General features: G+C 41.7%; 25 protein-coding genes across 33 annotated transcripts; 18 read left to right on the top strand and 7 right to left on the bottom strand.

The window, feature by feature from the left end:
- Window positions 1–6,773: 6,773 nt before the first annotated feature.
- Window positions 6,774–9,279, top strand: LOC113154098 (TOG array regulator of axonemal microtubules protein 2-like). Its single transcript, XM_026348105.1, has 7 exons — window positions 6,774–6,848; window positions 7,009–7,561; window positions 7,677–8,109; window positions 8,241–8,346; window positions 8,436–8,674; window positions 8,798–8,956; window positions 9,089–9,279. Exons 1-7 carry the CDS (start codon window positions 6,774–6,776, stop codon window positions 9,213–9,215), a joined length of 1,692 nt encoding a protein of 563 aa, XP_026203890.1. The 3' UTR covers window positions 9,216–9,279.
- A 1,647-nt stretch (window positions 9,280–10,926) lies between these two features.
- LOC113154097 (mucin-7-like) lies at window positions 10,927–12,926 on the top strand. Its single transcript, XM_026348104.1, has 6 exons — window positions 10,927–11,104; window positions 11,265–11,817; window positions 11,930–12,362; window positions 12,494–12,599; window positions 12,689–12,871; window positions 12,921–12,926. Exons 1-6 carry the CDS (start codon window positions 11,030–11,032, stop codon window positions 12,924–12,926), a joined length of 1,356 nt encoding a protein of 451 aa, XP_026203889.1. The 5' UTR covers window positions 10,927–11,029.
- Window positions 12,927–15,179: 2,253 nt separating this feature from the next.
- LOC113154096 lies at window positions 15,180–17,180 on the top strand. Its single transcript, XM_026348103.1, has 6 exons — window positions 15,180–15,357; window positions 15,518–16,070; window positions 16,186–16,618; window positions 16,750–16,855; window positions 16,943–17,125; window positions 17,175–17,180. The coding sequence occupies exons 1-6, from the start codon at window positions 15,283–15,285 to the stop codon at window positions 17,178–17,180; spliced, it is 1,356 nt and encodes a 451-aa protein (XP_026203888.1). The 5' UTR covers window positions 15,180–15,282.
- A 2,257-nt stretch (window positions 17,181–19,437) lies between these two features.
- Window positions 19,438–22,223, top strand: LOC113154207 (TOG array regulator of axonemal microtubules protein 2-like). Its single transcript, XM_026348266.1, has 7 exons — window positions 19,438–19,616; window positions 19,777–20,329; window positions 20,442–20,874; window positions 21,006–21,111; window positions 21,201–21,439; window positions 21,563–21,721; window positions 21,854–22,223. The coding sequence occupies exons 1-7, from the start codon at window positions 19,542–19,544 to the stop codon at window positions 21,978–21,980; spliced, it is 1,692 nt and encodes a 563-aa protein (XP_026204051.1). The 5' UTR covers window positions 19,438–19,541; the 3' UTR covers window positions 21,981–22,223.
- Window positions 22,224–26,249: 4,026 nt separating this feature from the next.
- On the top strand, window positions 26,250–40,634 carry mfsd2ab (major facilitator superfamily domain containing 2ab). The gene is made up of 14 exons (XM_026348267.1): window positions 26,250–26,490; window positions 28,990–29,115; window positions 30,087–30,211; window positions 34,175–34,298; window positions 34,547–34,625; window positions 34,716–34,891; window positions 35,021–35,111; window positions 35,425–35,543; window positions 35,821–35,904; window positions 37,472–37,555; window positions 37,697–37,809; window positions 37,901–38,044; window positions 38,411–38,587; window positions 38,685–40,634. The coding sequence occupies exons 1-14, from the start codon at window positions 26,404–26,406 to the stop codon at window positions 38,737–38,739; spliced, it is 1,584 nt and encodes a 527-aa protein (XP_026204052.1). The 5' UTR covers window positions 26,250–26,403; the 3' UTR covers window positions 38,740–40,634.
- Window positions 40,635–42,149: 1,515 nt separating this feature from the next.
- Window positions 42,150–43,383, top strand: LOC113153288 (SOSS complex subunit C-like). The gene has a single exon (XM_026346846.1). The coding sequence runs from the start codon at window positions 42,383–42,385 to the stop codon at window positions 42,692–42,694; it is 312 nt and encodes a 103-aa protein (XP_026202631.1). The 5' UTR covers window positions 42,150–42,382; the 3' UTR covers window positions 42,695–43,383.
- Window positions 43,384–43,491: 108 nt separating this feature from the next.
- On the top strand, window positions 43,492–48,301 carry yars1 (tyrosyl-tRNA synthetase 1). Its single transcript, XM_026346845.1, has 14 exons — window positions 43,492–43,587; window positions 44,199–44,274; window positions 44,363–44,509; window positions 44,597–44,772; window positions 44,857–44,986; window positions 45,210–45,290; window positions 45,551–45,643; window positions 45,976–46,111; window positions 46,215–46,300; window positions 46,382–46,517; window positions 46,617–46,732; window positions 46,813–47,006; window positions 47,095–47,236; window positions 47,532–48,301. The coding sequence occupies exons 2-14, from the start codon at window positions 44,218–44,220 to the stop codon at window positions 47,640–47,642; spliced, it is 1,605 nt and encodes a 534-aa protein (XP_026202630.1). The 5' UTR covers window positions 43,492–43,587; window positions 44,199–44,217; the 3' UTR covers window positions 47,643–48,301.
- Window positions 48,302–48,387: 86 nt separating this feature from the next.
- kiaa1522 (KIAA1522 ortholog) lies at window positions 48,388–77,876 on the bottom strand. 3 transcript variants are annotated; one of them, XM_026346842.1, is made up of 10 exons: window positions 77,543–77,876; window positions 76,497–76,878; window positions 55,288–55,446; window positions 54,969–55,012; window positions 54,740–54,857; window positions 54,051–54,158; window positions 53,784–53,950; window positions 53,500–53,700; window positions 49,970–53,369; window positions 48,388–49,474 (listed from the first exon to the last, which is right to left on the bottom strand). In XM_026346842.1, exons 2-10 carry the CDS (start codon window positions 76,723–76,725, stop codon window positions 49,434–49,436), a joined length of 4,467 nt encoding a protein of 1,488 aa, XP_026202627.1. In that variant the 5' UTR covers window positions 76,726–76,878; window positions 77,543–77,876; the 3' UTR covers window positions 48,388–49,433. The 3 variants fall into 3 exon arrangements, with proteins under 3 accessions (XP_026202627.1, XP_026202628.1, XP_026202629.1); XM_026346843.1 differs by having other exon boundaries at window positions 53,500–53,697; window positions 77,543–77,874; XM_026346844.1 differs by lacking the exons at window positions 76,497–76,878; window positions 77,543–77,876 and adding an exon at window positions 69,388–69,964.
- Window positions 77,877–111,803: 33,927 nt separating this feature from the next.
- LOC113154896 (vicilin-like seed storage protein At2g18540) lies at window positions 111,804–116,221 on the top strand. Its single transcript, XM_026349323.1, has 6 exons — window positions 111,804–111,921; window positions 112,931–114,447; window positions 114,530–114,744; window positions 114,882–115,089; window positions 115,173–115,297; window positions 115,369–116,221. The coding sequence occupies exons 2-6, from the start codon at window positions 112,939–112,941 to the stop codon at window positions 115,412–115,414; spliced, it is 2,103 nt and encodes a 700-aa protein (XP_026205108.1). The 5' UTR covers window positions 111,804–111,921; window positions 112,931–112,938; the 3' UTR covers window positions 115,415–116,221.
- Window positions 115,939–120,639, bottom strand: LOC113154897 (histone-binding protein RBBP4-like). 2 transcript variants are annotated; one of them, XM_026349325.1, is made up of 12 exons: window positions 120,468–120,639; window positions 119,793–119,943; window positions 119,543–119,688; window positions 119,184–119,357; window positions 118,918–119,033; window positions 118,366–118,526; window positions 118,114–118,240; window positions 117,878–117,955; window positions 117,553–117,629; window positions 117,160–117,217; window positions 116,949–117,059; window positions 115,939–116,768 (listed from the first exon to the last, which is right to left on the bottom strand). In XM_026349325.1, the coding sequence occupies exons 1-12, from the start codon at window positions 120,481–120,483 to the stop codon at window positions 116,706–116,708; spliced, it is 1,278 nt and encodes a 425-aa protein (XP_026205110.1). In that variant the 5' UTR covers window positions 120,484–120,639; the 3' UTR covers window positions 115,939–116,705. The 2 variants fall into 2 exon arrangements, with proteins under 2 accessions (XP_026205110.1, XP_026205109.1); XM_026349324.1 differs by having other exon boundaries at window positions 119,184–119,360; window positions 120,468–120,638.
- Window positions 120,640–121,306: 667 nt separating this feature from the next.
- Window positions 121,307–130,573, top strand: tert (telomerase reverse transcriptase). 2 transcript variants are annotated; one of them, XR_003297961.1, is made up of 16 exons: window positions 121,307–121,554; window positions 121,760–123,074; window positions 123,162–123,351; window positions 123,431–123,584; window positions 123,672–123,839; window positions 123,971–124,132; window positions 124,243–124,344; window positions 124,459–124,544; window positions 124,650–124,766; window positions 124,882–124,953; window positions 126,753–126,941; window positions 127,242–127,368; window positions 128,462–128,523; window positions 128,929–129,018; window positions 129,146–129,283; window positions 129,781–129,898. XR_003297961.1 is itself a non-coding variant. In XM_026346606.1 (16 exons), the coding sequence occupies exons 1-16, from the start codon at window positions 121,339–121,341 to the stop codon at window positions 129,882–129,884; spliced, it is 3,327 nt and encodes a 1,108-aa protein (XP_026202391.1). In that variant the 5' UTR covers window positions 121,307–121,338; the 3' UTR covers window positions 129,885–130,573. The 2 variants fall into 2 exon arrangements, 1 of the variants encoding a protein (XP_026202391.1); XM_026346606.1 differs by having other exon boundaries at window positions 128,929–129,053; window positions 129,781–130,573.
- Window positions 130,574–130,843: 270 nt separating this feature from the next.
- Window positions 130,844–137,721, bottom strand: slc6a18 (solute carrier family 6 member 18). Its single transcript, XM_026348102.1, has 12 exons — window positions 137,580–137,721; window positions 135,607–135,747; window positions 135,220–135,357; window positions 134,417–134,598; window positions 134,194–134,304; window positions 133,979–134,091; window positions 133,767–133,895; window positions 133,519–133,675; window positions 133,126–133,330; window positions 131,470–131,629; window positions 131,216–131,378; window positions 130,844–131,062 (listed from the first exon to the last, which is right to left on the bottom strand). Exons 1-12 carry the CDS (start codon window positions 137,719–137,721, stop codon window positions 130,844–130,846), a joined length of 1,860 nt encoding a protein of 619 aa, XP_026203887.1.
- A 449-nt stretch (window positions 137,722–138,170) lies between these two features.
- On the bottom strand, window positions 138,171–146,923 carry LOC113154516 (sodium-dependent neutral amino acid transporter B(0)AT1-like). Its single transcript, XM_026348766.1, has 12 exons — window positions 146,695–146,923; window positions 144,898–145,038; window positions 144,663–144,800; window positions 144,392–144,573; window positions 144,192–144,302; window positions 143,980–144,092; window positions 143,757–143,885; window positions 143,311–143,470; window positions 143,019–143,223; window positions 142,782–142,941; window positions 141,118–141,280; window positions 138,171–141,011 (listed from the first exon to the last, which is right to left on the bottom strand). Exons 1-12 carry the CDS (start codon window positions 146,891–146,893, stop codon window positions 140,838–140,840), a joined length of 1,875 nt encoding a protein of 624 aa, XP_026204551.1. The 5' UTR covers window positions 146,894–146,923; the 3' UTR covers window positions 138,171–140,837.
- A 5,433-nt stretch (window positions 146,924–152,356) lies between these two features.
- LOC113154515 (sodium-dependent neutral amino acid transporter B(0)AT1-like) lies at window positions 152,357–158,640 on the bottom strand. The gene is made up of 12 exons (XM_026348764.1): window positions 158,243–158,640; window positions 157,415–157,555; window positions 156,897–157,034; window positions 156,593–156,774; window positions 156,358–156,468; window positions 155,351–155,463; window positions 155,133–155,261; window positions 154,842–154,998; window positions 154,536–154,740; window positions 154,278–154,437; window positions 153,480–153,642; window positions 152,357–153,350 (listed from the first exon to the last, which is right to left on the bottom strand). Exons 1-12 carry the CDS (start codon window positions 158,439–158,441, stop codon window positions 153,141–153,143), a joined length of 1,908 nt encoding a protein of 635 aa, XP_026204549.1. The 5' UTR covers window positions 158,442–158,640; the 3' UTR covers window positions 152,357–153,140.
- Window positions 158,641–160,379: 1,739 nt separating this feature from the next.
- LOC113154093 (sodium-dependent neutral amino acid transporter B(0)AT1-like) lies at window positions 160,380–166,117 on the bottom strand. Its single transcript, XM_026348101.1, has 12 exons — window positions 165,919–166,117; window positions 164,297–164,437; window positions 164,064–164,201; window positions 163,798–163,979; window positions 162,299–162,409; window positions 162,102–162,214; window positions 161,804–161,932; window positions 161,547–161,709; window positions 161,234–161,438; window positions 160,985–161,144; window positions 160,682–160,844; window positions 160,380–160,589 (listed from the first exon to the last, which is right to left on the bottom strand). The coding sequence occupies exons 1-12, from the start codon at window positions 166,115–166,117 to the stop codon at window positions 160,380–160,382; spliced, it is 1,914 nt and encodes a 637-aa protein (XP_026203886.1).
- Window positions 166,118–168,566: 2,449 nt separating this feature from the next.
- fhod3a (formin homology 2 domain containing 3a) lies at window positions 168,567–207,079 on the top strand. 3 transcript variants are annotated; one of them, XM_026348562.1, is made up of 28 exons: window positions 168,567–168,821; window positions 173,428–173,537; window positions 175,479–175,546; window positions 189,064–189,131; window positions 189,929–190,034; window positions 190,762–190,856; window positions 190,964–191,075; window positions 191,200–191,294; window positions 191,520–191,663; window positions 191,774–192,009; window positions 193,591–193,992; window positions 194,603–194,662; window positions 195,075–195,209; window positions 195,512–195,562; window positions 197,701–197,918; window positions 199,231–199,551; window positions 199,730–200,445; window positions 200,622–200,762; window positions 202,120–202,278; window positions 202,366–202,548; window positions 203,247–203,366; window positions 203,705–203,866; window positions 203,979–204,169; window positions 204,284–204,488; window positions 204,630–204,653; window positions 204,878–205,085; window positions 205,183–205,350; window positions 205,637–207,079. In XM_026348562.1, the coding sequence occupies exons 1-28, from the start codon at window positions 168,657–168,659 to the stop codon at window positions 205,717–205,719; spliced, it is 4,746 nt and encodes a 1,581-aa protein (XP_026204347.1). In that variant the 5' UTR covers window positions 168,567–168,656; the 3' UTR covers window positions 205,720–207,079. The 3 variants fall into 3 exon arrangements, with proteins under 3 accessions (XP_026204347.1, XP_026204349.1, XP_026204348.1); XM_026348564.1 differs by lacking the exon at window positions 193,591–193,992; XM_026348563.1 differs by lacking the exon at window positions 204,630–204,653.
- A 219-nt stretch (window positions 207,080–207,298) lies between these two features.
- Window positions 207,299–208,555, top strand: LOC113154388 (glutathione S-transferase A-like). Its single transcript, XM_026348566.1, has 6 exons — window positions 207,299–207,466; window positions 207,652–207,717; window positions 207,832–207,937; window positions 208,021–208,139; window positions 208,245–208,330; window positions 208,423–208,555. Exons 1-6 carry the CDS (start codon window positions 207,299–207,301, stop codon window positions 208,553–208,555), a joined length of 678 nt encoding a protein of 225 aa, XP_026204351.1.
- Window positions 208,556–208,707: 152 nt separating this feature from the next.
- On the top strand, window positions 208,708–210,992 carry LOC113154387 (glutathione S-transferase A-like). Its single transcript, XM_026348565.1, has 6 exons — window positions 208,708–209,076; window positions 209,669–209,734; window positions 209,830–209,935; window positions 210,177–210,295; window positions 210,381–210,469; window positions 210,555–210,992. Exons 1-6 carry the CDS (start codon window positions 208,909–208,911, stop codon window positions 210,685–210,687), a joined length of 681 nt encoding a protein of 226 aa, XP_026204350.1. The 5' UTR covers window positions 208,708–208,908; the 3' UTR covers window positions 210,688–210,992.
- A 5,684-nt stretch (window positions 210,993–216,676) lies between these two features.
- Window positions 216,677–219,008, top strand: LOC113154150 (glutathione S-transferase A-like). The gene is made up of 6 exons (XM_026348177.1): window positions 216,677–216,907; window positions 217,635–217,700; window positions 217,894–217,999; window positions 218,145–218,263; window positions 218,489–218,574; window positions 218,681–219,008. The coding sequence occupies exons 1-6, from the start codon at window positions 216,740–216,742 to the stop codon at window positions 218,811–218,813; spliced, it is 678 nt and encodes a 225-aa protein (XP_026203962.1). The 5' UTR covers window positions 216,677–216,739; the 3' UTR covers window positions 218,814–219,008.
- A 4,514-nt stretch (window positions 219,009–223,522) lies between these two features.
- LOC113154149 (glutathione S-transferase A-like) lies at window positions 223,523–226,339 on the top strand. Its single transcript, XM_026348176.1, has 6 exons — window positions 223,523–223,772; window positions 223,878–223,943; window positions 224,137–224,242; window positions 224,930–225,048; window positions 225,144–225,229; window positions 225,387–226,339. The coding sequence occupies exons 1-6, from the start codon at window positions 223,605–223,607 to the stop codon at window positions 225,517–225,519; spliced, it is 678 nt and encodes a 225-aa protein (XP_026203961.1). The 5' UTR covers window positions 223,523–223,604; the 3' UTR covers window positions 225,520–226,339.
- A 1,700-nt stretch (window positions 226,340–228,039) lies between these two features.
- Window positions 228,040–230,771, top strand: LOC113155440 (plasma kallikrein-like). Of its 2 annotated transcripts, none has more exons than XR_003298129.1 (9): window positions 228,040–228,195; window positions 228,361–228,517; window positions 228,764–228,873; window positions 228,964–229,126; window positions 229,501–229,619; window positions 229,703–229,835; window positions 229,960–230,122; window positions 230,282–230,441; window positions 230,589–230,728. XR_003298129.1 is itself a non-coding variant. In XM_026350177.1 (9 exons), exons 1-9 carry the CDS (start codon window positions 228,135–228,137, stop codon window positions 230,689–230,691), a joined length of 1,113 nt encoding a protein of 370 aa, XP_026205962.1. In that variant the 5' UTR covers window positions 228,040–228,134; the 3' UTR covers window positions 230,692–230,771. The 2 variants fall into 2 exon arrangements, 1 of the variants encoding a protein (XP_026205962.1); XM_026350177.1 differs by having other exon boundaries at window positions 229,960–230,066; window positions 230,589–230,771.
- A 3,421-nt stretch (window positions 230,772–234,192) lies between these two features.
- Window positions 234,193–236,777, top strand: LOC113154092 (plasma kallikrein-like). Its single transcript, XM_026348100.1, has 10 exons — window positions 234,193–234,229; window positions 234,357–234,428; window positions 234,555–234,711; window positions 235,008–235,117; window positions 235,238–235,400; window positions 235,489–235,607; window positions 235,709–235,841; window positions 235,960–236,066; window positions 236,308–236,467; window positions 236,582–236,777. Exons 1-10 carry the CDS (start codon window positions 234,193–234,195, stop codon window positions 236,688–236,690), a joined length of 1,167 nt encoding a protein of 388 aa, XP_026203885.1. The 3' UTR covers window positions 236,691–236,777.
- Window positions 236,778–240,017: 3,240 nt separating this feature from the next.
- On the bottom strand, window positions 240,018–244,149 carry heyl (hes related family bHLH transcription factor with YRPW motif like). Its single transcript, XM_026348855.2, has 5 exons — window positions 243,706–244,149; window positions 241,641–241,707; window positions 241,464–241,547; window positions 241,267–241,348; window positions 240,018–241,158 (listed from the first exon to the last, which is right to left on the bottom strand). Exons 1-5 carry the CDS (start codon window positions 243,783–243,785, stop codon window positions 240,476–240,478), a joined length of 996 nt encoding a protein of 331 aa, XP_026204640.1. The 5' UTR covers window positions 243,786–244,149; the 3' UTR covers window positions 240,018–240,475.
- Window positions 244,150–255,212: 11,063 nt separating this feature from the next.
- On the top strand, window positions 255,213–258,916 carry zbtb8b (zinc finger and BTB domain containing 8B). 2 transcript variants are annotated; one of them, XM_026348571.1, is made up of 5 exons: window positions 255,213–255,314; window positions 255,905–256,100; window positions 256,188–257,103; window positions 257,369–257,538; window positions 258,172–258,916. In XM_026348571.1, the coding sequence occupies exons 2-5, from the start codon at window positions 255,927–255,929 to the stop codon at window positions 258,484–258,486; spliced, it is 1,575 nt and encodes a 524-aa protein (XP_026204356.1). In that variant the 5' UTR covers window positions 255,213–255,314; window positions 255,905–255,926; the 3' UTR covers window positions 258,487–258,916. The 2 variants fall into 2 exon arrangements, with proteins under 2 accessions (XP_026204356.1, XP_026204355.1); XM_026348570.1 differs by having other exon boundaries at window positions 255,230–255,336; window positions 255,908–256,100.
- A 2,566-nt stretch (window positions 258,917–261,482) lies between these two features.
- Window positions 261,483–265,980, top strand: LOC113154394 (tissue alpha-L-fucosidase). Its single transcript, XM_026348572.1, has 8 exons — window positions 261,483–261,993; window positions 262,079–262,213; window positions 262,717–262,854; window positions 263,000–263,105; window positions 263,233–263,433; window positions 263,788–263,978; window positions 264,154–264,253; window positions 264,832–265,980. Exons 1-8 carry the CDS (start codon window positions 261,653–261,655, stop codon window positions 264,964–264,966), a joined length of 1,347 nt encoding a protein of 448 aa, XP_026204357.1. The 5' UTR covers window positions 261,483–261,652; the 3' UTR covers window positions 264,967–265,980.
- Window positions 265,981–266,313: the final 333 nt, after the last annotated feature.

Raw genomic sequence — 266,313 nt, 5'->3', positions numbered from 1 at the left:
TCTGTGCACAGTCTTTGTGTTAGGAAGGCGCGTTTCTAGGATTTCATCCGTAGGGGGACCAAGCTCTCACTACTATACAACATCACTACTGATGTTAATCTCTGTTAGCGTGTTAATAGGGAATTCTATTATGTATTAGCATTGTCATTTGACTAGGATGGTAAACGTGTCATACTGTTGTAGATATTTAAATGTGCTGTCAATTTTGATATGGTTGATTTATTTGAGTTTGAGTTTTACAGTGTTTATATTTGGGCGGCAAATAAAGAGCCTGAACTAGAAACTCTTGTCCCTCATTTGGGAAACTGTTCACCCCTATGTGTCAAACTGGACACCCACACAAGAACAGAAGAAGAGAGAAAAAAAAAAAAAACACATAATATATATGTTTTATCAACACGTCCTGCATAACATCACGACGAGTCATTTTCATTTATATTTCAAAAAGTAAAAATTATACTTTCAATACATTTTGATAGCTGATCATTTTAGAAGTGCTGAAATGACAGACAGGGCTCTAGAACCACCTGTGTTGCTAAGCTTGAAGGACTAAACCAATGTGATCTGAGCTGAAACTGATCTTGACTGACTGGAGAGGTCAAGAGGTCACAGGACTTCCCCAAACCTACCTGCAAGACACAGAGAAAAAGTCTGACTGTCTCGTTTGACTGTGATTTTTGGGTTATATAACATTACTACAATGACATTATATTATATCATTTAAAGGTGTGGTTCAAGCCTTTAGATTTAAAAAAACTGATCAAACCTCCAGTGCCATTCTTAGTACTTGTATAATCTGTCAAACCTGTTGTTTTGTACTGATGAACTCTATGTGGAAATACTGTAAAAAAAAAAAAAAAAGGTGGGGTGCAGTAGCCAGGAATTTGTGTAAGTAGAAAAGCAGTTGCATTTAATTACTAAACTGGATCTACGTCTAACTAGAAGGCGTAGCACGCATTGTTTTTGTTGTGTCCATGGATGCTCAGTAATTACTGTACCTGTGTATTTAAGTTGCTTCAGGGCAGAAGTGTTTCGCAATTGTGCTTGTTCTGTCTGTGCGTCAGCCTTGTCTTCTCTTTCTCACAAATCTCCTGTTCCCGTCCTCTCCCCTTTAGAGGTGTCTGGAAATCCCTGGAGGTTCTGTGATATCTGCATCACCTCGCCGAGAAGCTGTCTGAAGACGTGCAGCACTGTTGACATTAAAAACATTGCTTGCGTTATAGATATCACTCAGTGGGTTTTTCTTATTGCTCTATAGTATTTTCTAACATCATGTGATCTTTTGTTCCTTATGTTTCTTGCTGTGCAAAGGCGATGCTTGAAAAGATATGAACTCTCCAATCCCAACCCCCCTGCCAGAGAGCAACGACATATCAACATTTGCAATATCTGGGCATTTTACATTTAAGATGCAGCATTTTCTGTATGGAGGACAGTGAAAAGTGCCACCTCCCTAAGCTCTCATACATTCCCCTTATTCGCTGCTCCCAAGATATTCCAAGAAGCACACGCTCACTTCATCACAATGACATATGACTTTCTGGGAACTGCAGAATAAACCTGTTTGAGCCGACCTGTGTCTCAGACTGCTTTGCGCAAGTCTCTCTGACAGAGGGCCTATTCACAACATGGTGATGTGCAGGCAGACACACAGTCAGTCTAAACACAGTGCTATCACCAGTCTGGTTTACCTGTCTCTGTGCCAACAAGGTCAGGTCCAGCTGATAACAGCGAGGATCAATGTTCTGTCAATCTGAGCCACACTGACAGGAAACATGGACTTTGAAACAATCACCTCAGTACATATGATGTGTGGATTTGCATCACCATGGGTTGTTTTGGGTCATGATAGACACACATGATACTGTAAAGGACATGTGATGTTTTACACACTGTCAACCAATTGGGGATATTGAGTGTAGTTCGAGAGTCATTTATTAACTCATTTTCTCTCCTTATGTCTTGTCCATATTGCTCAGTGTGATTTTCACACCTCATTAGCACCAGGATCTCTACTCAATATGAATGTCCTTCACTAAAAACACTACATTCTGTGGCTGAACAGAGCTGCAGTCTACTTGTTGTTGGTCAACTCAAAGACATCAGCGTACCTGTGTCTGTCCCTCCTAGAAGGGCGATCTGTTGCTCTACTTCAGGTTTCTTTATTAATTTCAAGGGTCTTAGGACAGACGGTGTCACAAATCATGGTTGGTGACTGATTATTTGGATGAATCGTCTGGAAATCCCTGGAGGTTCTGTGATATCATGATATTATCATTTTCCTTTTATGTAGATGTTGTATCTCAATGAGATCTCAAAAAGTTTTGTCATTAAATAAAGTTTAACTACTGCTAACCAATTAAAACAAAGGAAATACAGGAAATGCTAAAAAATCGGGGGAAAGTTTTCAGTGTGTTTTTTTTTTTAACTTTCACTGAAAGTTTTTATGCATTTTAGTAAGTTTGTTATTCACTAAATTGGTAATTGACCCCAAAATTTCCCAAACATACCATGTTTACCTGTTTAACATGTAAAAGCAGGAAAGACACAGTTGTAAGTAATAACACGGAGCAAGTTCCGGGGATTGGTCTTTTTACATGCTGGCTCATTAAACAGGTTGGGACAGATGCACTGTGAATGTTTGTTCCGTCATCTGACCTGCAAATATTTTGGTAAGTTTAAATACCTGCCTGAAAAAATGTCTAGTGAAGAAGAAAAAGAAAAAAACTACTACTCTCCCTTAGCAGTCCGACACAGCAAAGCATCACCACGCCTGGGAATGATGTATGTGCAGCTACTCGCTATTAAGTGTCAGCCACAGAAGGGCTGGCGAACGAGTGGGTTAATAAACTGTAATAAGAGCATTGCTGTTCTCTCAAAACACTGAATGACAAATTTCTATCCCAATGGTGCGAAAAATTCTCCTCTCAAGTGCCCACTCTCCAACACTGGCTACATTTTTAGGATGGCTGTGACTTACAGTACAAGATGAGTGTGAATAAATATGGATTTTCCAGAAATGTAATTGCATATTTGACTACATCTGCATGAAACACTTCCCTTTGAACTACATACTACTGTTGCGTAGTTGGCCTTTTAACACAGTAAGCTTTAAGTGACAGAGAAATGCCTTGTGATGCTTTCTCATACACGTATACACATAAGGGAACCGTCAATAAGTCAATATCTTGACAGTTCCTGTGTCTGTTTAATACAAGTGTTACTCCGGCAGCTCTGTATCAACACAAACACACGTGTGGGTGGAGGCAGGTGAAAGGAAGCTTTTGATGCAAGTCACAACAAGCAACTAAAAAAAAAAAAAATACATGCTCACGTTCATTGGTAAATTCTCTGGAAGATTGCTCATGATCACAGTCACGAAGGTTTGTTAAATTTGATCTGCCATGTCGTCATTTAATCACTCAGTGGTAATTTACTGTACATGCAGTCATTCTCGTTGTCAATTTTGATAGTTTTCCTTCCTCAATGTCCCTTCCACTGTGTACAAATCTCCTATTTAACCACCTCCAGCAGCACCCAGACCATCACACTGCCTCCACCATGCTTGACTGAAGGTGTTGAGCACTGTTCAAACGTGTGATTATTTCTGCATCTCACAAACAGTCACCTTCTTTTAGTCTTCTAGTCTTCCAGTGTCCAGTATCGGTGCTCTTTTGCCCATCTCAGTCTTTTGTTTTTATTGGCCAGTCTGAGATACAGCTTTTTGATGGCAATTCTGTCATGAGGTCCAGCATCCTGAAGTCTCCTCTTCACTGTTGATGCTGACACCTGTGTTTGACGTGTACTATTTAGTGCAGCTGCCAGTTGAGGACATGTGAGGTGCCTTTGTCTTAAACTACACACACTTTCACACATATTATGTTTGGCCACAAATACACACATTCACAAGTGTCTACTCACACACACATTAAACAATAGAAGGACAAGTAGATGTATTTCAGAAAAAGGGGCAAATTAATTATATAAAGTAGACAATGACTTAAAACTGTTGTTTAGTTCTATAGTTTACAAATTTAAATAAAAAATGATCAGCTATGGAAATATGAATATAGAATCCATGCATGTGACAATGTGCTTGGACTTAGTTACTTATGATGACTTCAATAATATATGTTGTTTTGAACCTACTGAGTGCATTATAGTTCTATATATGAACATTAGAGACATAAACTTATAATCTCTGCATGAGTGGGTTTGTGGATTGTCTCTCTTTTGAGAATGAGATCACTCTGAAACTCTGAACACACAATAAAAATAGGCTATCTACTTGTACACAGTACTGCCATTACAAGTCTTAACATGATGTCTGTGTCAAGAGAGTTAACTTGACTTTAACAACACTGGTGGCAATGAAAGATCAAAGTGCACTCACACTCACACACACCCACACCATACCATGCCAAATACCTTTGGCTTATATTTGTCAGTTCCATGCCTGGATCAAGCTTTTCCAGTATAAGTGCTTGCACTCACTCATCAACAACAACTTAAACACATTTAGTATCCTTTCCATGTAAGATACAAAGTCATAGCAGCTCTCTTGGTCGTGCACATTTAACTAATCAGGGTGCATTTTCAGTGGCCAAGCTAAAAGAAAGAGAAAGACAGGTAAGGTGATCCATGGGAAAGTTTCTTTTTGATTATTGTTAGGTCCCTCAGTTCAGTGTTCTGTCTTTGTCCCCTTGTAATAAAATGAAAGAGAGTTTAGTTCCCAAAGGTTCAGGTTTGGGAAGAACAGTGTATTCACTGGCTTCATTAGAACAGTGAGTGTATTTCCTTACAAGTAACAAGATTGTCCCTTATCCCTGTGACCCCAAATTGTAAATGCTAAAAACTGTGTAACAGTGGCACAAATGGAGAACAGTAAAAAAGTCAGTGAACTCACTTAGCAGGCTCATGTTTCATGTTTCACAGCATACATTTCAAGTTAAAAGCCAACTCCTGCTCCTGCACTGTAGGGTGGGTTCAGAAGAAGTGGGACATTTGAGCTCTGCCTTGTTTTCTTGCCACATCACCACTTAACACAGAACAGACACTTTTTTTCTGTGCAACATACTCATTTTGGGTGTGGTTGGTTGGTATTTGGGCAGCAGGTGTACTGGTTTGAATCCAATGGTCATCCACGTTCTTTTAGTTTTTTTTGAGTTTGTGTGTTCTCCCTGTGCCTGCTGGCTTCCTCCCACATTCCAAAGACATGCAGTCAGGTTAGTTGGTGACTCTAAGTGTCCATATGTGTGAATGTCTGTGTCTAGTTCCTAGTCTCTATATTGATGGACTGGAGACCTGCTCAGGATGTACCCTGGCTCTTGCTTAGTGACAGATGGGACCTCCAGTGACCCTTAAGAGGAAAAACCATTGTGTAACATCAAAGTCTTGTGGCCCAAACATTTGAAATTACAGTAACTCATACTGCTGTGTGTGACTTAACTTGTGTTTTCTATCATTTTCTGCGTTAAACATAATTTTAATTAGAAAGATGACACAGATTTTTCCTTGTACATTACTATTAAATGATGTTTCCCAATTTGTGGTTCAGGGAGAGTCCCAGAGTGCGGTAATGAATCTGGCAAAAATCCAGTTAGATTCCCCTGCTTCCAGTTGGCAAAGCTGAGCAAAGCTAATTATTTCTAGATTTCCTTAGCTGTACTGTATGTAAGCACAGATATAAGAGTTTTTATTAATAAGCTAGTTAATGCAGGGTTAACCAGGATAATAGTCATTTTAAATACAGACTAATATATTATTTATTATTTACTAACTAATATATTTATTATTTATTATCTTGTATAACATTTAAAAAGTGGCAGATTTTAATCTGTATATTATTAGTCACTACAACTGAACTACCTGAAACACAAGTGTAGCTCTCTGTGGGATCAAGTTAATAAATAATTAAACAATGACAAATATTTGAACAGAACAGTTTGATTTCATTGTTTTATTTACTTGTTTGAGATCAGTCATACAATGGTTAAAGGTGACGACAGCTGAACACACAGGCCATTTTTAAGCATCTGTGAGCCAGAAAGTCAAAGAAAATAGGTGTTTTATTAATAACAACTAAAATACTTGTGAAAGTATGTCATATCTCATATCACCAAACTGACAGAGATGGATGAGTGACAGTGTGGAAGTGCAGAATAAAATGTGAATTTCTATAATAGAGTTTAGTTTGGGAGGTTGGTTTGATTCTTATCTTAGAGAACACATTTCCACTACTGACTTTTGATTCTAACAGTATGTCAAATAATGTAAATGTAGTACTGCTTTAGAGATCACATCATTATAGTATTCACAGATGGATGTACATGATGTATTAGGAGAGAGAGCGGTATTTAATCTGAGGTAACATACATAGAGGAGTGCTCAATGTGCACAGGTGACTCCATCTGGACTGGTCTGTGAAAAACCAACATTTTATTCACTATGTTGGACAAAAAAAAACAATGTTTATTTGACTCAAACCAGAAGTGTCAAGCTGAGGTCTTTGTGATAATCATCCACCATGCTAAAAAATCTTCAAACTCCTAATAATAACAACAGGTTGTAGTCAAAACAACATCTCATTTGCATATCTTTGTGAGTTATGTTCCGTGGTTCTACTGTGACATCATGAGAACAGAACCTGCTGCAAGTACTAAGTGCAGAATCCTGATCCAGTCAGTCACATACTGAACCTGTTGAGTGAAAGTAACAAGTTTTGTTTCTACCGTTCGTTCTATTGATAATTTCTCTGTATCTATCTGATACTCATGGAGAGTCGCAAGACACCAAACTTCTTCCAGAAGTTTTGGAAAGAAAAGAAAAGCTTCAATGAAGACAATGATGTATGTATTCAACTCTGTCAACCTCCTCTTCATACAAAAAGCTTACCTTTTGAGTCAAATACAGTATAATCTGATATATATTTACCAGGTTTAACTGTGTAATTACTATCCACTGACAACATTAACTCAAGAATGAATATATGTGTGTATTTTTTCACAGCCACTGGAGATCTGTATGGAAAGATGCTCCAGCAATCAGGCCAGAATCCAGGAATTTGAAAGGGCAAAGTCGGCTGCACTGCTTCAACAAGCAGAGAGGCTGTGTGCTTCACAGAAAGCCCACACCAGCGCCGTTCTGAAGAGACTGGGTCTCCAACGGGACACCCCTCTCTCACGTCAGCCCTCAGCTCCTCCTAGAGGACACCCTGAATTCTCTCTGAAACAAGGGAGGATCAGGTCTGATTCCCATGGATGGCCTTTAAACATGGACAACTGCAGCGCCACGTCAAGGAACAACCAGACGTGGGATCAAGACACGATTTTTGATGAGACGCTGCATGATGCTGATGAACTCTACGCCACAGACAGAGGCCCAAGTCCAGATGCCTCGCTGAACTCTGTGGACAGTCTCAGCTTTGTGGATACACACACTCCAGATGAACTGAGGGCTATTTCACTGCTGAGAAGCCCAATTCTGTCACCCATCACCCCTACACCTCCTCAAACTAAAGCAAGGAGAAAATCCTATATCCCAGTGCAAACCAGTGGAGCAGGTAAGTTCATCCTGTTGAATAATAACAGCATTATTTACCTGAGACATGGAAGTAAAATCATAATCACAGTAAGAATCCTGAGAATTGTTTCGTATTGCGCTGTTAATCTGAGCAGGCACGATGGCAGATGGATGCACAGCCAAGTCAGCTAAGACTAAAATTGAGGAATTTATGGAAAGGCTGGGTCAATGCCATCCATCACCTCAACCTCCAGCTGCTCCAAAAAGAACAGCTATGGCTCCACATCCTCCAACAAAGCCTGCCCCACCCTGCAGAAGTCGTCTGAAACCTCTGGCTAATCCCGAAATGACGACTATGGTCTCAAATCCTCCAACATCAGCTGCCTCCACCCACAAAATTCAATCACGTCAACCTCCGGCTGCTCCCATAAAGGTGGCTATGGTCCCAAGACCTCCAAAAAGACCTGCCCCCACCAACAGAAGAGGGCCTAAACGTGAAACACAGCTGAAAAAAGAAGACCTCAAGCCTTTGAGGAACCCTTCAGAGAGCCTGTCTCTCTGTTTCAAACAAATCGACTCAGAGGACTGGTAAGACACAGACACAACAGACTACACTACTAAGAAAGATTTTGAACAGACTCACCAGCAGACGAACTGTGGTCTGTTGTTTCTGACACTATGATTAAAACAGTTCAATCATTTTTGTCATCTAAAAATAGGGAAAAGAAGGTTGATGGACTTAAAACAGTTCGAGCTCTGGCAAGACATCATCCAGAGATTCTGCAGACCAAACTGCATGAACTCTGCATCATCATCTCAGAAGAGGTATTGTAGACGTGTGTATTTATCTGCTTGTACATGTGTGTCTTCTGTGTATGCACACGTTTTCACTAGTGTTGTCATTTGCTATCTAGGTGAAGAACCTGCGCTCTAACGTGGCCTGCGCTGCAATCGACACCATAGCAGAGCTGCATGTTGATCTGGGGAAGACCATGGACCCTGAGGCAGAGAGGACAGGAAGTGCTCTGCTGCTGAAGTTGGCACAGACAACCAGCATCTTCATTCACCAGCAGACCAACCATGCCTTGGATGTGCTGGTGGAGGGCTGCAGTCCTGGTAGAGTTATAAGTGCTCTACTCAACACAGGATTGAGGTATGAGGGGAAGATCTCATCCACATTTAGCAAGAAGTGTGGCAGCAGTGGCTTTAAAAGTACATCAACTATAGCACAGTGGTAAGATTTGTCCAACATTTCCCCATCTCTGTCCTTCCTCAGTCACCCCAGTGCTGCAGTGAGAGGCAGCACAGCAGAGCACCTGCACCAACTTGCAGACATCATGGGAGAGGATCGGATCCTGACAGCAGGGAGGATCTTCACAGAGCGTTTCATCATAGCTGTCAGTAAGATGGCTCTGGACGCTGCCCCGGAAGCCAGGTGGCTTACCAAGTGTTGCATTTTCTTGTGCATAATGCTTAAAGCGAAAATGTATTTCTCTCTGCTCCATCTCAGACCTTCTGTCTGTTGATACACTTCACATTGCTAATTCACACTTGTACCTTTGCACAGGCAACATGGGCAGAAGATGCTTGAGGGACTCGCTCATCAGAAGGATTTCATTGCTCTGTGGGATAAGTTTGTTCCAAAGAAAGATCAACGTCCCCTGGCAAAGATTTTGAAGAAGATGAGGGAGTAGGCGGAAGTGACAACATCAACTTTGGACCGGCATGGGGAGTAGTGCACTGTCGCCTCACAGAAAGATTGTAGCATGAGCTTGGGTCTTTTCGGTGAGGTGTCTGCAATTTCTCCCTGTGCCAGTTCAGCCTTACTCCAGCTGCTGCAGCTTCCTCCCACCATCTCAAATACTTGTATTGTTATTACAAGCACGCTTACTTGTAATACAAATATGACTGTTTGAACTGCCATAAAAAGCAAACGTTTATTGTGCAGATTTTCTTCTGTTTTCATTTGATGTTAAATCCAATATATATGTCACAAATGGTACAGTATCTTATTCTGACTGTTTTCTCAAATGAGCCGCACTTTCAAATCATTTCTACAACTTGGAGGGATTTACTTATGTGTCTGTGAGAAAAACAAGCTAAATAGTGGCTCATCCATTACATCTAAGAACACATAGTGTGACACACTATAATGCACGTTGCACACTTTATCATGCTTTAGAAACATGGAGTATTGTTTCTGTTCTCCTCAGTGAAAACTGCATCCATAATTTTATGCAGGACAAACTGAGTATATCAAAGCAGCATAAAGAAAAAATGCTGAAGTTGTTTTTAACTTCTTAGGACCTTGCGTACACATGCGTGTATATCACACTGATCAAAACTGTTAAACAGCCTTTCTCCAATAGGTGTGCAAAAAAATGGCATTCCTAGTTTTTAATGCAAAATGTTTTGAATGTGTTATAACTTGTTGTTGAAGGCATATGATGTCTTTTCTGATTTTTTTTTGTGATAAGATCATGCTTAGTTTTTCTACTTATCAGGTTCCAATAAGCCAAAATAGCGAAGAGAAATAAAAAATGCATATCAAATTACAGCTCGGGTCATTAGAGGTTAAAACTAGAACCAGTGATCAGTCAATGACTTGACGTAATCAGAAAATCGTCAAGTTGTGAATCCGACTCAGAGCAGCTTCATCCCTAGAAACTCTGATCACTTCTGAGCAGCAACATGTGTGTAGTTTAATCAACTCTTGGTCTGCAATGTTCTCACAGAAAAAAACACAAAAAGTAGTGAAGATAATGGATGGATGGACAAAAAAAGTGAACTGAAGAGTGAAATACAAAGTTGGTGGAACATACATTGTACATTTTATGGGACATAAAATTATCAAATCCACACAGAGAGAGCAGGATGAGTAACAGTGTGGAAGAGTAGAATAAAATATGTATTTCTGTAACAGAGTTTGTGATGTTGGTATGATTGTTGTCTCAGAGAACAAATTTTCACTAATAACTTTTGATTCTAACAGTATGTCAAGTAATGTAAATGTATATCTGGTTTAAATATCACATTACAGAATCTACAGATGGATGTACATGATGCATTTGGAGAGAGAGTGGTATTTAATCTGAGGCAACATATATAGAGGAGTGTTGAGTGTGCACAGGTGACTCCATCAGGACTGGTCTGTGAAACACCAACATTTTATTCACTATGTTGGACAAAAAAAAAAACAATAATGTTTATTTGACTCAAACCAGAAGTGTCAAACTGAGGTCTTTGTGATAATCATCCTCCATGCTACAAAATCTTCAAACTCCTAATAATAACAACAGGTTGTAGTCAAAACAACATCTCATTTGCATATCTTTGTGAGTTATGTTCCGTGGTTCTACTGTGACATCATGAGAACAGAACCTGCTGCAAGTACTAAGTGCAGAATCCTGATCCAGTCAGTCACATACTGAACCTGTTGAGTGAAAGTAACAAGTTTTGTTTCTACCGTTCGTTCTATTGATAATTTCTCTGTATCTATCTGATACTCATGGAGAGTCGCAAGATACCGAACTTCTTCCAGAAGTTTTGGAAAGAAAAGAAGAGCTTCAATGAAGACAATGATGTATGTATTCAACTCTGTCAACCTCCTCTTCATACAAAACGCTTACCTTTTGAGTCAAATACAGTATAATCTGATATATATTTACAAGGTTTAACTGTGTAATTACTGTCCACTGACAACATTAACTCAAGAATGAATATATGTGTGTATTTTTTCACAGCCACTGGAGATCTGTATGGAAAGATGCTCCAGCAATCAGGCCAGAATCCAGGAATTTGAAAGGGCAAAGTCGGCTGCACTGCTTCAACAAGCAGAGAGGCTGTGTGCTTCACAGAAAGCCCACACCAGCGCCGTTCTGAAGAGACTGGGTCTCCAACGGGACACCCCTCTCTCACGTCAGCCCTCAGCTCCTCCTAGAGGACACCCTGAATTCTCTCTGAAACATGGGAGGATCAGGTCTGATTCCCATGGATGGCCTTTAAACATGGACAACTGCAGCGCCACGTCAAGGAACAACCAGACGTGGGATCAAGACACGATTTTTGATGAGACGCTGCATGATGCTGATGAACTCTACGCCACAGACAGAGGCCCAAGTCCAGATGCCTCGCTGAACTCTGTGGACAGTCTCAGCTTTGTGGACACACACACTCCAGATGAACTGAGGGCCATTTCACTGCTGAGAAGCCCAATTCTGTCACCCATCACCCCTACACCTCCTCAAACTAAAGCAAGGAGAAAATCCTATATCCCAGTGCAAACCAGTGGAGCAGGTAAGTTCATCCTGTTGAATAATAACAGCATTATTTACCTGAGACATGGAAGTAAAATCATAATCACAGTAAGAATCCTGAGGATTGTTTCGTATTGCGTTAATCTGAGCAGGCACGATGGCAGATGGATGCACAGCCAAGTCAGCTAAGACTAAAATTGAGGAATTTATGGAAAGGCTGGGTCAATGCCATCCATCACCTCAACCTCCAGCTGCTCCAAAAAGAACAGCTATGGCTCCACATCCTCCAACAAAGCCTGCCCCACCCTGCAGAAGTCGTCTGAAACCTCTGGCTAATCCCGAAATGACGACTATGGTCTCAAATCCTCCAACATCAGCTGCCTCCACCCACAAAATTCAATCACGTCAACCTCCGGCTGCTCCCAGAAAGGTGGCTATGGTCCCAAGACCTCCAAAAAGACCTGCCCCCACCAACAGAAGAGGGCCTAAACGTGAAACACAGCTGAAAAAAGAAGACCTCAAGCCTTTGAGGAACCCTTCAGAGAGCCTGTCTCTCTGTTTCAAACAAATCGACTCAGAGGACTGGTAAGACACAGACACAACAGACTACACTACTAAGAAAGATTTTGAACAGACTCACCAGCAGACGAACTGTGGTCTGTTGTTTCTGACACTAGGATTAAAACAGTTCAATCATTTTTATCATCTAAAAATAGGGAAAAGAAGGTTGATGGACTTAAAACAGTTCGAGCTCTGGCAAGACATCATCCAGAGATTCTGCAGACCAAACTGCATGAACTCTGCATCATCATCTCAGAAGAGGTATTGTAGACGTGTGTATTTATCTGCTTGTACATGTGTGTCTTCTGTGTATGCACACGTTTTCACTGGTATTGTCATTTCCTATCTAGGTGAAGAACCTGCGCTCTAACGTGGCCTGCGCTGCAATCGACACCATAGCAGAGCTGCATGTTGATCTGGGAAAGACCATGGACCCTGAGGCAGAGCGGACAGGAAGTGCTCTGCTGCTGAAGTTGGCACAGACAACCAGCATCTTCATTCACCAGCAGACCAACCATGCCTTGGATGTGCTGGTGGAGGGCTGCAGTCCTGGTAGAGTTATAAGCGCTCTACTCAACACAGGATTGAGGTATGAGGGGAAGATCTCATCCACATTTAGCAAGAAGTGTGGCAGCAGTGGCTTTAAAAGTACATCAACTATAGCACAGTGGTAAGATTTGTCCAACATTTCCCCATCTCTGTCCTTCCTCAGTCACCCCAGTGCTGCAGTGAGAGGCAGCACAGCAGAGCACCTGCACCAACTTGCAGACATCATGGGAGAGGATCGGATCCTGACAGCAGGGAGGATCTTCACAGAGCGTTTCATCATAGCTGTCAGTAAGATGGCTGTGGACGCTGCCCCGGAAGCCAGGTGGCTTACCAAGTGTTGCATTTTCTTGTGCATAATGCTTAAAGCGAAAATGTATTTCTCTCTGCTCCATCTCAGACCTTCTGTCTGTTGATACACTTCACATTGCTAATTCACACTTGTACCTTTGCACAGGCAACATGGGCAGAAGATGCTTGAGGGACTTGCTCATCAGAAGGATTTCATTGCTCTGTGGGATAAGTTTGTTCCAAAGAAAGATCAACGTCCCCTGGCAAAGATTTTGAAGAAGATGAGGGAGTAGGCGGAAGTGACAACATCAACTTTGGACCGGCATGGGGAGTAGTGCACTGTCGCCTCACAGAAAGATTGTAGCATGAGCTTGGGTCTTTTCTGTGAGGTGTCTGCAATTTCTCCCCATGCCAGTTCAGCCTTACTCCAGCTGCTGCAGCTTCCTCCCACCATCTCAAATACTTGTATTGTTATTACAAGCACTGCTTACTTGTAATACAAATATGACTGTTTGAACTGCCATAAAAGCAAACGTTTATTGTGCAGATTTTCTTGTTTTCATTTGATGTTAAATCCAATATATATGTCACAAATGGTACAGTATCTTATTCTGACTGTTTTCTCAAATGAGCCACACTTTCAAATCATTTCTACAACTTGGAGGGATTTACATATTTGTGTCTGTGAGAAAAACAAGCTAAATAGTGGCTCATCCATTACATCTAAGAACACATAGTGTGACACACTATAATGCACGTTGCACACTTTATCATGCTTTAGAAACATGGAGTATTGTTTCTGTTCTCCTCAGTGAAAACTGCATCCATAATTTTATGCAGGACAAACTGAGTATATCAAAGCAGCATACAGAAAAAATGCTGAAGTTGTTTTTAACTTCTTAGGACCTTGCGTACACATGAGTGTATATCACACTGATCACAACTGTTAAACAGCCTTTCTCCAATAGGTGTGCAAAAAATGGCATTCCTAGTTTTTAATGCAAAATGTTTTGAATGTGTTATAACTTGTTGTTGAAGGCATATGATGTCTTTTCTGATTTTTTTTTTTGTGATAAGATGATGCTTAGTTTTTCTACTTATCAGGTTCCAATAAGCCAAAATAGCGAAGAGAAATAAAAAATGCATATCAAATTACAGCTCGGGTCATTAGAGGTTAAAACTAGAACCAGTGATCAGTCAATGACTTGACGTAATCAGAAAATCGTCAAGTTGTGATTCCGACTCAGAGCAGCTTCATCCCTAGAAACTCTGATCACTTCTGAGCAGCAACATGTGTGTAGTTTAATCAACTCTTGGTCTGCAATGTTCTCACAGAAAAAAACACAAAAAGTAGTGAAGATAATGGATGGATGGACAAAAAAAGTGAACTGAAGAGTGAAATACAAAGTTGGTGGAACATACATTGTACATTTTATGGGACATAACATTATCAAATCCACACAGAGAGAGCAGGATGAGTAACAGTGTGGAAGAGCAGAATAAAATATGTATTTCTGTAACAGAGTTTGTGATGTTGGTATGATTGTTGTCTCAGAGAACAAATTTTCACTAATAACTTTTGATTCTAACAGTATGTCAAGTAATGTAAATGTATATCTGGTTTAAATATCACATTACAGAATCTACAGATGGATGTACATGATGCATTTGGAGAGAGAGTGGTATTTAATCTGAGGCAACATATATAGAGGAGTGTTGAGTGTGCACAGGTGACTCCATCAGGACTGGTCTGTGAAACACCAACATTTTATTCACTATGTTGGACAAAAAAAAAACAATAATGTTTATTTGACTCAAACCAGAAGTGTCAAACTGAGGTCTTTGTGATAATCATCCTCCATGCTACAAAATCTTCAAACTCCTAATAATAACAACAGGTTGTAGTCAAAACAACATCTCATTTGCATATCTTTGTGAGTTATGTTCCGTGGTTCTACTGTGACATCATGAGAACAGAACCTGCTGCAAGTACTAAGTGCAGAATCCTGATCCAGTCAGTCACATACTGAACCTGTTGAGTGAAAGTAACAAGTTTTGTTTCTACCGTTCGTTCTATTGATAATTTCTCTGTATCTATCTGATACTCATGGAGAGTCGCAAGATACCGAACTTCTTCCAGAAGTTTTGGAAAGAAAAGAAGAGCTTCAATGAAGACAATGATGTATGTATTCAACTCTGTCAACCTCCTCTTCATACAAAACGCTTACCTTTTGAGTCAAATACAGTATAATCTGATATATATTTACAAGGTTTAACTGTGTAATTACTGTCCACTGACAACATTAACTCAAGAATGAATATATGTGTGTATTTTTTCACAGCCACTGGAGATCTGTATGGAAAGATGCTCCAGCAATCAGGCCAGAATCCAGGAATTTGAAAGGGCAAAGTCGGCTGCACTGCTTCAACAAGCAGAGAGGCTGTGTGCTTCACAGAAAGCCCACACCAGCGCCGTTCTGAAGAGACTGGGTCTCCAACGGGACACCCCTCTCTCACGTCAGCCCTCAGCTCCTCCTAGAGGACACCCTGAATTCTCTCTGAAACATGGGAGGATCAGGTCTGATTCCCATGGATGGCCTTTAAACATGGACAACTGCAGCGCCACGTCAAGGAACAACCAGACGTGGGATCAAGACACGATTTTTGATGAGACGCTGCATGATGCTGATGAACTCTACGCCACAGACAGAGGCCCAAGTCCAGATGCCTCGCTGAACTCTGTGGACAGTCTCAGCTTTGTGGATACACACACTCCAGATGAACTGAGGGCTATTTCACTGCTGAGAAGCCCAATTCTGTCACCCATCACCCCTACACCTCCTCAAACTAAAGCAAGGAGAAAATCCTATATCCCAGTGCAAACCAGTGGAGCAGGTAAGTTCATCCTGTTGAATAATAACAGCATTATTTACCTGAGACATGGAAGTAAAATCATAATCACAGTAAGAATCCTGAGAATTGTTTCGTATTGCGCTGTTAATCTGAGCAGGCACGATGGCAGATGGATGCACAGCCAAGTCAGCTAAGACTAAAATTGAGGAATTTATGGAAAGGCTGGGTCAATGCCATCCATCACCTCAACCTCCAGCTGCTCCAAAAAGAACAGCTATGGCTCCACATCCTCCAACAAAGCCTGCCCCACCCTGCAGAAGTCGTCTGAAACCTCTGGTTAATCCTGAAATGACGACTATGGTCTCAAATCCTCCAACATCAGCTGCCTCCACCCACAAAATTCAATCACGTCAACCTCCGGCTGCTCCCAAAAAGGTGGCTATGGTCCCAAGACCTCCAAAAAGACCTGCCCCCACCAACAGAAGAGGGCCTAAACGTGAAACACAGCTGAAAAAAGAAGACCTCGAGCCTTTGAGGAACCCTTCAGAGAGCCTGTCTCTCTGTTTCAAACAAATCGACTCAGAGGACTGGTAAGACACAGACACAACAGACTACACTACTAAGAAAGATTTTGAACAGACTCACCAGCAGACGAACTGTGGTCTGTTGTTTCTGACACTATGATTAAAACAGTTCAATCATTTTTATCATCTAAAAATAGGGAAAAGAAAGTTGATGGACTTAAAACAGTTCAAGCTCTGGCAAGACATCATCCAGAGATTCTGCAGACCAAACTGCATGAACTCTGCATCATCATCTCAGAAGAGGTATTGTAGACATGTGTATTTATCTGCTTGTACATGTCTCTTCTGTGTATGCACACGTTTTCACTGGTGTTGTCCTTTCCTATCTAGGTGAAGAACCTGCGCTCTAACGTGGCCTGCGCTGCAATCGACACCATAGCAGAGCTGCATGTTGATCTGGGAAAGACCATGGACCCTGAGGCAGAGCGGACAGGAAGTGCTCTGCTGCTGAAGTTGGCACAGACAACCAGCATCTTCATTCACCAGCAGACCAACCATGCCTTGGATGTGCTGGTGGAGGGCTGCAGTCCTGGTAGAGTTATAAGCGCTCTACTCAACACAGGATTGAGGTATGAGGGGAAGATGTCATCCACATTTAGCAAGAAGTGTGGCAGCAGTGGCTTTAAAAGTACATCAACTATAGCACAGTGGTAAGATTTGTCCAACATTTCCCCATCTCTGTCCTTCCTCAGTCACCCCAGTGCTGCAGTGAGAGGTAGCACAGCAGAGCACCTGCACCAACTTGCAGATATCATGGGAGAGGATCGGATCCTGACAGCAGGGAGGATCTTCACAGAGCGTTTCATCATAGCTGTCAGTAAGATGGCTGTGGACGCTGCCCCGGAAGCCAGGTGGCTTACCAAGTGTTGCATTTTCTTGTGCATAATGCTTAAAGTGAAAATGTATTTCTCTTTGCTCCATCTCAGACCTTCTGTCTGTTGATCCACTTCACATTGCTAAATCACACTTGTATCTTTGCACAGGCAACATGGGCAGAAGATGCTTGAGGGACTCGCTCATCAGAAGGATTTCATTGCTCTGTGGGATAAGTTTGTTCCAAAGAAAGATCAACGTCCCCTGGCAAAGATTTTGAAGAAGATGAGGGAGTAGGCGGAAGTGACAACATCAACTTTGGACCGGCATGGGGAGTAGTGCACTGTCGCCTCACAGAAAGATTGTAGCATGAGCTTGGGTCTTTTCGGTGAGGTGTCTGCAATTTCTCCCCTGTGCCAATTCAGCCTTACTCCACTTGCTGCAGCTTCCTCCCACCATCTCAAATACTTGTATTGTTATTACAAGTATGCTTACTTGTAATACAAATATGACTGTTTGAACTGCCATAAAAGCAAACGTTTATTGTGCAGATTTTCTTCTGTTTTCATTTGATGTTCAATCCAATAGATATGTCACAAATGGTACAGTATCTTACTCTGACTGTTTTCTCAAATGAGCCACACTTTCAAATCATTTCTACAACTTGGAGGGATTTACATATTTGTGTCTGTGAGAAAAAAAAGCTAAATAGTGGCTCATCCATTACATCTAAGAACACATAGTGTGACACACTATAATGCACATTGCACACTTTATCATGCTTTAGAAACATGGAGTATTGTTTCTGTTCTCCTCAGTGAAAACTGCATCCATAATTTTATGCAGGACAAACTGAGTATATCAAAGCAGCATACAGAAAAAATGCTGAAGTTGTTTTTAACTTCTTAGGACCTTGCGTACACATGAGTGTATATCACACTGATCACAACTGTTAAACAGCCTTTCTCCAATAGGTGTGCAAAAAAATGGCATTCCTAGTTTTTAATGCAAAATGTTTTGAATGTGTTATAACTTGTTGTTGAAGGCATATGATGTCTTTTCTGATTTTTTTTTTTGTGATAAGATGATGCTTAGTTTTTCTACTTATCAGGTTCCAATAAGCCAAAATAGCGAAGAGAAATAAAAAATGCATATCAAATTACAGCTCGGGTCATTAGAGGTTAAAACTAGAACCAGTGATCAGTCAATGACTTGACGTAATCAGAAAATCGTCAAGTTTTGATTCCGACTCAGAGCAGCTTCATCCCTAGAAACTCTGATCACTTCTGAGCAGCAACATGTGTTTAGTTTAATCAACTCTTGGTCTGCAATGTTCTCACAGAAAAAAACACAAAAAGTAGTGAAGATAATGGATGGATGGACAAAAAAAGTGAACTGAAGAGTGAAATACAAAGTTTGTGGAACATACATTGTACATTTTATGGGACATAACATTATCAAATCCACACAGAGAGAGCAGGATGAGTAACAGTGTGGAAGAGCAGAATAAAACATGAATTTCTGTAACAGAGTTTGTGATGTTGGTATGATTGTTGTCTCAGAGAACAAATTTCCACTAATATCCTTTGCTTCTAACAGTATGTCAAGTAATGTAAATGTAGATCTGGTTTAAAGATCACATCATTACAGAATCCACAGATGGATGTACATGATGCATTTGGAGAGAGAGCGGTATTTAATCTGAGGCAACATATATAGAGGAGTGTTGAGTGTGCACAGGTGACTCCATCAGGACTGGTCTGTGAAAAACCAACATTTTATTCACTATGTTGGACAAAACACATCAATAATGTTTATTTGACTCATACAAGAAGTGTCAAACTGAGGTCTTTGTGATAATCATCCACCATGCTACAAAATCTTCAAACTCCTAATAATAACAACAGGTTGTAGTCAAAACAACATCTCATTTGCATATCTTTGTGAGTTATGTTCCATGGTTCTACTGTGACATCATGAGAACAGAACCTGCTGCAAGTACTAAGTGCAGAATCCTGATCCAGTCAGTCACATACTGAACCTGTTGAGTGAAAGTAACAAGTTTTGTTTCTACCGTTCGTTCTATTGATAATTTCTCTGTATCTATCTGATACTCATGGAGAGTCGCAAGATACCGAACTTCTTCCAGAAGTTTTGGAAAGAAAAGAAGAGCTTCAACGAAGACAATGATGTATGTATTCAACTCTGTCAACCTCCTCTTCATACAAAACGTTTACCTTTTGAGTCAAATAGAGTATAATCTGATATATATTTACTAGGTTTAACTGTGTAATTACTGTCCACTGACAACATTAACTCAAGAATGAATATATGTGTGTATTTTTTCACAGCCACTGGAGATCTGTATGGAAAGATGCTCCAGCCATCAGGCCAGAATCCAGGAATTTGAAAGGGCAAAGTCGGCTGCACTGCTTCAACAAGCAGAGAGGCTGTGTGCTTCACAGAAAGCCCACACCAGCGCCGTTCTGAAGAGACTGGGTCTCCAACGGGACACCCCTCTCTCACGTCAGCCCTCAGCTCCTCCTAGAGGACACCCTGAATTCTCTCTGAAACAAGGGAGGATCAGGTCTGATTCCCATGGATGGCCTTTAAACATGGACAACTGCAGCGCCACGTCAAGGAACAACCAGACGTGGGATCAAGACACGATTTTTGATGAGACGCTGCATGATGCTGATGAACTCTACGCCACAGACAGAGGCCCAAGTCCAGATGCCTCGCTGAACTCTGTGGACAGTCTCAGCTTTGTGGACACACACACTCCAGATGAACTGAGGGCCATTTCACTGCTGAGAAGCCCAATTCTGTCACCCATCACCCCTACACCTCCTCAAACTAAAGCAAGGAGAAAATCCTATATCCCAGTGCAAACCAGTGGAGCAGGTAAGTTCATCCTGTTGAATAATAACAGCATTATTTACCTGAGACATGGAAGTAAAATCATAATCACAGTAAGAATCCTGAGAATTGTTTCGTATTGCGTTAATCTGAGCAGGCACGATGGCAGATGGATGCACAGCCAAGTCAGCTAAGACTAAAATTGAGGAATTTATGGAAAGGCTGGGTCAATGCCATCCATCACCTCAACCTCCAGCTGCTCCAAAAAGAACAGCTATGGCTCCACATCCTCCAACAAAGCCTGCCCCACCCTGCAGAAGTCGTCTGAAACCTCTGGCTAATCCCGAAATGACGACTATGGTCTCAAATCCTCCAACATCAGCTGCCTCCACCCACAAAATTCAATCACGTCAACCTCCGGCTGCTCCCAGAAAGGTGGCTATGGTCCCAAGACCTCCAAAAAGACCTGCCCCCACCAACAGAAGAGGGCCTAAACGTGAAACACAGCTGAAAAAAGAAGACCTCAAGCCTTTGAGGAACCCTTCAGAGAGCCTTTCTCTCTGTTTCAAACAAATCGACTCAGAGGACTGGTAAGACACAGACACAACAGACTACACTACTGAGAAAGATTTTGAACAGACTCACCAGCAGACGAACTGTGGTCTGTTGTTTCTGACACTATGATTAAAACAGTTCAATCATTTTTATCATCTAAAAATAGGGAAAAGAAAGTTGATGGACTTAAAACAGTTCGAGCTCTGGCAAGACATCATCCAGAGATTCTGCAGACCAAACTGCATGAACTCTGCATCATCATCTCAGAAGAGGTATTGTAGACATGTGTATTTATCTACTTGTACATGTGTGTCTTCTGTGTATGCAGACGTTTTCACTGGTGTTGTCCTTTCCTATCTAGGTGAAGAACCTGCGCTCTAACGTGGCCTGCGCTGCAATCGACACCATAGCAGAGCTGCATGTTGATCTGGGAAAGACCATGGACCCTGAGGCAGAGAGGACAGGAAGTGCTCTGCTGCTGAAGTTGGCACAGACAACCAGCATCTTCATTCACCAGCAGACCAACCATGCCTTGGATGTGCTGGTGGAGGGCTGCAGTCCTGGTAGAGTTATAAGTGCTCTACTCAACACAGGATTGAGGTATGAGGGGAAGATCTCATCCACATTTAGCAAGAAGTGTAGCAGCAGTGGCTTTGAAAGAACAGCAATTATAGCACAGTGGTAAGATTTGTCCAACATTTCCCCGTCTCTGTCCTTCCTCAGTCACCCCAGTGCTGCAGTGAGAGGCAGCACAGCAGAGCACCTGCACCAACTTGCAGATATCATGGGAGAGGATCGGATCCTGACAGCAGGGAGGATCTTCACAGAGCGTTTCATCATAGCTGTCAGTAAGATGGCTCTGGACGCTGCCCCGGAAGCCAGGTGGCTTACCAAGTGTTGCATTTTCTTGTGCATAATGCTTAAAGTGAAAATGTATTTCTCTTTGCTCCATCTCAGACCTTCTGTCTGTTGATCCACTTCACATTGCTAATTCACACTTGTACCTTTGCACAGGCAACATGGGCAGAAGATGCTTGAGGGACTTGCTCATCAGAAGGATTTCATTGCTCTGTGGGATAAGTTTGTTCCAAAGAAAGATCAACGTCCCCTGGCAAAGATTTTGAAGAAGATGAGGGAGTAGGCGGAAGTGACAACATCAACTTTGGACCGGCATGGGGAGTAGTGCACTGTCGCCTCACAGAAAGATTGTAGCATGAGCTTGGGTCTTTTCTGTGAGGTGTCTGCAATTTCTCCCCATGCCAGTTCAGCCTTACTCCAGCTGCTGCAGCTTCCTCCCACCATCTCAAATACTTGTATTGTTATTACAAGTACGCTTACTTGTAATACAAATATGACTGTTTGAACTGCCATAAAAAGCAAACGTTTATTGTGCAGATTTTCTTGTTTTCATTTGATGTTAAATCCAATATATATGTCACAAATGGTACAGTATCTTATTCTGACTGTTTTCTCAAATGAGCCACACTTTCAAATCATTACTACAACTTGTATTAATTATTTGTGTCTGTGAAAAAAACAAGCTAAATGGTGACTCATTAATTACATCTAAGAACACATGGTATGAGATACTATAGTGCACATTGCACACTTTATCATGCTTTAGAAACATGGAGTATTATTTCTGTTATTTGTTATTATAAATCCAAATTTGAACACTGTTCCATGATTGCTGAAGGAGTCAGCAAATTGGGATATTTGTTTTCAGACAAAGCAGAACTTTCCTATTGTATATTTTGCAGCTTTTCAGCATTAAAATATATGAAAGAATTATACACAGCACTGGCAATGTGTATATTTTAATTTATTAATGTACAAGACAAAAATGAAAATAGGTTCTGTAATGCAGAGGTTGGCTGGCAATTAATGTCAAGGATGTCAACATTTTTAAACTATCTTTATTTTCAGAATATAAGTACACTTTCTACATATCATTGCTTGTTTTCTAGCATTACATGTATAGACCTTATTTCCCTAATTCAGGATATTGGTAAATGCTTGTGTGCCTGTAGTAGAAGAAGGCCGTCTGTTATTATATTAAGTTTTACTGAAAGGAGCGTGGGTGTGTTTTATAGCAAGTCTGCATTTGTGAGAGGAGGGGTGAGACTTTAATTATTATAGAAGTAACTGCGTAAAAAGGCCACTCCTTGGGAGAACTGTAATTGCTAGTTAAAGAGCAGCACAAGTAATAAAGTTCATGAAGTTTATTACTTATATATATATATATATATATATATATATATATATATATATGTATAAAGAGATGAGCTGTAGCTGTTGAATCCCTGTGTAAGCATATTTTACTTCCTACAACATCATAATTATAGTAAAATCATTACAAATGTGAGTATAGAATAAATGTGAAAGGATTTGGGATAACTGTATATACTAGTTTAACTGCTGCACAGAAACAAAGGAGTCATAAAGTCAGCAAACTGCCAGTAACATGGGAATATTTATCTGCAGAGCTAATATTAGCTTGGCTGCCACAACTGGTCAAACAAGAGCAACCACGGCTAAAGCTGCTGAATAGTTGACTGTATAGAAATGAGCAATAGTGTGCTTTTTTGCTAATGAATTATTTGTTCTTTCAACCATTATAGTTTCACTTTAAATAGTAACAAGTACATAAAAATGGGGTAACCATTACGAAAGTTTCCATCTCTTATTTTGTTTGTACACACTATATTATGTGGCTGATTTATTTATTTATTTATTATTGAATATTTTTGATGGTTCCCCAATGTGTCTTTATTTAATTATTCTGTTCAATCTATCTCCTCTCTGCAAAATTGATATCAACCCTTGACTGTCAGTCTTTCAATATTTACTGTCGGCAGATAGTAATATTTCAACATGCACTGAGCTTTTCAAAAGACCAGTATCTATTTGAGATATTACATCAAATACTAATTATACTGAAATAAGCTCAAAGGTTAGCTTACAACTGTGTGTGGGGAAATTCACAACATTATGGATTTACATTTCTGTATCTAAACTATTGGAATTTACCAACAACACTTCAACCAGGTCATAATGCTTTATCTAATCTGCAGGATGTTGACACACATTGATTGGTCCATAGAGATTCACACCACGTATGTGTGTGTGTGTGTGTGTGTGTGTGTGTGTGTGATCTGAACTTGACTGCACAGTTGGCAAGGTCATGGTTCAACTATCAAGTTTAATAATGCATGGGGGAGAATCTCCCGATTGTCTAATTTTGGTGTATGGAAATAAATATTTGAAGGGTTAATGTAGTGACAAGGGTGCATTATAAATGAATAAATGTTTGAGCTATGGGAGGTGGCAGACTTGTGTGCTTGTACCCGTGCAAGATGTGTTTAAAAAGCGTGTGGGGGTGTGTGTACTGTGTACATGCATGGCCATAAGTAAATACTACAAATAGCTATACTTCTCCTGCAATACAGAGGTGCCTGCCAGACACACAGTAGAGTATTCAGACTAATGGCCACCGTGGTGTATGTAGCATATCTATGCTGTGTGCTCAAGCTAAAATGGGAATGTGTAACTGCACAGCCTCTCAGCAGAGTAGAAGACGCTTTACAAATTATTTCCTACATAGGCCTGAGGATTTGAAATAGAAAAAAACCTCAAGCAGCAAATAGGCAACCCTGTGTTAGCCGCATCACAACAGTTGTTTGCTCTACCAAACGTCCGAATCTTGTGTATGCCTACATTTAGCACGTGTGTGTAAGAGTAAGAAAGATAAGATATTTACACAACTCTGAACGTTCTTCACTTATGGCCAGTACAGAGGAACGTGGTCACAGCCATATGCAGACCTTGTAAAGGTTGAAATATAGCACGACTGACCAGAGATAGCAGCGAGCACACACACACTGACCAAACACACTGCACACACACAACACATTGAGGTTACTTATTTGCCAAACTACACCATTTATGCAAAATATATTTGTATATGTAGATGAGATACATTTACAAATATACACACTGAAAGCAGCTGCCAGTGTTGCATTCTAAACATCTAGTATTTCTTGTGTCTTTGAATAATTTGTTTCCTGTTTGCAATGACATTCCTGAACCTTACGATAACAGACAATACTAAACCTACATATCTGTAGCGTTTTATTGCTGACCTCTTGAAATGAATTGTAGAAATACTAAATAGTTCTGTTTTGATATGTGCCCTCTGGTTCTAGTGAAGACTTCATCAATAACAGAGAAATAGTAGTAATATTGGCCTATTAAATGTATATAACATTTATCAATATCTCAGTCACAAGTGATTTCTAATGTACCCATTTAAGTCCTGAATGTTTTTAAAGAAATTAGTGTGAAATGAGTATCTGTGTAGAAATAAAGACATAACAAACGCTATATTTGTACACTAGATTAGCCTATGCAAATTGAAACTGTGCAACAACAACTACATGCAAATGGTCATAGCCAGAACTGTAAAAATACTGTGCCTGCCCTTATAATATGTATCATATGTATTGTTTTACACATATTTATTAAGTCAACTTTCCTGTTACAAGTTCACGGAGATTTCATAGTGAAATCAGCTTTTAAGATACTGAGAATACATCAGGCCTATACAAAGGTGGTAAGTACATTTCCTTAAGTTCTGTACTTCTACTTTATATATAGCTAAATTAGGCCTATTTCCATTTTCTACTTCTTCATAATTTGACTCCACTACATTTCAGAAGCAACTATGATACATTTACTCAACTAGATTTATTTCTAAATTATATAGCCTAGTAATTACTTTTCAGAATTATAAAATGATATTCATATTATATATAATATAATGTGGGTTAAGTAATTCAAACCATAAATAGCCTATGTGATCCAATATGATCATAAAAACAGGGCATGGGCCTTGATGTTAAAATAAGCTCAATGGTTACTCGAACAACAAAACGATGAACACATGAATGAATTATTAATTGTATTCCAATACAGTCATTAATGTGAAATTAGAGAGTACTCTGTGTTTCCTGGGAATCAGATTTTTGTACTGAGACTTAAGTAACATGTTGAATGCAGGACTTTTACTTGTAACACAGTGCTTCTGCACAGAGGTATTTCTCCTCCTATATGATCACAGTACATCTTCCACCTCTGAGTCTATATGGTGAATTATGCTTGTTGTATAGGCTACAGGCATGCAAGGTGCGACCGTGAAGCGATAAAGGCTGCAGCCTGTTTAACAACGCAAGGATGCAAACACGCAAACTAACATCACGGTCGCATAGTTAGAATTTCTCAAGACATGCGATGCGATGTCAGCTCGATGCTGCCCGGAGACCCGCCCCGGGGGGGGGGCGGGGTAAATATGGGGTGAATAGTACGTTGGGAGGGGCGGGGATGTCTAAAAATTACTACATCCACCCTTCAACGCAGTTTTCAAACAGACGAGACCACGAGGATATTCATTGGGCGTCATTCTTCAAACCTTATCGGGAAACCTATTTGATATTTCTTTGTTGTTTTGTTTTTTTTCGCGTGTGTGTCTGTGTGTCAGGCTAAACCAAGTATCCAGCTCCTCTGCTATGGCCAAAGGAGAAGGAGGTGAACAATACTCTAACGCCAACTTACTAAGTAAGCCGGACTCTGATGGCATCAAGCTCGCCAGGAAGGTGAGTTTATTCATTCATTCATTCATTCATTCATTTGAAATTCTTACTTGGGCGACTTGTTTCGTGTTTAAAAGCGCCTCACCTGACAGCGTAAAAACGAGGAAAAACGGAAGGTTTACACGTCTGAATGAGTGCGGAGCGTTTGAATGAATGGAGAAAAAAAAAAGACATTTTGTTTGGGTGAGTCATCTTACTCGTGTTTCTGCACAGGTGTTGAGCAACATCACGTCTGGATAATGTAGTCATTACACGAACTAAATCACTGACAGAGAGAGAGAGAGAGGGGAATTGGGGGAAAAAATGGATACAGCTATTTTACAGCTACCACTCCTCAACGAGCCCTTTCATTTCACCGTGCACATCACGAGTTATCCTCCAGGTCGTTAAACGCTGAATCGCATAAACTGAGCCGACACGGTTAAAACACCCACTGTGGTGGGTTTCAGTCATAATTTCAAGTTTCCAGACTGTAATGATACAGGTTGCTCTCATTTTTGTAGCCACACAGAACTGTATTTAAATCCAGAGGTTGCTAGCTGCTCTGCTTTCTCGGCGGCTAACGTGGCTCATCCATTTTTTTTTTTTTTCTTCTTACATGATGTTCGTCTTATATTGTGAGTGAATCAAATTCCCCGTTATTTCGTTCGTGAAAATTAACAAATGATGTGAGTGGCGTGAAAGCCCCTGGGGTCTTTTTTTTTTTTTTTGACCGATGATTGCTCGATGTTATCTGATTCACGTCCTTCATATCACTGGGTGGGATCCAGTGTCCACAGAGGTGTGTTCGGGTGCTGCTGCGTTCACGGAGTACCGAGCAGCTGGGAGTTGTCATGAAACGAATTATACTCAAATCAGTTTTCATCGTTTACATTTTCACATGATCCTGCTTCTCAGAAATCACCACAGTGGCTACAGAAACCCCCATTACTTAATTTCGGTATACTTTTAATGATGGTAATTTCCATCTCTCCTATATTTCGGAACGTATCGGGAAGCCCGCACCGGGGCGACGTGTCAAGACATTGAGGGAGCGGGCGGGGGGGGGGGGGGGGGGGGTCGTTTCTTGACGTGTTCATCATCTAATATTGCTCAAATCCAAAAATGCTTGTCATACATTTGAAGATCTGAAAAAGGAAATGCCATTTTAGGACATACTTTTGACCTACTGTAATTCTGTTATCAGTTTACAGTAGTAATACATCATTAGCAGTAGCAATGATAACGGAAGTAGATAAAACTAAGTTACACCTCTTCATTAAATAGACTAAGTGGGCAGCACAGAACTGTAGTATATACTCCTCCTCTACTGGTATTGCACATGAACCCTGATGCATTCCTGTGATTGTGGCGTGACAGACTACTGTAACTAGGAGGAGTAAAACGGATAGAATCGGTAAACCGGTAGGATAAGTGTAGGAGAACTTTATGCAGTAAAGAGTTGTCTGCAAAAAAAAAAAAGAGGTTTTGCTCAGTCCAGGCAGAGGACAATCTCTAGAGATCAACCAGCTGTATTGTTCAATTTGAATGGAAGACAGCATCAAATGTTGGGTTCAAGTTTGATCCATAAGACTCTGCATTCACTACCATGGAGATATTACTCAAATCACCAGGCAGTTCAACTGTTGTAATGTCAGCCATTGTTCACTCTCAAATGTCTGAACAATTGCTTTTACGTTTCGAAGGTGCTCGTATCTCATTTCAACCTGTGAGTGATTTGTCACCTAAACAAAGGTTTAGTTGGGTGTATCAACAAGGCAGAGGCTCGTTTATTCGATTGCTATGTGTTCCGATTAAAGATGATTTTCTTTTTCATCAGTAACTTTTACTTTAATAACAGTGAAATGTGCCTGCTTCTCAGTGGACTTTTCATGAGTAGATGCTGTCTTTAAACAGAAAATAGATAGACAACCTTGTGATTGGTCAGGGAAGAGGGAGTGTTTTTGCCCCTATGTGGTCAGAGCAATGGCCAAACTGACATCCCTTTGTGTGTTAAGCCAGTTCAGGCTTGTGCCACGATGCTGTCACCCTGACTTTTGGCGTGGTGTGACACAGCGGTGTTGTCATGTTCTGGTACTAATCAACAGAGATTTGTGTTGCTATTTAAAGAGTTGTTAAAAGCCTGTCTGAGGAAATTATCACATCTACAGTAGAGAATGTGTAGAAGAATGAGCACTGGTGGTTACTCATGGTTAGTTTTTTATATATATATATATATATTTACATACATTATATACATGTGCGTGTGTGTGTGTGTGTTTAAAACTGTGTGCTTCTGTATTGCAGTCACACTATTAGGATTAAAGGTCTGTTGTTGATTCTCTAAAACTGACCTCCTATAATTACATGAGCTAGGCCCTGCTAAAGCCTTTTGTGGGCAGACTGAAATACCTAAAGACACTTGATCCAAAAGTAGGTTAATGTTGAATGTGTAACATGTCTGAAGTCTGTGTTCATGTCTTAACTGTGTTTTTTCTGTTCTTCTATCCGGTTTTTCTCTAGCATGAACACAGGAACAGGTTGTCCATCTGCAACAAGATAAGCTATGCCATCGGTGGAGCACCCTACCAGATCACAGGATGTGCCCTGGGCTTTTTTCTGCAGATTTATCTGTTGGATGTAGCTCAGGTGAGTTAATACTTGCTGTTCACTCCAGGTCTTCAAGTTCAGACATTTAGTACCATTTAATAGCACTAGTCTAAGTATAGCCACACTGCTGTCATTAAAAGACCGTCTTACTGGGAAAAAGAACGTACTGTGCATCCTCTACTGTCTTTCCTACATCCTAATGTCCTGTCACAGTATGTGAAGTGGGATTTAGAGGCTAGAGGGCAAGGAGTTGTACATGATCCTCATAGCACCTCTCTCATAAGGACAAATAAAGGACATTGTGATCACCAAGTCTTGCCAACAAAGGATCTGACAGTTCTGGAAAAATGAAGAGGTGGAAAACATTCCTCTCTTGCCTACATTGCTGATTTGATGATGGGCTCCTGTATCAAGAGGCTTACAGGGGCTTGTTATAAAAAGGTTTTGGGGTGGGCGGAATGGTAGCACCATGAGGAGGGGCTCGCTTTAATGGGGTCTGACACTAATCTGATGTTTAAGGCCAAAATAGCGTGTAAGTCGACTACTTCCCAGGGTTTCACTTTGTATTTCTACCAACTTAGTTGATTAAGAGTCTACTGGTTGACACAGCATGATGTAGATTGTACAGTCAAGAGTTGAGCGTTCATCCCTCCTGGCTTCCAGCCAAGCTTGTCTGCTTTGTCCAGTGCTGGATAACAGCAGACAGGCCTAGCTGTGAAATGGCACCTTCATTATTTCATGCTGAGTGCTGCATTTTCGCTATGGTCATGTTTATAATTCAATATTTTTCCCTGTAATTTCAAGTTTGTTGTAATGTTTTACATCTATACTGCTGACTGCCTCATCCAACGATCTGTATACTAATGAGGCTACGGACAATGTGCCATCTTGTTCATCACATTTAGTCACCTTAATATAGATTAATATTTTGTGGTAGCAATGGATTTAGCATCAGGGAAGGACCCACTGTATTTAAGTTTCTCTAATATTTATGTCTTCTATTTTCACAGTTGGATCCGTTCTACGCCTCAATCATCTTGTTTGTGGGTCGAGCATGGGATGCTGTAACAGATCCCACTATAGGCTTTTTGGTCTCCCGAAGCCCATGGACACGCTTTGGACGCATGTTGCCCTGGTAGGTCTGACTCCCAGCTGGAATCAGTAGGTTGCATTTTGGAGCCTTATATGACAACTAGAATTATGTTTTAGACCTTCCCATTAAACCTGAGTAATTTTCCTTGAAACACCCACCTCCTTTTGCTATAATGTTTAGGTGTCAGTTACACCCTTGTCCTCACCCTGTTTATAAACCTTCACTTTTTGTTACCAATCTGGTTTTGGAAATGCTCCATAAGGGGCAGCTGTCATCTTCTGAAGCAGCTCTGGAAAGTTTCCAGATATAAACTGTACACGTGTCACTGTTTGGGGGTGGAGCTTCATGCTGGGATTCAGTCTGAATCAGCGTCATCCCCCAGGAGGAGTTACTATGGTCCATTACTACTGTACCACTTCCGCATTGCCCTCACATGCTTATATCCACTTGTGCTCCCTCCCCTCTCTCCTGTTCACACACACACACACACACACACACACACACACACACACAGAGACAGACACACAGCACTGCTTCTAAGACACTTGTCATAAAATAATCTACTGTAGAATGCCTTTAGCTGACATAGCCCAGACTGAACCACTGAAGCCAAAACACACTAAGCCTTAACCTAACAAATATAAGGAGCTCCTGCTGGTTCTTGCTTGCATATTTCCCACAGCGTGGCTTTTGGCATGGTGCTGACAAATATAACCCCTTACTGCTACTGAGTCTGCCTTTGACAACAAGCACACTTTCTTTTTTCAGAAGGAATCAGAAAGTGAAATCTCTGTATACTTGAATAGAGAGCTCATTTTCATCTGTGTGACATTTGACTTAAAGAATTACACCAACTATTTCGGGGGTTTACTTTCCCTCTGACCACTGCAATTTGGCAGCTCCCCATGATAAGCAGCATAGCCTGTAGCAAAATGAATGTAGCCATCGTCTGTGTGGCGGCCAGGCTGTGGGAGGCCTTTTTCCCAGAAAGCTTATTGACCTTTATCTTTTTAGCCTTTATGTCCCCTCCCCCATATCTCCGCCTCTCAAACACTGAGCTGTCTATCTGAATAATGCAGATACCATTGTGATGTTTGACCATACTTTCTTCATTGTTAAAAGTTGCAGACCCCTGAAACTCTCGGTTCATATCTGAGAGGTATAATTCACACAGTGTGAGAGCAATGTGGTGTAGAGTGTCTGTGACTGTCGGCACCCATGATGTTTTTAGAGCTGCTGTCCCTTAGTAGCTCAGAAAATGCTGTGCCTCACAATGTGATCAGGACAGAAATGTGCCAGTGGAGGAAAAGTAAAAAAAAGTGACAAAGAGAGACTGGGGGCAAGCTCAAAGCCTCTAGGCAGCGGTATAATGAGCACTACAGGGAGATACAGGATGGAGTATTACACTAGCTTATTTACTCTCCTGCCTACTTGATTAAAAATATAATCTCCCCAGTTGCTCATAAAACACGTGTGCCATGTGTAAGTAGGTGCACAATTGGGAGGTAAACCCTGCTGCGAAGTTCCCTGGTGGCCCCCTCTCAGTTTCCTGTGTTTATGATCCCTCAGGTGTGCCTATGGTGAGAACCCCTACATAATTAATTTAAAGTACAAATAAATGGTCATCCTTTACGTCTGTTTGTTAGCGGTTCCTGTGAGGTGGCTGCTTTTTACATACATATCTTTGCAGCACACAAGCAGCTTTGGTTTTGATTGTTCATATTGAAAGCTATTATCTGCATAATAGCAAACACTGATTTTTTTTTTTTTTTTTTACATTTCTAAATGTTAGCAGGAGTATTGTGCCAAAGATATAGCTGGACAACTTTAGATATCTTTTAAATATATCGTCTCAGTTGTTTCTGTATGGTCAATCTAATGTAACATATTGAAATTTTGTATACTACAGTTCTTTTTGCTTTTGGTAGTCTTACTCTTTCAGCCTCATCTAATTAAGCTCACGCTCACAACTTAATATTGTGGAAGGTTGTTTCAATTTTCATCCAGCTGTAAAATCCTGATATTTGAATCGGAAGCCTTCAAAGTGGGTCACACTGGATGATGCTCATGCTCAAGTGAGATGCATTTTGTTGTCAGAGATATGGTGTGGGTGGGGGCCTGTAGGTGAAGAAAGGACGGCGGCATGACTGGAATGTTCAGTGACATTATGCTCAGTTCAGCCGTAAAGATGTGAACGGATGAAGATGATGTCTGAGGGCAGGGAGGAGGCTGGGAAAGACGCCTGGCTCCTCCATCTTAAAATCTATGTGTAGGAAGTGGGGGAAGGGAGACTAGGGTGATGCTTGCTTCTCATTGGTCGAGCCCACAACACACCACCTGCCTTGGCCAATAGCGTGTTGGCTCTCAATTGTGAAGGCAGTGGTAGGACTTTTGAAGAGAGGCTGAGGAATCCTGGAGGTTACTTTAGTTCAAGTTTCAAAGTATGAGCAGAAAGAGTTTCACTGTTTCTGTAGACAAACCGGAATAGTCACAAGTGACAGACTGCAGACTTCTGCTGTTACCTCCTAAACATGCATGCAAATTAGGACACATGGCTGCTTTTTGCCCCAAAGAGGCAGTATTTACCCAAACTGAGACTTTTTTTTCTGAATATCAATTTAAAAGTAAGACTATAAACTGAAATTGAGCTGTACCTTACTGTTGTTTTCAGCATTTTCTGTCACACAAATGATTTCTTGACTTACTGTAAGGGCATGAAGGCCTCAGAACCTCGACATGTTCTTATAACCTTTGCCAAGTGATAGCTGTCAAAAGTACTTATCACTGTCAGCCTATAAAGCACATTTTCTTTAATAGGTGCCAGATTTAACAGCGTCACCTGTTAAACTGCTGGGATAAAGTCACCCCTCCCCAGTCAGCAGTGCTATTTCAGAGCACATTTAAATATGACTCCAGAAGTGGCATTTAGCCAGGACGTACAGGTGGTACTGTGTCAAAGTACAGTGCATCTCACGTTGCACTGAGGAAGTGAACATTAATAAAACACTTTCCACTCTGTGTAAAGCATCTGCTTTAAGTTGCACACCACCCTGCACACTCTTGCAGTGACTTCACACGAGTTCAAGTTAATCACATCATAAGCACGAGAGAGTCTGCTGAATGGTGCCTGACATTTCTCTAATATGGAAACTTCATCAAAGTTTGGCTGTAAATAGGATTAAGCTGACTGGTGGTGAGTCTGCAGGGGAGTTCTTCTTTTCCCAAGCACTTCGACTGGATGTTGCCTGGTGCCACAGCAAGAAGTTGCATCACAATACTTACATATGACAATGGCACGCTGTAGCTCGTGGTGTGTTGTGTGACGTGTGAGTGACTTCACTGTCAAGGATGAATCACCTGATCTACAAGTCATTAACAATTCTTGTAGAGAACAGACATACAGGCAGGATGCCCCTGGGCTACCTCCTGTTCCACAAGCTAAACAGCTTTTCCCTGCACATCAGAGGTGTGGTCACACTCATGATCTCATATCTCATCGGCAGGAAGTGACCAATGGATTGAAAAATTCCACTCCACTTCTTTTGTTTTAAAATGACCTCATAGTGAGAATTTATGGAAACTGACATGCAGGAAAAGGAAGGAATACACAGAAAGCTGGGATGGGGGAGGGAGAACACACCAACATGATTGGTTTTGTTTAGCAGCATTTTCTAATATTATATCCTCACACAACCCTCAAATTGAGCCACACTTCAAGTTCAACCTGTTTCTTGCTTGAGAACAACAGGAACATTATGTCCCTTTTAATGGAACTCGGTGTGAAACGGTTAAACTCAATCCAGTGAAAGACCACAGAAGTAAACTTGGCTCAGACTAAATGAAAGGCCCACTTAAAAGCCCCAACAAGTTACGTAATGAGGGGCCCCTCTCTTCACAAAGACTGGTATTTGTTTACAGCGTGACAGTGTTTCACTCTAATGTTGTTGTTGTTGTCCGTTGTCGTTCCTCTCCCCTCTCTCCCCTGTCCGTCATGTCCATCTGTAGGATCCTGCTGTCAACCCCTCTGGCTGTGCTTTCCTATTTCCTCATATGGTATGTTCCTCCCTTTGAGGATGGCAAAGTCATCTGGTACCTTTTCTTCTACTGCCTCTTCCAGACTCTCCAGACAGTAAGTACCACACACATGCACATGTGAATTAGTGAGTTGTAAAGGTATTGGTAAATAGAGGTTGTTAACCAGACTAGCTGTTACACTCTGTTTCCAGAGGGTAGCTTTGGTAGTTTCATATTTCCAACTACACACATGTAAGCAGTATCATCAATTCAACTTTTATTATGGGTTTTATTTATATAGATTTTCTTTGACTAAAAAGTACATTTTTCTGACTTTCTTTGTATCTTTTTGTTTGACATCAGTGCTTCCATGTACCGTACTCGGCCCTCACCATGTTCATCAGCTCAGAGCAGAAGGAGAGGGACTCAGCCACAGCATACAGTGGGTATCATAGTTGGCATGTAAAACTATTACACAATAAATGTATGTCGCCTCCTCTGACTGAATGTCTCTAACTTGTCTTCCAATCAGGGATGACGGTGGAGGTTCTGGGCACTTTGCTTGGTACAGCTATCCAGGGGCAGATAGTAGGCATGGCCAACGCACCGTGCCTCCCAGGACCCGGTGACATGGTGGCAGATGTGACCAACTCCTCAAGGTTTGGTGGTCTCAACGACTCAGAGCCCGTCATTTCTCTGGAGCACACGGTAAATAACTTTCAGTAAACACTAACAACATTACTCTTTAAATAACAAATACTGGTGTCAAAGTCTAGAGCAAAATTTGGTAAAAAGATTGTTTGCTAAATGTTGTTGTCTTTTCTTCTTTGTATACAGAAGGTGGCCTACATGATTTCCTCTGGTGTGATCTGTCTGATCTACGTCCTCTGTGCTGTTGTTCTTTTCTTCGGTGTGAGAGAACAAAAAGGTAAAAAAAAAAACTGAATAAAAGCAGACCCAGGTTCCAAAAAACTAATTCACTCAAGTTGAACTTACTGATTAGATGATGAAAACACCAATTTCTACGGTGACGGAGCTGTTATTGACATTTCTCTTGCACTGCAGTGGATACACAGTATTATGATTTGGTATGATTGTGTGCTCAGCACACAGGCCTCTTGTGGCACATTATTAAATAAGACACAGTAGTCCAATAACAGATGTATCACTGGACAAAAAAAAAGATTTGTGGATGTAATTTTGCATCTTTGTTCACTCCTTCCTGTTTTTCCTCCTTCCAGAGTCTTGTCGTCCGAGATCAGAGCCAATGTCGTTCTTTCAGGGGATTAAGCTGATAATGGGGCATGGACCATATGCTAAACTGGTCATGGTTTTCCTCTTTACCTCACTGGCTTTCATGGTGAGAACAGAGACACACACACACACACAGTTGATATGATATTTGATATTATAGGGTTGTAGTGTATGTTCAGTCTCACTTCCCTCTGTGTCAGCTACCTATTGTTTTTTTTTTGGTTACTGAGTTCAGCCAGTTCTTCTTATGTTTAACATCTCTTGCTGTTTCGTGCTTCCAGACCAGGTGTTTACTTGGTGCCTGCAGAGTTGGCCTGATGTGTGTATTTGTGTATTTAAGCTCAAAATTTTGACTCTGTGCATCTGCATGTTTGGTCTCACAGCTCCTGGAGGGAAACTTCGCTCTGTTCTGCAGTTCAACGCTGGGCTTCAGAAACGACTTCCAAAATATTCTTCTGGCAATCATGGTGAGTGTACAGACACACACACACACACACACACACACACACACACACACGGGTGGCATTTCTGTCACACAGAGAGGTACACTGTTACTGTAGCAATGGCCACGTTTCCTTCATCACCTGAAACCCTGGGCAGCCCATTTGTGTTGAACAAGCTGAGCCATTAAATTGCAGAGTGCAGACAAAAGCTTCTCCCCCTGGATGAGCATGTAAATTGTCTCCAGTTACAAAGCTTGTCTGTACTTCGGTAGACAACAGTGTCTCTTGGCTGCTCATTTCCATGATCTGTGTCCTATTGGACTCCTGCCTGAATGCTGCCCCATTCCCACAGCCACATTGGCTTCTCCTTTCATGTCCCTCTTTGACCTTTTTCTTTTATATAAAGTTGTATCAGGGGAAAAGAAAATTCTCATATCAAAGAAACGGCCTGCAGATGCTGACAGGTATTAAACCCAGTTAATCGGCTGATGTGCCTTCTGTAGCATGCACAGCAGAACCATACAGGGTGACAAAGTACAGGTTAGAGAGGTTGAAAATATTAAACACTTTGATCCTTTACTTTATGGAAAGGATTATGGCGCCAAGGCAGTTTTTTTTATAAAGTACATTAATTTAATGAAATGAACCTTCACACTGTAAAATTTTAAGTGAGGCTAATCCCCATCTCCAGTAATTTGATGAGATGAAGAACATAGAATTTCATCATGAGAACAAAGATAAGTCAAGCTAATCACACTAAAAGGCATTATATAAAGACTTGTAACTCAAGCTGAATTTAAGGAAGCACTGTGTGAGAGCAGGACTATATTTGCTAGAGGAGAGGCCATGTTGTGCCCTTTTTGTGTTGTTGGTTGTGTAAAGCATTTTTTATCAGGTCTGTTATGAAGATAAAGTCTTACGAACTGATAATGATGTTATGATTTCTGAGGAAAAGGTTGATTAGGTTACTCAAGCTGTGGCTGGTGTCTCTACAAGGAAGTTATGGTTTTGAAGATGAAGTTCAGACTCTTAATCAAAACATACAATCTTCTTAAGTCGAATAGAAATAAAATGAAATAGATGCATAACTGTAGCGAGAAAAACCACATGTATTTTTTTTTGTAGCAGAGGTGACTGTGTGTGTGTGGGTGGTTTTATCTCAGCTTAGTGTTTCACTCATATTCATAAGAAAGGCTCAAAAGATATTGTTGCAAAAGGGCTTTTTGTATCTTTACCCTAGTCTGGCTCAGAGGCCAAACTGATCTGAGTGAGGCCTCTGCCCTCCTGTGGACCATTAGGATGATTCTTGTGGACTTCTGCATAACATTGAGCTCAAGTTTGTTTTGGGAAGAGCTGTAGAACTCGTGTTGTTCTTCACCTCAGTGAAGATGGAGGGGGGAAAAAAGCAAAAAGAAACTCACCAAGCATTTTGGGATGCCCCTAATGTTCTGCTTCATTTACTGTTAAATATGACTCTCATGAAGACCTGTATTAAAAGGCCCTTTGTAGATGTTGTTTGTTTGTCAGTGTGTGTGTGTATGTGAGAAAACGAACCAGCTGATTAACTAGAGTTGTTGGTTTTGTCCATCAGCTTTCCGCCACTCTGGCCATCCCCTTCTGGCAGTGGTTTCTGACTCGCTTTGGGAAGAAGACGGCTGTTTACACCGGCACCTTGGTAAGGCCCAGTCATATGAAGCCTGTAAGACAGCAAATAATTTTGTTATTCTAGGAGTTGTAGGGAGACTGCTCTAATACCATTAGGTTCGTTGTTTGTATTTTAGTACCTATGTGTAATAATGTGTTTCCATTCTTTCAGTCTGTGGTTCCTTTCATGATCCTGGTGGTGTGTCTGAAGAGTAACCTGTTTGTCACCTACATTGTCTCCTTTGCTGCTGGGGTTGGAGTGGCTGCAGCCTTCCTGCTGCCCTGGTAAGACCCCACATACAACCTTAGCTTTTACATGGACTATCATCAAGTGTGAACATGTAAAACCAGTGCTGACTCCAACATTCTCTCCCAGGTCTATGCTCCCTGATGTCGTTGATGATTTCCAAGTGCAGAACCCTGAGTCGACCGGCCACGAAGCTCTTTTTTATTCCTTCTACGTCTTTTTTACCAAGTTTGCCTCTGGAGTCTCCCTGGGCATTTCAACTCTCAGTTTAGAGTGAGTACTCCCCTGACTGCAAACCAAACATGTTCTGTAGGGCTTGTAGTATTATTATTATTATTGTTATTATTATTATTATTATTTTAAATTTAAAATAACAAAGAAAGGCGTCTGATGGAGACTAATCCAAATATCCCAGCACCTAAATCCTACATCAAAGCAAAGAATTTCTTTCATTTTCATACAGTACAGTGAGACTGCAGAGTGACACACACATCACATGACAACTCTACAGCAGTGTTGGCCTTTGATCAGAGATTTAGTGGACTCTACTTTGTTTTATTACAGAATATTAAATCTGCAATGCTTATAGATGTGAGATACTTGAGTTAAAGTGTCATAATTTTATTCCCTCTATTGCAGTTTTGCAGGTTACATTAGTAGAGGCTGCTCTCAACCAGAGGAAGTGGACTTAACCTTGAAACTGTTGGTTTCGGCCGCCCCCATAGCTCTGATCATTGTCGGCCTCTGCATATTGTACTCTTATCCAATCGATGAGGAAAGAAGGCAAGGCAACCGCAAACTGCTACAGGAACAGAGGTAAGGCTGAGATTGAAAGCAGCTACTTCACCGTCCTGCGTTTGACTAAACAAAATTTAAAAAGTCTAAAAAATACTTTTTTTTCTTTTTCTTGCAGGGACGATGAAGACAATTCTGAAACAGACTCAACAGAACTGGGCAACACTGTGTAGCATATTTTAGAGAAACCCACAGACCAATCGGGTGATCGACTGGCATTTTGCACTGGACTGGACCTACGAACCTGGGCCTGCCGGACCATGAAGACACTGCCTTGTCCAGTCACACTGCTGCTGTTCCATGTCTTCAAAACTTGATGGACTCTCAAGTGTCATCGCTTCAGCAACCCTGAAGCCTTTATAGAAACAAACATGTTCTTGTCCACACCTGTGACATTCTCCCAGCATGAAATTCATTCTCCTCTTTTGTGCAGTCAGATCTCAGAAGCCTTACTTTTTGTATATATATTTGAGTGCTGCTGATTTTTCTTTAGTTTTTTAAAGGCTGGTTTTGTTCTTAGTTGAAATTGCACAAAACCATAAACGTGATGGGAGCATGTTCTGTCAGTGCTGCCATTATTGGTGCTACTCACTGGAGCTGAACAGTTTCCATTCTTTTACATACCCCATCGAGCACAAATGACCTTGAGCACTGCGCTTCTAATGACTGTATAGTTCAGAGATGTAAACATTACAAGATACTTGAACAGTGATGATGCCTTAATCTCAGCCCTTGCAGGGTTGAAAAAAGCAAAACTGACAAACTGACACTTGTCAGTTACATGCTCTTCAGTCACTGACTTGGTGTGTATTTTGAAAATGTTTAAATTCGTTTTGTAATTTTTTAATTGCTCATCCTAGTTTACTGAAACCAGCCCATCACTTGCTTTATATCGATTTCCATTTCTACTGGATTATTATTATTATTATTTTTTTTTTTTAAAGAAGCCATAATAATGTGATGTTAGAACTAGAGGCTGGATAACAACTGTGCTCTGAAGGGCTCATTTTAGTTCCCCACCATAGTACTGAAACCACTACAATAGTAAAAGCAGTTAGTTTGCACATGTAACTGCATTATTTATCCAACAATTGCATTATCTCCATATTATTTATAGGACAGCTACTGAACACAGGAAAAGCTTTCTTTTTTTTGTCTGTGAATGCTAATATTGAGGAGAACGGTATCTAATTTAGTGATATTATTTAAATATTTATTAGTTTTGATCTTACTTCTTCTGCTGAAGTCACATCTTGCAGTATTTCAGTACTTTAGTTTATTACAGTAAATTAGCTGATGCAAAATGAGGAAAAAAATGTGGGATGGGAGTCAAATTTTAAAACATTTACATGCCTTTTTAATGCACGTTGGTACTGTCTTTCCTCCATATACATTCAAAAAGGGAAGCATGTAATTTTGCATATAAGAAGAGTGGAAGATGGGGAAGTAAGGTTGAGATAGTCTCCTTTTGAATGTTTGTTTGTACCTACACATTATACATGTTTATTGAAGGAACAGCTAGGATGCTTTCTGATCATCTCAATCCGTGTCACGAAAACAAGGATTGACATATTTCATATCTGTTGATATGGAAATGTGTACATAAAGTGTCATATGTTATACATACTGTTACATCTTCAATTGTTCCTGACAACTGGGTTGCCAATCATACTTCATTCACTCTATTGTTATTTTGTTTTCCCTAAAGGTTCCTTATATTCATAGTGGATTCTGTACATGCCAACGTGGTGCCATTTTTCCACACAACCCTGTATTAATTGTACATCCTGTAAATCACTGTTTTATTTTGTCAATATATTATCTGTGAACTTCTCTCATGAGTCTTGAGGCTGGAGCCAAATGTGTGAGCTTTAATTCCACAGGGAAACACAAGCCTTGTGTACATGCCTCCTGTGCATATGTATATATTGTATGTAAACATGTAAATATATTTGGTATTTGTGGCTGTAAGTGAAATGCTGATGTTTACTGTACTGTAGTTATTTAAAAAAAAAAGAGATTGAACTCAATATTGTTAATAAATACTAATTGATAAGTGTCCTATGAACAAGAAGTCAACATGTCATTACTTGAAATAACTACATAAACATAAGTGTATATAATAAATACAATGCATGGATAATTAGCAAAAGTATTTTAATACTTAAGTAGCTTTTTTCTTTATATATTTACCCTTATGAAAGGAGTAATTATTCATAATCAAGATGACATTGTGTGGAGAAATGATTATGTAAATTCTGTATTGGCTACTAGGGAACATACACTTGAAGTACTTATTCAGTCTCAGGACTTGACTTGGCCGTTACTGCCACCTAGTGCTGGGGCTGAAATGTTCCTACTTTTGTTTGTGTTTCTGTCTATTCTATTATAATTGATAGAAAAAACAGGAAACAAAAAACACTGCAAATTGAGCTACTCATATGCAGACATACACTGCTTGTCCAAAAAGAAAAGTTACCACCTGGATTCAACTAAGCAAATAGGTAAGAGCCCCACATTGGATAATTACTGCATGGATGATTATGTTATACCTGGCAACAAATTATTGAACCCCAACTGCAGTGAGTAGCTTCTCATTTCTTAAACAACCATATGGAAGATACATCCTGTGGTTGTGGAAAAGATGTTAATCTGTTTCAGAAGGGTCAGATTATTGACATGAATCAAACTAAGAAAAAAAAAAACATCTGAGGAGATTGATGAAACTACTAAAACTGGGTTAAGAACTGTCCAATGGAAGAAGGTCATGTGGTCTGATGAGTCCAGATTTACCCTGTTCCAGAGTGATGGGCGCATCAGGATAGGAAGAAAAGTGGGTGAAGTGATGCACCCATCACGCCTAGTGCCGACTGTACAGGTCTGTGGGGTCAGTGTTATGATCTAGGGTTGCTGCAGTTGGTCAGGTCTAGGTTCAGCACAGTTATGTATTCAAAGAATGAGGTCAGCTGACTACCTGAATATACTGAATGACCAGGTTATTCCATCAATGGATTTTTTCTTCCCTGATGATAAGGGCATATTCCAAAATGACAATGTCAGGATTCATCAGGTTCAAATTATGAAAGAGTGGTTCAGGGAGCATGAAACATAATTTTCACACATGGATTGACCACCACAGAGTCCAGACCTTAACCCCACTGAGAGTCTTTGGGATGTACTGAAGATTTTGTGCAGCGGTCCAACTCTCCAATCATCAATATAAAATCTCACAAAGGTAATCTTGGTGAAACATTAATGCAACTCTGGATAGGAATAAATGTTGGGACATTGCAGAAGCTTATCGAAAGGATGCCACAGTGAAGGTGTGCTGTAATCAGAGCTAAAGGCCCATCCAAAAAAAAAAAAAAAAAAGTCACACACTCTTTCCCATTTTGCACGTTATAGGCCTTTGGATTTAGTTGTTTTGATGCATGTAACAATTCAATTTTGACCTCTATTTTTGTTAAACAATACTGATGATGATTTGTGTTTGCATAACAGCATTAATATAAAACACGAAATTCTAGTTTAATTATAACATTACATTCAAGGTCGTTACGAGCTCATAAGCCTTTATTTTGAAAGCAGAAAGCTTAAACCGGAAGTGGTTTTACTCTTAACAACAACAACAGGCAAACAACAAGGAATACTTGAATTTAAGAAGTCAGCTCTGGATTCTAATGATCCGTGTCTGTACAGTAACGTTACAGCGGTATTATTATCTCGACATAACTCACACCGTAAACAACTAACGCTAGCAGTGAGCTGTGAAGCGTGTGTTTTCGGCGCTCGCTGCTAAGCTAAGCTAACGTTACCATGGCTGCGAACCCTCCAGGACCAGGCTTTCAGAACAAGACCCGGGTGGCCATCCTGGCGGAGCTGGACAAGGAGAAGCGACGGCTGCTGCAGAGCCAGTCCATGAACAGCCCAGGGGCCAACATCGCCCTGTCGTCCAGACCCGGTCTGAAGGAGGTGAGGGACAGTGCGGAGCAGCAGCACATCGCCGCCCAGCAGAAGGCCGCCCTGCAGCACGCTCACGGCCACTCGTCGGGCTTCTTCATCACTCAGGACTCCTCGTTTGGGAACCTCATCCTCCCGGTGCTACCCCGGCTGGAGCCCGACTTTTAATGCTGGAGCCCCCCCGACAAGCACTGGCTCGTATCAGACATTGGTGGACATGAACAATAACTCACATGCACATTATTTCCGTTCTCCCCCCTGGATTGTAATGTTTATAGTCGTGTAAACAGTGTAATAGGGATTTGGGAATGCAAACGACTTCGATGACAGAATAAAACACGATATTTTTAAAATCCTCTTGTGACTAAACTGTAGTGTGTGTGTTGTCAGACAGGCTAACCAGTCATGAAACATCTAGTGTTGTAAAAACACATCTATTGTGGTAACAATGAGTGCTTATTAGAGGAAGTGAATGGCTAATAGTCGTATGTTTACCATGGAAGTTGATGTAAAAAAAAAAAAAAAAAGCAAGAAATGTAACGTTACATAAAGACAAAAGAATATTTTCAACATTATGCCTGCTTGTAAAAAACATCAGCAAACAACAAAGCAGGCATCTGATCCATATTCATTCATATGTGTGTCAGTTAACTTTGGATATAATTTGATTAATACCCATTATTCAAATTACCATCATCATGTAGCATATTAAGGACCACTTGGGATGGTTCAATTTCAGGTCTATGTGACAGCTACATAAAAAGGTCAATCAATTAGAGAAAGCAACAAGACTCTGCTGACAATTTAAATAACTTAGTAACGTTTAATCAATGTGTTTTGTTCTTATAGCTGACATTGTTCAGTATGCTTGGCAGCTGGACAAACATTAACTTAGCAAAGATTTACCTGTATGTAAATATGCTGTGCAGTCTGCGCTCGATTGCTTCCTCCTGGATTCAGCAGTGAATCGAAAGCAGAGCTGGAGCTGCCGCTGACGCAACACACTGACAGGTCCCCGGCTTCCCTCGCCCACGTCTCATTGTAAGAAGTCAGGCTTTAAGGTAAGTCCAGGGATTGTACAGCATAGATTTAGGGCAAATGTTATTATTGTCAGATAGAGGGACAATGTAGCTGCTACACACTTCGTCGTTTTAACCCGAAACAACGCCGGAGTCAGCTAACTTGAGCTGCACATGGCTTTGTTGCTAGCTAGCTACTTAACGCTAGCTGGTTTATGCAGTCATCATCGGCTTCACGTCAAGGGTGAGCTGGTCAGTTAGGTAGCTAGCACTACAGTTACATAGCTACCGTTTTCTAACTTACTCCAAAGCTGTTTCACGTCAGCGTCTCCGTTCTCAGTAGCTGACAGTAAATCTGCTACGTTTTGCTAACCTTTCTGGTCTGGTAAACTCGCTATATATCCTGTTAATTGTACTACAGTTGGTTTTAAAACCCCAAATGCTGTCGTCCACCGTTGTCCCACTTTGTTAATAAGAATTAGCGTTATATGTAATATTGGTTGGGAGAAATATTCCCAAGTACTTATGTCTTTAAACATAACATTGAGCTGAAAGTTATTTATGTTGTAACCTATAAATGCTCTAGAAAGAGAAAATGAAACTACACTCAATTCAATTCATATGTAACAATGTTTATTTTCCTGTCTTTCCAGTCAGAAGGTGTGTTGCAACATGGCAGATCAGCTAAGTCCAGATGAGAAGTATAACCTCATTACCAGGAACCTTCAGGTGAGGCACAAGCACAAAGACTAAAGCAGTCTTAAAGCTTACTCTCATGAATCTAAATAGATTGTGTTTGTGAATGTGTTTTTTGCAGGAGGTCCTTGGTGAGGAGAAGCTGAAGCAGGTTCTTCAGGAGAGAGAGCTGAAGGTGTACTGGGGCACAGCAACCACTGGCAAACCTCATGTGGCTTACTTTGTCCCCATGTCCAAGATCGCAGACTTTCTCAAGGCTGGATGTGAGGTGAGTACATCTCACTGGGATCTTGTCTGTTGTTAAGGACTGTTCTGTACTTACGGCTTACTGGTACTCTTGTCATCTTTCCTTTAGGTCACTATACTATTTGCAGACTTGCACGCCTACCTAGACAACATGAAGGCCCCCTGGGAGTTGCTGGAACTCCGGGTGAAATACTATGAGCAGGTGATCAAGGCCATGTTGGAGAGCATTGGTGTACCTCTGGACAGACTCAAGTTTGTCAAAGGAACGGACTACCAGCTTAGCAGGTAAGTTGTGCTGATGCTACTTCCCCAGTGTCTCAGCACACAGTCCGACTTTGTACCTGAAGCCTGTATTTTTATGTTTGTCAGAGAGTATACCCTGGATGTGTACCGTCTGTCATCCATGGTGACGGAGCATGATGCCAAGAAGGCTGGAGCAGAAGTCGTCAAACAAGTGGAGCATCCTCTACTGAGCGGTCTACTCTACCCTGGACTACAGGTGATATCAATGTTATTAGATGGAGTAGTGTGTTCTAGACTAGTCATACTGCTACTTGGCTGTGGTAGTTTACTTATTGTCTTCTCATTTTACATATACATAATACATTAATACATTAAACTAAAACACCTGATCCATCCATCCTCACATCTTTCTACATTTTGTTATTGTATTTTCCACTGTGAGGGTTTTCTTCACTAAATGCATGTGTCTTTGTAAAAAGGCTCTGGATGAGGAGTATCTGAAGGTGGATGCCCAGTTTGGAGGAGTTGACCAGAGGAAGATTTTCACTTTAGCAGAAAAGGTACCATCTTCCTCCACCGTAACACTTTTATGTTAACCCTTTATCCTCTCTTCCTTTCCTTCCTCTTCCTAGTACTGACTCTTTTTTATTTCTTCTTGAAACTTGATGGGCAGTTTTGAAATAGCTGTGAGGCTCTTGAGGCTTCTTTTTGAACTGAATACCATTGTGTTTTTTCCACTCCTTGTGCATTAAATATCAGTTACACCGAACAACCTCTCTCTGAAAACATATATCAAATGTGTCCTTTTCATTGTCTCTAGTACTTGCCCTCTCTTGGTTATGCAAAACGGGCCCATCTGATGAATCCAATGGTACCAGGACTGACTGGGACCAAGATGAGCTCCTCCGAAGAAGTAAGGCTGCTGACATACAGTAGCAAGAAAAAGTATGTGAACCTTTTAGAATTTCATGGTTTTCTGCATTCATTTGTCATAAAATTTGAAAAGACAACGAAAGATCATAATTAATTTTATGTTTGTGTTATATTAGGCAAATTATATTTGTTAATACTTTTGACTTGGATAAAGATCAGATCACATTTTACGACAAATTAATGCAGAAAACCATGAAATTCCTAAAGGTTCACATACTTTTTCTTGCCACTGTATTATGGTTGTTGAAAAAGTTATGAACAAGTCAAGTGTGCAACAAGACAGAACTCCACTTTATCTCTTTGTGGCTTCAGGAGTCAAAGATTGATCTGCTGGACTCCAAAGAAGATGTGAAGAAGAAGTTGAAGAAGGCTTTCTGTGAGCCAGGCAACATTCAGAACAATGGAGTCCTCTCTTTTGTTAAACACGTCCTCTTTCCTCTACGTGGAGGTAGGAAACTTGTCCTTGAACGTTCTTCTGTTACATAAGCTTCAGAGTTTTCCACTACTTGTAAAAAGAGCATGAAATAAGTTTATATTTTATGTTCGTTTAGAGTTCTGCATCAAAAGAGACCCTAAATGGGGTGGAGACAAAATCTACACTGTGTTTGAAGATGTGGAGAAGGACTTTGCAGAGGAGGTGAATCATAGTCTAACTGGTATATTTGAAGAATACAAGCTCTGCTCTGGTCTAATCATTAGTAATCACTTTTCTTGTTAGCTGATCCACCCAGGAGATCTGAAGGCCTCAGTAGAAGTTGCACTAAACCAGCTACTGCAGCCAATCAGAAAGAAGTTTGAGTTGCCTGAGCTACGTAAACTCACCAGCTTGGCCTATCCTGATCCATCAAAGACGAGTGAGTGTTTGATCTATTATGATGTATTTTAACTGAAAAACAGCCGCATGCAGATGTAATTTATTGGTTACTTTTGTTTATGTTTGTCTGTGTGATTAGAAACTGGAGGAAAAGGTGCCAAAACAGGAGGAGGAGGAGGAGGAGGAGGAGAGGATGATGAGCTAGTCCCCTCTAGACTGGATATCAGGGTGGGCAAGATTGTCAGTGTGGAGAAGGTAGGAGATAAAGATAGTCACACAATGTCCCATCAGATAATAGCTGAGCATTTTTTTCCAGACATTTCTGTTCTACTTAGCATCCAGACGCAGATTCGCTGTACCTGGAAAAGATAGATGTGGGTGAGGCAGAAGCAAGGACGGTGGTCAGCGGGCTGGTGGCTTACATCTCACAGGAGGATCTGCAAGACAGATCGGTGTTGGTGCTGTGCAATCTCAAACCGCAGAAGATGCGAGGGATCGAGTCTCAAGCCATGCTCTTGTGTGCCTCCGTGTGAGTGATACTTCTGCCCAGCAACAGTGACCCTCAGCCTCATCTGTTAATTTCTTCACTCTGTCTTACTGGCTTGTCTTTTTTTTAGTGAGGGGGATCCTAGGAGGGTGGAACCCCTGGACCCTCCAGAGGGTTCATCGCCCGGGGAGCGGGTCTTTGTGGAGGGTTATGAGACAGGCAAACCAGACGAAAGACTCAACCCAAAGAAGAAGGTGTGGGAGAAATTACAGGTATGTTTCACTCATTCATTATACTTCAGTTTTTTTTCTACACAAAAACATTTTGATATGTTACAGAAGGAAAAGCACAGGAGTAAATAATAAAGAAAATAGCATTGGGTAATTCCATTACACTGGTTATGATAATGGTATTTAGTGATGACTTGAATAGAATAGAGCCATTTTAGTTTTATTGATACCACTTTTCCTTGATAACACTATTCCTAAGCCATTGTGTCTGCCATTGTGGAATAAAATCATCCCTGTGGGGCATGATGATTTTGATAACTTTCTTATCCTCCTCCAGGTGGACCTGAACATTTCGGACGAGTGTGTTGCTCAGTGGAAAGACAAACAGCTGATGACGAAACTCGGACAGATCACATGTAAGACACTCAAAGGAGGCAACATCAGCTAGACACACCCTACACTTACCACTGAAACTGCTCCTGCTGGCCACATCACAGCAAAAATACTTTCATCGCTAAGTTGCCATAGCAACACATTCAAACTTCATCTGTACGTTTCTTGGAAAAGGAAGGGATGTTGATGCCAAATGTCTCAGAAGCTCGGACACAATCTGTTACCTTGCTTTGGCTTCATTAAGATAAAAATATCTCATTTTAAAATGATGTAACTAAGTGACCTATGATTTCATTACTGTTACCTATTGATAACCAGGTGTTGTACAGTTTTAATAATGCACGTAAATGTACAAATGCAATAGATGTTCTGCTAATTAAAGGAAACTGGGCCTGTTTAGATAAATGAGGTTTGATTACTTGAATGTTGCTCAATCCTGATGAGAAATGTCAGGTGTTTGAAAAGGGAGTTAATAATTCTATACTTCAGTTGCACTGTACTTTTTGTCTTCATGATAAATGTCAGGGCGGTGACCAATCTGTCAAACATCTGACTGACATCAGACTTGTATAAATATACACACATATATCTATATTATCCTTGTACTATACAACGGTTGCATTGGAGCTAGGTATTATCTGGATGTTGTCTGCCATAATCAAATAATGCATCTTCTCTAATATGAAATAAACACTGACGTCTGGTCTGCAGGAATTTAATCTCGACTTGTGAGAAATTGTTACAAGCTATGGCAATTCCACGTCTATTGCATTTTTGAAGAATACGTACAGGAAGCTGAATTTTTAATACACTTAAATTTTATTTATAGAAGTAATAACTGTACACAATTCTTTATAATGATCAAAATCAGCCAGTATAATTAATTCACCAATGATTTTGCCAGGGGAAACATTTTGTGCAAATAGTAAAGAGCAGGAATTTTTTTTTCCATCAAAAAGTCTTGGGCCAAAAACTGTAGATACACAACACTTTAATAAAGAACACTATCCTCACACTAAGTCTACTCCAGTGTATGAATCATCATTCAGGGCCAATCTTCACACTTGCAGCCCTAAAAGTGGATTTTAGATTAAACTGATTTTTTAAATATTTCATATTTGGTAAGAAAAGGTGACTGACAGTGCTACTAGTGGAAACAACCACACACAAATAAATAGGATACTTGTCTTACTGTTTTTAAGATTATTTCATAGCATGTTTTGGGTTGACATCTACTAAACCCAAGCAGGGACTGTAGAAATTGTGTGGAAGCATCTAAATAGGATTTTAGTAGTTGCTGTAAAGAGATGCTTTTCTGTGTCAATCATCTATAGCTTTACAAAAGTGCCTCTTCGAGTGATGAAATGCCAATTTGCTCTGTATTGGATGCGACTGTCCACATGAAAATTACGCATACAACTGGAGAAAAAAGACAACAAACTGCTTTACGGAAATGCTTTGTTGGTACAGTTTCAAATTATCTGTGCTGCAGTGACCACTACCTAATTTGACCTCTAGGAGGTGATCTCACACAAGCCAAATATTTACAGTTCAGCCAATGTACACAATTTCATCCTGAGGGGGGCTTAATAAGAGATAAACTATAGCTTAGAAAAATACTCCTGAATAAAGCTATCATAAGAAATTGGGAGCAACACATTTTTTGCATAAATATGTAGGAAGGCCATTACAGGCTAAGGCTTTTGGAGAAGACTTAACACACAACAACACTCAGACAGTTGAGCTTAATGTCTCTCAGTAATGTCACTCTTTGCTGTAAGTCGAGCTTTTTCTTTTGCTTGTGGTTTTTTCGTGTTCTTCTTATATACCTCACCACAAAGCTCTTTCAAAACAGTGTTTCGATTGTGTCCGCTGTCACTCTGGTAGCTGCAGGGGAGACAAGAGGATGTTAGACATTGTGGCATCTATGTAATACAGTTACAGGAACACATGTAATGAGTATTCTGTCCTAATGTAATTGAGTTACTGAGATATAATCATGACTCTCAGCTTTAGGGTGATTGAAGCACATGCTTGCACATTACAGATAGAAGCATATATGTTGTGTTTGTGTGGAAATAGGCTTGTATGAGCACTTATATCTTGATGGTTTAGAGAGCACAAAGTATACACTTTAAAGCACTGCTAAACTGCTTTGCTGTTTAAGATCATGGTAATGCTAAAATTTGCTTTCTTTTTTTTTTTTGTGACAAAGTGACACCCAAGTTATTGATCTATGCTAGCACTGACTCAGCCTTAGTGAGTTTACACACTCAGCAGCAGTACACTGAAACACACTGATGACAGCAGTGGCAATTCTTCATGACTATCACAAAGACTATGACAGAAAATAATGGTTACAATTAAAGCTGACGCTCTTACTTGTTGTCTCAGGAGATGTTATAATCATATCTTGTACTTCTATTGCTCCATTTTCATTGACACTGATCTCCATTTTTTCTGAACAAGTGGGGTGATTCTGTGAATGGCCGATGCTGCCATACGCTGGCTTCTTGGCAACAGGTGGAGGAACTTTTTCACACTTCACCCCACCATTGGAGAAAGCAGCGGCTCTTGATTGTTCAGATACTTGCATGAGCTCAGCCGCCAAGCTTTGCTTCAGACTTGCCTGAGCATCAGGAGATGAGGCAGCCGCTGTCTCTATGACAACTTTTTTTGTGCTCCTGGAGAAGATAAAGCTGGCGGTAGAAGATGGGGACTTGTGCATATCGTATCCTTCAGGTGATTTCAGAGACAGAGCTCCTGGTTCAGTGACACAGCTGTAAGTCTGAGATCTCATACCCAGTCGGGATGGAAGACCATCTCTTGAGGACATGGCTGCGGTTTTCATACGTATGGCTTCCTGTAAGCGCATGGATGGAGTGCTGGGTGTTGCAGGGGATGTTTTTACTGTCTGTGGTGGTGATTTTAGAGACAGAGACTTACGGATGGGCTTTTGTGGAATGTTTTGGGGCCCTAAGATTGAGACTGGACAATTTTCCTGAAATGGCGCTCCCTCGCTTGTTTGCTTGTCTTCAGAGGGCGCATTCACCTGAGCTTCAGTCATGTTGACTGATCTAAGGCGAACCATCTGAAGCAGGGAGGGCGTGACAAGAGGTATGTTAGCATCCTCTTTGGGGATAGGTGCACTTTTGTGGCGGGAAAGGAGCTCCTTGTTTCTGTTGTCTCGGTTTGCCAGACTAGGCTGCCTTCTGAAGTTAACCCCATGAGCTAAATTCTCTGCAGGTAGAGGGGGTGCTAATGGAACTGTAACTAGAGCTTGAAGTTGGGAATTGCCTGGAAGCTCGGATGGAGATTGATCTTCAGTTTTCAGAGAGTCTTGCCTCAGGGAACTGCTCCAAGGAATTAAGGCAGAGACTGCTACAGGGTTCTCTGTTGTTGTAATTGGTGTAAAGGTCGATGCCTCCACTGGTGGAGGTAGGGCACTGTCTGAAGCAGATGACACATTCTGTCCCAGTTGGTAAGAAAAATCATCAGCAGCTTCAGCTTTTGAAACTTGCAAGACAACTTCTGGTTTGTTATCAGTTACTACTGGTTGTGGAGAAGCAAGTGTCAAATCTGAAACTAGTCCACATACAGATGTCCCAGGTTTACTGGAATCCACAAATGTTTGTCCAATGTCATCCGTAGATCTTTTTGAGACATCCAGCTTTTTCATACAACTGTCCATCACATCTGGCACATTCTCTGTCACAAAGGGTGGAGGAGGAGGAGGGAAGTCTATCTCGTCACCTCCATCAAAGACAGGGTCCCCCTCCAAAGGAGGTGGAGGAGGTGGCCAGCAAGACTCTACAATGTGGATCTCCTCCAGTACCTTCTGCAATTCATCTGATGGCATAGATACAGATGATGGAGGTGTCCTTCTTGACGGAGGAGGTGTAGGGTGGTAGGCTGGGGGAGGCGTAGGTGGGGGCGACACCTTACTAATTGTAGGGACTTCTACTGAAAGTAACAGCATGGATGTGACCTCACTTTTTTCCATCTCAACCGAAAACATGACCCCATTCTGTGGAGAGGTTGTATGGTTCTCCACAGGTAAATCAACTTTAATTGTGGGGCATGTTTCCTGTTCATGTCTATCAACTGACTGCACTGTTGACACCAGTTCTCCTCTGTACGGTACCACTGTGGGTTTCTTCATGACGGGAGGGGGATCTTTCTTTGGCATTGTTTCTACACTTACTGGTCCTTTTAATACAGGGCTATTACTTTGCTCTTGTTTCTGAACTTCTGCACTTTCTTCCACCTTCTCTTGTTCTATAGCTGGACATTCTCTACCTTCCAGCTCCATGTGGACACCTTCAGGACCTGTTGTTGCCAGTATTCCTGTCTTGGCTTTGCTCTCTGACAAGACAGGTTTTTGTGTGCTTATCTGCTTTTCATTTAAAACCTGAATCCCTTTACTAGCTTCAGTCTGGGTTCCTGTCTGCTTAACTGTGCTGTCGTGTATCTGTGCTGGTTTCTGGGTTACTTTGCTGATACTGGGGCAAGGCCCACACAGGAGCTCAAATGTGTTTCTGTTTTGGACCCATGTCTCTGGAGGAGGAGGACATGGTGCTTTGATTTTTGGAGGTGGTGGGATATTTAGCAGCTCTCTGAGTTCTGCTCTGAAACTTGAAGAAATGTTAGGAGTGAGCTCTTTTGCAGAAACAGTAGCTGGAGATCTGCATAAAGGCAGACTGGAGCTATGTGTGGAAACATCTGGAGTGATAGGCTCAGATGTACCAGAAGAGAGAGAAGTAAGAGAGGACGAAGGAGAAGCTGCTGAGGATGAAGCCCGAGTTATAGATCTCTCTGGTTTGACTGGTTTCTTCTTCTGTTTGTCTGGAGAGGTTGGGGACATCTCTTTTGGGGAAAGCGTGGGTGTTCCACTCTGACTAGAGTAGCCACTTGAAGGGGACATGGTTCGTTCAAATTTTCCTCCTTCTGAGGGAGTTTTCTGTGGGGAGGCGCTGCTGGGTTCTGTATGTGGCTCTGTTTCTCCTCCAGGCTCACTATGTGAGGCCTGTGTTGGGCTTAAAGGACTGGAGTAAGTATCTGGAGACCCTGTGGCATTAGATACAAGTTTGGGAGCTGAAGTAGCTAACTTTTCTACAATATTTTTTGAATCAGTTGTCACCTCTTCACACACAGAGTCATTGAGATCTTTGCTATCCACCAAAGACCTTGTGTTGTTTCTTATCTTGTTATTATGCAAAGAGTTTGTTCTTCTTGGAGGTGCTGGGGGTTGTTTGATCTTTGTAACGGAAAGACTGCGCGAAGAGTTGTGTTTGTTTTTAGCCTCTTCGTCAGCACTTACTGACCCTGATACACCACCTGACTCAGACCCTGGTCCTGTTACAACACTTTCACTCTTACTGCTGGGACTGTTGATCCTGCCAATGGAGCTATGGAGACTGACAAGGTCTTGGCCCCCATTTTGACTCACTTTCTGGGAATTAATGGTCTCTGAAGATTGTGACTCACTCCAGTTTGATCCTGAAGCTGATTTGGGCATTAAAGTAGAGTTGTCATGAGAATGGGCAGTCTGGGAACTTTCACCATCTGACTTTCTGGACAACAAAGGGCTGGCAGATGAGTCCCCGGATGCTAGACTGCTTTTGCTTACAGTGCGAACACTGCTACCAGGGTTTACACTGCTGCCACGAGTCCGGCTGCTACTGCGGTCAATTTCAATGACTTCAATTGAGGCTGGCAAAACTGCATTGGGAATGATGGTAGACAAGTAGGTGGCCTGGGGAGATATAGACATCACTGGGCCCTAGGAAAAAGAAGGGACTCAAATTAAAGAGCTAAATGTCAAAAATGGTCAAGACGGGATAATGTCATACTGAAGTTAAAATGTTGAAGTTACAGTACATCCTTAAGTAACAGTCTGATTTAATTCTAACCTGGGGTTCCTGGAGAAAGGTAGAGATTGTTGAAGAAGAGAAGGAAGATGAAGTAGTCAGCCCAGGGACAGCCACAGATTTAGGTCTGAGGGTGGATGCAGGGCAGAGATGGGAGCCAAAGCTCTGGTGGTTAAACAGTGGCTCGTCCTGGTACGCTGTCTGTAGGTGATTCAACAGTAGCTGCTGATCTCTAGACGCCTGCTTAGGATTGGAGAGAGGGTCATTCATAAGTGATAAAAAATAATAACCTATAATGTATGTTAATCTGTCTGTGTAAATATTACCTCCAGCTTTGAAAGGTTCACTCTAGCCCCCTCCTTATTCGCTACAGCAGTCTCTCCATCAACTGTAGGAATAATGACGACATCTAAATGGTCATCGCTGATTTGTCCATCCTGGTTAGAGAGTTGGGTAGAAACAAGTGGCTGGAATGTGGAGCTCCTGTGCAGTGCTGGAAAGATTGTATACCATATTGACAACATATCAATATTGTGAAAACATATTGTCCCTTACTTTTTTCCACATAAGGAAAGATGAAGCGGTGGACATACCGAGCTCTTTCTGGACCTGGTTGGGAATACCCATGATGGTGGTCCTCCTATTCCTCTTCCTGCTCTTATCTAACCTTTTCACTGGGTTCAGAGGCTTGAATGTGGAACCTGAGAGAAGGATGATTACATTACATTAATAGAATTTGAAAAGGGCTATTTTTGCACCAGAGAACAGATTGGTGAAATATTGCTGTATACATGTAAGTAACGCACTATAATGCACTGATACGCGCCATATTATATTGAAAGTATGTATTTCAGAGTTGAAGAACTTGCTAAAAGGATGCTTGAAATAAAACCAGAATATCAATCAGACTGCATGCATACGCACACACACATATCCAAACAGAGAATAGCATGCTTTGCCTTTCAGCTGTGATACAGAGGCAGCCGCAGTGCTGTCTTCTAATGCTTAGAAGTTTTGAGTCACTGGGAAAAAAAAAAGTTCCTCTTCTTTAGATTTCACACCATAACTGCAGAAGCAGCAGGCAGCTGAGAATAAGACATGCATGCTAAGTAAGTATATGCCTAGGACTCTTTATAAAGCAGTGAAGTCAGAAACAAAACTCAAAAATGATTTTACAAGCGCTATGATTAGCCCTTATTTTCCTAGGATGAATGAGATGCAGATGCTTCTTCTCTACACACACCCACACACACACACACACACACGCAGAGCTGTCGTTTACCTTGATGTGTGAGCGCAGGCCTTGTTGACACAGCAGATCCGGTTGTGGATCTGGAATCCGGAGAGTCACCTCTGTCCTTGGAGCTGATATCCTGCTCTGGACAGAGACTGTCTGTGGACTGCAGGTGATACACACACACACACACACAAACACACACAACAGTATTTAGTTAGGTGGCTTTATAAAGGAAGTGCAGGAAAACTGATCCGCAGAGGTTTGGTGCACTTACAGCCATGCTCTCATTGTCAGGGAAGTTCACTCCATTCTTGTTTTCTGCGTAGACCAAATAGATAAGACACAAAACACTCATCAAAACATTCAGAATTATGCATATATAGTATCTATAACCAGTGATGTCTTTAGAGATGGTGGGTAAACTATTATTGCTATGTCTAGCTGGTGACCTTCAAAATGAAAACGGCCACATACAAACCTTAATAAGTACTGACTGTTGTGTGTATAAAACCCAAATTCATGGCAGTAGGTTTGTACAGTATGAACATCTGTGTTTTCATATGAATTGTAAAGACCAACTGAATGAGCCTGACCTTCGTGCTGGAGTATTTTGAGTCCCTCCTGAGCCTCGGTGTGCAGGTCCTCCAGGTACTGTGGCCTGCTGCCCTCAATGAAAACATTCTCCTGGTAGTGCTGAGATGTTGTGTAGTGAACTGCCAACCTCTTCTGGTCTTCATTACCCTTCGGTCCGGCTGTTGGGAAGATGACAAATGTAACTGGTTTATGGAAAAGTAAATGTTTGCTGCAGTGCCCTTGAACTCCCAGTTGAGACGGAAATGCAGTCCTTTCACTGTATAAATTGGAATGAATGCCAGATGAACACTTTTTATTGCTTATTTTTTTTAAATGTTCTTCGGGACTTAAAAACAGTTTTAGAAATTCAGCAGCTTTCCACTGATACCTCCTTGTGCTCTTAGTAAAGACACATCAACATTCACACGCTCAGTAAGTGTCCATTTGCCAAAACGTTTATCAGCTTTACAGTGAATCCTCCACTCGTCCACCTGGTGTGAGTGTGCTTCTATTGCTTGCTGCACCTTTTGACCCAGCACACTCTTCAAATATACGCACGTTGGTGGGCAGACGTCCCAGCCTGGCTTTGCCCTCAACAGTAAACTATTGCCTCTCTAATCTCTTGCAGTATCCTCCTTCCTTGCTTGTCCCTTTGGGGAAGGGAGGTGGGAGTGGGGGGTGAATAATCTGGATTGTCTGTATGTAAAGATGCTACTAGACCCCCTGCTGTCAATCAGGATGACTTTACTCCGTGTCAAAGGACAGCCAGGAAACTGAACAGTAAATGCACATTTGTAAATAAATTTTGGCAATAGTTGTAGTGGCAAAACTAGCAGGAACAGCTGAAACTATGACCCTGCCAGCTTAGCTCAGTTCCATCTAAGTACAGCCGTGTTTTGTTTTCTGACGTGCTCTGATGACTGATGTAAAGTGGCTGTTCCTCAAGTTAAGCAAAAGTCAATGTGAGGTGTCTGCTTTCCCGCCTTTGTCACTTGGAACACTGTAGGTTTTCAGTCTCACCTGGTTAGGTAATCCTGCGTGAGTGTGGATGTACAGAATGTGCGGGTAAGGTAACGGACACTCCCACCCCTATCTTACCTACCACGTTCACACAGGTGAGGTGAGCTCAGACACAATGCCCTCCCCTGTGTGTGGCTGTGGGAAATCTCGGGTCGTTGTGAGACCTGGGATTGTCCGATGCAATCTAAGAAAGTGAGGGGAAGTCTGAGGACCTCCTCCAGACTTACTGAGCAATTCATCTTATATATATGTATTACTAACATATAAGTTGCTGTAACTAACACTAACTGTTGTGATTCATTAAGGCAGCAGCCCTCACTGAGATTCTACCAGACCCCTGCAGGGGGGTTTAGAGCTTTGGGCTGATTAAGATGATAGCCAAAAAGTCAGCTAAATCCTTTATCTCATTAGAGAGGACCCCCAACTTGAGTGACAGTGTGCGTGTTTGTGTGAGACAGAGGCAGTGACTGGCACAAGCAGCCAGAATTTAAATGATCAGTTCTTTACAATGACACATTTCTAGTCCATCCACTTAAAGCCTCAACAGAGCAACCACATGTTCGCATGAAAAAAAATCAACTCACTCCAGAAACTTTGCATCAAAGAAGGCTTTAGAGTGTCATATAAACCTGCATCAGTTTCTGCCAGCAGTTTTAAAGCTACGGGCTGTCAGATTCCCCCATGTGAGTCAACACTCACCCTTCTTCTTGAAGACAGACAGCAGAGAGTGGATGCTCTTCCTCAAGTAGACCACCATGCCTACATCAGCGCCATTGCAGATACAAAACCTAGTCTTAAATATTGTGAAAAAAGACAAAGTCCAACAAGTCCCCTTTCTGTCGGTGGTGATAAAAATCAGTTTTACAATTAAAGCTCCAGATGCTCTGAACTGTGAGGATAGAAAAGTGAGAAAAAGCTTGAAAGCAGCCTGTGAGTGACCATGGATGTCACAGTGAGAAGCTCTTTCCTCTTTCAGCAGTGTCTGTGTGTCTGTGTGACTTGGGAAGGACAAGTACACAATAAGATCTGCTTCTAGCCAAAGCAGCCTGTCCCAGCTGCCTTATCCCCGAGTCTGATACCCGGTTCCCTTCCCCCTCTGCTCTCTCTCTCTCTCTATCTCTCGCTCCTTTATTTTGCTCTGTCGCTCACCCTGGCTCTCTCTATTGCAATTCTCCCTCTATTGTCAAAGAATGAAAACCTCCTGCAAGCAAAACGGCTGTCAAACTTTGGCTTTCATAAGCATCCACCCCCACTTCACTCATTATAGTCCAACACGTGTGAGCGCATGCAGACACACCGCCCATGTGAACCCCCTGCAGAACTAGAGGGATTTTCCTCTTTATTTCAATACATTTAGAGACAGAAAAGGTAAAACTGATATTTTCTTTTGCTCTATTTGGGTTAAATTAAAAGATTCCTGACAAAAATGCACAGATGTAAAGTTTCTTTCACTAAATCTAAAGAACGCTTTCCATAAAAAAATGTGTCCAACACTGGAGGTATTCCTCTTTTCTCCCAATTTCAATTGTGACTATAATAAAAACTAAGCCCATCATAATATTTGATATATTTTTAGGCTCATAAAGTTCTGTTTATCCTCCCTTCCATAATGAAAGCCTTTAGCCTCGCGCATCTGCCTGTCGCTCTGTCTCATTATCTAAGGGGCTGCAGGGCCCGCATTTGACAGTCAAGGTTGTGTCCTCTTAGTGGAATGCTACCCAACCGTTTCCGTGAGCTCCACATCTCATCGTCCTCTCTATCGCTGCATCGCTTTCTCCAGCGTCCTCTCTCGCTCTGTCTCCGCCAATCTCCCTGTCTTCACATCTTTCTTCTTCTCTGCCTTTCTCTTCCTGCCTGCCCCTTAGCCTCGTAGCCACAGAGGTCTAGTTTGAGTTATAAATAGCTGACATAGCCATGGTTCGTCATCGCTAATGGTGCTGTGTGTGTGTGTGTGAGGATGAGTTTCTATGCTCCTACTAATATTTCCTGACAAACTGCAGAGGGTATGAAATACAACAACGCTATGGAAACATATAAAGAAGGATTCTGTATCAAGCGATCAACCAGTGCTGTGCTCCAGCATTGTTTCCCAGATGCACAAGAATCAGCACTTTTCATCCATCCATTGTCCTCTGAATGGATGTTTATTCCTTTTAAAGTGACACAGCAGGGGGGCTACAGCTGGCCCGTACACCTGGAGGGACACGCTTGAGGGTTGTAACACAATTACCTTTATTCACGCTTCACCCACACATAACTCCTGGCACTTTACCACTTAAAGATGGGGACACTAAGCGCCTCCATCCCTGTGTGCAGGGTCAGGCTGACCAGCTCTGGGTGCTGGCGTGGGTTCAGCCACGAGGTTAGCAGGCACTGGAATAAGCTGAAGTCTTCAAGAGAGCAGCTTTGGAGACACGGGAGCCATGCCAGAGGATTAACTCTGCCAGGAGCTTAACCTGTCCATCTTCACCTCACGCTCCCTGTTTCCTGACGTTTTCTCTCCATCAACACTCGTCGCCTCCGCCCAGCAGTTTTTCATTTCACCGTCTTTGCTGTTCTTTCAACACCACGTAACATCAAATCTATAAGTATCCTTAGAAGGGCATCACTCAGGCATCAAATTCATACTCATTATATCCTAATTCATATCAGTTCCTTCAAGACAGTTTACCAGTGTGTGACAAGAGTCTATGTGCATAATAAAGCAGCTTTGTTTCATATTGATGTGGTTCTTAAAGTTCCAAACATCTCAGGGGTCTCTGGCTCAGCCTGTGTACCCCCCTGTTGTTAACTAAGACCCCTCATATCAATATTCATTAGACGGCCTAAAGAGACACCATCTGGTCTTGGGGGAACGGGCAGAGGGGAGAGACGGGCTTCGAATGCCTTTGATTCAGTGCACACAACGCGCCATTCCACTGCACACGCATGATAACATGTTGCGTTACAATGGGGGAAAGTAACAGATGCTGACTTCATGCTGATGCTGATGATCATGATTTTGGCAAATTTTCACATTTTAAACCACAAAAACGAAACTACAAATATTCAACCCTAGCCTGCCAAATACTTCTTTTTGTCAGTTTTAATTCAAAAAACGGGCCCTTTTAAGTAGTTACTTTACAGCCTTTCTAGTGCAGCAGTAAAGATAATATCATAAATCAACTGTGTCAGACTTGTCAAACTAGGTCAAACAGCCTGTTGAAGAACAAGCAGAGTTCATACGGTCAACAAAACAGGCTTGTTAACATGTCTGGTAGTTAGATCTACATTCAAAATGCCCATAATTATCTTTTATCATGGTATTTTTACCTTACTTTATTGGCTAGATATAAGCAGACAGGTAAACACAAAACACGGGATGCTGCGTGTTGTGTGTACGTGTTTTTACTGTACAAAGCCTGTGTGACCATTCAGCTACCGAGGTGCACCCATAATTATCTTTCTTTCTTTTATCTTTCGGCATCACATGTCTCATGTTCCAGCGAATGTGCTTTTCGACTAAATTTAAACTATGTAGTTCAGTGTTATAGGATCAACATGCTGTGTCAGCATTTTGTTATTGTCATGCCATATGAAGATTAACTCATTAACTTCAAAAACTCCCTCTAGCTCTCTCTACTGAGGAGAGATCACCTATGATAACATAGGCACACTGCTCGACATCAACACTTTTCAGACACACCCATGTAACTGTTTGCTCCACTAGAGAGTGCTGCATCAACTCTCACTCTGTTTGGACTGTGAGAGTGCAATAACAGCAGGTCATCTGATGAGGACATTTACTGGAGATACATAGACTCCCAGTGGACTGACCAAGCCCAAACCCTAATGCTAATACACACACACACACACACACACACACACACACACACACACATGGACACACACTTAGTGGAAAATATAATACTGCCCACATGGTGAATATTAGTTGATCGCACTCCCTCAGCTCACTTACTCATTAGCAGCACAGAAGAGAGACAGACTAAAAACGTGCTGGCTGCTTTTGTCAGAAGTTCAGCATCAGTATCAGGTGAGCATACAGGCCACTGGACCATGAGAACTTACAGTGTTTCCACTTCACGCCCAGCTGCGCTTGAAAATGGTCAGAGTCAGGTCACCGTGTGTGTGGTTAAGGCAGGAGCCCTGTATTTCTCTATAGGTCTCAGGCACAACTTCAGAGCCTGTTAGTTCTCTGCTAGTAAATAAAAAAGTAAAATACTGTATGTGACACAGTGCAACAGTGTTACTCATTCATGTGATTCTAATATTTTGGCTTCAAATTTTAGGCTTAACGCTCTACTGTAAGGCTTCTTTTGGTGATATCCCCAGATGCACACTGGTGGCCTAACGTCATGTCTTTCTCCCCCAGTTTCCATTCCTGTAAGACAGAGGTAATGAAACAGCTAAAGTACAGGAAGAGAGAGTTAAAATGTGACCAGCAATAAACCTCCAATCTCCATAAAACACATACACTCACTAGTGTCATTATTCAGATTGTTTTTACTCCCCTAAATTTGTATTCTGTGGCTGCTGTGGTGGACTTGAGTTAGGAGCTCCCTTACTTTGAACAGTGTAGTATTAACCAGATGGAGGGAGCTGCAAGCTATCGTCCACATACCTAGGTGAATATTATGTTTCTTGTATCTAGTTATGATCATATCTCGTATTGTGTCCTCAAGTGACCTGTTCAGAATGATCAGATGTTATAGAATTATGTAGAATTTGCACTGGGGCAGATTTTTTAATTTTACCTTTTTTGTAACAGTGTAAGATAACAGTCATAAGAAAATATAGTTTAGCACATATGGTTTGATGTAGGGAACTAAAAGTGGGTGTCAGGGCTCAGGTTTGGTGGCGTTTCAACAACGATCACTGAAAACCGACAAAAAACAAATCACTTTATCATTGATAGACTATTGCTACATTCAGCATCGTCTGAACTACATCCACTAACACGGTTTCTTGATGGTTTCGTATTGCAATGTGCGTTTTGCTTGCCTAACCCCGATGACTCATTTCTGCAGAAATCAACTCTGTATTTGCCACAGGTCTTAATCTTGACCCGGAGCAGGTTGTAAACCTACACTCCAGAATGATGGCACACAAACACAGAGCTAAACTTAGCAGCTGCAGCACCTACTGTGCTTAAAAATAGAAACTGACACTGATTTTCTTTGGTAATTATGACTCTTTCCCTTCTGCTCATTCTCTTTTAACACGATAAGGGGATTGGAGGTATTTTTCCTCGAGGAGGATGAGCTGTTTTTGCTGCTTGTCATTTCAACTTAAAAGCTTTTTTTTTTTTTTTTTTTTGTGAGCCAAACTGAAAGCTCTGTAAATGCAGATACAGATACCAGCGCCTCACAGCGGAGACACAGTCGACCCATTGTTCACTACATTCATTGACAGTCTCAAAACAAAATAATAAATCTATTTGTTGCCAGCTGGTTCACAGGAGTGAAGATGGGAGTCCCCTGGGTGACCCTGGCAAATTAGAGGGTATGGAGAGACGTAAAGACCTTTAACACCCTGACAATAGACAGAGAACAAATGTACAGCATACTGCAAACATTCTAATGCCTTAGTGTATTTTGTGTGACAAATGCCAATAACCTGACATAAACTGTAGAGAACGAGAAACAAAGATTTGAACAAGCAATCGCTGACTGAGCGACAATCCTTTTTCTTGGAAAGGCACAAGACTCACACAAGATAGTAGCTCTCGCTACTGTCACAGTGGAAGATCCATGAGCTCTGAATTATCACTATAAAAGTGACAATAAGATTCAAAACATCCGTTTCAAGGGGAAAAGAATATTTCAGCTGTTCAAACTCCCAAAGTCCTTGACCTTTTTACAGCTGCTATAAAGACACAAAGTCCAAATGCCACAGTCTGATTTGTCTCATTACTAAATTTAAATGTGAGGTCTGTATCTGCTTTTCTTTTTTACCCAAATGTCATTTACATCATTTTATGGGCTCATCCTCTCATGGAAATTATACAGATTGTAAAGATATGCAGACGTGGTCTTTTCTGTGAGACAATCATCCCTTGCTCTTTCCTGTGCACGGACTCTCTGTCTGTTATAATGGTTTGGTCACATGTGATTCAGCACATAGAAAGAGAGTTTACAGATGGGAAACCGAGATTTGTAGACTGAGGATGGAGTACTCCTACTATCACCATGGAAGTGTTGCTGCTTCTCAGCATTGTCACAGAAAAGCAGAGTTCAGATGAAGAAAAAAAACCTTCTCTGACGTCCTCGGTTGTGAGCTGTGAGGTACAAGCTGTGAGGAGACTGACGGCTTTAACGCTCATTTGACCGTGTGTCATCCAGATCATGCCGGACACATTAGGCCTGAACAGACGCAGCCTGTTTTCAAGACACACCACACGTGTAACACACACAGTGAAAGTATTAGTGTTCATCAGCAGTGTAAATGCTAGAGTGCGTACATGTGGGATTTGCTGTGAACGAGGGGTGTGTGTGCGTGGCAGTGTGTGTTTGGGTGTCAACTTGTGTGTGTGTTCCTACTGCCCAAAGAACAACAACTCATTCTGCCAATTGTGCGACTTCATTAGCGCGTCGCAGAGACACACTCTTCCTCAGCGAAATCCTATTATGCACGGCCGGTGAACTAAGCTTCTTTTTCGTAAACAAGTCAAAACCATTTTGAATCTGTGTGAAAAGAAAGACGACAGCGTGTTTGAGGGAACCTGCTGCCAAGCGCTCAAGTGCCAAATCAGGCCAAGACTGGCGCTGGCTCGACACCATCTGCTTGGAACGGACTCGCTCTCCAGTGTAACCTCCTTGCTACACGAGTCCAAGGTCTCCTGACACCAGTAGAATGACTAAAGCCATTTAAGGGTCAATGACAGCTGTTTGTGCAAAAAAGGATTTTTATAATGAATTTCTTTTTGTATGATCTCCAAAAAAAAAAAATAAATAAAAATAAAAAAAAAGCCTGTGTTGGCATTTCATTGTTTGCAAACCTCAGGAAATCCTAGATAAAAATTGTCAATGAGTAGAAAAGATTTGCAGCTGCAGTATCAAAACAACATTGCGTTATATTAACAGTGAGGTTGCACAAGAGCCCTGAGAAAAGAGAAGTGCTTTTGTGAACATCCAAGTGCAAATACAAAGCAGCAAACTCCAAGTTCCCACATTACAGTTGTTAAGTTCACAGCCATCCTCATGTAAGTACGCACCAAAAAGAGTTATATGAAGAAGATCAAACATCTATTAGAATAATTACTGCAACTAGTAGTCAACATTTCTGATTTAATGTGAAATCCAAACATATTTGTTCCAGTACTAGTTTTCTAAACCTAGACAGAAGACACGTCAAGGCAAAAAAATGCTGAAGCTTCCGAAACCAGATTTATTTTGAGCTGTGCCAGGAGAAAACTCTAAATGAGCACTTTGAGACAGGCAGTAAATGCCTCTTTGATTGATGCATAACTTAATTTTAGTGAAGTTTAATCCTACGTTTGATTTCTGTTTTCTTCTCCATCGGGTGGGCAGGACACTCGCTGGTTTCAAATTACAGATTAGACAATGTAGTTGAGGAATAAAAGACACATTTTCTTTCCCTTTCAAAATGATAAGCAGTATCTGTCAAACCCAAGTCGCGTCCAGATTTCAAATAATGACATTTGAAAAGCGAGGTCACGCACAGGTCTCCGTGTGTGTATCCGTGCTTGTTTAATGGGATGGTGTGATGCTATAATTCAATTTAGGTGACGATGCAGGAAGCCACTGGAATGAGTTTCATTACCAAGCAACCGAAAAACACTGAGCCCTTTCATGCTAGACACATAGACGTCAATCTGATACAGAGAAGAATCAGGAGATCTGAGCGGCACCGTCGTGAGCAGTGTTGTGTGTGGTGACATGTTACATAGAATAAATGTTACTCAGACACAAAGTCCAATGGCGCAACGTTAACACAACAATGCTCCGCTATGTTCAGTTGTTTCTCCACTAACGTTGTCTTGCGTTTGGTGTTGGGGACACAGGAGCAAACAGTGGATTAAATTAAAACTTTTTATTTATTAATTTTTTTTACTATGTGGAAACAATGACACTGAAAGGCTCAGCAGAACTGGGTAAATATTCCCTGTGGGTTCGCCACACACAAGTTATTTGATCTGTTGTTTGTTTGAAATAGTTGACTAGCACAGCTTTAATTAAGCTAAGGGTTATAATGGAATTTAATGTAATATGTGGTGTATTTGGTGCCTTCAGGTAATAAGTGTATCATTATTTAAAGCAAGTAATGAGCTCAACATTGCTCCAAACCAAAACTGAAATAACATTTCTTTCCCATGAGCAACTTAAGCTAAAATTTGGGTCAAGTCATAAAAATACCAGGCATTCGAACACTTCACATATGCTTTCTTTTTGCAAGCCTGCGACTTGCACATGCGTTAAAAGGAATTAGCCTCAATTTTAAAATGTTCTAGATTTGCCATGTGATGGCTATAATGTTCCCATGCTACATTTAGGACCGGAGTACTAACCTAGGACTGACCACAATTGCATGCTGCAGAAAAAAAAGAAACTATGTCCTTTAATTGAAAGTATGAAAACAAAAGTTCCTTCTGCTAAAGGGCATGAGAGGACAGAATGGAGGAAGAAAGTAATGATCACCCTTCACGTCTAAAGAACATTTTGCTGCGACAGTTTTGTGCAACAGGCCAAAACATGATGTCAGAGGTGGAAAATTGACGACGACAATTAAAACATGCAGAGCCGAGACAGGCTGTGCTGCGCTTGTGGTCTTGAGAAACCTAATGTCACAGGAAAGAGAGGGTTTTCAAAGAGGCTTTAAACAGACTGAGGGCTGTGAGCTTATAGGAGAAAGAGAAACGTTACCATGATGGACGGGTGAAGAGAACAATTCCTTCATTCTCCCTATTGTTGTGTCTTACATGGAAGGAATAGTGGCTTTAAAGAGATAAAATAAACTCACAGAAGGGTTATACTGTATATTGATACTGTGGAGATGTACCTGTTAGCACACACTGCTTCCATGCTTGAAAAGCAGAAGAGAGCGGTGAGATGCACGGAGGGAAACGGCACTAGAACATAAAAGATCAGGTCTGAAAGATGATGTGGGGTGCAGATATCATCCTCTCTTCATCAAACTGTGTGTATTCCTCTCTGTGGAGAGTCAGCAACTTTGACAGTGGCACACACTAAATGGGTTCTTCAAAGGAAGATCGGGAAGGGAGCGTCTTACAGCCAGAAATCAAAAGGCTTAGGCGAGCCTTACCCAGAAAGATAATGGAATATGGAATATCACACCCAGCACAAGACAGTGGTAATGAAAATGGCTGCCGGCCTTGTTCTCGAATTGGAGACAGTGTGCTTACCCCCTCTCTATTCTGCAATCCTAATTTTGTCATCAGCTTTCACTGTTCTTCAACTCTCAATACTTGAGTGTCCCTTAAGCTGCCATTTGCCATTTTGGCACAGTCCATTCAAAGCATTCAGTCGAAATCTCACTGTGTCCATGTGCAAAAATGTCCCCTCTGGAGCGCTGTGAGATTAATAACTAGCCAACAATCCAAGGTCAATGTGATAAGAGTATAAAGGAGAAGAAGCAGAGGAGAGAGAAGAGGAAAAAAGAAGGCTTGATTCCAACAATGTGTTCAGGTTTATTTGACATCTCATTTGAATGCAGAGAGCTTTTCAGAGCGATTGTAATGTAGCCAGCTGAGGCTCTCCCCTCCAGAGTAAAGGTAATATGAAACATCTGGAGACCTATCAGCTGCATCAGATGATTTCATAGCCCAAGAATGAAAAGACGACACTGCTGTGCATGTATGTGTAAGTGTTTTTGTGTGTGTGTGTGTGTGTGTGTGTGTGTCTGGGTTGCTCTGAGTCACTGACCACCTGTGGCTCCGTGGATGCAGAAAAGTGAGTTCATAGCGAGACAAGCCACCAAGCCACTGTCTCCATGTTCACATCACCGGATGAATAGGCATCTTTGTGACTCAGCTTGGCAACATCTTCCGCCGTATTGCATCTTTTAACTGTTTGAGTTCAGACAAACACGCCCAGTCAATGAGGACATAGTTTCATCCTAGAAGTCTCCAACAGGAAAATGTATATAAAATTATAATTATAAAGTTATTTTCATCAAACATTCTCTGGTGATGACTTGCTGCATTTGTACTGTGCACATTTGAAGACATTCCCTCAAGGCATTCCTGTGATTCTATTCTTGTGAAATTCACAAGAATAGGACGGACAGACAACTTGAAAACATAATCTGAAAAGTTGCGGCGAATCCATGGGTATCCCTCCATAAGAGAGACACTCTACATACTGTAACTGTCAGCTCTTACTTGACAAATGTCACCAGCTTTGAGGATAACACCATCACTTTAATAGACATTCAGCTCAGATTTTTCTAAGAGCATGAAGCTAAACACTTGCCACCTTCATACTGATTTCTTAAGGTGGTTTGGATGTACCAGAATTAAATAAACTACCATCCTCCTGTAAGACAAGGTGGCCAGTGACTAAGCGAGGCCCAGTGGGGAGGACGAGGTGAAGAACAAAACACTCCCATTGATGACCTTGACCAAAAATACAGAAAAGGCCATTACATGTGTGATGTCCAGTTGTTTCTCAGTGTGTGAAATGTTCCAAAACTTCCACAACACAAACAGACCTCTCAAGGGTTGTGAAGGACGCAGGCAGGGTTTCTGGCTTGGAACGTGGCCAAAACCACAAATACAACACGTATTCCAGGAGCATAGTGAGGCTGTGTTCATCTCCTGCATGTTTCCCCAGCTTGCTACACCTACTGTGGGAGCGGTGCTAGTGCGGCACCAAGAGTACATATTGCATAGTTCCTGCCTTTAGTGTGGTGTTAAAGCATTTGGTATCTGGCTGTATTTTAGGTAATACAAAAAAAAAAACAGGAATGGAGCCCTCGATTCACAGTGCTCAGAGAAGTGTGTTTTTGTCTGCTCGACGGGTGCCCATGCATAAGGAAATCAACTGGTATGCAGGAATGCATTCACGCTGCAAGTTTCTGAATAAACTGCCCGTGAATGAGGTTGGCGAATTCAGGAGAACAGAGGATGACGATCGCGCACACACCCCCACAGACATCGACCACCCTGTGAGAAAATGAAATCAAGATGTGTTGGTGTGCCCCCACAGTCATTATGCACAGTGAGTCCTTCGTTGTTATGCACACCCAAACAGTGGTGTCCCTCTATCGCTGTAAGGACCCTTGTTGACGTAATGTATTCTCTAGTCCCTTACCTTAATCATCGCTAACTAACTGTAACTTTCATCCTAAAACCGTGTATTAAGCCTCAAACAGCCATCTGAATTTGTGAGGACTGGAAACCAGACACCCACACTTGTTTGGATGTTTTGTTAACACAAGTTCCCGAACTGCCCAGTATTGCTGACAGCTGACTGACAACCATTACCACACAGGGTTCAACAGAGTGAGCCACGTCCTTGTACAGTAGCATTGTGGACCAATTTCAGCCATGTTGGCGAAAGAGCAAACTGAAATATGGAAATCGTTTGTTCTTTACAGGCTACAACTGTTGCATTTGTCTCATCTGAAAGTGTAACTGCATTAGAAAAATGAAAGTCTACTAAGAATCGATCTGTCTTGGCCTGATGGTTATTGCTGTTTGCTTCCAGCTAATGCTGTTCATATATCACAGTGCACGAGGACACAAGCAGACAAATGCATTTTGTAATACTGTAATACACGACTGCCATGCTGTAGAATAGATTTTACTAAACATCTCTTTGGGGGAAAAATTGCTACATCAACATCTTTTCATAAAACATATTTACCCCTGTGTTTATTCAAGCTGGAGCAAACATTTGTCGTAACTATCAAACAGTTTTTTACATTCATACTTACAGTTTTGCCTAAAAGTACTTCAGTAGAATTCCCACATGTAATATAAAGTAAACCTTGGGTAGACATTTATCTAACAGTAAGAATTGTATCCAAGGAATATTTTCTTCTTTGCCAAAGTTGGGACCGTTCAGAAATATTTGCAATTATGATCAGTAAAGCAGTATAATATATAATAGAGAGATGGGGTAAAAGTATCTCTACAACAAGTAGAGTAATAGCCGAGTAAAAATAGTCCAGAACAGAAGACAACAACATCAACAACAGCCTTGTCAAAGGCAAATCACAGTTGCAGAACATTATCTGACAATCTGTGAGTGTGAGCTTGTGTTAAACCTGTTTGTCAGGTGGTTTTTGTTGCTTCAGGGACTTGTTAATAGAGACAGTGAGCAGCACAGGACAGGCTAAGCTCTGTGTCCCACTGCAGATGCAATGGTTTGACAATAAAAACTCGCAAACTCATAAAATAATACCCACTCTCTTAGCACACACACACTTACACACACACACATTGTTCGTATGCAGTGACTTCAGAAAGCACTCAGTCTAATGCCATAAAGTGCATTTTCTATAAATTTATTATGATGTTTGTTTAAGTTTAAACGGATAAAGTTGCCATCAATCTACGCCCAGTAACTCATAACGCTGTTGACAACAGTATGTCTCCTGTTTGTCTCATGTCCTCCTGTTATTGTCTTAAATCTCAAACTTGGATTCATCAGCAAATCTTTTTTTGCTGGTAGAGGTTGCTCAGACATATTGATTTCGAAAAGTTGTCATAACTTGTTCCAACTCATCAGATAAAACAAATAATCCGAATGAAAACAGAAAAACAACAACTCTTTTCCACACACACACTCGCACAGACACACACACACACACACAGACACACAATCCTCTTCTGCATACTTGAGCAATAGGCAGGAAACCTTGAAGCTGACTAAGGTAAAGTCAGCATGGGAATATTGTCACTCTGCACCTAAAAAGCTTACTGTAGGACACACACACATGACCACATACACACACAGTCCATACACAACCAACTAGCTCCAATTCTGAACCCCTCGGTTGTGATATTTTATACATATCATAGTACAGTGAGTTACATTTTCTATAGCTATACATCTAAATCTATTAAGCACCTGATTATAAATTAACATTTCACACCCTTCCTGCTTCAGTCCTACCTGTTTTCAGATTTTCTGGACGTCCAAACAGCCAGAAGCCTTTTGGTTTTTCCTGACTGGGGGTCCAAGGTGGGGATTGGGGTGCAGCGCAGTTCTTCTCACTTTGGACCTTTTTCTTCTTCTTCTGGACACTGTTTCCCATTTTGGGGCATTCGTGACGCCCCTAAACAGGAGCTATCATCTCATCATCCTGTAACATCACACCTATTTTCCTGCCTTTGAGTCCCTCGCTCTCCAGCATGTAAACACACCCCTGAGTCAAAGTCAAGAACAAGCTTCTGAATCCCTGAGGTCAAACTATTCCTGCTGTTTCAGCCCTGTGCTGACACACACACACACACACACACATACACACCTCTGTAAGGTATATGTGTGCTAAAGACCCACTAACACCATTATTAAAAAACAAACACTCCTTTGCTCCAAATTGTGCACGAACGCAGGTCCAGAACGCGAAAATACATCACAAACACTCCAGTGAGCACTGCTCTCCTAGAAGACACACTTCTGATCACGTATATCCAGCTGCTGAAGAAACGGCAGCATCCAACACTGACGAGCTCACTACCAAGTGTGTGTGTGTGTGTGTGTGCTTGTGAGCAAGTGCCCCTCCCACTCTCTGCCTCTCTGTGATAGCTCTGCTGCCAAGCCGAGAATTCACACAACTGAGCGTTTTAAGAGTTGGAGAGGGGCAAAAACGCAAGCGTGCAGATTAATCACACACCTAACTATCAGTTAATGGAACCCTTGAGTTGTGTAGCCGCAATGATTCCCTCTGTTTGTGAGCAGAGATCACTTGTCTTTGTTGCAAACCATTTTAAGAGCAGCTGACAGATACTGTCAACACAACACGGTGACAGAGAAAACCCAGATTCCTCTGTCACACACGCAGGCAGATGCTGACGGGAAGAGAGCAGTGTGTCTGTGGTGTTTATCCACAGAGACGACCAACTAAAAGATGGAATGAATACTGAGACAAAGACAGCAGTGGAAACTAAAAAAAAAAACAACTAAAAACTAAACTACAGCGGAGGGATATGATCACACAAATACAGATTAAAACTGGAAAAAGAGAGGATACTGTACGTGCCGGACTACTGGTCAGACAGATCAAAGCTTGTTTCGCTGTGCCTGGAGAAAATGCAGATGCTGAGCCAGATGATGGGGCGTGGGGCGGGGGGTTCCAGAGTGGCACCACTACTTACAGTATGCTACACAGAGCAACAACACAGTAATGTGAGACAATATTCAGCGAACATGAAGAAGCGAATAGACAATAAGGCAGTTAGAGTTACAGCTAAAGTGCAAACAACTCCCTAATCTGTACTGTAACTCATCCTCCTTCTCTTTTCTTGCATTCTGTTTCATCCAGTCTCCCTCCACACCTAAAAAAAAAGAGCATGTATAATGGTGCTGGACAGTCCCACTCGGCAGGGTATGTCCCCACACTGGTGTTGAGGCCTTTGCTGTTTTTAAAGAGCGCTGTCACCGCTTCCAGAGAGTGCGGATTGATAGTGGTCATCAAGAAGGAGGTCAAAGAGAAACATATGGAAGAAGAGAAATTACCATCGTGCAAAACTGAGTGCTTCTAGGAACAATGTGGAGGAAGGGGAAAGGACGTGGAAGGTGAGGAGGAAGAAAATGAAACCACGCACTCTTCATCATGGTCACCCTCATCACGTTTCCTCCCTCCCTTCCATCCCCTATACTCCTCTGATGTGTAGAGGGCTGCTTGAAGATAAAAAGCCTCCAATAAAAAGCTGATTTACAGACGGGGGAGGGGAAAAAGAGAAGCGCAGCTAGGAGAATCATTTACTACTACACAGCTTTTTTTTTTTTTTTTTTCTTTTTTCTCGAGAATCGATTTGGTGTTTTAAGAGCAGGAGAAGTTACTGGTAATGTCTTAATATGACTATGAATGCTTGAAATGACAGCACGTGAAGATATGAAATCACTCAAGCTTCCCACTGCAAAGTGTAAAGTGATCTGCGATGAAGTGATCGGTGAGAGATGATGCTTCCTAATGCAGCCCCAACAGGACCACACCCAGTACATTTGTGCTGCTGGAGTAGTCGGTGCTCGCTATCTCTATCTGTCACACAGCTACACTATCTATGAGAGTGCACTCAGTGTGTGTCTGTACTGGTGTGTGCTGGATGCTCTGTACCCTGCCTTTACTTTAAGTGTGCCAAACATGCCCTAGATACATTTAAATATGAGAGTGATCAAAGCCTGTGTCACTGTCAAGAGAGGTTTTAGAATTTGACAGCTGCGAGGAAATCGAAGGAGAGCAGAGAGAATCACTCTGTGTGTGTGTGTGTGTGTGTGTGTGCATGTACACGTGTTCATGAAGAGGAAATTTGTGCAGAGGAATGCTGTTGTCAAAGAACAGCCCTTAGGGATGCTACAGTAGTTGTCAGGGTGACCATTAGCAAGACTGTAACACAGGATTAGAGAGCCGACTTTAAGTGGTTTTGTACTTTTAGTGGTGCAGACGCGACAGGATTCGGACACTAGTGACCTGATTTTCTGCTAAAACAAAATGGTCACATGGACCACAACTGATCCATGTGACCGTAGCGGAGTCAATTAAAAGTCTTGACGTGCACATTCGAAGAACACCGGTCCAGCACTTCCATCTTGTGGCAAGGCTCTGGTATCACAATAAACAAAACTCAGAGACTCAATTCAATAATATCACTAATGTCCAACTGCAGAGCCACAGACCTGTAAGGCATCCTCACTCAGACCTGCAGTTCAAGTCTAGTCAGTGAGATAGAGAGATGCTAACATGTGCCACCTCCAGGCAAAGAGGGTAATTAGCTGCAGCACATGTGCGATGTTCTAAGTTTCACGTTTTGTTAACTCCAGCTGATTTTTTACTAAATTCTGGGAAAAGCCCACAATACTCTGAATGTCACTGTGTGTCCACTATCCTCCAGCTTCGTTTTATTCTTATTTTATTTGTCCAGAAAAGGGGGAGAGGAACAAACCGTGTGTTCTGCTGGTGCAGAGTACAAGGCCTGGTGATTGGTCCTTGTTTATAGTTATGGTCTGGCTAGGTGAGGACACATATAAGACATATTTTTATGGGGAATTTGCAGCCTGTTAACACAAATGTGAGTTTGAGAGTTTGTGAGACAAGATGATCAATATCAATAATGTGGAGCTGCAGCTTAAATCAGAAACAAACAGAAGTGTCATTGATCGGTGTTCTGAGATGCATCAGGTAAACAGTGTTCAACAGGTGTATCTATTACAACATGTTACATAACAGGAGCCACACACACACACACACACACACACACACACACACAGTTCTATATCCACGTGTATACAGACTCCCACTCCCTCTGTCCCACTCTGATGTCTTCCAGCTGCTTCCTCCTCCACTTCAAACAAACTCCATCTCCTATAAAACAACCCATTAGCTTGTATTCCATAAACAATAAGAAAAAAAAAAAGCTCTAAATGTTGATTGCAAAGTCATTTTAGGAACATCAGGAAGGACGTGGGGCATTATATTCTCCAAAGAAATCAGGCAAAATAGTGTCACAAAATATTGTAAGGAGCCGACACAGCTACAGTAAATGTGACAAAACATTGCATGAGTGTGGACAGTAGATACCCATATTATTATAAGGGTGAAATTAAACTTGATTAATGCTGAAACAAGACCAGGGGGGGGGGGGGGGGCTGTGACCTCAATTCTTAATATGCTTTCCAGTTCTTTCCCCGCTATCTTCATTCTGTCTCTCTGCTGCAACAGATCTCTCAGCACGCCGCTCTACAGTACACCTCCACGTTAGAACGTGACCTGAAAGACGAATAATGTCTCACTCGCCGCACCGCAGTCAGAACCTATTGTTACCTCACGGTACTGCTGCCAGGGCAACGTGAACCTCACAATGCCGTTGCCTGGGAGACGTTTACCTCACCGGCGTGGCTTTAGGTCTGCTGTGATGGATGAGGCCTGGCGGTATCTGCTTACCCAGGTAAAATTACCTCGCCCATCAAAGTGAGTGTGTAAGTGCTGAGTGATGTTTGCAGGGGGACATTGTGCGGTTCTCACACTCCTCCGTCTCTGTCGCATGCCTTCCTTTGCCCTACACCCACTTTCTTCATCCTGTCAAGCTCTATTAAAGTAGCCCTGAGTTGTGGCCTGTAATAGAGCTAAGACTTTATACAATGTTCTCTGTGTAATGAGATGTTTGCTCTTCAATTACTCTGCCAGGTCTGTAATCTGCATTATAGTTTGTGAATCTACACACCCTGACTGTGTTTTGTGATGTGGCAGCCACACACATGCATGCGCAAACTCCTGCGAACAGAGAGAAAATCGAGCAAAGAGCAGGATCCATCACAAACTGATTTACACGGCCACTCTTGTAACACAATAAAAACTATTCTCATGCAGACGCGCGCAGCCTCACTCACAAAACAATGACACAGACGCACACGAGGGATCCCAGGGATTGCGCAAAATGACCTCACTGCTTAAACAGCCGGCAGCCGAAGACAGGCTGCGCCGGACAAAGCAGGTAGTTGCGGGGCCTCTATACGCCCTTGTGTGTGTATGTGTGTGTGTGGGTGATGTAATAAGTGCTCGCGCTGGGTTGGCGCCGCCGTAAGCCTGAGCAATATGCTGCTGCCACACAAACACAGAGATACCCTCTGATACAGGGTAGCACTCGGTCACACACCCTTACACACACACACACACCAAATGTCCACACACAACCATAAACACACGTTGATTACACAATAACAAGCAGCAAAGTCCAACACACCCACAGTGATGCTGAATACAGGGTGTTAAGCAATCTGAGAAGCAAATCAAAAACAGTAATATGTGGCAATGAATAGGCAAGGACTGCAAAAACCTGAGACAAGGGAACGAGAGATACATGTTTGTGTGCATGTGCAGAGAATTCGCTCTAATTAAAAAAGCATTGAGAGACTGCTCCCTGAGAGTCCTCTCAGGGGCTGAATGGTGCTTTGTGATTCGTTGTAATCTCTCCTCTGCATCGCGAAACTCCAGGGCCAAATCTGGCATCCAGGCTGCTGTGCGCACTCACACACAGACACATAAGCACACACAAAAAAACTTCTCCCAAGAATTCAGCACATCAAAGACAGCTTTTTTTTTTTTTTTTTATGGAAGGAATCTCTGTAAAATATAGTTGGCAGTCAGAGCTGGACTGAACAGCTCTGGATCATGGACAAGCAGGGCTGAGCCAGTCATTCAGGGGTAACACAGCCAATGTAAACTCGCTAACAAAGACATATTATGGTAAGAGCAATGTGTAAGGGACTTGGGTTTAGAGGATAATACAAAGATGTGCAGGGTTTATCCAAACGAAAGTCACAAGGATGAGAGGCTAAATGACGACTAAATACCCAAGTACAGTAACTTCCTGTTATGGGCCGACATGCAAACCACTGTACCAATGACATCCAACAACACGCCAAACCAGTATCACCATATAGACCAAGCATTTAGACAAGGGAAAGTATGAGGATGTGTACGAGTAAGTGTCTGGAGGATGAGTGTGTGTGTGCTGATCCATGTGTGGATCTGTGTTATGTTCTGTCTTGTCAGGTTTGTAAAGTCGCCCAGCGGGTTCCGGAAGAATGAAACACAGCGAGGAGACAATAAAGGTACAATGGCCCAGTTATTCACCGGTGGGAAATCAGGACTCCCACACTCTTCTGTGTAAGACAAAGTGCAAAAGAATAAACCACAATTTGTTGAAAGACACACACAGGTAAGCCAGAGAGCACCAGTTGTTCACGTCGGTGAATTAAGGAACAAATCCCACTTCCACTTTCGATTTCACTTTTGTTTTGTTTTGTTTTTTTCAAAATAAAACTTTCATAGTAAACAACAGATGAAAAACTAATTAGCTGTAAAGCGAAGTTTCTTGAACATATTTGACAGTGCTTGTTTAAATTAAATATCCAAAACTTACTGAGACAAAAAGCCCAAAAATGGTTCCCACACATTCTTAACATGAGCCTTTGACCACATCCTCTGCTGGAAAATTATTAGCCCTACTACTAGTTAATCTTTGGTTGCAAATGGAGTCACTGTCTGTTACCCATCCAGTATTGATAGTTCTCCATAGACCCTACAAAACCGCAGTACAAAGCATAATAAGGGATCATGGAAGTCTCTTTTTAGTGGAACAAAACCCACAGAGGAAAGCAGCCAGAAAAAGTCAGTGAATGTGGATTTCAAGAGTTATTGGATAGTTACTACAGTAACACACACTTGACAGAGGAGAATGACACGGCTTTAGAGGTGAAACAAAAACAGGAAACAGGGACTGTGGGTAATCTCTGTGCTGCCGATAAAGCAAATGCATCAGTAAACAGAAAAGGGGATTAGACCCCTGTGCTGGTCTACAAATGTTTGTGTGCGTGTCACTATTTCCTGGTTATAATGCACGGGAACAGCAATAACATCTCTTATGATATTTTATCTTAAACAGAAACCAAATTCCTTTTGTCTGAAAAACATCATTCCGTCTGTGTCTGTAGAGACAAAACAAGACAGAATTAAACAGCAGAGCTGCCAAACAAGCAAAGGGTGGCTCCCTGTGATCCTCAACTAATTTCAACCTTGACAAGGACTAGCCATCCTGACAGAACTTCTTCTTCTAACTTCATGTGTCATGCTAGCAATAGCTGAAGCTGAATATTGCACCTTTAACTTTAACAGAAACTGTAGGTACTGCATGCACGATATTGACATGCATGCACAACAACATGTATTCGCAAACACTTGCACATTTAAACATCCAGAAGATACAGATCAGCTCCTATGGGAAATGTGTATCTGCCTCTTTAAATTTTTAAATCTTCCATTATCACTAGTACCGTCTGGTATTTTGTGCTTGGCTACAAAGGTTTATGAGAATGGTTAGAGTGAACGAAAAAAGCCAAAACAATCAGCTGAAAGGTGCTAAACTGCTCCATAGGGCTGAGGGGAACTACACGTACTGGTGATAATACTCTGCTGCATTAATGATAGCACACAAATGAAATAGGGTTAAGGTCAGGGTCAAGTATAAGGTAGTATACAGTGAGTTTAATGATCCACTCACCTTTTGCAGGGTCATGATTCTGAGGTCCCACTTTGGGGTCCGTCCCGCAAGTTCGATTCAGTGCATTGGCATTGCTCTTCTTCCTGCGGCTCCCCTTTAACCAGCTGAAAGCCTGTCCCAGGGAGCTCCCCGGCTTCCTCTGTCCTCGCTGAGCCTTCGCCTCCCGAGCTAAGATCTCAGTGATGTCCCTGGGAACCAAGTCGCCTGTAGACCTCCTCCGGGACATCATGGAGGTTGGTCCTGGGAGCTGAGGCTCGGTATCTCCACTTGGGTCAGTGTGTCCTCTTTTGGAAACAGGTCGCACAATCTTTGACGAACCCCTACTGTAAGTCCCTCTTTGGCCTCTCCCAGTGTCCCCCTGTTTTTTCCTGGGTTTCACCACCTGGGACAACAATGACACCAGCAGGATGAGTGAAGTGGAAAGAGAAAGAAGGCTAAAAACGAAAGCCAGGGCAAAGCAAAAACAGCCTGGTCAAAAAGAGCAACTTTTAGAGTAGTGAGTTCCTCTCAAAGCAGTGAGTGAAACTCATGTAGGATAACTGTAAATTAACAAGGTGGAAATAAATAGTGGCCATGCCTGCAGAACAGAGAATAGAGAAAATGTACCAGTCTGACTGTATCATGTAGAGCATTCCCATGTTGTGCTACTAAAGCTTTCCCTTCACTCATCCGCCCCCACTTTCCATTTTTTCTACTCTCTCAGTTTGTGTATGTAGACGAGAAGCCCCAGGGAGGAGAATTGGACCTCTGCTGTGTCTATATGTGTGCGTGTTCGTGCATACAGTATGTGACATGTGGTTCAAATCAGTAGAGACGTGTATGGGTGAGTTAGGAAAGAGAAAGAAACTTAAACGCAATAAAACTACCAGTGGAAAGTACGTTGAATGCATAGGTTTTGCTGTGTAATGACATGCATATAAAGAACGCAGATCAACACACACACACACACATGCATAAACATGCAATTCTAATATTCTAGATTTACATAGGTAAACAATGCAAAATGTGCGCTCTAAAATGATCCGACACAACTGTCTAGAACTTACTCAACTAGCGTGCTGTCCTCTCCTGCGCTCCCCTCTTTTCCCTCAGCCTGGGAACAGCCTTGCGGAGCATGTGTGTCTGCCTGAGTGTGTGTGTGTGTGTGTGTGTGTGTGTGTGTGTGTGTTTAGCTGAGTGAATGAAGCTCCATGCTCTCTGAACATTCAGTCCCTCCCTCTGTAGCAGAGACAGCCTCTCCTCCCACAGTGCTGTCAGGAGTCGGCCACACAATTCCAGTTCCTTAACCTCACATACCAAACAGCTGGGATTTAACATTTCAGCTTCGGTCTTTTACTTGAGCACAGGCATCATGGCAGCTCAGGTTAGTGTATCCACAGATAGCCAAAATAGGCTTTCACAGGGGACAGGTAATAAATTAAAAAGGAAATCTGATGACAAAGGATTCTGGGAAAACGAGATCACTGAACGGTCCAGTGTTGGAATGTGGCCTGGCGAAGGTGAAGACGTTCAGCTGTTTTTTCCACAGATATAAAGGGAGTGGCTCTTTCCTGTCACCGTGCAGCCAGGTGGAAACCCGATACCCCCTGTTAGACATGCACACAATTAGGCAGACAGGTAGGTCGAGTCACGAGAGAATAGCTATCTTTAAGTCCCGTCCAGCATCACTGACACTCAACATAGAAAGGTCTGCCACTGAAATATAAAGCAAGGTTCAAATTGCACTGTGGCGGGGAATAGACAAGCTGACATCACCGGGTGGGTGGGTGATGGTAGACACTTGTCAGAAGTGGGTGGAGTGTTTATGTGGATAGTGCCGTGGGACTGGCTCATCTGGTTAGAATGTGAAGGAGAACCACTGGACCAAGCAGATGAGGTCTCATAGGACTACAGTCCACAAGACAATTTATGAATTAGCAACAAGGGGCTTCACTGGAACGCTTCACTGACACAAGCAACAAACATCATGGGGTCATTTTAGGTCCAATCCAATATGCTGTCATTGACTTTATCAGCCTAAGCCGAAAGGTTTAACTATAAAAAGCAATAAAAACAAAGCATCTGGCTCAAATATGCAAATTTGCTTCGTCTTTGTCAACCACAAACTCATACATACGTCCTTTGTTATGTGACGCAGTATCTAACTTTTACACAGTTAAGATCTGCTTCATCTGTGAGATGGGTCACTGCCCTCATTTAGCTCCTGAGATGAGGCAGCCAAATTACCTGTCTGTTGGGATTCCTGGGCTAATTCTGGCATACAACCTAAGGACGCTGTCAGTCAGAGTTTAGACAAAAGTACAGCATATGTGCTCATAATGGCCTTCATTCCTCAAGTATGCCTTATATCATATACTGTCAGCAACTTCTTAATATGAAGACATAACAGAGAATAATATAAACCACCTTCAGCCAAGAACAAATGAATACACAGACAGCTACGAACATGAAACGATTCATGATGATTCTCTGTGTGTGATGACGTTGTGATTATTTTGTGTGACTGTGTGTGTGTGTGTGTGTTTGAGTGTATGTGCGTGTATGCACACGTACAGGGTCGGGGATCCCATACTGTATGTGTGTGCTGGTCTGTTGGGAGGGCTTAAAATGAGTCATCGTTGAGTTCACTCCCGTCACACTAACAGACTGAACTGTTTTAGCGTTGCCACGGCGATACGACAGAAAACAGCCACCTTCAGTATGTCTGTGAGGGAGCTGCAGAGCATCTGTGCGAGTTGTGTGTGCAGTTTCAAAAGAGATACAAACATCATTAACCACTAGAACGCTGTGAGCCTACTGGGGAATGTATCACCAACCCTGCCCTGCTGTTTGCGTCTTCTTTTCTAGCTCTGGCTGACTACATTTGTGTGGCCAATCATATTCTTCACCAAGACTTGCTGCTAGAGAAAAAGATTGCACAGAATTATTCTAACACAATAACTAACAATAACATTTTAATGTTGTTGTGGACATTTGAAAAAAAATCAATGCAGGCCATGATGGACAGGTGTCAGAACACACAGTGCATCACATATAATGGGCATTATATGCCAGTGGCTCTATGAGGTTGCAGTGATTTTGAGAGAGTTGCTATGTCTAATGATACACATTCATGGTCTCCACAGGTTGAAAAGTTTATCACTACGTACTTCCCACATAGTACTGCATTTCACTGTTTGCACCATCTTAGTTTAACGTGTTACCATGCTGCCATTTATCAAATAACAAACAAAGTTGATACAGCTAAAATGTGCTAAGTACGTAGTGATGGAACCAGACTTTTGACTTTCCAACCTGTGAAGACCATGAATGTGTATCATTAGACAGAGCAACTGGCTCAAAATCATAAATGTCAACCAGATGGCTGATTACAATAGAGGAAGAACCAAAAAAGTCATTATAGTTCATCCATCTGCAGACAATCCATGCAATAGTTATTGAGTTATTTCAGTCTGGACCAAAGTGAAGGACTAGCTAACTCACACTGCTATCCCTAAAGTCATGCTGCTATTATCAATACACATCATCACATACCATCATATACAAGAGAAGAACCATGACACAATTATACTTACTAATTCATAACACTGCTCACAAAGCCTTATACAACCTGCAATAAAGAGATAGCAACCGCAGTCCACCAACACAGTGATTCATTTTTATCTTATCTTGTCATAGTATATATCATCTTTTAACCAGTACTTACATCAAATTATGGCCTTAAAAGTACAAGACTAACAAAGAACGTGTGTAAAATGGGGTGGTCTCCTGACTAAAAGCAGACTGGTTTCCATCTTATAACTACTTCTAAGGAGATAATAATGTAACATTATAATATAAGAGAACTGACACTGTACAGTGTCACACACACACCATAACAGTCAGCACCAAAACAGTAAAGACAGATGATAAACTTTTTGTCAATGATGTGTGTGTGTATCCGCGAGGGACTGTGTTAAATGTGACTGAAAGGAGGCTGCAGGCAGGAAATCCATACTGCCGGTCGGGATAAGCTCAGCTCTCTCTGACCAGCATTATCATTCCTGACCTGCCTTTGTCCTGCGACAGACACATTCTTTCTGCACCGACTGCTTCTCTAAGTCCGTTTCTCACAACAAAAAGCATACAACACTGAAACGGTATCAAAACACACCAAAACAGGCCCGAACTGCTCGAACTGCTGTTGTTTTATTCCATCATCTTTTTCATTTTCATCGGCTATAAAAGCTTTTTTTTTTTTTTTTAAGAACCGATGAGTAATGTAAAGCACCAGAAAAGAAAAAAAACCCCTCCAAAATTGCGTTCCACAGTCCACTATTTATAACATCAACCAAGTGAGAGGATGGGAGGGGTAGAAAGGGATGGGAAAGAGAAAAACGAGGACCGAGAGGGAAACATAGTGTGTAATAATAGTTTTAAAAGAGGAGAGGGCGAGGTTCCAGGTTGATACTCAGCTGCGAAACACAGAGAGGGGGGATTTCTCCGTGCAACAGAGAAATCTTTGTCTCGCCAGCCTATAACTACAGCAGATGTTAGAGTGTGTTGGCATTGAGCTCTGGTTGAAAAGGGGCACAGAAAAAGGAATGAACAAAATGTAAAAAGTAGCTCAAGAGTGAAAATTTGACAGTGAAAGGAAGAAAGAAGGAGGCAAAAACAGCTGGCATCCTACTCACTGCAACGTTCCCTGTCCAAACATGTTGCTGTCCTTCCTGCTGGATGAATCCAATCACCGTCCCTGCCACGTTCTTTCTTTCTTGGACAGATACACAACAAGAGAAGGTGATAAAAAGGCAACAGAAAGGGTTTCCGTTTAATTTCTTTCATTATCGACAGGGAGAAGGTAGAAAAAATGCTGCTGTGTCTCTGGTGAGTGAGCTATGTGACATGATGATGAGTGGAAATAGACCATTTGGGTTGAACCTGCCACAAATGAAGCCGTAAGAGTTTAATGGTGCCTCTGGGGAACAATTTTGCCCAGGAGTCAGAAAGCTAAAGCAGGGTCATTTTCTTAGTAGCTGTTAGCTCCACCATAAAACAAGGTCATATCAGTGAAACACCCCAGTCGGTGAAGTTATTACACTACATCACGTTGAAAAACAGGTGTGTAACTTTCTGAAATGCACCTAAGCAAGTACCTCCTTCTGGCCTTCTCCTCGTCTCTGAGATGACCATTTCAGCCCTGAAGGTGCCTCTAAGCAGATGTTTTATTAGCTGTAGCAATCTGATCTTAGGAGCTCATCCGTGTAATGCACAAACTGGACAAGCTGAAACGTAATGTTGACCCTATATCAGTGTTTCTATCTTCTACTATCTTGAGAAGAGAAGGAGGCGGATAGGATGTCTGTTTCTTGTCTAACCCGGACTAACCATAGCTTTTTTGACCCTCAAGTTGTTCATTAAAATTTATTGACCAATCAGTGTTTGACTTTGCCCAGGCAAGTTGAAGCCGGTCTGTTGATGGTCCTTGCTGCAGGTTTATTTAGCCCATCCTGCACAAACATAAACAGATGTCAGTCAAATAAAGGGGATTGTAAATGTTAACACGGCCCGCGGGCCAGCTACGCTGCTCCTTGTGCTTTCACTGAAACATGTAATAATAAAACACAGTCAGACCAAACATACAAAGTCCCATGTGTCCGACGTTGAGAGTGAAACTGTCTTCGCGTTGGACAGTCTTCCCAGAGCCAAAACATGCTGGCCAGCGATTTGTGCACACAAAGACACACACACACAGATTTATTGATACAGTTAGCTCAAATAAAAACCAGGCAGAAATATTTGGGCCTAGATGCTGGATACTTCTGCTAGAGAACAATCTTTTCTTTGCTTTTCTAGTACTACGGGCTTCAATTGTGCCTTTGTCTTTTTAGCTATACTATTCTTTCCACATGCACTTGATTTCAGAATTACTCACAACTTATGTCTCTTCCACTTATAGATTTATCTTAAATGGAAAAAAAGTTGCTCAATTAATCTGCTCATGACAAAGTGAAAACATGGTTTTGGAAATGTGTTTAAAATATTGACATGTTTCATGTACATTAAAATGATCCTGTTGAGCTACATCAGATTGAACTAGAAGCCTCTGTGAACCTTCATTTCTCTTCACAGACGTTCTACGAGGTTTAAGTCTGGGCGGTAGGTTCGTCCATTCAAGGACAGTCAGTGACTGAAACCTAAAACCACTCCAGAGCGATGTTGGCTGCGTGCTACACGTCCTTGAGGTCGCACGCATTGTGAACCACGGATTTCTTGAAGAACTGTGCTGCATTTGGCTGCATTCACCCTTCTCAAAATAGCTCTTGAATTTCTTCCCAAAAAGATCTTTTTTTTTTTTTTTTTGTCCGACCACAGCATCCTTGTTTTCTCATGATCAGTGTCCTTCAAATGCAGCTGACAAACTCCAAATGGGCTGTCATACTGTGAGATCTTTACCGAAAGTGGCTTCCATCTCTAATATCATTTGGTTATAACTTTGTCCGGATAAGCTGAATCATTTTTTTAAATAGTAGATGGATATAGATGGACAAAAATTATTCTAATTTTCTATTCTCTGTAATTATTCTATACATTTAAGTGTAATCTATAACACAATAAAGTGTGCAAAAGGTTGTTTTTCTTTGCTTAATAGTTAACAGTTTTATTTTTATTCATGCTGTTTAACTATATTTTTTTACCGTTTAGATGTACATACTGTAAAATTATTACACAACTGTGATGCAAATTTAAAATAGACTGCATGGTTGAACTGAGCTCCACCATCTCTATACAAACACAACATGAAATATATTTGCAGCAGGAATTCCTGAGAGAGGGTGTGGTTGCTGCTGGCGTGTTTGGGATTGGACAAAAACAGGCCACAGCTTTCCATCTATCCATCCATCCTCTGCCCCCTCTTTGTCTTTCCCTCTCTCAGTTTGTAGAGGAACTGTTTTCACTCTCTCCGGGGGGTCTTTAAATGAATCAGCTGACGTCACACAGGAAACCTGAGGTGACCTCTGTCGGATCTTTATTAAAATAACAGGATTGGCACTTGCACAACATCTAATTAAGCCAGCTGAAAACAGAGTGAGTGGTGATTCTCTCCTGTGAAACCATTCGTGAAAACAACAGGGATTAAGAACATGTTTGTGTAGTCTTAGGCTTTTGAGAGTGTGCAAGTAGACTTTGTTAACGTTTCAAAAGTAGAAAAAAAAATGTCTTTATGCACAGTAAGATTCACATGTTTTGGTTTAGAACAAGCATCAGGTGAACAGTTTGTCCTCTCTGAGCCTTTATGATAGATGGTTATGGTAAGAGTGGCACCAGTAAGAGCTGGGTGAACCTCTGCTGGAGAGAGATGAGTAAGACCAGAGGAATGCTGTAATTTCTTTTTCACCAGTGTGGTGAATAATACGTTGGTGTACTTTCCGTGAGATGTGTACCAGTGTTAAAACAAGACTGAGCCATCCTAGGCCGTACCTAGGCACAGTGGTGCTTTAAGTCAAATCCAATCGTTTGGACTGAGGTGATGGACAGACTGATGCTTCTAGTTCTGGCTACAAACTGCAAAAACTATTCCTAAACCAGTTAGCACACCTGACTCCTGCAACACTGACTGAATCCTCCCATCACTACTTTCAAAATGTCTTCTCAGTCCAGTGTCCTTGTTGTAATGAAGGACTTGTACATGCAAACTTGTACATGCAGCCTCCAATGCACACAAACAGCCAATCCAAAGCATAAAAACCACCAATACACTGATGTAAGGCAAATCTAAAATCACCAGACGTTGGTTAAAGATTTACATACTCGATAGCTCCTGGTTTATTTGTCGACACTGTCAGCTCTGTAGGTGCCACGACAAGACTGCTGAACCCACAATGCGATCTTCACAGACTGAACAGATGAGCTCATCTTATCTCTCCCTATCAGCTGTTCTCATCTCTCGCAGTTCGCCTTCATGGGAACCGGCTGCAACTGAGCAACGGTATCAAGGTGAAACACTGAACAACAAACCAATGTAAGGAAATGTTGAGGCAATGCTTTGTAAAATGCCTGTGTTACAGGTACCAGGTTGCAGCACCTGTAAGCAGCTATATATATCCTGTAATACAGGAAAGAATTAGTGAGACAGGGAGACGTGGCTTTCCTCCGCTGAGCTCTCCGCCATTATCTATCATTTATTTACACATACATACATACATTTACTTATACAACTTTATCACTAAATACTGTACACGGTGTCCATTCTCAGTGTTCTCACTGCACATTATGTATTTTTATACATTTTCCATATTCCTAAAACAAACACAATTGAATCATAACTTCATGTGGAACTAATCTTCTTTCACTTTTCCATTTCTCAGCTATCCAAATAAGTTTTGGCTCTATTTACCTCTTACAGGCATTACAACAAAAATACTATTCAGTATTACTGAGACATGTACACAATATTAATAACAAAATCTTAACCATGTTCAAACTTTTACACTTTACACAACTGAATTCAAACATGAGAATGAATATATATAATAATAATAATAATAATAAGGATAATAGTAATAATAAGGATAAGGAGCCGTAATCACTGTGTAAATACACAACTATTAGCCTTGACATGTGGCCCGAGCTAATCGTTTATCGCCGACTAGCATGCTAACTAGCGATTAAACATGTGCGGCCGCTATTGCCACTACTTGCGGTAAATACCGTTCTCATAAATGCAAATAAACTAACTTTTTATCAACATCATGTCTTATACATTGTTAATCTGAACTTTTGCATGGTTTATACATGTTACTGACCTGTAATACAGGAAAGAATTAGTGAGACAGGGAGACGTGGCTTTCCTTCGCTGAGCTCTCCGCCATTATGAGGAAAGACGGCGCGAGACACGCTAGAGGCTGCGACCTTTGCCGTAAACCACAGTCACCTGTCGTAAACTACTAAGTTGCGTAGACACTATACCACTTAACCCTTTGTAGAAAAATAAAGAAAACACTATATCATCTATTCCTATTCACATAAATGTGATCACACAGTTGTGGGCATCACACGCTCCCTGACAAAATAAAAATGGCTCCTGACATTTCTCTAAACCTCTGAACACATTTCACTTTAACCTTATTCCAAAACTCTTTGATCCTTAAATCACTCTCTAACAAACAGGAATAGTGGATGGAATGTATGTGGATGGAGTGTTGGTTGCAAGATATGGTACATAAGGTGTTAGCGTGCAAAACATAGGATGTGGGTGTGGTACAGAAGTACATGTGATGGATGGTATGAAATAAGTGGAATGAGGTGCACTTGCAGTTGGTATGTATGGAGTGATGTGGTTGCCTGCTGCGTTAACTGTAACATGTGACTGAACTGATGGTTCACCCAGTGACTCATACGTAAGAAACTGCCGTGGTCTTCTATCACGAGCTGACCTTCGAACCTCGGTGTGGCGGTACTCTACAGGTAGAGTCTGGGGTCTATTGTCTCGATCACTGCTTACATCCTCTTTGTTATTACTTCCCTCAGGTCTGGTAACACATGGATCTACATTAGTATCGTGGCCCTCCTCATACAGAGGTGTCTGTGATAAGACAGGTGGATACTCATGTCTATCTACTTCAGGTAACAAGACAGGATTAGGCAAGTCTTCAGGACTTGTGTGTCTTTCCTTTCCAAGGAGTTTTGGGACAGATGAACACTCATTGTTCCTCTTTACAGTTTCTTTCACAGATCCTGGGATTAACTCCCTCTGATACTCAGCATTTTGTCCTTGGTCTGTATTTGTTCTTTCCTCAGTTCTTCCTACTGGAATCCTCAACCAGTAGCCTGAGCTGCAGTCATCATCTGATTCTTGTTCAGAGTTTTCACTGGCATCTGCTTGATTTTGCATATCAGTTTCTTTCTTTCTTCTCAGTCTGTCACATGCTTTTGTTTTAGTAGTGGGGTTGTTATGAGGTGGAGTGTCTTCTACAGGTAGGTCATTCACCAACAGTAGAAGATTTCGGTGCAATGTCCTGTTCTTTTTCTTATCTCCCTTTTCTGGACAGACAACATACACTGGACTCTCTGCAACCCGTTCCTTGACTATATAAATAGTCTTCTCCCAGTATGATCTTAACTTGCCTGGTCCTCCACGTTCACTGAGGTTTCTGACCAGTACTCTGTCTCCAGGTTGTAACACAACACCTTTTGCTTTCTTGTCGTATGTTACTTTCCCTCTTGCACTGGACTTTCTGCTGGTCTCACTGGCAATCCTGTATGCTTCTGACATTCTTTCAGCCCATTTCTCTGCATATCCTTTAGGTGAATATGATTCCTTCTCATCGCTTAGCCCAAACAACAAGTCGACTGGGAGTCGTGGGTGACGGCCATAAAGAAGGAAAAAGGGTGAATAGCCAGTAGATTCATGTCGGGTACAGTTGTATGCGTGTATCACATGTGGGAGGTGGTCCTTCCACCGCATTTTCTCACTTTCAGTTAATGTCCTCAACATCTGGAGTATGGTGCGGTTCAACCGCTCTGCTGGGTTGCCTTGTGGGTGGTAGGGCGATGTCCTTGAATGGCCAACTCCAGACAAATGTTGTAATCTCCGAAACAGGTCATTCTCAAATTCACGACCCTGGTCGTGATGCAGTTTCGCTGGATATCCAAATCTGGGTATGAAGTCATTAAATATCCGTTCAGCTGCTGTTCTTCCACTCTTGTTCTTCGTGGGGTATGCCTGGGCAAATCTGGTGAAGTGATCGATCACTACAAGAATGTATTCATACCCTCCACGACTGGTTTCCAGGTGCAGGTAATCAATACACACAAGCTCCAAAGGAAAATTGGATGTAATGCTTCCCATGGGTGCCCGAACGTGTGTTGTAGGTTTCTTGGACTTAATACAGGGACATTTCGAGTGACATATTCTTCAATGTCTTTAGCCATAAAAGGCCAGTAGAATCTCTCCCTTGCAAGGTGTAGTACTCGTTCTGTGCCAACATGACCCATCTCATTGTGAAGATGTCTCAAAGCCAGACTTCTATACTTTACGGGGAGGACTAACTGTTTCCGTTCATTTACTTGTCTGTAAAGGAGATCATCCTCAAGGTGTAATCTGCTCCACTCATGCAGTAGTTTGCGAGTGCCTCCTTTTACTGCTTCAAATGTTTCTCCTGCTGGCTTGGTGTCTGATCTCTTTAACTCAATTACCTTGCCTATTGTTTCATCCTCTCTTTGGGCTCTCACAAGATCATCATGGCTGATGGTGGGCAGGTGAGAATGCTGGTATGAGTCTGAAGAAGCAATGTTCAATGCTGCCACCCAGGCCACATCTTTCAGCTTCGCTGTCTGACTCCCATCCCACATCGCTCGAACCGCCTCGTCTGAAAACTCCTCAGTGCAAGTCACCCCATATTTCTCCATATCCAAGGGAAGACGGGATAGGGTGTCTGCATCCACATTTGACTTTCCAGGTCTGTACTTCACATCAAATCTGAAATCTGAGAGTTCCCCAACCCACCGATGACCCACTGCATTTAGCTTTGCTGTACTCATGATGTAGGTTAATGGGTTGTTATCAGTGTAAATGGTAAAGTGCGGGGCATAGTACAGGTAATCGCGGAACTTGTCACACACAGCCCATTTCAATGCAAGAAACTCAAGCTTTCCACTATGCAGATGGTAATTACGCTCAGCTGGCGTCAATGTTCTCGATCCGTATCCAATAACTCTCAACTTGCCCTTCTGACTCTGATAAAGGACAGCTCCTAAGCCCTGGTCTGATGCATCGGTATGTAAAGTGAAGGGGAGGTTAAAATCTGGATATGCCAGTACAGGAGGGTTTGTAAGTAGCGTCACCAGTTGTTCAAGGGCTCCCTGATGCTCAATGGACCAGTCAATAGGCTCTTTGGAAGGTAGCTGTGGGCATTTGTTTCTTTTTCCAGGCGTACCAGACTGGGCCCTCCCTGGCTTGGTTTGAAGCAGCTCATAAATTGGTTTTGCAATCCGGGAAAAATCTTGAATATATGAGCGGTAGTAGCCCAGGAATCCAGTCAACTTCCTCACGTCACCAACAGTCTGAGGTGTCTTACTTGCCAGTGTTTTCACAGCTTCAAGGTCACGTGGGTCAATTTTGACACCTTCAGCCGAAACAATGCGACCCACGTACCTGACTTCTCGTCTGAAAAGTTCGCATTTTTCAGGTCTCAGTTTTACCCCATGTCTCTGAAGAGCCTGAAGAACTTTACGAACAGCCTCAACATGCTCATCAAATGTTTTCGAATAGCAAAGGACATCATCAAGGTATGGAGTGCAGCATTCGTCTCTGAGGGGCCCTAACATTTCCTCCATGCTTCGCTGAAACGCTGCAGGGGCATTTGAGAGTCCAAATGGGATGCGTACCCACTCATAGAGACCCCATGGAGTAATGAAGGCAGTAAGGTGGCGAGAACCCTCAGCGATGAAGCCTTGATGGTAGGCTTTTCCCTGGTCCAGGACACTAAACCAGGTCTGGCCACCCAATGTGTCTGTCAGATCTTGTATTCTGGGCAAGGGGTGTCGATCAGGGACAGTCTTTTTGTTCAGCAGACGATAATCAATGCACAGCCGAAGGCTGCCGTCTTTCTTCCTCACACAGACAACTGGAGCTGCATATGAGGACTTGGATTTAACTATCCAGCCTTTCACCAACAGTTCTGTTATGTAGTCCTTTACCTCTTTAAACAGTGGCTTTGGGATTGAGGAGTATGCCTTCTGGACAGGAATCTCATCTTTAAGGGTGACTGACATCTGCAGACTGGGTATACATCCGATGTCACCACTGTCACGTGCAAAAGCTCCAGCCTCCTCACACAGCATACTGCTAACTTTTTCTCTTTGTTCAGCATCAAGGTGGCTGAGATCGACAGGAGGTTGCCATTGCGCTGGGCTGGCACCATCAGATGTCGAAGCGGCACTGTTGATAGTCACTATGGTTTTGAGTGTTTCAGGTGGGCCTGTCACAATCACTTTATCCACATAATGGAGGCTACCAATGGATGTCTTCCTTGGTAAGGTGAGTGTGTGTTTTGTGTTATTCCCCACAGGCACAGATACATATGGTCTCTCTTTGTTTTGCACCTCAAGTAAGCCTTCACCAACATCCAGCTCCTCTAGTCGCACATTGCCGTCATCAGGCTCAAAAAGGAAGACAGAATGTGACTTGTCCATTATGGCTGGGATTTGGCACTTAATCCAGGCTACCTGACCCGCTGGGATGACAGTGTCATGCCTACCTGTCCACAGGCGTCCGCTCTGCACACAGGGCTGATCAGTCTGGATGAAGTTCACCAGGAGCTCTGCCTTTTCTGATGGTATTGACATGGCATTACAGAGCAGGCTGGTAATGATTGGAATCAGTCTTTCAGGTTGTTCTCGCACCACTTCTTCCAGTACATTGAAACCTAGCAGTGGCCTCTCCAATGCACAACTGCTAATAAGAAAAGGTACGGTTACTGAAAGGTTCGGGTCCTCATTCCCTATCAAGTTGACTTTAATTTCAACCCAACCATCAAATGGAAGAGTCTCTCCATTCACTGCATAGATTCTTAACTCGTCTTCATTGTCAATAATTTCGTTTAGTGACCTAACCCTGGAGTCTGGTAGGTACTTGTTTTTCCAGTCTCTATCAATCATGCTCACTTGGGCCCCCGTGTCTAGCAAAGCACTGACTGCTAATCCATTAAGGTTACACTGGGTTAGAGCTTTTCTTCCTATTAGCTTAGCTATACATTCACTTTTTCGATTAGTGAAACCATGGGAGGTTGCATTACATATCTGGTTTGGTTGTTTCTGTCTCTTGTCTTCTGATAGTTTGTCTTTCTTTGGTGTGTTCATGCTTCCTCTGTCAAGTCCACCAGAAGGACGTGTCTTGTTGTGGGACTGTGTTTGAGACCTGGTCACTGTTTGTCCCCTGACAGCGACCAGCTCAAGTTTCCCTGACGCGTGGGTTTCTTTAAACAGCCTATAGCTCTGTGCCCTTCTTCACCGCAGTAGAAACAATGGGAACATTCAGGACGGTTCTGTTCCACACACTTATCACAGCCGTAGGGTTTCCCTCTCCTGTGATCTACTTTCCCTTTAAAGGTAAGGCTGCCTTGTTCAGACATCTGAGTCCGTAGTGACTGCTTCATAAGCTCAACCATGTTTGTAAGTTTTTCAACTTTCTCTGTTAACTGCTGGATCATATCTGTTTTAGGTTTCTTTGCTGACCCTTCCTCTTTAACACCAGGGCACTGAGTAGCATTAACTTCGAGTTGGGCACTGTGCACATTTGAATGTTTCTGGCGGGGAGTTAGACCCAACCGCCTTTGTCTTTCCTCTTCATCACTCATTATCTTTTTAATCTGTTTCAGAATTGTCTCATCAGTCACTTGGTTGTCAGCAAGCAGTGGTTTGAGCTCTCGACGAATGTCATCGTGCTTGTGTCCTAAGCCTTGATGCACAGTATGGAGAAAAACATCTTGGACTGTACTTGCACTGTACCTGACATCTACGCTGCTATGTTTTGAAGCCAGCATAATCTTTTGTTTAAGTCCTATGACGCGATATAAGAACTGCTGAGGAGTCTCATTCTCCTTTTGTTTAGTGCACATCAGTTCTTGGAATAGTTCTGTATTACTTTGTTCTCCCAGGTGCGAGTGAAGAAAGCCTTTCAGTTCCTCTACTGTTAAATCATCCTTATCCATTAACATGTCTTTGAAACTTCCCGGTCTGATTACCCTGAGGACCGCTCTTACAATCTCTGCATCACTGAACTGTTCCTTTAAGCCTTCATCAATCTGCCGGCAAACGCTGTTATAACTGATGTCTGATGCCAGATCTCCAATCTGACCCCCTTGAATCTTGAACTCTCTCCGATGGAGGTATGAAAGATCTCTTAGGGAGACCACTCTGTCAGGTGTTATATGTGAGTGTTCAGTTAAACCTCTACTGGCAGATGTCTTACTATTTTGTGACATTGTCTGTTTACTTACAGGTGACTGAGGTACAGTCACAGGAGTGGGTGTGGGCACATACTGCATCATTTTCTTACTAAGTTCTTCGTAACTAGTGAATAGTTTCTGCAGGTCTGCATCATGGGAGCTAGTGGGTGTAGCAACTGCGTGGTGATTCACACTATCCATGACAACTTCAGTAACTTCACTATCACTAGTTACAACCCCATTAATATCACCAACTACGTTACCTGCTTCAGCAATATCATCTTCCCTCCTTGATGACAACGGATCTGCACCATCATTGTTAAATTGCATACCAGAAACATGACTCTTTATGACTGTGTCTAACACATCCTTTAACTCTAGTAAGTGTGCCATACCTGAATCCTCAGATTCTACTAAGGCCTTACTGCACATGAAACTGCTGATGTACTCAAAACAACCGTCCTCATCTCCTATCATAAGGCGAGATGTGTCCAATCCTGGCACTGGACCCACTGACTTGGCAACCTGGAACAGTTCATCAGCGCGTAGGGTGAGTAGATCTTTCTTGATGGTCCACACCAAGCTTTTCCTTTCACCATCTGCTGCCATAACTGCTTCCCCGTTCCTCGTCCTCGATCCCAAAGTCCTGGATTCTTATTCAGTCTCAGTCCTAAGTCGTCTTTTTCATATGTGACACACAGAGCATAAACGCAGCCTCTTCATCAGGTGTAGCAGATTATGCAACAGAACATTGTCACTTAAGCATTTCTTGGAGCACTTCCCTGCGGCATGCAGGAATGACGATTCTTCATCAGTAGTCAGGAAAACTGATGTCACTGGATGATGCTTTCTGGTTGCCAGGTCACCGATGGCTAGTGACTTTTGTTGCACTGGTGTGAAATAACTCGATCAGCTTCCAACCACATGGCAGAAGTGATCCCGGACGAGCCCCCAAAAAACTGTTACAGGTACCAGGTTGCAGCACCTGTAAGCAGCTATATATATCCTGTAATACAGGAAAGAATTAGTGAGACAGGGAGACGTGGCTTTCCTCCGCTGAGCTCTCCGCCATTATCTATCATTTATTTACACATACATACATACATTTACTTATACAACTTTATCACTAAATACTGTACACGGTGTCCATTCTCAGTGTTCTCACTGCACATTATGTATTTTTATACATTTTCCATATTCCTAAAACAAACACAATTGAATCATAACTTCATGTGGAACTAATCTTCTTTCACTTTTCCATTTCTCAGCTATCCAAATAAGTTTTGGCTCTATTTACCTCTTACAGGCATTACAACAAAAATACTATTCAGTATTACTGAGACATGTACACAATATTAATAACAAAATCTTAACCATGTTCAAACTTTTACACTTTACACAACTGAATTCAAACATGAGAATGAATATATATAATAATAATAATAATAATAAGGATAATAGTAATAATAAGGATAAGGAGCCGTAATCACTGTGTAAATACACAACTATTAGCCTTGACATGTGGCCCGAGCTAATCGTTTATCGCCGACTAGCATGCTAACTAGCGATTAAACATGTGCGGCCGCTATTGCCACTACTTGCGGTAAATACCGTTCTCATAAATGCAAATAAACTAACTTTTTATCAACATCATGTCTTATACATTGTTAATCTGAACTTTTGCATGGTTTATACATGTTACTGACCTGTAATACAGGAAAGAATTAGTGAGACAGGGAGACGTGGCTTTCCTTCGCTGAGCTCTCCGCCATTATGAGGAAAGACGGCGCGAGACACGCTAGAGGCTGCGACCTTTGCCGTAAACCACAGTCACCTGTCGTAAACTACTAAGTTGCGTAGACACTATACCACTTAACCCTTTGTAGAAAAATAAAGAAAACACTATATCATCTATTCCTATTCACATAAATGTGATCACACAGTTGTGGGCATCACACGCTCCCTGACAAAATAAAAATGGCTCCTGACATTTCTCTAAACCTCTGAACACATTTCACTTTAACCTTATTCCAAAACTCTTTGATCCTTAAATCACTCTCTAACAAACAGGAATAGTGGATGGAATGTATGTGGATGGAGTGTTGGTTGCAAGATATGGTACATAAGGTGTTAGCGTGCAAAACATAGGATGTGGGTGTGGTACAGAAGTACATGTGATGGATGGTATGAAATAAGTGGAATGAGGTGCACTTGCAGTTGGTATGTATGGAGTGATGTGGTTGCCTGCTGCGTTAACTGTAACATGTGACTGAACTGATGGTTCACCCAGTGACTCATACGTAAGAAACTGCCGTGGTCTTCTATCACGAGCTGACCTTCGAACCTCGGTGTGGCGGTACTCTACAGGTAGAGTCTGGGGTCTATTGTCTCGATCACTGCTTACATCCTCTTTGTTATTACTTCCCTCAGGTCTGGTAACACATGGATCTACATTAGTATCGTGGCCCTCCTCATACAGAGGTGTCTGTGATAAGACAGGTGGATACTCATGTCTATCTACTTCAGGTAACAAGACAGGATTAGGCAAGTCTTCAGGACTTGTGTGTCTTTCCTTTCCAAGGAGTTTTGGGACAGATGAACACTCATTGTTCCTCTTTACAGTTTCTTTCACAGATCCTGGGATTAACTCCCTCTGATACTCAGCATTTTGTCCTTGGTCTGTATTTGTTCTTTCCTCAGTTCTTCCTACTGGAATCCTCAACCAGTAGCCTGAGCTGCAGTCATCATCTGATTCTTGTTCAGAGTTTTCACTGGCATCTGCTTGATTTTGCATATCAGTTTCTTTCTTTCTTCTCAGTCTGTCACATGCTTTTGTTTTAGTAGTGGGGTTGTTATGAGGTGGAGTGTCTTCTACAGGTAGGTCATTCACCAACAGTAGAAGATTTCGGTGCAATGTCCTGTTCTTTTTCTTATCTCCCTTTTCTGGACAGACAACATACACTGGACTCTCTGCAACCCGTTCCTTGACTATATAAATAGTCTTCTCCCAGTATGATCTTAACTTGCCTGGTCCTCCACGTTCACTGAGGTTTCTGACCAGTACTCTGTCTCCAGGTTGTAACACAACACCTTTTGCTTTCTTGTCGTATGTTACTTTCCCTCTTGCACTGGACTTTCTGCTGGTCTCACTGGCAATCCTGTATGCTTCTGACATTCTTTCAGCCCATTTCTCTGCATATCCTTTAGGTGAATATGATTCCTTCTCATCGCTTAGCCCAAACAACAAGTCGACTGGGAGTCGTGGGTGACGGCCATACAGAAGGAAAAAGGGTGAATAGCCAGTAGATTCATGTCGGGTACAGTTGTATGCGTGTATCACATGTGGGAGGTGGTCCTTCCACCGCATTTTCTCACTTTCAGTTAATGTCCTCAACATCTGGAGTATGGTGCGGTTCAACCGCTCTGCTGGGTTGCCTTGTGGGTGGTAGGGCGATGTCCTTGAATGGCCAACTCCAGACAAATGTTGTAATCTCCGAAACAGGTCATTCTCAAATTCACGACCCTGGTCGTGATGCAGTTTCGCTGGATATCCAAATCTGGGTATGAAGTCATTAAATATCCGTTCAGCTGCTGTTCTTCCACTCTTGTTCTTCGTGGGGTATGCCTGGGCAAATCTGGTGAAGTGATCGATCACTACAAGAATGTATTCATACCCTCCACGACTGGTTTCCAGGTGCAGGTAATCAATACACACAAGCTCCAAAGGAAAATTGGATGTAATGCTTCCCATGGGTGCCCGAACGTGTGTTGTAGGTTTCTTGGACTTAATACAGGGACATTTTCGAGTGACATATTCTTCAATGTCTTTAGCCATAAAAGGCCAGTAGAATCTCTCCCTTGCAAGGTGTAGTACTCGTTCTGTGCCAACATGACCCATCTCATTGTGAAGATGTCTCAAAGCCAGACTTCTATACTTTACGGGGAGGACTAACTGTTTCCGTTCATTTACTTGTCTGTAAAGGAGATCATCCTCAAGGTGTAATCTGCTCCACTCATGCAGTAGTTTGCGAGTGCCTCCTTTTACTGCTTCAAATGTTTCTCCTGCTGGCTTGGTGTCTGATCTCTTTAACTCAATTACCTTGCCTATTGTTTCATCCTCTCTTTGGGCTCTCACAAGATCATCATGGCTGATGGTGGGCAGGTGAGAATGCTGGTATGAGTCTGAAGAAGCAATGTTCAATGCTGCCACCCAGGCCACATCTTTCAGCTTCGCTGTCTGACTCCCATCCCACATCGCTCGAACCGCCTCGTCTGAAAACTCCTCAGTGCAAGTCACCCCATATTTCTCCATATCCAAGGGAAGACGGGATAGGGTGTCTGCATCCACATTTGACTTTCCAGGTCTGTACTTCACATCAAATCTGAAATCTGAGAGTTCCCCAACCCACCGATGACCCACTGCATTTAGCTTTGCTGTACTCATGATGTAGGTTAATGGGTTGTTATCAGTGTAAATGGTAAAGTGCGGGGCATAGTACAGGTAATCGCGGAACTTGTCACACACAGCCCATTTCAATGCAAGAAACTCAAGCTTTCCACTATGCAGATGGTAATTACGCTCAGCTGGCGTCAATGTTCTCGATCCGTATCCAATAACTCTCAACTTGCCCTTCTGACTCTGATAAAGGACAGCTCCTAAGCCCTGGTCTGATGCATCGGTATGTAAAGTGAAGGGGAGGTTAAAATCTGGATATGCCAGTACAGGAGGGTTTGTAAGTAGCGTCACCAGTTGTTCAAGGGCTCCCTGATGCTCAATGGACCAGTCAATAGGCTCTTTGGAAGGTAGCTGTGGGCATTTGTTTCTTTTTCCTGGCGTACCAGACTGGGCCCTCCCTGGCTTGGTTTGAAGCAGCTCATAAATTGGTTTTGCAATCCGGAAAAATCTTGAATATATGAGCGGTAGTAGCCCAGGAATCCAGTCAACTTCCTCACGTCACCAACAGTCTGAGGTGTCTTACTTGCCAGTGTTTTCACAGCTTCAAGGTCACGTGGGTCAATTTTGACACCTTCAGCCGAAACAATGCGACCCACGTACCTGACTTCTCGTCTGAAAAGTTCGCATTTTTCAGGTCTCAGTTTTACCCCATGTCTCTGAAGAGCCTGAAGAACTTTACGAACAGCCTCAACATGCTCATCAAATGTTTTCGAATAGCAAAGGACATCATCAAGGTATGGAGTGCAGCATTCGTCTCTGAGGGGCCCTAACATTTCCTCCATGCTTCGCTGAAACGCTGCAGGGGCATTTGAGAGTCCAAATGGGATGCGTACCCACTCATAGAGACCCCATGGAGTAATGAAGGCAGTAAGGTGGCGAGAACCCTCAGCGATGAAGCCTTGATGGTAGGCTTTTCCCTGGTCCAGGACACTAAACCAGGTCTGGCCACCCAATGTGTCTGTCAGATCTTGTATTCTGGGCAAGGGGTGTTGATCAGGGACAGTCTTTTTGTTCAGCAGACGATAATCAATGCACAGCCGAAGGCTGCCGTCTTTCTTCCTCACACAGACAACTGGAGCTGCATATGAGGACTTGGATTTAACTATCCAGCCTTTCACCAACAGTTCTGTTATGTAGTCCTTTACCTCTTTAAACAGTGGCTTTGGGATTGAGGAGTATGCCTTCTGGACAGGAATCTCATCTTTAAGGGTGACTGACATCTGCAGACTGGGTATACATCCGATGTCACCACTGTCACGTGCAAAAGCTCCAGCCTCCTCACACAGCATACTGCTAACTTTTTCTCTTTGTTCAGCATCAAGGTGGCTGAGATCGACAGGAGGTTGCCATTGCGCTGGGCTGGCACCATCAGATGTCGAAGCGGCACTGTTGATAGTCACTATGGTTTTGAGTGTTTCAGGTGGGCCTGTCACAATCACTTTATCCACATAATGGAGGCTACCAATGGATGTCTTCCTTGGTAAGGTGAGTGTGTGTTTTGTGTTATTCCCCACAGGCACAGATACATATGGTCTCTCTTTGTTTTGCACCTCAAGTAAGCCTTCACCAACATCCAGCTCCTCTAGTCGCACATTGCCGTCATCAGGCTCAAAAAGGAAGACAGAATGTGACTTGTCCATTATGGCTGGGATTTGGCACTTAATCCAGGCTACCTGACCCGCTGGGATGACAGTGTCATGCCTACCTGTCCACAGGCGTCCGCTCTGCACACAGGGCTGATCAGTCTGGATGAAGTTCACCAGGAGCTCTGCCTTTTCTGATGGTATTGACATGGCATTACAGAGCAGGCTGGTAATGATTGGAATCAGTCTTTCAGGTTGTTCTCGCACCACTTCTTCCAGTACATTGAAACCTAGCAGTGGCCTCTCCAATGCACAACTGCTAATAAGAAAAGGTACGGTTACTGAAAGGTTCGGGTCCTCATTCCCTATCAAGTTGACTTTAATTTCAACCCAACCATCAAATGGAAGAGTCTCTCCATTCACTGCATAGATTCTTAACTCGTCTTCATTGTCAATAATTTCGTTTAGTGACCTAACCCTGGAGTCTGGTAGGTACTTGTTTTTCCAGTCTCTATCAATCATGCTCACTTGGGCCCCGTGTCTAGCAAAGCACTGACTGCTAATCCATTAAGGTTACACTGGGTTAGAGCTTTTCTTCCTATTAGCTTAGCTATACATTCACTTTTTCGATTAGTGAAACCATGGGAGGTTGCATTACATATCTGGTTTGGTTGTTTCTGTCTCTTGTCTTCTGATAGTTTGTCTTTCTTTGGTGTGTTCATGCTTCCTCTGTCAAGTCCACCAGAAGGACGTGTCTTGTTGTGGGACTGTGTTTGAGACCTGGTCACTGTTTGTCCCCTGACAGCGACCAGCTCAAGTTTCCCTGACGCGTGGGTTTCTTTAAACAGCCTATAGCTCTGTGCCCTTCTTCACCGCAGTAGAAACAATGGGAACATTCAGGACGGTTCTGTTCCACACACTTATCACAGCCGTAGGGTTTCCCTCTCCTGTGATCTACTTTCCCTTTAAAGGTAAGGCTGCCTTGTTCAGACATCTGAGTCCGTAGTGACTGCTTCATAAGCTCAACCATGTTTGTAAGTTTTTCAACTTTCTCTGTTAACTGCTGGATCATATCTGTTTTAGGTTTCTTTGCTGACCCTTCCTCTTTAACACCAGGGCACTGAGTAGCATTAACTTCGAGTTGGGCACTGTGCACATTTGAATGTTTCTGGCGGGGAGTTAGACCCAACCGCCTTTGTCTTTCCTCTTCATCACTCATTATCTTTTTAATCTGTTTCAGAATTGTCTCATCAGTCACTTGGTTGTCAGCAAGCAGTGGTTTGAGCTCTCGACGAATGTCATCGTGCTTGTGTCCTAAGCCTTGATGCACAGTATGGAGAAAAACATCTTGGACTGTACTTGCACTGTACCTGACATCTACGCTGCTATGTTTTGAAGCCAGCATAATCTTTTGTTTAAGTCCTATGACGCGATATAAGAACTGCTGAGGAGTCTCATTCTCCTTTTGTTTAGTGCACATCAGTTCTTGGAATAGTTCTGTATTACTTTGTTCTCCCAGGTGCGAGTGAAGAAAGCCTTTCAGTTCCTCTACTGTTAAATCATCCTTATCCATTAACATGTCTTTGAAACTTCCCGGTCTGATTACCCTGAGGACCGCTCTTACAATCTCTGCATCACTGAACTGTTCCTTTAAGCCTTCATCAATCTGCCGGCAAACGCTGTTATAACTGATGTCTGATGCCAGATCTCCAATCTGACCCCCTTGAATCTTGAACTCTCTCCGATGGAGGTATGAAAGATCTCTTAGGGAGACCACTCTGTCAGGTGTTATATGTGAGTGTTCAGTTAAACCTCTACTGGCAGATGTCTTACTATTTTGTGACATTGTCTGTTTACTTACAGGTGACTGAGGTACAGTCACAGGAGTGGGTGTGGGCACATACTGCATCATTTTCTTACTAAGTTCTTCGTAACTAGTGAATAGTTTCTGCAGGTCTGCATCATGGGAGCTAGTGGGTGTAGCAACTGCGTGGTGATTCACACTATCCATGACAACTTCAGTAACTTCACTATCACTAGTTACAACCCCATTAATATCACCAACTACGTTACCTGCTTCAGCAATATCATCTTCCCTCCTTGATGACAACGGATCTGCACCATCATTGTTAAATTGCATACCAGAAACATGACTCTTTATGACTGTGTCTAACACATCCTTTAACTCTAGTAAGTGTGCCATACCTGAATCCTCAGATTCTACTAAGGCCTTACTGCACATGAAACTGCTGATGTACTCAAAACAACCTTCCTCATCTCCTATCATAAGGCGAGATGTGTCCAATCCTGGCACTGGACCCACTGACTTGGCAACCTGGAACAGTTCATCAGCACGTAGGGTGAGTAGATCTTTCTTGATGGTCCACACCAAGCTTTTCCTTTCACCATCTGCTGCCATAACTGCTTCCCCGTTCCTCGTCCTCGATCCCAAAGTCCTGGATTCTTATTCAGTCTCAGTCCTAAGTCGTCTTTTTCATATGTGACACACAGAGCATAAACGCAGCCTCTTCATCAGGTGTAGCAGATTATGCAACAGAACATTGTCACTTAAGCATTTCTTGGAGCACTTCCCTGCGGCATGCAGGAATGACGATTCTTCATCAGTAGTCAGGAAAACTGATGTCACTGGATGATGCTTTCTGGTTGCCAGGTCACCGATGGCTAGTGACTCTTGTTGCACTGGTGTGAAATAACTCGATCAGCTTCCAACCACATGGCAGAAGTGATCCCGGACGAGCCCCCAAAAAACTGTTACAGGTACCAGGTTGCAGCACCTGTAAGCAGCTATATATATATCCTGTAATACAGGAAAGAATTAGTGAGACAGGGAGACGTGGCTTTCCTCCGCTGAGCTCTCCGCCATTATCTTTATTTACACATACATACATACATTTACTTATACAACTTTATCACTAAATACTGTACACGGTGTCCGTTCTCAGTGTTATCACTGCACATTATGTGTTTTTATACATTTTCCATGTTCCTAAAACAAACACAATTGAATCATAACTTCATGTGGAACTAATCTTCTTTCACTTTTCCATTTCTCAGCTATCCAAATAAGTTTTTGGCTCTATTTACCTCTTACAGGCATTACAACAAAAATACTATTAAGTATTACCTGGACATGTACACAGTATTAATAAACACATGTTCAAACTCTTAAATTCACACTTACACAACTGAATTCCAACATGAGAACGAATATACATAATAATAAGGATAAGGAGCCGTAAGTCACGGTGTAAATACACAACTATTAGCATTGACATGTGGCCCAAGCTAATCGTTTATCGCCGACTAGCATGCTAACTAGCGATTAAACATGTGCGGCCGCTATTGCCACTACTTGCTGTAAATACCGTTCTCATAAATGCAAATAAACTAACTTTTTATCAACATCATGTCTTATACATTGTTATCAGAACTTTTGCATGGTTTATACATGTTACTGACCTGTAATACAGGAAAGAATTAGTGAGACAGGGAGACGTGGCTTTCCTCCGCTGAGCTCTCCGCCATTATGAGGAAAGACGGCGCGAGACACGCTAGAGGCTGCGACCTTTGCCGTAAACCACAGTCACCTGTCGTAAACTACTAAATTGCGTAAACACTATACCACTTAACCCTTTGTAGGAAAATAGGTCTTTACAGAAGAAAACAATACATCATCTATTCCTATTCACATAAATGTGATCACACAGTTGTGGGCATCACACGCTCCCTGACAAAATAAAAATGGCTCCTGACATTTCTCTAAACCTCTAAACACATTCCACTTTTAACCTTATACCAAAACTCTTTAATCCTTAAATCACTCTCTAACAAACAGGAATAGTGGATGGAATGTATGTGGATGGAGTGTTGGTTGCAAGATATGGTACATAGGGTGTTAGCGTGCAAAACATAGGATGTGGGTGTGGTACAGAAGTACATCTGATGGATGGTATGAAATAAGTGGAATAAGGGGCACTTGCAGTTGGTATGTATGGAGTGATGTGGTTGCCTGCTGCGTTAACTGTAACATGTGACTGAACTGATGGTTCACACAGTGACTCATATGTAAAAAACTGCCGTGGTCTTCTATCACGAGCTGACCTTCGAACCTCGGTGTGGCTGTACTCTACAGGTAGAGTCTGGGGTCTATTGTCTTGATCACTGCTTACATCCTCATTGTTATTACTTCCCTCAGGTCTGGTAACACATGGATCTACATTAGTATCGTGGGCCTCCTCATACAGAGGTGTCTGTGATAAGACAGGTAGATACTCATGTCTGTGTACTTCAGGTAAAAGGACAGGATTGGGCAAGTCTTCAGGACTTGTGTGTTTTTCCTTTCCAAGGAGTTTTGGGACAGATGAACATTCATTGTTCCTCTTTACAGTTTTTTTCACAGGTCCTGGGATTAACTCCCTCTGATCCACAGTATTTCGTTCTTGGTCTGTATTTGTCCTCTCCTCAGTTCTTCCTACTGGAATCCTCAACCAGTAGCCTGAGCTGCAGTCATCATCTGATTCTTGTTCAGAGTTTTCACTGGCATCTGCTTGATTTTGCATGTCAGTTTCTTTCTTTCTTCTCAGTCTGTTGCATGCTTTTGTTTCAGTAGTGGGGTTGTTATGAAGTGGAGTGTCTTCTACAGGTAGGTCATTCACCAACAGTAGAAGATTTCGGTGCAATGTCCTGTTCTTTTTCTTATCTCCCTTTTCTGGACAGACAACATACACTGGACTCTCTGCAACCCGTTCCTTGACTATATAAATAGTCCTCTCCCAGTATGATCTTAACTTGCCTGGTCCTCCACGTTCACTGAGGTTTCTGACCAGTACTCTGTCTCCAGGTTGTAACACAACACCTTTGGCTTTCTTGTCGTATGTTACTTTCCCTCTTGCACTGGACTTCATGCTGTTCTCACTGGCAATCCTGTATGCTTCTGACATTCTCTTAGCCCATTTCTCCACATATCCTTTAGATGAATATGATTCCGTCTCATCGCTTAACCCAAACAACAAGTCGACTGGGAGTCGTGGGTGACGACCATAAAGGAGGAAAAAGGGTGAATAGCCAGTAGATTCATGTCGGGTACAGTTGTATGCGTGTATCACATGTGGGAGGTGGTCCTTCCACCGCATTTTCTCACTTTCAGTTAATGTCCTCAACATCTGGAGTATGGTGCGGTTCAACCGCTCTGCTGGGTTGCCTTGTGGGTGGTAGGGCGATGTCCTTGAATGGCCAACTCCAGACAAATGTTGTAATCTCCGAAACAGGTCATTCTCAAATTCACGACCCTGGTCGTGATGCAGTTTCGCTGGATATCCAAATCTGGGTATGAAGTCATTAAATATCCGTTCAGCTGCTGTTCTTCCACTCTTGTTCTTCGTGGGGTATGCCTGGGCATATCTCGTGAAGTGGTCGATCACTACAAGAATGTATTCATACCCTCCACGACTGGTTTCCAGGTGCAGGTAATCAATACACACAAGCTCCAAAGGAAAATTGGATGTAATGCTTCCCATGGGTGCCCGAACGTGTGTTGTAGGTTTCTTGGACTTAATACAGGGACATTTTCGAGTGACATATTCTTCAATGTCTTTAGCCATAAAAGGCCAGTAGAATCTCTCCCTTGCAAGGTGTAGTACTCGTTCTGTGCCAACATGACCCATCTCATTGTGAAGATGTCTCAAAGCCAGACTTCTATACTTTACGGGGAGGACTAACTGTTTCCGTTCATTTACTTGTCTGTAAAGGAGATCATCCTCAAGGTGTAATCTGCTCCACTCATGCAGTAGTTTGCGAGTGCCTCCTTTTACTGCTTCAAATGTTTCTCCTGCTGGCTTGGTGTCTGATCTCTTTAACTCAATTACCTTGCCTATTGTTTCATCCTCTCTTTGGGCTCTCACAAGATCATCATGGCTGATGGTGGGCAGGTGAGAATGCTGGTATGAGTCTGAAGAAGCAATGTTCAATGCTGCCACCCAGGCCACATCTTTCAGCTTCGCTGTCTGACTCCCATCCCACATCGCTCGAACCGCATCATCTGAAAACTCCTCAGTGCAAGTCACCCCATATTTCTCCATATCCAAGGGAAGACGGGATAGGGTGTCTGCATTCACATTTGACTTTCCAGGTCTGTACTTCACATCAAATCTGAAATCTGAGAGTTCCCCAACCCACCGATGACCCACTGCATTTAGCTTTGCTGTACTCATGATGTAGGTTAATGGGTTGTTATCAGTGTAAATGGTAAAGTGCGGGGCATAGTACAGGTAATCGCGGAACTTGTCACACACAGCCCATTTCAATGCAAGAAACTCAAGCTTTCCACTATGCAGATGGTAATTACGCTCAGCTGGCGTCAATGTTCTCGATCCGTATCCAATAACTCTCAACTTGCCCTTCTGACTCTGATAAAGGACAGCTCCTAAGCCCTGGTCTGACGCATCAGTATGTAAAGTGAAGGGGAGGTTAAAATCTGGATATGCCAGTACAGGTGGGTTTGTAAGAAGCGTCACCAGTTGTTCAAGGGCTCCCTGATGCTCAATGGACCAGTCAATAGGCTCTTTGGAAGGTAGCTGTGGGCATTTGTTTCTTTTTCCAGGCGTACCAGACTGGGCCCTCCCTGGCTTGGTTTGAAGCAGCTCATAAATTGGTTTTGCAATCCGGGAAAAATCTTGGATGTATGAGCGGTAATAACCCAGAAATCCAGTCAACTTCCTCACATCACCAACAGTCTGAGGTGTCTTACTTGCCAGTGTTTTCACAGCTTCAAGGTCACGTGGGTCAATTTTGACACCTTCAGCCGAAACAATGCGACCCACGTACCTGACTTCTCGTCTGAAAAATTCGCATTTTTCAGGTCTCAGTTTTACCCCATGTCTCTGAAGAGCCTGGAGAACTTTACGAACAGCCTCGACATGCTCATCAAATGTTTTCGAATAGCAAAGGACATCATCAAGGTATGGAGTGCAGCATTCGTCTCTGAGGGGCCCTAACATTTCCTCCATGCTTCGTTGAAACGCCGCAGGGGCATTTGAGAGTCCAAATGGGATGCGTACCCACTCATAGAGACCCCATGGAGTAATGAAGGCAGTGAGGTGGCGAGAACCCTCAGCGATGAAGCCTTGATGGTAGGCTTTTCCCTGGTCCAGGACACTAAACCAGGTCTGGCCACCCAATGTGTCTGTCAGATCTTGTATTCTGGGCAAGGGGTGTCGATCAGGGACAGTCTTTTTGTTCAGCAGACGATAATCAATGCACAGCCGAAGGCTGCCGTCTTTCTTCCTCACACAGACAACTGGAGCTGCATATGAGGACTTGGATTTAACTATCCAGCCTTTCACCAACAGTTCTGTTATGTAGTCCTTTACCTCTTTAAACAGTGGCTTTGGGATTGAGGAGTATGCTTTCTGGACAGGAATCTCATCTTTAAGGGTGACTGACATCTGCAGGCTGGGTATGCATCCGATGTCACCACTGTCACGTGCAAAAGCTCCAGCCTCCTCGCACAGCATACTGCTAACTTTTTCTCTTTGTCCAGCATCAAGGTGGCTGAGATCGACAGGAGGTTGCCATTGCGCTGGGCTGGCACCATCAGATGTCGAAGTGGCACTGTTGATAGTCACTATGGTTTTGAGTGTTTCAGGTGGGCCTGTCACAATCACTTTATCCACATAATGGAGGCTACCAATGGATGTCTTCCTTGGTAAGGTGAGTGTGTGTTTTGTGTTATTCCCCACAGGCACAGATACATATGGTCTCTCTTTGTTTTGCACCTCAAGTAAGCCTTCACCAACATCCAGCTCCTCTAGTCGCACATTGCCGTCATCAGGCTCAAAAAGGAAGACAGAATGAGACTGGTCCATTATGGCTGGGATTTGGCACTTAATCCAGGCTACCTGACCCGCTGGGATGACAGTGTCACGCCTACCTGTCCACAGGCGTCCGCTCTGCACACAGGGCTTATCAGTCTGGATGAAGTTCACCAGGAGCTCTGCCTTTTCTGATGGTATTGACATGGCATTACAGAGCAGGCTGGTAATGATTGGAATCAGTCTTTCAGGTTGTTCTCGCACCACTTCTTCCAGTACATTGAAACCTAGCAGTGGCCTCTCCAATGCACAACTGCTAATAAGAAAAGGTACGGTTACTGAAAGGTTCGGGTCCTCATTCCCTATCAAGTTGACTTTAATTTCAACCCAACCATCAAATGGAAGAGTCTCTCCATTCACTGCATAGATTCTTAACTCGTCTTCATTGTCAATAATTTCGTTTAGTGACCTAACCCTGGAGTCTGGTAGGTACTTGTTTTTCCAGTCTCTATCAATCATGCTCACTTGGGCTCCCGTGTCTAGCAAAGCACTGACTGCTAATCCATTAAGGTTACACTGGGTTAGAGCTTTTCTTCCGATTAGCTTAGCTATACATTCACTTTTCCGATTAGTGAAATCATGGGAGGTTGCATTACATATCTGGTTTAGTCGTTTCTGTCTCTTGTCTTCTGATAGTTTGTCTTTCTTTGGTGTGTTCATGCTTCCTCTGTCAAGTCCACCAGAAGGACGTGTCTTGTTGTGGGACTGTGTTTGAGACCTGGTCACTGTTTGTCCCCTGACAGCGACCAGCTCAAGTTTCCCTGACGCGTGGGTTTCTTTAAACAGCCTATAGCTCTGTGCCCTTCTTCACCGCAGTAGAAACAATGGGAACATTCAGGACGGTTCTGTTCCACACACTTATCACAGCCGTAGGGTTTCCCTCTCCTGTGATCTACTTTCCCTTTAAAGGTAAGGCTGCCTTGTTCAGACATCTGAGTCCGTAGTGACTGCTTCATAAGCTCAACCATGTTTGTAAGTTTTTCAACTTTCTCTGTTAACTGCTGGATCATATCTGTTTTAGGTTTCTTTGCTGAGCCTTCCTCTTTAACACCAGGGCACTGAGTAGCATTAACTTCGAGTTGGGCACTGTGCACATTTGAATGTTTCTGGCGGGGAGTTATACCCAACCGCCTTTGTCTTTCCTCTTCATCACTCATTATCTTTTTAATCTGTTTCAGGATTGCCTCGTCAGTCACTTGGTTGTCAGCAAGCAGTGGTTTGAGCTCTCGACGAATGTCATCGTGCTTGTGTCCTAAGCCTTGATACACAGTGTGGAGAAAAACATCTTGAACTGTACTTGCATTGTACCTGACATCTACGCTGCTATGTTTTGAAGCCAGCATAATCTTTTGTTTAAGTCCTATGACACGATATAAGAACTGCTGAGGAGTCTCATTTTCCTTTTGTTTAGTGCACATCAGTTCTTGGAATAGTTCTGTATTACTTTGTTCTCCCAGGTGCGAGTGAAGAAAGCCTTTCAGTTCCTCTACTGTTAAGTCATCCTTATCCATTAACATGTCTTTGAAACTTCCCGGTCTGATTACCCTGAGAACCGCTCTTACTATCTCTGCATCACTGAACTGTTCCTTTAAGCCTTCATCAATCTGCCGGCAAACACTGTTATAACTGATGTCTGATGCCAGATCTCCAATCTGACCCCCTTGAATCTTGAACTCTCTTCGATGGAGGTATGAAAGATCTCTTAGGGAGACCACTTTGTCAGGTGTTATATGTGAGTGTTCAGTTAAACCTCTACTGGCAGATGTCTTACTATTTTGTGACACCATCGGTGTACTTACAGGTGACTGAGGTACAGTCACAGGAGTGGGTGTGGGCACATACTGCATCATTTTCTTACTAAGTTCTTCGTAGCTAGTGAATAGTTTCTGCAGGTCTGCATCATGGGAGCTAGTGGGTGTAGCAACTGCGTGGTGATTCACACTATCCATGACAACTTCAGTAACTTCACTATCACTAGTTACAACCCCATTAATATCACCAACTACGTTACCTGCTTCAGCAATATCATCTTCCCTCCTTGATGACAACGGATCTGCACCATCATTGTTAAATTGCATACCAGAAACATGACTCTTTATGACTGTGTCTAACACATCCTTTAACTCTAGTAAGTGTGCCATACCTGAATCCTCAGATTCTACTAAGGCCTTACTGCACATGAAACTGCTGATGTACTCAAAACAACCGTCCTCATCTCCTATCATAAGGCGAGATGTGTCCAATCCTGGCACTGGACTCACTGACTTGGCAACCTGGAACAGTTCATCAGCGCGTAGGGTGAGTAGATCTTTCTTGATGGTCCACACCAAGCTTTTCCTTTCACCATCTGCTGCCATAACTGCTTCCCCGTTCCTCGTCCTCGATCCCAAAGTCCTGGATTCTTATTCAGTCTCAGTCCTAAGTCGTCTTTTTCATATGTGACACACAGAGCATAAACGCAGCCTCTTCATCAGGTGTAGCAGATTATGCAACAGAACATTGTCACTTAAGCATTTCTTGGAGCACTTCCCTGCGGCATGCAGGAATGACGATTCTTCATCAGTAGTCAGGAAAACTGATGTCACTGGATGATGCTTTCTGGTTGCCAGGTCACCGATGGCTAGTGACTTTTGTTGCACTGGTGTGAAATAACTCGATCAGCTTCCAACCACATGGCAGAAGTGATCCCGGACGAGCCCCCAAAAAACTGTTACAGGTACCAGGTTGCAGCACCTGTAAGCAGCTATATATATCCTGTAATACAGGAAAGAATTAGTGAGACAGGGAGACGTGGCTTTCCTCCGCTGAGCTCTCCGCCATTATCTATCATTTATTTACACATACATACATACATTTACTTATACAACTTTATCACTAAATACTGTACACGGTGTCCATTCTCAGTGTTCTCACTGCACATTATGTATTTTTATACATTTTCCATATTCCTAAAACAACACAATTGAATCATAACTTCATGTGGAACTAATCTTCTTTCACTTTTCCATTTCTCAGCTATCCAATAAGTTTTGGCTCTATTTACCTCTTACAGGCATTACAACAAAAATACTATTCAGTATTACTGAGACATGTACACAAGTATTAATAACAAATCTTAACCATGTTAAATTTACACTTACACAACTGAATTCAAACATGAGAATGAATATATATAATAATAATATAATATAAGGATAATAGTAATAATAAGGATAAGGAGCCGTAATCACTGTGTAAATACACAACTATTAGCCTTGACATGTGGCCCGAGCTAATCGTTTATCGCCGACTAGCATGCTAACTAGCGATTAAACATGTGCGGCCGCTATTGCCACTACTTGCGGTAAATACCGTTCTCATAAATGCAAATAAACTAACTTTTTATCAACATCATGTCTTATACATTGTTAATCTGAACTTTTGCATGGTTTATACATGTTACTGACCTGTAATACAGGAAAGAATTAGTGAGACAGGGAGACGTGGCTTTCCTTCGCTGAGCTCTCCGCCATTATGAGGAAAGACGGCGCGAGACACGCTAGAGGCTGCGACCTTTGCCGTAAACCACAGTCACCTGTCGTAAACTACTAAGTTGCGTAGACACTATACCACTTAACCCTTTGTAGAAAAATAAAGAAAACACTATATCATCTATTCCTATTCACATAAATGTGATCACACAGTTGTGGGCATCACACCTGGTAAAAAAAAAAAAAAGAGAAAAGAAACAAGACAACACATCACTATGGGAACAGGTCGGAGCTGCTCCGTGTTGTTTTAACAGTGGAGTACACCATGAAAAGCCAGCTGGTCCAAACACTGCACCGTGGCTGAGGACTGTAAGAAGATGGCGTCTGACAATTATGTAGCAGAGACACTCTCTGTAAAATAAACACCCAATAAGGTCACAGCCATTAAAACATACTTAGCCGTAGTGAGACACTGCTTTTATAATCGCAGTGTGACAGGTAGTAGGGAACAGCAAAGTTGGAAAACGCAAGCAAGACTGTGGAAAACGCTGTCGTGTCCTCTGACATCTCAATAAATAGCAGCATGCATTTTATCTTACATGAGTATAAATGTCATCTGTGCTCCTCTAAGCTTCAAACACATAAGAACAAGCTGTGTGCAATTCACAGTGTTTATTTCTTAAGGATCTTAGCAATTATTTACTATTGCTAGTTAGCAGCAATGTCTTTCTTAACTTCACGGTCACACAGGAAAAATCCCTGAAGTCAGATCATAATGAGACCACCGAAACTAAATAAAACCATAAGTACAACTGGAACGGAACCACCCATAAGGGACACTCTCAGATGAAACCCAGCTATTCTTGGAAAAACATTTTCACAGCAGACCGTGAGCATTTTGTTTTCAGTTGGACGTGTATTAAAACCTTCATGAAGCATGTTTGAGGCCAGAACGTACACATACACTCCACACTGATCTGCATTGGTGGTCTGCCACCATAATCCCACTCTGAACCGACAAACACCATAATGCCAACTCCAAATAAACAGTATGAGCATCTGAAAAACTTTATGTTTCACATCTCTACAACAAACTAAAGTAACCTTGTGACAAAAAAAATACTAAAGAAAGAGTAAAAAAGAAGAAAAACAGAAGGAAGAGGCGGACGCGCATGTTGTGGCGAGTTTGGACATCACTGCACATTGGAGCAGACAGCAACAGACCAGTCCAAATGAATATCCAGCATATGGTCTATCTCAGTGGGATATTCAGGACTCAACCACAACGCCCCCTTAAATATTTGGTTTTCCCCTTGTGCTGCTCTGCACCCACACACACACACACACACACACACACACACACACACACACACACACACACACACACACACATAAACTCCATCGTCTATTAAGGACAATGCAGAAAAAACCCCAAACTGGAACTGAGATGTTGATTTTTATGGCGGGGAAGTGAGGGGAAGTCTCTCTGTGGATCTCAGCGGCTGTGTGTGTGTGTGTGTGTGTGTGTGTGCGCGCGTGTGTGTGCGAATCAGCACAACAGAGTTACAGTGTGCTGAAACAGATCATTCGTGGACATAGCGTCATGTAAATTACCGTCTACCTCCCAAAGCCTACACTTGCCAAAACACAGAGTCACAGTGGTCAGCAGGGGCGAATTAGATAAACATTACATCTTTCCTTAAGCGCAAGAGATGTCAGTTTGTCATGGAAACACTGAATCAGAATGTCAAGGGAACAACGTCACTATTTCACAGGGTGTTAACTGCGAACGGAGCGGGGTTTGCAGTAAATTACTCTTCAATAAGATTATTCACCCTATTGCACAAACTAAATTATACTTCTACTACGATATCAAATTGCTTTAATCCAATTATAGTTTAAACACTAATATGTGGACATACAGCATGATGTATTATATGTATTCATAGAGTTTGAGTTCACTGATTCATAGAAAATAGTGGAAGAGATGTAGAAGGTGTTTCTGAACTACTTTGTCAAAGTTAGACAGTCCACATTTGCTACCCTTTGACAGAAGTTGAACTTTGCAGCCATCTAGTGGTGTCTCTGTAAAATAATCATTAATAGTGTTAGGTATGAAATATGAGAAGGCCTGGAAAAGAGATGGAAATGATTAACAAACTATTACAACCCTGTAAGTCACCTTCAAATCTGTGATCTTCACTGATCTGTTTTCTCAACATTTCCGATGCACCACCTCCATTAAATCCTGATATCTCCCTTTTCCCCTTTTGTTTCACATGTGCAAAGCCTTTCGACATCCTATACAGCCCTACCCCTATCCTATTTGCCCTCTCTCCCCGAACTGCAGAGCACGAATTATGGTAAACACTCTCCACCAATCTATTGTAGGGGTCAGGAGTTTAGGCGAAAACCAATCCTCCCATGGGAAAAAAACATGATAAGTGCAGGGAGCTATTTTAAGACTTCTTGATAATGAGGAGGCATGGGTGGAACCTAGAGCTGTGTTCTCTTTCATCGTAAACACATGCGAACCATAAACCTCTCGACACCGACCCCCCTTTCAACAGCCAATGGAGATGTTATTAGCCCCTCTGGCTTTAGGGAAAGCAAGAGAATGTGTCTGCAGGGCAAAGTGGCCTGATCTAAATGGTAGAAATAAAAAGTTTTCTGACATTACAAATCGAGAGCAACAGTTGTGAAACCTTTAGATCCAATGAATACTGCACACAACAAAACAAACTAGTTCTAAACTATGTATATGGGTGCCAGGCGTTCGATCTAATCCTTAGAGGTCCATTGTGGCTAATCCTTTATGTCTCGTGGGTTGAAAAGGCTTGCTGTGGTTCCCCTTTCTCCCTGGCCACTGTTTATTAATAACCCTAAACAGATTTGATGTAGTCATGGTCACACAGCAGCTGATTTAGAGAGAGAGAGAGAGAGAAGGTTGGGTTCAACCGTTCTTCCCCCGCCCCCCTTCTTTGCTGTGCACACATTGCTCCCGCTCATTCTTTTCTTTGACTTTGCTTTTTCGTTTGCACGAATTCATCCCGAGGATACAGCACACGGGCGGAGGAACTTGGGATCTACAGATAAAGTAAGTTCAGTTTGATTCTTCCATTTGATCTCAATATGTGACTGTGTTACTGAATGCCGATTCTGACTCCTGCAAAACAATACCCTTCCCTAACCATTCATGTATAGCAGATAGCCTTCAAACAACTGCCTCTCAGGGTAACTGATCTATTAATTTAAGGGTTACTGATGTCACATATTAAAAAAAAAAAGGTTTTTACGTTCGTGTTATAACTTGTTAGCTGAAGAAGAAGAAGAAGCTCAATTTGTGTTTAGAAGCAAATTCAGGTCAGTGCTGTCAGCAGGTGTTGGGGGATCTAAAAAAAATGTGCCTACGCCTGTCCCCCAGCAGGACAGCTGGTCACTGTCATGACCCCTGCAGGGTTTAGTTGGCCATGCAGAGCAGTTAGTAGAAGTATATTTTAGATTTATTTATTATTCTATATTCTAGCTTGTTATGTGACCTACTTCCATCCGAACACTAGTGCTGTGTCTCAAATACTACTGGCCACAAATCAGCTATCTATCAACTAAATGGCACACACGTCTTTAATGCCCTTTTTACATTACACATCTCTGTGTGATGATGACACTATTGGGTCAGTTTGATCAATTTACTCTCAGGGAGTCTCTGAACGGTCTTGGCAAACACCTCAAAAGATGAAATTACAGCTATATTATTCACCGGGGGAGAGTGCAGATGCCCATCCATCGGCACAATGACATGTTATGATAATCTTCTTGCTAATGTAATCTCTCGAATACCACTTGTTGGCAAAAGCTCTATTAGTATTCGTGCATGGGTAAGCGTCTCTGACGTGTTGTCTAAACACTGCCAAGCTGTGGTGCCTGGGGCATCTAGCTTTATGGGATAGCTGCTGGAATCCAACCCTGTGCAAACTGCACCCTTGGCATGCTCTACATGCCCACATGTGCTAGTGATGTCAACATAGCTGACCAGAAGGATGACCCAACTCTTCTGCAAACATACAATCATATAACACAAACATATTTATCTGCTTTTGTCAAAAGGTGTTCTATGAAACCATTGGAGGACATGGACGACAACATTTCATCATCTGGGTTTGAGCCTCTCTTCATTAATGAAGAAGACGGCGAACCCGATAGAACAGAGCGCAACACGGCACAATCTGGACTCCACTTTACAGGAATATCGCTGAATCCATCTGCTTTAATTAAGCCATACTTGCAGGAGATGGATGACTTGCTGAAGAGCTGCGAGGAGCTTACTGGTATTCCCTTTGGCTCTCGCTTCTCGGAAAGTTACACCGAAACAAGCGTGAGCGGCGCTAATCATCTTCAGGGCAAAGATGAAGTCGCAGTGGAGAGCTATACGGGAACGAGCGTATCTCCCCAAGCATATCTTACCACAAGCTACATTGATACACAGATGGATGAGGCTGGAATAGAAGACCAGCCGGCACAATGCCAGTCGCAAAGCATGGGCACTGTCATCAACAGGTGCGAAGTGACCCCAAAAGTTTCCCGCCAGACAGAAATGCCTCTCACTTCAGTGGGCAACAAACTAAGTGACACGATGGTGGAGTATGAGGGCCGGCTGATGGGGATGTTAGCCATGCTGGAGAGCTGTATGGAAGAGGCTGGGATGGATTTTAAGGACAGAGACTGGGCTACAGACACAAGCCAAGAGTACGTGCACATCTGTAAGAATCCCGGTGTTTGTAGGGGAATGCTTGTGCCCATTCAGCAGGAGAGGTCAGAGGAGATGGAGGCCCAGCCGATGCAGTTAGAACCGTGGGCTGCTCAACATGCAGATGAAGATAACATTTCCAAAGACCGCAGAGAAGAAATGACACAGTGTTCAGACAACATAGGTCTCTTCTCAGTGGAAAGAGTGGGAAGGTCAGAGAATTTTATAACAGACCAGGGAGTTCTTGATTCACACTTCAGGTTTTCAGGGTCTTCAAAGTCATTTGATGGCAATGAAAATGATTCGGTGTGCTGCGAAGGGACAAAGGGAGAATTTGTGTTTAAGGAAGGCACTGAAACAAAGGGAGGCCTAACTGGGACAGAAATCCCAGCTCAACATGAGCTCAAGATGGACACCACCTGTTTCAGATCGGGCATGGATGAACTGCAGGAGCTGGGGACTCAGTTGGAGGAGTGCATAGGTGAGGTACAGCTTCTACAGACGAGGAGAAAGGAGCTGCTGACAAAGGTGCTGGAGCTGAGAGGGAATAAAGACCGAGAGGACACAGAGGGGAGAAACGAGGAGGAAGAGGAGACAGAGGAAGGAATAAGCAGCAAGGTGGCAGAGCTGATGAACGTACTGAAGAAAGAGGAGGAGGCGAGAAGGGAGGAGAGAAGGAGGGAGATACAAAGCCTCAAGGAGGAGAGAGCAGAGGAGGAGAGGAGGATGTGGAAGGTCGACCTGGAGAGACAGGGGCTGCAAGATGAGCTGAGAAAGCTGAAGAGGAGACTCTTCACTGTGGCCAGGGACTGTGCTTACAATCAGGCTACCCTCAACGCCCAGCACCGTACAGTGGAGCTGCTAAAGAGAGAGGAGGTATGAAACTCTTGAGAGGATTTTTCAAATCTGTGTGATGTGTTTTTACTGACATCAAGGTCTTTTTTCTCCAATGTCGCAGGAGAAGCTACAGTCCCTAGTTTTACAGCTGACAGAAGAGGGTTGCCAGCTCAGGTCAACTCAACAAAAGCTGCTCCTAGAACTGCAAGCGCAGCTTCACGCTCACAGTTCCAGTCAGGTGTCCAGCACCCAGGAGGAGCTAACTGAGTGCAGGAGGCACTCTTGTGGGGACATCCAGCAGTACATGCAGGGCGGGCTGCGAGCCCTGGAGGACAGGTGATGTCTCTGTCTAGAAAAAGGTTTTAGCCATAAACAAATCAACCCCAATATTTTAGTGTTGTTAGTAATATGACTACTTGCAAGTGACCGCAGGTCATTTGTCACTGATTTTTAATGTTGGTTGCCTCGGCCAGGTATGAACCCATCTTGCTAGCACTGCTTAAGAGGAGAGAAGCAGCTGCTGGAGCACTGGTAAAAGCCAAAGAGCAGGCCCAGGAGCTGAAAGCCCAGCTGGGGCCCCTAAAAGAGGAGATGCAACAGCTGAAGCTCCAGAGGGCCTGTCTGGAGGAGAAGCTCAAACTGATGCACATACACTGGAGAGAGGATGTGGGACACTACAAGGTGAGCAAAAAAGTTGTGAATGGCAACTAAACTATATCAGTACATGCAGGATTATCAATTACATAAAAAATGCATCATTTCAGGAAACGGTGTGCCGTCTGGAGGAGAGCAGCAGGGAGCTGAAGACCGAATTACAGATTCAGAAGAAACAAACCAAAGAGACAGAGAAGTTGAGAGACAACCTTGCCAAACAACTCCTCCTTTACAGGTAAGATTTATTGATCGATTGTTGTGAATGCATGCTTGAAATGAATGCTTTATTCATTTGATTTCTTACAGGGCTGCAACTGAGGACCACAAGTGTGACCATGAGAAGAAAACATGATCTTGATTTTTTTTTAAAAAGGTTATGCGCTTTAATAAAAGGATCTTTTTTTTTTAATCTGCAATGTAGCGAACACCAATAAATGCACTTTACATACAAGACATGCTGACATAAAAAAAAAAAAAAAACATGACACCATTTCTTTTAGAAATCTGTGAAGACTACACGTCTGCTTGTAGAAAGGTTTTTGTTATGAATAAAGGCTTTATGTTTCCCGTAATCTGAGTGCGACTGATGAGTTAATGTCTGTGTTTAAAGACCACAGAGCCATTTGTGCACTTATAAGGGCAACATGGCTGAAAAAGTAAACAGTGGGGCGCAGAGAAAAAGACTGTAAGCTCGGGTGACAGGAGAGAACTAACACATCACACCGGACACACAGGCACTGACAATAACCACCTCTTTCACTATAAGAATGAAGGCTTTTTAAAAATTCTTCCCAGCTTAGCAAGACGGTTACATATTTTATCAATATTGTCACAAACACATTTATTTTGAGGAGAAACTGACATCACAAATAAAGGCAAAGTCTGACAACAGTTTATTAAGAATTCACTCACTGAAAAATTGCAAAATATTTAACATTGTAGAAAAGTTCACAATGACAACATTTAAATGGTTAATGTATGACTGAAGTGGGGGGGGGGGGGGGGGGGGGGAGACACAAAACCACAAATGTTCAAATACAGACACTGATACATTACTACATTATTTCATTTTATTTCAGCAAAGGTGTGGAAATTGGTTCCCAGAACAATTTGGTGGTGACCAAACTGAAGCAATGAACATGTAATGTCAAAAAAAAAACAAAAAACAAAACAAAACAACAGTTTAACACTTCCAACATGTTTGGATTGAAGCTGTTTACACTAACAACTGCTTATTATGATCTAGCATTTGAGTTGGACCTTTAGTGTGATCGCCACCTTTTTGTTCTAGAAAACTATTAATAGTTGGGGGGAAAAAAAATAACTGCCTAAAACGTTTCAGTGTGCAAGAAAAAGCCAATCTGATTACAAAAATATATCTTTTACATGAGGTACAAAACAAGTAGCTGAGATCTGTTCTGGAAATAAATTACTCAGTAAAAGAAGAGTTCTTCACTTTGACTACCCCAAATCTGGACCAGGGCCTGGACATGATTTCTCACTTTCCAGTATTTACAGTGATTTGGAGCATACAGTGCCGTATGCCCTACAGCAGAGCAGGGCGGGAAAGGAACATGTAGCTGCATCATACTCAGGGGCAGTTTGTGATGAGGCAGTAGAATAAGACATGCCGGGCAGCGATGTTAAGCTGTAGCTTCAGGGTCTGTTGCACCATCAGGATCTTCATCATTATAGATGTTCTCAGCCTATAAAGTGAAAAAACATCTCAGTCGTTCATACGTGTTGTTGGGTTGCCAGACATATTTACCAGCCGGTGGCACGTTTTGGACTCTGAGGCTTTTAAAAAGCCAAATCTTACTAACAAAAGCACTATGTGCTTAACAGCTAGATTAGCTAAAATTATTTTGTAAAACGTGGTCTCTTACCATTTGCCACACTTGCATAATGTTGTCCTCAGACACTGAGCAGATGACCCAGGGCTCATTGGGGTTCCAGGAGAAATCAGAGATCTTGGCTGTGTGGCCTCCGTGGATAAACTGGCACACAAAAGAAAAAAGACACAATCATCATTATTATGATACAAAATGTCCCCGATGAACGAGAACAGCAGGCTCGGCAGGCTTCATTGAGACTCACCAGTAGCTCAGGAGGGCCATCCTCTGCATCTTCTGGGGACTGCTCCTCTCCGATTTTACTAGAAGCCACACACAGAAGCAGGATGTGAGCGTGTCACAATTTCAATGTTCACTAGGAGTGTGTCAGAAGCAGCGTGCCGGTTTTCAGCAGCTATACTGACTATGATGGGGTTACACACCATACTATCTAATCTTACATGTGTTCCCTGGACAAGTTGAAAGAGTAGAAGGAAAATCATTCATTACTCTTGTAATGGTTGTGGAGCTAAAAAAAGGGTGGGTGAGATATTTATTTCACAGATTGCTGGATATTGCCACACCCAGTGAAATGGCAAGGGCATGTTTACAGCAGTCACATTAGGTGGGCACTATGGGTCGGTGTTAAGTTGTTTACCTGAGGTCCCAGACATTGAGGCGACGGTCTGTTCCACTTGATGCCAGGATGGTCTCATTATGAGGTGACCACTGAACCTGGAATATGAAGTTAGAAAACTCAGATTCAGTCAAAGCACAAAGTGGCAAAGACTCCAAATTCAAAACCCCCTGTCATAAAGCCTTACTTTACTTTACTTATTTGTTCATATTTATGTTGAACTTCACTAGATTATTTTATTTTTTTCCAAGGTACTTTTAAACTGCCAAAAAATTATGTTCGAGTTTGAAGGCGAGTACAATGTATTCTTATTTTACGAAAATTTCATGAGTGGTAAATGTCTAACCTGAAAGATCTCATCCTTGTGCGACTCAAAGGAATGCAGCTTCAATTTCAAGTTTCTCAAATCCCAAAGTGCCACAGTCTGTGAGCAGAGAAGCAAAGTCACACGTTATTGTTAGGTTGTCCTTATCCTTCCAAAAACAGCAACAATATCATATAGACAAAAGGCTAAAACAAGCATATCATGCAGTAAATTATACTAAACTCTAAAAATGGAGATTAGGCAGGGAATTGAATTACCTTGTCTGCAGAGCCAGTGGCAAGGATGAACTCACTGTATGGGTTAAATGACAAACAATTGACCTCTGCTGTGTGGGCATCCACCGCATGGCTGGGTTTGGAGGTGTTGTTTGAACGTGTGTCCCAGCTGAGGTGGAAATAAGAAAGGCAGGGCTGATTACCATTTACTTACATTACCTGAAAGATCACACAACTTTTCAGGTGAACCGTTTCTCCAGCCACACAGATCTGAATCATTACTAAACATCTTACATCATTAGTTTCTGGTCATCTGCAACAGATCCAAATAGTGACTCATGAAGCAAGTGCCAGGAAACGTCCTCCACCACTGCAGTGTGCCCAGTGAAGATCGTCTTTGCATCCACTATCTTCCCTTCTTTTGGCACAGCACTTATATCCCACAGACAGATCGTCTAGAGATTAAGGAAAGAGGAGTTACAAGAATCTATGAATATTATTAACTCAGAGTTCTCAGGGCCCACTGTCCTGCTGGCTTTCAAAGTATCTCTGCCCTCCACTACTGATTCCATTGATCTGGTGTGCTCAGCCAATCAGAAGGAACAAGATACCGATTCAAGGGCAGGGCAGGGACCTTGAGAACCAGGTATGGGAACTTGTTATAAGGAATGGTAATAAGTATAGTCAGGCTAGCACTTTTATGATCTTGTCTGGGAGTGTCTGTGAGAGTGTGTGTGTGTGTGTGTGTATCATTATTATTATTAAACACTTCAATTTGTGAACTGTTACATGAGATGAATGTGGATTAAAAATTATCTTAACAATGAAACTTAAATTTTCTCTTACATGGTCATCTGATGCACTAAGCAGACAGCCAGACAGATTGGAATTCCAGGAGAGACCATATCCTTCTTTCTGATGACCCCTGAGACGCAAATCAGGGCGACATTCTCCAGAAGCGTCTATAGAAAAAACAAACACAGTAACAAGGGCACAGTGTGTTAACCTATATTTTTTCATCAATCAAAATTTTCCAATTCCACTCCTTTACTTTCAAATTATGATTAGCAACATACCACCCAAAACAGTGGCTTGAACAATAATCTGTATACCTGGCTTGGAAGGGTGCTTAGTGTAGTCAAACACTAGAACATCTGAGGTGGGGGTCTTAGTAGCGATGATGCAGGGATTCTGTGGCATGTAGCGGGCACGGTTCACCTCTCCTTCATGTTTGATCTTGATTTCAATCTCAATCTTGCCACTCACTGAGCCGAAGCCTCCAAATTCTGCTGAGAAATGCATGGAAATACGGAAGTCAATACGTACATTGGACACTTTTCTAATCCATAATATTACAATACTATTTATTACTACAACTATCCGACTTTTATCAAGCTACAAAAAGTAACATGTTTTATTTGCCTCTCTAACACAGTTTCTAACTAAAAATACAATTGTACATGTCTCCAACCTCCTTTTTCGCTGTCATGCTGTGACGTGTCAAATTGGGCATCATCACTGGGTAGCTGGACACTGGCGATGACCAGGTGATTCTGCTCATCAGAGGTGTGGGTGCCCAAGACGAGCCGATGCACGCTGTAATCCTTTCCCTCTGGTCTGTGTAGGGGGGAAAAAAGTTTATTATTTTTACCTATAGGAAGCTTGTATGTTGACATTCACGTGATTATTGCTACAGTGTGCACAGCGTGTATTCAGTGTACCTGGAGACATCTGGCAGCCACTGAGCAGTGAGACTGGGCCACTCTAAAGCGTGGGTCATAACCAGATCATAGAGGAAGGGGGTGTTCTTCTTCCAGATCTTGTACTCCTCATTTATCACCCTCTCCTCCACTGCATCGTCAAATGCACCAGCTACGAAGTCAAAATGCAGCGATGAATAATTCATAGAGCCCCAACGATTTCAGCTGACTGTGTGTTTACGGTTTTCATTGATTCACTAATAATAGTCGACAGGTTTTCAGTCTTGCCTCGCCTAATTTTTATTATGTAACGTTAATCACATGGAAATGGGTTTTGAGAAACACGTTATTTCACCTGGGTATTGTAACTACGCGTTGGCTACGCTGTTAGCTTAGGCTATCATTTAACATAGAGCTAACCGAATGTAGAACACAATGGGTCTGCACCCTCTACAGCTATTTAGCAGACGGTGATCCGTTGTAGCAGAAGCCGAAATAACAACGGCAAATTGATATCGCTTGATAGACCTCATACAAAAAAGAAAACGGGCTTTGTGGCTGCTGCGACTAACAATGGCTGCTAGCTAACGCTAAGTGATAGCTAGGCTAACCGGATAGCTAATTTGGCTAAAGAAAATACCAAATGCCATGTAACTGAACAAATGCTAGTTACCGTGCACCGCAATAAAAACGTACCTTCCTTGTCCGTCATTGCAGGTATCTGCTGTTAGTCCAGGGACTTAATGTAAATTGCTACGCGAAGCCAAACACCGCCGAATCAGGTCCTCCTCTGCTACGAAGGATGACCCTCAGTGTTAAAAGAAAGCGGACGGCGCTAAGCTAACGGCTAACAGAGCTACCGGCTGTGACAGACGTAGGCGCATTGGCGCGCTTAGTACATGCGCCCATATAGGGGCGTCGCAGCGGCTGTGCTCGTGTTGACCAGCAGGGGGCAGGAGGCGGCTGTCTTAAAATATTACAAAGCATTCTGTCATTTTGCAACTGGTGGAATCCGATTTGAAAGCAACCAAAACAATATATTTATTTTATTTTTTGTCAACATTACCCTGCATTTCTTACTTTTAAAGTCTGTTGAATATCTGTCACTATCTATCTGATTATATAACATATTATCATTAATGTGTTATTCCTTGATTGAACACATTTCTGCACAGGACGAGAGCTGTGGATGTTAGTCCCCATCAACTGCATTGGATGAACTTAAGTTTAAAAAAAAGAAACAGAAAGAGCCTGCATTATAAGAGAATGCATTTGATGTTTTCTGTCTCTTGCAGGAAAAACCTTTATCAGGAATAGTTTCCCTCCCCTTTACTTCAGTCCCGCACACTTTGAATGAACTTGACTAGACCGCTCTTCTTTTACGTGACAATAGGTCTTTTCTTATTCGCTATTGGGCAAACGATAACTGTCCGCTGCAGTATCAGGACATTTGATTGGACACCCCAAACAAACTGCTCTTTGATTGGCTGGAAACGACGCGGGTCCTTAGAACGGCAAATGATGAAGCAGTCACGTTTGAGCAGCACGGTGGGTTTGTGTAATCACTATGTCTACAACTGAAATGTCCGGTGTCCTCGACATCCTGCGATCACTTTATCGGCATATACAGACTCTAGAGGAGTTTGCGGAAAGCATCCTATTCAGAGAGGGACACAGAGCAGTGCTCATTGAACAGTCAGACACAACCCGCTTTAAGTTATTCGTCCGAGGAGTTTTTGTCTGCTTTGACAAGGAGCTGCAGCAAGTACCAAGCTGCAACCAGGTGAGTTCCCCCTAAATGAAAAGCTGTTCAGCATGTCGGTTTTGCAAAGGTGAGTCATGGCTCTGCAGATCCGTTTGATCTGAAGATCTAAAGTCTTGAGTAAATATTCTACCTTATGAATACCCAAACCACTAATACCCTAAACACCTTATGAGATAGACACTGACTTTGTATGTTGATGGGATATATTTAATATTTTTGACAGATCTGCACTCTGCCTGAACTCCTGGCCTTCGTTCTTAACAGCCTGAAGCGTAAGAGAAAAAGAAACGTATTGGTACACGGCTACAATTTTATGTCTCTGGCTCACGAGGAGCGAGATGCAGACCACTTCAAATTCCAAGGAGATGTAACTCAAAGTGCTGCCTACATCCACGGCAGCGACCTGTGGAAGAAAGTCACAATACGTCTGGGCACGGACATCACACGGTACCTGCTGGAGAGCTGCTCTGTGTTTGTGGCAGTTCCTCCTTCATGTGTTTTTCAGGTGTGTGGTGTTCCTGCATATGACAGGGTGTCCATGACTACTGCCTCCACTGGGTTTAGTCTCCTGCCTTGCTCCAGGACTCAGGGCAGGGCTGAATTTGGAAGACATCAAGGATCAGTGAGCATGAAAAGGACACACAGAGTTGAGAATCGTATTATCAGAAAAAAGAGGAACAGAATGGATGCAATAGTGAAGAGGGGGAAAAGAAAGCGAGAACCTGATCAGAAGGATGAGGAGGAGGTTATGACTTGTTCAGGAAAAAAGAGACGGGTAGAAGAGCAAGACCCCACAATGGACATACAACAGGTTTGCAATGACACAGTGGAGGAAGAGCAGCACTCGTCTGTTAAAACAGCATTGTCTATAAAGCCTGTGGAAAATGGCAGCATGGGCTCTAAACAGCCTGTTGAAAGGTGTGGAGTCATGCCTCCCTTGGAGGGAGGACCTAGTTGGAGATCAGGGGTTTTTCCCCCTCTGCCTCAGTCACAATGTTTTATCCGCACACTGGGATTCTTGTATGGGGGAAGGGGCATGCGTGGCTTTCTTCTCAACAGGAAAAAGAAAAGTGCAGATGGGTCCAGACGGTTACAAGGACGAGATCTGGTACGACTTGTCTTTTTTGAGGGACTGGCCTATCTAAATGGACTAGAGAGGAAGCCAAAGAAACTCCCCCGGCGCTTTTTTAACATGGTCCCCCTGTTCAGTCGGCTGTTGAAACAGCACAGGAGATGCCCTTACACCAGAATACTGCAGAAAATGTGTCCAATAGTAGAGGAGAGAAATGCAGCACAGGGAGAATTAAGCTGTCTCTTGCCTCAACACTGTGCACCTCATAGGGTGTACCTGTTTGTCAGAGAGTGCCTCTTGGCTGTGATCCCTCAGGAGCTGTGGGGCTCAGACTGCAACCGACTTAATTTCCTTGTCAGGGTCAGGGGCTTCCTGCACAGTGGCAAGTTTGAGAGGCTCTCACTGGCTGAGCTGATGTGGAAGATGAAAGTGAATGACTGTGGTTGGTTGAAGATCAGTGATACAGGTAAGATTGTAATTAGTGGTATTATTCTTTTTTTATTCTTCTGCTACTTCTGTTTGGCTAACGTAACAAAACCATTTTCATCTGCAGGCAGGTTCCCTCCCAGTGAGCTCTCATACCGGACACAGATCCTGGGTCAGTTCTTGGCCTGGCTTCTGGACGGCTATGTTGTAAGCCTCATCCGAGCCTGTTTCTACGTCACTGAGAGTGTGGGCCAGAAGAACGCCCTTAGGTTCTACAGACAGGAAGTCTGGGCCAAACTGCAAGAGCTGGCCTTCAGGTACATACAAAGAAACACACCTGCAGAAGCCCATACACAGTTAGAAGACACAAGCGAGCAAACCATTGTTTTTATTTAGAGGTCACATATCCAAGGGTCAAATGGCTGAGCTGACTCCAGCCGAGGCTTCATCCCTCCCCAGAGCCACCGTGATCTCCCGCCTTCGCTTCATTCCCAAGACGGATGGCATGAGGCCTATCACACGAGTCATAGGAACAGATACCAAAACAAGGGTACATTTTTACTGTGACATTACGTTCTGTGTTTTTACATTTTCTTAGCGTGTGTACGTGTCCCGAGACATGTCTTTTTCTCTGCAGCTCTACCGAGGACGTGTGCGGGATTTGCTAGATATGCTGCGGGCCTGCGTGCACTCTACTCCGTCTCTGCTGGGCTCCACAGTGTGGGGGATGACGGATATCCACAAGGTGCTGTGCTCTTTGGCTCCAGCTCAGAAAGACAAGCCACAACCCCTCTACTTTGTTAAGGTTGGTTTATTTGGAAAAAAATGCTTTTTTTTGTAGCTGTAAAAATGATTACGGTGTAGTTTCATTACATGTGAAATGGATTTTGTTAAATTCACCTTAATTTGTTTATTCTGAATTTCTTTCTTTATAAGGTGGATGTGAGTGGCGCTTATGAGAGTCTACCTCATGACAAACTCATTGAGGTGATCAGCCAGGCCCTGTCACCTGTCCAGGATGAACTCTTTACCATCCGTCGCTACGCCAAGATCTGGGCTGATGCCCATGAGGGCCTAAGAAAATCCTTTGTTAGACAGGTACCATCATACCTACTCACATACACACGCATGTAGCGTGTGTATGTCGTGTATCTACACATTATTTGATGCACCTTGCAGAGATTCTCTTTTTTTTTTTGTTACTTTAGGCTGATGTCCTGGATGACAACATGGGATCCACCAACATGAAGGGATTTGTGATGTCACTGCAGAAGAGAGGCAAAGTTCATCACGCCATATTGGTGGAGCAGGTGAGATTAACATGAGATGAGATGTATATTTAGTATTTTCTTTTAGTTTTTTTTTTTTTTTTTACTGCAAATGCCCATTACACCTTAACTTATAATTGCTTCACTTAATCCCAGCATTTCAGTTCAGATCTTCATGGCAGAGAGGCATTGCAGTTCTTCCACCAAATGCTAACTGGCAGTGTTGTCCAATTTGGGAAAAAGTCTGGACTGTCTTTATTTTACGTTGGCAACATTAAATATACTTTTGTGACCAGCATGTAATGTAACCAGGACAGTTAATCTGATTGTACTCCTTGATGTCGCAGAACATACCGTCAGTGCCGAGGAATTCCTCAAGGATCAGTTGTGTCCAGCCTGCTCTGCTGTCTTTGCTACGGCCACATGGAAAATGTCCTGTTCAAAGACATTACTAAGAACAAAGGGTACTGCTGACAACTCTGTGTTTCAGCTGTAACCATTTTTTAGATGTAACCACACATCAGCACTAGCAGCAGGAAGCAGGGTTTCTTTACCTTTCACTCTGTGTGTCTGCTGTAGGTGTTTGATGAGACTGGTGGATGACTTCCTTCTGATCACCCCAGACCTGCATGAAGCACAAAGCTTTCTGAAGTATGACACACACCAGCTTTGTCATTACAGTTCATGAGACACAAAGGGACTATTTATTGTTGCTTTGCTTTGCTTTTGCTTTTGCTTACTCTTCATCTTTATGAAAGCTCTTTTTAAATATTATTTGAGGAAAAGTCAGATGTAATGGACGTATATTAGTTGTTATTGGTAATTGTTATAGGAGATCATTTTATTTGTACTTTTCAAGCTTCAATAAGCAATAATCTTTTTATAAGATACCTGAAAACATTTCCAGTAATGTAAGATAAGAACATGATGCTACAGTGGCAAGAAACACTTTGTGAACCTTTTGGAATTTCATGGTTTTCTGCATTATTTTGTCATAAAATGTGCTCTGATCTTCATCTAACTCACACCAACAGAAAAACACAGTCTGCTTAAAATAATAGTACACAAACATTATATGTTTTCATGTTTTTATTGAACATAACATGTAAACATTCACAGTGCAGGGTGGAAAAACTATGTGAACCCCTAGCCTATGTGTTGCTGAAAGCTGTCCTGTCCTTTAAAAACACACACCAGTTTTGGGTTTACTGGTTTGAAGAAGCACTGCCTGATGTGAACCATGCCTTGCAGAAAAGAGCTCTCAGAAGACCTACGATCAAGAATTGTTGACTTGCATGAAGCTGGAAAGGGTTACAAAAGTATCTCCAAAAGCCTTGATGTTCATGTGTCCACGGTAATCGACAAATGGAGAAAGTTCAGCACTGTTGCTACTCTCCCTAGCACAGCGCAGAATGCTGAATGAGTAAAAGAAGAATCCTAGAGTGTCAGCTAAAGACTTACAGAAATCTCTGGCACATGCTAACATTTTTGTTGACACATCTACAATAAGGAAAACATTAAACAAGAATAGAGTACAGGGAGGAAGCCATTGCCGTCCAAAAAAAATATCGCAACACGTTTGAAGTTTGCAAAAGAGCACCTGGATGTTCCACAGCACTACTGGCAAAATATTCTGTGGACAGATGAAACCAAAATTTAATTGTTTGGAAAAAACACACGACACTATGTGCGGAGAAAAAAAAGGCACAGCACACCAACATCAAAATCTCATCCCCTTTGTAAAACATGGCGGAGGGAGCATCATGGTTTGGGGTTGCTTTGCTGCCTCAGCGCCTGGACGGATTGTTGTCATTGAGTTTATTGTCATGAGAGTTTATCAAGACATTTTGCAGGACTAGTAAGACCATCTGTCCGCCAACTGAAGCTCCGCAGAAGATGGGTGATGCAACAGGACAATGATCCAAAGCATACAAGTAATTCAACAAAAGAATAGCTTCAACAGAAAGTCATAGTCTGACTCTGGCCCAGTCAGAGTCCTGACCTCAACACGATTGAAATGCTGTGGCATGACCTTAAGAGAGCCATTCACACCAGACATCCCAAGAATATTGCTACACTGAAACAGTTTTGTGGTCCAAAATTACTCCAGATCGTTGTGCAGGTCTGATCTGCAACTACAAGAAACGTTTGGTTGAGGTTATTGCTGCCAAAGAAGGGTCAACCAGTTATTAAGTCCAAAGGTTCACATGCTTTTTCCACCCTGCACTGTGAATGTTTACATGTTATGTTCAATTGAAACATGAAAAGATATGTTTGCGTACTATTATTTTAAGCAGACTGTGTTTTTCTATTGTTGTGAGTTGGATGAAGATCGGAGCACATTTTATGACAAATTAATGCAGAAAACCAGGAAATTCCAAAAGGTTCACAAAGTGTTTCTTGCCACTGTAAATTAGTACTGAATAGCATATCCTGAACTTTATGTGTAGGATCTTGCTCGCCGGGGTACCACAGTATGGTCTGGTGATAAACCCGCAGAAGGTAGCGATCAACTTTCAAGTGTCAGGAAGTGTGGGTTCTTGTCCTGGCATTTGCATGCTGCCCCCTCACTGCCTCTTCCCCTGGTGTGGGCTGCTGCTGGACACACATTCACTTGATGTCTACAAAGACTATTCCAGGTGAGTCAGCGAAAATGATGCTAGAGAATGATTGCCTACAGTATGCTTCTTGCATGAGAAGTTATTGGGCTTGGTCATTCTTTATGGTTTCTTGTAAGCTGAGTGAAACCCCCTGTTAAACTTTGTGCTTTCTCATAAACATTGTTCAGGGAGACATCTCTGAGTTTATCACAGGTGATTAATACCCCAACACAAAACTCACCACATCTCCCGCTTGCAGTGTTTTTTCATTGCAAGACGAGATACTTTCTCAAAGTGTTTAAGCCTTACTTGGTTTTCTTCTTGCTCTCCCTCTCATAGCTATGCAGGCCTGTCTCTGCGTTACAGTCTTACTTTGGGCTCTTTCCACTCGGCGGGACAGCAAATGAAGAGGAAACTGATGGCTATCCTCAGGCTCAAATGCCACGCACTGTTCTTGGACCTGAAGGTCAGGGAACTAATGGTTTTCATTTTTGCAAAATGTTAAATGTTAAAAAATAGATGTACATTATGTAGCAGGAAACCAAGATAAGTAAAATCATCATTATATAGCTGCAAACCCAGGAGGTCCTTTGACTGGTTTGTTCATGTGTGGACAAGAAAACACTTACTCAAGTGCTGAAAGTTGAGATTTTGACCATTCTAGGATTTATTTAATTTACAACCTGCAAAACATATGACATTCCCTTCAATCTCAACTGTAGTTTGTGTTTAGAGCCATTTATCAAATGTTAGGATGCTAACATGATAACCTAAAATGGTACATGCAAAATGAGTATTTGAATTTAAGTTTGATTGGTGATTATGTGTTATACTGGAACAGAAAAGATCTTGGTCATTGCACTTAGATGCCACTGGTGGATAACACACTGTACAATCTTCTTGTTAGTGATAAAAGCACCATCTCGGCATATTTAGATCAATGTGGAGTTAACTTGACATACTCTTTAGTGTTCTTGTAAATTAAAAAAGTGAATCAATTACACAGCTTGTTAAGTAACAGGATTTTTGTAAAGGCTCACTCTTGGCTGAGTTTTGTTACAATCATTTACACCGTGTGTTCACTGTCAATATGTAGAGTAAAAATTATCCAAGGTTACCAGTAGGAAGTTAAATTACCCTTAAATGGTAACAAAGTGGTAAACAACAGCTGTAAACGTGTGAGGTTTCACATTAACTTGAGTTTATGAGCCACAATCTTCATGCCAACATGTTAATAGACAAACTGTAGCAGAATGACAGGAAATATTTTGGAACACAGAAATTGTGGGTCTGATCGGAGAACAGAAAATATGTTAAAGTATGACTAATACATGTGTAATGTAATGTAATATACAGCAAAGTAAATTATCCGTAACATTGCCTGCTAAATATAGTGTACAAATATAAATGATGGTCATAAACATTACTGCATTTGATTTACATGCATAAACGAAGTGTTAACGCCCAAATATTTAATTCCTTATTTAGTCCCTTGTAGTTCATTTCTGTAAGTGCAATTTTATTTTTAATATAAATAGAAATGTATTGTTCTTTCTCAGACCAATTCTCTTGAAGCAGTCTACAAGAACATCTACAAGCTGGTGCTGCTTCATGCCTGCAGGTAAAGACAGTGACCACACGTCTGACAGTTGTCACGCAACAGCCACTGCTTCTTCATTTATACGACTTAATCAGATTAACTAAATGAAATAGTTATTAAGAATATGCTTCCATTGCCCACCTCCAGCATTGAAATACAGGGGTAGTAAACATAAATCTGGGTAGCCACTTTTACTGCGACTGTGATCATCACTTACGCTCACACCGGCCTTGACTTAATAAATAGGCCTATAAAGATAATACTGCTATTAAAATAAACATGGTGCAGGTTATTAATCAAAATCTGCACTGAGCTGAAATCTAATTGTTTCGCCTTTTTATCTCACAGGGTAAATATCTAAATCAGCAGAGCCGGCTTCCATATTCTCTTTTGTTTCTTTCAGTTTTTTAGTTTTTCTCCTCTCAGGTTCCATGTGTGCGCCCAGAGTTTGCCCTTTGGCCAGACAGCTGCCAAGAATCCTTCCTACTTCATGCAGATGATATGGGACATGGCCAAGTATGCAAATCAGCTCATTAGGCTCAGCAACAAAGGCAACTTTTCCCCCGTTATACATCTGAAATATTAAGATGCAAAATACCAAGTTCATAACTCGCTGTAACTCAATCTCTTCCTATTCCTCTAGGATTGACTTTAGGCAGTAAGGCTCAGACGGGCATTGTGCAGTATGAAGCAGTGGAGCTTATTTTCTGTTTGTCCTTCCTGCTGGTGCTATCACAACACCGTCCTCTCTACAAGGCCCTGCTGCCACATCTGCACAAACGTATGTACTCAGTGACATCGTTCGAATAGTTTGTGGCTTTGGAAAAAGTCTGCAATAAAAGGGTCTGAACAAGGGCGGGGGGACACACGTTTAATTTCATGCCAAACTGAACACCAAATTTGTACTGCACGTCCTAATCATAAACACTGCCTCATTAGGGACGTATGCGCAGAGCCATACTGCAGGAAAATAGAGCCCTCAGTCTTTTAAGGGCACACATGCCCGGTATTAAATTATGACTGCTATCTGAGTTTGGAGTTTGTTAGAATTAAACCCAACCCAACAAATACAGATAATCCAATAATAACCTAATAATTTACACTAGTTTATCTGCTGTTAAATTGCTGCGTTTCTTATGTGAGTATTGCTTGCAGGTAAGGAAATTTCCTGAAGGGACAAATCAAGTTTATCTTCACATATCTTCTCCTACCTTTGATTCAAATTTAAAGAAAACGTTCACCTAATTGATTTTTATCACCACTGTCATCTTTTGACAGGGAAGCGCAGTCTGGAGCGACGTCTGGGGGATCTGAGGCTGGCCAGAGTCCGACAGGCCACTAACCCTAGGACCCCAGTCGACTTCTTGGCCATCCAGACATAGAGTAACATCTAGATCCAGTGACAAGTTTTACAAACAAAGATAATAGGAACACTTATAAGATAGGTGTTGATAAGTGTTCATGTGTTTGTGTGGTGAGTTTTGTCTGTTTGTCTCCAAAATCCATTCCACCAAATGTTTTTTATTTGCTTGTCTCATCCTCAGATTTTGAGGTCAGAGATGAGCACTGTGTTGATTTGGATTCATCTGGTGAATGCATGGGTCATTGTGCCAAAAAAAAAAAGAAAACTGTTGGGAAAGCTGGCTGCAGAGAACGAAAGTCATCTGATGTAAGATACTTAAGTCGTAAATCTCAGTCATAAACACCCCATATAAAAATAACAGCCTCCATATCAGTAGAGATGCATAATTGAAAATCATCCAGCTACTACACCTGGCCCCATCACATCTTCCGACCTGTTTGTCTCTCTGGACTTTGATTTACACCTCGTGGTAGTTTTCCACAAAGAAGACACAACATGTGAATTCAAAAATAATTTATATGTAATAAGTTCATAGAAACATCGGTGGCTTTTACAGTTGGTGAATAAGTCAAGCTATTGTTTTTGTGCAAGATGATGTAATTCCTTATGTCCCACTGATCTTTTAGAAATCTCATGTAATATACAGGCATTTATGTAAGGATTTATCCGTGTGGAACCAAACATGACCATATGTAAATGTTATTTACATCTTGTACACTACACAATGTTCAAATGAAAGAATTTCTCTATTAAATAAATTCAGTGTTATTACTTAGTAAACAAATGTAAGTCATCAGTTGCCAGTTCAGGTCCTGATACACGTAAAAGAATATAAACAGAAAGGTCTACATTATATTACACTTCAGTGTGACTGATTATATGTCTACAGCAGCCTGCTGAATAAGAATGAAGGAGTGATAGCCGTCAGGATGTCCTTTCAGTTCAGGAACACAGTAACGTTGTTACTTGCAACGTTTCCTAAACTCTCCCGTTCTTCTCTTTATATGTTTCACCCTCAAAGCCATCATTGCAGTAGGGGTTGAGTTGAACGCGAGAAGAGGGCTTCTTGATTATACCACAGATCAGTCTATAGACAGCAACCACAGGGATGGAAATCACAGGGACTACACAGAGAAGGATGATTATAGCAAAGACCCAGTCTGGGTATGGCTTCACTTCAGTTTGGGGGAATAGGTCCTAAAGGAGACAAAGAAGTATAATGTTACATGATTATTTCACTTAAAATTTGAGGGAAATCTGTAGCATACAGCAGGTTGAAGTGGGCTTTTTGCCCAGTAGACAGTTGAAATGGTAATTACAGCAGTTTATCAATACCCTGAATTCACTTACATAACCTGGGTTCCATGCGGGATAGCTGGGGTGTTGCTGTGCCTGGATGACCACGTAGGCAATCAACACCACCAGGAGCATTACAGGACTGATCACCATCCAGCAGGCTTTCCAAAAGATGTTGGGCCTTCTCCCAGTCATGAAATATAAATCTTCACTAAAGCTGTCGCAGAGGACACAGAGAAAATGCTGAACAAACCGTGATTAAAATTGTACATGGATGTCAAAAGATGTGTGTTAGAGACATAAGTTACTTATTCATTCCATGGATGTAAATGACTGCAGTGATCTCAAAGAATGCAATGATGAGAAGAGGCACAGAGCCCACGTAGCCGTTAAAGACCTCCACCCAGTAGTTCCCCGAACCCAGGGTGAAGATGAGAGCTGTCAGGAAGGCTATTAAGCAGATGATCCCTAAGGAAATGAAGAAAATATGTTTATCAGAGGCGCAACTGAAAGGAGAAAAACATAACCATTTGAGAACTCAATTTCCATTGTTATGCGGATGATACCCAGCTATATTTATCTATGAAACCAGGAGAAACTAATCAATTAGTCAAACTTCAGGAATGCTTAAAAGACATAAAGGCCTGGATGACCTCCAATTTCCTTTCTCCTAAATCCGGACAAGACAGAGGTTATACTGTTGGGCCTAAAAATCTCAGAGACACTATGTCTAAACACATTCTCACCATTGATGACTTAGTTCTGGCCTCAAGTAATACTGTAAGAAACCTCGGAGTTATCTTTGATCAGGATATCTCCTTCACTTCATACATAAAAGAAATCTCTAGAACTGCCTTTTTTCACCTAAGAAACATTGCTAAAATTAGGAGCATCCTGTCCCAAAGTGATGCTGAAAAACTAGTCCATGCATTTGTTACTTCCAGACTGGACTATTGTAATTCATTATTAATAGAATGTCCCAATAACTCATTAAAGAGCCTCCAGTTAATCCAAAATGCTGCAGCCAGAGTTCTGACTGGAATTAGCAAGAGAGATCATATTTCTCCAACGTTAGCTTCTCTCCATTGGCTCCCTGTTAAATCCAGAATTGAATTTAAAATTCTTCTCCTAACTTATAAATCCCTTAATAATCAGGCTCCATCTTATCTTAAAGACCTCATAGTTCCTTATCTTCCAAGCAGAACTCTCCGTTCTCAGACTGCAGGTTTACTTGTGTTTCCAAATGTAGAATGGGAGGCAGAGCCTTTAGCTACCAAGCCCCTCTCCTGTGGAACCAGCTCCCAGTTCAGGTTCGGGAGGCAGACACCGTCTCTACATTTAAGACTAGACTTAAAACTTTCCTTTTTTATAAAGCTTATAGTTAGAGATGGATCAGGTGACTCTGAACCATCTCTTAGTTATGCTGATATAGGTTATTCTGCTGGGGGACCTCTACTGATAAACTGAGCTCCTCTCCTCTCTCCTTTCTCTTGTATCAATGCAAATGCCACCATTGCATGCCATTAACTTTGTGTCTTCTCTCTCTTTTAGTTGTGTTTCCTCCTCTCTGTCTCCCTCTCTCTGTACTTTTCTGCAGGTATCCTCGGCCTGGAGCTGTACATCTCCAGAATCCAGTTCATCTGCCCAATGTTCTTGATGCTTGTTGTTGTCTTTATTGCCTGCTGTTCTTTTCTCTCTTCTCTTTCCACTCACCCCAACCGGTCGAGGCAGATGGCCGCCCACTATGAGCCTGGTTCTGCTGGAGGTTTCTTCCTCTAAAGGGAGTTTTTCCTCTCCACTGCTTGCTCAAATGGGATTGTTGGGTTTTCTCTATAATTTTTTGTATAAATATTTTCTGTAAGGTCTTAAACCTTACACTGTAAAGTGCCTTGAGATAACTTCTGTTGTAAATTGGCGCTATACAAATAAAATTGAATTGAATTGAATTGAATAGAACAACTTACCTGTTACAAGCTCGCTTGGAATCCACTTGGGCACCAGTTTGAGGTCGTTGATGGGCGTGAGGACTCCCTCAATGTTGCCGAACATGGAGGAGAGGCCCAAACTGAAGAGCATAATGAAGAACAATATGGCCCATACCTGTGAACCTGGCATTTCTTTCACTGCTTCGGTGAACACAATAAAAGCCAGGCCGGTACCCGAAGCACTCTGGGGTGGGGGGGGGAGGAAGATGAAAGAGAGACAGGAAAATAATGAGAACGACCGGCACACGATGTACTGTAAACTAGGAAAGAAAAGGGAGGCAACAACCAGGGTCAAAAGGAAGAGGGAGATTAGAAAAAAATGCGACTCAGACAAACAGAATGCAAATGTGGATGTTTTCAAAGATACTATACCTGGTCAAGGAATGTTTTTAGGTCACAGTGCCTCAATTGCAAACTGGTCACCTCATCATAATGTGTTTGATTCAGATACTGAAACCAGTGGTCATAGTTCTCCAGTGTGATGTTTTGGTCTGACATCTCAAAGTGGTTGGTCAGAGCCAGGATGTTGCTGCACATGGGATACATGAAAATCTGCATCACTGATATTGGAACGCAGCAGAGAAACTTTAAATTTACATAGGATAAGTGTGCATACATACTCTTCTTTACAGGAGTTGAGAGCGGTGGTAGCTTTAAATCCCAGGATGGAGAAGATGGGAATGGAGGCATACAGAGAGGTGGCACTGTTGATTACTCCCACTAAAACAGCATCTCTCTCACAGTTGTTTCTAATGGACATAGAGAAGCGAGCTTTTTCAAACACAAATCATCCTGATTTTATGGAGAATGTTTGATCAGTTGGAGTTCTTACCGCTCTGGATTGTAGCTGGAGAAAGCTATAAGACCTCCAAAGGCCACAGACAGTGAGAAGAAGATCTGGGTGGCAGCATCCAGCCACACCTGAGGGTTCTTCAGTGTCTCCCACTGCAGCGAGCATGAAGACCATATGTCAGGTCTTTCACTATGTCTTTGATATGAGAAACGATTTTTACATCACCTGTAGTAGCAAGATATGATCAAACTCACATCAGGAGAGAAGAGGTACTCCAGTCCATCGGTAGCTCCAGGCAGAGTGAGGGCACGGACCAGGAAGATGGTCAGTACCAGGTAGGGAAAAGTTGCTGTCACATACACAGCCTAAAACATTCAAACAGACGACATGTTAACTGTTGCTATGTCTGAATTTGTCCGGAGTGATGGTAAGTAGTGATGGTGTCTGATTTAGATCTTTTTCACCAGGTAAACTGACCTTTCCCATGGACTCGATACCTCTGATGAAGCAGATGTAGACCACACACCAGGCGCTGGCCAGACAGACGACCATCCACCACTGCAGGGAGCCGCTGGTCTCAATGTCAGGTGTGATGTTCAGGGTCTCACGGTACCAGAAGTAATTAACCGGAGTGCTCTTCTCACACTCGTCATCATATCCTATAATCGACAACATGAGATCTACAGTGTGAAGTTCCACAAAGTCATTTGTGTTTATTTTGGTTTAAAAGTTCATTGAGTTTTCTTAGATCCTATTCGTGCATTAAGGTAGTACAGATTTAAAATGTTTATTTATCATTAAAGCATGTGTTAGAACACAGTCTAAATTCAGATTTGTAAGGTACGTTTTAAAACAACTTATCACTATGAAATCTATTTTAGTGTGATCACTAAAAACAAATGAAACCGTGATATCTGCTTGTCACGCTTCCCACTATCTGTCACTGAGTCATATTTATTGAAATTTACCCTGCAACAAACATGCTCTTTTCATTTTATGCCATGGTTCAATACCTCTATACGCAATAAAACAATTCAGTGAATTTCCTATAAAATCTAACCTGAAATGCCACGTAGAGCCTGGGTGGTTAAGTTAAATAATAAAAAAAAAAAACTCAAACCTGCTTTCATAACATAACATTTTTACGTGGAGTATGTACTGGCTCATTCTGTTTTTACTGCCGATGTGGAATTGTAATCACAGGGTGGTGTTCATTAAATTTTTATGTGGTAATAAATGTATCAAGAGCAGCCAAAATGACAGAAGAGGTTTCTTGTTACCTGTGCGATTGTCATTGAGGGGACAATAGGTCCATGGCAAAGGGTCTTGGAAAGAGTGGAAGAAGTACCACAGAACCCAGGCCAGAATGGTGTTGTAGAAAATACCCACCAGGAATGACACGATCATGGAGGCAATGCCTACATACAGAAAATTCAAAAATAAACAGTGTAGACTCATGTATGCATCTTTTATTCCATTAAATGTTAAAGGTACGAGAGACACTGCTACTCATACACTCGATAAACTTTTAATTACCACTTAATGCATCATTCTCTAAACACATTATTGTGGCTGTGCATTCGCTTTGCCTTTTTGTGATTGTGGGTTATTACTTTGAAATATTGTTTCAAGCTTGTAAAAAAAAAAAAAAATCGTAGGTTACACACCGACTCCACCCAGGAGTGGTGAGATGGAGTTCCAGACACCGATGCTGCCCATGCGGAGCCTCTGACCAATAGCCAGCTCCAGGTAGAGCAGGGGGAGGCCCTCGAACACCAACGCTATCAGGTAGGGGATGAGAAATGCACCTGAGGGCATGAAGTAAACATTTAGCTCATGGTTATACATCAGCCAACTTATCTTTATTAAGAAGAATTGCTACCTATCTGTAAAATAATCAGCAATGAATTTCATTATGAGTGAAGCGCTAACTGCCTTTATCTTGATGGAGCTGTAATGAATGTTATTTCATATACGGCTACGTAGGTAAGGGCACCACGTTTCTTACTTCAGAAGTGATAGAAGAAATTAACACAATAGGTTCAATATATTAAGTCATGTTTTGTAAATTCTCCTGTTGTATTAAATCGTGGACTGATGTGTTAATGTTTTTTTTATAAAACATTAAATCATGCTTATTTGAGGTAGCTTCACTGTCAGGAAGGACCGATGTGCAGCAACCTGCATTGTAAAATACAATTTGTCTTTTGAACTTGAAAATATGACTGAAATGGTTGCCCTAACATTTTACATCAAGTCAAACAAAATGCTATTCAATCAAAACAACTATGTTATCTTGAGGCTGTGTCAGTGAAACTGACAGGTATGTAACTTTTCTCAAATATTTTTAGTCGAGATACGCGCGTGTTGTCAGAGCCTCCTGTGACATCACAGAACACCACAAGCAGTAATAGAGGAAAAAAAAAATCTACAGGGGTACGGACTGACTTAAACTCTAACCTTGGATGTGAATGGTTTTGGGTTTGGTTTGGCAATTGTGAAAAGTATAAAAAAAACGACCAATAAGAGGAGAGCTTTAATTCTCGAACATTAGATGCTAGTTTTGTTTCCTAATCAACTTATTTTAGTGAGGATGCATAGATGAATGTGGAATGAAAATAACTCAGATCACTGCGCAGTAAAGCTAAAATGTAAGCAACACGGATAGTTAAGGATGAATGATTAACACCTAGAATGTATATGTTTCGGTTCTGTTAATTGACTCAGCAGAGAGTGTTTTTCTTTACTCCTGTGAGAAAGTAAAACACCTGACTTTATATGACTTGTTGCATACATTAAAACACATCGCAGTAAGTTCATGATTAACAAACTAAGAAGTGTCAAACAAACTCAAATCATTTCCACGACGATGGAGATCCTTTCTAGACCTCAGATGGCTCACTGTATGTGTACCGAGAACCATGAATTGAAGGAAAAAGATGACCAAATGATTCCTAAGCCAAGGTCAAATAGAGGCTCAGCTGCATCTGAAACACAACCTGTGGGAATCTCAGAGTCAATACGTGAAGTTGATAGCTCCTTTACAGATTTACCTGATTTGGCTGTTTACTCAAGTTAACCCTGACCCAGATCTTCTAGGATTCTGTGGCTATCACACATTAAACTATGAGGAAGTAAACAGCTGAAGGTACTGAGCAGAAAAAAGATTTCTGATCAGAGATGGCAGAAGTGCACAAAGAACACTAAATACTGTATGTGCCTAAAGAAATACTCTACTAGAAGTACAAGTACCACTGAACCTGATGCTGCTGACAAAATGAATGTGAATGTCTGGCACAGATTTGTTCCACACATGCCTCATAATGAAAGTTTCTGCAGAAATCTAAGATGTTAGGGCCTTTTTTAAAAAAAGTAAATGTCTGGGCTACACACCAGCGAACCTCAACTTTTTAAAAGGAGAAAATATTCATGATTAACAAATTTCACAACCAAGAAAAACCCATTTAAGTGCTTCTACTTAAGCAAAAAATATCGCAAAGTAGAAATACTATAATAAGAGTACACTGGGAATGTGAGTTTCCAACAGAATTTTTCTCATGACACACACACACACACACAAAAAAAAAAAAAAACGTGTCACGTGATATAGGGAAAGTTGAATGTAAAGATGGCATCTTACCCCCTCCATAGATTTGGCATAGGTAGGGAAAACGCCAAACATTTCCAAGTCCCACTGCAAAGCCTATACATGTTAGCAGGTACTGAACCTTATTGTCCCATTTGGGTCTCTCTTCCACCTCAGAGGGTTGTGTTTCACCCATCCTCAACGTCTTTGCAAAATCCTTTTAAAAACTTCTAACATATACTTCAGTAAAGGAGGATAGGCTATTTTATTCCATCCAGAACTGTCCCCCTGATCTCAGTTAGAGTGCAGCAAGCAGAGACTTGAGTGGTTTAGTCTACTGTAAGTGATGTCTGGTGCACCTCTTTCGCCCTCTGTCTGACTCCCTGTAGTGGGCTGAACTTTAATGCCCTATCAGCTGAGGTTTGAGTCTGGAATACACATTTTATGAATAACTTAGGTCACCATGAAGGGAATAAAAACATTAGCCACAATGATTTAGTGTCCAAACCCTGTTTATCTAACTTTGGAATGGAATAAGTCCTAAATTAATGGATAACCTGGTGATGCTGCTTTAATGGTGCACTAAGGTGCACTACAAGTAAAATAATACAGTATATCTATATAACAATACCAAGACCAAGCAGTTTCTTTATTCAATCAATCAAACGTTACACACAGGAGTTGATGGTTTTTGCATTATAGAAGAAACAGAAACAGATATTCAACAGGAGAGTCAGCGCTTTCTTCCTGTTTAATGTTACTGTTTTCAGACTTTTTCAGCTGTCCTGATATTGGTGCATTGCTCTATTTGAAACTACTTTTTGCAGGTACACAAAAGTAATCTGACCATAATTATCCACAACATCTGTCCAAGTGATGTTTTGGCAGACCGTAGCTTTAGTTACTGTACATTTCCTAATTTTTTACCTATGACTGTCAGCTCGGTTTTACAGTTGTTCCTTGAATCAATAACTACCTAGGTTTTAGCCAGATAAGGATTGAGGTCATCCACAGTTGCTGCAAAACATTTAGTTTTTCACCAAGTGTTTTAATGTAATTACATTTGCTGTTGAAATTACAAGAGAACGTGCAGATTTACATGTCCAGGCATTGCTAGATTATTATGCTCTAGATACTGCATAATACCTTTACTACATTTGTCTCTGTTGTTATTGATAAATATCAAAATAATATTAAGTCTGGATCAAATACAATGGACTGCAAATGTAAATCCGGTTAAGAAACAGATTGGTTTAACGCTAATGCTTAATGTAACACAAAAACATTTGAGAATTGTAAGTATAGTGTATATAAATTTGACATTACACTTGCCACATAAATCCTAACACTGTTATTGTTACACATTTTTGCATAAAATGAGAACTTTGTCCTCCATCACAAATAATGAAAGCACAATAGGAAGGGATCTCATCATGACCAGAATGAACAGAAGGAATGATTATAGCTATACATATAAATATACATAGCTATAAAGTAGATATACATATGGGCACCTGACCTTTAAGACAGACTTCATTAGCACCAATCCTTTAATGCACAAATATTGATGGTGCAACCTTCACAGCCATAGCAAAAGCTTATAAACTTAATAATTCCCATATTCAAACAATTAGCCCTTGAAAATTCACATTTTTTTTGTCACATCAAGCAGTGCCACGGTAATCGTGCTTCCCACATAGTAGAAACAAGACTGTAAAAAAACTGTGAATGTGAGTGTGTTTCTTACATGTATCAGTCATTTCAACAGAGGTCAGATTGGTGTCAGTGATTCCTTCCTTGACAAACTGCTGTAATTTCAAGGAGTTGTCATTTTATGCCACCTGCTGGTGTTAAGATGCTTCTGCAAAACTGGGAACAGCCGCGACTTAATAATGGCAGCTACAGTAAATGCTGGTTCCCATGAGGAAGGCTGGCAGGTCAGGCATTTAGATGTGATGGTTAAGGTTATGTTATGCTCAGACTGTGGGGGATAAAACCACACTCTAGTACCTTCCTATTGGGGACCAGATGCGGGTTCAAAGTTAGGGTTGGGCTTAAGCAAGTAGTGGTTACGGTTTAGAGTGAGTATCCAGGAAATTAGTCAGTCAGTGTAAAAACTTCACGTAGTGATAAAGACAAACGTGTGTGTGAGAATCTCAATACATGAACTTATACTTCAACATATTTTAACAAGACAATATTGATTCAGTAATTTGACACAAGAAATGTGCACAAATAAAACAAAAGTAATAAAAAAGTAGGCTAATTTTTTATTGTATTGGGGTTTGTGGAAGTGTATTAAAGATTACTGGAGACAAGCCCCTGGTCTCCACTTTCACTAATAAAGGACTAACCAGCCAGATTGTGGTTCAGGGCCAGATCTGAAGTTTCTACCACTAGTTGTTACTGGTTTAGCAGAACACCAGCAACAACTGGGCACATCGTTCACCTGGTCCCCGCGGACTGTGACTGTAGCAGGAGGAGGGAGCTCTAGAGTATTAGACCAGCACTGACCCCTAAACAGTGCTGTCATTTCATCATGGGATTGAATGTTCAAAATGTGTTTAATCTTGTAAACACTAGCTGTCGCTCAAATGGAACCAAAAGAGCTGCTCCATCAACAAGATTCAGAACATGAGATTTGAACATGTTCAGTATGTTGTGGTGTAAGTGAAAACAACTATACTACAACAAACGAACAATGAACATTTTTAGCACTCATGTTTAGGCCTCCAATACATTTCTGACCTGATGTGACTTCAGTCATCAGGTGGTGGTTTTCAGAATCAAATCCAGACCATGGTCAGAGTGTATTTGGTGACTTTGGTCCTGCCGTCTAGAATAAACTTTCTGATGACCTGGTATGTGTTAAAAAAAAATAAAAAATGTGTCCACATTTGGAAGAAAACTAAAATGTCTCTATTTGATAAAGTTTTATGATGAATTCCTGCATGTGTTTGTCTCTGTGGCAGGTTTGGTCCAGTTAAACAGACCTGAGCTCCTGCTCCTTTCTAATTCTGTAGAAAGCAAAATGAGTCAACCTATGTTTTGTAGTGGCAAAGTCCACAAGCAAACAATAATCATATACAATAATACTAAAGTGTGTTCCACTTACTGAAGAGGATCAGCAGCTATGGATGGAAAACAGTATAATCTCCTAATTATCGCCTCTAATAAAAAAAATTATAACTGATAGCCATGAAACTTTAAAAAACACAACATTGTAATTCAAATAAGGTCATCAGAGCAATACAGCTAATTAAATAATCATGCATTTTGCTGTATTTTGATCGTTATGATGCTTTAATCGCTTTACGAAATTTGGCTCATTTGTACTGTGGAAGCATTCTTTTTCTTGCAGCAAACAAAGACCAGCCTACATAATGCAAACACCGGCACAACCAAACTGGGGACTCCTGCCAAAAGTACAATTATTATATTGATCCACGAAGGGTATGGTACCCATGCCAGAGATGGAAATTCCTCCTGCAAAGCACAAAACAGCTCGATTAGCGCTCATCAATTAGAATCATAAGCTGTACTGTCAAGCTTATCGATGATCTGCTCAAGGCACCTTTAAGAGTGTACTTACAGAATTTATGTCCCAAACTAAATAGTTAAGCTCCTCTTGGGTTTGGGTCACCAGGTAGAAAACTAGGATAACCAGGATGATTACAGGACTGATGAACCTCCACGAAATCCTCCAAAAGATGGAGGGTTTATGTCCGATCATGAACTCCAGGTCCTCACAGAACCTGCCACACAAAATAGTTAAATTTAGATTATAATACAGAATACAACTGTCGTGATCTGGAACTGTCCTCACTTAATACAGAAATAGCAACATAAATGAGACAAAACAAACAATACAGCACATACTGCACACCCAACTGTTTATAAACTACACCAATAGTAGCCTTTTGTGATATATCTTGTGTTTTTATTTATTTGTTGTATTTTATTAGGCTACCAACTATTTGCATATTGTCATATTGAGCCCAGAGTTGGTGATTGATTATACCTGCATATCTCCAATTTTTTCAGGCATTACCACCAAAGGAGGAAGAAAAGAGAAAAGGTGTAGAGCAGCACCATGGAACAAGCATTGAGCAGAGATGGAGGATAGATAGAAAGTTGCTTAAAACATGTATAGGTAAGGTTAATCAGTAAGAGACAGTCATGATTATATGATTTTCACTCTGGTTGATTACATGACATATAGTAACAAAATATATAAAAGTCTGTTTTGCAAAAAAGAGAATGTATAAAATGTGTGTGGGAGGTTATTTGGTGATAGAATTAAGATATGTTTTGTGTGCACTAGTCAACAAATAGGGAGGCAAAAGTTGATGGAAAGTACCAGAGGGAACAGATGGCTGGGAGAGAAAGGGAAGTACCTTAATTAAAATAGAGTTGAATTGGGAAATTAAAATCATGTCAGTTATGGGCCATGCGCTGATTACGCTATATGACCTCACAAAGTAAATTTTCACTTAATAGAGGTACATATTTGGTTAATCAGAATTGTAAAGTAAGCATTAGCTAATGCAGGAGAAAGAGTAGCAGTTAAAGTAAAAACTTCCTTGACTTAATTGTAATTTTACAAGGATTTGGAAGTGTCCATAGCAACTCTGCTCATTCACTAGATGGAGGCTCTAGTCGGTTTAGTGTAGACCCTGAAATTAACATCTAATAAGTAGTAAAAGTATACTTGCAGCTTAAATATTGTCCAGCAACCATAACAACTGTTACTCTAAGAAGGGAGCTACCGCTGACCAGTGTGACTCCATTAGTATCCATAGTTTAGTAGCAGGGGACACATTGGGATGAAGGTAGTCTATAGCTGGATCCATCCCTTTGCCTCAACTTAAACAGAAACCTGTTCTGTTCAACCTTAGGCAGGCTAGTATAGACCATTTTATTGTGAGGGCTGGACTGGACTCCTGTACTGAAGTGCCAGGGTAACAATATCTCACAATAAACCATCTGCATGCAGTATAACAAAATTATATACAGTGCCAATAAAAATAAAGTTCTATGCTAAAAAAGCAAACCAACACTAAAAAAGGCAAAAATTATCTTTCTCTATAAGTTTAGAGCCACAAGTGACCTCTTTCACATCATACGTAGTTGTGTTTTCCATATAAAAACATTTATTAGTACAGCTTTAATTAACAAACAACACTAAAAAAAATGCATGGCAGCTAATATGGTCATTTCGCATATGTAGGCTGTGCATACGTTTTGTACACTAACCTGTCTATGCCATAGATGTAAACGATAGCCATCATCTCAAACAGTCCAGTGGTCAGAAGTGGAACAGATCCAGCGAAATTGTCAAACAGAGTTACCCAATAAATCCCTGAATGCTGCGCAAACAGGAGGGAGATGACGAAGGCGACGGCACACGTTGTTCCTGAAACACAAGGTGCAATCACTTCATCTGTGGTCGCAAAGCTGACGTGTGAGCTGTTTTTAATTCCAAAACAGTACCAGTTAGTGCTTCCTGAGGCCATTTTTGAGGAAACATTTTCAGGTCTTTCAGGGGGACCACCACTCCTTCGATGTTTCCAATCAGGGTTGAGAGCCCCAAGCAGAGAAGCATGATGAAAAAGAGGACAGACCAGGCTGGAGCACCAGGCATCTTGGTGATGGCTTCTGTAAATACAATGAAAGCCAAACCGGTTCCCTCCACTCCCTGAACAAGCACAATGTGTATTAGAGTTGAAAAAAATAAAACAACCCACTAATAATTTAGAAATCTTTTTTTATTCTGTAGAATTACCTCACTGAGAAATTCCTGCATGTCACAGGTTTTCATGTCTAGTCCAAGAAGTGTATCAGGATAAGAAGTGTTGAGCCGGTCGAACACTGCTTCATAGTTACTCACAGTGATGTTCTCTTCAAATGGAAGATCAAATGTATTTAATAACGTCATGATGTTTCTAGAAACAAAATGTCACGGATTAGTATGGCTGCATTACTGAAGTCAACATTAAGGTATGGTATTGTTTATCGATCCTGTAAATTTAGCTTCAGTTCCAAGTGCTGAGGATTTTAAATTATGGAAATTAGCAGTGTTTGTCAATCATAATAGATTATTACAATCTTTACTATGATCTTTTCAGAGCCTAATATAAACAGCAGATTACACCTTTAAAATGCAAACTAAATTGGAACGTACTTATAGGACTACTCTCACTTTTAAACCCATATTTTGTGACAACTCACCCGTTGATACAGTTGTCATATTTCTCTGTGGCCCTAAAGCCGATGATGGTGTAGGTGACCGTGGCGGCATAGACTGCGGTGAAGCCAGTCACTGCAGTCAGGATCACAGCATCTTGCATGCAGTTGTTGCTGGAGGAAAAAGAAAACAGGCAGAACATTCAGGGCACATGGTGTCTGACCGTGGCCGTTGTAAAACCCAGCAGATCTGATGAATGTCCCTTACTGAACGGGGTTGTAACTTGAGAAAGAGATGAGGCCCCCCCATGCTATGCTGAAGGCGTAAAAGACTTGGGCACCCGCATCCAGCCAAGTTGTTGGTTTCATCAGCTCTTTAACCTATAACAAGGAGACATACATACACCACAGTATAATGCGCCTTTGCTTTGTGAGATACTTGTGAGTTGGATTTTTCTTCAGAGGCGATTGGAAACATACATCTGGTGTGAAGAGGAACTTGATACCGCTCAGGGCACCTTTAAGAGTCAGTCCTCTGATCAGGAAGATGGCCAGCACTATGTAAGGCAGGATGGCTGTGATGTACACTGCCTGAGATCATAACAAGATATAAAAAAAAAAACATCAAATAAGATTGAGTGATCAGTAATACACAGCATTCAACAGCAGGGTCAACAAACCTTGCCTGAAGTTCTGATCCCCCGTATGTAGCAGACACAGATGACTGTCCAGGCAGCTAACAGGCAGACTACCATAGGCCAGTGGATTCCACCAGACTCAGATATAGAGGCTGAACTATTCAGACTCACTCTGTAAAAATAGTAATCCACAGTGGAGCTCTGTTGACACTCTGGTACATATTCTGCAGACACAAGAAAAAGTATGTAAATAGTTAAATAATAAGTAGAATGTAGGTGCTTCATTTGTTTGTTTGAATTATAATTTTAACACCTGTTCCATTGTCAACAAGAGGGCACTGGGTCCAAGGTAGCGGGTCTTGAAAGGAATTGAAGAGATACCACATAATCCAGGCTATTAAGGTGTTGTAGTACAGTCCAATCAAAAAGGACACCATCATGGAAGATATACCTGGTGGACAACACCGTTAACTGACAGGACGGATTGAACCACTGCAGGCAAAAATGTTCATGTGACATTATTTGATCTGCACAAATATTGTACTTACCAATACCAGTTAGATAAGGGCTGATGGTCCTCCACACTCCCACGCTACCTTTCCTGAGACGTTGGCCGATGGCAAACTCCAGTAGTAGGAGAGGCATTCCCTCCAGCACCAGCAGGATCAGGTAGGGAATTAAAAAGGCACCTGGGAAACGTACAGCGAGTTTACTTTTTGCTTACTTTATTGTGTGGTAGTTTTTATTTTTATCTTTTTTTTTTTTTTAACTTTATTTAAATAAAAAAATGGAAATCTGCTGGGATTATGTCTGGACTCCTCAGGGACAGTCATTGACATGTCCTCAAATCACCCCAGGATTATCTTGGTTGTGTGCTATAGATAATTGTTGTGCTAAAAGGTGAACCATCAGTCCTGTCTACTATTTTATTCTTAAGGTCTTCAGAAACGTATGCAAGTGAACGTGTTCAGTGTTAAATTATTAATTAGCCAGTGAGAGTGGATTGATGAACAAATTGGCAAGATCGTCAATAAAAAGTGTTAAAAACTAAATATTTTCTGTAGCCACTGCACTGTACGTCGTTCGTGATGCATTTACTTTTTTTTTTTCCCCCAACATGTCTATTGTAAAAATACTAAAGCAGGAAAATACAGCTTGAGGGTGCACCCTGGGCTATGACCATGTGACGACTCCAGGAAGTTGGGGGTGAAGGTTTGGTGTGGTTTTCTCGTACCTTCTTCCTCTCTCTGTTCTTTGGCCTTTTTTTTTTTTTTTTTCGGTCACTAAATATATCTTTGACAGTGGGGTGAGGACCTACTCCTCAGTCGTAACTTTGTCAGAGTGCTAGTATTCTATAGGAATTACCTTAATCTGAGCATGTGGATCACTAAAACTTGATCTGTGCATAGTTTGTCAATTTCATTCTGTAATCTGTGTGAGTTATTGTTTAATTCTACCACGTTACCCTTGGTGGACCCCTTTAAAGATCTCCTTTGCTCCAGGCAAAAAATAGCACCGCCTCCAAGTTGTCATGAAATGAACTGCCACAGTCTTATGAAACCTTCCCGGAAACTTCTGGCAACTCTTCTAACTATTTTGAGATGTTTGGTGTAACATTAGCTTAGTAGCTAACCAGAAAACGTAAAGGCTTGCATGTGTTTTGCAGTCAGAAATTGTGACGCTAATGCTGCGTTTGTGTTTTTGTGACAGATTAGCATTTATAAATCATATTGTTGTCAACATCCTAGATGTAATTACAACTGGAAAAAAATGTGATCGCTATTAGTCTTCCATCAACAACTTCTATTCCATCAACAAAAATCCAAATGTAATAGATACTTTGTTATATTGTCGTACCTTATGCTGTATTTATAACCTGTACAAAACTGCTTTTGCACTCTAACGAGGTGATTACTCTCAAGTTGCAAACATGGGAGCGCTTCCCACATTCACCATCCTCGTGACCACACTCGTGAACACTGTATAAGCGCATCTCATCTCATCTCAACATTTAGTTGTTTTTTTTTTTAAAAGTCGCAGAAAATCAATATAGGAAATAACAGCAATACTGGATTACAGCTCGATAATGCTTGATAATGTTGAGGTTAGACCAGAATTATGCACAGGTGTTTTTTTTTTTTTTTTTTGATTGTTTATTATTTTTAAGAAAGGGTTTACAGCTAAAATATCTTGTCTCACAGCTGGCATTTTGGAACCCCTTAAAAAATATTAATCAGTCATCAAGCAGCTTGTGGTAATTATGGAAAGCTTGAACCTACTGTCGTGTATAGTCAAGACCTGACAATTTGTAGAGAACTTTATCACCTCCATTCATATTTGCTTACCTCCTCCATGAGTTTGACACAAGTAAGGGAATCGCCACACATTGCCAATCCCAATGCAGAAGCCCACACATGTTAGGATGTACTGGGCTTTATTGTCCCACTTGGGCCTCTCACTAGCCTCCTCCTTCTCCATCCTGTCCAGATCCTCATAGTTAGGGATTCGGAGATCCAGCCCTGGGTTAGAAACTACCAGCTTCATGGCGATCCCTCTAAAGCGAAGATGTTGATGCTATCGTACTACAAAGTCAAAGTGAGGGCTTAGTGTATGCACTCTGCAATGTTGAGACATGTTTATGCTCTTTTACAGTATCCAGTGCAGACGAGATTAGCTACTGCACACTCTATACTTCTATTTTTATGCCACCAGTCTTGGTGACAGTTGTTGCTCCAAGAATATTTTGAAGGGGGATCATGTGAAGAGGACTGGGGAATAAAGGGTTCACAGAACTGCCTGTAACTTTCCAGCTGATGAGAACTGCACCTGGAGAATGAGAAGACAACAACAAAGAGGGAAAGAAGAATCTTTTAAGTTTCTCTTGGCCTGGTCAGTGTATTTATGAATTTATTCAGGGAGAAGAACATGTTCACTTGAGTTCAATTATTTAAATCTCACTATAAACATTTTCTAATATATGAAGGCACTGTGCATTGATCTACTTACTGTTTCAGATTTAAATCAGATTTAACATTGATTAACCTACTTTTGCTTCTGTTTAAATGCGTTTGTTGTAGTAACGAATCATACAGTGTGCACAGATGCTTTATGTTACAGTTTACATACCAAAGGTTGGATTACTAAGTGGGCAACTGTCCCAGTGCCCCAGAACTCCAGAGACCCTTGGACATGTAAACCTTGCTGTGTGACAAATAGTTTTGCCGGTGCATTTGCAATTTTTGTTGGAAATCACCAGTGAAACACATATCAGGTCACCTGATAAGGACCATAAAAGTGGGTTCTGCCCTATTATCTAATCTTGAGGGCTCACCTTGAAGAGTGTCACAGTCTAATTTTAAAACCTTCACTAGCTTTGTCTTGTGTTCAATAAAGTGACCACACACCAAATATAGTAGGTCTATAATCATTTTGACTGAATGAATAATCTATAATACTACAGATCACTATAAACTGTAGCTCAACGATTGTGTAAATAAGGTACTAATAATACTTATTCATTCAGCAAAAGTACTGTTGTCATAACCCCATCTCACGCAGAACATCTTTCCAGTATGTTGTACTTGTTGCATCTACTACTGCAACTTTTACTACCACTCTGTCAGTGTAAGGTCTCCCTCTCGTGGCCAGTTTGGTACTCTAATGTTTAAACTCTTAATAGTTTTATTATATAATGTTTTATGCACTCTGTGAACATGTGCCTTACACTTGAGCCAAGATGTGGAAAATCTATGATCCCACATCTCAGAGGCATTTAATGCTCATATCTTGCACATTTGTAAACTAAAATATGATGAGTGAATTTAAATAGTAAAATATAATTATCAGTGTGTGGTCGCAATGAGTATTGCACCTTATTATTGCACATAATTGCACATTTGGAGTTATGGAGATATTAAACTAGTATTATGGGAGTGTCAGCCAGTGATCAGGCCGACAATCTCAGAGTCTTCTGAGAACTTCTGCAGAACACAGCCGTCCATGTTGCGTCTGAAGTTGCCGTGTAGAGGGTGAAGAGGAAAGGGGCAAAGACAGTCCACTGGGGTGCACTGACACTGAAGCTCAGCAGGTCAGACACACAGTCCCAGGGTCTCACAAACTGTGGCCTTCTTGTGAGATAATCCACGGTCCACTCTGCAAGATGAAGGACAGTCTCCAGTTTTGCTTTCAAAAGCACCAGCTGGGTGGTGTTAACAGCACCGGAGAAATAAAAAAAACTCACAGATCCTCACAGTGCTGCCAGGCTTCTTCAGGTGGGAAGGTCGGTAGGTAAATTGCTGTGGGTCTAGGGAGGGGCCCACTGCAGAGAGGAGGTGGCCCAGGACCAGTGTGGGATGTACGTTTCTGTAGTCTCTAGTATGCTGTGTCTTAGGCACTGCTACCACAGAGGCCTTCCAGAGTTGTGATACCACCCTCAGCTTCACCTTCAGGTTAAAGACAGACTCAATAGCGCCACACAGTTAATCTGTGCAGGTCTTAGGGAGTCTGGAACTGATCCCGTCTGGTCCAGCTGCTTTTCTTGCTTTGATCTTCCTAAGGCTTGGTTGGCTGAGTCTAGTGAAATGTAAAGTGGTTTTCTGAGATGAGCTAGAGGTGTGAAAGTCTATGGTGTGGGGGGTAGTCCAGGTGAAATGACCTGTCCATGCACATGAATAGACACTTAAATTCAAACAAAGCTTTAACACAGGCCGTTTGATTAACTATTTTAGGAAATGTGGTGCAGCTTTTGTATGGATACAGTTGTTTTCCTGAAATATTTAAGTTAGTGCAATTACACCTGTTTCTAAGGTTTGAAATGTATGACTGAACAAAACAAAAACCCAAAACACAATTTCAAAATTTTAGTCAGTCCTAACATCAGAAAGATGGACAGCACAATGTAAGGCAAATATCTGTCAAAAGAAAATCTTTGCAATAAATTAGTCCCAGAAAAAACAACACATAAAAAAGTGAAAGCTGATTATTCACATTTTGGACCCCATGCGTCATGAATAGGAAAACAGATGAAAAGTAACTGGAGCTGGTCACATTTCAGGACCAGGGAGATGTGGAGTGCAGCGAGGGGAGAGAGAACATTTACTAATGCACCTCAAAACCATACATCACAATATAGGGCCAGCTAAAGCAGGGCACTGTATACTAAGTAGAGTAATAAGCCAAGTATATTATGTGGTTTAACTCTAAAGTCTATGTCAGTTAAACAGTGAGTCACTACTCTGCCAAAATGCATTTGAACTAAATATATTTTTTAATAAGTATGTGATTGATAAAAATTTTAATCACAGAGCATTGCATGAACGCCCTTATTAATTATCATAGTTGTGACACTCCACACAGAAATAAAAATGCGGTGCTGCTTCTCCAAACATTTTAATGGAGACATGTAGCTTAATCATCAGTCTTGTCAGCACATTACTGTGTTCATGTTTAAGGTTCCTTTACAGGGTTCAGGTGTCTACAAGTCAGCTGGAAATGTTGAAAAAAATCATGAAGCTTAGTTACAGCCAGTAAAATGTGCTAGAAACAGATCATTTTTACCCAACAAAACTGCCCCAGGGAAGAAAGCTTGTAGATGTAGATGTGTAGAAGCAGTGATAAAGACGAAGATTAGAACTAAAAGTGACTAAGGTGGGGTTTAGCAAGTGAAGTGCTCATGCATCTTATGCAACAGATAGTGATGACTGTCCGGGCAGCTAACAGGCAAACTATTACTGAATGGGCCAGTGGATTCCTCCAGAGTTAGATATAGACACCAAACTATTTAGTCACTCTCTGAAAGTCCACAGTGGAGCTCTGCTGACACTGGCTACTATGAGAACACATCTGCTGTATGTGTGGGACTGAAAATATTAGTAGTAACTGTCATTGAGAGTCCAGTCAGAAAAGGTCTGATGGGCCACCACACTCCCACGATGTTTTTCCTGAGAAGTAGGCAAACGCCAGCAGCAGGTGAGACATTTCCTCCAGCACTGGCAAGATCAGGTGGAGAATCTAAAGTATGTTATCGGTGGTTGGCAGATTTTTTATTTTAACACATATAGTAGTGTCTGTCAGGATAGTCAGGACATCAAAACAAATGCACGTGCAGCATACAATTCTCTGAAACATAATATCTGTGAATCATGCCTGTGCCAGTACAGAGGTATCCCCATTTGTTTGGGTGCAAAGTGACTGTGAACTCTGTTGACCTTATCATTAGTATTGTTATCATTAGTTTCTTTATCGGTCACAATTCATAGCTGGTCTGTTATCGAGCCTTAAACTTGGGATTCCCCTTTTCTTTGGAGTTGATGCAATTCCAGTATTTTGAACTTGTGCAGACATTTACTGTACAGTGCTATGAGGATAAATCCTAATGCTTTCAAAGAACCCCTGCATTTTCCTCTAGCAACATCATTAATAATTAAACTTACCCAACTAAGATGTTGAATATGGCAAATATTATGCTGTGCCAGCAAAACATCAGCATATTAGTATAGTCATAGTAGAGCGTCTTAGCTGCTCAGGTCAAATTAAGCAAGAGGTGGGTTCAAGAGTTAGTTAAATAAAGAACTACAACCCACGTCACTACATTCAGCTCCCTGCATTTCAGAGTTTTATGCTGTCCAGTTAGTAAGTGGGATGAAGTGGACACATGGGAACACAATATGGGCTGTGGGGATGGATGTTGGCGAATATGTAAAATGTTTAAAAACAGATAAGAGTAATTGACAGTAGTTGTACATTAACTCCAACATACATGTAGGAGTTGCGTCAAAGTGTCAAAGGTAAAGTTGAAGTTCATAATACAACTTAGTGAAAAAAAACCAAAAAAAAAACATGAGCACTATTGTATGTATTGTGCATTTATTCTGTAGCATTTAGTTTCAATTTATTAAATATACAGCTGACTGTATTTATCATACCAAAGATTAGGCAATAATTCGGAAGTCCTGTTACTCCTGAGAATCATTCATTTTACTTGATAATTATTTTTGTACCACTCTGTTGAAGCCATCAATGAGTAATATATTTAACTTGCCTTTTAGCTTTAGGTACAAAGGACCAGTGAGTCTACTCAGAGCGAAATGGTTAAGTTCACAGTCCAGAAATTGATTATAGCTTTGGCCCTTTATAACCTCCCTGAAATCCTACACTGCAAATTGTCCCTTAGATAAAGTCACATATAAAGGCATCATAAAATGTTGTAAATTCCTATAAGATCACAATAAATTCAGTCCTGGGTGCTTGACTGACAACTCACCCACAGCTATAATTACTGGCAGCACATGTGAGATTTAATTTATACACCTTCACTGATTTCATGTAGACTTTCTCCTTTTCCTCTTCACAACGCAGTGCATATTTCATCTCAAAATTTTAGATGCAATCTAATCTTCAAATAGATTTCAGCATATTATTACTTACTTCACTTCATGCATTTCTAGAGCATCAAATTTTGTCTTGACATGTCTTTTGTCTTTCTACTTGCATACTTGGCTAATTCAACACAATTTAAGTCTGATGTTCATTCATCCTTTAGTCTTGGTTTACCTACTCAATGACTTTGGCACTGATAAAGTAATAACCACATATGCTACTACATACTACTACGCCCAATGCAGATGCCCATACAGTACTGGCCTCCTCCACCTCCATTTTGTCAAGAGGGTCATGTTTAAGGATTCCGAGGACAAGTCCTGGGTCAGGAGGCATCAGCCTCATGACAACTACAAGTGAAATGACGTGTAGCGTCTACGACATTATATCTGAAACAATATTGTATTGTGCACGCATGACCATACAGGAGGACACAGCACTATTTATTCAAAAATATTTGATAAGCTAATAACTAACTTGATCACCAGGTGGCTCCATTTGTCCTTTTGCCACTATGAGGTGAGAAGGGATCATTGCTGTGAATAGCTCACCACACTTTAAAAGCACTGGATCCGAGAGAACAAACCCCACAACAACTTTAGTTTTGACTTAGTTTTTGACATGATTTATTTTAATAGCATTTCTTTAAATAGTAAACTTACGTTTAGTCTCAAGTCTGAACTAATGAGAAGACTATAACCAGAGTTTATAGAAGAGCAAGTGCAGTACAAATATAGTCTTATAGCAAACATTAAACATACCGAAAACCATAGCCCGCAAAAATGAGCAAAATAGCACTGGTGACATGAATTAGGTCCATACTAGATATCATTTACAAAAAATCTTTATAAAACTGTTCTCTTGGATACTTGACACAGGCTTAAAATTTACATGTACATTGAAAACAAATTGTGAGATTTTTGGTTTGGTTAAATAATAATTAAATCTGTTTGCTGAAAAAATAAGAGGCTGGCTGTTTAGATTGGCACTAAAAGTGGAAATGAAAAAACAGCCTAATTCAACCGCAAATTGTAAATTTTTACATTTTTATACAGATTTTACAAATGACATAATAGCTATAGCTTCATGTTGAGTGCACAGATTTGTCTTTCAGCAAGATGACAAATTAGTGTAAATCCCAAAATGTCCTGTTCATGTCCTATAGCTGTTTCTTTTATATGCAGCATACGCTAATATGTAAAATATGACACAGCAGCTTAACTTACAATAGTCCAAAAAGTATTGGAAATTGCACGCTTCTCTAAAACAAGATAATAGTCCCTCGGTTCAACTCACTTGTGTTTTTCTGTTACTGTACAAGGCACGAGGAAGACAAAGTCAATAATAATATTAATAACATGAATACACAACATTAAAATAAGTTCATGTTCACTCATTTTGTTATAAAAGGTATCTAAAACTTCTCTCTGTCACTCATTTGTATTTTGGCAGAGATAGTGTCCACTGTGGTATCCTTGTAAGCCTTCTTATTGCAGCATTTCCTCTGGATGAACTTGAACAGGGCAACTGCTGGGATGGCTAAACTGGGAACTCCAGCCAAGATAAAGATGATTATGTAGACCCAGGAAGGATAAGGACGTGGATCAAGGGTGGGGAAGTTCTCCTGTGGCCAGAGTCAAAGAAAAGGTCACAATTTACAGCATTAATTAAGTTAAGTGGTGAATTTGATATTAAAATCCACATCTTGACATTTCGTTGTCAACAAATGCAGTACTGTGAAGTGCATCCTTACCGCCTCCTGATCCCAGACCAAATAGGTCAGTTCTTTGGTGATTTGGGTAACAAAGTAGAAAACCAAAATGAAGATCATTATGAGTGGGCTAATCACTCTCCATGTCGCTTGCCAGAATATATTGGGCTTGTGGCCAATCATAAACTCGATGTCCTTGTTAAACCTGTTTGGATGCAATAAGACGAGGACGAGATGTCAGTTGAGTCTGTATGGCAGCCCCCATAAAACACAACCTTGTACTTTTATTAGTTACTCAACAGTAAATAAACCAGTCAATGTGGCTGTCAGTGTGTTTGTTCAGCACATTCACCACTGCAGCACATGGAAATAAAACCTTCAACTAACCTGTATCACTATATGAAAAACATAACACAATTGGACATTATGCACATTTTACAACTTTTAGGTAACGTATACCGATGCTGTATTAAAACTCACTGACTCACTCACAAAGATACACTGTGTACTTTATTATCTCTCAGATGATGACTGAGAAACATTATCTTTGTTCCAAGGTCAAAATGTGCTGTTATTGCCTGTATTGTTTCAACTGTATTAAGATCTGTCGTGAACTGTTCTGCATTTCTCTTATTCATGGCTGTATGCCAATAACACACTAGTGGCTCTCTGAGGGTTTTTGTGTTCATATGTGATCTATCTGACCATGCTAGCAAACTAAAATCTTCACCATATTACGTCACTATTTGTTAAGATATTTCAGTCTGAACCAAAGCAGTGGACTGATCACCCAAAAAGGCATTCTGAGTTTGAACCAATAATCAGACTAAACAGACTCACCTGTCTACACCATAGATGTAGATTACAGAAATCATTTCACAAAATCCAATAATTAGAAGGGGGATAGAGCCGGCAAAGTTGTCAAAAAGAGCTAGCCAGTAGTTTCCAGAGCCCAGGGCGAAAATGAGCCCAAGAGCGAGAGAAATTAGGCAAGTCAGACCTGTGAAAAACGATACAAAGCACGGGTCACATGAACATGTTGTGCAGATCCAGATGTGTAAATGTAGGTTACATTCAATCAGAAATATGAAGGATTACCAGTGAAAATTTCTTTGGGCCAAGATTTGGGCAAAACCCTGAGGTCTTGCAAAGGAACCACCACTCCCTCAATGTTCCCAAACATAGTTGAGAGGCCGAGACAGAAGAGCATGATGAAGAAGAGGACAGCCCAGAGAGGAGAAATGGGCATCTTGATGATGGCCTCTGTGAACACGATGAAAGCCAAACCCGTTCCCTCCACGCCCTGAAGGAGTGCATGCCAATACATATTTAAACCACTGAAATAGGTTCTTTGAGGTACATTTTAAATCAGCAACAATAACAAGTATTGCTCTTTTTCCCGACCTGACTGAGGAAAAACTGCATGTCACAGGTCTGTAATTGCAATCCCTGGATGATGTCTGGATTTGTCTGGTTGAGGTGGGTCAGAACCTCGTTGTAGTTGCTTTCTGTGATGTTGTTTTCAGGATAGTTGAAAGCGTTCATCAGCTTCAAGATATTGCTGCAAAAAACAAAACAAATAAACACCAAAAAACATACATAAAAAACCTTTAGACATGATTTCAGTTTTTCCAATTGAATCTTTCCTTTTTTTTTAAATAAATAAAAAAATGTTTTGGCCAGTTTGAAACTCACTCTCCCACGCAGTCATCGTAGTTCTGCGTTGCCCTGAAACCGATGATAGAGTAGATAACCGTCGCAGAGTACACCGAAGTGCAGCCATTAATGATGGAGATGAGAACGGCGTCCTGCTCACAGTTGTTGCTACAAGAAAATCATGAAGGGATCACACGTGAGGAGAACTGCCGAGCAGCGGGTGCCCGTGTGACTGTGTGACTGAGATTTGTACTCACTGAACAGAATTGTAACTAGAGAAGGAGATGAGGCCTCCAAAGGCCAAGGAGAAGGAGTAGAAAACCTGAGCACCAGCATCCAACCAAGTTGCTGGATTTATCAATTCGTTCACCTAAAACACAATTGAAAAGCACATTTTTAGTGAAAGTGAACTAATCCCCCCTGGCACGTGATAGAAAGAAGAGAACTATTGATAAGTGTGTGAAACTCAGAAAACGCAACTGTATCATAAATCAACTGCAAAACATGCACCAACTTAGTTATAAAGATGTTATCTAAGAATTATTATATCTGATTTCTCAATGTCTAAAATGGATCATGGAAACTGTCTTGATAGTCTATTGATCATTTTTTTGGCAGCACAGCGTTATCAGCTTCAGCTTCATTATCAGCTTTTATCATTGTGCGACAGATCCAAGCTTATCTCAGACACTCCAGTAAATCTTTAGCTCAAATACAGCCTGGCATATGTCTTTTTTAGCCATTGTGGTTATCTTTGTTTATTGTCACTGCAACCCAGTACATCCTTTCCATTCAAGAAGTAATTGCTGCAGTCACTGTAATCATGATTGTGAAATGCAATGCTTTCCGTGCATCAGGGGTCACAATAGAGGTATATATTGGAAAGAAGACTGATACTACTTTTATGTCTGTATGGTAAATATGAAGCTAGAGCCAGCAGTTAGCAGCAAGTTAAAATAGCTTTGCAGGAAGTGGAAACAGGTGAAATCAGCTTTCCAGGCTCAGTGCAATGGTAAGAAAATCCACTTACCTGCACATATAAATATGTATATATATATATATATTTAATTTTATATAAATTACAAGTTACATGTTCTCATTGTGCTATGGTAAGTTCAACAGCAGACGACCGATATGAGAAGCATCTTCCCATTCACCATTTGGAAAGAAAGTGAATAAGCATATTCTCTAAATCGTTTAGAGAATTTTGCTTGATATGAATTATACTGACTAAATTTGCCTGTTGTGTTACAGCAGTGCTTACATCTGGTGTGAAGAGGAACTTGATTCCCTCTACAGAGCCTTTGAGAGTCAGTCCTCTGACGAGGAAGATGGTGAGGACCAGATATGGTAGAGTGGACGTGATGTACACAGCCTGAAAGGTGAAAGGGATGACAAAATCAGCCACAGGCATACTGTACCTGTATATTTAAACAAACATATACACTCCAGGAATTACATCCACATTAGATTACTCAGATGCAGCCTGACTTACAGACCTTTCCGGTGGTCTCAATCCCCCGGATGCAGCAGACGTAGAGCATAGTCCAGGCAGCCAGCAGGGCTAATACCATCCACCACTGCAGGCCTCCAGCCTCATCGATAGCCGTTGAAATGTTCAGAGTCTCTCTGTACCAGAAGTAGTCGACAGTGCTGCTTCGTGCACACTCCTCCACCAACCCTGCAAAGAAGGGAAATTTAGGAACTCAAAGTTAAAATCATCCCGTACAGCAGATATAGGCTGTTTCTACTCTCCCTGACTATCTCGACTTTGTTATCTTGGTAGATAAAGTCACACAGTACCCGTCCTGTTAGCGTTGAGAGGACATTGGCTCCAAGGCAGAGGATCCTGAAAGGAATTGAAGAGATACCACATGATCCAGGCCATGATAGTGTTATAGTACATGCCCACCAAAAACGAGACCAGCAAGGACGCAATACCTGTAACAAAATTAAATAATCAGGCTGATGTTTTTACATTTTTTAGCAAAATCAGGATTGAAATCCAGTCAGCATACATGAAGAACATACAGTAAGCACAATGGCTGTGTTAACATGGTTCAAAGTAAAAGAAAAAGTAAAAATATGTTTACAATATAATATTCACATTCAACCTTCAACATTCAGTAACAACACTTTTAGTTTTGCGGTTATTTTATCATAAACCAAAGTGATAAAATGATAAAGGCATTAAATTAATTAGACATGCATACATCCCTATAGGGGGCATGCATATTCCCCTCTCTGCAGCCATACTCAAGTGGCTAGTTAATAAATAAATAAATACACGACCAAACGTGCATGCGTTATTTTTTACCTACCGACTCCAGTCAGGTAAGGATTAATTGACCGCCATACTCCCACGCTGCCTTTCCTCAGGCGCTGCCCGATTGCAAACTCCAGGTGCAGCAGTGGGATTCCCTCGAGAACCAGCAGGATGAGAAATGGGATCATAAATGCTCCTGGAGGTACAGTATTCAAATTGTTATAATGACTTAATGTGGTCAATGATTTACTCTTATAAAACAAAGTAAATGTGTTAATGGTGTTTTCAATAAGATCCCCATATGCTCTAAAAATATTGCACGTTTTATTGGGTACACTGGTTACTGTATACCAAGAATTACATATTGACTTCCAGACAGCATTTAAGTTTAAGATTTTCTTGGAATGATTTTCAATGTTCTACAATCTCAGTCTCTGAGAAACAGACATCATTTTAAATATTGTTAGAGAGCAACATTCCCCGAAGAACTGTGTGTCGGTACAAATACTGTAACTCCTCAGCAGGTAGTGCATGCACTATACTTCAGTACAATTTTAGGTAGGTGTACTTAACTTGAATATTTATTATATGTACTTATTTATACTTCTACTAAGCTACATTTTGCAGTGAAGTAGCCACTATCTAAAAAAAACAAAAAAACATTTTAGTTGAAATAGAAATCAGTGTTGCAGCTCCATGAGACCTGTGCAGTGAAATCTAAATACAAAAATTATGCAAGGATTAAGTCATTTGGATTTTATATACTTTCTTAGTATTTTAAAATGACTGAATGAAAATTCCAAATCAGAGCACATTATTCCTTCCCACTTGTAACTTTGAAGACCTCAAACAGAACACACCGAACAGTCTCATCGTGGCTTACCTCCTCCATGGCTTTGACACAAGTACGGGAACCTCCACACGTTACCGAGTCCCACACAGAAGCCCACACAGGTGAGCAGGTACTGGGCTTTGTTGTCCCATTTGGGTCTGTCTCCAGCCTCCTCCTTCTCCATCCTTTCCAGATCCTCGTGAGAAGGGATCCGGTCATCCAACCCTGGATTTGGTAATTTCAGCTTCATGGTGGAATTTGGGAAAAACGAATAATTAGGAGACACGACTGGAGAAAATAGCTGTTGGGCCCCGCTTTGGTCACCAGCTGTTGGTTTTCTATTCTTTCAAATAGTCGAGAGGCTGTTTCTTTTAACGACGCTGACCCCAGTTCTCTGGTGAGTGACTCTCTCACTTTGAGTCCCTCAGCCCTACTGTGTGTCCTGAAAGGGGTGCTGAGGTTTTTACTGTGACATCTGGGCTTAAACTGCAATTCTGAGGTCATCATAGTCTGTGTTACATTATGTAACGTCAGCATGTTTAAACAGAAAAGGGCTCATCCTTCTTGATAATGTTTAATACATCACATGAGGTGTCATCACTAACACGCCCCTGAGCAATGCGTTTGGCATTAATTAATTTTCTAAGCGGAAAGGGTACAATGAAAATGGACGGACTTTATTAAATGAAAGGCTTTATTGATGCCTAACGTCGTTTACACAGCAATAAAATGCTATAATCCCTAACATTTTTGGGTCACTTTGTAAGAATAGATAAGGCACTCCACAATCAGTGGCAGCACTTTTTTTTTAACCAATGCTTATCTCAACGATCAAGACGTGCCTCTTCCAGTCCTTGAGAAAGTTTAACTGCACATGAATGAACAGGCTTGTTCAGTTCTCATGCTCTTGGATATGACATATTTGTTCAAATATGGTGTGAGTAGCAAGTTTTTTAAGTTGTATTTGTATGACAGCATTTTTCTGGAAATGTAATCGGTATTGGAGTATTGGAGAAGATATAGGTCTTATCCCTGTCCCTTTCTAAAGCAATTATTAACCAAAGAAAGACAAGTGTCTCTATAACTGTCTTATCAAGGCTTATTTTAAGGATGTGAATAAGGATCCAAGTGTGAAAATTTCAGATGTCTCTATTTGAGTTTTACAATCTTTTACATCCTTCAGAATAAAACTCATGAACGCAATTCTGTCCTTCATTACCACAAATGGTCATCACATTGTCCATCTCAGTCTGCATGGAACAGTGGGTTCAAGAATATCAAAATAATACTTTTTTATTCAAGGGAATGTTCACACAGTTCAGTGCTTTTTCAGCAGCCTGTGTGAAAAACATTTCATGTTATGAATGTTTCACGTTAAGACATTGTGCGGATCACAATGAAGTTTCACACTAATAAATAAATGTTTAGTACCAGATTAACTGTTTCAACCACGTTATGTTAATTTATAACAGCACCTGTATAACCTATAGAAACCTGATTACCACATATTCAGTTGAAATGGAAATGAATGCTTCAAATTTATCGAAAGTACAGTAAAGCATAGTATAAATCTGGGTGAGGGATTGTGTGAAAAAACTTCTAACACTAATAAGATTTATCTTATCTTATCTTAATGTTATCTTATCTTACAGTTATCTTTTTGTAACTGTTAAAAAGGAGTAAAAACCATATAATATTTAACATATTTCAGCATATCGCAGCTGTCACAACCAAGGATTATTTGTGGACAGTAGGAAAATATTAAACACACTTGTGCATTTGCATAACTTTTTTATAGACATTTTCCTTTATTTTTCAAAAGTTGGTCAAATCTTTTACACTGCAGCATCGACATTTTATTCAGCTTTTCACAAAACATTCCAGCATGTCAGTGTACATTTATCAAAACGTTACCACAACTCAACAATCTCAAAATTAAATTACATTAACAAAATGTAAATTAAATCGAGAAGAGCAACACTGTGTTTGTACTGTAGTTCGGATCTTTCAATAAATAATCGTGTTTTATTGCATTGGCACATGTGAACTTTTAGCTTGTAAATACATTTTGCCTACATCAATTTACATGTGTCTTGTTTTGAAAAACCACTACTAGCTCATTAAGTCAGAGAGAAGTATGAGTGCACATCTCTCATGCACCACAAAACGGCGTAATGTTCCTGTAGGTTTATGACACTGTTGGAGTGTCCTGCATGTTGATTTTGGCAGAGATGCTGTTGAGCTCCTTCTTTTTGACAGTTTTCTTGCAGCAGCGTCTTTGGAATAATTTGCACAAAGCAAAGATTGGGATCAGAACGCTCGGAACCCCAGCCAAAATGAAGATGATGACGTAGACCCAGCTGGGATAGAATAACGTCTCCGCCACTGGGAAGCTTGCCTGTAAACACCCCAACAGGAGAAATTAAGACACAGAAACGTTTTCAGAATGTGACAGTGAATGTAGCTAGCGAGAGGCGTTAATGGACATACCGAGTTTGGATTCCAGGTGATATAGGTCAGTTCGGCGCTGACTTTGGTGACAAAGTAAAACACAAAGATGACGAGGATAATCAAAGGGCTGAGCACCCTCCACGTGGCCTGCCAGAAGATGTTTGGTTTGTGTCCAATCATGAATTCAATATCTTTGTTAAACCTGTGATAGAAAATAGATCTGACTCAGGGTGTACTTGATTTAAGAAAGGTAATGAACACACCACATGTATGTACGCAAATAAAATGGTGCTTGAATTTAAATGCATCATTGTGGCAAATCCTGTGCTCGTGCTCATTTACCTATCTATTCCATATATGTAGGATACACCAACCATCTCACAGAAGGCAATGATGAACAGAGGGATGGAGGCTGCATAGCCATCAAACAGCGCCAACCAGTAATTACCAGACCCCAGAGCGAAGATGAGTGCAATCAAGAAGGATGCCAAGCATACAATTCCTAGAATCCAAAACAAGACAATGTTTCCTTATTCCAGTCAACAAATGGACTCTATGTACAGTTGTAATTGTGCCTACAGAGACGTTTACCTGTGATCACATCTTTGGGCCACTTCTTAGGAAAGATGTTCAAGTCCTGCAAAGGAACCACGCATCCCTCTATGCTTCCAAACATGGTTGAGAGCCCGAGACAGAAGAGCATGATGAAAAAGAGGACAGACCAGAGAGGAGAAATAGGCATCTTAGTGATGGCCTCTGTGAAGACTATGAAGGCCAGACCTGTTCCCTCCACCCCCTGAAAAACAAGAACACAGTCACCTGCAGCACTCAACAGGCTCGTGTACTGAGAAAGAAATGGAATGACATTTCAAAACTATTTATAAAGCCTCTAAAGAAACCCTACTTCACTGAGGAAACGCCTCAGGCTGCAGGTGTTAAGGTCCAGCGCTTGAATGACCTCTGACCCAGAGATTGTACTGTTGAGATTTTGCAGCATTTCATCATAGTTGGTCTCTGTGATGGCCCCCTCAGCCAGGTCAAAGGCATTGAGCAGCATCATGATGTTCCTGAAAGGGACAGTTTGAGAATACATAAGACTGGAACTGGGAAATCTGTGCGTATTTCTACATGAACTCAAATCAGTGAATCCCGTGCTCATACTCGTTGAGGCAGGAGTCGAACTGCTGTGTCGCACGGAAGCCAATGATGGAGTAGATGACGGTGGCGGCATAGACAGACGTGCAGCCATTAATAATGGAGATGATAACGGCATCCTGCTCACAGTTGTTACTAGAAAACAGGAGAAAATGAGTAGAAGAAATGCATTCAAACCGAATTTGAAAAGAAACACTTAATGAAGAAGACTATTTTTATTCCATATATTTGCACTGATAAGAATAAATACAATGTAGCCTAGTCTAGTCTATGTACATACACATCTACAGTAGCGTGTACTTACTGAATAGGGTTGTAGCTGGAGAAGGAGATAAGACCTCCAAAGGCCACGGAGAAGGAAAAGAAAACTTGAGCTCCTGCATCCAGCCACGTTGACGGATTTGCCATCTCAGCTAACTAGAAATTAATCATAGCGTCAGCAGAGTGCGGTGTCTCCGGGCAGAGAGAAATGTGATTAAATGGTGACTACGGTGTACTAACGTCTGGTGTGAAGAGGAACTTGATTCCCTCCACTGAGCCCTTCAGAGTCAGGCCTCTGATGAGGAAGATGGTGAGGACCAAGTATGGCAGAGTGGAGGTGATGTACACAGCCTGAGGGAAAGAGAGAAGCATTTTACAGGAGTGATTTGTTATGGTTTCAAATAACATTGACCAAAACTATTTCAAATGTTTGCAAAATGAGCCTTTTAGGCGATATAATGTATAGATGAATCATTAGGTAAGGATTAGTTTATCTGTCTATGAAACAGAATCACAACCACTTACTCTACCGAGTATTTAGTATTCAGTATTAAGCTGACAATGAGTAATAAGATTTTCTTGTATGTATCATCAGGCACAATTTATAAAACCATTTCTCAGCTACTTGCAACCTAATCATTAGCTACTGATTCATCACTGTCGTATCTCCCAGTCTGTTTTCTAGTAACTCATTATTTTCTTCCTTATAGTCTTCAGTTGGGACTTAGTCTAATAACTCATTACCAATTTGTTCACTATCAGGTCACTCCTGATTCCCTTTGTGCCATGTTCCTCAGAAACTACTCACATATTTTGCATCATGTCGTAGGAGTGTGAGTGATTATTTTCCTGTGGAGTTCAGGTTTTAGCTAGTTTGAAGTGCATATTAGATTTTAATTGATTAATAACTTAATGATTTAACATTCTTTACTAGCAATCCTCATGTTTTAAAAGTGGTAAGAGCAGACATTCTAAAAATAATCAGATTTTTACTTTATGTAATTGGAAGAGGAACTACCTTAGTTTCCCTGCCTGCAGTAGCTGTGTGCAGTTGATGGGACGACTTTACTTTTAGACAAGAGGATTATGTTTCTGGCTATTTAAAGGAACGTGCGATGTTGAAGTTAGGAGCACAGAGTACAGTAACACGTAGATTGTTATTTGTTAATGTGAGACACTCACACAAGGTGACCTTTGTACATTAGTTTCTGTTATTGTCCAGTATTAACAGCACTGCCAGTACCAAGAGACAAATACCAGTTTTATGGTTCCCTGATATGTGATAGCAAATTTGACAACACTGTGATGTGAATGCGGCGTCAGGTCGGCTGTGGTCTAAGTTCGCTGGATTATTGTAACACTGTTGTTATGTTGTAACGTCATATGTGTTGTAATTATAGTAAAATCAATGAGAAGATCAATGATCTAATGAGGGATTTTAATAGTAGTTTGTTTTGTTAAAAGCATTTAAAGGTGGATAGTGTTCCGGGACTTATTTATGTTTTCACTTTGACCAGTCTAATTGGAATTTATGATTTATGTTTTTATGATGACGATGAGATTAATTGTTATACTATGTGAGATAAGTTAAAATTGACATTGAAATTGCACGTGGCTGTTATTTCCTCTTGTTTGTGTCTGTTTGTTCTTAAATTACAGTGCAGTACACGACACTGGTTACACACGGCAAAACGAATCTCTGCTGCTTTGTGCAAAGCGTAATTCTATAGATGTCCAACCTTGCCTGTGGTCTCTATTCCTCGAATACAGCAAACATAGAGCACACTCCAAGCAGCAATCAAAGCCAGCACCATCCACCACTGCAGGCCTCCAGCATCCTCTATAGTCTCTGAGATGTTAAGCGTCTCTCTATACCAGAAGTAGTCCACTGCAGAGCTGCGCTTACATTCTGAAATTGGCTCTGTGGCGGAGTGGAAAGCAAACGTTACCCAGGACAGTGAAAAATCCAACTAAGATCAAAGCTATTAAAGGAATGGTGACATGCCTGTTAAATTGTCATTTAGAGGACACTGGCTCCATGGCAGGGGGCTCTGAAATGAGTTGAAAAAGTACCACATCACCCAGGCAATGATGGTGTTGTAGTACATGCCTACCAAAAAGGAGACTGTCATGGCTGCAATACCTGTCATAGAACAGGAAAAACAACAGTATTATACTGTAGTTACACCATAGTGTGATATCTTATTTTTACTTTGAACTGTCAATGCACAAGCTCACCAACACCAGTAAGGTAAGGGTTAATGGCCGACCAAACTCCCACACTGCCCTTCCTGAGGCGTTGGCCAATGGCGAACTCCAGGTGCAGCAGTGGGATACCCTCCAGCACGAGCAGGATAAGAAAAGGGATCATAAAAGCTCCTGGAGACAAGCCAAGGACAGATGTATGTGTTAGGTACATTTTGCTGTAACCACATGTGACCATCACTTAACTTTACTCTGAATTTCTTCCTCATTACATCCTGTGTGAGTTTTCTGTCCTTAATGTTGTCGTCGTGAATAATTTTATATTCAGTGATATAATTGTCAAGATTAATTCAAACCAATAAATAATCATACTAGAAGCTTTTATTGTCTTCATTATCATGCATGACGCTGCACATGGGATAAGATCGGGGCTGAAAGTTCACTCTGTCGTCAGGACTTTTTTCCCGATAGCAGAGATCTAAATCAGCTGACAAGGAGAAGCTGGATGACGCGTCACATTTTCGAGCCACGCTGTATAAATAATCTTTTTAAAGTCTTGAGGTAGAGTTGTGTCAGAATGGCATCTTGTGGCCTGTTTGGAGAAATGGTAATCACAGCTGATTACCAGGATAAGCTGTGTTCAGTGGGAAAAGTGAAGATCAGAGTTTCCGCCTCATAATCTATAGCCTAAACAAGGGAGGTGTTCTCGGAAATAGACATTTATCTATTGATTGATCCACTTTGGTTTCAAACTAAAATGTCTGAACAGTGAGGCTAAGGATTATTTCTAATAACTGTTCTAAACTGATTTTCCTCTTTTGCCACAAACACACTTTTGCACGTTTGCTGTTTTAAGTCAAAGGTCTACACAATCATTCTACACTGTAGAGAATTAAAAAGGTACAGACCAATTAAAAGTATGATAAAGATTCCATGTTTATGAATGGGGGTCATGTGCTGCTGATGAATTTGTCTGATAAGCGACTAACACCACTCACACCTCAGCACAAGGCCATGTTTATATTTACAAGTGGTGGAAGTTCAAGGGAACGAGGGGAAAGACTCCTCATGCAGTGGATCAAGCCAGAAGTTACAGTTTCTGCCCTCTTGTTACATGTTGTACTGCCTTGAAGCTAAATACTAGACAGCTACATAGAAAATAAAAGAAAACCAAACTTTGTACTTTTAAAAATGAAACAGTATGGACAGGAATCTAACTAATCAGTAGTTATTTGCTGTCTAATGGATATTTTACCACCACAACCAGTTAATATGTAACCTAAATGACTTTAGGTGTGAACATTAAGCATCATAGTGTTGATGCACAGCACCATTTGCAGCATGTTTGCTCAGCACAACTTGATTTAGGTTTTATATTTTCATCTCAGACCAAAATCCTCATTCTTCATTTTTACCTACCATAACAAAATATTTGTCGTAGATTATGAACAAAACGTTTCATTATTACAACTATTGAGAAGTTGTAATGGTACTATGTAATAGTATCCGAGATACTGAAGAAGTGTTCTTTTTTTTTTTTTTGGACTAATTTGAATTATTCATTTCTAAAATGTCCTATTTTAGGAACTGTTCATGTTTAAATGTTTAACTGCTAGACTTGTTCCACCTGTGACATTTAGATAAGAAGTGTTTACCTCCTCCATGGCTTTGACACAAGTATGGAAACCTCCAGACGTTACCCAGTCCCACACAGAAGCCCACACAGGTGAGCAGGTACTGGGCTTTGTTGTCCCATTTGGGTCTGTCTGCAGCTTCCTCCTTCTCCATCTTCTCCAGATCCTCATGAGAGGGGATCCGCTCCTCAAGCCCGGGGTTGGGAAGGACCAGTCTCATGGCTTCTGTGGACCCAGATCAGTCTACAGCTCCAGCAGGGAAATTCTCTGTGTTGCTTGCTATCGTAAGGTACAAGCACTGATGTCTGTGAAGGCGTTCAGTTCATTTCACCTCAGAGATTATCTCTTCATCTCATCCAACATCATTCGAGGTTTACGCGCTGCGCGGTGGACATGGGTGTCGCCGTTGTAAAACGTTCTTGCCAATAATTAATCGGAAGGGCCAACGTGCATGGTTTCACTTAATGTTGCTTTTTTTTTTTTTTTTTTTTTTTTTTAACCATTTGTCAAACTGCCTTTGTGTGTCAGCAAGGTAAAACCTCATGACACAAATGATTAAACAATTCATTCCACATTTTTAATGTGATATTTCTTTTTCTTGTTTTCTATCTTTAAGAGCTGCAAAACAAAAATCGAATTCAGTTAAGGGCCTAACTACAAACTGTGTGTGTTCAGTTTTAAACTAAGCATTTGGTTGATGTCATCCAAAATAAAAAAGTAAAGCATGAACATTTATTAAAATATTGCACAGTAAATATATGTAAGAATCACTCACATTATGTAAAAGTAGCAATGCCCCAGTGTAGAAATGCAAAGATCTGGCATTGTAAATATTAAAATGACAAAATCATTGGCTCAAAAAAGTAACTGAAGTCACAAAAGTATAACGAATCTCCACACATGACTTTGCGATCATGTCTTTAATTTTGCCAGTGCTTTAAGTACGATTATTTGAACTTATATGCTAAGTTGAAGTAAGTAGCAGAAATTGCAAATACTTAAGTAGGAATCTCTCTATATCTCTCTATAATCTCTCTAACCATACTCACATAAGTAAATGTGCTTAGTTTCAGTTATGATTACGGCCTTCTGATGACAAACAATATTTAATTTACTAACTTTATCATGTTGTACACAACAGTACAGCTGAGGTGCTAAAAGAAAACAAATTTTCAGGGGACTATCACGCTGAGTTCAGACTATCCCAGGTCGATGATTTCTTACTGTGCTACAGGCATAAAGATAAGAGAACATACATTTGTGTCAGGTTGTGTAAGAAAATCTTTGCACTTTGGGTAAGATCAGGCAGCTTTACTCATTTTAAATAGAAGTGAAGCCCCAATCAAATACTGAATAGGAAATAAACTGCATTTAGATACAGCACTGTTATTAAAAGCACTTCAAAATATTACCACTGTTCTCACACAGTGAGTGCGTTGAAAAAAATTATGGTCGTCTGCACTCACAAAAGAATTTTGACCATAAACACCCCCACCATGTTCTTCCTGTAGCTGTGGATCAGACTGCTACAGCTCTGTCATATTCTTTGGACGTCTCATGTGTTGCTCTTTTCAAGGCGTTCCATAGCATCTCTATTGGATTGAGGTCTGGGCTCTTCTTTGTAACCCTCTCCAGCTTTATGTTAATCAGCAATTCTGGATTGTAGGTCCTCTGAAAGCTCTTTTTGTTGAGATATGGCTCACATAAGTGTATTCTTCTTGTACGGTGGCCAGCTCAAAAAAATTAGTTGTCATCAAAGGGTTCACATACTTTTTCCACTTGCACTATGAGGTTTTTATGCTTGTTCTCAATAAAGACATAAAAGATTCGATTTTTTTCAATGTTATTATTTGCGGCACATTATATTTGGTAATACTCTTCACTTAGATGAAGATCAGATCAAGTTTTATGACTAATTAGTGTACACGGCGTAGCATTTACACGTTGTGGCCACGAGAGGTCGCCATTTGTTAAGCCTGCTCTTCAACTTGAAAGAGCAGTAACATTAATCCTCAGTCATCAGTTTTACTGAATTATTAATGCAAACTCGTCTCCCTTGTCTCTCATGTATCTGACTATTGTAGAAGAAAACTTTTTTCCATCTCTATAGTTCTATAGATCTATATAATAGGATTATTCTAATATTCATTATGTTTAAATTAGTAACTCACTGTTTGTGTTTAGGTTACATGTTTCTATAAATCTTTAAAATAAATGTATTACAGCATTAGGCTATAGGGATCCACGGCTGAGCAAGGGACAGAGAAAGGGGAGGAGGGAGAGATGAGCCAGAGGGGAAAATAGAAAGGGGGTGGGGGTGGATTTGCTGGGACTCAGACAGACAGCAGACCGGCTGTCCCAAGCTGCGCTGATCCTTCACTCTCGGGCATCAAGCCGGAGTCCTCCTGTTGCCGTGCCCTTTATCACTGGCCACCTGCCTCTCCGAGAATAACACGGCGGCTCCAGAGAGCACGAAGCCAGAGCAAGTCCACGGCAAGGAGGCGAGAGAGCGGCTGCCCTGTGCCATCTTTTCGCCATCCCGAAGCGTGTCCTTCGAGAGGACTGGCTGCGCACGGTGCGCGCTTGGCGACCGGAGTTTGTTGTCGTTACCAGGAGAGGAGCGCGCGCACACACACACACACACACACACACACAGAGAGAGAGAGAGAGAGAGAGAGAGAGCACACAGCCGCGGCTCGGACAGCTCTCTTTAAACCGGGCTGCCCCCCTTTCAGAGGAGCCACTTGCATGGATGCACCATGGCCACGTTTGTGTGCAGGGTTCAGTTTTTAGATGACACCGATCCGTTCAACAGCACTAACTTCCCAGAACCGACCAGACCGCCGCTGTACACCTTCAGGGAGGATATCCCCCTCATCAACCAGTTAGCGGGCGTCCACCGGCTCCTCAAGGCTCCACACAAGGTAGGATGACCCGTGTGGTAAACAGCTGATGCCAGAAGTAGCTTTATGTGAATCTGTTACGCATACTGAATAGAAAGTTGTGTAAGATAAACACAACTCTCAATCTGGGGGCTCACAACCTCATTCACTGCGTTTAGATTTCAAACCCACTTTCTTGTGGATGTGGACATTTTAAATCAGGTCCATACAAGGTTGTTTTGCAACCTTTAGGAGTGCAGCTTTTCACTCCGAGCCTACTGCAAATAAACTGCCATACCCACCAGTCACAGGCTATTTTGAGAACAAGCGCAAGTGATTGGCTCTCCATCCCCCGGGGGGACTGAAAATAAGATTGCTAATGTTTTGCCTTAGAGACCACAGTGACATCAAACACAAACTTCACATGAAACTAAATGTCATCATTTAATCACACATTATCTGAAAGGGCCTTTGAGCAAGGTGCTGGATGTCTACTAGACCCACGTTTGACCCCTCTACTGAGGATGGGCGGCAATAAGAAGACATCCGGAACGTGGGAATCTCTGAAGTGCTGTATATTTTTTGCTGAACTGAACAAACCTGCCCTATTTCTGTATTGTTTGCACTCTGGTTTGCATGCCACAGGGACAGGTGGTTGCAGAGGCATTAGAGCCGCTATCCTGTGTTGCCTCATTCATTCACAAGTGACAGCCATCAAGCACAGAGCAAGGCAAAGATCCAGAATCTCTAGTGATCGAGTTTAGTGAAGTGTCAGATTTACAACGGACGTGTGAGTGAGAGAAATAGTGCTTTTTCTGTGATTTTCAGGATTTTAAAGCAACCGTCCCCAAAACCCAGCAGCACATTCCTTAGTGACAAGACACGGAAACACACAAGCACAGTCACGGAGGCCAAAAAAAAAAAAGAAAAAAAAGAAATTGTGCTAGACACAGTTTGTATTCTCATTTTTATTCCCCATTTATGGAGTGATGCTGTACAGTTGGAGCTGAAAATGCAGATTCAACCGAACTGAGGAAAAGTGAGACAGAAGGGAAAGAAAGTTTTTAACTGCTGGCGCACAACCCTGACAGTAAACCAGCGTTCAACAGCAGAGTGGTTTTCCAGACCGAGTGGATCTTTTGCTGCCCCGTCTTTAAAAGCCACAAAACAAATGAAAAATGGCCCGCAGCACAGAAAAGCTTATGATTACAACCTATACACGGACAGATGGCGCAGCCTACATTTGTGTTTGCAATTTTGTCTACTTCAGGAGGAAGCCTGTGCGCAATGGCAACTGGATATTGCACTTAGATTACAGGGATGAAACGGAACCATTGCAAATTTGCCCAACAGTCAGTTCAGATCTGAAGTCTCATGCTTGAAAGGCTTGACGATTCGGATATCATTGGAATATGTCAGTGCTACATTGCGCGTTATCCCTTTTCGGAGCTTTTTGAGGCACTTCTCAGTGTTAAAATGGTCTTTGTCTCTTTTTGTCTTAACACCGTGTGCTCCTGTCTCAGAGAAGCCTACTGTATCATTATGCTGTGATGGCAGAGCTCTGTGTATGGCTGGCTGGGCTGCATGCAAAGTATAGGTCACTTGTCCCAGAATTCCTGTGGCTGGGGCCTGGATCCCCGCGACACTTTGTTCTCCTCACTTCGGGTGCCGTGGTTTTCCTGACCTCTTCCTCCTTCTCTTCTTCCACCTCTCTGACCGTGCACCAGTTTTTTTTTTTTTTTTCGACTCAAACACACAACGCACACATGCACGTAAGGTTAGAATGGGCTGCCAGTTCCAAGGCTAAATGATTGTGCATGGGATTTATTATTTTGTCCAAACTGCCAAACAGCAAAGTTTCCATTTGATTCTCACAGAAGAGATAATGCACTCCGCTGCTAACTTTAAAGAAATGAAACTCAAAGTGATGAAAGTTGCCGTCTTAAACTGATAGGAGACATTTTGCAGCCTAATTCACAAACTGCTCTCAAAATAAAAGCCCAGACTTCACAGCTCAACTTTTATTTCATTACCAAAGGGTTCCTATTAATGCAACACTGGGAGATTTAATAGCAGTGTTGAACACACCCTCCCCCACGCTCATCAAAGAGCCTGATACTCTGCAGCTCTGATTTGGTCACAAAAAACTTCTTAAAAACTCATCGGCTGAGTTACGTAAGGGCATCGTTAACTGTCAACCCGCTGCGACTGCCAGCAGGCTCTGTGTTGTTTTAACATGGAAATAATTACTCCCTTACCAGCACTTCTGGGAGAATTTGATTAAATGAGTGTAAAGTATACTAGCCACTAAGTGTTTCCCTCGCCTGTCCCTGAGCTGTGAGTGTGAAGTGTTTGCAGTTCCTTCTGGAGCTGCCTCTGCCCCAAGCTTCGTCCGGCATGATGTGTTTTGTTGTTATTACACTTCTCACCCAAACAAAAGTGTTTTAGAAAAGCGAGACCTTTTTTTTCGGAGGGTGAGCTGGTCACATATTGTGTTACGAAAATGTTCCAGCAGCCACATCTTCCTGTCCAAGCACTATTCCTATGATCGAGGGTTGTGTGTAGATACAACGTGGAGCTGCAAAAGCGAAAGCAGGGAGCTGGAGCTGGACCTGATGGTGGCGATGGAGGCGGTGGCTCTGTCTTGGGTAGAGAAGAGGTTTTTCAAAGCGGTAAAGAAAGCTCAGCAGCACAAGATATACTGTTAAGTAAGGCAGGAATATGGATGGAAATGCTGAATAATGCTGACAGATTGGGCACATGACATGTTTTTGTCTCACCCCTACCAAAAAAAATCAGGGCAGTGGGACAAGGCATGATTAACCAAGTAGATGGGGGGATGGAACCAGTAGGGGGACTGGTTCCATCCCCCAGATACTTGCTCAAACCTCAGTCTGTGATTTACCAAATCTCACATGGTGTATTGAAATGAAAAGTGGGAATAGTGATGTTTGTGCAATTACAAAGATATTTGTACTTTGTAATTAGTTTTTTTCTTTTTGAATAGTTAATATTTTGTGGTTTTCAGGGAAGTGTTTTGACAATTGACTGAATCCTGTTCACCCATTGATCAGAGGGACTCCTTTCCTGTCTTGTTAGCTGTTTTAGAGGATTATCTTGAGTCCTCAACGAGATGTGCCATTGCCCTATTAGCTGGCACCACTCCTCCTTGGGGTACCCTTTATCAGGTTTAGTTAGTTGGTCTGGTCAAATAAACAATTTAGGCACACAAGGATTAATGTTGCTTTAAGTAGGTGAAGCCAAACTGGAGGAGAACCCAAAGTCACCCTCCTTTTGCAGATGGTCCTGGGATTGCTTAAAGAACGAATGACAGGTCACGGCAGTAATGCAAAGTTCATTGGCAGTGCGAGGCTTCTTAGACTCTCCTTTGTAACACTTGGTCTTGGCAGTGTCCCCCTTAAATCCCCAGCCCCTGTGGACACACCCACCCATGAGCTCCCGTGTACATGCTGCTTCAGGGAAGAGTAAATATAGCAAGGTTATATTTATGCAGTGAGTCCATCTAGGTTTCCGAGTGAAAGAGAGGGACAGACAGAGAGCAGCCGTGGGCCTTGTGATCCATAGCCTCTGCCGGTCAGACAATACGGCTAGGGGGGCGTTTGGCTGGACACCAGGGGACAGGCAATGTTATAAACCCACTGATACCACTCAAGTTCTAAATGCTCATTCAACTCATGACTCTGATCTCAGACACCTATTCATACATCAGCAGCTCAAACAATACTCTGTAAAGCTCATAGCCGATTGCAATGTAATAATGTACTGTATGTTAATTTTTATTAGCTGTCACCAGAATGGCTGCTCGCACCTGCTGTTGACCTGTGACTGTAATCATAAACATAAATGCGACTTGTTTGAAGATATTTTACTGTGTACCTGGTCCCAAATTTAGCAGGGCGTCATGTTTCACAGCACAGACGTAAGTTTTGACTATCTGCAGTTGCAGATGGCATGAATGTAAGATCGGCCAGCTTTTGAGAAGTGAAAAACAACAACATAGCACATTACAGTATATTATTAGCATAAATGTAAACAAATATAAATAAATAGATTTTACATTGTACAGAATATAAGTCCTGTATCTACATATTCCATGCAATTCTATCAATATGGAAGTGTCATTTTCTTCCCAGCTGGAATTTAAATGTACCAAAACCTCCTTTATTTACCATGTTTCCGTGCGGTTTCAGTTTCATATTCTCCCGCCTTTATGGCTATTAGTTAATGCCCTTTGCAGCTTTGTAGTGCTGAAGGCAGAGTCGCACCACACTCTTTTCACGGTCCGCTGTATGCACTCATGTACAAACCCGTGCCCCATAAACTGGCTTTATTTTACAGGCTCAAGTTGTTTTAAAAAGGGTGTGAAGGGCATGCAGAAATGGCGAACCAGAATTTAAAAGTACTGAGTCGAGAGACTAGTGTCATTCTTGCGGGTGGTTTCGTGTATATACGTCGCTGCCAAGGAAATTTCACATGCCACCCTGTACATCCAAGTGCTCAATCATATTTTCCATACCTAATATTTATGCTGGGGCCGCCTTTTACCGTGTTCAGTACCGTTAAATCTGATTCAGTATATTAGTTCTGGTTCATTTCATTCATTAAGTATTTAACTTTCTTTCCACAGCTTGATGACTGTGCACTTCAGCTCTCCCACAATGGCACCTATCTGGATCTGGAGTCCTCGCTGGCTGAGCAAAGGGACGAGCTGGAGGGCTTTCAGCAGGATGACACAGGGTGAGACTGACTCACATTTATACTCTCTGCCACAACCACAACCACCAACACACATACACTTTCACTCTTCTTCGTCAAAATATCTCTTATCCAAGTGGTGTAGTCCCCTTGCCCCACCACTCTCTCTCTCTCTCTCTCTCTTACACACACACAAACACACACAGTTTCTCCATTTTTATAAAATGGGGAGAATCACAAGCTGCTGGATATGGAGTTCTTGGAATCACAAGTTCACGGAAAGTATGAAGCCCTCTGGAAAGCGGGACTGATGTGCCCTCCCCTCCTCGGCAGCAGCTCTTTTCTCACTGCACTTTTGGAATAATTGGTATTCACATCTTCTCTGTGACAAAATTTCACTAATCAAATCTGTCAACTCTACTCTACCCTACTGTAGGTTTCAGGGTTTCCCCCAGATAATTATAAAGCAGATATATAAGCTATTTACATTCTGACATATCTTTTATTGTGATAATTTACCAACTCTAAATGGACCACCATTTCACCAGGTTTAGGTCTCCTATTAACAGTTAAATGATAGGCAGCGGAGTGCAATCATCATATGTCAGTACTGTATCATGGTAAGATACACATAGACGCCACATATGGAGCTTAATAAATGCAGCTTTTGCGTCTTTATCTAATTAGCAGCTCAAAAATACGATGAACAATATCTAGGTTGCTAGATAAATTGTGTTTAAGTGCTGCTGTTGAGAAAGTCACAACCTTAAAAGTGCCCTTTGTACTTAGCTTTAGGGTCCAACCTAAAAAGCCTTTATTATACACTGTATATTGTCACTAAGAGCTCTGAAAAATACACCGAGAAGGCAGCTGTCAACTGGCTGCATAGGTAAGTGTGTTGATCTGTTTGGGGACTGGGAGCGACAACATGCTAAGTGATGGCAGATCCACAAAACCCCATTTGTTTTACATCTCTGTTTGATTGAGCTTGTTTCCATGTGTACATTTATTCATTCATCCGTGTCTTTGTTGCACGTCGTGCAGAAGGTGATGGACAGGTAAATAAGGCGTGTGTCTCTGTGGTGGCTGAGATCTTGGGGAACTGGTTGGATCAGACAGACCTGTCCGCCACATCAAATGTCAGGGCTTTTACCCACTTTGCCGACAGTAGTCAATCAAGACTCTGTTGACATGGGGAAAGAAGCTGCTTTTTATATATTTATTTCCGTATTTTCAAAGAGAGGTCCACCCTGATAGAACTGTTGCTGCTTTTATTGGCACTCTCCCATTGTAGACTGTCAAGAAGGCAAAAAAAGATGAATATGTTCTAACAGCATCTCAATAGATTGTGTTAACATGTTTCAAAAATGCTGGTATAAAGATGACAACACAGCATAACGGAAAGATAAGAAGCCAGCTGCTCCCTTACTTGGGTGTATGCTCTTCTTACTGTGCTGTATATCATCCATAGCAGGTGTTTTTTTCAGTGGTGTGTGTTATTGGAGCAGTGCTTTCTTTGATTGGATCGGATGCTACCAGCATGTTAGTGATGGTACTCGGCGATTACCTCCTACAGATGGGAAGATAAGAGCTAAGGTTAGGAGAGAGAGTTTTGATTTGCGTTGAGAATACCATCATGCTCCATGTTTGTGTGTGCTCATCTTGTTGTCCTACTGGAAATATGCTGTGTTTGAATGTGAGCTCACTGGCACAATGGTATGTGAGGTGCACATATATGCATGTGTGTTATGTCTGCTCCTGCAGTCCTGGCCCTCAAGGCTCACATGTGTATTGTTATAGGGGTACTAGGCTAATGCAGGTCACAGTTTGTCTGCACCATTTCCATCATGGCACAAATGGTTTTGACTGTAAAACATGTCCAACAAATCCCTGCTTCATATTTTGTCTTAATTTTTTAGTTAGTATCTAATAGTTTAATAATTGTGTTTGCTTCTCTGATTGTGGCTTCGCTCTCTCTATCAGGTCCAGAGGGAAGAAGCACAGTGTTATTTTACGGACCCAGCTGACCGTCCGCGTACACGCCTGCATTGGTGAGTTCTGTGACATGTTTATGTAGGTGTGTTTAGCATGCATTTCTCCCAAGACACGCATACACATTAATGCAGACACATGAGAAAACCTGAGAACACATTTTACCACAGGTTTAGATGGGGTTTCCAGGGGTTTACATGTGGCACATAGTGTAGTGAGACCAAAAAAAAAAAGCCCACCAAACCTGATGTTAATGTTGTCAACATGGTAGCTCAGTTTTCCCTGGTGTCTGCACACTGGCACTGTTTTTTATGGTGATGAGAAAGACAGGGGAAGAAGCAGAGGAGGTGATGTGTCATTGTAAACTGGTGAGAGGCTAAAGGAGATAGCTGGAGGGCCATGTTGAATAAACAACAAACTTGTATTATGGTGAGAACACATGCTTTGTTGATCATTGGCCCCCAAGCTAAAAGTACCCTGATGATGAATAGAGTTCCTTTTTTCAACATGCTGGTCACGTTCACACAGTTATACATATTCATACCTGGAAGCCGCCCAATACAACCACAATCTGACCTGTGACTAAACTTAGCCATACATTCATTTTGTCACTGTGAGGTTATTTTACACGCCATCTGGCCTATCGGATCACAGTAGGTAGCTCTGTAATAATGATCCAGGAAAATAATCTAACTGAGAACACATGGATAATTATGGACCCTGTGATCTTATTCCTTTTTTGTCACCTCAGTCGCTTCATGTCATTACCATTTTCTCCTTTTCTCCATGACTTGTCCACATGGTCGACATTCTCCATTCCAGTGATAGCCGTGCTAATTCTGGGTCCTAGAGTCAGTGGCCGATTGGTTGAGAATGTGATGAGGTGTAATGTTACTAGGTGTTACTAGGTGTGATGGTACTAGGTGTTACTAGGTGTTATATATATATATATATATACAGAAAAAAAGAGTAATAAAACTACATTAAGATATTCACAGTTGATTCTAAACAATCATCATACAAGTACATTTGCATATCACTACAGACTGTATGATACCCTTCATAACAAATTAGAGTACATTTAATAGTAAACATATTTGGCAGCATTATATAAAAACAGCAACATGACTTTATTTTGCCACCTTTTGTATATTGCTCTGGACATATGGGTGTTGTGCTTTCTTTCTAGAAATAGGGCTTGCTCAAGTCCTGTGGTTAGTGGCGTTAGAAAATGACAAACTGGATTTTTAAAAGGATGAGAAGTGATCCGAGCGGACATTTCTCTCATCATTCAATAATGGGCCATTCACTCTCAACTCTTGTGAGGGATCTTCTCATGGCTCATCGTTGGTTTGAAGAAAACCAGTGCTGGGCTATATTTGCATTATTTGAAAAATTAGGCTGAAATAAGATTAGTTTCAACTAGCTTTTTTTGTAAACAGATCTTTTTATACGACAAAGGGTGACATAAGAGCCATTTTGTTTGGAAGGGCACGAGTAAATACTGTCCAGTGCCAAGGCTTGATGATAGAGTTTGGTCACTATATTCAAAAAAACCATCCAGGTTTTATTCAGCATGGCATAGATGGTGGGGAGCAACCAGGTTCTGAGTGGAGATAATATTCTGTAGTTCTATAGTTTGTAATTCTACTGCATAAAACAGAGATGTTTAGAGATCTACTGACTCCTTTCCACCCCCCTCTCAGGCTTCATGGATCTATCTCTTTATCACTCTGTAATCCTTTGGGACCTTGACCTTCAAATCGCTTGAGTAGTGTTCAGTGTAGAAGCCACTAAATGAAAGTCTGTCACGTTTAAGAATACAGATTGCTTGTAGAATAAAGTATCTGTGACTTCCAATTAGTTTGTTAGTATTGCAGGATTGTGTACCATGGCTTTGCAGTAAGTGCATGGGTTGCTCATCATGCCACGTGGGACCCAGGTTTTGGCGATTAAAGAACAGGAAAGAATCAATTGCATAGAGATTTTCCTAATCTTGCTTCATCAGCTTCAGCAAAGCAGTATTTTACCAGAAATGCATTCTGCAGCACTGCAGAATGAAACCATTGTAAGTTGCATTCTCTACACTACATGCAACTGATTTTGGTTAGTAAAGGGCTACGTAGGCTTACACCTATAACCTATCCCGCATAGGTTGTCCTAACATAGCTGCTGAAGAAAATCTTCATTAGTCATTAATCTTCTTTCAAGGCAACGCAGTTGAGAAAAATTAGTATAAACATGAGAAACGCAGATCTCCTTCTTGGCACTAGAGCAAATGGAAAGATCAAATTACATGCAGGCTTGCCAACTCAGGATTAAGGATGCTCTGTGATCCACGTATGTGTGAGTGAGTGTGTGACAATGTGTACGGGTTAATGAGTTTGTTGGGTTGTGTATGTGAAAAAGAGGACACATGGTCACAGTAAGCAATACAGCGACTTTGTATATTTGAATAAGTATTACTCTTTAGGCAGTTTGTCTGCATTGGAGAGGCATTTGTTGCACTTTGATGATGCCTAATTCTCACCTATGATTTTTTTGCCTTTCCACTTTTAGGTCTTTTTCTGTGTCTCAAAATCTACTCAGAATCATGTGACCTTTCACCAATATTTACACCCCTTTTCTTACTTGGTCCCATGGTCTGCAGTATTGTCAGAGTTGCCGATCAGAACCACTTGTTTCAGGGTTTAAATTTAACCGCCTGTGTGGCGGAAAAGAACTGTTGTGTCCGATGGTTGACCGGTGCAGAGAGGTGGGTAAAGGGTGGGGGAGAATGGGGGGGGGGGGGGGGGGGGTGTTATCTTTAGAAAGTGTTGACAGCACAGAAACATGCAGTAAGGCTGCTTGGTGAGAGTTACAGGAAGTAAAGTGGCTGAAAAGGATTTATTTAGGATTGATTTAGGGGAATTTGAGGGAATAATGTTCTCAGTAGTTAATGGAATTATTTGAGCCATCATAACACTTTCTATTTTAAAAGCTACACTGTGCAAGAGCATTATGTAGTACGACCTTAAATGCTCAGCCACAATAGAAGCATTGGTGGCATCTTGAGGCATCAGTGCTCACTACATCCCACAACAAAGTTGCATCTAAGCAGTGACGTATGCAGGGATATGATTTTGTTCTGTGGCTACAGTGTGTAATATGTATGTATGTGAGTCTGCCATAGTTGCCATGTTACTATTGCTAAGTTTGCTTAGAAACTAGAATCCAGAATTTAGAAATTTAGAGGAAATGTCAAAGTGTCTACACAAACAATATGATACACTGGGATACACAAGCATAACATACCCATGAATTAGGTTTACTGAAGAATTGTGATACTAACAGGGTGATAAATGTTGAAAACTTAAATGATAAAACTACATACAATATAAAGCTGCACTGGCTGAGCACAAGAGGATACTTAACAGAATGTCCTAAAGCCTTGGTTTCCCACTTGGCCTTATTCTCCACCCTCCTCTAAAGTAAAAGTATATGCAGTAATTAAAAACAGTTTAAGTGATTAAGTGTAGAGAGGGTATGCTATCTGACAGACAAAGCTCTTGGTAATGAGTGGTACAGCAGGTGAAACAAAAGAGTGAGTTTTGGAGCTGGTTCAATCCCTGAGCTCTGGAATTTAGACTGTGTGTCTGTGTCTGTTTTTTTTTTTTTTTTGGCTTCTATCGGCTTTGGACTTTTGCGCCCCAATTATCTATCTCTAATCACATGTACACACACACACACCACAGCAGTAGGACAGCGATACTGCAGAGGAGAGAAGCAGGGGCCGGATGTCGAGGTGGAGTGAAGGTTGACTTGCTTTGATTTCCTCTGGTTGTGCTGTTACATAATGAATTAGTGGCTTGTCAAAAAGTATGTTGTCATGTCTGTCGGGTAATATTTCTGCTATTACCATTACTACTAGTACTACTCTGCCTATTTCTCCTTATGTTTCCCTTTCAGCACAGTATTATATTTATACACAGGATTTACACACAATAAAAGAGATATTTTTGATTTTGTTGACACTGAGTGAGAGTTGTTGCAATGTACATGTATAACGCATAATGCATACAGTAAATAGGAGTTTACTGACATGGTAATCACAAGGCAAAGCTGCTGTTTACCAGTTTTGGCAGGGACAGCCGTCTGGTCTTGAGATGCTCCAGAAAGAGAAGAGTCCAGCTGGTTCTAACAGCAATTTACTGTGCTGCTGTCCCCCTGCTGTGGGAGATAAGGCCTGGTAATGGTGTGACACGGAGATCATCATTGGCAAATGGGTTCGCTTGGAGGGGGCAGTGTTCAGTAGGACATCTGTGGCTGTGCAGTTAAAAAACAGTCCAGACACGTTATATTGTTTTACTGACACGCAGCCCTTTAATATCTCAGACAACGTGGTTTAACTACTTTTCAATCTGTCATTTTCCCTTGATCCTTTTCTATTTTACTTTGCTCTGCGTTGCCCATTTGTCCATATTTCTATTCCCCAACATCTCCTAACTGGCTTTATCCCAACACGCTCCACTCCTATAGTTTAACCGCTGCCTGTATTTCTTTTCTTGGCCTACACTCTTCACTCTCTAAATCTATATTTACTCCACTCATCTGTCTGTGACCCATTGTTATCATAGACACCTGTGGCTTTGGCTCAAGGAGCTGCGACTTGTGATCGCTCTGTGTACACGTGTCTAAGTCAGTTGGGGCGTTTGTTTATGAATTGTTTGCATCATCTTCAACAAGTGTCACTCTGCTTTCTTATTTTGCTCTGCGTAGCCACGATATCTTCCATGCATGTGCTTATGTTTATGTGTCCATATATTGTTTTCACTATCTCATCATACCCTCACTAGCAGCTGAGACCCCGAGGAGCGACTGAGAGCATTGCACACACATGAGTCATGTCTTACTTATTGTGGGAGATGGAGAGATGGCGGATGAGGCCTTGGGGATGGAGGTGTAGAGCAGTACAAGTGGTGGAATAACTTTACGGCATTAGCTGCTGTACGACGTGCATCCATGCAGCTGCAGCTGTTCTCCATTCCCACAGCAGCAGCACTTCCACATTGTCTCCAACAGTAAATAACTTGCTGTCTACCTTTCATAGTAGTAGATCATGTTGGAGAAGGGAGGCAAACAAAGTTATTCTGCTTTCTGTTGCAATAAGCTATAACCAGATGGCACATAGCAACAACAACACACATTGCACGGTTTGTACTCAGCTGTGAGGTTTGACAATTCCAAATGCAGTGCAGCAAAAAAACCACAGTGTGATTATTTCTGGCTTTTATGGGTTTGCTGTGTAATCCAGTTTGTATGTTACGGCTGTGGATCTCTGTTGTCGCTGTGATCGGTTGCTGTGGTGGGTCCTGTGTGTATGTTGAATGTTGTGCTTTCTGTGGATGTGGCAGCATTTTTTTTTTTTTTTTTTTCGGCGAGCTAGTTATGCTGAACAAACAGCCCAGCTGCTGCGCTGTGGCACAACATGCTGCACTGTTTTTTTTTTTCCTTCCAAGCCTCATTGTGTTCACTGGAAGAAAGTAAGAACACACTATCACTTCATATACATGTGGGTAGCTCGCGCACGTGTCCGAGTGTTATGCCTAGGCTTGTTCACATACGCACCCCAAATGTGCCTGCACAGTGGCCGGTCTGTTTTAATCATTTTGATGCGATTACATAATGCAGTAAAACATTACAACCACCACAAGCTAAGCATTAAGAACACACACTGTACAATCTGCAGGTTTGGCATCCCATCCGGCAGTGGGGTTTCGGAGATGATGAGTTTAGGGGATGTGTGGAGCGAGACTGAGAGAGAGAGAGAGAGAGAGAGAGAGAGAGATGATTTCCAGGGAAATGGTAAATCAATTAGGGGAGGAAACACAGGGGAAAAACAAAGCGAGGAGAGAATGCACCTGCCAGACGGAGCAGCAGTGGTTGGCGAGTAGCTGCGTAAGTTATGTCATTGCTCTGTGGTCTGCTGACTTACAGGTGAGGAGAGAAAGTTATGGCAACGTGGGACAGCTCTGTTGTTTTCTGTAAAGTTTAACATCCCCCGTGGCTCTAATGTCGCATTAGCACCATAGGTTTATATGTTAGTACCCCGGGGGTCAGCGTGGGCTCTCTGAGCAATGCATTGCGTGTTCTGACACCTGTTGATCATCGCCAGCATTAGTTTTTATTTTTTATTTTTTCCGTGCTGACCTTTGCCCACCACAACATTAACCTAATTAAGCCATAACCCCTTTTGTGTGTGCTGTATTAGGGTCACACACCGACAGACGCACATAAACAAGGAAGGAGCATAATAACAGGCAACTGTGGTGTGAGTCAGATCAAGATTTCCCTCACTAATCCACTCAGCAAGCAGCACATATCCTCCAATATCCTCCCTGTTTACTCGCAGTGGCTGCTGTTTGGGCTGGCTCCGGTTTGCTTTTCTCACTCTGTGTGCATCTGTCTTTTCTCTCTTCTATGCCTCTCTCACCCACTCTTATTTGTCTGGCTCCCTATTTCAGTGTACTTAATCCGGCCAATTTATTTAGACCACTGTTTATCAAAATCTAAAAATTAGTGGTTTAGATGCTAATACCTGATTTAGGTGGTTGTTTGATTAGTTGATCAGCCTCCTTGAAGGGACAACACAACCAAAGTTGAGAATGAATAAGTAAGTGAATGGTTTAACACAGCACTAACATTGTAAATGTGTGTGCACACAGTACACCTATTCCTCTCACTGTATCTTTTTTTGTCTCTCTCTCTCTCTCTCCCTCTGTCTTCTCACTTTTCTCAGTCAACCTATATTTTCATCTCACCTTTCAGCTCGCCCCCTTTTTTTTTTTTTTTTTTTTTTTTTGCAGTCTTATTTCTGTCATGCGCTGACGCCGCACATGTCCGGAGAAGCCGGTCGATTACCAGCGACGCCATCGTCAAACGTGAGAAGTGAGAGAGGCAGGGACGTTAGGGAATGAGGCAGAATGACAAAGACTCCGAGCGAGAGCAAGGGAAAACACTGGATCCTTGTTTCACGTGTGCAAACTTGTATGTGGGATTGAACACCGCAATATTTCCCACAATCAGCTTTTGTGTCTGTTTGCACGCTGTAGAAAATCAGGCAACACTGATGCTGCACTGAAAACTGGGAAGCAGCTTTATATTTATACACATATTGATATTGTAGAATTGGCAGTTGTGATTTAAGTATACATTGAGTTGTCACTACAGTGTGTTAGCTAAAGAAGTCTGCTTATGTTATTGAGTGTGTGACTGTAGAGCAGTACAGTAGCTGCCTGTCATCATGCTTGTAAGAACCAAGTGCCTGTATAGTTTATATTTATGGCATGGGTAACTATTCCTGTGCATGTGTGTGTGTGTTTGTGAACTAATTTAGAGGTGCCAGGGGGCATATGAAGGGCACAGGGCACACGCTGGTCACGAATAGGCCATATTTGTGAGCACGTGTGTGTATTTTTATGTGTTTGCGAGGCTAAAAGTTTCCTTTCTGGAGTCATCTAGGTTACAGTCTGGAGGTGTTTTACTGTGTGCATATACTGGATATGATGTGTGTACACTGTGTAGGTATTTTGTACTTTATCTCAGTGTATAAAACATCAGTAGCCACTTGTGTGGATTTATGAGAATCATTCAAAAGGTTGTTTTCATTTACTCTCAAGCGTGTCCGCTCAGAGTGTGTGTGCGTGCCTGTTTGTGTATGTGTGTCACTGCTGAGCCCAGCGTAATCTCTATCTAGATCCGTCGCCATTCTTCCAAAGCTCGTGAATCCCACAGTAAAGGCCTCACTTTGCCTTTTCTTTCTCTCTTTCCCTGTCTCTTTCTTTAGTGCAAACACACACATTCACACACAAACACCCACCCACACACACACGCACACAGAGGGAGCTCATGGGACATCTATCGTCATCTGTACTGTGCCATCAGCAGCCTCAACTACCCATGCTGTAGGCCAAGACCAATAGAGAAAAAATAGAGTCGCAAAATAACCAAGTTGTCCTCAGCAGCCTGGTCTTTGCCTTTTCTTTTAACTTCATTTGACAAGAGACTAGAATCATGCACTGTTGTCCAAACATTATCATCTTATGACAGATTGATGGGGGATTTATTATTTTAACTGCAGATTAATGACGGTGCCCCGCCACAGATGTGCACACATCATAAGGGAATACCATCCAAGCTTTTTACATGGGTACTAACATGAAATGCAAAGATTCCAGTCAGTTTCCAATCTTAAAGTGGACTCCAATGTTTATAGGAAAAGCCCTGAAACTGAGTTGGAAACTAAATCTGCAGAACAGCACACATGCAATGCACTGCATGACCTAAACGAATGCTCAACCCAGGATCTAAGGTTGCTACAATATGGTTCATACCCAACCTCCTATATTTAGCATGATACCAGCACAGAGAGGGAAAGACTTCCTGGGATTAAACCAGGCTCTCCGGCGTGCCATTACACCTCATGCTCCTCTCACTTCTTTATTTTAGATCCCCTACTGAAGACGCAGTTGAAAAGCCAACTGACTGATTGGCTCAGACAGCCGCATGGGGGCTTTTTTAGAGGGGTGCAATGAAACCCTCCAGGAACACGAGTCAGCGGTTATAGCTCAAGCTTAAATGCACGACCACCAGCTGTGACCCGCCCCTCTCTTGTCTGACCCACAGGCAGTTGTACCATCCTGAAAAATATTACCCTTGGTTGACCTCAGTATGTGCTTATCTGTAAATATCTTGTGACCCAATAATGATGCGTCACACTAAAATAATTCCCTCTGATCGAAGCACACACAGCTTTAAACACTGTGTTTGGGCAGGTTGTGCTGTTTTATCTGTAGTGTTATTGTTGATTGTGTTTGTTTTTTTATATGATATTCTAACCATTAATCTTGATGTGCCTAATAAATGAAACACTACATTATATTAAGTTTGGAAATGATTTGGGTCCATGTCAGTGTTTTAGAAAAACATGAGATCTAACAGGGTTTAGACAAAGTGCACCTAGTGTTGGTAAAGCAGGCATTAAACCTCATGGCTGAATGCTCGGCTTTCAGTTACTAGTAATAACCAGTAACTAGAAATCATCTTAAGAGAAAAATCCCACACTAAAAGTAAATTTCGCTGCAGAAACTCCAGCTTCCTCTGGAATCCGAGAGAAGTTTCACTTTGTATTTTGAGCCAGCATCTAGTGGTCATCAGGGGGACCTGTTTATAATACCAGATCCTACTGTACTTTGTTTATTAGTTTTTTATGAATAAATGGTGCATTTACTTAAAACTGCAATAACCTATTTAATAGATAGATGTAATATATTGCATTAACTGTGTCTATTAACAGCCGGACAGGTAGAGTGCAATGGGTTTTTAGTCATTTCTGTGGCAGCAACACAGAGACTAAACCAAAACAGTGAAGTTTTGGGCCATGCGAGACCAACATAGAACTGCTGAAAGTCATAATGCTCTGTGTATATTACTCTGAGTGACCCCTTTCATAAACAGTTGTGTGTTATGACCCACTATTCATTTAATAAAAATATGATTATAGTCGCCAACAGAGATTTATAATGCTCATAAATGACTTAATGACCCTCTGAAAAGCTCATCTGCAGATTTTCTTATGGAAAGATTTCTATCACTCTCAGATTTGTCTTTGCGTTTGCAATTTTTTTTTCTTGTCAGCCTGTGAAACATCTGCTGAGCTGACTGTTTTATTAACTCAGAGGATTAAATATAATAGTAGTAGATAGTATGATAGTAGTTGCCTTTTGCTAAAGGACCTTACTTAACAGAATTAGACCACAGTCAACTGTGGACTCTAATACTGCACTAAGTAGTACAGAAATATACTGTACAGCATGGTTTTGCGTGACTTGTGTAACGTGAGCTAGCCTGTATTTTTCTGTTTAGAGATGTGTAGATGGGGCAGTAAATGTTGAGGGATTAGTCAAAGTTAAAGGGTCACAGCACTAATCTCATTATGGCAGGAGGAGAAGGAGGGATCTGAGCACTCCTGAACGACTTAACAGACAGTCTTAGCTCTGGGGGAATCCCTGCTTGACTGTAGACGCCCCCGCACAAACATGCACTAATGCACACACAGGCTCTTGCATACAACTTTCTGCCATATTCTGAAACAATGAATTTATTCAGTATCGTGTATTTAAAGGTGTTTTAACAGGCGATAGCACACGATTGATGTGTTTTTAAACAATGATGGAATGATAACCAAAAAATGTGGATGAGACACAGTAGATATGATATCGTGATGTCATATGTTTTCGTAAGACGCTCGCTGGTGGTGCTGTGATAAACAGTGTTAGAGTTTGAGCTCCAAAAGTAACTGGACTCCAGTGTCCATGTCATTCTGATAAAGCTCTAATTATAGAGGTAGCTTGACATACTTTTAGACACTCTCACCTACATACTTTTAGAGAGATTATGTGTGATTGGGTGTGTTTAAAAAGAGTTTTGCTCATCATAATAAATTAAACATGTAAATAAGTTGAGAATTATAAACAGAAGTAATTACACCAGAAGCAAGTGGTAATACGTAAATGTCCCCGTTGGCTTTAACAAAATGACAATTTTAAGATGGAACAGGGCTAGTGGTGTTAAGGCTGGCCTTATTGCAGTGCATGTGAGGTCACTGTGAAACCATGGACAGGAACTGCGAGTCGTCCAAAACAAAACAGTAAAACTTTAAGGCCAGCTTATAAATGAAATGTGCCTTTCTGTCTTTCCCTCATCTTCCTGTCTGCGCTCAGCAAATGCAGGCGCTGGCCTACACATGGATGCTCACACATATACGTATGCAATCGTAAGCACACGCACACCCACACTCTGTGCACAAGCCACAGTGACACATCCCAGTGAGTGTTTGAGCTTTACTTGAGACAATAATAAAAACTAGCGCCAGGAAAGAAAAAGAAAAAAGAAGAATGAGCAGCAAAAGACACGTGGACGGACAAAATCTCTTTTCTTTTTTTCACTCCTCTCACCTCACATATTCCCACGTCTACGGCTTTGTCTCATAAACCAGTGGAGGACATTTAATTAGGATGTGTTGTCTTCCTGGTATGTGTTTTGCTGTTATATCACTTTTCCGCTGAAGAAGGGTTACACCAAACTCTTTGCCCTATAGGTTGAAGGTGATAATGATTTGTTTGAACTATTTCCAGCTTGAATGCACCAGAACCAATGGGATTATTTAGCATCACAGTCTATTTACTCTTTTATAAATTGAACAAACTTAATAAAAAAAAGTATGTCTGAACAAACAAGCACAAGGACATCTCCTATCTAGCACGAGTCACATGGGAGAGTTGTAGCTAACATAGGCTCCTTCATTTTGTCATAGTCTATTGTCTTTTATAGAGGCAATTTTGTCACTGTGTCCTCATGGCAGTAAGTCATCATGTGTCTCCAGCTAGGGGCAATGAATCAGTTATATAATAGCAACAGTAGACAGCATCTATTGAGTATTTCATGGGTTGTATTCTGTAGAATTCCTTTTTAGATATTAAATTCAGCTCTAAAACGTTTATTCAAATACAATTCAACGAGAATAAGAGTCTTCTTATACTAAGCATGTGGTACACCAGAATGAGCCAAGCCAAAGCCAAGTTCAGGCCTTATCGCTGCTGCTGACATGATCCTGATGCACAGCAGACGGATTGGGGAAAAGGTTACCCCTGACAGCCTCACTCGCGACTTGATGGAGAACACGAACACGGCACGCGCTGGTCTGGATGACTCACTGACACTCAAAGGCCAGGTGGACCGATCCCTGTCTTAGCGGGTGGCCACTTGATTTCAGGGAGAAACACGAGCGTGATTTCTCACTGAGATGTTTGTGTCACGGCACCTGCGACCTTTTGAAAGTTGATCTTGGACTATTCCCAGTCTGTTCTGTTTGCAGGGTGTACCTACATCAAAATCATCCTATAAAACATATATATAGTCTATAGCGTCATATCACATGACACAGATACATGTATATATGTAGTTTCTCTATTTTTGAAGGGGGAATTCCACGTCTCACCCATATGTCTCCTCTGCCTTGATTACCCAGAAGCAACTGGGCACTGGTATTCACTCTGTGGTCAACCCTTTCCTTTCCTTTCCTTTCCTTTCCTTTCCTTTCCTTTCCTTTCCTTTCCTTTCCTTTCTCTTTCTCTCCTCTCTCAGTTTTTCTGACATTTATTGTGATGGTGTCACGCTGTTTTGCCTCTTAGCACTAATGTTTTGGATCTCTTTTGATGGTTTCATTATCTCTACTGTAGACTACCACAGATATATTTGATGTATGCTGCTGATCTCGCATAAAAGGTCCCTGCAGATGGAGAGACAGACAAGCCTGTAATTCCTCATCTGTGTGCGGAATGATAATGATTTTGACCCTGGCCTTGGGTTAGCCTTGTCTAGCTTAGCGACCGTTACCACTGAGCTCCAGACAGCAGAACAGACTGGCCGGCTCCACAGCCACTCTAGCCCACGTCTGGGCCCACATCAGGGGGTGCGCTCGCTGTCCTGCCCTGCCCTTACCTCTGTCCTCTTTTAACCAGTCCCCTCCCTCCTGATGGAGTGCAGGATTTGCCATTAACATGCAAACTCTGGATTTACACATGCAGGTTCCCAAACCTCCTGCTGACACACATTTAAAAAAACAAACAAACAAAAATAAATAAATAAACCCAGTCCAACTGTTCATGCAAACACATGGACAATGCACCCAACTAAACAGACTTTGAGCTTAATGCATTGCACTTAGGAAAATTATTTGTGTTGTCTGGCTATTGTAAGTATTATGTGTAAATGCAAAATAAAAAAACTGTATAAAAATATTTGTTTCTACACGGGGTGGAAAAAAAAGGATTATCATAGTGATCATACTGTGCTGGAGGAGAATTTGCACGCTCACAGTAAACATTTTAATGCCAAAAGTTTTAAGGGACAAAAGTACATTAATGATACATTTGTGCTATACACAGGAAGTATAAGGATAAATATCAGCGTGAGGGTACAAGAACTGTGGGTTCTCAACGCTTTCCATGTCGTGACCTGAATACCTCACCGTTAAAGTCCGGCCAGCAGCTCATTAACATTCCAATACAGCTCTAATCACCACTGCAGTGTGTGTCTGTATGTGTGTGTGTGTGAGAGAGAGAGAGAGAGTGAGGGACCGTGCACATGTTACTCTGCGAGCGAGGACGCGGTGGAAGTGTGTGATGAAGTGCCTGCCTCAGGTGATCAGAGCCGCGCCGCGTGATTGGCTCCATCGGCTGGCAGCGTTCTCTCCTCTCTCTCACATCTCGAACCGTTCTGCACAGCTGAGACTCATTTCACCAACCGGTTTTTATTGATCTAGTTATCAGAATCGAACATCTGAAGACCGGTGAGAGATGAAAGGTGCACTAAGGAATAAACAGTGCAAACAGACCCAGGGCCAGGTGGTTTTCTTTTTCTTCTTTTTCTTCTTCTACTTCTTTTACTTATTTGTACTTAGTTGTGTCACTGTAATAAACTTTGTTACCAAACTTTAAACTAAAACCAAACTTTTCTTTCCCTCTTTTCTCCACAGAACGTCTCTATAACTCCAATGGACGTGACTTGAGAAGAGCACTGTTCTCACTAAAGCAAATTTTTCAGGTAACACTAACACACACACATACATACACACACACACGCGCGCGCGCGCACATATTTCACATGCAATTACTGTCAGTTTGTTGTTGCAGAATACAGCTGGTTATTGTGGTGCAGTGTGCACGTCCATAATGACAGGGATCTCCAACAACGTGGCGTTTCTCTCCCCGTGTGCGAATCCGCGTGGGTGTGTTTGTGTTTTCATTTGTGTGTGAATCTTTATTTTAAAATGAGAGGCGTAAAACATGGTTCAGCCAACGGAGCAAAGATGTGAGAACTTTCAAACTGCTGCGACAGCAGCAGTGTTCATTAAAAGCCATGTCAGTATAGGATACTGTGACTTTTCAGAAACACTTTAACTTCAATCATCTCCTCTTTGTTTGACTTAACTTTTTTTTTTTTTTTACAAAAATAAAATAGAACAGCTAGACCAATGACATTTTTACATTTTCCACACTGTACCCTCAGGAGTACTTTCAAACTGAACTACCTTCAAGTGTTTCATAATCATTTTATTTTTGTTATTAGAGATCATATGTCATAAGCAACACATTGCAAAACACTTGCTTGTTGACACGATTAGTGTGTGTGTGTGTGTGTGTGTATCCGCTGACCTGAACCTGTGTGGTGTTTGAAAATTTATATGCTGTCAGCTTTTGTCCTATTGCTGCACATTACTGCCACAATGTGGCAACAAAAGAGAAGACAACTATAATCATAATAAATAACTTTATGTTATGTGTGTATGCAGCTAGCTTGTTTTGTATTAATTTTCTCTTCTTTCTCTTTTTTTGTTTCAGGATGACAAAGATCTGGTCCACGAGTTCGTGATGGCTGAAGGTCTGACGTGTCTCATAAAGGTGGGAGCAGAGGCCGACCAGAACTACCAGAACTACATCTTGAGAGGTATAGTCTCTCTCTCTCTCTATGTCTGCCTTTCGTTCAGATTCACCACTTTACAGTGCGTTTGCAAATGTTCGCATTCATCAAGAAAACATTGCAAAATTTGGTTCTGTGTGTCTGTCTGTGTGCATGTCATATGTATCGAGCCATTTGATTTAAAAAAAAAATACGATTTTGAAAATGAGGAATACACATTTGTGCACTCGTCTACTCAAGCTTCTTCTATAATTTCCTCAGATATGTGGATATGACACCACCTTTCAAATATGCTTTGGTTTGTCGTAGTGTGTTTGTGCTTATACAGTATGCAGCTGGCACCATATTAAAAAGTGGAATGAGAAGATGTTACTGAGAGAAACACACATGTTGTGGTTTAGGAAGCCAGCAGATAATGACAAGATGAAACAAAGTACAAGCATATAGAGTAATCCAATTACATTTATTAAAGCCCTGGAGTGATAGTCGCAGTCGACGTCTAATAATAGTTTTTTTATTATTATTCCTTAATTAGGATACTATAAGGTCGAATAGAGTTTCTCTTCTTCTTCATTAATAGGAATGAATCAGTCATCAGATTTTTGGTGAATCAAAATTCTTAGGCCATGGTAAAAATAAAGGAAACTGAAAGTGGAAAACTTGTCGGCTCCTGAAGTAGTTCCAGTGGAATCGTCTTAATATTTTAGCTCTGTCTCTCTCTAACTTTTTGTTCCTTGTCTTCCTTTACTCTCAGCTCTGGGCCAGATCATGCTGTATGTAGACGGGATGAACGGTGTCATTGGTCATGCTGAGACAATCCAGTGGCTGTACACTCTTGTGGGCTCAAAGGTAAAGCACACACACGCTCTGCAAGTAGACTGTCATCACCTCTGAGCTAACCATGCAGAACTTTTTTTAAAATTAGGGCCATGACTAACTTGTTTTTTCCTCATTAGTTCCGTCTGGTGGTTAAAACGGCGTTGAAGCTGTTGCTGGTATTTGTGGAGTACTCTGAGTCCAATGCTCCGCTGCTCATAAAAGCCATTACCTCTGTGGACACCAAAAAAGGTACAGACGACTAAACATGCCACAAGCTGATGAAGAAGCTCTAATTTATTGTAACGTTTGCTAGTCTAATGGTTCGGTTTGGTGCAGTATAGAGGTGTCTGGTTGAAACACGTTTGACTTTCAGGTTGCAAGCCATGGTCCAACACGATGGAGATCCTACATGAGAAGGATGGAGTAGACACAGAGTTGCTGGTCTATGCGATGACCCTTATCAATAAGGTATTTGTGCGTGATGATTGAACCATCCATCAGTAAATATTTTTCATACTGCTTTGTAAAGTGTTGCTACACACAAGACCTTCAGGTAGCTCCCCAACACTTTTATTTTGTTTCATTGCTTTCGGTTATAGTGATGCTGCCTCACAGCACCCCAGCCGAAATCACATCACTATGCAATACTGTGATATATCAGAGGTTTGTCTCCGTCTTTCTGACGTCTTGCAGACACTTGCAGCACTGCCTGACCAGGATTCATTCTATGATATGGTGGATGTCCTAGAGGAACAGGGCATCGAAACAATATCCCAAAGGCACCTGGGCCGGAGAGGCACTGATCTGGATTTGGTGGAACAGCTCAACATCTATGAGGTTTGAGACACACGCAGACATATTTAGCGATGACGAGCTGATGTTCCCATGATAAAGTACAGATTTCACCTGTCACTACTCTCACTTCATACTCAACCAATTGTCCTCAGATGACGCTGCGGCACGAAGACGGTGACGATGACAGCCAGCCACCACCAACGGGACGCCGGGACCGCCGTCGAGCCAGCCTCGGGGGCGGGGACAAAAAGCATGGCCTGGAGAGGAGGCGGAGCCGCAGGGCCTCTCTTGGACGGTCTGGTCATGCCTCTCCCTGCAGCCCTGCGTCGCCACAGAGAGCTGGCTTAATGCCGTTCAGCGGACAGAGGAGTGACGACGTGAGCGAGAGGTGAGAGAGGGCAAAGATGGAAGACAGATTTTAATAGTCATTACAGAGCAGAGAGGAAAGGGGTGTTAGTTATGGCAGGTGTAAAGTATCATATCTTTTGAGATGCACATGTGTTGGCTGCGCTCAAAAGAGAAGTTCTGACTCTCTCATGCTGCCACTTTATGCTCCAGAGCACTGTCAGGTTTCCTTCCATCCATGTAAGTTCAAAGGTCACCCAAAACACGGTCAGCTTCTGACCGCTGGCCTCCTTACTGCTGCTGTCCCTCACTTACATGCCGTAACAGCTACTTGTGTGTCTTGTGACATAATGCACTGTGAGTGGGTTTTTATACTGCACTGAAACACTGGCGCAAACACTAAAAGAAATAAAATAGGTCGGAGCGGCCGCACAAACCTTTCCGGGGCCTCCACCTTGTTACAGCACAGGCTTATTCCAGTGCTGTGTGTGTATGCAGAAAGGGGATTTTGGAGGTAAGTAGATGTTTATCACAGGTAAACCTTGGCTCTCTTTGTCTGTTCCATCATAGTTCATCGTTCAGTCTTCCTCCTCCACTCATTCCTTCATCCTCTGGCTGCGTGACAGGACCACAGCACATGCTTCAGCCACTGTAGTGTTAAAGAGTGCACAAACTAAGGCACCAGTGTATGTTGGGAAAGGCGGTGAGAATACGACAAAGGCCAACTTTAAGTGGCTGTTTCATGCATCACACACACAAACACACACACGGCTGCAGTCTTGCGGAACAACACCTATGCACATGGCGATTTGACTGCAAGTTTCACTTGACAAAACAGTTTGGTTGCACTGATCTAAAGTCCGTCGAGTTGGTTCTTCAGCCACGGTAAACTCTCCTCTGCCTTGTCAAATGACTTTGTGTTCATCTGTATTTAAAGCTCTGTACTTGGAGGCATTCAATGTCACCCTCTCCCCTGGTGCATTTCTGTGTTTTCTCTTCTTTCTGTCACTTTCTTTTTCACCTGATAGATTCCCGTTTGTTGTCTTTGAGCACTCTAAATGTTTGTGTGGTTTTGCGGTGCACCTGCCAGCATTACTTCCACCCATCAATCACACCCTCCCCGTTGTTTTCTTGCCTTTGTTGCATGCTCTTCTTATGTGTCACATCATATGTTCCTCAATCCTTCCCTTGTTCCATCCGTTCACCCCTCACCCCTGCCTCTGCAGAGAGGAGGAATGTGAGGATGGGATAGAGGAGGAGGAGGAGGAGGAGGAGGAGGAGGAGCAGACTCCGGTGACTGAGTCTGATTCGGATGAGCAGCAGGGGGCTGATACAGTGTCTAGTCAGACCACCCCCAGGTATTTTAGGACATAGTGTTGATATTGAAATTAAATATGTATCTAGATAAAGACTTTTAAATGTCTCCTTTGTCAGTGTTTTCTGTTGTATATACTTTATGGTTGGTTTCTCTCCTTCTATGCACTTGGTAGTTGCTGTGTTGTAACATACAGTACTCTTGTTTTAGATGTTTTAGTGGGGTATACATGGTACTTCTATCATTTGCCCAGTTATACTTTCATCTAGTTATTCCTCTCAACCCATTCCTCTGCTCCCGCCCGGCCAGGGATCTTCCAACCATCATTCACAGAACAACCATCCAGTCCATCACCATCACTTCCAGAAAGGAGAACTTAAGGGAGCCTGAGCAGCGGAGTCGGACTGAATCATCTCCAGCACCCACCGCTCCCTCCCCCTCCATCCCTACCTCACCTCCTCCGGTTTCCTCCCCCCTCAGTCCCCCGGCCCAACCCTCTCTTCTGGCCACACTGTTGGCCAGGAAGAGGTCTATCGTAACTGTCCCGGCTACCAAGGACATCAGCCCACCGTTGCGCGGTAGCTCTCGTCCATCTCCCGACCGGCTGCCCTACCTCCCCCACTCACCTTTCCATCTCTTCTCCTATGACCTCGATGAGGACCCGTCACCACCCGCTCCCAGTGAGGAGTCACCCAAAACAACATCTCCCAGGTCAGAGGGACAACACAACTCAATCTCCTATGATCCCATAAGTTCGAGATGCACAGAAAGCGCTTTCCTCTTCTTTTCCGTTCCCTTTCCTTTCACTTTGACATTGCACTTATTTTTCACATTTTCCACATTTGTTTCTGTCTTTTATCCCGGCACCAGCTTGGATATCTCTGCCCTATTTTTGTTTTTCATCACCTCCCCATTTCCTGGAGTCCCTTTCACTTCTTTGACTGCACAGCTTCTCACCTCCAGCCTGTCAGTGCTCTTATTATCACCTATTGTTCCTTCACATCTTTTTTTCTCGGTTGTCTTGCCACCAATTATTAATCCTCTACAGTTATTTGCAATCCTCTCTTTGTTTTCCTTTTGACACTGAATATCTCTTCTTTTCAACAACTACACAAGTGCTGCTGTGTTGTGTAACAGTTTTTAATATCTGTATATCAGTATTTCCATGCATGTTATGACCATCCGATATTCAGATGCTGAGAATTACTGGAAATTATCTGGAAATAAGTCCCATTTCTTAAAAACCAGTAAGTCAGAATGGTGTTGGATTAAAAGACAACTCTCACTGTCACTCTCTCTTTCTTATAAATCTCCCATCCAGGAACGGCGGTCTTGTCTCCTATTCCTCACTCGGCAGTCAGAGTACACCCACCAGCCCCAGGTGAGAGGACTCACGTAAAACATGTGCATGAAAACATGCTTAAAACACACACCACACACACGCACGTGTAACAAATATTGTGGTGAAGACATAGTGAAGTCAATGTGATCTCAGCTTTCTGGTAGATCATAGTGTGTCACGTACATGCTTAAACCTACACGGAAGAAGCTCTGCACACACGTTGTTGAACATCGGTAAAGTAATGCATAAGAAATCTGTAGATAAACATTAATGTATTAAAATTTTATTTTAATGTCAAATACTAGAGAAGACAAATGGTTTGAAGGGCATTTTTATCATCACAGTGTGCTGAAATGCGGACACACTTCAGTGATGCTTGAGCAATACTAAATCACACTCACTGTGCAGTGGTCATGAAGCGTTTTATTTCTGCTCTTGCTCCATCCTTCAGGCCTGCTATTGGGGGTCTGCTTTCGTCTTCCTACCGGCAACACCAGGAATCTCTGGCGGCTGAGCGAGAGCGCCGCCGTGTGGAGAGAGAGGAGAGACTGCAGAGGATAGAACGAGAGGAGAGAAACAAGCACAGGTGAATTATGAAGAGTGGTATCAATCAATCAAGGCTTAATAAACTAATTAGTCTAATGGATTACTATAGAAGTATGATTATTAGGGAAAGTTTGGGATTAAAAAGGGCCGAACAACAATTAGTACTTGAAAAAGGATAAACTATCACGTGTAAGTGAATCTATAAGAAGCAGTTCCTGAGTACTGAGGGTTGCACCGGTACCTGTGGGTGTTCTGTTGATGCTGGTAGGACTACAGAAGACTGTACACGAATAGGGTTTGACTATTGTGTTTTAAAATGCTCTGTTTGTGTGTGTCTCGCAGCCGTGACTATGTGGATAAAATGGAAGAGGCCAGGCTTGCGCGGGAGGAGAGGTGAGTGTGTGCACTAAATCAAAACAACACACACTCGCAGAACAGCCGAACCCACGGGGAATAAGGCTGAGCCCCCGGTTTGAGAAGCTCAGTAATAGTGTAATTGTTTTCAGGTTAGAAAGGTGCCCTTTGCTGGCAGAGGGTGGGGTGGGAGGGGGGATACCAAGACAATTTTCTTTGCTGTATCTGTCTGTTTTCTCCTTTCTTAAGGAGCCTGTATTTTAACGGCTGCACTCTGCCAAGGGCCTGATTGTTTTGGCTGCATGCTGTGAGAAAATCTGATTCCGGGATTCGTCAAGCGCTTCATGCTGAATGCGCACACACACACACACACACACACACACACACACACACACACACACACACACACACACACACACACACATTTATTACTCGAGCACATGTAGCCTCACACACAGGAAGAATTTTCATGAGGCTAATAAATCTGTTTGTGTGCAGATGGGAATCACAGGAGGCAGGACATTTGTTCAAGAGGCTATGTGAGGTCACAATTAGATTTAGCGACTGCGTGTTCAGTGCAATCAAAACGCTACTGTAAAAAAATCCATGTCCAGTGCATTATTTCAAGTTATGGGGAGGTAAAGCGTCTTTATTTACTCCTTCCCCTTTCTCTTCTGTTGACTGTCCATGCACTGCGCTGTGCTGTCACTGTGACCTCTTTCACCCTCAATTTAGAGCACAATTGATACATTAATGCACAATGTCAGAGAGTCAGAGTGAAATAAAGCAGAGGGAGACAGACACATTAAGGGCAGCTGGATTCAACAGCAACAGATGGAGAAAACGAGCATGAGACAGAAAGAAAACCAGCGAGGGAGATGAGCTGCTGAGTGAGCATGTGGGAGACGTATTCACAGGATAATGTTGACATATTTATGGTGCATCTGGGCATCGCGGTTATCAGAAAAACATGAGTCTTTAGTCCAGGTCGCCTCCCGAAGGGGATGCACCCGACAAGATACAGCACAGTAACACCTGGACAGAAAGGCAGCGGATGAAATATGATGATTTTAATGACAGATAACACAAATGGATGTTGGTGGAGAGCACTAGGGCTGGACTGAAGCGTGGTTCTTGAAGCCCAGAAGACTTTTGGTTTGTTAAAGCCTCTGAAACAACGTATATGAAGAACACAATGAATTATTTCTTCTGGTTTAATATGAGATTTAAGCTATTATATATTTAGTTAAGTGGTACAGTCCATGATGCTAAGTATGTATACTGGTATGTTTGTGTGTATTTCAAATGGTCATTCAGCTTTTTTATTTCTGAGTTTGTATGTACGCAGCACATTGAAGGCTTTGGCCCAAGCTCAAGCACACAATACAGAGTTGGCTCCCTCACTCCATTTCACTCCTTAATCTAACATGCACACACACACACACACACACACAAACACACATATATTAGTATCCGGTTTCTTCAGCCCTCTGAATTGACCTGATGCTAATGAACTCTGAACAGGAGCTCCACACATTCATGGTACGGTGGGAAAGAGGAGGAGTTAGAGAAAGGGAGAGAGAGAGAGAGAGAGTTGAATCAGTTCCCTAAATCTGTTGAGAGTTGAGCAGGTTGAATGATAAAGTTTGGTGGTAGGGGGAGAAAAGGAGAAAGAGAGCAAAAGAGAGGAAGGAAAGGAAAAGGTCAAGGAGGAAGAACTGATCGAGGTACATCTTAAACAGGTTTGCTCTGTTTCACTTCTGATGCTTGCCTCTCCCCGTTTCTCCTGTCCTCCTCTCCCGCCATTCTGCTTTCCTCTCCATTCTCCTCTCTTAACACCGGCTCTTGTTCTCAAAAACTCCCAGTGGTTGCATATTTGGACTGGTAATAGCTGAATGTTTGGCTAGATAGGAAAGGAGCAGGATGGCGAGCCAGCTGACCAAATGGGTGATGAATGCAGTGGCATTTAGGATTAATGGGGTGAGGTAGAGGAGTGTGGTAGGTGAACATTTCGAAGATAAATGCTGTAGATTGGGAGTTTGTGGTGGGAACTGGTGGTTTAGTTTGGGGCAGTTTGGCAAAGACCAACACTGAGCACAGCACCAGACAGAAGGTGCTTTGTCTCGGAATCTGTTTTTACCTCCTTCCTCCACTGATTCTCCCTCTTTCCTTCCCAGGTATAAGAATGTGGAGCGTCTGGCTGCAGAGGAGTTTGAGAAGGACCGTGTCCGGGTCTCAAGGACTCGCCCTGACCTCAACCTGACCTTTGAACCCTCGGAGGCCTGGCCCTCATCATCGCGCAGCAGCACCCCGTCTTCCTTCGCCTCCCAGGAGGAAGCAGAGGCTGAGCTTGAAACCGAGACCCCCGCAATCCCCTATACACCCTCTGAGACTGGTAAGTCAAATGAGAAAATTGTTTGATGCAGGGATTCAGCATCTGTACCAGAGAAATAACAGTAACTGAATGTAAATAAAGTGCAGCCAAAGAAAATTTAATTTAGTTCCAGTCACTAATAAAGAATAGGAAATTGAAGTAGTGTACCTTGGTAAAGCATTTTAATTATGCAGCCTGCTTCCTGCAAGTCTTAATTTAATAGATAACCTTTAAAACTGATCTGCAGTCAAAATGCTTTGTTCTGTAGATGCATTTTTTGAGGAACGATTGCTGTCAACACTAATATACATCAGATAAAACTGCGATCAGTAATGCTGATAGATGTATATGCATAATTTCTATGTGAATTGAGTGTGTGAAGGCAATCCAGACATGGGATGGTAGAGTCTATATCGAAAGAGGTGATTACTGGATGTACATTTAATGACTACTGCTGAAAAGAATCAAAATAGTAACAGTAAAATGCATCAAAACAAGGTCTCCAAGGTGTATATATAACTTCAAGGTTTTATCTGCGTGTTGCACGTCTCTCGGTTAAGGGCACGGTGTGAGTTTGAATTCTGCTAGTTAATACTTTCGGGAATTCGAATTAAAACCAGAAGGTCGCCAGTTTAATTCCCACAAATGTGCCCCAAAGCAATCATTCTGAACCTTAACTAGCTTCAGTTTGCAGCTTTCCACTTGAATTAGTGTGCAGGCCTGAGCGAAGGAGGGAGAGGAGAAACAGATTATGGAAAAAACTGGATGAAAGGACACTATCAAAGGGGTAAAAAGAAAAAAAATCAGAGAGAGAGGGGAGATATGGGTGAAAAGGTCAAATGGGTTTTTGAAAGGGCTTTTTGATATTGTGAAAACACCTTGTGCAAGTCTTGTTTTGGAGTGCGTGTGCAGCCGTGAGCTGAGGCACTGTAGCTCAGACTGGCAAGTGTAAGAGGCCTCACTGTGGCGTGTTTTTCTAACCCCGCCTGCATCACTACACGGCCTGTGCGTGTGTATACCATTCACATGAGTGTGTTTTGATATAAACAGGAACTTAATGCTTCATTTCCTGTCCATATCCCGGGCCTCGCGACAGCCCGGCTTTATGTACCTGCCATATTGTTTATATTAATCTATGGGTGTGTGTGTGTTTTTGTTTTTCTTGTTAGTGTGTGTATGTGTGTTGACACAGGGGTGTTTTATATGCAGCCTAAAAAGAGGTGCCTTTAAAATCATGCTACATGTTTCAGACTGACAGGTGACACACTTTAAACCATACCTGCCTCTATGTCCCTATCCGTACCTCGAGATAAACACTGACTTTTGATGACAGGAGAGGCTGAGGATTCCAGTGCCAGCGTAGAAACAGAGGAAAAAGAGACCGAAGCGACAGCTGAAGAGGGAGAAGAACAGAAGGGGGAAGAGGAAGAGGAAGTGCGGGACGAGGCAACGGCAGGAAAGGAGGAGGAAGAAGCAGGAGCGCGCGAGCAGGAACCAGAGAAGGAGAGAGAGGACGCGGAGGAGGACAGCGGCATCCTGAGCGACAAGGAACGACAGAATGAGGACGTGAACGAGAAGGACAACTGCTCTGCCTCCAGCATCTCGTCTGCCAGCAGCACTCTGGAGAGGGAGGAGAGGGGGAGCACAGAGAACGGTGGGTAGCCTTAAGTAGGAAATTAGTTTACCTCATTGCGTGGAACTGATTACTATCATTTACTGTGTGTGGTAACGAAAAGGCAGATCAGCAGCCAGCCTTGACTGAATTAAATGAATTCATCATTGTTTGTGATGATATTATACAAAGAAATGATGTACACCACTGTCTTTTTCAGGACTAAAGGAGGCCGAGGTGAATGAGCCGTGCAGCAAACTTCTCAATAACAAACTCTTCATGCTGGACATGCTGTACTCCCAGAACAAGAAGCCCAGTGAAGAGGAGGAGGAGGAGGAGGAGGAGGAGGAGGAGGAAGATGGAGAGAAGGAGAAAGAAAAAGGAGAAGGGGAGGACAAAGAAGTCCAGGAGGATGCTGACCAGAAGCAGGGGAATGCCCAGGAGAGTGACACAGGTGCTGACAAATCAGAGCACAGAGGCAGCATCCGCCCTTTCGCCGAGCGATTTGGAGACTTGATTAAGGACCTCGGTCCCGCTCGCGCTCCGCTGGACAGTCCGGCCAGCGAGCCCCCTCCTCCACCGCCCAAAAAGGAATCAGACACGATCTGGGACCAGCTCCTAGCCAGCCCCCGGGAGCTGCGCATCGGGGACATCAACTTCACCGACCTGACGGAGGATGACGACAAGGACATTCTGGACGCTGTTATGATGGGAGGATGTGGCGACCTCCCGCCCCCGCCTCCCCCTCCGCCCTTCATCCCCCGCTTCCCTCCGCCCCCGCCGAAGCTAGGCATCTGCCCCCCACCTCCTCCCTTGATAGGGGTTATGAGGCCTCCCCCTCCTCCTTTCTTTAGCGCTCCAACTCCCGTGCCCCCTCCCCCGGAGCCGCCTTTATTCAACAAGAAGAAGAAGACAATCAGGCTCTTCTGGAGTGAGGTACTGTAAATGAAAGATTAAGGAGTCACCAGTAACAGTGACTCACTTGAAATGTTCTATCCCTGCAAATGTTTTGTGGTTGTTTGTCTCTCGTTTAGCTCTTTTGTGGTAGGAAATGGGAGCTTTCACACATGTTTCCACTTAACACAGCTCCTTTTTGTTGTGTTTGTGATCAGGTGCATCCGACAGACTCTCAGTACAGAGACTACAAGCGGAGTGGGGACTCGTTCTGGTCCAAACTGGAGTCAGTAAAGTTGGACACAGCCAAACTGGAACACCTTTTTGAGTCGAAGTCGAAAGAAATACCAGTTACAAAGGTAATAAATCAGTGGCTGGTTAGGGCACACAGGCTATCAGCCAACTCATTGATGCTTTTTGAATCTTACATGCATGTTTAACAAAAGAACGACACATCCGTCTACTGTGGTGCAGCAGTTTGACAGTGAAACCTCTTTCCTACTTTGGTAAGTGAGGGAAGCCCAATGGTGATGTTGTCATATCAGATCAGAAACGTGTAGGGGAACTTAACTTACATTGCAAGTCAGTTTTAAAGGGGTTAACCGAGGTCATGTGTGTTCTGATCGGGATCAAAGGAGACAGCGTTCAGTCCTTCATAATTCTCACAAAGCCTCTAAATAAGAAAAGCACGGTCCACTAAGATGTGGCGCTTCAGTCGGGCTTCTCATACTTTGAACTTTTCGAAGCCACTGCTTCAGAAACATCTGCTAAAGCCGAGTTAGTAACTCACCTCGACTCAGCTTCTGGTCCACGCACATGATGTGACACGACGGCGGCGGCAACATCAAGGTTGAAACGGCTCGAGCTAAAGGTGTCAGTTAATGAGAGAAGCTACGTTTTAAGAGGATGCTCAACACGCTAAAGCCCTCAGAGGTCAGAGGTTGCTTTACTGATACTCCCTTTTTGTTGCCTTTTAATTCTAAGGTCTTCTTACCATATCCAACAGAATATTTTGGATGTTAAAGACTAGAGATTGCAAGGTTTAGACCAATTTGTGCTTGAAACATTCAGTACATAGTTTTCTTTGTTTGTACTAGGTATCCCATACACATGCAACCTCTTTGCACCTCTTTTTACCCCCTTTTATGCCAGTCTTTTAATATTTTACATAAGAAGAATGATCATTGGTTTATTATTATATTATTATGACATAAATATTTTTGGAAATGTATAAACCATTTGTTAAAAGTTGTGTTTGACCTGCATGTCATAATAGCGTTAACTAACTGGAACAGCTCAGTAGTAGTAGGGTTGTACTGTAATGGACTGTAAGTCTCCATATGGTGATTATATAATTTCCTAGCTGCATTGACCAGGACTTAGAACCTACTCTGCTACACTTTGATGTGGTATCACTTAACAGTGTTCTTGCTTTAGTAGCTTATAATAGTCTCAGGTGCTGGTGAGCTCATCTCACATACAGTGACATTATGTAAACAGCCACATAAACACGCATACAGCACAGACCTAACCTGTGGCTGGTATTTCCTTCTCTTGCTAACCATATAGTTACCACAGCTGCAGTCGATGTAACCCGAGCGATGGTCCCTTTAATCATTACAAGCTCATGAATCAGACCACACACTGAGAACTGAGATGGGGGCAGGAGCCAACGGGAGATCCATCAATCACCCTCCCTGTATGTTTGTGTCCTAGAAAACAGCAGCAGACGGCAAGCGGCAGGAGATCATCGTTTTGGATTCCAAGAGGAGTAACGCCATCAACATTGGCCTGACCGTGCTGCCTCCTCCTCGCACTATCAAGACGGCCATCCTTAATTTTGATGAGTACGCGCTCAACAAGGAAGGCATAGAGGTGAGATACGGTTAATATCCCTCCTATTGTACAGAACACATATCAACCTGTTGTTCACCTTCATCCCACTCTGTCCTTCTCCCTCAGAAAATCCTGACAATGATCCCCACTGAGGAGGAGAAGCAGAAGATTCAGGAGGCTCAGCTGGCTAACCCTGATGTCCCATTGGGCTCAGCAGAGCAGTTCCTTCTCACTCTGTCCTCCATCAGCGAGCTCTCTGCCAGACTTCAGCTCTGGGCCTTCAAGATGGACTATGAGGCAACAGAGAAAGTCAGTTTAAACATGGGACATCACATCTAATGATCAAAAACATGTTAGATAGAGGTAGAAGAGGGGCGGGTGGGGGTTTTATTAAGGTAGATAAATCAGCTCTGTGCCACAAAGGGGTTGAACAAATGTGCACTGCACGTGTGCATTTGTGTGTCATCCCTTTAGTACAAACAACATCCGCAAAACATCAGCATAGCTGCATCATAGCATCATGACAAAATATGCAAGCCCATTAGCAACACTGTGTCGTCTCACACCAGCACGCCGTGTTTCACTGGAGCGAAGAATGCGTCCGGGAGAGGAAGTTCAAAGTCAAAACTCAAGCCCTGTTGCAGTCCAATTTTACGACTTTCTCCAGGATGCGTTCGTCTTTAATCTTTTCCAATGAAAGGCTCGATTCCCGACCGCGCATTCGTCAGATCGGTGATCCCGACTCTGTGGGACGTTTGGGTAGCAGGAGGCTCGACATATCAGGCACACAAAAACCCAGACACTTAAGAGTTCATGTAATCACAAGCACATTGGATAGCAACCTTTAAACAACTTCTCATGACCTCAAACCGAGAGCAGATGATTTTTGGTGGGAAACACCTGTTCACCCCTTATATAACTGTAGTCTAATGAAGACACATGTTTTGATTGACCCAACCAACGATGTGTGTGTGTGTGTGTGTCTGTGTGTGTCTTCCTTATTCCAGGAAGTAGCAGAGCCGCTGCAGGATCTGAAAGAGGGTATGGAGCAGCTGGAGAAGAACAAAACTCTGCGCTACATCCTCTCCACGTTGCTGTCATTCGGAAACTTCCTCAATAACACCAGCGTTAGTCATGATCGTTACATGTTCATCCTAGTGGCCAATAAGGATAGGTTTCCTTTGTCTCCTTTCTCTGCTGCAGTGATTGCTAGTGATTATAGAGGGCCTCTGTGATTTTAATGGAGCGTGAATCAGCCAAAGCTATAATTTGTGGATTAAAAAATTACATCACATCTTAGCAACTATAATTTGGTGAGGCTAGACGTACCTATAATACGGCGTTTATCTGCTATGTGACATTTATGTTTGTTTCATTTCACTTGTTTGAGTTTCTCAGGCTTCTCACAGGGATATAAGGATGATTTTTTACTTTACTAAATTATTCCGTATGTTCACGTGTCCAGGCTAAAGGCTTCGAGCTGACATACTTGGAGAAGGTTCCAGAGGTGAAGGACACGGTGCATAAGCAGTCCCTGCTGCATCACGTATGCTCTGTGGTGGTGGAGAACTTCCCTCAGAGCACCGACCTCTACTCCGAGATCGGAGCCATCACGCGTTCTGCTAAAGTAAGAATCACTATACTATACTATATTATAGCATTTAAAACATTTTAAGTTCTGCTGTGGGCTACAGTAGCAGCACTCACACACACATCCATTCCACATCTCTACCCAATAGGTGGATTTCGACCAGCTGCAGGAGAACCTGTGCCAGATGGAGCGCCGCTGCAAAGCTTCGTGGGACCATCTGAAGGTGATCGCCAAGCACGAGATGAAGCCGCAGCTGAAGCAGAAGATGTCTGACTTCCTTAAAGACTGCGCCGAGAGGATTATCATCCTGAAAATCGTTCACCGCAGGATCATTAACAGGTGGTTCCTCTCAAAAATGAAATAGACAACTGATTGTTGAGTACAGGGAAACACTACTACACCACAAAGTTTGAGGAAAGAAACATGTTAAGAAGTCTTCCTCTCCTCTCCCAGGTTCCATTCGTTCCTTCTGTACCTCGGTCACCCGGCATACAGTGTGAGGGAGATCAGTGTCCACAGGTTCAGTAAAATCCTCAGCGAGTTTGCCCTGGAGTACCGAACCACCAGGGACCGCGTGCTGCAGCAGAAACAGAAGCGGGCCGACCACCGCGAACGCAACAAGACGCGAGGGAAGATGATAGTGGAGGTCAACGCTCCTGTGAGTGCCACACGGACCGAACTCCTTGAACAAAGACACATGCAGATCTTCACATTTCTTCTCTAAGCTCTTCCTTTTTCAAATCTGCTGCTGCTTTTCACTTTTCACTAATCTTTGACTTTTACTTTCCTTCTCCTGTAGTCTGATGATGAAGACGAGAGTGAGGTATCAATGTGTGTTGCCTGTCTACATGTCTGTGTGTGTGTGTGTGTGTGTGTGTGTGCATGAAACCACTAACTGCTTTACCTCTAAGTGCCCCTCTCACTTACCCTCTTTACGGCTTCCATGTTTTCTTTATTCAGGTTTGGCATGTTTGACTCATGGGCCGAAATATTTCAGTTCCAAGACGCAGAATCCTGATCCTCTTCCATTTGGTTTTACCCTTTCAGAGTGGTCGCTACGGCTCCAGTGGCAGCAACAGCGCTCCTAGTGGCAGCCAGGAGAGTGAGCAGCCTCAGGGCTTGGGCCACGCAGAGGACGCTGCAGAGCACGAACACATGAAGGCAGTGCTGAGGACAAGCCTCGGCGGCGGTGACAAGGAAGGCAGCGGCGTTCCAGGCCTTCGGACACGGACAAGATCCCGGCCAGGACGGGGAGGTGAGGGTGACTAGAAGTTCCTCACAGGGTCACTTTAAGAAGTTAACTAATGAAACAATAGCTCACAGCTCTTTCTCCCCCTGCTCGACGTGATCAGGTCGCAGCAGTGTGCAGGCGAGGACCCCAGCTGTGGAGGACACTCCGATCTGTGGAGACGACGCAGCGGACGAGATCATGGAGCGCATCGTGAGGTCGGCCACTCAGGGTCCAGGAAGCAGAACCCAGCCTCGAGAGAGGAGGAGGTCCAGGGCCAACCGCAAGTCATGTACGACCATGAGTGCTGAACCTCCAGCCAAACTAAAACACAATACATGAAGATGAGAGAATCAGACAGTACAATCTGGTTTATAGTATAATAGTAAGATTAGAGCAGTCATGAATGTGCCGTTGAAGCCACAGTTCAACACTGATTGTACAGCTATTGCACAATGTGATTTCTTCTTCACTACTCTACCTGCCAGTCAGTATCCTATAATACAAAACACTTAACAAGAGCACTTGATCATGTGATAATTAATCTTCTAAGCTGTGGTATTTTTCTCTTCCTGCAGTGAGGAGAACTCTGAAAAATGGTCTGACCCCAGAAGAAGCTCTTGCTTTAGGACTAAGCGATGCCCCAGATACAGAAATGTGATAATCCAAGGCCCCTCTCTCTCTCTCTCTTTCTCTCCTGACCTTCCTGCAGCCTCACATCTCTTCCGGCTGCCTGCCTTTCGCCGCATACGTAGTTGTATGCCCCTGCCCCCCTCGCATGCTCCTTCATGTTTCTGCCAGCTGCTAATTTTTGCCTGACGTGTCTCCGTGACGAAGACGCGGCCGTGTTTTTTGTTTGTAATGCACCCTAAAGAAAACGTCTTCCAGAACAGCTTGGAGGCGAAGAAAGAGAATGAGTGAGGACTGATTTCCTCAACTGGAGCAAGAAGGAAAATAAAGAAGGAATTCAGTGATGCTGCCGCTACACTGAATTAAAACCGATTTTATTTATACAAACTTATTTTAATTGTAGAGTTAGTCCAAAGGGATATTTTCTTTTTCCTGCAGTGACGTCACCATGTTTTTGTTCACTTTTTTTTTTTAAGCTGTGAATTTTGGTTGTAAAGACTGTAAAGTGGCCGGAGAAGAAGCTTTTTCATAGCTTTTTATAAATAGATTTTTTTCTTTGCAGTTGGAAAGAATCCCAGGATATCACCACAAACAAAGAAGCTTACTATGAATTATCCTTCGAGAAAATGCAAATGTTTGCTTCCGCAAGTGACGAGTGTGTTTGTGTTTAGTGGGGACGCGAAAGGCTTCCAATCGGACGCGTGCCTTTCATTTCAAAAGGGACATCGCTGTACCTTTATGCCATGTTTTGCAATTGTACTACTCATTATATAGATGAGTGTTAACTTCAACTCTTTTTTTTTTTGTTGTTCTGACAAAATTGTTCTCAGTATTTATTTACAAGCGTTTGACATCTTGCACCTTACTCAGCATTAATAGTCTGTCACGCTGAAATGAATGACTGACTCAAAACACAGAGTAGAGAATTTTTTTTTTTTTTTTATCTCAGAGGAACTGTTTGTAAATTGTAAAAAGAAAAAAAGATAAAGACTTTTTTCAAATTTTAATAACCTATTTTGAAAGACTTGTGGAGAATTCTGCGTAAAATATGTAAAAGCCCTTGTCTGCTGCCAGGTACTACCTACAGTAGTACTAAAGTGTGCATGTCTAGTGTGGTTCATAGTATGTGTTATTTTTGTAATTTTCTGTAGAAATTTGTATAATATTATGAAAGAAAAAGGAGAAAGAGGCTGTTTGGACATTTGCTTCGAGCTCTGTGGTCATGTTGTATTTTACACATGACACCTTTGTATACGTCTGAACTTGAACAGGTTGTGGAACAGTCTGCATAATTTAACGAAGCAATAAGTGGGAAGAGCATCAAAAAACATAAAAACTCTGGTTCCGTACACGTTCACTTGAAATGCTGTGTATACACGTTCTGCAATAAAAAAAAAAACAAAACCCACTGAGTGAAATGTGGATGTTAATGTCTTCACTTCTTTCACTTCTGAGCCCTTGAATACGCAGTCGAACAAGGCGGGTGAGCAATTACTGACCGACCTTTGGATTATTGAGGTGCCATAAATCTCACAACTGCTGCACACGCTTCACCGTTTGGTCATTTCATTTTGGGTTATTGGCTTTTCTTTTCTGTTGTGTCTGTACCCATGGCCAAGTCGATCAGTCTGCTGTGGGGCGCTGGATCCCCTCCCTGTTGGCGTGTTATGATCGCTCTGGAGGAGAAGAAGCTGCAAGGATACAAACACAAGCTGCTCTCCTTTGAGAGAAGCGAGCACAAATCTCAGGAAGTGTTGGAAATCAACCCGAGAGGACAGGTAGGGGTGCTGAAGCTCATGCAGAACGGTCACAGAGTGAAAGCAGTGAAACAGCATCAGCCTCTGATGTGGCCTCTGTCTGGATAGAGATGCCTTTTCTAACACATTTCCATTTAATAACTGTATGATGACGTAGTTAAATCAACCAGTCTTCTCATGCTGCTATCATTTGACATTTGTGTCAGCTCCCAGCCTTAAAACATGGAGACAACATTGTGAATGAGTCTTGTGCGGCATGTTTATACCTGGAGGTAAATAACAAAATCTTACCAGGAGATAAAAAATACAGTATGTGGAAATATACTGTGTATTGATTTGTGTTTTTTTTTTTTTTTTAATGTTTTCCACCTGTTTGCTTGTAATAGAATCAGTTCAAGCCGCAGGGCACCAAGCTGATCCCTGACACTGCAGCAGAGCAAGCACTGATGTACCAACGCATAGAAGAGGGGCTCATCCTCACCGAGAAACTGAGTAAGAAACACACACACACACACACACACACACACACACAAGATGATAAAGCACTGAACGCCCTCACGTGGATGCTGTGTTAGATTCGGTCATCTACTATGAATGGTTTGTTCCTGAAGAAGAGCGACACGACTCTGCTGTGAAGAGAAACAGGGAGGCTCTGGCAACTGAACTCAAACTCTGGGAGGGTTACCTGCAGAAGGTAGTGTATTTCACACACAGACACACACACAAACACACACACACACACACACACACACACACACACACACACATCACCATTTCTTCTACTTGCTGTCCCATCAAGGTGGCTGCAGGCTCTTACCTGGCAGGGGGCTTCACGCTGGCCGACGTGATCGTCTTTCCAAACGTTGCTTATGCTTTCCGTTTCGGGTGGGTGACTAGGTTTGGTACTTATTGAAAAACCAGAGTCCAGCATGCTTTGTTTTGCAGTGACATGATCAAACTTGTGTCTTTGTCGTTAGGCTGTCTGTTGAACATTACCCCAAACTTGCAAAGTATTACAGCTTGTTGAAGGACAGACCCAGCATTAAAACCAGCTGGCCCCCACACTGGCTGCCCAGCTCACAGGGTTATGACATCCTGAGGGACCTCTGAAGTACAACAACAAGGTTTTCATTGTCTTCTTATGTGCTTGTGAATTTGTTTAATGATAACATTAATAAAAGATTATTTTGAAACAAGTCGTGTCTTAAAATATTGCATTTCCACTGAGGAAGTTGGTTCAGTATGACTAAAAGAGCAACACATTTATTTTGGTAAAGCGCACAAGTTGTAGTTCCGTATCCAAGCCGGTAGGTGGAATCATACACTTTTGTTACAGCTTGAGAAGCACTTGGGCAGCGGATAGAGAAGCAGCAAATGTCAACTGAGTTCGCAGTTAGTTTCTGTTCAGCTGCAGACACCGTTAAGAGGCCTCAGCCAGGTTACAGGTTGTTAGATCCAGCACCATGACCCAGGACATGACTCTGTTGTGGGGCTCCGGCTCTCCTCCCTGCTGGAGGGTGATGATCGCCCTGGAGGAGAAGGACCTGCAGGGCTGCAATCAAAAACTGCTCTCCTTCGAGAAATACGAGCACAAGTCACAGGAAGTGTTGGATATAAATCCCAGGGGACAGGTAGGCGTGGCCTGCAAAGCAACAGCTGCTAAGAAAAAAACAGATGAATTAAAATAAGAAATATTTTATTTTTTCTATCCTGATATAATAATAAAAGAAAAATAAAAGTCATCTGAAATGGTCTAATGTGTGGAATTGCACAGAATGTTTGCAATATATCACCCATGTCATTCATATATGTTGCAAAACATGTTTTGAAAGGCATTGCAATGTTGTAAATATCAAAAGTAAATACAAATAAAAACATTAGTGCAGGAAAAGTACTTCAGTTTTGGCATGATCATAGTATCCATCACCCCAAACAAGACTGCATTGAGAATATCAAGAATTATCCAGACTTTTAATGTGGATTTACATTAAGTCATGCTGATAAAAGCTGATGCTTTTATCCAAAGTGACTTACAAAGTGAATGTGAGTGAGTCTGCAGTGACAGCAGAACTAAACAAATGCATTAGAAAACACAACCCACACTTGCGAAAGACTACTTTGCAGCGAGACAGCTTATTTTAATAAGGTCCCAGTAGCATTAAGCACATGATGCATGACAACAATAGCAGTTAGCTCACAATATGATGTGTTTCATTTTCCAAGGTTCCCGCTTTCAAGCACGGGGACGTCATCGTGAATGAATCCTACGCAGCCTGTTTTTACCTGGAGGTGAGCGAGCCAAGCCATCAAATAAAAGACACGCACCGTAACTCTAAAATCAACTGAATGTATGTGTGTGTATGTCTTTTCTCTCACAATGGCAGAGTCAGTTTAAGTCCCAGGGGAACCAACTGATCCCAGACGGCCCAGCCGAACAAGCCCACGTGTACCAACGCATGTTTGAGGGACTCACCTTCTTCGAAAAACTCGGTGAGACACAAGTGGCCAGGTCACCTCCTCACAAACGACACTAACCAAATACTTCTGCTATTGTCAACAAATTCTATCCCGAGACTGAAATCAACAGTGAATGACCACTTTCTTTTGTGCTGTGCATAATTGTCCTTGTTAAAACAGAACTATGTCACAGTTATCTGCTCATTATGATGGATATGGACAGTAAGACAGGTAGAAAAGTGCAATAACAGAAGCTATCGCTGATCTTTTGAAGTTGCTGTTGTCTACTATGAGTGGTATATCCCTGAAGGAGAGAGGCACGACTCAGCTCTGAAGAGGAAGAGGGAGGCTCTGGCTACTGAACTCAAACTCTGGGAGGGCTACCTGCAGAAGGTAGTGTATGAACTGCGTCCACACACAAACTCAGCATGGAGTAACACATTTAAACCTGTTGTGCTTTTCACCTCTTTCTTTCAAGCTGGGTCAGGGCACCTTCCTGGCAGGGCCGTCCTTCTCGCTGGCAGATGTGACTGTTTTTCCGACTGTTGCCACTGCCTTCAGATTTGGGTAAGTGGGAAAGGCCTGATTGTCTTCACATCTCTCTGGCTAGTAGATGCATGACTAGACATTGCAGTACATTTCCGTTCTCCAGGCTTCCTGGGGAGCGTTACCCTCACCTGGCAGAGTATTACGCTCGGCTGAAGGAGCGGCCCAGCATCAAAGCCAGCTGGCCTCCTCATTGGCTGGAGAACCCTAAGGGACAAGACACGCTCAAAGACATCTGACACACGCATTATAAAATCTGCCAATTAGGTTTGGATTTGGTTTCCCCTCCAAGTGATTTTGCTTTTGTTTTATATAATTTTGAATATTAGATAACTCCTCATTTTTTTCTGATACTGAAAAAGTGTTGAGTCATTTACTCTATTAACATTAATCTCACTTGGGTTTTTGACAGTTGTGTTAAACTGCACAGCATTCATTGTTTGCAGAGTAACGGCCACATTTAACACTGTCAAAATGTTGTCATAGCAGCTTTGTTGCCCAGACTAATAGCATATATACTTAAAATAAATTAAGTATAAATTAAGTAGTATATGCTTGATGAGTCTTTTTGCACATTACATTTTGTTTGATTAACACCTCTCTCCAGTAACAAATGCAATTCTGTGTGTATTTGTTCTGCTGGATTTACCTGGACCCGTTCATAATTGGTGCATGTTGTTGTGCAAACATTTTTTGTAATTGTGAGTACCTCCTCTTTTGACCTCCCTGTTACAGTAGCCACAACACACAACTCCAGCGCCCTGTGGAGCAGCTCACACACATCTCGCTAAGGTAAACAATCCTCTACCAGTAACAGTAAAATCAGAGAGAGACAGAGACAGAGACGGTGCATCTCTGAACTGACCTTACTGAAGTTAGGCCTACAGTACTTAGAATGATCAACTCTGTATTACATACAATGTCTCACTGTCTACATACATCATACTGAGCAGAAATTGCCACATAGTCATGTGTTTTTTAACAAATCCAGCTCAGCAGTGTTTTTCCTGAGGGCTAAATGGATAAAATCATCTACCAAATGACTAAATGTAAATTTACAGGAGTAGGTTAATACACGATTGGGGGCCCAACAGTGGGGAAGAGGTGACCCGGCTACTTTAGGGATTTAGTTCATCTATGTATTCATAAAGTGTTTTCTAAGTGTTAAGTGCTGTTATCATTTGTGTGTTAGTTAAATCACGTCTTAATGCTACTGGGAGCTCATTAAAATACGTTGCTGTGCTGAAGACTCACACAGGGACAAAACTGCCTCACTACAAAGCACTTTAACTAAGTGTGTGCTTTGTTTTCTAATTTCTAATGTCTGCTCTCACCTATCAGACTCATGAGCCAAACAACCTTCAAAATCTAGGCAATTAAATTAGACATTAAAAAACAATAATTAAAACTTGCTTGTGATAATATGATAACTTCAACATGCTGACTGTACATCTACTGTAAAATCAATGTAGAAACCTTTATCTTTACTTGCATTGGTTTTTACTGCCCACTGAGGGTAACAAAATATATGCAGAAATGTATTTTCCTGGAAAAGGAGCTGCTTGACAAAGTGAATATAAGCCAAACATCAGGTTTAGGTCCTTGGCCATGGCTTCAGAGGGAGCAGCTACACGAAGCAGCAGTTTGAATGAATGTAAATAGAGTGAGACCCGTAGAGCGACGTTGGAGTGTGACAGATATCTTGTTTTAGTAGCTGTAATTAAGTCCCATCCCATTTTTTGTGACTTGAGACTATCAAGAGAGCTCACACTCTCTCAAAGTATATTAAAATGTCATCTTCTCTTAGGTCAACATGACGATGTCATATCTAAAGTCTACATGCAAAGGTACATAACATTTTTTTCCATCTATGAATTATTTTGTGGACTGTAGATCTGGTCACTTGTAGCTCCAGGTATTAGCAAAGTCAAATATTAGGAGGAGTGCCTGCTCTTGCTTTGTGTCAGTACTCTTTGATCACAGATATGTAGCCTATAAAGTATGTGGAAAAGACAAACATGAATCAAACACGGGACATGGGACAAACACTTAAATAATTCAAAGCTGATCATCATCAAGAACATAATAATAACATGCACATGTCAACTGTAAATGTTATTCTACCAGTTCACTTAAGTTTGACTTGTACATTTTAATGCAGTTTTATGTTGAAATAAATATGATAAACACAAAAATAAGACAATTCGCCCACCACACAAGTTAAAAGTTGAGAAGTCATACGGTTTATTGGGATCATGTAATTCTTGTAGTTATTCAATACGTGCCCCGCTGTTACTGCTGGATTCCCACATTTCAGGTTACTTCCTAGTTATTTATATAGTGCCAAATCACAACAGAGTCATCTTAAGACCTAACTGAGATGTGTAAAGAGAAACCCAACAATCCCCTCTTTGAGCAAGCACTGGATGACAGCGGACCACAAATGACGAGGACCCGGAAAAGGGATAGAACGCATGAGAGAGGGAGAGACACACACACAGCCTCTGATCATGTGCATGGGAAAAAGCAGAAGCTGCGTATCCTTCGTATAACAAGGAAAACGAATACCATGACTGTGTGTAATATTGTGTGTAATTTTTCTCTCTGATGTGTAGGGTAGTGATGATTTCCTTAAAGTCAATATTATAATTAAAATTAGATCACAGAAAGTAAACAGATCTAAGATAAGGGCCGGGTGGCTAGCCAATGATCTGGCTTGTCCCCTGTGGGTTGATTTCAGGTCGCCACCATAAGATACATGCATGACAACAGATACATTCTGTTGTGAAGCATGATTTGAATTAAATTTACCGTACCCCTGATGCCATCGGTCTGGTTAATTAAAATCTAAACTATTGATCGTGTGGAGATTTACTTGCTGTCTGATGTTATTTATAACTGCTGGGGAAAACACACTTGGGGATAATCAAGTTGCCTCGAGCTTTGAACCTCTAATCACCTGGTACCTGCCAAGTATCAAAAGCCTAATGTCAAAACTAACATGATCATCTATCTATTTTCCTCTTTTTGTGGTGTTTTGCACCTGCCTCATGTGTGCTTCATCCTGAGTTTTGACTCTTGAAAACTCACAGTGACTCAGTGCTTTTCGCTCACCGCCTGCACAGCCTGCGAAACCGGTTTATTCAAATTCTGTCATTCAAATCAAATAATTAAATCACAATTAAATGTGACAGGGCTGTGTGACACCACACGTCTAATGTATCTTTGCATTTCAGATGTACAGTTCAGAATTTGCACTTTTCTTCTTTGCTTCATTCTCCGAATTTATGACATTGACCTGTAGATAGACTTGAGTAGTTGCCAGGTTTGTCACTAGACCAGTTAAACGAACACAACAAACCAACATTATGTCATATATCTAATACGGTTTGCAACAACTATTTTATCTTTAATTTGCAGTAGCTTCTGAACAGTAATGTTATCATGGTAATGTATTGTACTCCCTTACAGTATAAGTTTATGAAGGCTATATTACTTGAAGAGAACCCATTTTCATGTTATAGATCACATAGTTCAAATCATACAGTGTTTTTTTTTTTTTTTGATGAAAGCCCTGTTTCCCGTAGCGTAATAAGATTTCCCACATATAGTACACATAAAAGTGCATTCACTTGTGCAGAAGTGTTTTCAACAAAAGGGGTAGCAGTCGAAAAACATTCTGCTATTCCTGTTACTCTACTCACTCTATTGTTCCCTTGTTTAGCTGAAAGGCGACGTTGCATAGCCAGGTTCAGGTTCCCTGATGCAGGTGGCGACCGTCTGGCGTTGAGGCATGTTCCTCCGTGGAGCTGTCACTCCCAGCAAGGAGATAAACAAGAATGCCACACTTCAAATCACTAGACATTTTATTATCTTACTAAAAAGATATAGTTTCCAGCTTCTTCTGACCTTTTCACTAAAATTGGGGTACAGTTCAATATTTTTTTTAACAGAACCTTTAAATGAAAGTTGTTGGTCTACAACCATAGGACATCTTGGATGTGTCATTTCAAATACATTATGTTGGTTACTGTCCAGATAACTAGCTTATGTATCTGTTTGGTTTATGTGAATCTTGAATTAGCACAGCTCTGTGTCTCTCCCTGCTGTGTTAATCCCCGTGTGGCGTCATTGTCTTCAAAGCACTAGATTTCCGTACCCACATGAACTCATCACTGAACGGGCACCGCTGTTCATGGAGAAAACAAACAGAGTTTTTGTTCAGTATTTCAGGACTGTTTGTGGACAGTGAGAAATTATGAGACACAGACAGCTGTTTCTGCTGTGGAACAAAACACATCTCCCTAACATTTATACTGTACATCAAATAAATTGGGCACATTAGATCTCAATAGGAAAATGCAGGCGGTGTCCTATTATTGTGTGATTGACACGACTATTAAGCCTTTCAAACAATGACCTGTGGCCTACATCATGACTTTGCATATAGTCAAAGAGACACTTTCATATCATGTGCATGATTTTGCATTTTAGCTTCTGTGAGACATTCACTTGTGCTCTACTGTCCTGTCTTATATACAGTCTTCTTACATGACCAGTGAATTGTATGCTTCTCAGTGGAGGTTCACACTAAATTATAAATATTAACCAACCACCTTTCAGAATCAGTTTATGGGAATCAAATGGTTCAATGACAGCAGTTTACTGTGCTTTGCATGCATGCTGTGAGCCCATGCAAAACACAATTTGAATTATTGTGAGATTTCATCGGAAAATAAAAACAATGCAAATGCAAAAACCTCAGACCCCAGTGGTGATGAATAAATATGGCATCAACCCAACAAATGTTGGCTAATCACCAACATGACACCATAGCCTTGTTTGACCTGCTCAACTGTACATGCTTTGTCAACAGAAAGTGCATGTCATGCTAGTCCAGCAAAACCTCTCACAGGAAATATAAAAAGAACTGTGCAGAAAGGTCTGAATAGAGATGAAGACAGATAAAGATTATGGAATGTTGTTGGTGCACGCACATAGAAACACTAAATGCTGGGTGTGTCCATGAATTTCGGAAGAAATGATCATGAATATTTTTGTCAAACTTCTTAGAAACATAAAATAATTCTGCTCTGCAGTCGAGTGCATTGCTGGAGGACACTGTGCTCAGAAAACCCACATGAAACCCATGTGATTTGTTCAGCTCTCTAAGATTTAGCAAGTTGTCTTGTAGAAACTAGTGCAGATTAAAAGTGAAATGGTCGTTGCGAAAAGTGGTAAATGTATGACATAATGCTGGTTTGTTTCATCACCGTTCATTCCTCAGTGGCAACTACTCAAGTCTGTGTGCAGGTCAATGTCATGAATTCAGAGAAGCTCAAAGTGCAACTGGTTTGTGAACAGTGAGCGCTCAGTGTTTCTATGCCGACATCTGAAATGCAAAGATACATAAGACAGGTGGTGTCATATACATATAGTTGTGACAAAATTGTTTAATTTGAATGACAGAATTTGAATAAACTGGTTTTGCAGGTTGTGCAGGCAATGAATGAAAAGTGCTGAGTCACTGTGAGTTTTCAAGAGTCAAAATTCAGGATGAAGCATACATGCAACAGGAAAACTACAAATCACTGCAAAAATAAAGAAGAAGAACATCAAAGAGCCAAAATAATAATATAGATTTTCATGCTAGAACACAACTTTTAACTGAGGTGTGATTGTTTATGTTTGTGTTTATCATGTTTCTTTCACCATGAAACTACTTTTAAATGCCCAGCTTTAACTTAAGTAAACTAGTAAAATAACACTTACAGTTGACATGTGCATGTATTAATATTATTAGTGATGCTCAGCTTTGAGTTATTTTAGTGCTGGATTCGTGTTTGTCTTTTTCTCATACTTCATGCGCTACATATCTGAGATCAAAGAGTATCAACACAAAGCAAGAGCAGTCACCCCTCCTCATATTTGACTTTGCTAATACTTGTGGATACAAGAGAGCAGATCCATAGTCCACTTTAAAATGATTAATGCATGAAAACAGAAGTTCTGTGCATTTACATAAATATGCAGCCTTAGATCTTGACCTGATAAAAAAAGGCATTTTAAGCTGGCTTGGGGAGGGGGTGAACTGTTTTGATTGTGTCAAGAGCCACATGTCTTGGCTGTAGACACAAGAAATAGGATGGGACTTAATCACACCAATCCGGGAAAGTGGGAGGGGTCGCAGCATTTTGCAGCATAAAAACCAGACACCTGCCTTCCTATGATGTCTTTCACTGTTCCTCTGCTTTACAGCTACTGCTCAGTACGACTGCTCCTTTTGAAGCCATGGCCAAGGATATGACTCTGATGTGGGGCTCTGGCTCTCCTCCCTGCTGGAAGGTGCTGATCGCTCTGGAGGAGAAGAACCTGCAGGGCTACAACAGCGTATTGCTGTCCTTTGAGAAAGGGGAGCACAAGTCACAGCAGGTGCTGGACATAAATCCCAGGGGGCAGGTAAGTTACCTCATTTCCTATAAATAACATAAATGCAGTGAGCATGCACAGTGAAAGTCAAAATTATGAGCACCCTTAATGAAACTGAGCAAAACACTTAACTTATGGATTACCATAACAAAAAGTGTTTATAGTTGAATAGCTTCTAAAAGACAAAAGCTCAGCTAATTCTCATTAAGATATGTCACTGATGCATTGAATTGAATCAATAAATTAAATTAAGTCTTCTAAAAGAAAATAGTGTAACCTTTCAGACAGCGACCTCTTACAATAGTTCCTAACTAGGTTGGCACATGTCTCTTGAGAGATCTTAGCCCATTCTTCCGTGGCAGAGTTTATATCTTGTGCTTTTTAAACCACACCCAACAGAATTTGTCCCCTGGTGCAGTGATGCAACTTACAGCTGTTTCAGAGTATAACAGTCCTCCTTTAGATGAGCATTCACTATATTCTTCCAGTGTAATCTGACTAATTTACCTTTTCACATGATAATAATATTTCTTGTACAATAATTTGAGAGCATACCCCTGTCATTCACTTGTTGAAGTGCCACCAGCCCTGCTCATTAGAGTCTCTATTAGAGCAAATCTTAACTCTCTTTTCATTATTTTTAATATAAAGCAAATCTGAAAAGTTAGCAACACAGTTATGTAGGTTTACTGGAAATACTTTATAATTCTTGCTAATGATGATGATTAATTTGAGTAATATCTTTATTTTCCTAAAGCTTCCTACTTTCAAACACGGGGACCGTATCGTGAATGAGTCCTATGGCATCTGCTCTTACTTGGAGGTAAGAACCTTGGCCAAGCTGCTCAACTTGGCCCTAGTTAATCTTTTATGCCGCTAATGAGTTAATGAGTAGACCTGTTCGTTCTGCAAACAATACGTTGTAGACAAAGAGACACACTACACCACAGAGGAAAGAAGAAACCGGAGCCACATATAACTGTTCATAATGACTGTTTTCATGTCTTCAACATCAGAGCCAGTTCAAGAACCAAGGAACCAAGCTGATCCCCGAGTGCGGTGCTGAGCAGGCGCGGATGTACCAGCGCATGTATGAGGGCCAAACACTGGCGCAGAAAATGAGTACGTCAACACTGACACGCAAACCTGAATCTTCACTAGTTATAGCTGCTGTCGCTGTAAACATTGCATGTAGTCTGTCGGGGTGGATGTTATTTAGCTATAGAGTGGCCCGTAATGACCAAACTCCTGTTTGACTTCTTTTTAGTGGATGTTCTCACGTACAACATGAAGGTCCCAGAGGGAGAGCGACACGACTCTGCTATCAAGAGGAACAGCGAAGCCCTGAGTGCTGAGATAAAGACGTGGGAGGGATACCTGCAGAAGGTGAATCCAGATATAAAGTTTATCCATTGAGACGTTTAAGATGTCTACAGAAGCTACAGAGCTGGAGAGAGACATGTTCAGTTTGATTAACTAATTGTTTACAGGTGTAAATGGTAAAACTTAGGTTTGATCTTTATTACATAAAAACAAATCCTAAATCTTCTCTGGTTGCTTGTCTGGTTTTCAAGCACTTTCATGTGGCCTAACTCTTGTGTTCTTTTCTAGGGACCAGGCCCTTATCTAGCAGGAAAGGACTTTACATTGGCGGATGTGACTGTTTATCCAAATTTTGCTTTACTGTTTCGTCTTGGGTAAGAAATCTCATTACTGAGCATGATCTTCAGTTGAACAACAAAATAAATGGATACCATGGAGTACATGTACAATAATATCATGTGATTTGTCTCCATTCTGCAGGTTGTGTGAAAAGCGTTACCCTAAACTGGCAGAGTACTGTAACTTCCTGAAGGACAGACCCAGCATCAAAGCCACCTGGCCTCCCACCTGGCGGGAGAACCCACAGGGACAGACTGTGCTGAAAGACCTCTGATTCCAACATATGTGAACTCTCATGTAACCACTTTTTTTTGTTGTTGTTGTTGTTGTTTTTGTAAGAAATATGCTGGTAACTGGCCCATCATGTCCCACTATGCTCACCGATGACTGAAACGGAGTGTGGCGGCAAAAACGCACCAGATGTCTGAGAGCCACAACCAAAATAAGAATAAAGACGAAAACGAATCGGTCTGAATTGCTTTATTAAAAAAACAACTGAATGTCTAAGCACTTTCCAGCACCTAATGGTAGAGTTTAACCCAAATTAAAGAATTCACAATCAGTTTGTACCGCGATTTTATTCAAATGTAAAGATCTACAACATTGTGTATTATACCTTGTTTGCACCATTAACGGTAAAGTAGTAAAGAGTTGCAAAAGGTCTTGTGCAACATATTAACATATTAAGATACAATAACAGTAGGGTGTGAACGTTCTGTTGAATTTTACCATTTTACATTTACGACTGATTTTGTACTGATAAAGACATAAACAAAAGGCAAGAGTAGTTTAAAATTGATCTATCACAATAGTTTAGGGAAGGTGTAGATTTTCATATATATTTTTGTTTTAGTAAAATATTATTTTCATACTCATGTAAAGAATACCAATACGTGATGCCCACCAATCAGACTTTCTTTTTTTCACACATTTTAGACATGATTTTAAACGTTGAACATAAGGTTCCTTTCACATCTAAGAAACTTCAGAAAGCAACATTAATCATTTGGACAGCTGATTTCTGCCAACATTTAACTTTAAATGTGAAAAGTACAAAGTGTGCAGCTAACTGCATTTCTTTTCCACTGAAATGTTTCTTTAAAAAAAAATTCAAATGTGACCTTTTTTGTGTTTAAAAATTCACATCAATTGACTGTATCACTTTTTATACAACATTAGCAGCACTGAGATAAAATACTTTAACTACAATACACTGCAAATTCAAATCAGTTAATCTTACTTTAAAAGCATACAAACTGACTAGTTACACTTGAGTTAGAATTACTTGATAATTTACTTTTGATTTTTGATTGATTCTGTGCGTTCTAAATATTTAAGGGACATTTTTATCAACTTCAACATTATTATATAGTTTTATTTACTTGGTCAGAAATCGGGTTTATTTAAAAAATACAAACTGTCTGCCTTAAAATCTTAAATATATCAAATTTTTAAATGGTTTTAAGCATTTTGAAACCAACACTAAGCATGACTTTCACTCTAATTCAGACTACCTTTAATCATGGTTATAGTATCCACACTCACCCAATACTACTCTTTACTACCATACCATATTATACTATACTACTACTAAATGTACATCACTGAACAAACATGACATTAATAGTGTTTGTGCACTGGCCTTATTTTTTCTCCTCCCTCTCTCACTGGCAAACACCAGCAGAGGGTTTTCTGAGACCAGGTGGACGTGGGAAGGATCAGTGTTTTTCAAGTGCACTGGGTCAGTGTGGGGCAGGATCTAAATTGAGCCAGGGTGCTTTGACCCTGCTAATAATGGCTCAGGGGTTTTCTAATCGAGGCACATATTCAAATGGCTTTATTGGGTTAACCATATTCAGTCACAGAATTACTACTGCCACCAATGGTCTACTAATGTTATTGCCTCCTTTATTGCTACTGCACTTCATTGTTTTAGGTTGGTGTCACTCAAGACAATAAGTAAATTTTTTATTTTTTTTTGTCACCGTGAAATTAACTCTAACTATGAATATGATACATGCTTTGAATTTCTGTCACACATTTATATACTTATCGTATACTGATTTCTCACAGCAAGTATGGTTGATAAAAATCTTGAGGAGGTGAAACTCTTCTGCTCTCGTTCTTGCACCTCCACAGTTGTGACAGCAGAGGTTGATATATTCAAATAAAGACCACTGCTGCTTGTGCTGTCCTTTGGGTTGAGCTGCTGTTACATAATAAAACATGGGAGTATCCTGGGGAAATCAAGTCTGCATCTGTGTTCACCATAGTTCTTAACTTGATTTAACCAGTCATCTCTGCCTGTTCTACCTGACTTGGAATCTCACTGTTTGTGTGGTTAGTCTTCGGTTTTACTGTCATTTCCTTGTTGGCCAATGGGTGGTAAATCACTGTGCCATCAGAACATAAACTCTGAGTTTTTAAATGTTTTTACATCAAGAATCCAGTTGGTTTTAAATTAAAAGAACTTGGTAAAATTATACTGATAATGCAAAAGGTTGTTTTTTTTTCCTCAGAACTAAAATGGAATAGGAAATTTGTGCAACTGTACAAGTAACTACGGATCCGAATCTGTCTTATGTAACCTGCTTCCATCAGTCAATGTGTCTTGTAGGCTTTAAACTTCAGACTGCACTGTAATCTAGTATAATGGATAGACCATTATTATATTATACCATAGATCAAACAGATCCACTGTGTTGCTGCTAAAGCAGTTAACAGCCGTTAAAGTGATAAATCTAAGGGTAAGAAATTCAAGTTTGGGCAGTTTCTGTTGTTAGACAGTCACAAATGCAGAAAACAAAACATTGCATAATTCCCATAAAACCCATGCAAGTGGGCCAATTGGACAGAAAGCAGAAAATGTAGGCGGCCTCTCCGGTGACATGACATGATTTGTTTTATTGTTTTACTGTTAACAAAGCCATTCAACCTTTCAAACAATAGCGTTTGACCTTCATCGTGACTTTGCATTTAGTCACAGAGAGTGTGCTTGATTTTATTTTGCAGTTTATGTAGCCTCTGTGAGACATTCACTTAAACTCTGCTGTCATGTGTTTATTTTATTTGGGAAATATAAAATAACTATCATGTTGCTGACTCGCAAAACCAACAGCCTCTGCTGCTTGTCCTGGGTGATTAATTGTATGCTCCTCCGTGAGGGTTCACACACAAGAATCAGCTGTTTGCTGCGATGATTAGGAAAACAATGTCTGTTACGCAATCATTTACTGGAAATAAACTGACTCCAGGCAAAACAAAGAGATCTGATCTGTTCTCAAGGCCAAAAAGACTCACATGTATCAAAAATAGCTTTGTTAATGAAAGAACTGTGAAATGAAAATTGGCAGTTTGCACGACATCATTTTATCTGTCTGTGCATTAGAAAAGGGCTTTGCATTCATTTAATAATCATTTACTGTTTACAGAGTGGTTGAGTGACAGCAGTTTACTGTGCTTTGCATCCATGCTTTGAGTCCATTCAAACACGATGTGAGCTATTGTCAGATTTTAACAGTCAGAAAATAAAAACAATGCAAATGCGAAACCTCCAACCAAACTAGTGATAAATAAAAATAGCATCAAACCAGCAAACGTTTGCTAATGAACAACAAGACACCATAGCTTTGTTTGACCAGATCCACTGTACATGCTTTATCAACAGAAAGTGCATGTCATGCTGGTCGAGCAAAACCTCTCACAGGAAATGAGTGTCCATAGAGAAAGAATGATAGGCAGATAAAAGATTTATTGAATGTTGGGGGTTGTGCAAGCACGCAGAAACACACGTCACTAAATGCTGGCTTTGTCCATGAATTTGGAAGAAATGATCATGAATATGTTTGTCAAACTTCTTAGAAACATAAAATAATTCTGCTCTGCAGTCGAGTGCATTGCTGGAGGACACTGTGCTCAGAAAACCCACATGAAACCCATGTGATTTGTTCAGCTTTCTAACATTCAACAGGTTGTCTTGTAAAAACTACTGCAGATTAAAAGTGAAATAGTCGTTGCGAAACGTATTAAATATATGACATGGTGCTGGTTTGTTTCATCACCGTTCATTCCTCAGTGGCAACTACTCATGTCTGTGTGCAGGTCAATGTCATGAATTCAGAGAAGCTCATAGAAAAGTGCAACTGGTTTGTGAACAATGAGCCCTCAGTGTTTCTATGCCGACATCTAAAATGCAAAGATACATCAGACAGGTGGTTTTGGACACATTTAGTTGTGACATAATTGTTTAATTTGTATAAACTGGTTTTGCAGGTTGTGCAGGCGATGAATGAAAAGCGCTGAGTCACTGTGAGTTTTCAAGAGTCAAAACTCAGGGTGAGGCACACATGCAACAGGAAAACTGCAAATCCCTGCAAAAATAAAGCAGAATATTGAGCCACAATAATACTAATATAGATTTTCATGCTAGAACACAACTTTTAACTGAGGTGTGATTATCTTATTTTTGTTTTTATCATATTTCTTTCACCATGAAACCTCTTTTCAAATGCACAGCTTTAACTTAAGTAAACTAGTAAAATAACACTTACAGTTGACATGTGCATGTATTAATATTATTATTGATGCTCAGCTTTGAGTTATTTTAGTGCTGGATTCATGTTTGTCTTTTTCTCATACTTCATACGCTGCATACCTAAGATCAAAGAGTACCAACACAAAGCAAGAGCAGTCACCCCCCCCATATTTGACTTTGCTAATGCCTGTGGATACAAGTGAGCAGATCCATAGTCCACTTTAAAAAATGTAACACATGCAAACATCTGTTCTGTGTTTTTAGTCAAAGATGCAAATTTTAAATATGACATTATGATGCCATATTTAACATGGCTAGGACATGCGGTGAACTATCTTGATTGTCTACTTACTTATCTTTGGTGATGAGACAAAAAAGGGAAGGGAGTAAATCGCACCAATCCCAGGAAGTGGGAGTGGGGAATGTTATAAAACCAGACATATGTGAAGCTCATACTTCACCCCTTGCTTTGCACCGGTGCTCTGTTTTTCAGCCACTGCTCAGTACTGTACGACTGCTCCCTTTGAAGCCATGGCCAAGGATATGACTCTGATGTGGGGCTCCGGCTCTCCTCCTTGCTGGAGGGTGCAGATTGCTCTGGAGGAGAAGAACCTGCAGGGCTACAACAGCGTATTGCTGTCCTTTGAGAAAGGGGAGCACAAGTCACAGCAGGTGCTGGACATAAATCCCAGGGGCCAGGTAAGTTACCTCTTTTAACTTGAAATAATATCTGTCCTTTTGCAGTAAGCAGGCACTTTCACATGTGCCCAAATGTAATGCATACCCCTTTTTATTTTCTTAAAGCTTCCTTCTTTCAAACACGGGGACCGCATCTTGAATGAGTCCTATGGCGTCTGCTCTTACTTGGAGGTAAGAACTTTGGCCAAGCTGCTCAACTTGGCCCTAGTTAATCTTTTATGCCGCTAATGAGTTAATGAGTAGACCTGTTCGTTCTGCAAACAATACGTTGTAGACAAAGAGACACACTACACCACTGAGGAAAGAGGAAACCGGAGCTGCACATAACTGTTCATAATGACTGTTTTCATGTCTTCAACAACAGAGCCAGTTCAAGAACCAGGGAAACAAGCTGATCCCCGAGTGCGGTGCTGAGCAGGCGCGGATGTACCAGCGCATGTATGAGGGTCAAACACTGGCACAGAAAATGGGTATGTCAACAGTGACACACAAACCTAAAGCTTCACACTTGTTGTCAAGCAAATAGCTGCTGTCGCTGTAAATCTCACGTTAATGATAATGGATCAGTTGACAGCGGCTCCTGCTGACAACTACTGCTTGTTTTGCTTAGTGATAATTTTATGACTTGGCAGTTGTTGCTTTACAGAAGCCTGCCTTCGGGGACTTTGAACTACATTGCTCATGACATCTTGGCAACATCTTACACCAATGTGCCTCCATGTCTGTAGTGTATTTCCTCAGAGGGAGTCTTGTTTCCCCCCACGGAGTATTCCAAAGCGCACACCATTAACTAATGAGCTGTGCATTCACATAATAAAGCCGAGTACATTGAGTCTGCATGGTGCATGTGCACCCCTCAAGACAGGTAGCACTATTGGTAGAGGTCACATGTTAATCCCTTTGAGGATCACATGCTCAGACTAGCGTGCATGCAAAGTCACGAGATATCTGTTGTCACAGGGGGTCCAAAAACAACAGAGCTGAATTTCTAACTAAACTATAACATATTCTAAGCAGAGTACTTGCAACTTTTACTCTTTTTCCCCAATTAATCAAAGCACAATAGAGACGGATGCTGTAGTGTGTATTTTACTGATATGTCTAGGGCTCATATCCTGAGAGTATAATAACCAAAATTCCTGTTTGACATTTTTCAGCTGATGTTATCTACTACAACTGGAAGGTCCCAGAGGGAGAGCGACACGACTCCGCAGTGAAGAGGAACAGAGAAGCCCTGATTGCTGAGCTTAAAATATGGGAGGAATACCTGAAGAAGGTAAAATCAACACATAAGTCTATGGATGTTGCTGGAGCTTTGTAAGCTATGTTAAGCACATGAATGTGGCCTAACTCATTTGATGTGTCCTCTAGGGACCCGGCCCTTATCTAGCAGGAAAGGACTTTACATTGGCGGATGTGACTGTTTATCCAAGTATCGCATATCTCTTTCGTTTCGGGTAAGAGGTCTTATTACTTAAGATCATTTTTAGTTAAATCAGAATCAGAATCAGCTTTATTGGCCAGGTTTGCACAAGACAAGCTGAACAACAAGATAAAATTAATAACATGGAGTACATGTTCAATTCTGTCATGTGATTTGCCTCCGTTCTGCAGGTTGTGTGAAAAGCGTCACCCTAAAGTGGCCGAGTACTACAACTCTCTGAAGAGCAGACCCAGCATCAAAGCCACCTGGCCTCCCACCTGGCTGGAGAGCCCACAGGGCCAAGACTTGCTCAAAGACATCTGAGTCTAGCACAAGCTAACTGTTTGTTATGTAACCCGTAACAGCACCTTGCATCCCACTGCTTTAACTGACTGAAATTTATAAGAAATATGCCTAGAGGTTATTGTGCTTGTTAATTTCCTAATATTTTGAGTAGTGGATGTTGCATCACTGAAACATCACTGCAATTGACTCATTTTGTGGTATAAACAATAAAAATTCTGACATTTTCTTGCTTTATTAGAATTAAGAGCAGTTTACTGTACATCACAAGAGTCATCAAACCTGAACGATAAGCTTGGTCAATAATTTGCTTGAGGAGGTGAAACTCTTCTGCCTTCATTCTTGCACCTTTACAGTTTACTGCTGCTTGTGCCTTCCTTTGGGTTGAGTTATTGGTAGATTCCAAGACTCAGTTTTATGCATATTTACTCTCTGTGTAGTCTCCTACTTAAACATGAAACTAGGCAGAAAACATTCCCGTGGTCTCTGTGCTAGAACATCCGAATGTTGATTTAATCAGGACTTTGAGACACATGACAAATCAAATACATGTTGATGATGTTGATAAGGAACATGTGGCCAAACGTGTTGTACCAGTTTGGAGTTGGGCTGTGGCTCAAAAGCCAACCAAGAAGATATTAAAACACATAAATATCACATAAACAGGCCACAACGATCTTTGTGGGTAACCGCTACATTACTTTGCAGTGCAGGAAGTGTTGAGGCTACTTATCAGTTTGTTAAAATACTAGGAGAAAGAAGATGAACTAATATTCTGAACTTGAAATTCCATGCTCTTTGTTTACTGTGCAACACTTCAATAAAGGGGATTCAGCATCAATGTGGCTTCACTTCCCTAACTTTTAGCAATTTGTGAGGCACGTGACGTGCTAGAAGTATCCCATGATGCAACACTAAGTACACCAACCACACCCGGAGTACTAGAAAACTAAGAGAAGTAGAGTTAACTAGTAGAGAAAACCAACAGCACAAATGTCCTCTCTATCCATTTCACCTATACTTAAATCAGCATCTGGTTTGGACAGATCCACCGTGTTAACCTAACCCAAAATGGAGCTGTCCACACACATGGATGCCATTCTTGAAAGGCTATTAGGCTATTAAGCAGAGGTAGGTAACCTACAGAGCGACAGCCCTGCTTGTTTTCCAACCACAACCTTGTTTCTGATTGGCTGAACACACCTGATCCAGGTAAGGGAAGAGCTAGATAGTAGGAAAACAAGCAGGGCTGTGCCTCTGTGGGACGAGGCCTGCTGTTCAACAGGTGAGGAGGTATTATATAGCAGCAAGCCTGATTAAAATGGTCAAAATTAAATGGAGGACTTTCATTCCCTTGTTTCTGTTGGCATCAATAAGCTCATAGTGTTTAAACATAGTCTTGTGTAAAAGAAAGGGGTGTTGCACATGAGGAAAGTGCTAAATCTGGTTGATGGTGTCATTTTATTTACACATCTAGAACTAGTTGCAGAACAGGGATGTTGAATCATTGTGAATGCAATTTCAGAGACGGTTGCCGGACCACGTTAAAAACAACGACAGCTGTATTTGTGTGGCTTAATTAAAGATGCTGTTGTTCGCGTCCTAGCCGCCTCCGCTGCCGCCGTCTCAAGTGTATCAATAGCACAGTGCCTTATCAGGTGTCTCCCTGAAGAGCTGTTTCCAGCGTGATCAAGGCAAACACACATGTAGTTTTAGCACACGTACTGCAGTAAAGGATACACACACACACACACACGCACTGAACACTGAATTCCATTTGTAACTAGGCCACCTGTATTTGTTCAGCTACTCCACAATCACTGTTTGTCACTTTGTTTGTTGAGCTACCAGCCTCTGTGTTACTGTATTCACCCACTTTGAATATGTGAAAACATACGGCACAGGCGCTACTACTATGGGGAAAGTTCTTGGGCGTAATATTTTGTTAAACATCTTAAAAACACACATTTCTCAACATGTGGCTACTGCTAAACAATGGGGAACTAACCTAAACTACTGTTAAGGAGTGGACGAAAACACGTAACACCTCTTACACAATCTCACTCTTTGTATTTAAGCAAAAACCACAAAGCCTTGCAGGAAAGCCTCTGACATCTACCACTTCCTGTTCCCTGCTTCTTGAAAAGGAAATATCACTGCTTTAAATGCAGCCACTGTCCTAATACTTGCACAACACCACAAAATGCATTAAGATAACATAATATAAAAGATAATGATCATGGGGTTAAGATAATAAACCTGTTTGCTTCAACTTGCTTTAATGAACATGTACATTAATAAGTGAAGACGTTTGCTAGTTTAGCTCTAAAGAAACCTATGAAGACTTTTCAATGCATGATGTTCGCTGAATTTTCCATTTACTGTAGCTCTGTGATAAGAAGAAAATCATTACGAAAGTCAAGCTTGTCGGTTTGTTTTACTTGAAGAATGCTCCCACAGAAGTTGGCACACAGGTATGAGGTGTGAGTCAATCCCTGAATTTGTCAATCAGTTACAAACGCATCCATTGTACAAACGTTGCTTTTGCAAAACCTGCAGTTGCACAGTAACCTCTATAATTACAGCTGCTCCTCAGTTCAGCCTCATTTTTCCTCTGCAGAGCAAAAACGAAGAAGATGGGAATCAGTTTGGTTTTGGCGGGCCTGCTCTCCCTCTGCTGCCTCTCCTTATGTCAAGGTAATAAACACATGATTTATTTTAATTGCAGGATGTGGTGGCTTCCGAACTGTGAGCCCTTGATTAACTCTCTTATCTTACTACTTACATGTGTTGATTTTAGTTTAACATGCGTGTACTTGCACATGTAAAAATGTGTCCGTGCTTCTTGTTCGGTGTTTTCAGATTGCAATACCGAGCTTCTGGAGAATGTGGATTTTCCAGGAGCTGACATAACAAATCTCTCTTCTCCTGATGCCAACCACTGTCAGCTGCTGTGCACCCAGCACCCCTCCTGCCTCTTCTTTACGTTTATTCGTGCTGACTGGACTGCAGATGACAGGTACGGCAGTGACAGACTCTTTCAGAAGACAAAAAATCAAATAAATTAAAGCTAATTTTGCTTAAGTTTCAAGCTGAACAAAACCAAAGTCAAACTAGGACTTGTTTTAAATCCAGTGCCACCACAAGCCAACAAAGAAACAAAAAGAAATGATGTACTATTTCAATGTTTGACTGTTTTTTGCTGGAGCTGTGATGAGAAACCTTAAGAAATTATAATAAATACACACACATACACACTCTGCAGGAATTTCTTCTGCTACATCAAGTCAACTGCCTCTGGACAGCCCAGTGAACGGGCTCCACTACAGGGTGTCACCTCTGGCTTTTCTCTCAAGCCCTGCAGCCCAAACGCAAGTAAGGAGTCTGTTTTTTTTAAACCATTATGAAAAGCATTTATTAATTAGTGATATAGTGGACCTTAACTGTGGCCTGTCTGTCTGCCAGGACCTTGTCTGTCTGACGTGTACCAGAATGTGGACTTTTTCGGGGCAGATTACAGAGCCTTGTTCACAGCAGACTATGAGGAGTGTCAGAGAACCTGCACCCAGGAGCCTACGTGTCAGTTTTTTACTTTTGTGGACGGGGACTCTGCAGCAGAGAAATTCAGGTAAGTCTGAACAACATCAACACCTTCAACTGTCAGTGTGGGCTAACGCAGCAGTAGAATTGCGGCCACATTAGGTTGCATAATGTTTTGAGACTATGACAGAGAGAAATGACTAAAATCGTACTGTTTGATTAATTACTATTTGTTTTTTGTCTTCACTGAACTTGCAAGGTCAAAAACTGGTGTGCAAATAATACTGACAAAAGGCATCTGGCATTGTTCTTTAGTAGAGAGCAGATTAAATGAAAGTAAATAGATAAATAAAAGATGGTCAAAGCTAGCAAAACTCAAGCTCAGTTTGTAACACAGGCTTTCTTGAATATTTCCAGATAACCCACTTCATTGTACAATGCTGTCATTTTGTTTTGTTCCAGGTACAAGTGTCACCTTAAATTCAGCTACACAGCACCAAGGATTCAAACTGTACAGAGAACAGCTGGTGTAATATCTGGGTTCTCCCAAAACATACAAATAAGTCAATTCTTTGAGCCAGGTACGCAAACTGTCATAACAGAAGTCATGGCGTTAGGAAAAGATCCTGTCGTTCACCTCGTCTTTTCCGTGTGTTTTGTGCAGCATGTCAAGGCCAACTGCTTATAAATACCAACATCCCAGGAAACGACATCGAGAACCTGCCCGCGGCCTCTCCCGGACACTGTCTGGCGCTGTGCTCTGTCCATCCGCTCTGCACCTTCTTCTCTTATGTCAGGTTTGTCCCCTCAGACTAAACGACAAGTGACTGAATAAAGCTGATTAACTGTTCCTGCAACACTGTTCTCTAGTTCAAGTCATGTCTGTTCAATTTTATTCAAGGCCCCTCTTCTCTGTTTCAGTAATGACTTCAGATGTTTTCTGAAGAACAATCTGAATGAACTGGTCATCCAAACCCAACAAGGAGTCACATCGGGGATACCTGCACGCTTCTGTCAGCTAGATAACAGTATGCACCATCATTCACTACTAAAGCACACTCTTGTTGTCTCAGTTCTTTTGAGTGTTGAGTAACTTAATCATTTAATGTCATATTTGCCTGTGGCTGCTAGCAACATGTTGCCAGTGTTAACTATCCCATCATCTTCTAAATACTCTATGACCCAAGACTAAATGTCTATTCCACCACTATTGTAGTTTAACCCTGTTCCTCTCTGTTAACAGGCTGGCTTAAGGAGGCTCACGAGGGAGTAGATTTCCAAGGTTCAGACATTCGCAACGAGCCGATGGATAATGCTGACACGTGTCAGAGGACTTGTACTGCAGATCCCAACTGTCAGTTCTACACATTTACCACCAACAACTTTGCCTTCCAAGATTTCAGGTACAGTGTTCCTCACGCGATGACCGCCAAGTCAAGCAGTGACGTAACACTTAACTCAATCATCAATCAGACTGAAATGTAGTTTAGAGTCTGACCACAGCTTGTATTTGTGTTGCTTAATTAAAGATGGTGTTGTTTGTGTCCTAGGCTCCGCTGCTTCCTCAAGCGTGCCATCACCATGCCCGCTCCTCCTAAAATTACTAAACAGCAGAATGTCGTATCTGGTTTCTCCCTGAGGAGCTGTCTCTAGAGTGATCTACAGGAGCACACAAAGATGTCCAAACAATATTTTAAAAAAAATGCTCTAATAAAGGATTCAGTGAAAACCAATGTGTGTGAATGGGTTTATTTGCATGTGAGAGTAGAAATCTTCAACTTACTCCAAATAAAATCCTCTTATGTTCATGCAAAACTACATTGGAGTAGTGCAAAAACAGTTTGTTGTGATTGCTTGGCCAACTTGTGTCTCCGAGATAAATTAGATATAATAAACACCCAGAGAGAGAAATGAGACTCAGAGCTGCACCAGTGCTGGTCCACAGATTCTGCAGATTTGTGAATGGAAACCTCCCTTCTCCTCTTTACAACATGCAGAGCTGCTATTCTTCAGAGCAGTATCGTAATAAGATCTGGCACATCAAATCTAGGTGACGTATCAGCAGATGATGCAACACTACTCTGCTTCATTCCTCATCCTGCGGAGCCACCTGCTGCAGCAGAGCCTGAACAAAAGAACCAGTTTTGTCTCTTGGCTCTGTAAACTGCCCCTCTTAAGAAAGACGTGCATGGATACACAAACACAGGCAGACTTTAGGAGAGTGATATGAGCATGCTTTGTTTTTCATTTCCTTTATTTCAGTGCATGTCTTGCATAACTGCATTTAATAAATATGTTTACATTCAACACAATACAATTTTTTTTTTAATTTTTAACTCTATTAAATGTTGATTCAATTTGATTCTGGGTTTGTGATATGCTGGTTTTGTAGAAACCTGTTTGCACCAGTAGGTGGCAGAAAAAGACTTGAATCAGTTTAACGATGCGGTTGACAGATAAAATTCAATAGACACCTATTATACATATATATTATATTTATTTACATTTGCAGTTCATAAAGGCAGGGTTCCTCCATGCATCTCCAAGTGATTCCTACAGTTCGATTTGATAACCTAACAATAGCGATGGTATTGATTTCCAAAGGCTATTTTTCAGGAGTTGAACAGTTGTTTTCGTATTTACATTTCTACTTATCTTCTTGTGAATGTTTAAAACAGCAACAATATAGTTTTTATATTAACACAATAATAATGACAGTATCACAGTAATTAAATAATGATTAGAACGGCAACATCAAAACAATATTAATTTAACTCTTTGTATATGTAACTCTATGTGTGATTCTACAGTACACTACACACTATGGATCATCACTGACACAGCAGGAAAAAGAAAACCTTTCTAACATCACTGATAATACACGCCATGTGGTAGGCTTACATTTACTGTCTAGTGTTGCTTGTTCAATATTTACATTTTTAGTTGTGCAGATTTTATCATGTGGACATGATGAATATTATTGTCTTGTGTCTAAGCCCATAAGTTGCTAAGACCAGCTTTGACCATTACCTCTACCCCTCTACCAATATATATCAATGAGCACAATCTAAAAAAATGAATTTGTAGTTTGTTGTTTGTGTAGTTAAGGGACAAATGAAGCATTTAGTAAAAGTATAATGTCAGTAAGTCAAAAATTATCTGACACACAGAAGTTATATACACTGCCCATCTAAAAGAAAATTCACCACCTGGATGTAACTAAGTAAATAGATAAGAGCCTCCCATTGGATAATACTGCATGGATGATTATGTTTCAGCTGTCAAACAAGTTATTGAGCCCTAACTGATGCAGTGAGTAGCTTCTCATTTCTTAAACGTCAGAAGAAACATCCTGTGGCTGTGGAAAAGATGTTAATCTGTTTCAGAAGGGTCAAATTAATCAAAACTAAAGACGAACCAACGAAATATTAGAGTTTGTGCCTTTTTTTTTGGGATGGGCAGTAGATATGCACATCACTGACTTAAAAACTACTCCACTAAACTCCACTCCACAAAACTGAAATAGTTAAGTGCATGTATTTCAAAATGTACGATCCAGAAGTCTGTTTATTGTTTAACAGAAGCCACTGAGGGGACAACTATGAAAAGGTAATATGATCGTAGGTCTCTGCATCAGCGATGTCATCGAAGTCCGATGTTTAACCATTGCTGTCACCGGTGTTGTCTTCATCATGAAAGTGGATCATCTATATAAGTTCCAATATTTCATAATGTTCTGAAGGACTTGAATGTACCTCACAGGTCCTACAAGTCGCCTACAAGGCTAGCATTCTCATAAAATTGTCTGATGACACATTATTGTTGATGACAATCTAAGACAATTAAAAAAGTGTCTTATATTAACAAAATGGCTCCCTAAAGCCATATAAAATATATAAAAAATTAACACACGTCTTCACAGTCAAAGACATCCTTCAGGTTATCTCTCTCTCATAGTGAGTCCCTTCATGCTTCCAGAAATTCTTCCTGTTATCGTTTTCGGAATATGATGGAATAATTCCCATTAAATAAGTGTTTCCAGGGAATTGAGAGCAGTGAATAAACAAACTCTCTAACAGTTGCGCTCTGACAAGCAAAGGCTGTAAAGGTCAAAGCACAGCAGCTCATTAATCATCAGCAATAAGTTCATAAAATGACATCAATAAACTGAAACGCTTATCACTTCACCACTCAAATTTCTGGCAACCGACGTTATTTATTCTAATCCTTGTGTGTGCAATATGTACTTTAACTACCATGTTTGTATTTGAAGGTATTAAGACAGTTTAGATGGCTGAAGTCATCTTGCCATAACATCACTCTTTATGGCTGAATAAAAGCTGTTGTAGCGCTATTTAGTTATTTGATCTCCGTGTACTTACACTATTTTATAACACTGATCCTTTGAGAACCAGTAACTGCAGACGCTCACTATCTCAAGTGTCATCTTATTAACAAACTGGCCATGGTTGGATCACGTTTCTCTTACAACAACAACAAGGGCTCTCTCTGCACATAAATACACACCACTTACACAAGTTGGATTTTGATCTTCACATCACACTGTGTAAATTTTCCAAAAATGACACCATCACAGTATCAGTTCCGTGTACCACCTGGGTGTGTTCCCTCATTCACCTGTTCACCTACCTTATTTGCTAATATTTGGTGTCTGTGCTTTTGTGTCTAGACTACAGATGTTATATAAACTGTTAAAATACACTGGAGGAGCATCAATAGATACCAGTATATCACTTAGACGTACAAACATTTTCAGTTAATTCAGATCATTTGAGTTTGTGTGGGGAACGTTATTACTGTGGGCAGACAACGATCAAATGCAATCCAATACAGCCCTCTCAACTCATGAAAATTCAACTGTTACAAGGATCTAATTTCTTAATTTTTGTTGAAACAGTCAAAAAGGTAATAATATCATGGTTGGTGGTGTCTTTCTGACAGTTTGGCCACCATATTTAAATTAGCAAAGGGGTGATGATTTTGACTGTAGCAAAGTAAAATACTTTAAAATAATACAGTTTTAAAAGTATACAAAAAGTCTACTTTGCGGGAGTAACAAGAGGGAATGTAATTCGTTACTTCCATCTCTGCTGATGAGAAAAAAGCTTGAATATATTTCACGTGAGGTCCTCGATGGTTACTGATCAGCCAATGACTGATTGTGTCAACAGTCAGTCATGCACATCCATCAGAATTATAAATGTAGGAGCAGCAGGACAGTCTTTTAGGCTGTTTCTGCCGCTTCAGAGCCACTTCACTGACTGCTGTTGTTATTGAAGAATCTTCTCTTGCACTAGAATCTAGAAACATGGGAACACACTTCATTCTACTGGGCCTGCTCTACCTCTGTGGTGTCGGTTTTAGTCAAGGTAGTAGCCTCAGTGTTATTTAGTGCTATTTATTGAAGTGTTGATTTTGAAACAGTGAACCAGTTGAAAATTGTGTGCATATGTACAGGTAAATGTGTCTGTGTTTCTGTGTTTCCATTTTTTAAGACTGTAAACCACAGCTTCTGCACAACTGGGATTTCCCAGGATCAGACATAATATCTCTCTACTCTCCTGATGTTGAGCATTGTCAGTACTTGTGCACCCAGCACTCTTCTTGTCTCTTCTTCACCTTTATTGGACCTGACAGCACCATTGATAACAGGTATAAAGTAAACAATAGTTGAGAGTCTGGTTAATAATTTCTTTTTAAATTGCTAATAATTGTTTTTTCCATCATGTTTATTCTAATTTCAAGTGGAATTAGAATAAACGTGATCTGCCTGTCTTACAGAACAGGCAAAGTAAGAACATCTGCATAATGTTGGATGTCATTAATCTGCACATCACAATCCTGAAATGCAACAATTTGTCGTTGCATTTTAGCATTTCCGAATAAGAGGATTGTTATGAAATAGTTAGTTTGTTGTCAGTAGAGCTCAGGACTTTTCTCTTCATCAGGCTCTTCTACTGCTTCCTCAAGTCCACTCCCTCCGGACAGCCCATTAATCAGGGTCCAAAGCCGGGTACCACTGCTGGCTTTTCACTCAGACCCTGCAACCCAGACCCAAGTAGGCACACAACCCATTCCTACATGCAACATATTGTAAAATCTTTTTGAAAATGTAAATTTATTTATTTATACGTGCTTCAACTCTTCTTAACTCTCATCTGGGTCGTCTGTCTGCCAGAACCCTGTCTGTCCAAGGTGTACTGGAACACTGACTTCACAGGAGCGGACTATCGAGCTCACTTCACGCCAAACTATGAGGAGTGTCAGAGAGTCTGCACGAATGATCCTGGATGTCAGTTCTTTACCTTTGCCAATGATATCTATGGGTCTGAAAATATCAGGTAAATATGGGTGAATCAACAGTAAACAACAAAGAAAACAAAGTCAAAGAATTCTATATAATAATGCTATTTCTCCACTTGTGTTCAGGTATAAGTGTCACCTGAAATTCAGCTGGACAATACCAGTGATACCAAAGATAGATGTAGTAAATGATATAGTATCTGGATTCTCCCAAAGATATCAAACACCTCAGTACCTGAAACCAGGTGATCACACATTTAAAAAAGTGTAAATATAAAGTAACAAAAGCTGTAGCAACATCCTACAGGTTGTACTTCTTCCTCATCATGCTGCTTGTCTTATGCAGAATGCAAAAGCAAGCTTTTTCCAAACATTAACTACCCAGGAAATGACGTGACGAGTTTGCTCGCCGTTTCACCTGAACAATGTCAGACACTGTGCTCTGCTCATCCTCTGTGTACCTACTTCTCTTACACCAGGTAAAGTGTGTTTTTGAAAGTTGAAATCACAAATTTGACTTCAGTCAAAACAAAAACAAAGCTTTGGGTAAAGCTGTGACATTACTGAACTGAGTTATCTTTTGCATTATGTTTTCAGTAATGATTTTAGATGTTACCTGAAGAACAATCCTAATGAAATGGTCCCCAGGGCTGCATCAGGAGTTACATCTGGGTTACCAGCACGCTTCTGTCAACCTGACAATAGTATGTATTACATATCAACACAAATGAAAGTGTATCTACAGTATGTATTAGTTCTGTTTATCTTTACTAAAGGGAGCCTACTGTGCTTTTTGTGGTCTGTTCGTCTGGGTTATGCTTTTGTGAAGCCCCACAAGCTGGCCAGTCAGAAAACTGTGGAGTTTGTGGTGGGCACCTTAAAGGACACCTTTAAGATTGTGTAGTTCAGCCACTAACAAAATTCTAATCCTTTTCCTTCCTGTAGACTGGGTTAAGAAGATTTATGAAGACATAAACTTCCCATCTAATGACATTCGCTACTTTACGGCAGAAGACGTTCATGGGTGTCAAAGAGCTTGTACTGCAGATCCCAACTGCCAGTATTTCAGCTATCACAATGAAAAGTACAGTGACGTTGGTTCTAGGTATGGTATCCAATACTGACACAAACAGGCACAAAATATTTTCTAACATAGATGAAGCTGCACAAGCAAATATCGAATGTGGCTTGTACTGAAAATGCTGAATTTGTGTTCCAGGCGTCGCTGCTTCCTTAAGCGTGTCATCACCTTACCTGTTCCTCCCAGAGTTTCCAAGGCGATCAATTTAGTGTCTGGCTTCTCCCTGAAGAACTGTCACTATAAATGAATTGTTTGAATTCAACAACAAACATTCAAATACACTTAAACAAATGTAACCAACATATAATCCAGTTTTTCTTTACTCCAATAAATGGTCCAGCAGCAAACAAACTGTGTAAATGAGTCTATTTTCTTCCACTTCTTATTGTCAAACACCCCTTTCTTCTCATTAGTCCCCCGTTCCCTCATGTTGAACCCTTTTCTTGATTTATTTTTTTGCACCACAGCTCTTGCCTTTGCTATAAATCTTCATTCTCAGTGCAACAGTTTTAAAATATTTTTGGTTTATGCCGAGATACTTTGATACTTTGCAAATTTGAAACTTAATATCATAAAACCACAATTCACATAATACATGCACCTATAGTTTATAATAATTTGTGTGTTTTTTAAATATTGTTTCATTATAAGAAAAAAAAAAAACTGCCTCTCTTGTAGTTTCTGACATAGATCACCAGAGGGCATTGCTGGGTAGGATTTTCATTACTGGTGCAACTGCTTGTTTTCTTCCTGTTTCAAAGAGAGAAACCACTGCAGTGTTGTGTGGGAAATTGCGCAGGAAAGTGGTTGGAAAGTAAAAACACATCATTTCAAAATATGTGTGAATTTGAAATTATGTTATCTGGTAGTATTTTAACAAGTGTTTTCAGCTGGTAAAACAGTGTAATGTTAGTGTGCAAAAAGCTATTGTACTCTGAAAAGTTACAAGTGGTACAGGTACACGCTTCTTTTAGTGTGCTTTTCTATTACTGGGTTTTGTGTAGTTTTATTTCTCCTTTTTAAAGACATCAAAGCTGCAGAAATCCCAGTGATTGTGTCTAGTAAACTAATTTCTTGGGATGAAATAGGAAAGACTGAGGAACCCAGCCGTGCCAGCTAATGAATTACATCACGTAAAGGTGTGTTTACGTCATTTGCAAAGATTATACTACTGGTCGGCATATTTGTACCAGTTGTACAAATACTGGTGAAAACTTGGGATTCAAACGCTGACTGTGTCTGCAAGGGAGTGAAATGGATTCATTTCTCATGCTAATGATAGCTTGGGTTGCATATTGTAGCTTGCTTGGTATTTGAAATTGACTTTGTATGCAATTACACTGCCTCTAAAATGCACTTTGCAGGAGAAACTTGCAAAGTGCATTTTACTGTTGAAGCGTGGTATTGCTGTAGCTTGACCATTTGCATATCCCACATTATAATTACTTTTATATTTGCCTCCCACATTTTCTTTTGAACTGAAGCCTTTTCCAACTCTCGCCTTCTTACACTTCTTGAAGACAGCCAGATGTTCAGACTTAGCATTATTGGTGGCATATCTTTGCATATCTGTGGAAACTAGTGTAGGCGCAGCGACACCCACACGGGCATGGTGAGAACGCGCAAATGTCTTTGAACCCAGAACCATCTTGCGCTGAGGCAACAGTGCTAACCGCTGCACAACCGTACTGACCGGCTTACAGCCATTTTAAACCAATTTACTACATAATTTGTGGTTGGTGGGAAGACTTTCCTCAACTTGCTGTGTCTGCCAGAGTGGTGTCTGTCTCACAGGTACCATGGCGTGGGCTGATAAGGAGAAAACGACTGATTGTAATTCACAGAAGACAATGATGTGTTGTACTGTGGATCCCAACGGCCAGATGTGCAGGTTTCCTCTTGGAGAATTATGAGTAGAGACAAACAAGATTCAGCACTAATGTGTGGATGTGATCATTTACACAGCAGGGGAGAAATGCCCCCTCACTTCCTGATTTCAGACGGGTTTTTTTTCTCTCACTTCTCTCCTTCTGCCGGCATACTGATCCCTCCTCTTTTCCTGATTCAGCTTGAACCACAACTTCGCTCCATCCACCCTTGCCTTACATACACCCTCAGAAACACACACAGCACTTCCCTCCTTCTTTCTCCGCCATTCTCTTCCCTCCATCCTCTCTGCTCCCTCCGGCCTCCCCTCCCCCGTGGGAAACCCAGTGCAGTGTGACTGTGGTTGTCCTTCCTGGAAGCTGTGGTGGTGACTCTGGCTCCTCTACTCAGAGGCTAGAATAGTGCCAGCCAGCTTGTGTGTGTCTGTGTTTGTGTGTTGTCTGCATGCCTATGTGTGTGTGTGTGTGTGTGTGTGTGCGTATGCACCCTCCGCAAACATTCCACCACCATATCGTCCGTCGGACCGCCGGCCGGCCTCGCACGAGATCCACGCCGCCACCGCGGTTCAGTCCTGACGCCAGCCCTGAAGACTCACATTACACACACATACACACACACACACACACGATGTGTGTGCACTCAACACCACATAAACAAAACACTCAGCGAGGCACAGACAAACACACACACACAGAGGGCAGCAAACACATGAAATTGGCTAAAGCACACACTAGCACACTCACTCAAATAAACAATATGCACTTTGCGGAACACACACATTTTTGGACCGCAGGCCACAGACATTGCCTCCTGAAGTAGATCAAAGCGTTCTCTGGCAGTAAACACACACAAGGCTCTTCTCTGCTCTCTCATCCCAGCGGAGCCGTTTTGGTGCAGCACGGCATAATTATGCTGATCTTCTTGAGAAACAACTCCTTGCAACTGTCATTCATCATTGTTCAGGGGTTTCTTGTGCACCCTCGACATGCTGGCCGACTCTCTGTGATTCACACCATTTTTCTTCCTGTCCTTTTAAACCTTCAAAATCCCTCTCATGTCCCCTTAACCCTGTGTCCTGTCTCCTTCTCTCCCTGTTATTGAATGTCTACGCCCAATCAGTCACCCAACCACAGCCCTTCAGATGTTTTTCTTTGTTTTCCCCTCTCTCCATCTTCTCTCTATTCTTCTTTCTTACCCTCGTCTTTCCTGTCTGTCCATTGTTGAGGAGACAGTGGCGCAGACAAACAGGGAGAGAAGATATCCGCTGGTGTACCACAAGATTGGAGAGAAAGAATGGCAGCGAGACAGCAGAGGAGAGGAAGATACATAGACTGATATGAGGTTAGAGTTAATTACAGGGGACTGCCAATTAGAGGGTGAAGCGATGGGTCTGTTTGCCTCGCCGCGGCATCCCAAAAACATCACCAACTCCCACCATGTTTATCCTCTGCAGCCACAAGACCACAGCTCCCATCAGCCATCACTGGAGACAGCTTGGATACCAAGGGGGGTTACGGCTAGGGAACATGCAAGCAGTGTTTGCAGACATGGGTAATATGGATAAGTGGATAACATGTAGTTTTCAACCACTCCTTTTCCATTTATATTGATAGCAGATACTAAAGATGCAGTTACGTGCTGGCATTTGGGGAAAAAAAAAAAAAAACAGTGAAAAACAGGAACAAAGTTAAAGGCACTGTAGTCTTTATAGAAGTTTTTGTCAAACATTCATCAGAACTGGAAAGTGTAATCAAATGTATAAATGTTTTGGAAAAAAAAACAACAAATGTCACAGTTAAAAGATCAGCAAGAGCTCAACCTCATTGTTGAGCATTATTATATATATATTTATATGGCTCTGTTGGACACCCTTGTATGTGTGCATCTGTCAAACAAGATCATGAACAAGAATTTATTCAGATTTTCTAACATTCCTTCATTTTTCCATTATATATGATTGTTTGTGATTATCTAAAATTGTACCCATAGTCTGACATGGCTTTTAGAGTCCCTCAAAAGCAGAGACAATCATCAAAAGTTCAATACTTTTTTTTCTCCAAAGGTATCATATTTGCTACATGTTGCACACACGTGCTCCACGTTCACTGTACGGAGTTCATTTGGAAAACAAAATGGAGTTGACCCTCAGAAAGCGCCGATCTCAGTCGCCCATCCATTGGCTGGCTTGGCTGATGCGCTCAAGGCCCTGCGCTGAGCTGTGGGGGACCCCAGAGGAGCGAAGGGCCTGAAAGAGACTAGAGGCGGGGCAGAAGATGATGAAGTGGAAGAAGAGGAGGTGGAAGGAGAAGAGGAAGAAGGGGTGGAAAGAGGAAGAGGCGAGGCCCTGCTGGCGCTGTGAGGGGACGGCTGGGTTGGTCTGGAGGGGGCTAGAGATGGGGACGCAGCAAGGGAGGGCACTCTGTGGACAGAAGCCAGGGCCGTGGGCGCGAGCAGTGGTGGTGCGCCCTGCTGGCAGCTAGCCAGTGGCCCGAGGCGGAGGGAGGCAGGCGACGAGTAGCTCCCCAGGAGGGCCAGATCTCTTCGCCCGCTGGGGAAAGGAGGTGAGGAGGAGGCCGGTGAGGTGGGCGCGATCTGAGGGAAGGACGCCCACGGCCAAGGAGGGAAGGCCAACGTGGAGGCTGGGGGTGACTGTAGGAGGAGAGGGTCTAGCTCGCTTGCACAGTGGGAGAGGTGGGAGACCAGGCGGGCTCCTATAGGGTCCGGGGACTCCCCCTCAAGGGAGCTGAGGTACCGCACCACTTCCCCAACGCACTCTCTGAAGCCCAGGGTCCTGTAGTCGACTGCTAGTGCTCTTGCATCAAAGTACCCTGACAGCGAACAAGAGTTCAGTTATGTGCTGAATAACAGCAACGGAATGAAGTTAGTAATTAAAAATATCTTTTCAGCAACATTTCTTCGGCGTCCGTGCTACTCACCTTTTCCTCCCATGGCATGCAGCAGTTTGAGGTGGTCCACTGTCATCTGCAGAATCTCCGCTTTCTCCAACTTAGATGAACCCTGAAAGGGCAACGAACATCAGCTGCATCAGACTGTGTGAAACTTTTTTTTTTTTTTGCTCAGTTGGGTCACTTATAACCCATTTTAATTTGTTTTTGAATCCGTGAGCAGCTACCTGTTTCTCAAAAGCACTGGGCACCAGTCTCCGGAGCTCTGACAGGCTGTGGTTGATGCGATCTCTGCGCCTCTTCTCTATGATCTGCAAAATTAGGAGAGCAGAGAGACCCGTTAACACCAAGCACAAACACAACAGGACTAAAAAGACTGAGCTCCACAGCTACAATCCACTCACCCCTCTTCTCTTCTTTCGGGCCAGAATCTGTGAGGCGCTGCCAGGAGACATGGACCCAGTAACTGGGCTGTACCATGGAGAAGAGGGTAAGGGTGGAGGGGGGTGGCACAGAGAAAACATGGTCACTTTGATTCTCCTGCATATTGTTATCATTACCTTCCTTAATGTGACACAGAAGCAGGATGGCACATCAACTCAACTTCAATTTAATTTGTTTTTTGGGCACACAACGTACAGAGAAGTGCCCAGGAGATGAAGAAGATGGGATTGTTTTTGTTTCAATGCGTTTCTGGACATTAGTTTCACTGAAATGACATGCTGTTCTCCTTTCCATCCGAGCGAAGCACTTTTAGAAGGATGATTATATAGCCTCGGGGCGATGCTTTCGCTCGCATGGGGCTCCAACATGCAGCGTGGGATCTAAGCTCCTGCAAGTACAGTGACTCAATATGGGCTGTGTTTGTTTGTGAACTCTCATCTTACAGTCCCGAAAGAGCCTGACAGCTTGGAGATCCCTTCAGACTGCCCCATCAGAGACTTATTGCGTTTCTATTAGATTTTAACATGAAGCCTGCCAATTTAACTGTGTGTTTTTGTTTAGGTTTATGTTTGATGGGGTCGACTTGAAAAGGCAGCACTGTCTTCTATTTGCATGTCACATGGCAATTTGATTTATCCAAACTGTCTTTAGTGTTGCTGGCTTGCTGAGCGCCTGTGATGTAACCAGTAATGATGTGAATGTGTTTTTGTAAACTGCATCCGCGCTGTTGCTAATACACTCTAATGAATATCCCCTTTAATCCACATTTCTGTACTGGCAGCCAAAGAATTCTATTAATGAGTGTTAAGAGTCACTGTGCTGCTAATCAGATATTTTCCACAACCTTAAAACGAGTTAAGCGCAGCGGACGACTCTTGAACAGCGTGGGATTGTGGGTTTTTATAAAAAATTTGCACATTGCATTATGCATTTGGAGTTTGCATTTCCCAACTCTCTCCTTCTATGTGTTTTCATATTAATCGTGAAAGTACTTTGAATAGTTTTATAAATAAACAACAAAATTTGCAAAACTCAGATTCCCTGTGTATAAATACATCTATGTAAAAAGTGATTTGATCAATATAACAACATGATGAAAAGAAAAAAATTAAAGGCAGTGGGTTAAATCCTTTAAATATTGCAAAAATGATTGTATTTCACGTGCTGATGAATAAGACTATAATAAAGTAATTTCATTGAAGCACTGCTGCATTCAGATGAATGTGACAGCTAAGTCTGTCTGTCATGCAACACCCTGGATTTCCTAAACAGGAAATATTTAAAAAGTAATATTGCTTCATTGCATGTTTGCATTTGTAAAAGACCTAAAAAATTTGAATTCAATGAATAAGCTGTGATTTTTGACTCACAGCACTTAATATGTAAAATACATTTACGTCCAAACGACTTAGTGACAGATTATTCCGCTTGGGACTTCAGCCTCTGCGTCCATGCTTCAGACATGACAGGCCTCGCAGAGATTTAACCTGACTCTTACACAGGTTGAAAACACTGCACAGTAAGCAGACAATTTGTTTTACAAACCCGTCCACTTCCTGACATTTACAACAAAAAGAAGCAAACATGAGATTGATGCACAAACAGACACAGATGCAACAAGTCTGTATTTCTGAATGTGTAAATGTAGGAATTTGGCTGGCAGAGGCCTAAAGTTTAAACTGACAGTTGGAGTTTGTTGGAGGATGAGTTAAAACTTCAACAATGTGTTGTTACAAAAATGTAAAAATGACTTTAAAGCAGGAAACGTTTAAAGGGTAGGAATCATCCATTTTTCATGAAATCTTCATAAATCACAGCAGCTTCTGAGAGTTTAAAAGAGCAACTTTTCCTGCAATCATTCATCCTGTCTGCACAGTCGCATGTGTCAAAAAATACTTTTACCCTGTCAAGTACATTTAAAGCAAATCTGAGCTACTAATTATGGATGGGCACCGTGTCATTTGGCTTTGATGTGTGAATGGAGGGCATGCGTTGCAGCTCCAGGTGTGGCTGGCGGGTGCTCACCAATAGCCGTCTTCTTGTCCCACGTCAATGAACTCGTCCGTGTCCGAGTCTGGGGAGCTGTAGTCGTGCGGTCTCTTCATTTCTCTGCCCTCTCCTCGCTGGTTGGACGGACTGATGGATTAGCGATGGCCTGATGGGTTTGGGTGCTCTTGTCGCTGCTGCGTGGAGGCAACACCCGTGAAGACAGTCTCCTCTCTGGTTCTTTTGCTCTGTTACTTATCAAAGTCTCGTTGTCCTTGGTTACGTCTTGTCAACTGTGTTTGTTTGCTTTTTGTTGTTGTTATTTCTTCATGCGTCTTCTGGCCTCTCCTCTGTGAGTCAGCGGTGCCACTTGATCGACCCCCAAGGGCCCATGACAACTAAGAAAATTTCCAAGCTGCTTTACTCTTTTACTCTATCACTGGCATCCAATCATAGTCTCTCACTCTCTCGCCCTCTCTCTCCTTCTCTCTCTCTCTCTCTCTCTGTTATTTCTCTCTTGGCTCCCTCGCTCTGTCACAGCCACCCAATGACAAAATAGGACTTTGGCAGTTGGGGCAGGGTTGCCAGTTTTGGCTCCCCCGCCTCCTCTCCCTGTCCCTCCTCCCTCCCTTTAATCTGCCCTTCGCTGGCTTCTCAGCCTCCCTCCCCAACCCCCCCCACCCGGCCCCATCTTTCCACCCCTTTGCTCAGTCATCCTCAGTCAATTAGCCACCAATCTCATCCTGCTCTCCTTCCTTCCTTCTCTCTATCCTCCTTTCTTTCTCTTTCTGCCCCTTTAATTATACGGGTTTGTAGAACAATGGCAGCAGGAGGGAGGGAGGTGAGGGAGGTGGGGACTGTGGGAATTATGAACTGTGAAAACACTCCATCATCTGCAATGGAGTGTGTGACGATACGCCGTGCTCGACTCTCACAGCAGTCACACAGGTGACTTTGTAGAATTAGAGTTAGTGAGCTACTTTTGAGAGCGGAAAGCGGAAGCGCTACTGGAGTAAAAAAATAAAAAATAAATCAGTGACTCTTCTCTAGCACAGAAAGCTAGATGTTAAAACACAAACAACATACAAACAAACACTTTTTGATTAGATGTAGTCGTGATTTTGTGGTCATTTTAAGTTCATGCTATTTCAACTGTTCCTACATTAATTTTTACTACCTGTTTCATTTTTTCTTTGCATGACTTTTTTCTGCCATTCCAACTACTTATTTTACTTTTAGCTATATTTCAGCTATTACTGTTTCAGCTGTTTACTAATCATTTCTGATTATTTCAACTTTATTTTACTTTTAATAGCTACTTTATGTATTGCATCCAACTAGTTAAATATTTTAACTATTTCAACTCTTTATTTAATTTTTCCTATTTTGTAACTAGAAACCAGTACTGTTTTTGTTTTCTATTACTCACTTTTAATATTTATGCATTGAATTTAGCTCATTATTTTGACTCTTTATTTAACTTTAGTTACATTTACATGTATTGCCTGTAGCTAATTATTTTAACTGTTCGCTAACTACTTTAAGCGACCTTTTGGAGCTTTTTATTCACCATCTATGTGTTGCAAGTACGCTTGTTGAGAATCACCAATTTATACTACAAAAAGAACTCACTCACTTTTAAAAATGTTCAATCCGTCCCGTATGTCTGTGTGTGTTTGCAGCAATGAGGGCAGATAGGCTGCTGAGGGGTCAAGAGACGAATCAGCCCAGTGAGTGTCTGAACATCTGGGCTCTTCACAGGACAAGATAGCGCTCTCATGGTGCTCACACACGCAGAAACATTCGTAGAGACACTCAAACACATGGTTGCTCGCAACACTTGGTGCTTGTTCTGCTACAACCGTGGGAAGATTGCTGGTACAGATTGCCATGGAAACACAAAACCCAGGCGCCGGTTGTTAGGAGCGATGGCTGGCTGACCCAGCAGTGTGTGTGCATGTGTGTGTGTGAATGACAGAGAGAGGCCAAGTGGCATGCCCCGTTCCACACAATGCCCAGCTGAGTGTGTCTCTTCCTGCCTGGCAGACTGGAAGGGTGTGTTAGTTTAAACATACTACAATGCTTGGGTGTACTTATTTAGTCTCTTTGTATAGAAAATCTGTTGTATTTATTTTCTTTCTTTCAAGTGTTTCTTGTCATTTCGTCTTTTAAGAAGCTTTTTCACAACATACTGCATATTTTCTGTTTATCTCACATTAGCTGGACGTGATCCTTGCCGCCTGCATTTTGTCATATCATACATGTTAAGCAATAAGCTAACCTAAACCATGTGCATGTGCGTGTGTTTGTTAATGCCCAAGTGTCAGTAATCAGTGTGACCATCACTGGAGGGGTTTATAATGTGGTGAGTCTGAGTCAGGACTAACAGAGAAGAGAAATCCCTCATACTCCCCCCTCCCAACCTCCTCCCCTCCAAACAAACCCCCTGTCCACATATCCTTTCATTACCAATCATTCCCTAATTCAGATCTGGATCTCATTTCAGCATCAAAAAACTGAGAAGAAAGAGCCTGGAAGAAAAAGAGACATCTATGAAGTCAGGCTGCAGTCTCTTCTCTGACCGTTCACTTCAAAGATTAACTTTCTTCTCTGTATCACCAGTTTTTTTTTTTTCTTTAAAGAAATCACTCTGGTTTCACTCATTGTTTTAGGCCAACCACACCTCCCAGTTGTTCTAGGATGAGGCAAGATGCATGAAAAACATGCACAAAGTGGAAAGTAATTAAGAAGATGAATGAATGAATAAATAAATTCATTATGAACATGGTTTTATGGTGGGGATGTGTGAAGTAAGGGTGGTGGAGGGAAACATGAGAGCCAGAGAGAGAGAGAGAGAGAGAGAGAGCTGGCACTGATGGTAAGATGGAATTCTGGGAGATTTCTGGCGATCCTGGTCGGCCACTTCAAGTCCTCTCCCTCCCATCCCTCTAAACCACAACAAGGCAAAGTCCCTTATTGAAATTAACAAGCGCATACTTTTACAATTTGCACACGCACGCACACATGAGCAACTCAAATATGAACGTGTGAATGCTCAGGGACATTCACACATGGCCATAAACTGATTCATGCAAGCACACACACACACACACACACACACACACACACACACACATACAGACACACACACGCAACCCCCATCACGCGAATGTGGACAGTACATGCCCACAATTTATAAGGCACAAACACTCAGCTGCAATTATTGTTTCTGATGCATGACTCTTGCTATTGTTTGAAAGTCTGTGAGATGGAACCAGCTCAGCAGGATCTTTTGTTTATGACTTTGTCTCTGCATTCATGTTGAACTGAATAACTGATCAGACATGTCTCACTGCGCGGATGGATTATTTGTGCTGCATTTTTCAACGCAACACGACAGAAAAACCAACCTTTCCGCAACATTATTTAGTAAAATAGGCACTCCGGAGTAAAAGAGAAATAAAACAATTGAAGCTGAAAAATGCTAAACTCTTATTGTGAACTATCAAAGAACAAAATGTATAAAGAAACTGTGTTTTCAGTAAATTAGATTTCTCACAAAAGTGCACAATTACCAACAGTGCTGGTGTAAAAAGGCCCAGAGGCAGTAGCAAGTATTTTTATATAGTACCTTTCAACAACACATCAATTTAAATGGATTTAGAGAACAAGGCAAGACATACAATCACAAACTATAAATAAACACAATCTAAAATCACACATGGAAAAAAACAACAACTCTAGTTTGACTTGTTTCTATCTTTATTTTTCTTATATATAGAAAAAAATATGCACATGCATAAAATGTCAATAGGAAAAGGAGCTTTATTTTTGTATCATCTTTTATGACGATGATGACGATTTCATTGGATTTGGTGTATTTGAAGAAGATAATTTTATGTGAAAACCTAAAACTGTGTGTATGTGTGTGTGTGTGTGTGTATGTGTGTGTGGTTTTTCACTGAATTTCAATTACATACAAATAAAGGAATAATATAGTAGAAGTTGCAACACAATAAAAAAAATATGTATATACAGTATGTATATAATATAATACAAAAAAAGAGACTGCCATTTGGCTAAATGCTTTTCAAGAAAAAAGAAAGATGCAAAGACATGTGAGTGTATAGAGACTTTGATAGAGTGTCATGTCTTCGAGTTAGAGAACTGGAAGGCTAATGATGCAAAGTCCAAATAAATGTTATCGTGGCCGTGCTCTGTGACATGAGTGGATATTAATAAATTGCAAGATATGTCTTTTAAACAGCACGCACCACCACCAAAAACAAAAAGCTTAACTGTGATCACGTAGCCTTGAGCAGTGTCTAGAACCCCCGTGGAGCATTTGTGACAGGCCAACTGTGGTCAATGGAGCCCTGCATGGTGCCCTGCTGTATGCAAGTGCTACTGAAAATACCATACCAGAAAATCAGTTGATTCCATATTGTTATGAGGCTTTTATAATAGTCAGACTGTGTCTGGGTGTTTGGTCACTGGGGTCAGGATTGGACTGGCATGGGAATTGGCACTGAGGTAGCTTGGCACTGGCGGGCTGGACCCATGAGGGAATTCTCTGCCCTTCAAAGACATAAGGAATGCTTGGAACCTGCGGCACAGCCTGTCTGGACGTCTCCACATTTCACTCAGGATAACCTGAATATATGAGGCATCCCTGGAAGCTCCAGGTTACTTGTTAAAGGGTGACTCCAAAGAGCTGCATTGTGATTTTATGGGCGAATTGAGCTGATATGAGGTGTGAATAAACCTCCGGAGAAAAGGGGCTAGCCACAGTCAGTATATACGCTCGAGATGGTGGCCGCTGTGATGTGAGGTGTCAAGACGACAGGAGGGCTGCAGTGATGGGTCGTGTTGCCTGTCAGACAGCGAGAGACACAGACAGAGAACACAGGGAGAGAGAGACTGAGTCCTCCCTCCTCATCCGGCTCCCCTATGCAAAGATAAATAAAGAGGCTAAAAGCCGAAGAGAAGAGGCAGAAAGGAGCTTTTGTGGCTTCCGAGTGGGGTCCCTTTCATGGCCGTTCCCACAGCACTGGGCCCGTGATGACATTAACCATGTTTCACACAGACACACACACACACACACACACACACACACACACACACAGATACTGATGGGCCCTGCAAATGTGGTGACTTTCACTGGTGCCGGGCCCCAGACGGGGCGGCGAGGGCCCCGAGAGCCACAGGCAGCCATTGTGCTGTCGCCGCAGAAACCAGCCTCTTTATGTCAGACATGTTTTTCTGTTTGTTTTCTTTTTTATGTCTTTAATGTGGGCAAGGGGGAATGTTTCCCCTCTCATCTCCCTCCTCCCTCCTCACTGCTCCGCATTATTTCCCCTCCAATACCCATACATTTGTTTCTCCTCTTTTTCTCCCTCCTCTTCTTCCACTCCCTTCCTCCCTTATGTTGAGTCCCCCCCCCCACCTCATCTCCTTTTCCCCTGGAGATCGTCATTTGTAAAGCTCTTTGCTTAGACAGTCCATATCTTTGTCGTGGTGTTGTGGCCTCACTCTCACTCAGCTCCTTTTTATCTGTATTTCATGAGGTTTTGGCACAAACTGGAACTTTTTCTTCCTACATGGAAAAAAAAAACAACAACAAAACAATGTGCACAACTCTAAAACAACAGAACCTATCCCCAAAGAATTCTGCCTTTCCCACGCTAAGCCAATTTTCTTCACAAGATTAAACAAACTCTCAATAAAAAAAAAAAAAATGAAAGAAAAGGAAAGGGGGAGGGGGTGTCTGGTTATAACTCAAGTCTCCAAAAAGACCAACAGAGGATGCCCCAAAGTCATCCAATGAGAAAAACAAACCTGAAAAAAGCCGACTGTTACTATTTTTAAGTGCTGCAGGAATGTTGCTCGGTGCCATGACTCGAAGGCACGCATCCGTAATCAGTTCATTCTGACTGCGCTCCTCTGCCACATCACACACAGGACCCAATCTTTTATGAGCCGCAGAAGGAGAGGAGGAAGAAGAGGAGAAAGTGAAAAAGTTCCACTGTGTCCCGTCTCAGCCATGCATGCGAATGGGCCTAATTTAAAGACACAGTGGGGGATGTTTAATACTAAAGCTAATATTAGCCGCAGTAAAACTAGCTTTGCTCGTGTGTGTGGACTTGGCCGCTGATCATCATTCAAATTTATGGGGGAGACAGTTTTTTGTCTTTTTATGTCCAGAGAAAAAGACTTTCAGGGGTCAAAATTTGCAAAGACATATGTGAAAACTTATTGTGTGAGTACATTGTGGGACGCTTTATCAGAATAGAGGATGTAAATACTTTTGGAGAAGAAATGGCCAATATGGTTTAACAGACGGCCAAACTAAAATTATTATTGTCTAATACAACAATAAATAAACAAATTCTCCCTTTGCAAAGGTGATAAAGTTCAGCTTCAAACTGTTAGGTTTAACCAAGGTGTTGCTTTAGCTGGGCGGTCATTTAGGAAGCAGTTTGTGCTGCTATTGAACAGTGCTCCGTGATTAAGAGATGTGTTCCTGTTATTTAGTCGACACTTATTTACAAACCCTATTTCCAATAAAGCTGGAAATTGAACAAAAACGAAAATTTGTGATTTGTTATTTTGCTTGAACCTTTATTTTTCTGACCAAAGTGCCGTTTTTTTCAGTGTTTTCACTCACAAGCTTGTGTGTATGTGTGTGTTTTGGGTTTTTAAATATGAGCAATTTTGCAGTTTTATGGCCTGAAACACATAAAAAATAGTTATGATGATGATATACTCCCATCAGATGCATTCAGTCCAAGTAACAGGTAGCATTTCCGCATAGACGTGATGTATGGCTTCCTCTTTAGATAACAGAGTAGCTCTTCCGGATGCAGAGTCAGACTGTCTTCCCAAGCCCGTGCGGCTATATTCATCATGGTATCATGACGTTTCTCATGCAATATTATGTGAGGGTGACAAATGTGACAACTAGAAAAATTTGGCACAAAGTGTTGAACCATGACTCATATTTTGTTGCAACAACGGAGCCTTTGGTGAGCGCTTCTCTTATCCTCAGTCGTGATACCCTCACCAGTGAATGAAATCTGCTTTGTGTGTAAATAGGGTGGACACAATAAATTTACTATAACACAATACAGCACCAAATATTCCATCTATATAGTCTGTGGGCTAGCTTGAATTTTGGATGCATATATTTCCAGATTGGTTCGAAAGAGCTTTCACAAGGACATGGTGCTCCTTGCCTTTTTGTTTACCCCCCTAACCCTAGCCTGCTGCTCTTTGACAGCCTCTCACTCTCCCAAATCCCCCTTATAACTTCTCACCTAAGATTGCAGCTATATCAGGGAGGCATCGTGCCGACGCCTCGTTATGATGGCAGCTCAGAAGAGCAGGCGTAAGCCCCTAACAGCTGGCATGAAAACTTGCAGCCACCACACTGCTGAGTCATTTTTAGTGTTCCCAGAAAAAGGGATTACAGTGAGTGTTCATTGAAAGAAAGGAAAACTTCGATGGAGAAAGGATGAGGATAATGATGAATATAATTTTCATCTCCCAAGGAGTTGGCAGCATGTTTATTAGTTTTGATAGGGACTTTTTATTAGCCCATTAAAACAACTATAATATAAACTAAAACAAGAGATGCACAGATCACTAAATCTGGATTATGTCTGCATTCTATATTTTCCTAATGCAAAACTACATCTGTAAAACATTTGGACCCGGCATTGGATAAGTTCAGCTGATCTATAAACTAACATGATTTGTACTGGAGCCCTAGCTTGCTAGATAGTGTGTCACAATACTCTGTCTGACGTAGTCCCACAGCCCTGTCAAGTAAACTCAAGTATCCTAAATGTACCCCACTTGCAAATACTGTACCTATTTACTACAGTTTACCTAGACTACAACTTCCATCGAATGAGTAACCAGATTACATCATTTGAACTGAAAAAACTCCTCCAGCTGGTTTTCAGCTGAAAGCTGACAAACTTGAACACAGGAAGGGAGATGGAGGTTTAATATCATATGCATATATCTACTCCCCCAACCATAGAAAGCAAGTTGAAAATCAGTGAGGAGGACATTCAAATGAAATCACAAGTAGTTTTGTTTATTTAATTGCATGAATTTTCCTTTAACCCCTGGGCTATGACAGTATGACAGTGCAATTCTATCTTTTCTGACATGAAATAAAGATAAGACCATGCCATGACACACACCGTAGAGATGTATGGATGCAAGCAGTCGTATTTGGAAAGCTACACAACCTGACAGATGTTCAGGCAAGACATACTTGCGTAGTGAACTAATTCTATACAGTCTGCATGTAGCTCAGGCACAAACACACGCTGTCTTTGTCAGACATGAAAACTTGCTTGAGGTCAGCTAACTGTATATAGTACAGGAGGCTTTGATCTTTCGACTTGGCTGTGGCAAAAACAGCCAGCCAGCGCTGAGGCCCTGCGCTACCGGAAGCTTGTGGTCTGGGACAGCTCCATTTACTACTCTGTTCTGATCTAAATATACAATAATAAAAAAGCCTGGCAGACTGCAATACATTTCCTCTATAGAAAGGGAAGAAAGGACTGAGTAAGAGACAGACGTCTCCAGATCACTGAAGGACATTAAGTGATAATTACAGAGAGAGATAGACAGAAAGAGGAAGACGAGGTTTCCCCCTCTCCCTTTTCTCTTCCTCTTCCTCTGTCACCACCGAGGAAAGTGGCGTCTCCAAACTAAAGAGGGGCGCCCGCTGTATTAGACTGCCAATGATTGGCCATGATTGCATTATCTGATCCTATGAGGGATAAAAGGACAGTGACACACACACACACACACACACACACACACTCTCACCACATGGCTGTATTTCATTGCCTAATGATCAATGCCTCCTCAGAAGTCCAACATGACTTTTGTGAAAACATCTTTAGACGTGTACCCATAAAAGTATATATGATTCAAATTCAAGCATTCTCTTTATCTTTTGCGAGTCAGTTTTCTGACACACACACATACACACACACTCATACTCCCCTATGTGCTCGACCTAACCACTAGTCCACCGCACTCCTCTTACATCTCTTTGATCCCCGGTCGAGGGTCCTCTCCGCGGTGCCTCTGTCTGAATTCCAGAGATTCTGGGATAATTCAAACGTTTCACGGCACATACTTGGTCCCCCCAGGAGACAGTGGCGGAGATGGAAAATGCCACCATGGTCCCCGGCTCTCTCTCCCTCCATTGTCTCTACTCTTTAATCAGGCCCTCTCTGTGGCTCGCGCTGCCACCGTGGTGTGTTGTCTCAGCCTGGGAAAATGCCGGCCTAAGTGGCTGTTATGTACTGAGGCGCAGACCACAGGGACCCAGAGGGGTGCTGCTGGAGCCCTCTGTGCCAGCTGTGGGTCTCACAGTGGCTAACACACACAATGAGTGAGGTCCCAAATCTGGATGCAACCTTACATAACAGCCTTATACATCTATTTACTTTTTAGACTGGGCTTCATTAAATCATACACCATCATAATCATAGGCGTAAGCCAAAACCCAATCATAAATTCTGATATTATTTGTTCCTTAGGGGTTTTTGGGTGTAAACCAGCGTTAAACTGCCACACATATAGGGCAGTGTTGTAGAAACTCCAGTATGATTGCTTGGCTCGGAAAGGTCTGTGGAAAGGGAGTTTCCTGTGTGTATGTCAACAGATGACCAAAACAAAGAGCTTGTGTTTCCCTGAGTCAGAGTGAGAAGAAGGTCAGGAACCAGCGCCACCTCTGAGGTCAACCCATTTCAGCTTTGTTATGGGATAGACTCGTGTTAGGGCCGGGCTGTTGGGTCAACTGACGGTTGGCCGGCCTTCAGCCGGACACAATGCTCCATCAGGTCAAGTTTAGAAGAACTGAGTCAAACCCCGCTGGTTTATTCTAGTTTATATTTAGGGCTCATGCACATGAATAGAGGTTTTATGAGGTGCCATAAATTTCATTTTACAAAGAGGGTGAGTATGGAAGCTCATGTACGCCTACCCTGCGGTTTCTCCAGGCCACCACGAAGCCTTTGTATTTGCCGTGTTTGCCATGGGAAAATATCTGAAACAAATAAGTTGCCTGGTCGGCACCAATCAGTGTAAAAAACACTTCTAAAGGCTGTGGATTGTGCTGAGAGGGTGTGGCACAGCGCAGAAGGAACTACTTGTTTACTCTTGCCATGTCCAAAAATAAAAAAGGAACTATTTTCTCCCCGAAGTGAAAGGCAAATAAACAAGTGTTCTCGAGCAGACAATGGAGCAAGCTCCCTGTGATTGTGCAGCAGCGCGCTGGACTTGGTAGGAGAAGGAGTGCGACACTTTGAGGTTCCTCCAAAACATCACAGCCACCAGCATCACTGTCATCACTGTCCCTGGAGAAAGCCAGGCATAACTCAACTTCTTAGAAATTAAAGTGGAGAAAATATTGTACAGACAAAAACACATAATTTGAGAAAAGTGGAATGATTTTTTCCAACTCTGCTTAATGTCCATGTTTAAGAGATATACAATGTATTTTTATTTTGCTAATTTAAACTGTTGAATGTTTAAATTCTCTTTTAATTAAATCACGTTTCTACAACTACCAACTAAGTTACAACCCCCTCCGGATATAAGTACGGTAAGAGACAGTAATAATTACACTATATTAGAGCAATTCAATTTATGTTGAACTTCACCGTACGGGACTATTTTCTCTAATCTTACTAAGCCTCATTGTCATCTAATATTACATAACAACCACACATTCACCTTTACAGACTTTTGTACTGGACCTTTATCGTCACTTTACCAATGTAATTTGAATTCATAAATCAATATAACATAGTAGTAAGAGATTTTGCCAGAGGTGGAGATTTTTCTTAAGAACTGTACATAAGTACAATAGTTTATGTACTTCTACTTGAGTATTTTTGATTTATGGCACTATTGTACTTTTTACTCCTCCGCTCTGCGACTGATAAAATGTAATAAATGTAAAAGTGCTACTAATGATAGTTTTCTCAAGCAATAATATTGTAATTAAAAGATGGGTTATATCTATCTTATGTCCACACACAACACCATTCTTTACTCAACTTAACTGATGATATTAGTCATACAAGAAAGGGAAGGGCAGACATCACATTGGTGAAGAAAGGGCAAATATGAAATGATGCGCCATACTATTTGGGATCATGCTGAATTTCTATCCCTGTCCTACCCACTGTTTATTACCTGGATCAGGTGTGTTCATACAATCGGAAGCTGTAGGTGCAGGGATGGTTGGAAACAAGCACCGCTGTGTCTGTCTTGGACTATAGAGATGCTTACTCCTTGCCAAAGTGCAAGTTATTACAATGTTTTTGCAGCTACACAACTTACAGTTTGTTTGTGTTATATGTTATGACGAAAACCAAACTTTATCTCAGCAATCAATAGACTGTGAGTATTCACATTATTTATTGCAACTTGTTTTTAATACGTACGCGTAATCGTACGACCACGCCTCCATCGGTCCGTGATTGGATAAGTGAAAAACGTCACTACTTACTGACAGCGGAAGTTGATGGTTTATGGGGATATGGGGCAATGAGCCTAGCCTAGCTAACTGAATCTCTAGCTTTTTGTTACGATAAAGGTTTTGTGAAGCTCAAATGCGTAACTACACAGGTGAGACCGTTATATGTATCTTTATAAACACCGTCATGTGTCAGCCTGCTTAATAAATTGCAGGCGGTGACGTTAGTCGGTTGCGTTTGTACTCGGTGTTAGCCACACAAGCTAACTTGTATGTAAACATAGAGAAGAGCTAAGGTACTTAACCTTTACCTTCCCTTTGTGTCTACTCTGTTAAACCTGTAGGGTTGTGTATTTGTTTTGCTATTTGTATCTGTAAATGTTAATAACCGTGTTGATTAGGGTAACATTGTTAATCGTTGCTTAATCTCTGATTAAACTTGCACAAACGTAATGCCCATTAGCTAACTAAGTTAAGTAATTGTTAAAGGATTATTTCTTCCCCTATTAGTAATTTTGACTTGGCATAAACAATAATTAATCTATATATCTATGTATCTTAAGAAAGAGAATTTGTCACTTAACAAGAAATCTGTCACACAGCCTATAGTTAAAGGTAAATCAAATGTCATCAATCAAACTCTACAAAACTTCAATATAGACCCTTTGATTTTCCTCTTTAAACTGACACCCTCCTTGCTTCACTCTTCTCTTTTCCTGGAAGGACCCACCGAGGTGTAAATATGGAAGTGCCTTGCTATCTGCCCAAACTGCTGTTTGAACTCAATGAGCAACGTAAGCGGGACTTCTTTTGTGACTGTAGCATCCTTGTTGAGGGCCGTGTCTTCAAAGCTCATCGTAATGTACTGTTCGCTGGGAGCGGCTACTTCCGGGCTCTTCTGGTTCACTACCTGCAGGTAAGAGGAACTGATAAAAGTACTGTCCAGTGTTTCATCAGATGCCTTAGATGCTATTAAAAAAACCTCAAACATTTTTCTTTTCAGGATAGTGGTCAACGCCACAGTACAGCATCTTTGGACATCGTAACAGCTGATGCTTTCTCAATTATCCTGGACTTTCTGTACTCTGGCCGTTTGGCCCTAAACAGAAGCAATGTCATTGAGGTGATGTCAGCAGCCAGCTACCTGCAGATGACTGACCTGGTGAACTTCTGTAAAAGCTACATCCGCTCATCTTTGGAAATATGCAGCAAAGAGAAGGAGAGGAACACAGAGAAAGAGGTCCAGGCTCAGGATGGAGGAATAGGTCCTGCAGACAGCGGTACTCCAGCTGCAACTATCTCCAGTGGTGCAGGTGCTGCAGAACCTCATTCCGCAGTAGCAGACGCAGATAGAGGATCCAGATTAGGTCCAGAGTCTGTGACCTCGGCTAGAACCCCCTTGTCTATCCCTGTCACCACTCCACCAGGGACCAGCAGGGACATGGACAGTGACTACCATTCCACAGGGGAGTTTGCATCTGGGAGCGAAGGACAGAAGGGACACATGGATCAGACTAATCTATCATCCTCCTCATCCTCTGCTTTAACCCCGGAGTTAGTGAACCCTAAGATAGAATACGACCCTGATGAGGAGCTTATGGAGTCCCCTGAAACCAAAGACCTGGCCTCATATCCTGGGCCTTCTCTGCACAATCCTCATCATAGCAGACTACTTCCCCCAAGTCCCTCTCACTCCAGTGAGCGCTCCCCTCTTGGATACAGTCCTTCTTTCAATGCCAGGCAGCTGATGGAGATGCTGGCCAGGGGCGAAGGCCCCAGTCCTCTTGGGGACAGAATGGGGCAGCGTTTTACTCAAGGACTTAGTAGCAGCACAGGAGGAGGCAGAATAGATGAAGGTTTAGGGTTTGTAGGATCATCAATCGTGGAGATCCAGCCTGATTGGATTGGAGAGTTTACAGGTAGTCAGCAGCAACAGGCTAAACACATGCCATTTGCGCAGTTTGACGTATAATATAATTATATTATATGTTTTTCTGCACTGTCCTGTTCAGATAGATTTGAACTAGGGTTGTGCCATATCGAATAACTGTACAGTACAAAGAAGTATTGTTCAAGTGTACTGTTCTTGTATCATATTGTTACCCTAGAATATCATGCTATAGTTTAAAGTCTACATTGCCCAACCCTAATTTGAGTTGTCGGTCTCTCTCTTTTCCGCTGCAGGTGATGGTTTAGTGAAACTCCACAAGTGCCCGTTCTGCCCATACACTGCCAAACAGAAAGGCATCATGAAAAGACACATCCGTTGTCACACAGGAGAGAGGCCCTTCCCCTGTCCCATGTGCGGCAAGAGGTTCACGAGACAGGAACACCTTCGCAGCCATGCGCTCAGTGTAAGATCTCAGTGTAGCTTTGACTTCAGGATAATCAGCCTCGTTTTTAGTATAGGGTACCTAAGGCCAAAGGCTCCTTAACTAAGAGAATTGGAGTATAAGGAAAATCACATTTTAGCAACAGCTAATGTCAGCAACTGTCATACAGAGAAATAGTTGGCTTATAGAGAGCAATGTTAAATTACAGTGTTCTTCATTCTGATATATTGATTTATACAAACTCTTAAACTCCTGACTTTTAATTACAACTTTTGTGGGAAATTGTATAATGGCAATAATTTGTTCTCTTGTTTCAGTTTACAGATAAATTACTGCATTCTGTTTGCAGAGAATTGTAAAGTCAATAATGCATGGTGAAGATATATTGGTTTATTTAAGGCAGCGTTTGCTAGGAGTTGTAAACAGTAATTACTGTCTCAGTCTTTAGTTGAGCTAAATCCCTTTATTTTCCATGTTGTCTGTGTATTGTGTGCAGTTAATGAAGTATAATGAGAGCAGTAAATCATTTGGATGATGGTGTTTTTCACCTATAGTCTACAGGTTGTTGTTGTTGTTGTTGTTGTTGTTGTTGCCTGTGCTAATGAGTCACATACTTGTCTGTTTTTTTTTTTTTATTGTATCAACCATCTGCAGGTTCACAGGCACTACTGGCCAGTGTCTTGTAAAAGCTGCAGGCGGACCTTCACCGGATCCAGTGTTTCCCCTGGACTCAGACGCTTTGGCATCTGCGAAAGCTGCAACTGTGTGACCACCACTCATGACGATTCTGACCCAGTTCACCCTGCCAGCCAGCAGGAGCCCATGGAGCGCGCAGACGGCAATACAGACTGGTCCAGTTTTATTGACGATGTAGATGAGGTGGAGGTTGGCAGAGTGGAGGACTTGGTGGAGAAACAGATGCTTGAAAGGCAGCTGGCTGTCTGCACTGACGTAGGTCACAGTCTGTGAAATTGTAGCGCACAATAAACGGTGAAGGAGATAATTTCTTTAACTGTGGCCAAACTGTTATTTATGTTAAATTATTACTGTAAGCTGACTTTATTTATTGACTAATTTGTAACCAGAAGATATGATTTTTTTTGATAGTTGGAGATATTATACTCCAGTGATTTGCTGGACTGCAAATTGATTCCAAATAGATTCAGTCTATTTTTCTTTTCATTATTATCGTGGTCTTTCATTTCCTGTCCATGACTTTGCACAGGTAACCAAATCCTCCTATATGTGCTGTCACTCATAAAGCTGCAGCTTTCTGATTAACCGAGTAGCTTGTTACATGTTTTGATACGGTGTGATTGAGATTACACTTCACAGATAAAATGAGCTTTGTGGGTATCAATAAATGCAATAAATGCTTTGTGTATCTGTTTGTCCTCCATCTGATGTTTGTGTGTAAAAGTGTTTGTTTGTTTTTTTGTTTTTTTACGGTCAGACATTTATTCATCTCAAGATGTGTTCATTTCCTTGTGGTTTGACATGGATTTGAATCTGAGGAACCTGCAGGACTGTTCTGTCTAAAAAGTGTCCTGTGATGCCCTCTAGTGATCCAGCCCCTATTAAAGGAAAAATTATTTGCAATGAGGATCACTCCAGATACAAAACGTCTCCCCAAGTAGTTTAATCTGAATGCCTGAGCTAAACTATTTGCTATTAGGGTGTAGAATGACTTATGATCATCACCTTTTTTGACTGCAGAGGGTTGTTGTTGTTGTTGTTGTTGTTTTATAATAATCAAAACACAATAACACAAAGGCTAATTATTCAGAATAATAAAAACCGGGGGGGGGGGGCATTTTAATGCAGCATCATTCCTGCTGGTCCCAGACACCTTCACTGTCACCATCTAAACCCTCCAATGAATTACCGTCTGATTCTTGACAGTTTTTTTTTTATTATTTTGAAACCCTTAATTAGTTTTAGGCGTCGGAGCTCCTACAAAACACATCCAAGGCAGGTTTTCTTTATACCTGCTTACAGTTTTCTTTGCGTCTGTCAGATAATAATATCAAACATTCATGACAGAATATGACAGAACGAACTGAGGAGGGCGACAGGACGCGTTCACGGAGCGTGGTGCGGCACAAACCACAGAAGAAGAACGATTATTATTTGGACGACTTTGTTCAGTGTGGAGCCGAAAGCGGGGCTCTGCAGTCCGTCTCTGAAGCAGCTTCCCCGCCGGACTCGACACTGACACATGGGGAAGTCTCGGGATTTAAGCGAGTTCGAGCGGGGTATGATCGTCGGAGCCCGGAGCGCCGGCTGCAGCATCTCGGAGACCGTGAACCGGCTGGGATTCTCCAAGACTGCGGTGTCTCGGGTCTACCGGGAATGGTGCGAGAAGCAGAAAACCTCCAGTCACCGGGGCTCCTGCGGGAGGAAGCGCCTGGTGGATGAGAGTGGCGAGAGGAGGATCGAGAGAATGGTGGAGGCGAACAACCAGGCTACGAGCGTGCAGATCCAGGCTCTGTACAACAGCAGCGGGCAGGAGAAGCCCATCTCGCTGACCACCACTCGACGGACCCTGAAGCGGCTGGGCTACGGCCGCAGGTCTCAGCGGCGGGACCCGCTCGTCCTGGCCGGGCTGGAGGCTCTGGCTGCATACGCATCCTGCCCGGGACAGACTGACACGTCCACGGATTTTGTGGGCAGGACTGAGGATCACCCTGACTCAGACATGCAGTCCTCCGCGGACTCAGTGTGCAGGAGCGAGAACCACCCGGAACCATCGGTGACGTGAATCCTCAGTCAGTTGCCCACTGACCGCATCTCTTTATAATGACAACATCATGTGGCCTACATCGCTACAGAATATAGGAGAGACAATCGGAGAGTATTGGAAAGATACAATACTAATAAACGTGGAAATAAGTCCATGTGTATAGGCCTTGAAATGGAAACCTGATAGGATTTAATATTATTTTGCCACAGCACAGGCATTTTTATTTGTGGGGAAACGTTCAAAACGTTTCTTTTATAAGGTATATAAACTAATCAATATGTAGCTATCACAGAGAAATCTGTTTCTCATCTTATTTCCTTTAAAATAAAATAATCTATAGAATACTGTTTTCATGCACATGATTTAAAAAAAAAAAAAAAAATCCAAAAACAACCAACTCACTCAACTCAGATGCTGGGACACATCTTGAGCCGTATTTAATTACTATTTTCAACATGTTGGAATGAATCAGATTGAATGGTGAATTTGCTTTACATGTAGTAAATTTACAGTAGCTCTTTTGGAAAACCTGAAACCAGAAAACCTGAGTGATCCTTGCCATCTGTAATTATAAACTTGCATCTTTGGTATTTCAGAGTCAATTCAGAAAAATGTTATATGATGCTGTGATAAATATAATGAAAGACAACAGCCATTTACAGGGTGGACAGATTGGGTTATCTTTTTTCTCTGTTGTAATTAGTTTTCTTCTGAAAGGAAGAAGGCCAGTTATAAAAAACACGCCACTGGAATATAAGATGGTTTGTCTGTCTGTTTGTTGAGCAAAGCCTGTCTGAAATCATAAGAAGATAAATACACAGCACTTTAAAAGCAAGCCAAATGAAATTACCATCATCTGTAAGTAACACAGAAACTTCACTTGGAGACACAATGGCAATGGAACTCTTAGAAGAAGGCACAACATATCCAACCTTTACATTAAACATACAGTCTATGGGTCAGACTGGGGGACACTAAATTTATTGTGCCATTGTTTTTATACTGCGTGTCATGTTATTATTTATTTTAATATTATTTGTTTATCATTATTTAAAAAATGTCACTGGAGCATGTGGACAATGGGCATATGGAGCTTAAAAAGTAGTTTCTCACACAGTAATGAAAGTTTTAATAGCACATCTTCACATTTGGAAGAAGGACTCTGCAGCCGACCAGCAGGTGGCGATAAAGTTACGCTACATTAAAACGAAGAAGAAGAAGAAAAAGAAGCAGAAGAAGACGCGGCGCATGATTGAAACGGTCATATGATTGAAAACAACAACAACAACAAAAAGTAATAGCTGCACAAAAGTGAAAGCCGCTGACTTTATTTCCTTGTCGCACCGAGGTGTAAACAGAGCTTCTCGACTTTAAATGTAAGCTTTTGCGAACATGCTAGCCGTGTTGCTGTTTGCGGCCGCTTGTGTTTGCCACACGGCTGCTCGCTACACCCCCGACTGGACCAGTCTGGACGCGAGACCACTTCCTTCGTGGTACGACGAGGCTAAGCTGGGGATTTTTATCCACTGGGGTGTGTTTTCTGTCCCCGGGTTTGGCAGCGAGTGGTTCTGGTGGCACTGGCAGGGCGAGCAGCCTCCGGACCGGGCGTGTGTGGACTACATGTCGAAGAACTACCCTCCTGGGTTCAGCTACCCGGAGTTCGCCCCGCACTTTCACGCTCAGTTCTTCGACCCGGAGGAGTGGGCCGATATATTCAAGGCCTCTGGTGCAAAGTGAGGTCATTTCCTCAGCTAGTGCTGTGATTTACACTTCCCGTTACAGTTAAACACGTCAACTCACTCATTCTCTGAATTGCAGGTACGTCGTCCTGACCGCCAAACACCATGAGGGTTTTACCAACTGGGAGTCTCCAAACTCCTGGAACTGGAATTCTGTTGATACTGGTCCTCACAGGGACCTAGTGGGAGACCTGGGAGAGGCTGTGCGCAGCAGGTGGGATGTCACATGCTGGGGATGTTGTTGTTGTTGTTGTTGTTGTTGTTGCTGTCGCTGTCACTGACAAAATGAGAAATCATGCAAGCACTGGATGGAAAAGTGCTGTACAAGCATACCCACTGTGTTCGACTGAAAACTCAAGACAGCTCAAGACATGATGTTGTGCTTGGAATAGTTTAGATCAGGAATATCTGATGACTTGCAGTCGTACAGGCTTTATTGTGTTGCTGCTCTCTGATACATTTATGAAGTCGCAGTGGGCTGCTGACTCATTTATTAGTGACACACCATCCCTCTCCTCAAATCCAATTTGTGAGTAAGGGGGCACTGGTATTTGATTTGAGCTCTGTATTGACATACCCAGAGTATTATACCTCAGTATAATACTGTTGTTCTGGGGCCTGAATTTTGCTCAGTAGCTCCTCTATAGCGATGGCATAGTCTAATGGATTTTGTCTGTCACAGCAGCAGCAGTTAACATTGCTAATTTTTGTATTTAGGTCATTGCACTATGGACTCTACAACTCCCTGTATGAGTGGTTCCACCCTCTCTACCTGTTTGACAAGAAGAACGGATTCAAAACGCAGAAGTATGTGATGCAGAAACTGCTGCCAGAGCTTTATAACATGATTGTCAGGTCTGTAACACTTAAAATGATGATTACTACATCATATGACTGCACTTCATTGCGCATGATCTTGTCAATCATAAGTGAACCAGCATGTGACTGCACGTGAGCTTATGAAGTGTCTCTGAACCTTTGACTTGCTGTGTCCTTTAAGGTACAAACCTGAGGTTCTCTGGTCTGATGGGGACTGGGAAGCACCTGACACCTACTGGAACTCCACTGAGTTCCTGGCCTGGCTCTACAATGACAGCCCTGTCAAGGTAAATGTCTTCATAACAAGGAACCAACACGTTAACTGTGTTAACAACAAAAAATGTAGTGTTTTTGAAGGAAGCAGTTCAACAATGAAGTGTGAAGATGCAACTTAAGATGTCTCCTTTGTTTTAGGATACTGTTGTGACCAATGACCGATGGGGCGCTGGGTGTGGTTGTAAACATGGTGGCTACTATAACTGTGATGACAAGTATACTCCAGGCCACCTAGTTAAACACAAATGGGAGAAATGCACATCAGTGGACACGCTGTCATGGGGTTACCGTCGGAACATGAAGCTGAGTGAAATGATGCCCTTACCCACCATCATAGTGGTGAGGATATGTCATATATAATTTTACAGTAGATAAACTAATCTGTAGTCATAGCCAGGTTGTGGCTATGTTTGTATATGGCTGTTATAATGGTAAGATATAGTAATTATATTTCTGCACTTGTACGGTGCACAGCTCTCAGACTGACTAGATTCTGATGTCTTGTCAACAAATAAATGCTTGAATTTTTACTGTGTTGTTGTGCTAACATATACATCAGACCTGTCTGTGTTACCCTTGCAAAAATAACCATAATTTAAGTCTGGATATTTTTTTTTTCCTCAGCATATTGTTCAGTTTAGTAATACTGTGATCAGTATCTCTGACCTCTGCCTACTGTTGCTTTTACCACAGGATCTCGTTCAAACTGTAGCTCTGGGAGGCAACTACCTCCTAAATGTGGGTCCCACACCTGATGGGATGATCCCCACTTTATTTGAGGAGAGACTCAGGGGTGTTGGAGCCTGGTTGGACATCAACGGGGAGGCCATCTATGCTTCTAAACCCTGGAGGGTACAGGCAGAGAACAGCACCATACCAGTCTGGTAAGTAGAAGGGACAGTTGAATCTTTTTTCAGTGATGTATGTAGAAGTCACACACCTACAGTACGTTTGGGGTTAAGTGCAGAATAAAACAAAATAACTGCTATAGTCATGATTAAGTGAGCAAGCCAATAATTTCTATGCAGATTATGGGTAAATGTACCCCGATCTTTACAGGTATACGTCTAAAGGGACCACAGTCTATGCCATCATGACAGCCAAACCTCCCAATCCCAAACTGAAGCTGCTGAAACCCAAAACATCCGCAGCCACCAAGGTAAAGACACAATGTTTTCTATGATGATTTTACACATTATAGAAAGTCAATAGCGAAGCTTGGACCTTGTGAGAAACAGAAACACATTGTCACAAATCCCTAAAAACTCAAATAACAGGTTTTCAGTCTGTCTTAAAAAAGCCCATATAAACATAAATAAATGTTTGCTTGCTTAAAATATTGTTCTTGTTATTGCCCACCTGTAAAAGCCCTTTGTAAAAACAATATCCCCAATCCTAAATCCTTCTCTCCCAGCACTTTATATCCTCTAAAGCTGCGGTATCTTTGGACACAGTTCCATTTTTGTATACAGTAATATAAAATTATATAAATAATAAAAGGCACATTTCCACTGCAACTGAACAGAAAAAACGTGTGTTTAAGAAAACACAAAGAGGAAATTTTATAGCAAAATGACAAAAACTTTGGGAGCTATACACTAGGTCTAATAAACTCAGGCTGTTTAAGCCTCATTTTAGCTTTATAGACACATTCAAATACATTTTTGCACAGAACGAGGGCTGTGGATGTGGATGAAACACCAGAGACTAAATCATTGAGTTTTGTTCCTTGTGCAGGTGACTTTGTTGGGGAATCCTAAGCCTTTATCCTGGTCTCCAGTCCAACCCAGTGGTGGCATTGTTGTGCAGCTGCCCGAGCTGCCCTATACCCCTGGTCAGGCGTGGACACTCAAACTGGAGAATATCCAATGAGCCTTAAACACCAGAAGTGTTCAACCACCACAGCACTGAGTATTTAGAATGTCTGAACATAGGCTGAAGTGATAACACTGATGAAATCTTTTTATATTTTTGCCAAAATGAAGAATCAAGACGAATCAAGCACTCCCCCTTAATGACTGTGATGAGGACCAAAGCTTTAATATTGCCTCTCTGCTTTCTTTAGCGATTTTGACTGAGTGAAGAGTGGAATCTGTGGATTTTGGGCTTGTGAGATTTTCCCGGCAGCTTCTCGCCTGTGTGATCGCCGTTTCCGAAACGATTCGTTTTATGAATGATTTGTTTGTATGTTTACAGTACGGACATTTGCAGAGCACTTTTTTTTTCTATTTAATGCTGCATGCTTAAAAATATCACTTCACTTGTTTAATTTGTGTTTTCAGAAATGGCAAGGTTCAATTAAAATGCTGTTGTTCACGGCTGACTTTTCTAAAAACTTAAAAATAACTTGAAATAAGGTCAAGAGGCGACAAATTGTCTGATGGATCTTTACAAGGTAAGGCTGTGATTGTGGCCAAGACCATTTAGATCTGTTTGATTTTTTTGATGTTCTGCTGAGCACCTGTCAGCACTTTTTTTTTTTTTTTCAGCAAGTGCCTGAGGATTGAATTGATATCTCACACTTGTATATTTTATAAACCGCTGACCTTTAATTGGAGCCTGCTTCACTTAACCCGAGGCTACTGCTGCACGTTTCAGGATTTCAGCTGGGTGCTTTATATTCAGCTCCATGCTTGTGAGTGCAGCTCTTTGCCACAACAGGTGTGTGAATAGACCAAAATATCCTCTGTGGAGGAGTCGGTCCAAGTTAAGTGAAGTGAATGCCCATGGGATTTTGTGCATTTGACTTCTTATACCAGGGCTAAATTGTTCTGTCCCCTCCTTTAACCTTTCTTAATAGGTGTATATGGTCTTCATGTATTTGCATTGCAAATTCCTGCAGACAGAGAGAGAGGAATAAATAAAATGGAAATGTTCTTTGGCAAATCCTTTTCCTTGACCTCTATTTTGCATTTGTAATAAGTGCTCTCCCTGGTGAGTTTGCCTGCACTGTAAAAAAATGCGTCTTATATTTACTGTTCAAATTAGTTTAACTCTTAACATGATTTATTAGTGGGGATGAGAAAATGTCGCTAAATACATGGTAAAAGAAAATCTGAAATGATTTCTTGGAACTGAAATACATCATATATTCATTCATGCTGTAAAATGCGTGCAGCTTGGAGCACAGCTCTCTGTGACCATTTAAATGTACCGTGGTTTTATTGAATTAAAAAAAAAATGTCAGAAAAGAAAAATCACACAGGAATGTATGAGGGA

Source organism: Anabas testudineus, chromosome 11, assembly GCF_900324465.2.
Source record: "Anabas testudineus chromosome 11, fAnaTes1.2, whole genome shotgun sequence".
NCBI classification, from domain to species: Eukaryota; Metazoa; Chordata; class Actinopteri; order Anabantiformes; family Anabantidae; genus Anabas; species Anabas testudineus.
This window is presented reverse-complemented; position numbering and strand designations above follow the sequence as displayed.

Excerpts from the sequence above, each read along its gene's own strand:
- kiaa1522 (XM_026346842.1), bottom strand. The coding sequence starts at position 76,725 with ATGATGTCCCGGAGGAGGTCTACAGGCGACTTGGTTCCCAGGGACATC. Across the intron at positions 54,858-54,968 it reads CTGACAATGAGAGCATGGCT|TCCACAGACAGTCTCTGTCC; the intron begins GTAAGTGCACCA and ends TATCACCTGCAG. Across the intron at positions 53,951-54,050 it reads CCAGGTCCAGAAAGAGCTCG|CACTGCACAGGAGCTCCACA; the intron begins GTATGTCCACCG and ends CAATCTTTCCAG.
- LOC113154896 (XM_026349323.1), top strand. The coding sequence starts at position 112,939 with ATGAAACCATTGGAGGACATGGACGACAACATTTCATCATCTGGGTTT. Across the intron at positions 114,448-114,529 it reads AGCTGCTAAAGAGAGAGGAG|GAGAAGCTACAGTCCCTAGT; the intron begins GTATGAAACTCT and ends CCAATGTCGCAG. Across the intron at positions 115,298-115,368 it reads AAACAACTCCTCCTTTACAG|GGCTGCAACTGAGGACCACA; the intron begins GTAAGATTTATT and ends GATTTCTTACAG.
- tert (XM_026346606.1), top strand. The coding sequence starts at position 121,339 with ATGTCTACAACTGAAATGTCCGGTGTCCTCGACATCCTGCGATCACTT. Across the intron at positions 124,954-126,752 it reads GAAGCACAAAGCTTTCTGAA|GATCTTGCTCGCCGGGGTAC; the intron begins GTATGACACACA and ends CTTTATGTGTAG. Across the intron at positions 128,524-128,928 it reads GTGCTGCTTCATGCCTGCAG|GTTCCATGTGTGCGCCCAGA; the intron begins GTAAAGACAGTG and ends TTCTCCTCTCAG.
- LOC113154515 (XM_026348764.1), bottom strand. The coding sequence starts at position 158,441 with ATGAAGCTGAAATTACCAAATCCAGGGTTGGATGACCGGATCCCTTCT. Across the intron at positions 155,464-156,357 it reads AGTTCCTCTTCACACCAGAT|GTGAACGAATTGATAAATCC; the intron begins GTAAGCACTGCT and ends ATTGTGTTTTAG. Across the intron at positions 153,643-154,277 it reads TACATCTATGGTGTAGACAG|GTTTAACAAGGACATCGAGT; the intron begins GTGAGTCTGTTT and ends GCATCCAAACAG.
- LOC113153288 (XM_026346846.1), top strand. The coding sequence starts at position 42,383 with ATGGCTGCGAACCCTCCAGGACCAGGCTTTCAGAACAAGACCCGGGTG.
- LOC113154388 (XM_026348566.1), top strand. The coding sequence starts at position 207,299 with ATGGCCAAGTCGATCAGTCTGCTGTGGGGCGCTGGATCCCCTCCCTGT. Across the intron at positions 207,467-207,651 it reads AAATCAACCCGAGAGGACAG|CTCCCAGCCTTAAAACATGG; the intron begins GTAGGGGTGCTG and ends CATTTGTGTCAG. Across the intron at positions 207,938-208,020 it reads CATCCTCACCGAGAAACTGA|ATTCGGTCATCTACTATGAA; the intron begins GTAAGAAACACA and ends ATGCTGTGTTAG.
- LOC113154097 (XM_026348104.1), top strand. The coding sequence starts at position 11,030 with ATGGAGAGTCGCAAGATACCGAACTTCTTCCAGAAGTTTTGGAAAGAA. Across the intron at positions 11,105-11,264 it reads GCTTCAATGAAGACAATGAT|CCACTGGAGATCTGTATGGA; the intron begins GTATGTATTCAA and ends ATTTTTTCACAG. Across the intron at positions 12,600-12,688 it reads GCATCATCATCTCAGAAGAG|GTGAAGAACCTGCGCTCTAA; the intron begins GTATTGTAGACG and ends TTTCCTATCTAG.
- LOC113154098 (XM_026348105.1), top strand. The coding sequence starts at position 6,774 with ATGGAGAGTCGCAAGACACCAAACTTCTTCCAGAAGTTTTGGAAAGAA. Across the intron at positions 8,110-8,240 it reads CAAATCGACTCAGAGGACTG|GGAAAAGAAGGTTGATGGAC; the intron begins GTAAGACACAGA and ends ATCTAAAAATAG. Across the intron at positions 8,347-8,435 it reads GCATCATCATCTCAGAAGAG|GTGAAGAACCTGCGCTCTAA; the intron begins GTATTGTAGACG and ends TTTGCTATCTAG.
- mfsd2ab (XM_026348267.1), top strand. The coding sequence starts at position 26,404 with ATGGCCAAAGGAGAAGGAGGTGAACAATACTCTAACGCCAACTTACTA. Across the intron at positions 35,112-35,424 it reads CGGTGTGAGAGAACAAAAAG|AGTCTTGTCGTCCGAGATCA; the intron begins GTAAAAAAAAAA and ends TCCTCCTTCCAG. Across the intron at positions 37,810-37,900 it reads GCAGCCTTCCTGCTGCCCTG|GTCTATGCTCCCTGATGTCG; the intron begins GTAAGACCCCAC and ends ATTCTCTCCCAG.
- LOC113154149 (XM_026348176.1), top strand. The coding sequence starts at position 223,605 with ATGGCCAAGGATATGACTCTGATGTGGGGCTCCGGCTCTCCTCCTTGC. Across the intron at positions 224,243-224,929 it reads AACACTGGCACAGAAAATGG|CTGATGTTATCTACTACAAC; the intron begins GTATGTCAACAG and ends GACATTTTTCAG. Across the intron at positions 225,230-225,386 it reads GCATATCTCTTTCGTTTCGG|GTTGTGTGAAAAGCGTCACC; the intron begins GTAAGAGGTCTT and ends TCCGTTCTGCAG.
- LOC113154096 (XM_026348103.1), top strand. The coding sequence starts at position 15,283 with ATGGAGAGTCGCAAGATACCGAACTTCTTCCAGAAGTTTTGGAAAGAA. Across the intron at positions 16,071-16,185 it reads AGTGCAAACCAGTGGAGCAG|GCACGATGGCAGATGGATGC; the intron begins GTAAGTTCATCC and ends TAATCTGAGCAG. Across the intron at positions 16,856-16,942 it reads GCATCATCATCTCAGAAGAG|GTGAAGAACCTGCGCTCTAA; the intron begins GTATTGTAGACA and ends TTTCCTATCTAG.
- LOC113154150 (XM_026348177.1), top strand. The coding sequence starts at position 216,740 with ATGGCCAAGGATATGACTCTGATGTGGGGCTCTGGCTCTCCTCCCTGC. Across the intron at positions 218,264-218,488 it reads GGGAGGGATACCTGCAGAAG|GGACCAGGCCCTTATCTAGC; the intron begins GTGAATCCAGAT and ends GTTCTTTTCTAG. Across the intron at positions 218,575-218,680 it reads GCTTTACTGTTTCGTCTTGG|GTTGTGTGAAAAGCGTTACC; the intron begins GTAAGAAATCTC and ends TCCATTCTGCAG.
- LOC113154092 (XM_026348100.1), top strand. The coding sequence starts at position 234,193 with ATGGTTACTGATCAGCCAATGACTGATTGTGTCAACA. Across the intron at positions 234,429-234,554 it reads TGGTGTCGGTTTTAGTCAAG|ACTGTAAACCACAGCTTCTG; the intron begins GTAGTAGCCTCA and ends CCATTTTTTAAG. Across the intron at positions 235,608-235,708 it reads ACCTCAGTACCTGAAACCAG|AATGCAAAAGCAAGCTTTTT; the intron begins GTGATCACACAT and ends TGTCTTATGCAG.
- LOC113155440 (XM_026350177.1), top strand. The coding sequence starts at position 228,135 with ATGGGAATCAGTTTGGTTTTGGCGGGCCTGCTCTCCCTCTGCTGCCTC. Across the intron at positions 228,874-228,963 it reads GCCCTGCAGCCCAAACGCAA|GACCTTGTCTGTCTGACGTG; the intron begins GTAAGGAGTCTG and ends TCTGTCTGCCAG. Across the intron at positions 229,836-229,959 it reads ACCTTCTTCTCTTATGTCAG|TAATGACTTCAGATGTTTTC; the intron begins GTTTGTCCCCTC and ends TCTCTGTTTCAG.
- fhod3a (XM_026348562.1), top strand. The coding sequence starts at position 168,657 with ATGGCCACGTTTGTGTGCAGGGTTCAGTTTTTAGATGACACCGATCCG. Across the intron at positions 173,538-175,478 it reads TTTCAGCAGGATGACACAGG|GTCCAGAGGGAAGAAGCACA; the intron begins GTGAGACTGACT and ends TCTCTCTATCAG. Across the intron at positions 204,170-204,283 it reads CACCGCAGGATCATTAACAG|GTTCCATTCGTTCCTTCTGT; the intron begins GTGGTTCCTCTC and ends CTCCTCTCCCAG.
- LOC113154207 (XM_026348266.1), top strand. The coding sequence starts at position 19,542 with ATGGAGAGTCGCAAGATACCGAACTTCTTCCAGAAGTTTTGGAAAGAA. Across the intron at positions 20,330-20,441 it reads AGTGCAAACCAGTGGAGCAG|GCACGATGGCAGATGGATGC; the intron begins GTAAGTTCATCC and ends TAATCTGAGCAG. Across the intron at positions 21,722-21,853 it reads GACGCTGCCCCGGAAGCCAG|GCAACATGGGCAGAAGATGC; the intron begins GTGGCTTACCAA and ends ACCTTTGCACAG.
- LOC113154093 (XM_026348101.1), bottom strand. The coding sequence starts at position 166,117 with ATGAGACTGGTCCTTCCCAACCCCGGGCTTGAGGAGCGGATCCCCTCT. Across the intron at positions 160,845-160,984 it reads TACATATATGGAATAGATAG|GTTTAACAAAGATATTGAAT; the intron begins GTAAATGAGCAC and ends TTTCTATCACAG. Across the intron at positions 160,590-160,681 it reads TCACCTGGAATCCAAACTCG|GCAAGCTTCCCAGTGGCGGA; the intron begins GTATGTCCATTA and ends GGGTGTTTACAG.
- zbtb8b (XM_026348571.1), top strand. The coding sequence starts at position 255,927 with ATGGAAGTGCCTTGCTATCTGCCCAAACTGCTGTTTGAACTCAATGAG. Across the intron at positions 256,101-256,187 it reads TTCTGGTTCACTACCTGCAG|GATAGTGGTCAACGCCACAG; the intron begins GTAAGAGGAACT and ends TTTTCTTTTCAG. Across the intron at positions 257,539-258,171 it reads TTCGCAGCCATGCGCTCAGT|GTTCACAGGCACTACTGGCC; the intron begins GTAAGATCTCAG and ends AACCATCTGCAG.
- LOC113154394 (XM_026348572.1), top strand. The coding sequence starts at position 261,653 with ATGCTAGCCGTGTTGCTGTTTGCGGCCGCTTGTGTTTGCCACACGGCT. Across the intron at positions 262,855-262,999 it reads CTTTATAACATGATTGTCAG|GTACAAACCTGAGGTTCTCT; the intron begins GTCTGTAACACT and ends GTGTCCTTTAAG. Across the intron at positions 263,979-264,153 it reads AACAGCACCATACCAGTCTG|GTATACGTCTAAAGGGACCA; the intron begins GTAAGTAGAAGG and ends CGATCTTTACAG.
- yars1 (XM_026346845.1), top strand. The coding sequence starts at position 44,218 with ATGGCAGATCAGCTAAGTCCAGATGAGAAGTATAACCTCATTACCAGG. Across the intron at positions 44,987-45,209 it reads TACTCTACCCTGGACTACAG|GCTCTGGATGAGGAGTATCT; the intron begins GTGATATCAATG and ends CTTTGTAAAAAG. Across the intron at positions 45,644-45,975 it reads AGATGAGCTCCTCCGAAGAA|GAGTCAAAGATTGATCTGCT; the intron begins GTAAGGCTGCTG and ends TTGTGGCTTCAG.
- LOC113154897 (XM_026349324.1), bottom strand. Across the intron at positions 119,361-119,542 it reads GCATGACAGCGAAAAAGGAG|CAGAATTTGGAGGCTTCGGC; the intron begins GTTGGAGACATG and ends TGCATTTCTCAG. Across the intron at positions 119,034-119,183 it reads TAAGCACCCTTCCAAGCCAG|ACGCTTCTGGAGAATGTCGC; the intron begins GTATACAGATTA and ends TTTTTTCTATAG.
- LOC113154516 (XM_026348766.1), bottom strand. The coding sequence starts at position 146,893 with ATGAAGCTGGTAGTTTCTAACCCAGGGCTGGATCTCCGAATCCCTAAC. Across the intron at positions 144,303-144,391 it reads GGATCAGAACTTCAGGCAAG|GCAGTGTACATCACAGCCAT; the intron begins GTTTGTTGACCC and ends TTATGATCTCAG. Across the intron at positions 143,471-143,756 it reads TATGACAACTGTATCAACGG|AAACATCATGACGTTATTAA; the intron begins GTGAGTTGTCAC and ends TTTTGTTTCTAG.
- slc6a18 (XM_026348102.1), bottom strand. The coding sequence starts at position 137,721 with ATGGGTGAAACACAACCCTCTGAGGTGGAAGAGAGACCCAAATGGGAC. Across the intron at positions 134,092-134,193 it reads AGTACCTCTTCTCTCCTGAT|TGGGAGACACTGAAGAACCC; the intron begins GTGAGTTTGATC and ends TGCTCGCTGCAG. Across the intron at positions 131,063-131,215 it reads CCGCATGGAACCCAGGTTAT|GACCTATTCCCCCAAACTGA; the intron begins GTAAGTGAATTC and ends TGTCTCCTTTAG.
- LOC113154387 (XM_026348565.1), top strand. The coding sequence starts at position 208,909 with ATGACCCAGGACATGACTCTGTTGTGGGGCTCCGGCTCTCCTCCCTGC. Across the intron at positions 209,077-209,668 it reads ATATAAATCCCAGGGGACAG|GTTCCCGCTTTCAAGCACGG; the intron begins GTAGGCGTGGCC and ends TCATTTTCCAAG. Across the intron at positions 209,936-210,176 it reads CACCTTCTTCGAAAAACTCG|TTGCTGTTGTCTACTATGAG; the intron begins GTGAGACACAAG and ends GATCTTTTGAAG.
- heyl (XM_026348855.2), bottom strand. The coding sequence starts at position 243,785 with ATGAAGAGACCGCACGACTACAGCTCCCCAGACTCGGACACGGACGAG. Across the intron at positions 241,708-243,705 it reads GGACAAGAAGACGGCTATTG|CCCAGTTACTGGGTCCATGT; the intron begins GTGAGCACCCGC and ends TCCATGGTACAG. Across the intron at positions 241,548-241,640 it reads CCCGAAAGAAGAGAAGAGGG|ATCATAGAGAAGAGGCGCAG; the intron begins GTGAGTGGATTG and ends CTAATTTTGCAG.